This window comes from Neolamprologus multifasciatus, chromosome 18, assembly GCF_963576455.1.
Source record: "Neolamprologus multifasciatus chromosome 18, fNeoMul1.2, whole genome shotgun sequence".
Taxonomy (NCBI): Eukaryota; Metazoa; Chordata; class Actinopteri; order Cichliformes; family Cichlidae; genus Neolamprologus; species Neolamprologus multifasciatus.
The window spans coordinates 33549484-33837841 of NC_140456.1; the positions used below are offsets into that span (position 1 = coordinate 33549484).

General features: G+C 40.9%; 3 protein-coding genes across 12 annotated transcripts in view; 2 read left to right on the top strand and 1 right to left on the bottom strand.

Annotated features, from left to right (window-relative positions):
• Positions 1 to 4065, bottom strand: part of cahz (carbonic anhydrase) — a 6929-nt gene extending 2864 nt beyond the window's left edge. Inside the window, exons 1-6 of the mRNA XM_085141130.1 lie at positions 3798 to 4065; positions 2568 to 2765; positions 907 to 1025; positions 664 to 756; positions 508 to 570; positions 184 to 339 (exon numbers count right to left, since the gene is read on the bottom strand). Of these exons, the coding sequence (XP_084997256.1) occupies positions 184 to 339; positions 508 to 570; positions 664 to 756; positions 907 to 1025; positions 2568 to 2765; positions 3798 to 3831 (663 nt within the window). The 5' untranslated portion in view covers positions 3832 to 4065. The remainder of the gene's footprint in view (positions 1 to 183; positions 340 to 507; positions 571 to 663; positions 757 to 906; positions 1026 to 2567; positions 2766 to 3797) is intronic.
• Positions 4066 to 12473: 8408 nt separating this feature from the next.
• Positions 12474 to 208621, top strand: dlgap1a (discs, large (Drosophila) homolog-associated protein 1a). 10 transcript variants are annotated; one of them, XM_085141096.1, is made up of 16 exons: positions 12474 to 13516; positions 61947 to 62021; positions 105285 to 106823; positions 119267 to 119481; positions 122281 to 122476; positions 124924 to 125203; positions 176885 to 177009; positions 179634 to 179759; positions 179905 to 180063; positions 180392 to 180474; positions 182392 to 182437; positions 183742 to 184023; positions 190870 to 191002; positions 193249 to 193340; positions 194036 to 194188; positions 200175 to 208621. In XM_085141096.1, the coding sequence occupies exons 3-16, from the start codon at positions 105399 to 105401 to the stop codon at positions 200397 to 200399; spliced, it is 3540 nt and encodes a 1179-aa protein (XP_084997222.1). In that variant the 5' UTR covers positions 12474 to 13516; positions 61947 to 62021; positions 105285 to 105398; the 3' UTR covers positions 200400 to 208621. The 10 variants fall into 10 exon arrangements, 9 of the variants coding, with proteins under 9 accessions (XP_084997222.1, XP_084997221.1, XP_084997223.1 ...); XM_085141095.1 differs by having other exon boundaries at positions 12474 to 12738; XM_085141097.1 differs by lacking the exon at positions 61947 to 62021.
• Positions 208622 to 221880: 13259 nt separating this feature from the next.
• ptf1a (pancreas associated transcription factor 1a) lies at positions 221881 to 223744 on the top strand. The gene is made up of 2 exons (XM_085141848.1): positions 221881 to 223027; positions 223240 to 223744. The coding sequence occupies exons 1-2, from the start codon at positions 222415 to 222417 to the stop codon at positions 223440 to 223442; spliced, it is 816 nt and encodes a 271-aa protein (XP_084997974.1). The 5' UTR covers positions 221881 to 222414; the 3' UTR covers positions 223443 to 223744.
• The last annotated feature ends 64614 nt before the right edge of the window (positions 223745 to 288358 follow it).

The window sequence follows — 288358 nt, forward strand, 5'->3', positions numbered from 1 at the left end:
TTATTGTTGGGATTTTCTTGGTATTATTGTAGGGTTATTGTAGGGTCTTACAATATAAAGAACCTTGGGTGACTGTTGTTGTGATATAGTGCTATATAAATAAAATTGAATTGAATCAAATAGTTATAACTAAACATTGCCTATGTGTGTGAAAGGGATGAGGTTGGGGGCCAAGATAAGTACTTGTGCAGGGTTGACGCTGATTGGCTCCTTAAGTACAATCCAGGTGACACTCTCGAGGAGGGGAGGAGTCGTCAAAGAGCCCTCATAGGTCCAATAATCCAGGGAACCAGGAAGAAGAGTCCTTGGGTCAAAGTTAGCAAAGGTTGTCTGCTTTCCCTGTAGGCATGAGGGAAGAGAAAATGGAAGAAAGGAAATACCAAAAGCGAAACCATGATAGTGGCATCATTCATTTCCAACGCCTTCAAACTGCTCTGCACAAACAGTACGAGCACGTTTGTTTTCAGCAAACCTGTATTTTACCAATTCTGAGACAGTTGATTTTACCTTGTTCTTGATGGCATCCAAAGCATCCAGAACTTTCTGAAGGCGGGGGTTGGCAGCACCAATCTGGAACACAATGTGAAGACAACAACATTTGATATTTAACATTTTTTGTTTTTAATTTATTCATTTTGAACTTTTCCCCCTCGGACGGTTCACCTTTAGAAATACCCCCACTACAGCAAGTCCATCAGGCTTGTCAGCTGCCTCTCCAAAACTGGGGTACTTAGTGTTCCAGTGCACCAAGTGAAGCTAACAAGAAAGTCAAGCAAAGTTGAAACATTAAAGCAGAAATCTGAAGAAAGTAAAGTGACAACGAAATAGTTGTTTACACAACAGACCCACAAGTTGCACATTGTGTGCAACCGTTTTTAATCCTAAGCAGTGTCAAGATCTTTTTACCTCACAGGGGAACTTGATGCCATTGAGAGTGTGCTCAGAGCCTCTGCTGTCACTTCCTCCCCAGTGGAAATGAAACTGCCTCAGACGGTAGACTCCAGAAATAGGACCCCCAGTCAAGGCTAGTAATGACAGAACATCATAATCATTGGGCCACAGTCAGGAAAGGACAGATTTTGTTGATCTTTGCTATTCAGCATTGAAAAAGCAAAAGACCCAGGATTTTCAGTCTGACCTGTACGAGGTTAACACAGGATTTTAAGTCTTTTCTGGTTCTCAATTTTTTGAACTTTTTGAAGTAAAATGACTTAATTCTGTGTTTACTTTTACTTTTGATTGATTGAATCTTTATTTTGAACATGTTGAAAAAGTACAACAACATAGAATTAAAAGAGACAAATGAACAAAGCAAAACAAAAAGAAAACGAGCAAAAACAACTACAAATAACTTTCATGTTCAAAAAGGAGCAGGAAGAAGCATAAGCTTATTTAATCCCACCCCTTTCCCACTATCTAGTAATCAATAGACTACAGAAATACCTCCTTGCAAATACATTATATGTCATGTGTATTTTTTTTTTTATTATTCATTTTTTTTACATATATGTTTCTATCTATCCATACATACGTATACACACATACACACATATACACATTTTCAATAACCCCATTAACACCTCAAAGGATACACGACCTACAAATATATATATACCCACACCAACATACCCGTGCACCCGCACACACATGAAAATATTGGACAAGAACACCCTATCAAATCTCTACCTCCTCCCTGTACCCTGTAAAAACCATCTCCTTAAACCACTTTTTAAACTGCGCCATGCTCGGCTTCATATCTTTACTTAGTCTGTTCCACAGCTTCACTCCACACACAGAGATGCAAAAACGTTTTAATGTTGTACGGATACGAGGATGTTTTAAATTTAATTCCCCCCTCAAATTGTATCCCCGTTCCCTTTTAGAAAACATTTTTAGAATATTGTCAGGAAGCAGGTTATTTATTGCTTTATAAATAATGTGTGCAGTGAGAAAATGAACCAGATCTGTGAATTTTAGTATTTTTGATTTTAAGAATAGTGGATTTGTGTGATCTCTGTAACCGGTTTTATGGATTATCCTTATGGCCCTTTTTTGTAATATAAAGATTGATGATAGCGAACATTTGTAAGTATTGCCCCACACCTCTGCACAGTAATTCAAATACATGTAATGACATGCAGTACACTGGATAAAAGGTGAACAGTAAAAGTACTAGTATAGTATAACAGGGTGGGGTGCTGTAGATGTCTGTTGACCTGCAGATAATGAAATAGAGCTGATTATGATTAACTGCATGCTGGCATCATCACTCTTATCTACTACAGTACATACAGCAGGGGTGGATGCATAAACAAGACAGATAGAGCTAGCTAATGCTAGGATCAACTGTAAATGTACACAATGACAAACACTTAAGAATTTTTTAATCAACTGCAATATAATGAATATTATATACTCATTATACTTTTGTCCATAAGGCTTTATAACTGTACAAAACATTAAGAAGATTGTATTGGACATCTAGACATTTATTTGATGATTTAGCCACATCTTACAAGACATGTCTATTAACTCGATGAATATTGTTTTTGTGTCTCTGTACTTACTGGAGCTGTCTGTGTCATCCACAAAGTCCACCTGGAAGGAGTGCCCATTGTTCAGAATGCCCTTGGTGTTTGAGGGGTCGTAGCTGATTTTCAGAGCCTTCAGAGATGGGTCATAATGAGCTTCTTTAGGGATTATGTTAATGGGAGACTGCCTGGTCCCATTAGCCACGGGGAAATCTGCAGCCCATGTGTCAGGTCCTGCAAATACATGCATGCGTTAACACATATGACTCTCCATGCTACACATAAGTATACTGAGAATTTTAAAATGCATTTCTATTGTTTCTTCAAACTGAAGTTAAATGTAAATATACCATGTTTATGACTAAGAAAACAAGTACAAGGTCTCAAGGTTAAGGTGCTCACATCCTTTATGAGAGAGTTGAAAAATGAACACGTTTAAACGATCATACTGCTACTTGATGTTGAAGTTGTTTAGTTAATAAAAGCAGCAGTACCACAATACATAAGATACAAATGACTTTCAAAGTATCTGAGTTCTTTCCAAGGTAAATGCTAACAGTTTGAAAACAGTGAGTATTGGAAATCTATTACACTTGGCACATAAATTGCTAGATAATACCTCACATGTAGGTTAGATACAGAAACTTTCATACAATTACAAAGTCTATTTATAATCCATAAATTGTAGTTTTAAAAGCCATTTTATCAAGATAAGTTTCCTCCAAAATGTCCTCAGCTCTAAATCTCCACTTCACTTACACACATATACATTTTCCCATTTTATTCCTGTCTATAACATCAAGGTTATAGACAGTGAGAAAATATTCTATAAATATATAATTAAATAAAACATAACAGCCCGTTTTTATTTGAACATAAACTTACAGAAAATGTGTCCCAGAGAAACAGTTATCTTAACTAATAAAACTAACAGCTAACTTATCAAAACAAACCAAATTACATATTTATTTTTATTTAAAAAACTGTAATAAAATCCATTCATTAAAATACAATGATGGTTTTAATGTTTAATCATAAAGGAATAAAGAAGAACGCGTAGCTTCTGTAAACGAGCAGGGTCTCTCTGCTCCGACCCCAGGCTGAGCCGCAGCGGCATATTGTTTAAGCAATGAAATTATTATAGAAAATGGACAAATTGTTGTTTGTAATATCTGCCACTGTCTACACAACTATATAGAAAACGGAGTTGAGTGTGGCAGCATCTTCTCCTGCAGCAAACCCGGTAGGATGCTCTAAGATCCTCACCGTTGGTCGGTGCGTATCCCCATCCATGAGACATGGCTGCTCCAGCTGTAGCGACCCCGGTACTGATTAATCCACGTCAGTCTGCTAGACGACAAAAAGGCGAAGGGTGATCTGGTAATTACCGCTCGCTGCGCAGCTTTATATACGCGGTGTCAGTCCTCACCCCGGTGGGTTTGGCTTGCCGCTTCTTAAGAGAGAACAGCGCAGCCATTCAGAGATGTGATGGTGGATCCTTCGCTAGCCCGGTCCTCCTGCTCGCCTCTCCTCCCCCCTGCTTTCCTCACGATATGCGGGGTCTCACTTTTGAAACGACGTGACGACGCTCTCTCTTCCTCTGGCAGAGAAGGATCAGTACCTGATGCGCGCACATCCTGCACACATGCACCCGGCAGCGTGCCGATGCTGTCTTTCGGTGCTTCCAGCGGATCTGATATTGTGAAGCCTCCTGCCAGCTCTTGTAGGTGTAGCTTTGTGCACATGATGTTCATGCCTTTGCACGCTCAGAGGAGCTTATTTGTGGACTGGAGGCTTCAGCCCCGCAGTTAAACCGTTAAACACAAGCACGCTTTCCCACCAAAATAGCCCTAGTTGTCAATATCCTAAGCGAAACACGTCAAACCGCAAAGAAATAATATAATACACTTTAAACCCTAATATTTAAAGTAGTTAAATACATTGTGTAAACGTAATTTCCCCCAAAAATATATTAACTTCAATATTTTGAGTTTCTCTTTTTTCAGTTTGAGTTAATTGAAGTAATTGAAGTTATTTTGCTGAATAAGTAGCAGTTAAAATATTTTTGGTTTAGATATCTGACAGCAAACGTAAAATATTTTTTAATTTTTAACATAAAGATCGGGTTAATTTTGATTTTGGCATTGGACAAAACAACAGAACTGCTTTGATTGGTAACTTGAAGATTTTGATTATTCTTTATATATTATAAATAGTGCTTTCCTTGCTTTCTTGTTGCCTGTATGGTGGGTGGAACTGACCCAATTTCAAATGGCAGCACACCTGAGCAGGCAGGGCTCTGGTGTATAAAAAGCCCATAAACTAGCCCTGCCAGAACCTCTTGGGTTTCTTCTCTGCTTATTTTTCATGGACGCTGCTTAGCTGATAAAGTATTTCAGTTTTGTTTTTAGCACATGCTCTCTCAAATACCCTCTGTGAATTCAGACATCATGTGTTGATATGCTGACAGTCGTTCAAGCTATTTTTAGGTGTCTTTATTTTATTTAACTGAAATATTGTGGAATACCAGGGGTGGCTGGAGCTCAGGTGATAGAGCAGCTCACCTACTAACCAGAAGGTTGGTGGTTCGATTCTAGTCTGCTCCAGTCTGCATGCCAAATATCCTTGGACAGGATGCTAACCCCAGGTTGCCCCTTGATGCCTCCATCGGAGTGTGAAAGAATGTATGAATGTTAGTTAGCACTAAATGGGTGTGATTGGGTGAATGAACAAATTGTGCTCAGATAGAGTAGAAAAGTGCTATAAGAACCAGTCCAACGGCCTCTATATGTGTTCTTCTTCTTTTTTTATCACATACTTTGAGCCTGGTTGTGACAAATGGAGACTCGTCTGCACAATTATCTTGTTCTCAAGTTTTTTTATGCTTAATTAAAAGCTTGGTGTGCTATTTTGTAAGACTTCAGTGTTACATTTGGGCTCAAGAGTTGGGAGTTCGCCTTGTAATTGGAAGGTTGCCGGTTCGAGCCCCGGCTTGGACAGTCTCCGTCATTGTGGCCTTGGGCAAGACACTTCACCTGTTGCCTACTGGTGGTGGTCAGAGGGCCTGGTGGTGCCAGTGTCCGGCAGCCTCGCCTCTGTCAGTGCGCCCCAGGGTGGCTGCAGCTACAATGTAGCTGCCATCACCAGTGTGTGAATGTGTGGATGACTGGATGTGTAAAGTGCTTTGGGGTCCTTAGGGACTAGAAAAGCGCTATATAAATACAGACCTTTTACATTTGTGTACACTAAATTGGCTAGTCGTATCTTTGGGTTTGCCTTTAGAGAAAGTCCGAGTTATTAGTCACAGTTTGGTCATTTGTCGTTGACTGATATTCTGGGGACTATATCTGCTGAGTATTAGCTTTGGGAGGCCTTTGGAGAAAAGCAAACCAAATCAATGAACTTCAGAATTTTGAGTTGTTTTTTGGGTTATTTGCCTATTGACAAACATATTGAGCTGATCTATACTAGAAGTTATCCATCTTGCTTTGGGGACACATCTTCTAAAATGACTTGGATTGAACATATTTTGATGGGAGTAATGCAAAACTGATCCGGCAAAGATTTTAGTCTCTGAGGAAAATAAAAAATTAATCTTAAAGTTCAGTATATGGTAGTAAAATAACATTGCAGTGATGTCTTCATCAAGCTGGGCTTCCCTTTGTCTATTGATCAAAAAATCAAAGTTGCCACAGTGTTTTACAGATTGGAGAAAGCACAGTAACTATATGGAGCTAACTACATTGGAGACTGTATTGACCAAGCTGGTGCAGCGTGAGCAAGTTTAAATGAATCTCTCACCTCAAAATATTACACACAATAGCCTACCCTATAGTAACAACAGTTTAAAATGAATTCAATTGGATTAAAAATGAAAAACAAAAGTATAACATGTATATAAATATTCACAGTTTTTGTTTAATACTTTGTTGAAGCACCTTTGACACTAATTACAGCCTTAAGTCTTTAAGTATAATGCACTCCTATTTTTGCACAGTTTCTCACATTGATGATCTTAGCTGTAGCCTCTGACTTTATATCTATTACACGCTCTTTTAATTTTTTGAGGTTTTTTGATTTGCTCGAGCCAAATTTGACGAGGGGTTACAATGATGCTGATGTTGCTACACAGTGTTTTAACAATCACTGTTTGGAGATAATAAAAAAAAAAAGAGCTCATCCATGGATAAATGATGCCATACGGAAAGTTCAGTAGGAAAGTAGAACACCTTTGGTAATTCAATTCAATTGAGTTTTATTTGTACCAAATAAATAGTCGCCAAATCACAACAACAGTCACCTCAATTTAGTTTATATTTTCTCCATTTTGGCAATAAAGCTGAGTTTGAGGGTTTTTTTGCCTCCATGAGTCTGCGTTTGGGTCCTATCTGCCTGCTTCACACAGCCATCCTCGACAGAAGATCACAAACATGATGGACCCAGCAGACATCCCAGAGGAGTTAAGTGAGGAGCTTGAGAGGCTCCCGAGAGTCGCCTCTTCGCATCAGTGGGTCTATAGACTCAAAGACTGTGTCCATTGGCTTGGCGGCTATGGACGCCCTGGTTCCCCTGAAACAGGGGCTCCATGCCCAGGGATTCGCTCAGGCCATAAGGACCTCCTGAGCCACGCAGTCTCCGATGCAGCAGCCACGTCAGCAGCAACCCGGCAAGCCAGCATCACATCCTCAGTGTTGGGGTCCAGAGCAGATTAAGATCGGCACCCTGAGGCTCCTCCCAGTGCGAGATTCACCAGCCTCACTTTTGCCTTCCAGCTCTCCAGTCATCATTGTGCCACAGCAGCGGGCCTGCTCTTCCTCGCCGTGTTCAGATTATTATTCCCCATTGGGGAACGAACTATAGCTATGTCCACAGGTGGTTAACAATGGGAACGGGACTCCATGTAGTATGGCCAAATCTGCCATATTTAAAGATTCTCTGGGGTCTGAGACAATTAAAAATAACATATTCATTTCTGTTAATGGGAGTAATAAGAAAATGTTAAATGTTTCTGAGCCAGTCACCGTTTCCTGTACCCCAAGATCAGCCATTTATAACACAGGGCTACAGTTGGCAGCAATAAGCAGTATTTAGTTTCTGACCAGTTATTGGAAAGATTCATGTACCTTGTTCATGAGCCAGCTTTTGAACCAACCGTCCTTTGTTTATTCTAGCTTCCCCAGTTTAGTGTTCCACAGTCTGTTTTTCATTATTTTGGATTAGGTGTTTCAGTTCATGTTCCTGTTATCTGCCTTAATAATCAACATGCCCTCAGTTAAAGTGCAGTTTTGTCTCCTGTGGTCTGTGTTTGGGTCGTCTTAAAAGTGGCAGCCAATTCGCAGCAATAGTGCCTCAAGGAGCAAATTGTTCTGTGCATATCACTCTGCAACACTGGGTAATGTTTGGATGCATAAACAAAGTATTCAGAACAGTTTGCAAGCAACAGGTTTCTAAATGACAATAAACCTAAAATAAATGTGTGGTGTTATGTATGGGCAGAACTTTGTGCCATCGGAAACTGAATTTGAATGAGTTAAATTCAAATCTGAATTGCTCAGATTGAATCAAAGCTTCTAAAGCTGAATTTGAATTGGCCTAATTTGAAATCCAATGTATTGGTTTGAAAATGGGAACTGATAAAAAACCGGATCCAGATGACCTGAGGGATCTGGAAGGTTCATACTGGGTCAGGAGGTACATTTAGTATCATTATTACATCCATACAATATTGATTGTAAATAAGGTTAGCACGTTGTTAAAGCAGGCCATACAAAAGGCGTCATACGTTTTGGCTCGATGGCGAACCTTTGGCTGCTCTGGTGGGGGGTTTATGGGGGACAAAAAGGGATTGGGCCGGGGGGTAGATCTGAGCCCAGCATTGACCCGCTCCATCATCTCCTCGGTGAATTTCAGGTGTGGGGAGGAGGGAGAAAGGGAGGGGGAGGAGGGTGATGGCCTGTCAGGGGTTTGGGGGACTGGGGAAGGTCGTGGTCCCTGGTCCTCGTCGTTGGTGTTGTTGAGAGAGTTGGAGGCAAATAGGGACCCCTCTTCTTGCCTCTGATGTCTCTCCTTTCTGAAGCTTATCCCAGGTGGGGCAGATGAGGCTCCTCCTCAAAGTTTCAGCTGGGCTTTGTCTGTTCTTGGAGTACTGTTTGTTCCTCTTTATGAGATAACTCGTTTATCTCAGCCTTGGCACCAAGCACAGATGGATGACGTATGGAACCTGCTGAATCTCTCGTCTCCTCCTCTGACGGGCGGTACAGGTCCACTGATGAGCTGCATTCAGAGAGTTTACAGTATTTAATAATCCAGTAAAGTCCCGTTTCAGAACCTCCGTCTAATAAATGTATTACCTGTGTAAGAAAAAGCATCATGTAAACAAATAATAGCCTAACAGTAACTGTTATGCTGATTGTAGCTGTTAGCTAAAAATATGATCGATTGTTTCCAGTAGAATTGTCATCCTGTACCCTCTCAGAGCCCCGTATGCTTGCAGAGCCCCCTACAGTAGGGAAATATGCAAAAGAATGTCCAAACCTTTGTGTTTTAGCTTTATTTATGTCTTACGCAGCATCCCAACTCCTTAGCTAACTTAATGACTTTAGCTAGCTAAGTGAATAGTTGGTGAATAGTTAGTCTTATTCATTAGTGTAGCATTACTGGCCAAATCCTGGCCCAGATGCTGGAGGAGATGGCGACCACACAGCAGTTGCAGGACCAGGCAGTTCTCGGGGCTGGTGGAGTACTTCCGCCTGTTGGTGCCTGGGTTTGCGGACCTGACCAACCCCAAGGGCCGTCTCACTTCCTTTTTGGTCTTGGGGCAGGCAGGATGCGATCGCTGCTGTTTTCTCTGCCCACCCCACAAGTGGTACTCCAGATACTGTACCTCCCTCCATCCAACTGCACACTCACTGCGCATCATTGCTAACAAGCTAGCAACAAGCCTCTAATACAGTATAGTAACGACTAATCTAGCAAACAAGTTAACAACAGAGTGATGTTAGATGTTGTAGAACTATAAGATAATAAGCAGTGTTTCTTCTTCATAATTTTTTGTACAATAGGAGCCAGGTGCAGCCAGGTCGTCCGTCTTTCCTACAGTCATTGGTCCTTGCTAAGAGCGAAAATTATGCTAGCATAATGCAGCTGTTTTCATCCAGGATGTAGTTTCCACTACACCACTGTGGTTTTGTCCTTTTGTGCAAAAAAGGAAAAATAAAGCTATATTCATATCCATGCTGTAGACTGTGCCACTATTATCCACACAAACTGAATTCAGCTAACTGTAGAGCAAATGCGACGGGAAGTGATAAGCAGGTTCCAGACAAGCAGAGTAACAATTCCAAGGAATTTGATTATTGGGAACTGGTTCTCTACAAGAACGATTCCCATCCCTAACGATGTTAGAATTAACACGTTTTAGGAGAACCTGCCCTATTTAGCTTACCTCTTTCAGGTATATTTATGAATTGTTTTTTATTTTGGTTTGTTTTAGAAAAATAATTATGTTTTGTAAAATTCTCTTGTGATTTTTGTTCTATCCTTTATATGATGCAGGAAAGACACACAGATACTTTTCTGAGACAAGGCTTATGGAGCAAACACTGCAAATACCTCAGAAAGCCCCATCTGATTCTGCATAAGGACAGCAGACTCCAGAGCATGAAGTATAATTCCTTCACAAACATTAAACATCTCGAACAAATGAGTATCTGCATAGAAACCATTTACAAATCATAATCAAACATTCAAATGTACACTGTTGTACACAAGCAGATGGAACAATTGAATTTAAGATGAGTTAGGAAATATAATATTGGACATTTTTATCCCATCTTGCATATATAACATGACTGAACACAGACAACAGTGCTGCTGTTCTATTGCATGCCTTAACATGTGATAAACTTGGTTAATAGTAAAAATTAATTAGATGTTGCTTATGCAGTTACGCAATATTTCTTTAAAGTTTATTGACTATGAGTTTAATTCAAAACGCTTAAGGTTACTTGGCAAAGGTGTCTTTGTGTCATTAGCATTCATCACATAAGTTAGCACCGGTGGTATTGATTTAAATGTTATTATGTGTTTACTGTGCTAGTGTTACTTTTTTCCCCGTGTTTTTCCATTGCCAGTATAACCTGATGTTTTATATGGAAATGATGAAATAATTTGTGCCCACATCCATTTAAGGGCTAAAAATGAAGCCAAAGCCAAGCTTGTCTGCGTTTAAGATTTCACCAACATGTGAATATCGCCAGCAGACTATAAACAATTATAGCTCACCATTAGCGTTTTTGGCAAAGAAAGGCAAACAGATAGATAACCATTTAGTTTGTCACTTAAAAGAGCAGGTGAACAACTTCATTTAAATTGGTTATATGTCTGTGTGTTTACAGTAATGAACAAGAGCTCCATTGCATTATACTTAATACATGAAAATGATATACCTCACACACAGTGTTGGGAAGGTTACTTTTAAAATGTATTCCATTACAGAATACAGAATACATGCCCCAAAATGTATTCTGTAACGTATTCCGTTACGTTACTCAATGAGAGTAACGTATTCTGAATACTTTGGATTACTTAATATATTATCATGCTGTTTACAACTACATGAATGTACTATTGCTGTGATTTATTACTGTTACTGAAGGTCCGCGGCTCCGAACCGTAGTAAAGGGACCTCTGGCTAATACGGTGGGTTCTGTGTCGGCTCGTAGCTGAAAACTAGCTTTACTTTGTTGTCTGGGTCAACTTTGCTAGCAGAGACAGAGAGAGGCGTTGAAAGGCTGCTCCAACGGAACTTATTGTTTTTGGAGGAAAACACGAACACGGTGTACAGTCGAGTCTTAATAGCTTACTTACAACTGGGCTCGTCAGGCTCTCTTCTTGGCTGCAGTGGTTATTATTATATTTACATGCTTCCAGCTCCCGTTTTTGCTCGATGACAGCTCGTACTTTTCCTTTTTCTCCCTCCCTCGCTCACAGACACATAACGTGTATGGCAGTCCATTCTCCCTGCAGCACGGACTACACTGCCCATGATGCTACATTCTTTAGAGCTATACCTGTAGCATTCTGCCTGTTAGCTTAGCACAACAACAACAAAAAGGCGCCCTGTAACCATGGCAACCGTAACGCTGCCGCCTGGAACAACAGAACTTAGCTGTCAAACAAAACCCAACCAGTCCTGACCCGCCACAATATGAAACAGGGAAGTACCGCCGTGTAATCCATTTATTTCAACAAAGTAACTGTATTCTAAATACCACCTTTTTAAACGGTAACTGTAACGGAATACAGTTACTCATATTTTGTATTTTAAATACGTAACGGCGGTACATGTATTCCGTTACTCCCCAACACTGATCACACATATTTTTTGTGTACCTCCAAATTTATACATAAAGACATTTCTATGATAAACTGATACAGCAAAATGAGAAATTGCTGCATATAGTTTACTAGAAGGCTGGAAATGGAGTCTCTGCTCAAAATTACATTGAATAAAAACCTTATCAACACACTAAGATTCCTGTTTTCCTTTATCTTAACCCTCAACTCTCCAAGTCCCTTTTCCCCCGGAGTTAAGTTTGTTGCAGTAACAAAACTGCACTTCCTTTCTGTTTCAAAATAAAATACACATGATTGTATTTACATAAATGTATGCTGTATCAGTATCAGAAAAAGACTCAAATATTTTGGAGTGATTTTGAATTATTGATTGCAGTAGTCACTGTTGGTGTCACATGGTTGCCACAGGCAATTTAGGGCATTTACACGTTAAAAAAAGCAGATGTGCATTAGGTGTATATGAAACAGTTCGAACGCGTCTGCCTGGAGGCTCGTATATAACGACACCTCTGTCAAAGGATGACCTGAGGATAGTACAAATCCCAGAAAGATCCCAGTCTAATTTTGGTAGGTAAGCCATATTAATTCATTAAAACTTGCTGTAACCCGCCGCTCTTCCGGTGTCATTCTGGCTGCCTGTTGGTAATTTATCGTTTGCGGACGGCTGTCTTGCGCCACCCGTGCCCCCACATCCACGCTCACGCAAAAACGCACATCCAAGCGAGTCACACACATACACACACATTCCACCGGTGACTCTGTAGTCATCGCTTTGCTTCCAGATACCGACGTGCTTTTGGATTTAGCAGCCGGTGCGTCCTTTCAGCGATGGTGTAAGGAGCTGCCAGAGGTAAGATGTGCTTTAATTGATAGATTCAGGTTGGAGCGCGTGACAGGATACAACAGTTTATCAATACATCCGCTACCTGTTTTGGAATGAGTCACACCGGTAACAGAATGATGATACCTTTAGACGCGCTTCGTAATGTGACAGCTGTCATTAACAGCCGTATGCTTCACATTTATTTCGCCCTGAGCTGCAGCGGCGTTAATGGAAGATCCAGCGGCAGCCCTGAGAACGTGCCAGGCTCGCGCGTGGGAATGTACGCTGCTGTCGCCTTTCAAATTGTCGGCTGATTTGAGGTGGTATTGCTCTGTTGTCTTAAGCTGTCAAATCCTTCACATATTTTGACGAAAATCTTCGACGTGTTCAGCAGAAATCGCTTAAATGTCTCCACGCAACGCGTCATCGATATCAGTGCAAGTCAAAGTTTGTGGATGTGATCCGGAGCCGCTAGCAAAGAAAATAGTGCTGACAAGAAGCCAGTGAAGCTAAAGAGAAGGTGTGTCGAAATTTGAAGGATTTCCCCAAAGAGATTGTGAATAATAAGCTAGGGTATTGCAGGGGGGCTGTGGGCTTCAAAAGACACATAACGAATGACTGGACATGTAATGTGGCTTTCGCTGCGTGCCAGTCAGACACAACTGATGAAGGAATACCTCGATGCTGTTGGGCTGGATGTGCCTGTGCAGACCGCACTGGCACAGCTGGATGGAGGTTTTTGTGGAGAAAAGCAGTCAAGGTTACGTCGGCCGAAAATGAGCTTATCTCGACATTAAATGCAAAGGTTGGTGAGATGTCAGACGTGCTGTATGTTGCAGTCTCATGCGGGGATGTACGCACTGTATCTTCCGCTCCAGTGAGGAGTTGTGAGCTCAGAGGAGCTATGTCAGTTGTCGCCTGTGGCTGAGGATGAGAGGACATGCAGATCCAGCATGTTTCTAATTCAAGAAGACCAACTGGTAGGCTAATGATAACAGTGTGGGCAGTGTGAGTGTCAGCTCTGAAAGGATTATTTTATCGTGATTATTCTCCCACACAATGTGGAAATCTCAGTCATGCAGTACAGTCATTTCTTACAGAAGTGACTTAGACAAAACAGCAGACACAAAATTTAGTTTACCCTCTCTCTATTTATACATTCAGCATGAGGAGAAAGCGTTGATATTCCACACAGTAACACATTGTAAATGCATAATTACCTGATAGGGAGGGTGGAAGCAGCATTTGCTATTCATTGGCATTATGTACAAGAATCCTGTGACAGTGTTTGTAATTGTGTAATGGTTTCAGTTCAAGGCGTTTTTGCAAAACTCAGCACAGTATGAGGATGTGCTCCAGCTTTATGCCATTGTACATTAAACTTTAGGGTTTTATAGCGTCCAAGTCCATTAAAAAGGTTGATTTTGCACCAGAATAAAAGGCATTTCTTTTAAACACGGAGTAGCTGCAGTGGTTAGCGGTGTTGCCTCACAGGAAGATGGTTCCTGGTTCAAATCTCCTGGGGGGGGGGGGGGGGGGGGGGGTTGCTTTTCAGGTATTCCAGCTTCCTCCCACAGTTAAAAGATGTGTGTGCTTGGACAATATTTTCTTTATCAACTTCATTAGTTTAATCACATCTCGAGCCTTTAAAAATAATAATATACAAAGTAAAGACTGCTCTTTTTTAAGTTAAAACACATGTAAATGCATATTTATTGGCTGTCCCCGATCTTGTTCTCTTGACCGGTTGTCAACATATTGAAGCTAAAGAAACTGAACTTTAACACTAAAAGATGCCTTCTGTTACCCTTCGTGATTAACTATTACTCTGAGAGCCAGATGTCACCAGCACCAAGACAAATACAAGCAAGTCTTGTTACTAAGCAGCCATGTTGAAATACATCTTTGCTCATATTTGGAAGCGACATCTGAATTAACTTTTATTTCAGTGGTCAAGGAGACATAAAAACTACATATACAGAACAATCTCAATTCAGATTTCTTTGAGTGACATGCCACTCTGATAATGTCTCTGCTGCTACCCAGGACCTGCTCCTCTAGCAGTGGCCATGGATACACTTGGCCCTGTACTAGTCACTGTAAACTGCCAAACTGCAAAACCTGTAACAGACATAACGGTCCACAGCATACAATGGACACACATGCAGAAGTTGCAGTAAGCTGCAGGACCTGCAGAGAGATATTTTATTTCAAGTAAACATGAAAATAATCAGGCAGACATTACAAACACATTTACATATAAATACATATTAGCCACCTAGCTTAATCATTTCTGGCATAGAAGGACCCTGAAATGTACGACATACCTTCCTTGCACAATAGCAACTTCTTAGCTTTAAATAAATGGTCTCACTCTGTTGGTACTGCAACTTCTGTGTGTGAGTACATTTCACGCTTTGGAGAGGCAAGGTGTGAAATGGACACAGTGGACTGGCGCGTCTGACATGACATGCTGTGATATTGTGTTGAAACTGTACCAATGTTGAATAACGTGGAATGTCATGCAGGCCATCTACTAATCAGAAGTTTAGTGTTTGGATCCCAGTCTGCATGCCGACATGCAAACCCCCCCACATAGTAAGGAGGTCTGGCCCGGATGTGATATCAAGCCGGCACTGCTGGCTGACTTCTGGCATGATAAGACGTATGTCATCCAGATGTGGGCCTGGCATAGATGGCACTGTCTATGTGATGCCATGCCACATCTGGCTCGATTGTGCTTTGGTTTATGTGGCCCAGGCTCATAGAAAACAGGTCTTCCCCTGATCCAGCATCAAGCTGGCACTTCTGACTGACTGGTGTCATGGCAGGGTGTATGTCAGCCTGATGTTGGCCAGGTCTGGCAATGATGGTTAGATGATAGAAGACCCAAATGCCATGTTGCAATACTATACTGCTATGGTAGCCAACGTTTCAAATGCAGGTTTGACAGGTTTGTGAGTGTAAACTTTATCCAAAACCTAGTGAGGATTTACTCATGTTTCCCACTGGTTGGCTGTAGCTCAGGAGGTAGAGCAGTTACCCACCGATCAGAAGGTTAGTGGTTTGATCCCTGGGTCTTCTAGTCTGCATGAATGTGTGTGAATGTAGTTAGGAAGCACTCAGTTTAGAGAAAGTGTGTGAATGTGGCATGTTGTATAGAGCACTTGGAGTAATCTGGGAGACTAGAAAAGCGCTATATAAGAGTCAGTCAATTCACTGTCTGAACAGAGTTTTTTCACGTTACTTTTGCACTGTTTTGCATGTTCTGGCACATGTTGTTATTACATGGCTTGATTAAAGTACACATTAGACTGACATCTGATGCCAGAGCTGAAACTGTTCTGGGCCAGCACAGGGCCAGCAGTGTGCCTGCAACTAGCCTTGTGCTGACCCATGTGTGGGCCACATCTGGCAAACCAGATCTGGGCCACCACAGGGCCAGCAGTGTGTCTACAACTGGCCCGTGGGTGCACAAAACTTACATAGGCCCACATACCGCAAAGAATGACGGCCCTTTGGTGGCCCAGATCTGGTTTGCCAGTTGTGGCCCACACATGGGCCAGCACAGGACCACCAGTGTGCCTGCAACTGGCCTTGTGCTGACCCATGTGTGGGCCACATCTGGCAAACCAGATCTGGGCCACCAAAGGGCCATCATTCTTTGCGATATGTGAGCCATGTGTAAGCACATTGTGTGGGCCAGATCCGGGCCATACCAATTTTGCTATGTGGGCCAGGTTTATCTCTGACGTGTCTGCTAGAGTAGGAATTTGTATGAATGTGTTTAAATTGGTGAATGAGGCATACGAAGCATGTGTGCTCAGGTAGAGTAGAAACGTGCTTTACAAGAACCAGTCCATTTACCATTTAATTTGATATTAAAGATATTTCTCTATATAAAATGGCAAGATAACTTGAGCAACCTATCATGTAGATTTACTGTCAAAATCTAACATACTTCACACAAATTCACATTTAAGCTTTACATTTCCAGTTTATCGGCAGGGCTTGCTTTAAAAATAACCTCTCATCTTCCTCACCTGTCCTCTCTTACTCATTTTTTTCTCCATCTCTAAGAGTGAAGTTATCACACATGGTAAACCCCCCCCAAAAAACAGAAAACCAAAAAACAAATGACTCCATATTCTTTTAAGTGCCATGATCACAGTTGAAATCTGCATGCATGAGTGCATGACATAGAAAAAAAAGCCAATGGGGCCTTGAGCTGACTTAAGTGCCTCCATGATCTAAACTCAGGCTACATCTATGGGGTGGCTGTAACTCAGGAGGTAGAGCAGGTCATCTACTGATTGGAAGGTTGGGTGGTTCCCAGTATTCAAGTAGCCAAGTGTCCTTGGGCAAGATACTAACTCCATCGGAGTATGAATGTGTGTGAATATTAGCTTAAGAGAACAAAGTGCTTGGATGAATGCAGCATGTATAGAGCGAGTGCTCCAGGAGAGTAGAAAAGCGCTATAAGAATCAGTCCATTGGCAGCTGGAGCTCGAACAATAAAGGAATTCTAAGACTGTTATCTATGCACAATATTTTGTGATTAAAAAATTATATAAATTGGTCTAAATCTTTTCAGACGAATGGAAAACAAGCAAAGTGTGTTTTAAGGTAGTATGATTTAAACATTGTTTACTGTTAAAGGTCAAGGAATACCTGTTTATGCTGTTGTTGCCAACAGGGCTGTTGAATCATGCCTTCTGGTGCACATCCTTAATCTCAAAACATCACACAGAAACAAAATTGTGTGATGAGTAGTTTGAAAGAAAAAACCCATATTCATTTGTGTTTTGGAGATGAACTAAAACTTTTGTTTTTGGACAGGGATGGTGACGGAAAATCTTTTTCCAGTTCCCGCTAACCTAACTCCCTCAGCTGTGTTTGTGGATGCAGTCAACAAATCACAGTGACACATTACATTGCAGTGTCCTTAAGCTCTTACTGCTGCGTATTAAGAGCTTAAAAATAGCTCAAATTAACAGTCTTTCTTGTGTTGATCACCTGCGTTTATACAAGCATCGTGCATTGACCAGTCACACAAATGCAAGACAAGTGGATTAGATGTAATGTGAACTTACTGTACAGTTTATTGTGTTGCTGTGGGGAGAAATCAAATACATACTGCTGTCATAAACTATAATATGCTAGCTGAGATTGACGCTGTATTCTGTTAATCTATCCTTGCTCTGGACACATGATCTGTTTTGCAAAGAATGATTTACAGTGTGGATTCTTACTAATGCAGGTTTGATTTGGGTCTGGTGAACTCAAAGCTCACAGTCAGAATCTGTCACACAGGGTAAAGTGGAAGAAGCACAGCCTTGATCATCATCCTTTTTTCCCCTCTTGCACTCTCAGCGCCTCTCTCTTTCCCACTAATGCACAAATGGACGTAAATGTCAGAATCATTTGGTCTAACCATGTTTTTGGTCATCATTTCAAAGTCCTAGCCTGTTCCCATGTTATTTGGTATGTCTCTCATATTTATCCTTGCAGTCAATGCAGCACTCATTCGACACAATGTGTTAGAGGCAGTAAAGTGTGTAGTAATGCAGAACTTTTTCTGAGCATTATCAAGCTTCTCTGTTTTTTCCAAGTACTTCCTGTGACTCGTGTTCAGATTCATTTCTCTTTTCTGTGACTGTTAAAGAAACTTCAGATGAAGTTTGGATGTCTGTGAAGGTTCTCACTCATCCAGGTCATCGTAGTCAAAGGAGCTTGCAAAGAAAAGCGTCTGGACTTCTTTAAGTTACTTGAAGACGTTTCACCTCTCATCCGAGAAGCTTCTTCAGTTCTAAGGTCAAATGGTGGAGAGTCCCAGATTTAAACCTAGTGGGAGTTTCCCCCCACAGAGGGACAAAAGGACCCCCTGATGATCCTCTAATCACATGAGCCAAGGTGTGAAACTGGGTGTGGGTCCCAATCAGCCAGAGTTTCGGGTGAGCTCTTTGTGAAACCTGGCCCCACCTTATCATGCGAATTCCTGAGGTCAGATGGCCCAGGATGTGAGTGGGTGTTAAGGCATCTGGGGAGGGAACTCAAAACTGGATTATAGATGGCAGACTAAATCTGGGACTCTCCACCATTTGACCTTAGAACTGAAGAAGCTTCTCGGATGAGAGGTGAAACGTCTTCAAGCAACTTAAAGAAGTCCAGACGCTTTTCTTTGCAAGCTCCTTTGACTATGAAGTTTGGATGTTCAGTGGCCAGTTCAATAAGTACATCCAGGTAAAAGCAATGAAATGTGATACAACACTGTAGCAAAGCTGACAAAGAGTTAGAGGTCTGTTGAGACTGCTCAAAGAAGTTTCACACTCAAAAATGACCCCATGTTATTTGACTGTTATTTAAAGCCTATAGTGTATATAGTTCTGTGTTACATCTTTAGTCTTAGTTCAGTTCATTACTACAAAATCTTCTCTTCATTTTGGAATTTAGGGCCAATAGAACTCGTTTCCATTAAAGTATATCCTGTATTTGAGTGAAAATAAAATGGAACATTAAATTATTTTGACTTAGCATCCTCACCCACATTGAAAAAGACGTCAACGCGAACTATCGCATGTCCGTCATTTCCTGTCCAAAACCGGAAGTGACGTCATTTTCGCGGAAAATTTAGTTTTTTACTTGTAGGCCTTAAAAGCCTATATTGGTGTTTTTATAAGTCATGTTTGACTCTATACTTTTCTGAATAGTTTCTGGGATGCTTAGAACTCAAATTGCACTGCTGGAAATAGTTTATTTTGATGCACATGCTGTTTTCTTTGCAAATTTGCATTATAGGATTGTTTTTTGTTTTTCCTGCAGTATATAAAAATTGCTGTATCTCCAAATTAAACTATGAAGACACTCAAAATAAATTTTCTGTTGTTGTAAACTATTTTTTGCAACTTTTTTGTATTTAAAGTTTTGAGGGATAAACCTCTTAAATTTCTCCAAGTAGAAATATATGTAAAAAAACAAAACAAAAACGATTTAAATTTTTTTTTGTAGTTTATTGCACTTTTTTGCAGTTAATGTAGTTACTATGGACTTAATGCAGACATATTATTAAAATATGGGCTATAACAGTTGTATTGATGTATAGCAACTTGAAATGCTCCCAAAAATGGCTCCACAACATGTAAAAAAAATAATATAAGCTCTGGCGGACTTGGTTCCATGGTAGGTCTTAAAGGGTTAAATAAATATCGTCAAATAATCGAGATCTCAATTGCAGTGAAAATAATCGTGATTATCATTTTTGCCATAATTGAGCAGAAAATAAAATGGAACATTAAATTATTTTGACTTAGCATCCTCACTAAATTTGGATATACACTACTCAGTGATGTTTTTGAAGCATCACACAATCACACCTCGTCCTCTAGGGTCAAAATTGACCTCATGTGATTTAATTGTTATTTAGAGAACAGAAAGTTGATACTTCACCCAATTCTGTTACACTTCCAATTACAGCTTGTTCAGACACATTAACATAATTTCTTTATGCCATCTGAAATTTGCCAATAAGACCTCATTCAAATGACCTTTTTTTGAGTAAAAATAAATAAAATAATCAAGTATTCTTATTATAGTTAACAATCAGAGTGACTTGTTTTGATAGATCATCACAGACTGATATAAGTAGATGTTGAGATAGGATGCTGGTTTTAAACCACTTCAATTATTTTTAATGGCTGCACATTATCACACCTGTTGTCCTCCTGGGTTAAATGACCCCGTCTGGTTTCGCTTTGTATAAGGCATAAAGTATTATCACCCACCTCTGTGTTTCAATTTTTTGTTCAACTTTATTCCAGCTTGTTACCTGACTTATGAGATGTATGTATTGCATTTTTGGCACATTTTTGATGTTTTGAGGGCAGAATTTGCACCCTCTGCTTTTGGGTGATGAGCCAGGAGGGGCAGCTAGGCAAGGAAGGACTGGTTCTCCATAACCAGTCTGGCTGCTGCTGGTGTGCGGGGAATAGCCTGTCAAGTCAAACTTTATTATAACAAATCACAGTGCAAATACAGTAGTTCAAATTCTGAGATCACTATAGAAGGAAGAGCAAAAGAAATGTAGCTTAATTGCTCCAAATCACCAGTTGTTGCCCAAGCTCCTCCATGAACAGTCTCCTTTGTATACCTGAATGTTATACAGAGGATTGTTGCAAATTATGCAACAATCCTCAAAACGGTGAAGAGCCAGTCCGTTGTTCTGCGACCGGGACAAAAAACCTTTTTTTCTCCTGTACATCCCAAAAGGTTGATTCTGTTCATCTGGACAAAGCGTTTTCAGTGGGAAAAACCTTTTGTAACTCATCCAGGTGACTTCTTCAGTCTCAGCTGACTGCAGGTTTCCCCAATCTTATAAACAGAGCATTTGTATAATGACTGAAAACAGCACCACTGAAGGAACAATGGGCTGGGAGGTCAGTTCCTGGATCATTAATATGCAAACTGTCATGGTGGTGGTGACAGATGTACCCTTAGGCCCCCTCCTCGATTCAGAGATGGTCTTTCCCTTTTCACATAAATGTCCTCCTTGACTCCGCCCTCAAACCAGCGTTCCTTCCTGTCCAGGATGTTACATCCTCATCCTTGAAAGAGTGTCCACTGGCCTGTAGGTGTAAACAGACTGCAGAGTCCTGGCCTGACGAGGTAGCTCTTCTGTGTTGTGCCATCCTCTTCGCCAGAGGTTGTTTGGTTTCCCCGATGTATAAATCCTGGCAATCCTCCTGGCACTTAACAACGTACACTATGTTACTCTGTTTGTGCCGGGGGACCCGATCCTTGGGGTGGACCAATTTTTGGCGCAGTGTGTTTTGGGGTTTAAAAGCCACAGAGACGCTGTGTTTAGAAAAAATGTGTCTCAACTGTTCCGATACTCCTGACATATACGGGATCACTACAGGTTTTCGCTTATGCGGCGGTTGTCCTTCTCTCCTGGATCGGCTGGAGCTTTCTTTTGGCGCCTTCCCAGCTTTCACAAATGTCCAGCTGGGATAACCACATTTACTCAGGGCCTTCTTGATGTTCTTCTGCCTCCCTGGCCGCTGTGTCAGTGGGGATGGTGTTCGCTCTGTGTTGTAGCGTCCTGATGACGCCCAGTTTGTGCTCCAGTGGATGATGAGAGTCAAACCTTAGATACTGATCCGTATGCGTAGGTTTATGGTAAACATCAGCTTTTTGCATATTTGCATATTAATGATCAAGGAACTGACCTCCCAGCCCATTGTTCATTCAGTGGTGCTGGTTTCAGTCATTATGCAAATGTTCTGTTTATAAGGTTGCAAACCTGCAGTCAGCTGAGACTGAAGAAGTCACCTGGATGAGTGACGAAAGGTTTCTCCCAGTGATGAACAGAATCAACCTGGGTTTTACTCACCTGGATGATCAAACATGCACCAAGACTTCCTGCTTTACAGTTTTTCACGTACAATGGTTAAAATGGCTTTATTGTAACCATCGAGTATAGGTTGCCATGGAAATGTTAAGCTATCTGCATGTAATTCACTGTGAGTTTTTTTCTTCTCACACGGTGCGAATTCATAATAAATCCTCCCTCCTCCCGCGCACCCGGAAAACTTTCTACCCGGCACACTGCGGCGAGCATGCTTGTTTAAATGCGACCAAATATGGCAACAGCCTGAAATTCCTGCTGTGAAATTATTCCACCAGATGAAAAGTCATCCATTGCAAAATGAAGAATGTTTTAAACTCTGCATGTCGGTGTCTCCCCACACACTAAAGAACACGTTAAATAAACCAGCTGTGATACCTGTGACCGTTCTCGGTCAGTCGTATTTTTTGTCACTGTCGAGGCTTTTGTTTCTGCAATTTGAGTTCATCACATTTTTTATTTTATAATTTTATAAACAAGAAAATGTTGAATAGTTGATTTGAATGAGTATACCAGCGCTATTTTAGCCAGTATATGGTTGAAAATAACATTTGTTTTTGGACATGATTTAACATCTTAGGCACCACTCGGCTTTCTGAGCTTCCTGCTCCAAAATAAATGAAGTATTTCTCTGCAATTATCAAAACAATCTTGGTATCAAAATAAAGCTAACACTTTCATCAGAGTGTAAATATTACAGCAGATGTTAAGTGACTGAGGCTGGAACATAGAAAAGCTTTAACATTTTTTTTCTTTGCCTAATTTAATTTTGGATTTTATTGCATATACCCACTAGGGCTGCTCGATTATGGCAAAAATGATAATCACGATTATTTTCACTGAAACTGAGATCTCGATTATTTGACGATATTTATTTAACAATAACAATGTATTGAATAATGAATTTAAAGATTGTCAAAAAATCATATAAAATAGTGCAAATACTGATAACAGTGCAAATGTTTGCAATATAAATAAATGAAAAATGTAAACATCTATGCTTAGTGAGCTTTGCAGTGTTGCTCTGTGGTGCAGCTACGACACTGTAGCAAAGTTTACACACTGTGTCTACTTGATCCACGTCTGACTGAACCCATAATGTTTCCACACCACTGAAGTTTTTTTACCTCTTTTCAACCAACAGCAGTCACTCTCCTCTCCAAATAACTTCTGCTGAGCTTTCCGAGCTTCCCTCGGGTCCTCTTAATAAGCGGTCCCCAACCCCTGGGCCTCGGACCGGGACCGGTCCGTGAGTCGTTTGGTACCGGGCCGCGAGAGTTGAGGCTCAGGTGTGAAATGTATCGTTTTCAGGGTTTTTATCGGTTTTCAGCGTTATTTTGTTATCGTTTTTATCGTTAACTCGGTTTTCCTGGGTCTTTTCACGTGTGTTATGAATAAATCTTCTTTTTTTCGGTACCGGTACTAGTTTTATTTTGTTGTATTTATCCGCGACACCTTAAAGGCCGGTCCATGAAAATATTGTCGGGCATAAACCGGTCCGTGGCGCAAAAAAGGTTGGAGACCGCTGCTCTTAATTGTTGTGACACGTGTTCGAAATGCAGAGAGGTGCGCTCGATTTGCCACACGGAGCAGCGCGAGAGTAAAGCACGAGGGAGGGGCTAATAATCGGCTCAGTCATTTTTAATGATCGTTGAAAGCCCAGATCGTAATCGAGATTAAAATTCGATTAATTGAGCAGCCCTACTACCCACTTTGAAAATATGCATCAGAAGACAATAAACTCCAGAAAACCAGGAATCAACATATGGATATTATCTGTGCAAAGACTGATGCTGCTGAAATGAAACAGTGAAATGAGGATTAAAAACAGAGCTTTAAAATGTTCTGCCAATGAATAGTGATAATAAAAACCGAGAGGGGCTGACAGTAATCACTGACTTTTCTTTTTAGGGGCTTATTCAGATTAAGTAGAACAAGATACAAAGCATTAAAACATGTTAAAAACACAACAGCATTAATAAACGCAGAGTAGTTTGGACCCGGAAGCAGGGTTCATATGTCATCACTTAACAACCAGATTGTGTCCAGTAAAGGAGCTACAGCAGCTATTGGCGAGAGAACAGAGAAAAATAGCACGTGCAAGTTTCCATGTTATTGTTTTTTCGAATTTGAAATTAGGGGTGGGCGATATAAACGATATACGATAGAAACGATATAAATTTGGCCAACAATAGAGATTTTGACTATACCGCTCTATTGCGATAGCGCATGTTAATGATGTCATCAAGCTGCGCCTGTTTTGGTTGAAAGCATCGCAGCGGCTAAAACCATTAGCATCTGCAAATTATGGCAGGCGACAGTTACAGCAAAGAGATGAAGCACTTTTGAAATATGGGGAAAGCCAAAAACTGCGCTTCCTCCACTTCCCTACCATTGATTCATTAATGTTGAATTCTCTCACAGCTGCTCTGTTCCCATGTTGTTGCAGTATATTAATAACTAAACTCGTATTGTGGATGAATGATCTCAGTTGTTCTCCTGACTGAAGTTTGGCCCGTGTATAGCATCCTGCTATGCAATTGCATTTGTCCCTGACCACCAGAATCCCTCACGTTAACTTTTATCGAGTGGAAAAAAGTTAGCGTTCATCCTCCAGCTTCACTGTGCTAATGTTATGCTAACATAGCTGTGTCGCTAGCAATCACGTAGAACAACATTATATACCAGCTAGTCCAACTTCAGTAACCCTGCAGACGCCACTGCTGTTTAGTTTTCTGTCTTCATTTATGTTGAAGTGGTAGCAGAGCTGTACGTTTTAATTAGTTTCAAAAATCTCAGTCAGAACATGGTATGAAATGTTTAGGTGGAAGCTAGCGAGCTAACTTCCTGCTAACTTGTAACTCTGTTAAATTAAATAAATTCTGTTTTCATGGATGCCTGGATGTTAAACTTAGTTGTTACGCCCGATAAAGCAGCAACGCTGATGATTTTATTAAAGATGAAAGAATTTAGACAGTTTCTAACTTAGTGTTTGGTTGACTTTGGGACCTGAAGGAGACGGAGTTTTGGACCCAGATTCCTCCGCGAAGCTCCTCACTACGGCAGCCGTAATGCTCTGACAATCCATCAAGCAGTGCGGCTTACCAAAGTTGTACTAAAACATTTTTTCTGCACGCAGAAATCGGTTCAAGGTCAGTAAGCACAACCAGAATTCATACATAAGGCACACTTGATTTTTGAGAAAATTAAAGGATTTTAAGTGTGGAAAATACGTTATACAGAAGAAAAGAATATATCGTGATATATATCGTTACCGCACATGCTTCAAATTATATTGCGATATGGATTTTAGGCCATATCGCCCAGCCCTATTTGAAATATATTTGTAGTCTTTTGTGGCTGGAATTTTGGTCGGGTATGACGAGACTTGCAGTCTTGTAATCTGTGCGATCTCTGCTTTTAGACAATGTGGCGTTTGCTTGGTTTAATGAAGTTGAGTGAGTTCATGGCTTGGTTGTTTGTGTTTAGGCATATTTGGTGAAATTGTGAAACTGCTCTTTTAATTGTTTGTTGTTTTCGCTGTGTTTGGTTGGCTGTTTTGTAGAAAAGGTTTATACGAGCTTTTAGTGGAGATTCAGAGGTTTCTGTGGATAGTCAATCCGTGAAGTCAAGCTCAATCAAAAGTTCAATCTAAACTACAGCTCACCCCCTGATATGTCAGGGAATACATACATTACCAGTCAAAAGTTTTATAACACCTTCATTTTTCCAATTATTTATTGCAGTTCAAGTCGTTCAAGTCCAATGAATAGCTTCAAATGGTACAAAGGTAAGGTGTGAACTGCCAGAGGTTAAAAAAGAAAGGTAAGGTTACCCAAAACTGAAAGATGATGTAGATTTCACAATACCTATACCAGAAAGCCTTTGGTCACAAAAAGGAAGGAAAGGCAAACACAAGGTGTAAAAGTTTCTGATCCGGGAACCTGTGCAAAGATCGTTAACGGTCAGCTGATAGTTGCTGACAGCAAGTCAACACACGGGTAGCGAGAGCTGCCGGCCTCACATCGCCGTGGCTGCTGTAGAGGTCTCCTGAGTCACGTGACTACAGCCTGAGCTTCTCATTGTGCCTTTCTGCCATCACAGACATCCTATGATGGAGACTGCAGGCTGATAGAGACCAATTTCTGCCATGTGACATGGGCTTTACTTTCAAAAACATCTGTCAGTCTGGGCTTAACTCCACAACTCCACAGGGCCCTGGGTCTCCTAACGTGCCCCCCTGACAAATAGTTTTTTTATTGGGCTATTTAAAATTCATGAAAATACTTGTGAAATATGACGTCGATAAGTTAATTTTACAATATTTCCCCAAAGGAGTTCATTTAAGTACTTGTCATATAGACTATAATTTAAGCCAGTTCAGTGAAAAAAGGGCCTCACACTACAGCAGCGTTCTCAAATAGTGGGGCGGTGCGATGTCAGGCGGGGTGCACGTGCTTTTTTGCCATACTAGAATAAAGTGTAATTGCACATCCACCACAGTAGGTGGCAGTGTTTTTTGCACCAAGAATAGAAGAATAGTAAACAAACCATCAAGCAAAAAGGAAAGATATTTAACAGTGAAGAAAAGAAAGGCAGAGATAATGAGACAAATGAGAAAAGGAACTATAAGATAAGATAAGATAAGATAACTCTTTATTGTCATTGCACAGTCATACATAGTACAATAGTACAATGAAATTGGAAAACTGTCCTACGTCGGCACTACATATAACACAACACGACACGATATGACACATCACAACGCAACACAAACAACACAACACAGTATAATAACTTAGTAATAAAAAAAGAAGAATAAGTGTATTTGTATTGCACACTGTTATTATTGCACATTAATTATTATTGCACCTTGTTATAAATATAAATATTATTATTATTATTATTGTTTTAAACATTGTTACCTCCCCCCTAAAAAAGTCCAGGGAGGTAGCCAATCAGGTCAGCTGTTTGCATTGATCAGGGCTATTGCCCTGTTGTAAAAGCTGTCCTTGAGTCTATTTGTTCGGGACCTCAGCAGCCTGAACCTCCTGCCGGACGGCAGCAGCTTAAACACCCGGTGTCCTGGGTGTGTGCAGTCCCGTAGGATGCTGCGGGCCCTCTTGAGACAGCGAGTGCTGTACAGGTCCTTCAGGGAGGGAAGAGGATGTCCAATGATTTTTTGGGCCATATTGATGACCCTCTGGAGTGCCTTTCTGTGTGCTGTGGTGCAGCTGGAGAACCACACACCGATGCAATACGTCAGCACACTTTCAATGGAGCAGCGGTAGAAGACGGTCAGCAGCTCCTTCTTCAGGTCCATTTTTCTGAGGATTCTCAGAAAGTGGAGACGCTGTTGGGCCTTTTTTAAGACCGCAGAGGTGTTAGAGCTCCATTGGAGGTCTGTGTCTATGTGCACTCCCAGAAACTTGAAACTGGAGACCCTTTCCACGCACTCCCCGTTGATGCTGACAGGCTGCAGCTCGGACTTCCTCCTTCTAAAGTCAACTACCAGTTCTTTTGTCTTGGTGGTATTGAGGTCCAGGTTGTTATCTACACACCAATCTGACAGCCTCTGAACTTCAGCTCTGTACGCCGTCTCATCTCCCCCAGAGATGAGCCCCACCACGGTGGTATCATCTGCAAACTTGATGACTGTGTTGTCTGGGTGGGAACTAACACAGTCATGTGTGTACAGAGTGTACAGTAGGGGACTCAGTACACAGCCTTGTGGAGAGCCGGTGTTGAGGCTGAGGGCTGAGGAAAGATGAGGCCCCACTCTATCTCTCTGTACACGGTCTGAGAGGAAGTCTCTGATCCAGCGGCAGGTGGTAGAAGGAAGTCCGATGACGAAGCATATGTAGAGCTTGGCTTCACTGTGACTACGGTGCGAGACGAGGAAAGACCGCGGTGTCAAAAAATGTTTATAGTTTGAATAAGGTTTAGTTTTTTCTTTTTTATTTCAGGCAAATTGATGCAAATTGGAGCATATCTCAGTTGGGGCAGGGATAGCTCAGTAGTTAAAGTTGTTGCCCCATGATCACAAAGTCAGGGGTTCGAATCCACTGAACGGCTACCCTTAAGTACCCCTGAGCAAGGTACCATCCCCACATACTGCTGCACTGGTGGCTGCCCACTGGGTGAATGGGTTAAATGCAAAGGAATACCCATATGGAAAAGAAATAGTAAAGACTTGCATCAGCTTTAGCTTGCTTCATATAGTGAATCATATCAGGCTTATATGATTTACTCATGAAAGTGGCCACTTTTATATATCGTTTTAGTAAGTATCCAAAACATACAAGTTTCATTTATATAATTTTTCAAGGGATCTTATATCTGTTTTCACTCTTATATGCTTTTCATACAAGTTTCACACAAGACAAATACAAACTTTATAAGATATATATGTATCTTTTCCATATGAGTAATTTCCCTACGGGGACTAACACATATACATTATTAAAGTAGTAGTAGTTTATAGAGTTGCAGTACTACATGCACTTCAAATCTTTACTGTTACAGACTAAAAAACAATGTTAATAAAGTTATTGATGAGAATTTTAAAAAGATGATTTTCGAAAACTCTGTTTTTGTGTTTACGTGTGGACAAGGAAAACCGAGATTTCAAAGCCTTTTTTGACATCGTGCTGTGCTGTTTCACGTTGTGTTTTATATTCCAGTGTGATATTGAGGAATAATTCCACTGTCTGTCCATACTTAGTGCATGGAAGCAGAAATGAGTCCCATCTTTGTTTACCTTTTCCCTCCCAGGCTTCTAGATTTCTCATTGGTCAACATTCCTACACAGTTAGGATTATATCGCCACCTGTTGCTTTGGCATGTTCTTAATAGCGTTTCACTTTGTTTTTTGCGTTTACATGTGAATGAGTTTTTTTTAAAAACGAAAACGGAACATTTCAGTTTACAAAAAAACCCGTGTACATGTGGACGTAGTCTAAGACACACCGAGGGCGAGGCAGTGATATGCACAGAAACGTAAACACGGACCAGACATGGAGACAAAGACACAAAAGGGACCTAATAGACAAGAGAACATGAACCAGAATTTACCAATAAAATCAGTTACAGTAAAAGGGCTAAATTCAATAATGAATTACAGAAACTAAATCATTACTGCTCAAGGAAGCACAAAAACACAGTTAACTCAAGGAGCCCGGTCCAATGACAAGTTCTATTTAAGAAACCGAACCACTGAATTTTGTTTCAGGTTTCCTTGTTTAAAAGTGTTTGTTTGCAGGTTTCTCCTTTTCTTGTAAAACTGAAAAATAACAAACATATTTGGGCAAAAGTGATTCATGGTGTCAGAGAGAATTCCTGTGGGTAGTTCAGAGCTCTTGGTTTTGGTGTGCTGCCTAGACGACACATGTCATGTGAACACAATGAGTGGCTTGACACTTAAAATGTGATGCGACATGTTCTATCTGAACGGCTTGTTACTCATCCTCTGTTATTTCTACTCAATGTGCAATGTTCATTGTCCTCAGTAGATTTAATAATAATGTTTCTCTTTGTTCTTCTAATGTGTCACGTTTGGCTGATTTTATGCATGGTTGCCATCTATTGTGGAAATTTGGAAAACTGAAAATGCATTTTCAAAGTTTAACAGTTAATGAGCCACAGACCTAAATTCACTTTCAGTGAGTTATTCACTGGGATTTTATTTAAAATAAATTCCTGTTGTTGCTGGCTTCTGCTTCCACATTCAGCAAAAACCAAAACCATTTTGTTCTGCTGTTTAAGAAATAATAAAGGTTCACCTATACCAGCGGCATCCAACTCCAGGCCTCAAGGGCCGGTGTCCTGCAGGTTTAACCACTTAAGCCCCACGCCCCCGGTACTAGAGGTGGGAATCACCATACATCCCTCGATACGATATTATCACAATACTTAACGCACGATAAGATATAATTGCAATTTTTAAAAATATTTTGCGATATTCAGATTCTGTACATAAAGGTAAACTTTATCAATATTCATTTTATCTAATATCAAAGTCTCACACTCAGTCTTTCTCTCATTTCAGTTTGATTGTTGACAAACTGAACGGTTTGTATTACAGTCTAGTCCAACTTAACTGAATCAACCATCTGGTACAATTATAGCTATTCTGAACTATGCAGTTTATGAAAACTATGCAGCCCCTTCAGCAACTGAAGAATTTGAAAGTCAATTAAAACAAAATATAACTTTTCATTAAATAAAAAAGTTTTAAACTTAATTAAAAGAAAACATGTCTTAAATTAAAATAAGTAAACTGTCATGTTTATTGCTGCCAAAAACAAGTTAAACACATTTGGACAGTGAAGGAATGTCAGGATTCTTGCTCAGAAAAAGGATCAACATGCTCTGAAGTCAGAGCACAAAAACCTTTTTGTAACAAAGTATCGATTTCTGCTGTCCCTGTATCCATACATTATTAGCAAACAAAATATCACCATACTACACAGTATTGATTTTTCCCTCACCCCTACCCGGTACCGGGGCAAAAAGACGTAGCATGGTTACTGTGATACTATTGGCTCAAACGATTAAAAAGAGGTGTCAATCATGCAAATTGAGCAAAAGAAACCAAAGTTACAGCCTAGGGGTGGGTTTTTATAATCGATTTATCGATTAAAATCGATTCTGGCTTGGATAACGTAAAATCGATTCATTAATATCCTGAATCGATTTTTTAATATAAATTTATTTTGCCCGAAATGCTAGAATCTCTGGTGAAATCTCACAAAATTTCAACAACCACCAAACAGCTAAGACAGTAAATGAGAGCAGGAACATGGATTCTGCACAAAGACTTAAACACACAGCCCAACCGTGGATCAGAATCAGTGAGATGTTGCCTTTCTCACAGTCGGGGCTGAAAGCCGACAGCCCGCTGATTCTGTCGGCGGGTCCGCGCTTTGTGTTCACGCCCTTTATGCGCTGATTCTAAAGCTGTTAGTTTGATGTCTCTCCAAACAATATTGACCGAACCAGCAGCAAAAGAAGATCCAAACTAGGCTTCACATAAACAACGTCATGAATTCACTCTGACTTTTATTGTTTTGCTTCGACCACGATGCACAGCACTCTCTCGCATGCTTGCTCTCTTGCGCGCTCTCTCTCCCTCTCTCCCTCTCTCTCTCTGTACTGTTTTCTGCATTATTCGCTTGCTTGTTACGCACAAGTCTACCGTTGTTTACAGCGCTCGTTTTATATACTTCCGAAAATAAAACCTAATTTCTGCCGTTCAATACCGAACAAATTTAAACTTTTTAAAATTATGCAAAATGCAAAATGCTCAGTCTTGTCTCTAATAAAACCGCTGTAACTTCAGAGGTAATGTTCATATGTTGATTAATGGTTTTCTTTCGTTTTTGATCTACTGCAGAAAATTTTTATAAAATCCCAGAACAGGAAAATCACCTTCATGTTTTTCTGTGTTTTATCCTCAGCTACTTTGACACAAAGGCCTCTGCTGTGATGCTCACACCTTTGATAAAGTCTTGGTGTGTCAGCTTCCTTTTTATAGATACAAAAATATGTAAATGTACTGATCTGAATTATAATATTTCTGACTGTCAAAATTTCCCAGATTCAAATCAAAGTGAATCGAATCGAATTAAATCGAATCGAATCGAATTAAATCGAATCGTGGATCGAATCGATTCGGGACCCTGTGAATCGGAATTGAATCGATTCTAGAAATCAGTGACGATACCCAGCCCTATTACAGCCCCTCAGAGTTTAAAGGGCCATTGCCATGTAAATATGTGGTTAATTCTTCAATTCTCCTTGAAGCCTAGAATTGGACACTCCGACCTATACAGCTGCTTATTCTTGAGCACTCTGACTAATATGTTGGGTAATGTTCTTTAGTGTTTCCAATCTGTACATCGGTCATTTGTTGACTTTATGCACCTTTAAGGAGGAAAAAATTGACATGCATTGACACTATGGGGAAAAGGATCACCAAAGTGGATCATCTTCCATCTTCCTCCATATCACCTTATCTCTAGCATCCTTTGACTACATACATTCCTCAGAGGAAGCTGCCTGCTTAAGCATAAACATATATCTTCTTTTGTTTTTTTGTTTCTACATCAGTACATCAAATCTGCTTGTTTACTGACCAACTCGAACTACACGATCAGGAGATGACCAACCAAAATTGGCACGCAGGTACATTTTGTGGTTTCTTATCTGCATTGGATATTATAACATTCAAAAAGAAACCATTTGTAGTGTGTGACAAAGTGGGTGAGAAGACCATTTGTCCATATTCTTAGTTAACATTCTTGTTTTGATTTAACCATATTTCACATGTAGTCTGCAATAGGCAAACACCTACTATCCCGGGTTTGTTTATGTTTTGCACTTTTACAGATGATATAATATAACATCTTGGTTTAAATCAATCCCTACAAGTTTGTTAAGTTAACATGTTCTTTATTTCAACTGTTAATTTGTATTGTTTCGAACATACCTTACTTACCTGTCTTCCAGAAACAAAAGGAGGAAATGTAGTTTTACTTCCTGCTTTATAGCTTCTGGGTTCATCTGAGGTCACAGGAAGAGACCAAGTGCAGAAGGGGAAGAACTCTTATAATTTAACCCTTTAAAGCCGGTCGGAGCGGACACGCTCCATTTTGCGTAACTATTTTTAAATCCCGGTAGCTCTGCAACCACGTAAGCTAGCGCAATAATTTTTTTTGCATATGAAACCGGAGGAGTTGTACTTACATCTTATGCCATCAGCTTGTCCTCGGTCACAGTTTCCTTCCACATATAGCTTTGCAAAAACTGCATAAAAAGCACTTGCAGCAACAAAAACATAATATTCCAGAAACACGCTTTGCCGATCCGATCAGCTGTTCGTAACACTTCCTAGTCCATCAGCGTGAACTATCGCATGTCTGCCATGACCTGCCTGAAACCGGAAGTGACGTCATTCTGCGGAAATGTAGTTTTTTACCATCAGGGCCTCATGAGCCTATACTGGTGTTTTTAAAAGTTATGTTTGACTTTATGACTTTCTGTGTCGTTTCTGGGATGCTTAGGACTCATATTGCACTGCTGGAAATAGTTTAATTTGATGCATATGCTGCTTTTTTGCAAATTTGCATTATAATATTTATTTTCGTTTTTCCTGCAGTGTATAAAAATTGGTGTATTTCAAAAATAAAACTATGAAGACACTCAAAATAAATTTCCTGTGGTGGGAAACTATTTTGTGCAACTTTTTTGTATTTACAGTTTTGAGGGATAAGCCTCTTAAATTTCTCTAACTAGAAATATATGTTAAAAAACAAAAACGATTTTCAATTTTTTTGTAGTTTCTTGCACTTTTTTGCAATTTATGTAATTACTATGCACTTAATGCAGACATATTATTAAAATCTAGGCTGTAATGGTTGTATTGATGTATATCAACTTGAAATGCTCCCAAAAATGGCTCCACAGCATGTAAACATATAATATAAGCTCTGGTGGAATTGGTTCTATGGTAGGTCTTAAAGGGTTAATAAAGTTTATTTTAGAGGGTTTATGAAGAAATCGATTTATTGTTGTAATATGTATTGATTACACCACAGAGTTTATGTTGCCAGTAAAGAGGAGGAGTAGAGGTTTGAATATAATCATGTTCATCTTACCTACTGAATGGAATAGTCCAGAGGAGAAATTGTTTGGTTAAGTGGACGATTTAAGCAGAAGAACTCAGGTGTTTCAGGGAAAAGGTTCAGGTCAGTGTAGCTGTGTGCAGTTTGACCTTAATGTCCATTGATTTGAGTTCAGTTATGTTTATTTGAACTGAGTTAATTATAGAGTTGAGTTTCTTATTTGTTTCTTTGTAAATATTGTTTGGGTCACAAAATGGTGAATAAATCACTTGCTACACTGGACAGCATCAGTCTCCTGCACTTCTTTGACCGCTGAAGTCAAGTCCTACCACATAGTGTCTTATAAAAGGAAGACTTCATTTTAATTTTGGTGCAGGACATGTATGAGGACAGAGACAGTGGTGAGATGTGTGGTAGGAGTGGGGGTGGATTTTCCCTGCTCTGAGCCCCTTGTTGTTTGCAGTGCTGATGGACGGGCTGACAGGTGATGTCAGGCAGGAGTCTCTGTAGACTACGATGTTCGCATATGACACTGTGATCTATTGTGAGAGTAGGGAGCAGGTGAGGGAGCAGGTGAGGGAGAGTCTGGAGAGGCGGAAGCATGCTCTGGAGGGAACAGGAATGTAAGAAGCAAGTGTATGACAGGTGTGACAGTGGAGATGCTGGGAATGAGGGTGGACGAGTTTAAACACCTCAGGTCAGCCACCCAAAACAACAAACAGTGGACAAGCAAGGTGAAGAAGAGAGTGCATGGAAGGGTGGAGGTGTTGAAGATGAGTTTCAGGGGTTATTTGTGACAGAAGGACAGCAGCAAAAGTGAAAGGGGGGACTTATAAGATTATAGTGAGACCATCTATAATGTATGGTTTGAAGATGGTGGCACTGACAAAAAAGACAGGAGGCAGCTGAAGCTGTTGATTGGGAGGGAGCTGAATAAACAGGATTAGAGTACATCAGAGGGACAGCTTAGGTTTGACAAAATGTTAGAGAGGCACGGCTGAGATGGTTTGAACATGTGCAGGGAGGGAGAGTGGAGGATGAAGCTCGAGCTGCCAGGGAGGAGGGTAGGAGGAAGACCTCAGATGGATGAAGAGAAGGAGGACACATGCCGAGGGTTGGTGTGACAGAAGAGGGTGCTAGGGTTAGGGTGAGATGGAGACAGATGATGTAGTTTAACTACAATGACTGCTTGGCCATCGATTTTCCAGCTGTCTGTGCCTATGTCTGCAACGGAGTATAATCCAGGCTTAACAATAGGATTTGTAGAGCTTAACGTTTTGCTCTAGTTTCAGCTGAATGAGTGCGTACAGCTTTTTAAATAAAGCCGAGTTGAGTTAAAAGTAGTAAAAAGTTGCAACAGCGATAGTAATGGTCACAATAATATTCATAAAAATTACAGAAGAATAGTTTCCAGCGTTGTTCTTTGTAGGTTTTTCTCATTTTTCAAGCCATTCTCCTACTATCCTATTTCATCTTTCTTTGCCCTTAGACAACAATTCTGATGGCTAAAGATCCAAACGGGACAGGCAAAAAAAAAAAAAAAGTTGTGGAGTTGTATTTTTTCTTGCATTTTTTGTCAGTTATATCGTTATCACAAATTTTCAAATATATATTGTGATAAATATTTTTGGCCATGCTCTATTGTGGATGGATTATCTCAGTTGATCTCCTGACTGAAGTTTGGTCTGTTTACAGCATCCTGCCATGCGATTGTATTTGTCCCTGACCATCAGGAACCCTCACGTTAACTTCTATCAAGTGGAAAAGTGCTAGCGTTCATCCTGCAGCTTCACTGTGTTTATGTTATGCTAAAAAAGTCACTACTGTTTAGTTTTCTGTCTTCATTTATGTTGGAAGTGGTAGCAGAGCTGTACGTTTTAATTTGTTTCAGAAATCTCTCTGTCAGAACATGGTATGCCATGTTTAGGTGGAAACTAGCGAGCTAACTCCCTGCTAACTTCTAACTCCGTTAAATTGAATAAATTCTGTTTTCATGGATGTCTGGACGCTGATCATTTTATTAAAGATGAAAGAATTTAGACAGTTTTTAACTCTCAGTGATGCCACAGTGTTCGTGTTCGTGTTTATCCCAGTCTGTGTTTGTTCATCTCCCGTGTCTCCCCAGTCAGCCTCCTTTTCAAGTCCACGCCTGTCTCCTGTTTTATTTTGATAGTCCCTGCCTGGCTGTGTCCAAATTCCAGGGCAGCATGTTTATACCCCCATTATAAACAGTGTGTCTCATCCACAGTTACCTGAGAATTTAGCAGAATCTCACTGAGGTAAACTTTTCCATGGCCTCACATAAATCATCCCATGAGGTTTTGCTAGAGCTTCTGCCTGGGCAACTTTCCACTCATCAGCTGCTTCTGAAGATCCACAGGCTAACCATCTCTCATAGGACTCCTTCTTCAGCTTGATGGCTCGTTTTTCCTCCAGTGTCCACTCTCTAGTATTTGGATTCCCACCAAACAGGCACCAACCACCCTGTAGCAATTGAGATGCAGAACATCGTCCATTTGGACTCACTGTACCCAGCCTACTTTGGAATGTCGTTGAAGTTTTGCCAGTGATGGGAGTTGAAAATCTCATGGACTTCTCTACAGCATTCCCAACACACCCTCACAATAGATTTAGGTGTGCCAGGTCTGTCTGGCATCCTCCCCTATCATCTGATACATCTCACCACTATGTGGTGATCAGTTGACAGCTTAGTTCCTGTCTTCACCTGATTGTTCAGAAGATACATCCAGAACTCACCATATATCCGATGATACGGTTACAAAATCAATCATCAACCTGCAACCGAAGTTGTCCTTGTGCCACATGCACTTTTGGACATCCTTATGTTCGAGTCTGTCGCTCGTTGTGGGAAAACTGCTATTTGCCCAGAAGTCCAATAACAGAACACCAGATAAGGCAGGACGTTCCTCCCAAGTATGCCCCCTTCACAAAAAACAATAAGGACCCCAACCCCAAGGCGCATGGAAACAACCCTCTCGTCCACTGGCCTAAACCTCAAAACACAGCCATGTGCAGCCTGAAACTGAGGAGATATAAAAATACCCAACACGGCCCGCAATCTCTCACCAAGGACAACTCCAAACTGAAACAGTAAGTAGTAGGAGTAAGTAGAGCCCCTCTCCAAGACACTGGTTCAAGAACCCAAGCTGTGCATTAAGGTGAGCCCGGCTATCTCTAGCTGGTATTTCTCAACCTCACAAATTAGTTCAGACTCCTTTCCCACCAGAGAGGTGACGTTCCACGTCCCAACAGCCAGCCTTGATAACTGGGAGTCTGCCAGGGCCTCCACACTGGACTGCTACCTGACACACAATGGACCCGACCCCTTTAGTGCCTCCTGCGGGTTGTGGGCCTGCAGGAGGGATAAATCAACACAGGGAACATTTTTTCCCTAAAAGTAGTGGCTTTGGGATGTCTGTGAGAGTAGTTTGCACAGGGTGGCAAACTGGTAGTGTTGGTAGTGTTCTGTAAACTCTTAGTCGAATGCAATTACTTAATTAACTAATGTGTGTGTGTGTTGTATGTGTAGTGTAAACAATGAGCTAATCCTACTTCAAATCCTATAATGGGAAGGTGAATGCTAGAGCAATTCAATTCAATTCAATCCAATTTTATTTATATAGCGCCAAATCACAACAAATGTCGCCTCAAGGCGCTTCATAGATACAGGGAAAAACCCAACAATCATATGACCCCCTATGAGCAGCACTTTGGCGACAAGTGGGAAGGAAAAACTCCCTTTTAACAGGAAGAAACCTCCGGCAGAACCAGGCTCAGGTAGGGGTGGGGCCATCTGCTGTGATTGGTTGGGGTGAGAGAAGGAAGACAGGATAAAGACATGCTGTGGAAGAGAGACAGAGATTAATAACAGATATGATTCAATGCAGAGAGGTCTGTTAACACATAGTGAGCGAGAAAGGTGACTGGAAAGGAAAAACTCAATGCATCATGGGAATCCCCCGGCAGCCTACGTCTATTGCAGCATAACTAAGGGAGGATTCAGGGTCACCTGGTCCAGCCCTAACTATATGCTTTAGCAAAAAGGAAAGTTTGAAGCCTAATCTTGAAAGTAGAGATAGTGTCTGTCTCCTGAATCCAAACTGGAAGCTGGTTCCACAGAAGAGGGGCCTGAAAACTGAAGGCTCTCCCTCCCATTCTACTTTTAAATACTCTAGGAACAACAAGTAGGCCTGCAGAGCGGGAGCGAAGTGCTCTAATAGGGTGATATCGTACTACAAGGTCATTAAGATAAGATGGGGCCTGATTATTTAAGACCTTGTATGTGAGGGGCAGGATTTTGAATTCAATTCTGGATTTAACAGGAAGCCAATGAAGGGAAGCCAAAACAGGAGAAATATGCTCTCTCCTTCTAGTCCCTGTCAGGACTCTTGCTGCAGCATTTTGGATTAGCTGAAGGCTTTTCAGTGAGTTTTTTGGACATCCTGATAATAATGAATTGCAGTAGTCCAGCCTGGAAGTAATAAATGCATGAACTAGCTTTTCAGCGTCACTCTGAGACAGGATATTTCTAATTTTAGAGATGTTGCGCAAATGGAAGAACGCAGTCTTACATATTTGTTTAATATGTGCATTGAAGGACATGTCCTGGTCAAAAATGACTCCAAGGTTCCTCACAGTGTTACTGGAGGCCAAGGTAATGCCATCCAGAGTAAGAATCTGGTTAGATACCATATTTCTAAGCTTTTCAGCGCCGAGTACAATAACCTCAGTTTTATCTGAATTAAGAAGCAGAAAGTTAGTGGCCATCCAAGTCTTTATGTCTTTAAGACATTCCTGCAGTTTAACTAATTGGTGTGTGTTATCTGGCTTCATGGACAGATAGAGCTGGGTGTCATCTGCATAGCAGTGAAAATGTATGCTATGTCTTCTAATGATGCTGCCTAGGGGAAGCATGTATAATGTAAACAGAATTGGTCCTAGCACTGAACCCTGTGGAACTCCATAATTAACCTCAGTGTGTGAAGAGGACTCTCCATTTACATGTACAAATTGGAGTCTATTAGATAGATATGATACAAACCACTGCAGTGCAATACCTGTAATACCTACAGCATGTTCTAATCGCTCTAATAGGATATTATGGTCGACAGTATCGAACGCTGCACTGAAGTCTAGCAGGACAAGCACAGAGATGAGTCCACTGTCAGAGGCCATAAGAAGATCATTTGTAACCTTCACTAAAGCTGTTTCTGTGCTGTGATGAACTCTGAAACCTGACTGAAACAAGTGGGGCAACGTAAAATGTGGGGATAACCCTACAAGATGGAATCTCTCTGAATGGTAATATTGTTTGTTCATGTGTGTGTGTGTGTGTGTGTGCGTGTGTGTGTGTGTGTGTGTGAGTGAGAAAGAGAGAGGAGGAAATTTTTTACTCATGTTGTGTCCTTTTTATTTTTACCTGGTTACTTATTGGAACAACTCTTACTTGTACCATATCTAAGTCAATAAACGTTTGAGATGAAAGTTTGCGTAAGGGTTAGCGCTAGGCAAGTAGAGTTACTGTGTAGAAAATGAATGCAATTCATTGTTATGTTCTTTGAAATCATAGATACGCTCACGTTGTGAGAGACAGAGGATTCCCTACTAGTCAGATAATGTCTGTGCTGCACAAAGACCATGTAGTAGAGAGGAATATTCCATCTGAAGAGCAGTCTATAACAGCTGCTCCCATTATGTGTGCACAGTAATCTCATTGAATATTTACAGACACTTCCACCACCTGCATGAACTAATGGAAATAGCATACATGTTCCTCTAACCGATATACATGTATGTGAATAAACAAGAAAATTATTTTTACGAAAGTGAAGCATCACACTATTTGTGTGGAAATGAGCTCCACTGTACCAGAGAGAAGTGACTGAGCCACAGGGAGGGCTGAGCCAGCAGGAGACAGAAGATGGAGTGAGGTTCAAGGTTTTCCTCAGGGATACATTCGGAGGGCTTTGTGTGTGGGTATGTGTGTGCGCAGCATTCAGGTAAAACAGCTTTAGTAGTTCCTGATTATTTTGAAGTGCAGTAGCTCACTTCTCTAAAACAATGAATCCCATACTGGGTGGGATGATTAGTGACCAAAATGATCAGGGTTCTCTCTGAAAATGTCAAGTGTTCATGCACCAATTCAAAAAAATTTTATTGAATGAAAGAAAATTGACATCTAAATTGTACTCACACAGATATGTATGATAGGGTTTTGTACGTTAAACAACACACACGTTTATCAGTGTCGCAGTAACTTACAGTATATTCAATGGCATCATGCACAATTTCATAAATAAGTCTTTAGAATACATAAAAAGGAGTCTTCCATGTAGTCTACGGTTTTTCTCTGCCTGAACACTTAAAACCAAATCAACAACAGCTATTTCTTTTAAAGACTCACGTATTTTGATTGGGTGGCAAGCAGTATTTACAATACATTGACACCATGAGATCCCTACATGATGTACTGAGGAAGAAATAAATAAAGTAGTGGGTGATGGTTGGAAAGTGATGTTCTTTCTTTATATTCTGCAGACAGGGTGACCATGTTTGATCAAGACTCCCTCAGTACTCTTATATAATCCACACTTCAGACTTTGTCCTCTGACAGGGAGGCTGAAAATAAAACTCCAGTGAGCAACAGTAATGGAGTAAACTAACAGAACTAAAATGGCCAAAGAAAACCAGGAAAATGTTATGCTAATTTTTTCCCATAATTCTTTGTGGATAGGACTAAAGTAGTGTTGCGATATATAAAAATATAAAATATCAACAATTGTATATATATATATATATATATATATATATATATATATATATATATATATATATATATATTAGGGGTGCAACAATACTCGTATTGATATTGAACCGTTCATACAGTGCTTTCGGTTCGGTACGCATATGTATCGAACAATACAAATTTATTATTATTATTTAAATTTATTTGATCAACTTTTCTTCTGACGATGCTGTCTGTGTTGAGTGCTCAGTGGATCTGCGCTCGACAGTGCAGCCTAGGCGGAGTAGTCGAACGCAGATTCACTGAGCGCAGGGCAAGCTAGCAAGACAGAAGCTAAGCTCGTTGCAACATGGCAAATTGAACCTCCCCCACCCTCATTCAGATCTGCCGTTTGGAACTATTTTGGTCTTCATGTGAAGTATGACCCTGAAGGTAAGCGCGTCATGGACTACAGTAAAACAGTATGTCGGATGTGCCAGCAATGCTCAATTACATTGGTGGGAACTAGTGCGTTAGCGCAGTTAGCTCCTTAACGCGTTGGCCGTCCAGCCCCACGCACGGGGCTCGTTAACGGAGATTTGCCGTGTTGTGGTGTTAACGTCATTTCAGATTAACGCTGACAGCACTAGTGGGAACACAACGAATATGACTGCACATTTACTCCGACATCATCCTAGTGCAAAGACAAGTGGAAGCAGACAAAAACAACAAGCACGCATGCTACAAACTTTACCCGAGTCATTTAGACAGCCGTTAGCACATGATTCTCCTTATGGGGACCTGATATGTTTAATATGCTGCTGAGAATATAGCCCAGAAGAAGCGTATAGTAGAGCTTTTATTTTGGAAAGAGACATTTCTCTGTAATAAACTCTCTTTTCCAAAGATGAGTGATTTCTCCATCAGATAGATTTATTTTTTATTACTTTGTTGTTTCAGCAACATTAAATTTAAAAACTGTACTTTTGAGTTAAAATATATATTTATAATTTTAATAAATGACAAATTAAAAAGGCATGAACATTTTTTTTGTATCAAAAAAATATCGAACCGTGACACCAAAGTATCGAACCGAACCGGGAATTTTGTGTATCGTTGCACCCCATGATATATATATATATATATGGATAGATAGATAGATAGATATGTGCAGTTTTGCACGTATCCTTTTCTTAGTTGATGAGAAGTTGTTGGGAACATTTATTGGGCCTCCTTTCCAAGTGCTGCATTAAAAAAAAACAATCTGTGCATAAATTATGCATACAAACAATCTGGGATTTATCAATATTTGCTTACTCAAACCTAATGATGAAGGCCTGGCTTTTTTAGAACATTTACTCAGTGCTCCTACCTCTACTAATGTTGTTGATGTTATTATTAGTTTTTATTTCTTTTTGGTCACTATTTAGTTTTCCAAAAGCCTGAAAGTCAAATATACACAGAATTGCAGTTAAATACATGACAATAATATTTCATTACCTGACATCACTTACAGTCTAATTTCTTGGCACTATCCCACAGATAATGGAAAAGCTGGATGCTTTTAATAACTGCTGTGAGATTTGTGAGATCATGTGCTCCCTGTGTACCTGTGTTGTTCTTATGACCCTATGGGTTTCCCTCTTCCAGTGTCATTAGCACTTTCTCCATGTATGTAGGTACTTATAGAAATGAGGGCATAACTGTATGCAGATTGCAGATAGGAATCTGAGATGGTGCACGGCTTTGCTAAACTAGAAAGACCATCATGAGAAAATTCTGTCACTGCTCAGTGACAAAAATACTTATGAGCCCCTGAAAAGAGACCCAGGAAGTTTCTGTGTGTTATTTTAGGTTCTTTACCTTACAGTATAGTGTTTTGAGGCAGCTTTTGTTGTGATTTGGTGCTATAGAAAGAAAATTAAATTGAGTTGGGCTCTGCCTCTTAGTTCCAGTGAAAGGAATTCTCAATGCTTCAGCATACCAACATATTTTGGACAATTACATGCTCCCAACTTTGTGGGAACAGTGTGGGGATGCCCCCTTCCTGTTTCAACAAGACTGACCCATGCACAAAACAAGGTCCATGGAGTGAACAACTTGACTGGCCTGCACAGAATCATGACCTCAACATGATAGGACACTTTTGGGGTCAATTAGAGCCAGGTCTCCTTGTCCAACACAAGTACATTTCTGGAAGAATGTTTAAAGATTTTCGTAAACACCAGTGTTTGGCAAGTTACTTTGAAAAATTAATTAATTATAGTTACTAGTTACTTCTTCAAAAAAGTAACGGAGTTAGTAACTGAGTTACAAGATTCTAAAAGTAATTAATTACTTTAAAAATAACTATTGCGTTACTTTTAAAAAATGTTTAACCATGTGGTCCAGGGTATAAATGCCCATTTTTAACTACTTTTGATGTTTCCTCTACATTTCACCTTTAAAAACGATTTACTTTGCCTTGTTTGGTATCATCCTTTTCAGCACAACCTCACGTGTCTGAATTTACAGTCATGTTTTCCTTTTGACATACTGTATTAACACAATTGATTTAAAATCAGACAAAAATCATACAATCCGAGTAGATAAAGTTACATTTTTTACTGTAACAACCACAAACATGTTTATTGAATCATATTTCATAACTTTAAATGCAAATATAAATTGTCAATTTTAAAATCATATGCACAAGTTTTGCAAACAACAAAGTAGAGCAGGGCGATATGTCCAAAAATATTTATCATGATATATATTTGAAAATTTGCAACATTAAACTGCAGTGTGCCAAATAAAAAAGCCAAATACGTATTTTTCGGTCCATAAGGTGCTCGGGATTATAAGGCACATTAAACAAAACAAAGCAGTCAGATAAATCAAACTTTATTCAACTCATACTTCTTGCTTCCTCCATTTCTGTATCATTGATTCATTAATGCTGTATTCTATTACAGCTGCTCTATTCCCATGTTGTTGCAGTATATTAATGACTAACCTCCTATTGTGGATGGATTATCTCAGATTCTCCAGACTGAAGTTTGGCCTGTTTACAGCATCCTGCTATGCTATTGTATTTGTCGCTAACCATCAGGAATCCTCACGTTAACTTTTATCGAGTGGAAAAGTGTTAGAGTTCATCCTGCAGCTTCACTGTTTATGTTATGCTAACATAGCTGTGTCGCTAGCGATCACATAGCACATCATTATATACCAGCTAGCCCAACTTCAGTAACCCTACAAATGTCACTGCTGTTTAGTTTTCTGTCTTCATTTATCTTGGAAGTGCTAGCGGAGCTGTACGTTTTAATTTTTTCAGAAATTTCTCAGTCAGAACATGCTATGTCATGCTTAGGTAGCTAGCAAAACTAGCGAGCTAACTTCTGCTAACTTCCTGCTAACTTCTAACTCCGTTAAATGCAACAAATTCTGTTTTCATGGATGCTTGGATGTTAAACTTAATTGTTACACCTGGTAAAGCAGCAATGCTGATCATTTTATTAAAGGTGAAAGAATTGAGACAGTTTTTAACTCTCAATGTGCCGCAGTGTTCGTTTGACTTTGGGACCTGAAACGGACGGAGTTTTGGACCCAGATTACTCCCAGATTTACGAGCACCTTAGTCCGACAAATATGGTAATAACGACGGCCGGCTTGCATGTTCTACAAAAAAAATGTCCTTTGGTGGGTATCTGACGGACAAACACCAAACCAGTTCCACATCACTGAAGTTGCACCATTTTTACAAACCAATTCTGGTTCATCCGTTTCACTCATCGATGGGCTTTCCCCCTTCTCATTCTTCGTTGCCGCCATACTTTTTCGGCCATGTGCGTATGAAAACAAAGGCACTGCGCGTGTGTTTTACCCATATTCTATCGCGATATATAATTTTCTTATTGTTGCCTAACATTATACCAGTATTACCGTGAACGGTATAATATGGCCCAGCCCTACAACAAAGTTATTTGCAGCCATTTACCTTTTACTCTGTTTTATAACCATTTCAAACTGTTTACATAACATTCAGGTGTTTTGTTCTGCGTTCAATAAGATGTCACACAAATTATTTGTCCGACTCCAAAAAAACATTTTCTGTCCACTATAAAGGAGAACATCACAGCCTGATACCTGCAGGTCTGACAGCAGGTGTATCACTGCTCCTGTTTTCATTCAGCATTTTTTTGACACACAACACAAAACTATCCACAACACTACACACTAACTACACAAGACACCACATTAACTACACACTCCAAACATGCTAAACATCTTAAAACTCGATGTCGCTGTCTTTTTCTGCAGTCTTTCTTTCTCTCTCTCTCGCCGTCATTCCTAAAACTTCCCCCTCTTCCTAAACAACCAAATGTCATGTTGCCATATAATTTTTTCATTGGTTGACATGGTACATTTTTCCACCAACACGAAAGGCCTGTTTTTTGTTTTGTTTTTTGGTCATAAGCAGAAAGTGCTTGCTAGCGCTGTACTTAGACGGTAAATGTGTATATATTGTTTATCATGACTCTGGTTTTACGTCAGCACAATTTAAAAACTGGTATATCTCACCAGTTGCTTTGTTTTTTTGTTGCTTTGTCATCTTGAAGTGGTCATGTGATTGGCTTACCACGACTACTTTAGTGTTCCTCAGTCAAACAGCAGCACTCATGCAATGTTTTGCCCCCGAGCTCCAGGTGTTGTGCCAAAAACAGTGTTGCCAACTCCTCAGTAAGGAAAATCGCTATTGGATGTCCTAAAAGTCGCTAGAAGTCGCTAAATGAAGTCATCACCTAATTTTCATAATTGGTAATGCTTATGTAATTGTAACCGACGCTGTAGGAGAGAGAAATAACATTGTGGAAGAGACACAAAGTGAGTAAAAAACACCCTAAATGCATTTAGAATATATGTATAACTACAAATTAAATTTCAATTATGTTTTTTTAATGTCACAATTCCAACCCCTCGCCTTTATTCGGGCTTGGGATCAACAAAATTGACCCAAAATAGGCACTCTGACATAGTGGCATAGCATGTGTGTGCGTGCTTTTAAGTCGTTTTAAGCCTTGTCATCCACAAAAAGTAACAGTAAAAGAAAAACTGACTGCATTACAGTCAGTGCAGGAACAGCGGCTTCGCTCATGCGTGATTTATTTGCAATTTGGATGCAAAGGTGTAAACATCTTCTGTTCTGACAGCAGCTGGAGGCGACTGCTGCGTGAGGACTATCCGCCGCCTGTGAGCGCTTTGGCACGGGTAAGGTGCCCACGGCAGAACCCGCTGCTTGTTGAAAGTGAAAGCAATACATGCTTTCACGTCAAAAAGTCGTCATAAGTCTTCAATAAATGGTAAATAGCCTGCATTTGTATAACGCTTTTACTTAGTCCCTAAGGACCCCAAAGCGCTTTACACTACATTCAGTCATTCACCCATTCACACACAATAACACCAACAAAAGTCACCAGATTTGTCGCTAGTCACTTTTTTAGAAAAAAAAGTCACTTTTTAGAAAAAAAGTCGCTAAGGGGATCTGAAAACTCACTAAATATAGTGACTTTGTCGCTAAGTTGGCAACACTGGCCAAAAAGTGATCGTCTGCCAGAACCTGATGTAAGATGCGGTAAGCTGAACACAGCTTCAGTCGTCTGTTTGTTGAAAAGTAGTAACGCGACCGCATTTTCTTGTCAGTAACGGTAACGACGTTGTAACGATAGAAATAGTAATTAGTTAGATTACTCGTAACTGAAAAAAGTAACACCGTTACTTGTAACGCTGTCATTCCCATCACTGGTAAACACACACCTCAACCTTCACAGAAGCGTTAAAGCTGTCAGAGCACCAAACAGTGGTTGACATCATATTAAACCCTGTGGACTAAGAATGGGATGTCACTCAAGTTTACATGCCTGTGATGGCAGATATTGAACACTGTTGAAAATATAGAGTACATTATGACTGTGATATAGCAACTGCAAAAAGAAATCCACACTCAAAATTTCCCTGGGATTCAAGAAATGTGCACACAGGAATATTTTGTTAACAAAGCTTGCATATGTTACTACATCAGGCTCTCAGGCCCCTATTTGCAACATACATACAGTTATGCCCCAATTTTTCTATATAAGTAACTACATACATACAAACAGAGAAAATGCTGATGATTGTTGGAACGTGTTGGAGGGAAGCCCATAGGGCTATAAGAATAACACTGGTAGACAAGGAGCATATGGTCTCACTAATCTCACAGCAGTTTGGGATTGGAAATGTAGATCCCGATCACTTTCACTTTGTTATAATACCACCAACAGCTGATATGTAATAATTTAACGACTGGACTGGACAGGATCTATCACTGGTAACATAGGAAGACAGACTCCTGCTTGGTCTTTGTCAGGATGCTGAAGAAATGTTAATTTGTTGAGCAGGAGTCAGAACGCTGACAGCATGGGAAGATTTTGCCTTCTCAGCACACAGCATACAAACACCTCTCAGAGGACATGTTGGATTGACGGTAAACTCTCCGGAACACTGAGAAACACATCGGAATGTCACAGTTTCTTACAGTAAGTAGCGATACAAAATCTGTTGCATTCAGAAACCTTCTAGCATTTTTTGTGATAGGAAATTGAAGAAGACTTGAACATTTATCCCTGGAAAGAATAGTTTTCACAGTTTACCACGTGTAAGTCCTGAAGATTGTCTGTCTGCTTGCATTGTAACACATTTGGCTCTGCATGACTGCTGTGTGGTCAAATAATGAGAGCAAGGAGTTTCAAAAGGAATGGCTACAACACAGACTGTTAGCCTTTGTTCCCTCTAATTTTTTATGTCTGAACAAACACACAAACTCCCCGAGCGGTCCCTCGGTGACCGCTGTGAGCACCATGGTCACGCCAGCATCGCATCCATCCAAGTTACACGGTTAATTAACAGAATCACATTACAGCATTTACATTACTGTTAGAATACTTTTAATTAAGTGCTTTGTCCCACTAACACTACACTAACACTATTGGAAGTATAAATATTTAATTTTAACTATGGCAAAACAGGAACTGCCAACCAAACAAAGCCAACTATAAACTCCAATTTTGAAAACACACTTGACATTTTTATTATAAAGCTCTGACTTGTATTATGAGTATTAGCCAGTGTGCGAAGCTCCTGGTACTGGGTGAGACTGTCATACTGTGGTCTGGGAAAGAGTCTTGTAACTCTTTGTCTGCAATATACAGTAGTAGAAATGTATTTAACGATCAATATCCATGAAAATTATAAATACGCTAGATGAGCACAGATCTGGGGCGACCGTGGCTCAGGGGGTTGGGAAGCGTATCTGTAACCCGAAGGTCGCCGGTTCGATCCCCGGGCTCTCTGTCCTGGTCGTTGTGTCCTTGGGCAAGACACTTTACCCTACCGCCTACTGGTGTTGGCCAGAGGGGCCGATGGCGCGATATGGCAGCCTCGCTTCTGTCAGTCTGCCCCAGGACAGCTGTGGCTACAACTGTAGCTGCCTCCACCAGTGTGTGAATGTGAATGAATAGTGGAATTGTAAAGCGCTTTGGGTGCCTCGAAAAGCGCTATATAAATCCACTCCATTATTATTAAATCTGATTGAGAACTTATATTTCAACTTATTTTTCCTGTGTGTCCTTTTCCCATCTCTAATGCTTGTACACGTTGGCATTAGCGTGTCTTCACTCCTCATCTGCCACACCGTTTTGCTAGCTAAAACACGGATGGCGGCGAATAAGGACGATGACTAGCATAAGGACGTTGATTAGCTGCATAAAGGAGCAGCCAGTCACCGGTCACTCACTGACTCACATTGCAAAATAGCACAGAATGTGTTTATTTTATTTTCAATTCATGTTGGATTTTTTTTTGTGTGCGCAGCGCAGATTGTCTGTGTGCGGCGACCCCGTCAGCAGTCCACACACGTGCAGCTTAGAGGGAACAGTGCTGTTAGCTGCATGAGCGCAGGTTGGATAATTTGAGCTTTTGATCCTATTTAAAACATATGTCTGCAAATAAAGATGTGAAACTCAGACAAAACTACATAAGTCACTACCTCATTTTTAAACAAGAATATAATCTGATATGAAATTCTTTTGTTAAAAAAGCAAACCTTTGTTTCATGAACTCCCACTTTTAGATTAGTCTTGTTTTTGTTTTTTTGTTTTTGTTTTTTTGCCTGTCCTGTCTGACACTGTAACAATCTGAACTATTGTCTGCAATCAAAACGCACAGGACGGGAAAGAGAAGGATGAAGTAAAGAGAAGTTGGGAAGAGACTCAAAAGAAGGAAAGGGAAGGAAAAACAGAGGAGAAGAGAGACAGAGAAAAATCTGTTTGGTCACCTGCTGAAAAACAAACAAGCAAAAAGAGAAGAACACAGTAGGGAAACCACAGCAACAACCAGCATAAGCATTAGTAAAAGTAATATAATAAATATTGAATTTTACTAAGCAACTAAGTCTGACAATGCACAATATGTTGAGAGGCAGCAGCCAACCAGGATAGTGTGTGTCTGTGAGTACCTGTTTGCACACAGAGCTTGAGGAGGACCACCAGAGGGGCAGTGGTGCCACCAACATAGAAAAGAGCTGAGGAGAGCCCCGGACGGGGGGGTGTAGAAGCCACAGGGGGCCGCAGCAATGAGTCTGCAGGCTCCGCGAGCAGCCGACTACACCAGAGCAGACGGACCACCGGGCCCAGAGACCCATGATCTGAGGGCCCTACACATCCCAGAAGGGGCTTGAACTGCCAGCCACTGGCAGGGAGTGTGGTGGGGGGCAGATAGGCCCCACACCTGGGGGGGGCCTGGGATGTTCTGAGAGAGGTGGAGTCTAAGACCCAACCTGACACATAAACATAGACAAACAGGCACACAGACACAAACATTACTTCCCAACCTCATGCACACATATACAAGTAATGAAATGACGCATTACACATCCCCGTGCATGCACCCACCCACAACCACAGGGACACACCAGCCTGAACCCCAAGCCCACCCAATAGCCGTGCAGCTACCTAGGGATGGGTACCGGTATCCAGTGTCATGATGGCACCGGTTCTGACATAAACGGTAGTAACCAGACCGAAAAGCAGCGCACATTTCGGTGCTTTTTTTTCCTGAGATGTCATACACTTTGAATTCTAGCCAATCATTTTACGTTTCCGAGGATAGTAGGCGGGCCCAGGTACGTACGTACTTTTAGAGCAGAGCTACAGATTAAAAATGCCCAAGGCAAAGCGGTCAAAAGTCTGGCTGTACTTCACAGCAAAAGATGCAAACTCAGCAGCTGCAACAAGTGCTTTAAGCTGATACTGTGATACTGTCAAAGGAGGTAACACCTCAAATCTGATGAAACACCTGGCGACGCATAGCGTTTTTTTTAAAAGCCGAGAAATGCGCCGTATTTGATAGCTTGCTGCGAGACCTCACACCGAGCACATCTACTGCGGGTGTGGTGGTGACGGATGATGATGGCAGCAGCAGCCGTTCTTCTCTGCGTGAGTAGCTTCATGTTGTTCGTGTGCAATTTACGTTGAGTAGGCTAACCACGTTATTACATTAATGCATGTAAGGTGAACTAGCAAACACTGTCGTAGTTACATGCAGCTGTCTTCTTGTTTGATGGCAGATACTCCCTTCACCCTGGCCAAAAAGGCTAAAATGACCAAAGAAAAAGTGGAAAACAGTTAAACATGAGAGGTTTTTGGACAAAGTTTGTTTTTTCCATTGTTTAAGCTGCTTCCAGCCCAGAGTGATACCATATATGCCCCATAGCTGCAGAAAAGGCTAACATTGTTATCTTTTTACAAAAAAACAGCTGAACATGAGAGGTTTTTGGACCAATTTTGTGTTCTTCATTCTTTAAGCACCGGTTTGAGCACCGTTTAAGCACCGGCACCGTTTCAAAAGTACCAGTTTGGCACCGGTATCGGATAAAACCTAAACGATACCCATCCCTACAGCTACCAAGGTAATGTATGTCAACCGGCACATACCCTCCCCCACCCCTGCTCTATGCAGCCACCAAAAAAACACCACCCAAGTGCCACCAGAGTCCCGTCCAGGTCATGACCACAGCCCCCAGATTGAGACCCCCAAGAAACCCGTCCCTAGGGAATCCCCAATACCCCGAGCCTGTACCCACCCCCACATCAACTACAATAACAAAGGCGAGACAAAACCATGACCACCAAGCCCCCACTAGGTGATGGAGCCGATCAATGACAGTGTGAGCAGTTGTTAGAAGATGTAAAACCCATCCTGACATCTGTTGACCTGTTTAGTGCACTCTGTGTAGTATTTTATGTTGTGTTAACACACACCCATATTTTGCTCCATTGCGGTTTATTTCACACCTCAAACATTTAGTAAACAATTAAGCAAATACAAGTAATCTGCAATAAATTACAGGTAGTAAGAAAATAAACTACTAACTCTTTTACGCTGCGTCCGCACCTACACGGGTATTTTTGAAAACGCAGCTGTTTCGTCCACACGTAAACGGCGTTTGGAATCACTGAAAACTGAGACTATTTTTAAAACTCCTTTTTTGCGTTTACGTGTGGACGAGGAATACAGAGTTCCTCACGCAACGTCAAAGGTATGTGCCTTTTTCACGTCATGCTGTGCGCCACGTTATTGTTTACATGAGATGAATTGCAGAACAGCAGATAGAGACAAAATACTGTTAATCTGACTGTCTGCAGGTTTTACACGCAGTTACTGTCCCTCCATTTACAAAGGCAGAGGCATCACGGTGTGATTATTTTACGTGTAGTTGTTTTTTTTTTCCTGTGTAATAATATTCAACATTGCTGTCAATACATTTTTCAAAAAATGCCTCTCTGTGCAAAATAGGTTTAAAAACATAAACAGCTGTGGGATCCTGTTTGTCCGTGATTTGAACCGGGGAACAAATCGTGGCAGGATCAGCCTGATGTTATTTGTATCCCGCTGTAACTTTACTGTATAAAGAGTTAACATCTCCAAAATGTCAGGAGTAGTTAGTCATTACAAGAAGTGTTTGTGAACTAAAAATCAAGAATGTGGGATCCTGTTTGTCCGTGATTTAAACAGCCCAGCGCTGCTCCCAACGAAGGGAAAACCAATCCTGCAGGGAGACCTACCTCGGCACTTGTGCAGGTGAAACCAAAGGACAGATTTGCTTCACCATATTTTCTAGTCTTGGGCTTAGAATGAAGTTGGTTTGGAAACATATTCAGCGATGCTTCATCTCCTGCTTTGCGTTTCTGTGGGCGCCTGTGCAAGCAGTGTCCAAGCGTTTTGTTTTTTCCCCCCCTTTTCATCCCGCGCCCCCCCTGCCATGGCTCTGCGTCCTCCCTAGGGGGTGGGCCCCACACTTTGGGAAGGTCTGGTCTAAGCTGACTGATAGAGCCGCCTCCTGTTTTGCAGTAAGAAGAGACATTGATTCATCTATTTTGTCCTGTATATTTTAGACAGTAATTTGGGGTTTTGAGATTAAGGAATTGCACCACACTCAATGGAGTTTGTAATTCTACTTGATTAGGTTTAAATTTCTTTTTAATTATAGATTTAATTTGTTGATACTCTAAAAATCGATTCTTGTTAATACCATACTGTACAGCTAGTCTGTTAAACGTAATAAAGTCTGTTCCTTTGAATACATGTTCCAAGTATTTAATTCCTCTACAACTCCAATCTGGGAAGTTAATCATATTATTATTCTGTAGTATGTCAGGGTTGTTCCAATTGGGTGTGAAAATCCCAACATGCTGTCAGAGCGTAGCTGATGTTGATGCTTTTGAAGCATACATGTCATTTAATGTTGGAGCTAATGAATGGTAAGTCTGAAATCTCAATCCGGTCGTTAAGTGATGACATGACGAATCCTACTTCCGGGCCTAAAGTAGTCTGCGTTTAATATGGCTTTTGTGTTGTTAACATGTTTAATGTTTTGTATTTTCTTCTATTTAATCTCAAAAAGCTCCTAAAACAGTCAGTGATCACTGTTGACCTCCCTCGGCTTTTATTACCGCTAATCATTTATTTAAGCTCAGTTTTAAAACCTTAGGATGTAGCTACAGCCCAGCCCATGCAGCAGTATATGAATGACTAACCTCGTATTGTGGATGGATTATCTCAGTTGTTCTCCTGGCTGAAGTTTGGTCCTTTTACAGCATCCTGCCATGCGATTACATTTGTTCCTGACCACCGAGAACACTCACGTTAACTTTTATCGAGTGGAAAAAAAGTTAGCTTGTTTATGTTATGCTAACATAGCTGTGTTGCTAGCGGTCACGTAGGACATCATTATATACCAGCTAGCCAAACTTCAGTAACCCTACAAACGTCACTGCTGTTTAGCTTTCTGTCTTCATTTATGTTGGAAGTGATAACAGAGCTGTACGTTTGAATTTGTTTCCAAAGCCCCGCAGTCAGGACATGCTATATTGTATTTAGCTAGAAGCTAGCAAGCTAACTTCCTGCTAACTTCTCTGTTAAATGTCATAAATTCCGTTTTCATGGATGCCTGGATGTTAAACTCAATTGTTACACCTGGTAGAGCAGAACGCTGATCATTTTATTAAAGATGAAAGACTTTAGACAGTTTTCTACTCTCAGTAATGCCATAGTGATCGTTTGATATATGGACCTGCAGCGGAGTTTAGGCCCAGACACGGCTAGTGACGTCAGACTTAACGACCGGATATTACTGCATAGTGCCTGATCGCTGTCTATCCAGGGCTCATCTAAGAGGGTGTTTTAACCACCCTGAAATGAATTGTAGCCTGTTGGCTAAGAAGTTGAAAGTTATGCAGATCTAGTCATCCTTTATCCTTAGTCCTTTGTAGCATTTCAAAGCTAATACATGGGGGTTTATCTTTCCAAAGGAATAAAGAAATAGACAATTCCAGAAATCTAAACCAGCCTGGTGATGGTTAACTCGGGATCATTGAAAATAAATAACTGATTCTTGGCAAGAAGCTAGGGCTGAGTATCGAATTTGATTTCTATAATCGATTCAATTCTGGTTCAGTTTTAACTCAGACAGTCAGAAATATTATAATTCTGATCATTTATCAGTACTTATCCATATCTATGTATAAAAACAAAGCTGTCACTTGTGAGACTTCGTCAGAGGTGTGAGCATCACAGCAGCTGCCTTTGTGTCAAAGTAATTGAGGATAAAACATAAAAAACATGGAGTAATGAAACCTGCAGCTTCAGAATCTGTGAGACGTCTGCTTTCAGCACCCGACGGCATGTCTGCATACGTGCTGTCAGGTGAACACACGCGCTCGGTGTTTTCATGTTTTTTGTGGAATTCGTTACCTGCTCTTTAATCATTTACTGTTTTAGCTGTTTGGTGGTTGTTGAAATAGTTTTGTGTTGCAAAGTCCAAAATCACTCATGCACTGTTTAAGTATATTTGTGGACTGCTGAGTTCCTGCTGTGTTGAGCCTATCCATTTCTTTATTTAGTCCAAAGTTGAGGCCCCCCCGAAGAACAAGTGAGCAAACTAGGTGTTCAGAGGTGCACCAAAAAAACATGGAAGAATGAGGGGTCATCAACATTTGGGCCATATATACTTTAAATACATAACTTTTTGTTAAGTATTAACAATTTAATAATTACAAATCTAACCTCTGGATCTATAAGTGTGTTGAATACTGTGAAATTAATGTATTCATTAATGTAATGTATTAAAATTGCTACTCCCCTTTGCCTAGTTTTAGAAGACTGAGAACACATTAGGAAACTCAGGTGTTTTACGTTCATCTGTAGCTGCGACAGGTCTGTGAGTCTACTGTAATAAAACAAACATCTGCGTGTAGTTTTTTAAACTGGTGGAATACATTTAACCTCTTCTCTCATATTCCATGTGGCAAACCTTAGCATGCCCATAGCTGTGTGTGTATAGCTAATGTTGCACGATGCGTGTGATGCACAAACGAGTGAGGAAAAAGGAAATACATCACTCATTTTTAAGTCTGATTAAGTGTGTGTATATTAATTTATACAAGCGAGTGTACACACTTCTGTGTGTGTGTGTGCACACTGGGAGGCTGCAATAGATGCGCTAAAGCTGAGCGTGTGTGTCTGATTGTGCCGTGCAGATGTGTAAAAATAGTTTGTTGTTCATGACTGCGTCGGGAAACAGGTGATCGATGCAGTGGAAGGAAGGGGAAGGAAGAAAAGCAAGGGCTTGCAGCACACCTACAGCATTCTCTGTCTCTTACCTTCTCGTCTTGTTTAGTGTTGGTACTAGAGAGTTTTTTTTAGCTAATATGCATAACTGTGAAATCTCCCTGGAAACAGACTTTGATTATTTCATGTGAACTGGTGCTTCAGACACAGTGTTTCCTAGGAAGGAGTCTTTCCTTTCATCCCACCATGTAGCTGCAGTCTCAATACCATTAATACACATTTGATAGTCCACGTGCTTCGTGTGTTTCCCAGTTTTCACGTTGCTCCAGTTGCCCGTGAGTTTAATCTACAAATAGTGTGTGAAAGTCAGTGTTCAGAATCACCTGACACACTCCAGAGGCACTATCAGACTACAGAGCTCTACACAATAGTGTTCCTTTGAAAACCCCAGACCTTACAGGGCCTTTCAAGTAATAACTAGCAGCCAGGAGGCATGGCAACAACTACACCCATAAAAACAAGAGGGTGGCTGTCATCACTAGAGCTGTGGTTTTGTTGTGTGTGGTATTGTTAAAGAAGTATAGATGTAAGAGTTTGTTCTGGTTGGCTGTAGCTCAGGAGGTGGAGCTGGTCATCTACTAATTGGAAGGTTTGTGGTTTGATTCCTGGTTGCTCTGGTCTTTATGCAGAACTGGTTCTTATATAATGCTTTTCTACTCTAACTGAGCACTCAAAGCGCTTTACACAACTTCACACGGGTACTTTTTAAAAGCTCTTTCTATGTAAGTGCTTCACACACAAATGTTTAGTAGATGCACCTATGGTATGAATATTAAAATTTTCGTTTGTGTTATCCCATTTTCTGTAGAAGAAAAGAAAATCAGGCTCAATCTGAGAGAAAGAGTGTATTTATTTATTTTATTTAACCTTTATTTATACACATAGTCCCATTGAGACCCAATATCTCATTTACAAGACAGACCTGTTCCAGACAAACATGTTAAACTTACAACCAGTGTTGGTCAAGTTACTTGAAAAAAGTAATCAGTAACTAATTACTGATTACTTCCCCCCAAAAGTAATCCAGTTACTTTGCTGATTACTTATTTTCAAAAGTAATTAATTACTTAGTTACTTTTTAAAAACACGATTTACAACCTGAATAGGTGATAAAGTGATAGATCTTTCAGCCCAATTCTACTTTTTCTACATAATCATCATACAAAATGTAATCAAATGGAAAAGTCTCTTTTTAAAACTTGTTTTATTAGTTTTAATCTTTTAACTTTATGCATCAAGCAAACATTAAATTATCTGCAACATTCTCTGACTGGAAGAAATTAGTTTAACATTTAAACCTATTTTCTGCACATTCCAGCACATAAAATAAAATATTTTTTGTGTGTTTACACTCAGTCTTTCAAATAGATGCAAGTAAAACACAGCAGAAAATAAATAAAGTCAAAGACTAGCGGTCCTGTTGCTCTATTTTCACCTGTAAAGCAGGAGTGGGGTAGGCGGAGGTTTATCCTGGTGCAGGTGTGCAGCGGTCAGTGGAAGAATCCGCGAGTTTCTCTGTGAGTTTCCCATTATGTCGTAGCTACTCGCTGCTTGCTCGGAAGTTTAGGGTTTTTTCGCTGTAAAAAGAAGTTTTCTTCCCACGCACAACGGACACTAATGTTTTTGTCACTTTTTATGGAATCAAACTCAAAGTAAGGTCAGTACTTCCACGCTTTAAACGCTGCACGCTCATACTCTCTCTGCACTCGATATATGATCCATTGTTGATCTGCACACAGCTGTTGTCACGAACGTCGCACTCGCTTACGTCACTGTCATGAGACATTCTCGCAAAAAAATCACGGTTTTAGTAACGCAGTAACGCAGCGTTCCTACGGGAAAGTAACGGTAATCTAATTACCGTTTTTGCAATAGTAATCCCTTACTTTACTCGTTACTTGAAAAAAGTAATCAGATTACAGTAACACAAGTAACGCGTTACTGCCCATCTCTGCTTACAACATTAAAAACCTGGTAAAACTGCTAAATATGTCTATTGTACACAGTCATACTACACATAGGCTAAACACAGCTCTGACTCTTTGTCAGGCTACAGTGCTGAGGAGAAAACCGGAGTTTCTTGTTCCTGATCACTGATGTGTAGTAAGAAGGCCCTGCTCTATGCAGGGATTTTTTTTAAACTAGGTTTTTCTAGAGTTGTCAGAGCTCTCATTCCAATTGGACTTTTGATTTTTTAAAAGGATTGCATCATCATTTAGACTTGTGAGTTATTTTCAGTGTGTTTTTGCTGAACAGGTGCTCTATATGAAGTATGCAATCAATTTTTTTATGATAATGTGCAGCTATGTGCTATACAAATACCTACGGATAAATTAAACTGCTTTGAAATTAATTAGTGTGTGCAGAAAAAACACACACACACAAAAAACTGTTACATATATCTCTATATTTCCAGAAATCTCACACTGATACTCATCGGGGAATGCCAAACAATCATGCAGGCAATAAAAAACACAGGAAGTGTGATGATGATCGCCAGCAGGCGTTTGCTGGTTTATTATATGGTGGTCATTTATGTTCATCATAACTTGCACTGTAGGTTGTATTTGTACATACAATACAACCAGGCAGGTTTTATATATAAATAAGTTGTGCATGATGTATCTTTTTTGCAGTTAGCTGAGTGAAGAGTAGCACTTTGATATTTCCGTCTCACAACATGTAGCATTTAGCACATACAGGCTAAACAGGACTTCCATTCAAACTCTTGGTTCAGCAAGCGCTGTTTTTTGAGGAGCCTGTTTCTAGGCAACATCTTAATCAAGTTTCCACCCGAGGGGGTAAAAAAAAGCTTAATAGGCCCTCAGGGTGCGATTTTCTATCATCAGCTGTGAGACAAATCTGAGCTGTTAACAAATTAATCAGTCAAACAGGGAAAAAGACGTTTCTTATTTGTAGACAATTAGGCAACTGCTGCTCATTTGTGTTATAAGCACACAAGCAGCTACGTTTAAGGTTGATGTCTAATGGAGAAAAACCCAAAGACAAAATGCCCTGTGAAAAATTGTGATTAAAGAATTTATGCTTTCAAACGTCTTTACTGCCTCAGTGTCATGGAGCTGATCACTCAGACACACACGAATCACAGTGAAAAAGTTTATTGTCACACATCTATTTACACAAATCCAACCAAGGGAGCAAGCAGACAGAGATTCTTGGGCAATAGGGAGACGAGGGTCAGTGAACGGCTGATGCGTAAACACAGTAAGTGAAACGAAAAGGGAGGATTAGTGAAACTAAGAGCTTACTTGTTACATGGGTGGGAGTTTGGGTACAGGTGATGAGGCCAGGCGAAGGAGAGAAGAGAATGGATAGATGGACTGTATACTTGTAACTTCAGTGCTCTGAATTATAGAGAATAAAGTTTTACTACGTAACATTTACACAAAATTCTCGGTTCGGTTCGATACTTTGGTGTCACGGTTCAATATTTTTTCGATACAAAAAAAATGTTCATGCCTTTTTAATTTGTCATTTATTAAAATTATAAATATATATTTTAACTCAAAGGTACAGTTTTTAAATTTAATGTTGCTGAAACAACAAAGTAATAAAAAAATAAATCTATCTGATGGAGAAATCCCTCATCTTTGGAAAAGAGAGTTTATTACAGAGAAATGTCTCTTTCCAAAATAAAAGCTATACTGTACGCTTCTTCTGGGCTATATTCTCAGCAGCATATTAAACATATCAGGTCCCCATAAGGAGAATCATGTGCTAACGGCTGTCTAAATGACTCGGGTAAAGTTTGTAGCATGCTGCTTGTTGTTTTTGTCTGCTTCCACTTGTCTTTGCACGAGGATGATGTCGGAGTAAATGTGCAGTCATATTCGTTGTGTTCCCACTAGTGCTGTCAGCGTTAATCTGAAATGACGTTAACGCCACAACACGGCAAATCTCCGTTAACGAGCTACCGCGGATCGCCCCGTGTGTGGGGCTGGACGGCGTCAACATGTTAACGAGCTAACTGCGCTAACACACTAGTTCCCACCAATGTAATTGAGCATTGCTGGCACATCCGACATACTGTTTTACTTTAGTCCATGACGCGCTTACCTTCAGGGTCATACGTCACATGAAGACCAAAATAGTTCCAAACGCCAGATCTGAATGGGGGTGGGGGAGGTTCAATTTGCCATGTTGCAACGAGCTTAGCTTCTGTCTTGCTAGCTTGCGCTGCGCTCAGTGGATCTGCGCTCGACAGTGCAGCCTAGGCGGAGTAGTCGAGCGCAGATCCACTGAGCGCTCAACACAGACAGCACCGTCAGAAGAAAAGTTGATAAAATTAAAAATTTTGTATTGTTTGATACATATGCGTACCGAACCGAAAGCACTGTATCGAACGGTTCAATATCGATACGAGTATCGTTGCACCCCTACTTATTTGTTATTACAGCCTCAGAATGAAAATATAAACACACATGCAAATATTAATTCAGCCATCATTCTGTTTTAGAACGGAGTCTTGTTCATGAGTGAGGGGCAATGGGAGCCGGGGCTGGAGCTTCAGTCGTGCACATGCTGTGGTCGTTGTGGACTTCCTTTCAACATCCAGCTTAGACTCATTTTATACATCATTTTTATACTGCTGAGGTCTCATGTTTTCAAAGGGAGACATGGGAAACAGTTATGTGTGAAAGGATGCAGAGTGATCAGTGGACATCTCCAAGATGGCGTGGGGGGTCTTGACGCTAAAACAAAAGTAAGCAGCTACACAGTGATTTTCAAGTAGGAATGTCCCCAGCTTGTCACAGGCAGTTTGCAGCAGATAGTCAGTTCATACAAGCACATTTGCACAAACTTCTTGTAATTTCAACAACGTCTCTTCTCAGATCAGTAAAAAACAAGATTACCCAGTCTAAAGGTCAAATGTTGAACAACATATTGATCCAATCCAAGCTGGGTCATGGCTGGACGTCCAATCTGCATCTGCAGGCCTAGTTTGGTCACCAACAACCAAACATAGACATGATGTGCATATCTATCCGACACCCAGTGTTTAGTGGGAATATCTTCAATATCTAATAACTTGGTCTAACAATAACTGTTTATTCCAGAAGTAGTAACAAAATGTGCTGCTGACCTGTTCCACTTCACTGTCCATTCCCTGTTGTAAAGCTTGTCTTTATTAAGACCTGAACTCATCTATTTTATACATATAATGCACACTTGTGCTTTCATTTATAACTAATTCTCAAACTGTTATGAGAACAAGTTAATAAAGTTTAAAACTTGATTTAAAATTGGCTGATAATTAATTGTTATGCACCTCTAGAACATTTCCAGCTGCTATTTCTGATCTCTTACTAGAAGTCCTGCCATGTCCTCTTGTATTTGGGCCTCTACAATGGGAGGTGAACTAAGCTGAATGGAGGTGAATCTAACTTTAAATTATGTGGAAGATAGTACATTGATGAAGAGCACCGGTTGTTTCTATATTTGTTCCTCTTAATGTTCCCACTCAGACCCCTGAGGCTATCACAGCACAACTCCACTTTAATAGTCTGGCCCTTGGAAATGAATTTTCTGAGCAGAATCCAATGAATGTTGGGAGAGTCAGACTGCTCACCTCACACTGCTCTAAACACAACCTCTGAAAACTGACTAATCACATGGAAGATCATGGTCACACAGAGAATATAGAGACATTAAAATTCAATGATGATTCCCAACAGTTCTTAGACGTTTTCTGTTGCCTAATAATTCCTATATTCCTGAAATGTTGAAATGAATACTACTGTAAACTGCTCATATTTTCGACAGAAATGTTTGGTCAGCAAATAACATTCCAGTTGTGCTGGAGTTCTGAAGCACTTTACACTGATGTCAGTGTCAGAAGTGTTGTCACCACTGCTGCAGATGGTGTTGAAGTCAAAGCCTTGAAGGCCTAGAGGAAATGTTGTGACTTGTGCTTCGGCTGTGTTGAGAGCACTTACATACACAATGATGATATGAGAATGTTACATCATGTAAAAACATATACCATTATTATTGTGAACAATGTTTCAACTATCAACTGAAATATTTGAAAATGCACTTTTGTAGCTCCTTGTAAAATACATTGTAACAGTTTTCTCAGTATTCAGGCGTGAAGATTTAGCCCAATTCAAAGCGTTGTTCATGATGGTCCATGCAAGGCATAAACTCTAGTCAAATTGTATTAATTATTAAATTTTTAAAGAAGACTTATGTGAATACTGCTAAATACTTGTAAAAATGAGCAGTTTGTTAATGTTTGTGAAACATCCACAGCACTCAAGCACCTTATCATTTTGCGCATGTGTACACTTGACAGTCACTTAAACATGTTAGAAAATATTGGGTTGTCTCAGAATCTCATCTCTGCTTTGGGTCTGATGGGTTTCTGTTGGCTTCATCGGGTGATGGCGGTTAGAAGCTGAGTGTGAAGCGATGGGAACAAGAATCATCACCTCCAAATCTGAGGCCATGGTCCTCAACCTGAAAAGGGTGGAGTGCCCACTCCGGGTCAGGGACGACTTCCTGCCCCAAGTGGAGGACTTTAATTACCTCTGGGTCTTCAGACAGGCTGGTGCTGCGGCTGCAGTGATGCGGATGCTGTACCTGTCCGTCGTGGTGAAGGGAGAGCTGAGTGTAAAAGGGAAGCTTTCAATTTACTGGTCAATCTACGTCCCTACCCTCACCTATGGTCACGAGCTGTGGGTAGTGACCGAAAGGACGAGATTCCGGATACAAGCAGCAGAAATGAGCTTCCTTCGAAGGGTGGCTGGCCTCTCCCTTACAGATAGGGTGAGAAGTTCAGCCATCTGGGAGATAGTTGGAAGGAGATAGTTGAGGTGGTTCAGGCATCTGACAAGGATGCCTCCTGGGTGAAGTGTTCCGGCATTTCCCACCGGGAGGAGGCCCCAGGCTAGACCCAGGACACACTGGAGAGATTATATCTCTCGGCCTTGGTGTTCCCCCAGACAAGCTGGAGGACGTGGCTGGGGAGGGGGAGGCCGGGGATCTTCTGGTTAGACTGCTGCCCCCAGATAAGCGGAATAAGATGAATGGATGGAAAATACTGAATATTGAATAAACAATTTTGTTGTTTCAAAGAGGGCACATACAGGTACATACAAAGCTGAAAATGACTCGTATATTTATGTATTATATGTCTCTTAGGTATTTTTGCACACATGTAACATGTAAGTATAGTGATGGTGTGTTTATGTTGGTGTGTTTTTGTGGTATTTGTCTGTTGTTTCCGTCGTCCTAGGCAACTGGAGTTAATGTGAGACCACTTATACAGAGATGTTAGCATCAACTCTACAATGATGGGGATTTAAAGGAGGTGAGTAGGCATGAACCAAAACTCAATGTCTAATACTAACAATTAATAACATTTAATTATACACAACGACAGTATATGGAAGATCAAACAGTGAAGCTTTGGAAAGGACAGTCTTCATTACAAAGCTTTCTTCGTTATGAATTAGCATACATGTTTTTATTGAACATTTGAAGAACTAGCAAAAAAACCAGAAACTCTTGTAGAGGACATAAAGTCAGAGATAGAAAAGACAAGGAGCAGGTGCATCTAGTACAGGTAGAGCTGCTGCAAAAACCCACAGAGCTCAGCAGCCAGCAACAAATTCTGGATCCTCAGCTTTTAGTTAGCATTAGCAGCACATGCTGCGTCCGATGTGAAAGGCCCTTTATGCTGCGCACTGTGACTCACAGCAATGGTCCCGAGTCAGCCCTGACTTTGTGTTAAACTAATCCTAAAGTAATAAGGGTATTTCTAACCACTGATATACCACAACTTTATCCTTTCAACAGCTGCTGAAAGTTAGGGGACCTAGCTGCTATCGGATATTTATATAGAGATCCTCCAGCTTCAAACTGTATTACCCTTCAAGGACCTGCAGTTCAAAAAAAAGCGCCCCTCCGACAGCCAAACCCATCTGTTCTCTGATTGGATTGTTACATTTGTGATTGACATGACATTGACCAATCAGATGAAAGGAAGAAAAATAGGGTCAAAATTCGTACTTGTAACTTGCAGGGGTTTTTTTTTTGGCTAAGTCCACACACAAATTCTTTTTACACATACAAAACTGATTTACAAGTACAAAATATTTATGACCACATTTTGAGCCCATACAAGGGGTCTAAGTTCTCATCAGTTAAATTTTAATTATCAACTGTAAAATTGGGATGCAACGTCATCATGACGGCTTTGATTGTCAGCTGCAGTCATGACAAACTTCCGCGTCTCTGCTCCGGGACTGCAGCTAGAACCATATCCACGGCTATCTGTTTCAAACTGACAGTGTTAGGTGTTCTACAATAAACGGGACTAACTGACGGAAGAACCTAAGGCGTCCTGACTTTACTTTGGTAAGTTAAATTTGTGTTTTGAGCTAATCAATAAATTCATGCCTTTAGCAGTCAGCAAGGGAAAACAACAGTGTTTGGTAGCTTTGTACATGAATAAATTTACACTGAGTAGAGAAATCACTTTGTTGAGCTGATTTAATGCTAATTAAAAGTCAGTGCTCTAGTTCAGACATGAGCTCTGCCGCTCTGACTGCAACAGGCAGCTGCTCAGTCACTACCTATTGTTATTGTACTTTTATTATGAATAGTATACTGTAAGAGCAGTAGGCTGGACTCCTATGCAGAGTCAAGAGTAATAAGTGACGAGTAACACTATTCTTTTTGAAAGGACATAAAAAATACCTAATAGAACATAATATTTATATTCTGAGACCAAATCATGATATTTGATGTGTCGGGTTAAAATTGTTTAATGTTTTAAGAACAGGATGTTTTTCTGTTTTTTCCTGCAGGTGACCATAATTCAGAATCAGGACAAGAAACCTGTTCCTGGTTTACGTCATCTTTGCAACTTTCCTTTTAAAAAGCACCAACAGCACCAATGTAAAACATTATACTGTTGGTTAGGGCTGCCACAAACGATTATTTTGATAGTCGACTAATCAGATCATCATCCAGTGGACGTGAAACGTACAGCTTAGACAGACAGAGACAAAGAAAACAAAAACCAACAACAACAACAAAACCTGTAGCCAGCGTGAGCCAACCAGAGAGACACCGGGATCGTGACAATTTCCTTAGGGATTAATAAAGTATTCTGACTCTGATTGGTTCAGGATGACCTGCCATTATCCAATCACACATCTGCTTACCTGTATCTTTTGCTCGTTTCTCCTCCTCTTCTTTTCTCTTTTTTCTAAACTGAGCACCTGATAGCTTTCAACCTTTCTTGTCCATCTTCCATTGGTTTTAATTTTGCACTCCAGTATGAACACAAATCCCCCAACTCGAGGATCACCACAACATAACAGACCTAACAAACCACCTTAGTTCACAGATTCACTTTGTCTAAGGTTTATTTCTGGGATTTCACACAACCCATACTTCAAATCATGAATACATAATGGACTTGGATTTACATCATTATGAATGAAATGTGCTCTATTTGGAAGCAGCCGTCCTCCTCCCCTTTCGACGGGTTGTGTGTGAGACTTTAAATCATCAAACTGTAAATTATACATTTTAAATTGTTATTGATCCCTTTACCCCGAGTCCTAAAGTGTGTATTTATTTTCTTACTCTTCTTATATTTATTGTTTGTTTACTTGCACTGCTGTAACTGGAGCCTCGTCGTCTCGTCTCTCTATATACTGGACTGTATGTAGCGGAGATGACAATAAAGTTTACTTTGACTTCAGCAGCGAGCAGGCACACTGAGGGCTCTCGCGCTCACTTTTTGCGCACAGAATTTCAAAAAAACATCGGTGCGAATTATAAGTCTGTATCATGATGTCTGGTGTTTTTGTGTTTGTTGTTTTTGTTTTATTTTGCGAGTTGGTTATTAGATGCTGCTCCAGCCAGCCAGAGAATCCCCCGCCGCCCCGCCCTCTCCTCCCTGTGCCGCAAGCAGCAGGCGCACCTCGCAAACGGAGGGCGCCCTTACTCCCAGCAAATGGGCGATAGAAAACCGATTGGTGCCTGTACCATTCCCAGTATGCGCTGGCATGACGTCGGGGCAGCATGAATACGAGCAATTTTTATTAATTTATTAATAAATTATTATATATATAATATTATAATAATTATTAATATATAATAATAATTATTATATTAATTAATTTTTTAATTAATTTTTTTGCCGATGCCCATGATGCCGCCCCCCACCACGATGCCGCCCCCGGCAACCGCCCGTGTCCCCCGTATCAAAAACCGCTACTGCCCGCCATTGTTGGAAACAGAGGATGGCCGCGCTATGAATTCTGGGATAGGTTGGGCCACGAAGTACACACCCAACCCATCCTTCAAATCTGGAGAAGTGAAGGACGCATTTGTCGGAGTCTTTTCTAATTTGGACAGCACAGAAGGATGCGGTTCCTGAATTTGGACACAGTTATAATACGGGACACAGCTTATTCTTCTTCGAGATTTGATGGCAGCTGGCATCCTTGTACATGCAGTGCTGCCATCTTCTGTTTCAGTCCGTTATTACACTCTTAAATCCTACTACTTATTCCTGCATCTTTTGGGATCTTATAAAGCTTTAAACGACGCATCGACTATTAAAATCGTCGACGTAATCATGACTAGTCGACTAATCGTGGCAGCCCTACTGTTGGTATACAAAGTTTTTTCTTCACTTAACAAACCTGAATTCTGTCAGCTTTGAGGAGTACACATTTGACAGTTTGTAATGATTCTTTTCTCTTTGTGATCACAGGAGCTGATTCAAATTCAGACTTCAGCATGAGCTGGTGACAGCATCATCTTATATGTCCACACTTTATGCTGAATACACTTATTTGTTTTAATACTGGAGTAAATAAAGTACACAGGCTAAACTACCATATGACGTACTGTCAGCAAAACCTGCAGCTGTTCTGTTGAGAAAGACAAATTATGGGTTTAGGTCAAATTGTTATTACATTATAATTATGTAATTGGTTTCATTATACATATATATATATATATATATATATATATATATATATATATATATATATATATATATATATATATATATATATCATTATTATTATTATTATTATTCCCTGCTCGCCCCTGCGGGCGTTCTATTCTCCAAGCTTGGGTCTTCTACCAGAGGAGCTTGAGGGTCCTGTGTAACCAGTATGTAACAAAATATATAAACAACGGGCAAATCAGAAGACTTCAGGAACGACAGGAGCCCAGAGGATGGGTAACCACAATGAAAACACAACTGCAAATGATGAAGCAATGTTTCAACTGTATTTGAAATTTGTGCACTGTATTGCATTTACAATAATAACCAAAATTGTGTGTGCGTGCACAGATACCCAAAATAAAAAAGAAACGAATGTTAGACCCGGGTCTTTTAAAGTGTCAATAGGATCCAGATCAGGCCTGTTTGGTGATCTGGTGAGTTATTGGTGTGAGTTCAGTCCACGATCGATGTATGGTTTGCACAGTTTTGTCCTACCACAGTTCAGGCAACCAGACTTCAAGATTCAATTCCAAATGGGCTGTGGCTCGCCATCCATGCAATGGAAAATTATTCCTCTTCTGCGGATTTCCACGTCCAAGTCTGTAATCCAAAGTTCTCCGGGGAGTCTCGGCTCCTTTCTCCAACTCAAAAAACCTGACCTAAGAGTGAGGTCAGAATTACTTCAAATTAACATTGTTCACACTTAACTAACAACACTTCTGTTTGAAGTATAAAGCATGAACAAAATGTGTTTCAATTTCTAATGTTGTACAACTAATCAAATTCTAAACGTTTTCATTACATGGCAATGTAGCCATCACCAATCATTAAAGCAATTCACACTGCTCATTAAAAGCAGCAAACTCAATATACTCTGCTCACTGTCAAGTAACAACAGTGATGAATAAAAGTAACACAATAAAACATTTCAATACAACAGATAGACATACTGTTTTTTCCTAACAACAGCTAATAAGTTCTCAACTAACACTTAACAACGGGAGTGTACGTTTAGCTAGTACCCGCTACCTACTTGCATAGTACCGTCACCATTAGCGTTTGTTTTTGAAGCGAACCAAGTTAACATTTCAGGATGCCGATCAGCGGCTATAACAGTTTGGTTACTCACCAGTGCAAAGCACTTCGTACTCATAAAACTAGCTTCGGCTATCCAAATCTGGCGGCTAATCAAGCAGACACCAACAGCTTCGCTGTTTCAACAGCTACCACGTTTTCCCCACAGGTACAGCTATGGCACGTGTGGTCCAGGCAGCCTTAGCAGCGCAACCAAACATGAAAGCACAAGACGGGAAAAACAATCTCATTGGTTGGACCGCATTTGTATCCAGGTCAAAAAATAACCTTTGAGAAACAAAAATAAATAAATAACACAAATAATGCAATTCCATACAAAATAATTTGGATTTTTTGTGTTTTTAACTGAACAGAATAAAACACCTTTAATAATAATTACAATAAACAGTCTCTAATTGCATCTGTTTGCCACTGGGCTACACCTGCGCAGTATCTTAGCTGTTCCTAGGATTGCGCTCTTCTATTCAATTCAATTCAGTTCAATTTTATTTATATAGCGCCAAATCACAACAAAAGTCGCCTCAAGGTGCTTCATAGATACAGAGAAAAACCCAACAATCATATGACCCCCTATGAGCAAGCACTTTGGCAACAGTGGGAAGGAAAAACTCCCTCTGGACAGAGATCTCCGATGTTGTTCCTGGAATTTGCCGGAGCCACTCGCCTAGTTTGGGAGTCACCACACCTAGTGCTCAGATTACCACTGGGACCACCGTCCCCTTCACCCTCCACATTTTCTCGAGCTCTTCTCTGAGCCCTTGGTATTTCTCGAGCTTCTCATGTTCCTACTTCCGGATGTTGCTGTCATTCGGAGCCGCTTCATCGATCACTACGGCCGTTTTCCTTTGTTTGTCTACCACCACTATGTCCGGTTGGTTAGCCATCAGCATTTTATCCGTCTGTATCTGGAAGTCCCACAGGATCTTAGCTCGGTCATTCTCCACCACCCTTGGGGGCATCTCCAGTTTTGACCTCAGGACTTCCAGGCTGTATTCGGCACAGATGTTTCGGCCACTTGGTTATGATGTTTCATGTATGCCCTGCCTGCTAGCATCTTGCACCCTGCTGTTATGTGCTGGATTGTCTCAGGGGCATCTTTACACAGCCTGCACCTGGGGTCTTGCCTGGTGAGATAGACCCAGGCCTCTATGGATCTTGTGCTCAGAGTTTGTTGTTGGGTCTGGATTCTTCGGTATAGTGATTTTTAGAAACTTCTCCCTTTCTTACATCAAAGCTGTCCTGTGTTAGATGTTTTGTTGCAAACGCTGTCAAACCTAAAATGAGGATGTGGGCCCAGCTAGTGAATATGCCAATTGTCATGACCATTGATCAACAACCACTGATCACAGACTATTGATCATTGGCCATGAGTACCATTCACAGCGAGAGAGAGAATGGCTGCAATCACAGTAAGATGGTGACAAATGTATCCTTTGGCCCCCTCCTTGATTCAGAGATGGTTTTTCCCTTTTCATGTAAATGGCCTCCTTGCCTCCCCGCTCAAACCAGCATTCCTCCCTGTCAGGATGTGAACATCCTCATCATTGAAAGAGTGTCCAATGTGAAGAGTCCTGGCCTAATGAGTTAGCTCTTCTGTGTTGTGCCATCCGCTTTGCCAGAGGTTGTTTGGTTTCCCCGATGTATAAATTATGGCAGTCCTCCTGCACTTAACAGTGTACACTATGTTACTCTGTTTGTGCCGGGGGACCCGATCCTTGGGGTGGACCAATTTTTGGTGTTTTGGGTTTTAAAAGCCACAGAGACGTGGTGTTTAGAAAAAAATGTGTCTCAACTGTTCCGATACTCCTGACACATACGGAATCACTACAGGTTTTCACTTAGACAGCGGTTGTCCTTCTCTTCTGGATCAGCTGAAGCTTTCTTTAGGTGGCTTTGCAGCTTTGACAAATGTCCAGCTGGGATAAACACATTTACTCAGGGCCTTCTTGGTGTGATGTTCATCTGCTTCTCTGGCCGCTGTGTCTGTGGGGATGGTGTTCACCCTATGTTGTAATGTCCTGATGACACCCAGTTTATGCTTCAGTGGATTATGAGAGTCAAACCTTAAATACTGATCTGTATGTGTAGGTTTACGGTACACGTCAGCTTTTAGATGTCCCCCATTACTGATGGAAATCTCACAGTCTAGGAAGGCTAACCTGCCACTTTTCATATCCTCCCTGGTGAATTTGATGTGTTGGTCCACCGAGTTAATGTGATCCGTGAAATGTGGAACGTCCTGAGATTTGATTTTCACCCAGGTGTCATCCACATATCTGAACCAATGACTTGGTGGTGTTCCAGGGTAGGATAGTAAAGCCCTCTTTTCCACTTCTTCCATGTACAAATTGGCCACGATGGGTGAAACTGGGGAGCCCATGGCACACCCATGTTTCTGCCTGTAGTACTGACCCTTGTATGTGAAATAGGTGGAAATAAGACACAGCTCCAAAAGCACACACTTGGTCGATGCTGAGAGTGGTCCTGTTGCTGAGTTTGGTGTCATCCTGTAATCTCTTACGGACTACCTCCAACGCTTCAGTGACTGGAATACAAGCGAAGAACAAACCGTGCACCTACCCTTGTGTGCCGGAAGGATGATAATGTAGTTGTCATTACTTAGTGATGTCAGTGAAATTACTAAGTGTGAAATTGAACAATGACCCTGAAAAAATTCAAAGAGTAATTCTTACAGTATAAAACAACAGAAACTGTATAGATGATGCTATATGCACACTTAATAGCATCTTCCACATTATCAGTGAAGCTTTTCAATGTATGTACATTACATGTACATTCCTTTAGGGTGTGAATAAAATGCAATCCTTGATAAACCCTTTGCACAATTAATACTTGCTCTAGTGTGAAGTGACCTTGTTAAGTGCATCTATTTAACTTTCTCTATCTAATCACTCAATCACACGGTAACAACTCCATGTATGTAGACGTGTTCAGGAAAACCTGCAGAAGTTCAAAGCTACATCAAAATTGAAAGTTTATGAGGAAAATGACAGAAGATAGGTGTTGAAGATATGATTCATGCTTCTTTTACAGTCAGCTGGTTGTTTCCGTCCCCACCTCTTTCACACATCCCACTGCTGAGCTGTTCCTTTCTGTCTGTCTATTGTAGGTTTCATAGGCAGGCACTAACCCAGGATTTAATTTCAGAGGGTAGCTTTACAGCTCTGTGCAGAAGGAAAGCAGGTAGTGAGATAAAGAGAGAAATTCAGGGAGAAACAGGGTAGGCCCACGCTCTTCTCTTCTCAACCTTGCTCTAAAGGGTGAATTGAATCATAACAGTAAGTGGGCGAAAAGAAAGAGAAAAAAAATCCTTTCCACGCAGATTCTGACGTACATCTCTAGCTGACTGGGGGTCATCTGATGATGTGATGAAGTAGGATAATGGGAGTATAGGGAAGAGAGAAAGTGATGGAGAGGGAGTTGTTGATAGCTTCCAACAGTTCTCTTTCTCTCTATTGGATTTTAATGGCTGTCTCTTTGTAAAATCTGGGGGAAATTGTTGTGCCTTTCTTCCAGAAGCTGACTTAGACATACATCATATGTCTAAGACATACGTATGGCTTAGGAATTAACTGTTTAAAGCAAATGTCTACACTGAGTGTTGGCAATAAAGACTCTACTCTGGTAAAGAACTGTGGAACATATTCAGGGCAATAACAGCAGTTCTTATAGATTAAAACCCCCCAAAACAAAAACAGAGAGTAAATGAACACTGATGTGTTAGCTGACATTTTATTTTAGCTGTGCAAAGCAGCAACTGCATTTTCATAGTAAACCAACAGAATGTTTTTTTTTATTAATAATGCTGTTATTGCGACGTGAAGACTTTGTGTTATGTGTTTTTGCCTTTTGTACCACTTAGCTACCACAATTAGTCAGCTACAACTATTGTGACCAATTATTTTTAAATAAAGATTGTAAAGTGTTTCATTTGGACTTTAATAACACAATAATCAGCACATTATGTCAAACAAAGATGCACAGATGGATTAACCCTTTAAAGCCGGTCAGAGCAGCACGCTCTGTTTTGCGCAACTACTTTTAAATCCTGGTAGCTCTGCAACCACGTGAGCTAGCACAATAATGTTTTTTGCATATGAAACCAGAGGAGTTGTACTTACATCTTATGCCATCAGCTTGTCCTCGGTCACAGTTTCCTTCCACATACAGCTTTGCAAAAACTGCATAAAAGCACTTGCAGCAACAAAAACATAATATTCCAGAAACATGCTTTGCCGATCCGATCAGCTGTTCATAACACTTCCTACTTTGGAATAGACGTCAGCACGAACTATCGCATGTCCGCCATGACCTGCCCGAAACTGGAAGTGACGTCATTTTTGCGGAAATGTCATTTTTTAGCATCAGGGCCTCATGAGCCTATACTGGTGTTTTTAAAAGTTATGTTTGACTTTATGACTTTCTGTGTGGTTTCTGGGATGCTTAGGACTCATATTGCACTGCTGGAAATAGTTTATTTTGATGCATATGCTGCTTTTTTGCAAATTTGCACCATAATATTTATTTTCGTTTTTCCTGCAGTGTATAAAAATTGGTGTATTTCAAAAATAAAACTATGAAGACACTCAAAATAAATTTCCTGTGGTGGGAAACTATTTTGTGCAACTATTGTATTTACAGTTTTGAGGGATAAGCCTCTTAAATTTCTCTAACTAGAAATATATGTTAAAAAACAAAAATGATTTTCAATTTTTTTGTAGTTTATTGCACTTTTTTGCAATTTATGTAATTACTATGCACTTAATGCAGACATATCATTAAAATTTAGGCTGCAATGGTTGTATTGATGTATATCAACTTGAAATGCTCCCAAAAATGGCTCCACAGCATGTAAAAATATAATATAAGCTCTGGCAGACTTGGTTCTATGATAGGTCTTAAAGGGTTAAACAGTGTAATATACATGGTGTTGCATTGACAATGCACAATGATTTGGTCCTCAGAACATCAACTTGGGGCAACCGGGCATACTGTTGTGATTCTGTGTTCATTATTAGAGGAGGAGGAAGGCTATAGAGTGAGCATGTGTGTGAGCTCCTCACATTTCTTCTGAATACAGCAACAGCAGAAATAAACAAGAATAACAAGAGAAAACTGGTTATTTAGATCCCCACACTCAAAAAAACAACAACAATTTGAATGATATAAACAAAAATCATGGAAAGGATTTCCACGTGATTAAATTGCATTTCTGAATTTCATGCAGCTAGAAACAAGAAATTTTTCTGTTCCAATTACAAGTTAGACTCTAGTAAATGTAACAACCACCCAATTTACTTATTTTTTAATGCATAAGCTGTACTGTGACAGTACGGTTACTTCTTTGGTGGTTTCATATATAGCCAGGGGTTTCAGACTTTGGATGAATTGGCATGAAATCTTCGTCCACTTCAGTACTTCAGAAGCAACAGCATTTCTTTTACTTATCTTGGCTTGTGCAGGGAAAAGTAACCAAACAGTGAATAACTAGAGGTGGGACAGCAAACCTTACTGGCCTTAAAAGGCCTGGCGCTGATTTGAGGTGTGGTGCTTCCATTTAGATGGTTTTTGCTGTGAACAGACATCATGCAGTCAAAGAAGCTCTCCATGTAGGTGAAACAAGCCGTCCTTAAGCCATCTGAGAAACTGCAATACTGCTCCAATATTAGGAGTGACAAAATCTATAGTTTGGTACATCCTGAGAAAGAAAGCAAGCAATGTTAAACTCAGCATGTCCACGGAAGATAACAGTGGTGGATGATCAAAACAGAATAGAAGAATAAAATAGAATAGCCCTTTATTTTTATTTTTTAGCCAGAATTCAGTTACACTCCTAGACAAAGAGGTTGTTGTGGCGAATCCACTTAGCCAAAAAAATGGATCGGACATCAGTTGTAGAAACGATAGTCTTTATATAAGGCTTCAAAAAGGGGAACGTACAACAAATAAACTTCTCGACATCAGAGCAACATAATGGCTTCCCGAAACTTTCTTTACTAGCTAAAAACCCAGAGTAACTTTCGTCTACCACAAAGGATTCTGGGAAACACAGTTTTTTCTAATGAAAATACCTGTTAAATGCTCCCCTTTAGCAGAAAATTTAATCTATAATTAGCAGCTCTCACTAAACATGTGACTAACACTTAAATCACTTACAAAATAACCAAAATGCTGTTATCAAACAATAAACTGCAATAAAGTTACAACAGAGGTTGTAGTAAAGCTCTGATTGTAGCTCCTTTCTTTTGTTTGCAAGGGATATGGTGTTGATGATAGATGGAAGCGGGTTCTTGTTTTCGCAGCTGGAAGCGATAGTCAGTTCTGCATTTTATTTTCTCTCCCTGCACCGTCTGCGTCACTTGCTGTTCCCGACAATTACCCATGGTGCACCCAGTGGTCTCGCAATCTTGGGTTGGATACTGTTGATCCAACTTGAAGTAAAGTCCGGGTTCAGGCTGAGGCTGATGTTTATCAGTTTCTGATGATCAGTAATGATGCACAGTAATTAGGAGCGCTGTGGTACATCCGTATGCAGCGTCATCTCATCTTCATATCCATTGTGATTAGAGCAGAGCGATATGACCAAAAATATTTATCACGATATACATTTGACACTAGACAAAATACTTTACAACTCCACAACTTTATTAGTGCAAAAAAAACCCAAAACATGAATGTATTTTCACTTAAACAAGCAGCTGTTTATTATGTGCATGAAAGTTATATAAAAGTTTAACAGTGCAAATGCAAATTCCTCGCTGACAGTTTAACCAAAAGGCATTTCCAGTGGAAACTGGCCGACATATCCTCAGCATAACCATGTATAATATCCACAAAACTTAATATTATGTTGAAGCACAGCACGTATCACTCCGCGAGGCTCCGCCTACGATAGCCGTAATGCTCCGACAATCCATCAAGCGGTGCGGCTTCGTTGCTTAGCAAAGTCGTACTGAAACATTTGACAGATTTTCGAGCGCCGTGCACATAAAATCGTTTCGAGGTCAGTAAACACAACCAGAGTTCATACATAAGGCACACGGGATTATAAGGGGCTCTGTCGATTTTCAGAAAAATCAAAGGATTGATTTTAAGTGTGCCGTATTTTCCAAAAAACACGGTAATAACAACGGCTCCCTAGCAAAAATAGTGCTTTGTTGTGTATCTGACGGTCGAAAGCTAAACCAGTTCCACACCACTGAAGTTGCAGCATTTTTACAAACCAATTCTGGTTCATCTGTTTCATTCAACGATCCACTTTCGCTCTTCTCATTCTCCGTCGCCGCCATGCTTTTTCTGCCATGCGCGTATGCAAACAAAGGCACTGCGCATGCGCATTTTACCCATATTCTATCACAATCATTTTCTTATCATTGCCCAACATTATACCAGTATTACCATGAACGGTATGATATGGCCCAGCCCTAATGGTGATGAGAAACTGCTTCACAACATCCAACATAGTGAACAACACTCTCCAGGAGGTAGGCATATTGATATCCAAGTCTACCATAAAAAGAAAACTGCAGGAAAGGAAATACAAAAGGTTCACTGAAAGTTGCAAGCCACTCATTAGCCTAAAACATAGATATAATAGACTGCACTTCCAAAAAAAAGAATCTTAAAAAAACCCAGAACAGTCTGGAAAAAGAAAAAAGTGGAATATTCTTGAATTGCAGTTGAAGTCAGTCACCTAATCTTAAGCCAATTGAGCATGGATTTCACTGGTTGACAGAAAGGCTCACTGCATCTGGGGATCTCCAAGACTTCAGGCTGTCATTGCCAGGTTTTCAACCAAGTATTAGAAATGAATATTTTATTTTCAGATATTTAATTTATCCAGTTTCTTTTGAGCCTCTGAAATGAAGGAATTGTGTTAAAAAATAAAAATTCCTCACATTTTTATGCAATCTTTTTGTTCAACCCACTGAATTAAAGCTGAAAGTTGAAACAATGAAACAGCTCTTCAGTTTCATTTTTATTCATTGTGGTAATGTACAGAACTAAATTCCTACTAAATGCCCATGGAAGAATACATTAGCTACATATTAAATGGTAAATGGCCTGTATTTGTATAGTGCTTTTCTAGTCCCTAAGGACCCCAAAGCGCTTTACATATCCAGTCATCCACCCATCCACACACTGGTGATGGCAGCTACATTGTAGCCACAGCCACCCTGGGGCGCACTGACAGAGGCGAGGCTGCCGGACACTGGCACCACGAGGCCCTCTGACCACCACCAGTAGGCAACATGTGAAGTGTCTTGCCCAAGGACACAACAACCGAGACTGTCCAAGCCGGGGCTCGAACCGGCAACCTCCCGATTACAAGGCGAACTCCCAACTCTTGAGCCACGATCGCCCCAAGACTTTATTAAGACTTTGTCAGATATTTTCACTGCTGGTCACATATTGCATACCTCAGCCCTGACGTGGGTCATGAAGAGTTAGAAGTCCCTGGGCTTTTTGCGTGAGAACCTGTATTCAGGGACAAATACTAAGGTCAGAGAGCCATCGGATCTCATTTTAGGGTGAGTATAGGGTCATTTGATCCTTACAACCATTGCAAGAGCTTGGTCCATGGCAATAAGTTGGACTTATTCCCAGTGGGTGTTGGACTCCATCAGGGATGGACTTTGTCACCGATTGTGTTCATGATTTTTATGGACAAAATTTCTAGGCATAGCCAAGCGGCAGAAAGTGTCTATTTGATCTCAGAAACTTGTCACAACTCCAAGCACGTCCAAGTTCAAGGCCATGGTCCTCAGCTGGAAAAGGGTGGAGTGCTTGCTCCTGGGAGAGGTGTTCCTGGCAGGTCCCATGAGGAGGAGACCCCTGGGGCAGACTCAGGACACACTGAAAGGTTATATTTCTTGACTTGCCTGGGAACACCTTGGTGTTCCCCTGGAAAAGCCGGAGGAGGTAGCTGGGGAGAGGGAGGCCTGGGTGTCCTTGTTTCTCTATCTATTGAACTTCCTACAATTATTCAGCTATCTTCCATAATTACTAAGTTAAAGTCATCATTGTGTCTTTTGGATGAATGAACAAGCTGATGCTATGGTGCTCTGAAATTTATTCCACTGCTTCATCCAAAGCAACAAGACAGACAAAGTTTTTATATGATTTAGCATTATAGAAATGAATTCTAAAATGCTAAATGCCTATATACATTTGAATTATTATTGCAAAGTTTGCATTGCTTGAAGTGTAATTGATTCATACTTTATGCATATTGTGGTCCCTGTATATTGCGTCTTGTATAAGGATTGTACACCAGCCCATTGTCAAAGGGCTATATCTACCAGTGAAAGCACCAAGCAACCATGGGTTCTCCCTGGAAATGCCTCATATTAGACGGCATTTCTTATGTGAAGCATTTGTAATGCAGTCATAAAGTTATGCACAGATCATGGTCAGAGATGGAGTCATATAAATATCTGAGATCAGCTGAAGTGGACTCACTACTCTACATCTAGTTACAGCTTCCACTTCCACTGGAGAGTAGTCATGGAGGCAGGTTAAATGGATAAAGGCAAACCTGTAATCACTGATAAAAAATAAAGATAAAAAAGAGTAGAAGAAACACACAATCTCCTAAGTAAAACAAAACAGGAAGACAGACCAGAAGTAGAAAGACCAATAGAAGAACAATACGGCCAAATTTACTAACAACATCAAACCCTATTTTGGTGTTTAAAAGGCCAATTTTGCCCACAGTAAACAATGTCTGAAATGAATGGACAATGGAGTTGCGGTGGAGGTGTGTTCTGAGGGGAGGTGCAGCGGGCTCGAGGGACCAGCTGTTAGGGCAGCAGACAGCACTTAAGTAATTGCACTCATGCTACTTCAGTGACGCCGAAGAGGAGAGGGAAGTGTAGGTTGTGACAGCTCGAAAGCTGCGGCAAAGCTCAACACACAATAAAAGAGTTCTCACAGCTGCTGTGTGTGTTCTGGGTCCTAACTGTTCACAGTGGTGCCGATACCCAGGGCCGCAAGATGTCTGATCCACAGACTGTGCAGCCAGTGCATGCCCTGGCTCAGTTGTTGGCAGAGCTGGGGGCTATGCACCGGGAGCAGGGAGCGTCCCAGTGCAAGCAGCTAGAGGGGCTGCAAGACGAAATGAGCGGCAGACACAAATGTTCGAAAACCTGGTCGCTCTGGTGCCTCTTCTCCGCTGGTCTCGCACAGGATGACCAAAGGGGGGTGATCCACAATCCTTTCTGGAGGTTCTCAAGGCCACAACTGTAATCACCCTGTCGTCGATGTTGAGGTGTGACTTAAATGGTGTTTGCAAGGCTATCCCGGACCAGGCGGGTCTGTTCCTGGAGGTCCAGCAGCGCCGGGGGGGTTATATGGAGGTGCAGAACCGACCCTTTGCTTATCCCCAATTGCTGTGGGATGGAGTGATTGCAGCCTGGCCTTTCACCGGGAGAAGCACAGCTGCTCGACCTGATCATGCTGGAGCACTTTATAGATGGGGGTGGGAGGCAATGCCAAATTCTGGCCCAGAGGAAAAGGCTTCCCAGCAGTCTCCCAACACCTCCGGCCACTGAGGAGAGCCTGCGATGTAATACTAATTCCTCTCTGCTGTCTCTGCCCACCTGACTCACTGATGGTTGTACAGTGTTGATGGTACGGGACACCTCCTCCACGAGTGTCTGTTACTGGAGGTGGGTCAGGTGTTCTGCGTCGCCGGGCCCCCAATACCTTCCCTCAATCCAAAAGGGATGGCAGTGTTCTGTTCAGGTGCCTGGGGGGTACACGTCAGGCTATGGTGGACTTGGGCTGTATGCAGACCCTGGTCCACCAAACTAGTGCAGAGTTACTCACCAACTGACAAGGACTCTTTGTGGTCACACGGCGAGTGGGTAATGTTGAGTGTGAAGTGGCGCAGTCGGACAGGGGAGGAGCCACACAGGGGTATCAGCTTAACCTCCTAAAAGCGTGGAGAGATGGTGAAACTACTTCTCTGGTGAGCCGGGAGAGAGATAATTTGGGATGCCAAATTCCACCATTCCCACCTCTACCACCATCTTACTTAGGCCCATAGAGCAGGTTTGGTTTATGACTTGCCATTATTTCTTGTAGTTTCTGTCAGGATTTTTAATATATTTGGGCGCACAGTGTTAGGCTCACTCCTGTAATACTACACTGAGTCTTCAATCTGCAGAACTGAACTGAACCTGGAGTGTCAGAGTGAGGGAGGAAAATCCAGACACAAGTATGTGTCTTGCTTTAGAAGCAGCCACATTACTTTTTACAATGCGCGATGGGTTTGCAGTGTCACACAACTACTAATGGGAGTGTTAGAGTAATGTCTAAATTACACAATTTGTATTACTGATATTAACTAGTACCTATAGGCTCTCATATGCACCTGTACTGTGAGATCCTCAGGTAGAGGTTTTTTGTCTGTTCCAGGGGTCCACCTGAAAACTAAAAGGGACAGAGCCCCGAGGCTCTGGAACGACCTGCCCAAGGACATCAGGTCGGTGGAGTCAGTGACTTTCTCCAAGTCATATCTTAAAGCACACTTTTATGATAACAAAGATTTTGATTTGCTTTGAATTGTCTTTTTTATTTCCTGTATTTGATACTTTTGCTTTATTCTTTTGCTCTTTTAAAGCAGTTTGTACTGTGCTTTCTATATAGAAAGAAACACGTAAACATACAGAAAAGAAAAAACTGATTTGGTGACTTGGTAGGCAGAGATTATGATCTCTATTCAGTTCAGTTCAATTGATTTTTATTTATATATATTACCAAATACCTTGAGACACTTTACATTGTGAGGTAAAGAGCTTACAATAATAATAATAATAATGGATTGGATTTATATAGCGCTTTACAATGCCACTATTCATTCACTCTCGCATTCACACACTGGTGGAGGCAGCTACAGTTGTAGCCACAGCTGCCCTGGGGCAGACTGACAGAAGCGAGGCTGCCATATCGCACCATCGGCCCCTCTGGCCAACACCAGTAGGTGGTAGGTGAAGTGTCTTGCCCAAAGACACAACGACCAGGACAGAGAGCCCGGGGATCGAACTGGCGACCTTCTGGTTACAGATACGCTTCCCAACCCCCTGAGCCACGGTCACCCAAGTCACACAAAAAGAATAAGTGTACATAGTGTGCATAATTTGTTTGTCATGATCAAGTTACACTGATCAAGTTACTTTGGTACAAACACCTTTGAATGGAATTTAAAGTAAACATTATTAGCACATACGATTACTTAGATGCATGGATAAACTATTAATCAACTTAAGTTTATCTCAACCAAAAGTTATGCTGGTTTGGTTTGATGCAAGTATATAACAGAAATATTTCAGTAAAACATTTCAATCCTGCAGCAGCTGGATGAGTGGGTCACACAGGGGTCCAACATTTCTCTTCATTTATCCAGATAACCTGAACACAACACTGACAATCAGGGATGTTGTCAATCTTGCAAATATGGCTGTGGTTACCATGGTGACACAGCTTTTCTATTTTTTTTAAAAAAAAATTTGGGAAGCATTATGCAAAGATGGAAAGAGAAAGTAAAGGGGATTCGCTCTCTTGGCACCAAGAACTAGTGCTGTGTCATAAAAACTTTGACTTGGATAGTTAGCTGTAGAAGATTTTATGAGTGTTATTGTAGGGTCTTTACCTTATAATATAAAGCGCATTGAGGGCACTTTTGTCGTGATTAATAAATATTAATATAGATAAAATGAAATGCCTTGAATATCCCATTCTTTTGAAAGCTCTCACTCATAAACCTCTTCACCCATTAAAATATAACCTTAAAGTGAAAAATAGATGGATACATTTTATACTGTAATCACCATGAATGAAGAACATTGAACAGTTCTTCATTCATCCATTTCAATCTAATCTAATAAATAGATACAATATAGAGAAAAATATATTCTTGTGTATTAATTTCCACATGTGGATGTTATTTCTGAGACTGGTGGAAAATGTTCAGACTTCTATTTGAATTGTGAGAATGACTTACAGTTTTCGAGTACTTACACCAAGTGGAGGAGTTCAAGTATCTCGGGGTCTTGTTCACGAGTGACGTGAGAAGGAAGCCGGAGATCTACAGACAGATTGGTGCTGTGGCTGCAGTGATGTAGACACTGCACCGGCCTGTTGTAAAAGCAAAAGATCTCAACTTACCGGTCGAGCTACGTCCCTACCCTCACCTATGGTCACGAGCTGTGGGTAGTGACCGAAAAAACTATGAACTATTATATAATTGTAACCAACATAATAGCAACTATAATCCACATAATTCCCTTAGGGATTAATAAAGTATGATGATTCTGATTCTGAAGAACGAGATTGCGGATACAAGCGGCATTTTTAAGTTACTCTTTGTTATAAATTCAACATGACCTCACAAAGTTGACAGATGCCTTAACACCAATTTTAATAACATACTCTGAAATGCATACTTTAAAAAACTGGATTGTAACAGTAATTTAAGAATCAGACAAATCTTTTGTGGCATTCAATAAGAACGTTTTAGAAACAGGTAGAGATGAGGGGGGCAGCTTGTCAACAGATTTGTAAAAATCACAGGAATATTGAGGATATTTGGGCAAGGATTTGGAAGTCACTGCCCTTTTGTGGGGATCGGAGAGCTGTTTGAATGGTCACCTAATGTGTGACAAAAGAATCTCCTGTGATGCTAACAACAGTCTGTGCACTCTTACCTTTGGTCTTAAAATTACTGCAGCGATTTACCAGAGATGTCCAGAGGGCAGGTGATTCACAGCAGGCAATTTACTGCATTTTAAAATTATGCAATATATAAATTACTGGTAAAACTACTGTTAAGACATTTACTTTTAAGACAGCTACATAATATATTTAATAAATTGTGTTATTAAAGAGTTTACTGTTTGCAGAGTCATTTATTAATAACTATTAAACAAATATATATGATATATGATGTTCTAAGATTAGCAGCAGACAACCTAAATAAGCAGACATAACTGTGATGTTGCCAATAATGGTGAGGGTTACCAATAGTTTTAAGCACAGTGGCACAACGTCATGCTTTTCTCTTACAGCAGCATGTCACTGACCTTGTTAATCACCTGAAATGTTTAAAATAAAGTTTCACATATTTCTGTAAAAAATACACACATTGTTGCACAATTGGAGAGCATTTCAATTTAATTTTTTGCATTTTGCATAAGAATACTGGCAGTGCAGTTATAATAACCATATTCTTTAGGTGAGAGTAACTTCCAGTGTTTTTGCTTTCTTTTCTGTTTGTCCATTTGTACACCGTAGACAAGTTTTATTAAGCAGTGAAATTGATGCTACAAAATGAGTGTAAAGTTGATCTACTAATAATAATGTTTTTATGCTTTCATGTTCTGGAACACAAGTCAACAATAACCACAGTGTGCAAGCATCACTTTCTGTCTTCTGTCTTGCTTATTAAATGTGCACAACATCCAGTTTATTTGCTGCAAGCAAATATCTAAATCACTATTATATAGAAAGGCACAACACTATGATTCTGTTATAATTATAGAATCCCTGAACAAAGGTCTGCCTGTAAATGAATGCGCATTCACACTGTTCCCAATGGTGAATACACAAGACATCCATCCATCCATCCATCCATCTTAATCCGCTTATCCAGGGCAGGGTCGCGGGGGCAGCAGCCTAAACAGAGAATCCCAGACCTCCCTCTCCCCAGCCACCTCCTCCAGCTTGTCTGGGGGAACACCAAGGTGTTCCCAGGCCAGAGAGATATAATCTCTCCAGTATGTCCTGGTTCTGCCCCGGGGCCTCAGAACACCTCACCCAGGAGGCGCCCAGGAGGCATCCTTGTCAGATGCCCAAACCACCTCAACTAGCTCCTTTTGATATGAAGGAGCAGCGACTCTACTCTGAGCCCCTCCTGGATGGCTAAACTTCACACCCTATCTCTAAAGGAAAGGCCAGCCACCCTTTGGAGGAAGCTCATTTCCGCCACTTGTATCCGAGATCTCGTTCTTTCAGTCATTACCCACAACTCGTGACCATAGGCGAGGGTAGGGAATAGAGATCTTTCTCTTTAACACTCAGCTCTTTCTTTACCACAACAGACCGGTGCAGCATCCACATCACTGCAGCCGCAGTACCAATCTGTCTGTCGATCTCCCTCTCCCTTCTCCCGTCACTCGTGAACAAGACCCCGAGATACTTAAACTCCCCTACTTGGAGCAGGAACTCGCCCAAAAACCAGAGTGGGCACTCCACCCTTTTCTGGCTGAGAACCATGGCCTCAGATTTGGAGGTGCTGATTCTCATCCCCTCTGCTTCACACTCGGTTGCAAAACTGTTCCAGTGCGAGCTGGAGGCCATCACCCGATGAAGCCAACAGAACCACATCATCTGTGAAAAGCAGAGATGAGATTCTAAGACCACCCAAGGGAAAGCCTTCCGCCACTTGGCTACGCCTAGAAATTGTGTCCATAAAAATTATGAACAGAATTGGTGACAATGGGCCTCCCTGGCGGAGCCCATCACCCACCAGGAACAAGTCCGACTTATTGCCGGTTCTGCGGACCAAGTTTTTGCGATGGTTGTATAGGGATTGAATGGCCCGTAGCATTGGGCCAAACACCCCATACTCCCGGAGCACCCCCCACAGGACACTCCGAGGGACATGGTCGAATGCCAAGTCCACAAACTCATGTAGACTGGCTGGGCAAACTCCCATGCACCCTCACGTATCCTTGAGATAATAAGAGGCTGGTCCAGTGTTCCATGACCAGGACGAACACCGCATTGTTCCTCCTGTATCTGAGGCTAACGGACGGACTCTCCTTTCCAGCATCCTGACATAGACTTCCCCAGGGAGGCTGAGGAGTGTGACCCCCCTATAGTGGGAACACACCCTTTGTTCCCCTTTCTTAAAGCTGGGAACCACCACCCGGGTTTACCAATCCAGAGGTACCTCCTGTGATCTCCACGCAACATTGTAGAGGCGTGTCAACCAGCCCTACAACATCCAGAGCCTTCAGGAACTCAGGGCGGACCTCATCCACCCCAGGGGCTCTGCCACCAAGGAGTTGTTAAACTGCCTCAGTGACGTCATCCCCGGAGATTCATCTCCTTCATCCCCAGACTCTGCTTCCACCATGGAAGATGTGACAGTGGGATTAAGGACGTCCTTGAAGTATTCCTTCCACTGTATGACAATTTTCTCAGTCGAAGTCAGCAGCACTCCACCTGCACCCACTTTCCCCCTCCTGAGTCACCTGATGGTTTGGCAGGATCTCTTCGAGGCGGTCCGAAAGTCTTTTTCCATGGCCTCTACAAACTCCTCCCACAACGAGTTTTTGCTTCAGCCACTGCCCGTGCCATGTTCCGCTTGGCCTGTCAGTACCTAACAGCTGCCTCCAAAGTCCCACAGGCTAACCAAGCCCAATAGGACTCCTTTATCAGCTTAGTGCCTCCCTTGACCTCTGGTGTTCACCGTTTGGTTCATGGGTTACGACCACGACAGGCACCAACCACCTTGCGGCCACAGCTCAGTGCAGCGGCTTCGGCAATCGAGGTGCTGAGCTTGGTCCATTCGAACTCAATGCCCCCATCTCCCTCCGAATGATGCTGAAGCTCTACTGGAGGTGTGTGTTGAAGATCTTGCGTTGAAGATTTTCACAAACTCTGTCTAAGCAGCTTTCCAGCTGCCACACACCGCCCTTCTCTGATGTCAGCAACATCTTTTAACTTGATGACACTAACGCAAGTCAAACCAACGATCCAGCGAAGAACAGCAGTCACCTCCTTGCTTAAATGCCGGTCATATTAATGAGCCTCAGGTGCTTCCTGAGGGGCGTAGGCTGAGGACGTTGAACCCGCAATGATTCCTCCCCGGCGAGAGAGAGAGAGAGAAACAGCTGATCAGTTACCTGCTGATCCCCCCTGACATGTTCTTTATTAACAAGAAGTCTGAAGTTACATACCCACTGGCCACTCCATTACGTAGACCTTAGTTCTTAATTCTTCAGAGATTCCGGTTCATAGTGACATGATACAGTGGCTTGCAAAAGTATTCGGCCCCCTTGAACTTTTCCACATTTTGTCACATTACAGCCACAAACATGAATCAATGTTATTGGAATTCCATGTGAAAGACCAACACAAAGTGGTGCACACGTGAGAAGTGGAACGAAAATCATACATGATTCCAAACATTTTTTACAAATCAATAACTGAAAAGTGGGGTGTGCGTAATTATTCAGCCCCCTGAGTCAATACTTTGTAGAACCACCTTTTGCTGCAATTCCAGCTGCCAGTCTTTTAGGGTCTGTCTCTACCAGCTTTGCACATCTACAGACTGAAATCCTTGTTCATTCTTCTTTGCAAAACAGCTCCAGCTCAGTCAGATTAGATGGACAGCGTTTGTGAACAGCAGTTTTCAGATCTTGCCACAGATTCTGGATTGGATTCAGATCTGGACTTTGACTGGGCCGTTCTAACACATGGATATGTTTTGTTTTAAACCATCCCATTGTTGCCCTGGCTTTATGTTTAATTTGGTACATTACACAACTTCATGTGTCTCATATCTATGACAAAATATCTGTGCCCGGGTATCGACTAGAAATGGACCAATCCGATATTAGGTATCGGTATGGGTCCGATACTGACCTAAATTACTGGATCAGATATCGGAGAGAAATAAAAAATGTAATCTGATCCATTAAATATCACGAAAGCACCTCACAAAACTTGCGACACGCTGTAACTTGCCTCATAACCTTAGCACGTCGAAGCAGTATGCATCACGTGATAGAGCGGCTGTGGCGTGAGAGACCTGTCGGTGGTCCGGTTGAGTATTTGGAGCCTCGCTAACAACCCGGCATTACATCTCTGAGAAAGTGATCCCAGAGAGAAGTAAAGCAAGTGTGTAAGTTCATCTCTGAATGTTTGTAAAGCATTCCCACGTTAAGCTTAACAACCGATATATGGAGCGACTGCCTCTCTCTCTCTCTCCTGCTGCTGCTTCAATCATGAAACTGCTTAATGATCAGCTGATCGTCTTTTCTGTCACGAGTCCATCTCTCTACTTTGTTTATTGCTCACTTCGCGCCAGAAACAGGAAACCAGCGGCTGAACAACAGCAGCACGTATAAGCTTGATAAGCTGTTGTTAGAATTTATTTAATATTATTTCTACACCAGGATCTTTTTCTACAGCTGACGGCTGGTAACTGTGCAGGGGCGGATCTAGCAAAGTTTAGCCAGGGGGGCCGATAGGGCATGAACAGGGAAAAGGGGGCACAAAGACATACTTTTCTTTCTTATTCTCATTTAAAATGTCGAGCTTTTAATACATAATTATCTGAATCTTACACCCAACGTTTTAATCTGATGTAAAATAAAAAGTCTATTACTGTATATAGTAACTGTTAAGTCTAATATACCCTAGTAAGCTAGACTACTTTTTCCTTTGGGAAGATACCATCTGTGCAGTTATGTTGAAGAAAGATGTTGAATCTATTTAATTATTCTTGAAAAATAATTTATTTCTGTGCATTTTTTTTTAACTGCATCAAATTAAGGTTGATTACGTCGATTAAGCATCATGAGGTGGAGCGTGAGGGGTGGTTCCCTATTTCTTTTGTTGTTGTTGTTGTTGTTGCTGTTACCAACCTAACCCTATTAGTTAGGTTGCTTAATATTTACACTAAGTACTCTTTAAAATACCAGAATAGGGAGGATGGAGCAGGTTTAAGTTTATTAGATTGATCAGTGGTGCTGAACTATGAATTTTTTATATAAAAAAATATATAAAAAATTATATATTTATATATTATAACAGAATAGCTTTAGTGTTGTTGTTTTTTTAAACTTGATTATGAACTTAGGCAAAAAGCAGCAAGATATTTAAAAAACAGTTTTATTGATTAAAACACACTATATCGGATTCATATCGGTATCAGCAGATATCCAAATTTATGACATCGGTATCGGACATAAAAAGTGGTATTGTGCCATCTCTAGTATCGACATATATACCCATCAGACTACATTACATCCTGTCATCCTCCACTTCTGGTATCCACCCTCAGAGGGTGACTCAAAGGCTTTTTATTTGCCAGCTTCCATTTAGCCTAAAATAACTTGATCTCAGCCCTATTTTCATTTCTCCTTCTGCCTACACACACAGCAAGAACCCAGCCTGGCTGGCACATATGGCTCTTTGAAAAATGCAGCAGGAGGTGACTGCTGGTGGGGGGATTCAACTGTCAGTCTATCATATTTTATATCTAAATATGATAGATTGATGGCTGAATCCACAGTTACCAGTTTTAATCTATCTATCTATCTATCTATCTATCTATCTATCTATCTATCTATCTATCTATCTATCTATCTATCTATCTATCTATCTATCTATCTATCTATCTATCTATCTATTATATTTAGAGCTCTTTGTGGAACTGACCAGTTAATGTTAATCTGCATTCATTCAGGACCAGTCTTGACACTAGGCATCAGATTTTGATGACAGGCTAGATGACAGATTAGAGCGTCGATCATCTTTCTGTGGTTCTTTATGTTGCATTTTTCCTCAAGACACGATCCCTTGCTAGCTTCTCACCAACTAATTTTCCCACTAACATGTTTTTTTTTTTCAGAAAACACTAAACTCAGTGTCTTCGATTTATGTCTATATTTATTTCATTTTTTAAATTATTCCTAATTATTAATTAAACAATACTTAAGAGTAACTATAATAGTTCTAATTATCTCTCAGGGTGCATAAACACGTGATGATTTTGGCTTTTAGTTATTGGATAGCTTCACTGCTTTTTAACAAAACTTCTTTTTACTTTTTTCAGTTTCATTTATCAGTAATGAATAGGGATGGGTATCGTTTAGGTTTTATCCGATACCGGTGCCAAACCGGTACTTTTGAAACGGTGCCGGTGCTTAAACGGTGCTCAAACCGGTGCTTGAAGAATGGAGAACACAAAATTGGTCCAAAAACCTCTCATGTTTAGCTGTTTTTTTTGTAAAAAGATAACAATGTTAGCCTTTTCTGCAGCTATAGGGCATATATGGTATCACTCTTGGCTGGAAGCAGCTTAAACAATGGAAAAAACACAAACTTTGTCCAAAAACCTCTCATGTTTAGCTGTTTTCCACTTTTTCTTTGGTCATTTTAGCCTTTTTGGCCAGGGTGAAGGGAGTATCTGCCATCAAACAAGAAGACAGCCGCATGTAGCTATGATGATGTTTGCTAGTTCACCTTACATACATTAATGTAATACCGTGGTTAGCCTACTCAACGTAAATTACACACGAACAACATTAAGCTACTCACGCAGAGAAGAACGGCTGCTGCTGCATCATCATCCTCATCATTTCTGCTACACTGGCAGGGCTAGGGGCCAGGACTCTCCTCTTCGGGTTTTTGGGGGATGTTGCAAACTCCGGGTCCGATAACAGGAACCACACCGCAGTAGATGCGCTCGGTGTGAGGTCTTGCAGCAAGCTATCAAATACGGCGCATTTTTCGGCTTTTAAAAAAAACGCTATGCGTCGCCAGGTGTTTCATCAGATTTGAGGTGTTACCTCCTTTGACAGTATCACAGTATCACCTTAAAGCACTTGTTGCAGCTGCTGAGTTTGCATCTTTTGCTGTGAAGTACAGCCAGACTTTGACCGCTTCGCCTTGGGCATTTTAATCTGTAGCTCTGCTCTAAAAGAACGTACGTACCTGGACCCGCCTACTATCCTCGGAAACGTAAAATGATTGGCTAGAATTCAAAGTGTGTCACATCTCAGGAAAAAAAAAGCACCGAAATAAAGCACCGAAATGTGCGCTGCTTTTCGGTCTGGTTACTACCGTTTATGTCAGAACCGGTGCCATCGTGGCACCGGATACCGGTACCCATCCCTAGTAATGAAGCTTATGCACAGGTTCAGTAAGGAAGAGCTGTAATCACTCATCTTCCTGCTTTCCTGGGTGTTTGCTATCTGTTGGTTTTGACTATCGCCTTCCCACACTGGCAGTCTCAATATTAACATCATTACTCTATTCCAACTATCTTCTTGCCCTCCTTCTTTGGTCATTGGTCAAATTTTTGCTCTCCGTTACTGTCCTTTCTTTGTGCTATCGTGCTCCAGTCAGTTGTCATTTTGTGTGCTAGCAGATGCAATGGTTAGTCACTATTTTAGCCAATTTAATTAAATAGTGCAGATCAACTTAAATATGGCTGGTATATTGTTATGTCAAACTCTCTTCACTAAACCTGGGCTCTACATAAGCTCAATACTTGCATCAACGGGCCCATCCACTAGGCTTGAGCAGACGACAGCAACCCAACCGAAAACAAGAGCCAGTCAACGTCACAACCAACAATGAGTCTCCAGAATAAAGAACTGAACAGCAACAGGATCTGATACTATCCACACCTACTGGTTGAAGAACTTAACGGCACTCGATGACAGGCTGGCAGCATAAATAAGGGGGCTCCTAACAGTAGGTACCCATCTATAATAAAACAATAAATTGTGATCATGACAGATTCCCACGAAGTTATGACACCATGGATTAGTTACACAACATGGAAAGTCCTCTTAAGCATCATAGCAACCAAGTAGAGCAGATATACGAGTCAATAGGTGAATGCAGCTCAGAAGGGCATTGGAAATAACACCAGAGGGCCAAAGAAGCTGCTACTGGTTGATAGAGCAGTACACCAGGATTCTAAAACCAGACAGATCAACCACTGAGTGACCACAAGAAAGCCTATGACTCGATGTCCCACACATGGATGACTTGCTTGACACATTACAAGGCTAATAGTGCCCTAATAAACTATCAAGAACTCAATGAGACTGTGGCGGACAGCACAGAAAAAGCTTTAGTAAAGATTACAAATGATTTTCTTGTGGCCTCTGACAGTGGACTCATCTCTGTGCTTGTCCTGCTAGACCTCAGTGCAGCGTTCGATACTGTCGACCATAATATTCGATTAGAGCCATTAGAGCATGCTGTAGGTATTAGAGGTACTGCACTGTATCTATCTAATAGGCTCTAATAGATTCCAATTTATTCATTCACCAATTACTTAAACTGCAGGAATGTCTTAAAGATATAAAGACCTGGATGACCTCTAATTTTCTGCTTCTAAATTCAGATCAAACTGAGGTTATTGCACTCGGCCCTAAAAAGCATAGAATTATGGTATCTAACCAGATTCTTACTCTGGATGGCATTACCTTGGTCTCCAGTAACACTGTGAGGAACTGTGAGGAGTCATTTTTGACCAGGACATGGTCGAATTATCTCAGAGGGCATTTCACTTCATGCTGAATAGCTGGTTCATGCATTTAATACTTCTAGGCTTCACTATTGTAATTCATTATTATCAGGATGTCCTAAAAAGTCCCTGTAAAGCCTTCAGTTGATCCGACAGGGCCGAGAAAGAAAGAGCATATTTCTCTGATATTTCATTGGCTCACTTCTCTTCATTGGCTAATGGTTAAATCCAGAATCAAATGTAAAATCCTTTTCCTCACCTACAAGATCTTGAATAATCAGGTCCCATCTTATCCTAAAGACCTCATGCTGCTCTACTCATATCACCCCAATAGAGCACTTAACTCTCAGACTGCAGGTTTACTTGTGGTCCCAAGGATATTTAAAAATAGAATGGGTGGGCAGATCCTTCAGCTTCTAGGCCCCTCTTCTGTGATACCAGCTTTCAGTTTGGATTTGGGAGACAGACACCCTCTCTCGTATTAAGGTTTGGCTTAAAACTTTCCTTTTTGCATAGCATATACTTACTAAGCATATAGTTATAGGGTTGAACTGTCATTTGGTTGTCATTGTGCAATATGTCAAAGTTGCTGAGAGTTTCTCACAAGTTTCTTCATCACTCACCTTTTTCACCGATTACTTACCACTTTTTATTTAATCATTAACTATTATTAATGTCTGGCTCTCTTCCACAATGTGACTTTGTCCCGTCTTCCTCCCCTCACCCCCAATCAGTTCCAGAGCCTGGTTTCTTTCTGTTAAAAGGGAGTTTTTCATTCCCACTGTCTCCAAAGCCCATAGGGTGTCATCTGATTCTTGCTCTGTATTATTGCAGGGTCTTTTTACAATATAAAACACCTTGAAGCAACTGTTATTTTGATTTGGTGCTATATAAATAAAACGCAGTTGATTTGAACTTATTTTATCCACATAGTGCTTTATCTGTCATACACTCACACATCAATGCATGCGTCCAATTGACAGTTAACCTCTGACCTTCCTAATAGTTGATGTTCGACCTTGTGAGTTACAGATGTTCTGTGATGGGTTTAAAGTTTGTTTTGAATCCAAAACGCTGCTGAAAAAGTCTCACAGAGGCAGTGGAGATGCTTGACTGTCTAGCCCAACTCCACTACAAAAAGGGTAATAACCATGTTGCATTGTGTTGTTTATATGTTTATATGTGAACATACAGAGTCCTACAACGTGGGCGATCGTGGCTCAAGAGTTCGTCTTGTAATTGGAAGGTTGCCGGTTCGAGCCCCGGCGTGGACAGTCTCGGTCGTTGTGTCCTTGGGCAAGACACTTCACCCGTTGCCTACTGGTGGTGGTCAGAGGGCCCGGTGGCGCCAGTGTCCGGCAGCCTCGCCTCTGTCAGTTTGCCCCAGGGTGGCTGTGGCTACAATGTAGCTGCCATCACCAGTGTGTGAATGTGTGGATGACTGGTTGTGTAAAGTGCTTTGGGGTCCTTAGGGACTAGAAAAGCGCTATACAAATACAGGCCATTTACAACGTGTGGATCTGGTGGCTCTGTTGTGAAGTGGGGCATGGTTTGGATCTTTTTGCTCCTTTAAAGGAAAAGGTCACAGCAAATCGGTGATGTTCTGATGGGAGTGGTCGCTTTCAGGATTAATCTCCTCCATCCATACTTGCTGAATAGTTTGGTGAATATGAAAAATGTTATTAATATGCTATAAACAATCAACACACAAATTAAGGGATTATCTTTTTGGCAAATGGCATTCATCACTCCATTTAAGCTCCGGAGAATCTATTCAAAGAAACATTTTCAGCTGGTGCATTACACAGACCAACTCAGTTTTATTGAACATAATTACTAAGACCATTATTTGGTTTGGAAAACCAAGATTTATTTTCATTGAACTGCAGATTTAGAGCAGGGGCTTCTACTTGAGTAGTCAGTGTGACAAGTCACAGGTCAGTGGGAGTTGTGGGAGCTTGTTAGCAGTCATTCCACCAGTGGAGCTGTCAAATTGTGTTAAGCAGTGATGTCACTGGCCAAGTAGGAGAGAGCAAACACACGCATAAACACACATTAATGCACCTCAACAACTCCACTACAAGTACAAATACACCCAGCTATGCATGCTGCCACCACTGTGTCTCTCTATTGTTCTGTATTAGCACTGCTTGGTGCTATACTGTTATATAAGATCATAGTGGGGACATTTTAATTACTGTTATCTGAAGTGATAAATGAGGGATGTGTTAGTGTAGTACTAATATAGTGTAGCAATAAATAGAAATGCAAACTATGCTTCCTTTGGGTTCACTTATTTGTTATTCACTTTTGACATTTGTGTGGCTGATATTACCCCAGATAACTGCTTCTTCTTAATTACCCGCTGAGCCTTACAGAGTGTTTATGTGATGAGCTAAAGTTTATACTATATGTATGGTAACTTTATACATTTGATCTATGATTTATGCTCCATTTGACTCAAACAACAAAAAAACTAAGCTATGCATTTTCTAATTAATTCTGCAAGAAATCGCTTTAGTTAGTTTAAATTATTTAGCTTTGGTTGCAGCATGTGTACAGTTTATTACTTTTCTGTAACCAGTCACCTTTTAATCCAGTGTAAGTGACTGAATCAGCAACATTGTCACAAATAGAAAATATTTTTTCACTATTGGTCTGTCAGTTAAACAATTTAGATATGTTACTGTTAAGATCAGAGAACAACTACAAATGTTATGAGTGAAGAAATAAATTTAATTTTGAGAATTAATTTACTAATATGTTGTCAACTTCAATTGTGACAGACTGTGGTTTGCAAAAACAAATATCTGTAATATAAGCTGACTTTCATATACAGTTGCTACATTGTGTGCCTGCCCAAAAAAATAAAACCCAATTAGCCTGGTAGCATTTTCCTTTGAATAACATGTCACACTACAAATACAGCACCATGCAAAAGTATCAAACCACCTCTTATTTCTTTATATTTTATTTTCAATGAGCCGGACTTTCTTGCATATCTTTAATGGTTTTGAGCCGTAGTTCTCCAGTTTTCTGAAAGTCTCTCAAAATTCTTCTTTGGACATTGGCTGCTTTTTCTCTTATTCGTAGTCCAGTCCTTGTGTCACATTGTTTTCAGAGTCATGTTTTTTTGCTTGTTGACAAGATGCCAAAATTACGGTGGCCCCTAGAGACAAAGCACGTACAAACTCCAAAACACTTGCAAACTCCAAAACACATGCAAACTCCAAAACACTTGCAAACGCCAAAACACTTGCAAACTCCAAAACACATGCAAACTCCAAAACACATGCAAACTCCAAAACACATGCAAACTCCAAAACACTTGCAAACTCCAAAACACATGCAAACCCCAAAGCACATGCAAATTCCAAAACACAACGGAAGTGCTCCAGGACGCTAGGGGCAGTGTTGAGCTCGATTTGCAAAATAAACGGCAAGTTTGTCTGTATGGGACGGTCTAGTCTCTGTCGCGCTTCCCAGGTTGCCTAGCAACCATGATACTAACCGCTGGAAACGTGTCATACAACTTTGTTTGACAGAAATGAAGGAAAACATATTTTGTTCATTTGTTTGTTTGTTTCTACAAGAGCTTTGTGTGATTTGATAAGTATCTGAGGTTGAGACCACAGGACAGTAAAACATGATTTTTGGGCTTCATTTCTGTACTGAACAGTCATTTAAGATTAGTTAGTAAATAACAATTAGCTAATGTTGTTCATGAGACTAAAGTCATATCACTTTGGTAATGTAAATATAATATGGCCAATATTATAGTTATTATATTAATCATTATTAGCTATTACAGCAGTGAACATGAACTCTGTGTCAAATACTGAGCCTCAGAACAGATTCAAGTTGCAGTTATTTATAGGTCTTATCACCTTAAATCTTCACTCAAAGACAAGTATCTTTGACAGTGCATATATAGGTGTATCATATATAAGAGAGAAATGTTGTTCCTTCAGTATGTTGGCATTACTAAATTTGGCTCATTGCTTACATACGTGTGTAAAAAGAAATTATATGAGCTGTGATAACTGTTTCTGATAAAATGAAGAGTAGACTGATATATTGAATATTCCTTTATTGGGTGAGAAAATCAGACCATGTCATAACTGCTTTAAGTCATACAGAATAGATATCAGAGCCTTAAACAGGCTGACTTCTGCTAAATGGGTCAAACTGGGCAGAAAGTATACAAACACATAGCATCATTATAGAATATGATGTAACACTATAGATCAACTTACCTCAGAATATATAAAGCATATAAACAATTACAGCAATATGATGCAACAAACACAGCACTGCTACTAATCCAAAATACTCAAAGCTTCATAGAACTGAAACAAACATTTATTTTTAGGTCCATTCAGCTGCTGATACATACTTTAGGTTTCTGAATATTAAACTTGTTTCTTCCTTTCATAGTGTGTAACTTGAAGGCCCTGAGTACTTTCTCCCACACTGCAAACACTGGAATGATAAAATTATTTGAACATTACCTAATAAGACTGATTCAGGACAGACAATTAGTTATGTTAAACTTTCCTAGCAGTCCTTCACAAACAGGGAACAGTCTGTCTATTCTCTCCATCTGTCAGCTGCTGCTGGCTCTTCCTCCTCCTCTTCCTCACACACTGCTGAGTCCTGGTGGATCATCAGGGGTGCAAAGCCTCACAGATGATGTGCAGCAGTGAGTCCCTCAGTCTGTCCTCACTCTGGACACTTGCAGTTGTCACACATGGAAATCAAATGCGTGATAAGCTGCAGGATTCAAACACAAATGTAACTTATAAATACATGTTCATACTTTTATTACACAATCAGAGAGAAAGAAAAAGAGAGAGAGTGCAGGACAGACAGACAGGTGACAGCCTCAGGTGTATACACTGCTACAAAACAGCACAAAAGAAGGAGGACTGTGTTATTACGAAACAAGAAGAGTTCCCAGATGGTACAGTGGACACGTGTGTGACTCCTGTGATTAAAGCACCTTTCTTTCAGCTTAACGAGTGAACCGTCAGCTCGTTCAAACACACGTTAAAGTCCGTTTGGCTCTACACCACCGAACAGTGGCAGCAATATAACATAGCTAACATTAACAGTGCAGTGAATCCTGCTTGTGCCGTGATATTCAGGACTGCAAACCGAGCAGCATCACTGACTTTCAGCCTGTTGTGTTTGTGGATATATGACTGACTTTAATTATCCATAAAATCATCACATTCTCTGTAAGATTAAAGTCAACTATTGAACGGCGTATATTTTGGAGTAAAGGCTTTAAAACCAAGTTAGTACAAACATCGCTAATGTCACATAACTTTCCCGACATGTGGCCAACAGCAATGTTTTAATGTTCTTCATTATAAAAAACATTTGCGCATAAATAAGTGACATAATATTCAGTACTTACTTCTGAAAGTTTACTCTTGGCGGCTCCGCTTCAGCCGTTTTTTTCGGCAAAATTATCCACACCACAGGCGAGCTATGAAATCTGGGATATGTTGGGCCATGAAGGCTACAGCGACCCATTCTTAAAATTCAGGGAAATTAAGGACGCATTTGAGGGCCGCATTTCGAGCAGCCTTTGAATTGGGACAGCCTTCGTCGTGTCGCTGTGACGTAATCGGCCTTAAAATGCGGACTTTAAGGCTGCAGACCCCAAATCCGGTCATTGGTACATCCTGGCTTGTGTAGTTACTAGGTAACAAAAGCTCAACACTGCCCCTAGCGTCCTGGAGCACTTCCGTTGTGTTTTGGAATTTGCATGTGCTTTGGGGTTTACAAGTGTTTTGGAGTTTGCATGTGTTTTGGAGTTTGCAAGTGTTTTGGGGTTTACAAGTGTTTTGGAGTTTGCATGTGTTTTGGAGTTTGCAAGTGTTTTGGAGTTTGCATGTGTTTTGGAGTTTGCAAGTGTTTTGGAGTTTGCATGTGTTTTGGAGTTTGCAAGTGTTTTGGAGTTTGCATGTGTTTTGGAGTTTGCAAGTGTTTTGGAGTTTGCATGTGTTTTGGAGTTTGCAAGTGTTTTGGAGTTTGTACGTGCTTTGTCTCTAGGGGCCACCGTACAAAATGCCTGGAAACAGGAAGAAAAGCCTGTGCATTTTATATTACACAAGAACTGGACTGGAGTGGTAAATGGACTGATTCTTATACAGCACTTTTCTACTTCTCCAGACTACTTGAAGCACACACTATACACTATACAACGTGCCACATTCAAACATTCACACAAGCACTGTTTCTATGCTGTAAAGCGCTTTCTAACTACCATTCAGACACATTCATACTCTGATGGATACATCAGAGAGCAACTTGGTTAATATCTTGCCCAAGGATATTTGGCACGCAGACTAGGGGAACCCAGGGATCGAACCACCAACCTTCCAATCAGTAGATAACCTGCTCTACCTCCTGAGCTACAGCAGAGAGCGAATATTAAGCTATGCATCAGGCTCTGTCATCCTCTGGGCTGCATATTAGTCAACTTTGTTGGGGATCTTAGCAAAATCGATGGAATTAGGAAAGCAAAAAACTTCCAGCAGATTTTGATCCACCATACAATACTATCTGCTTCCAAGCAAAAACTGAAATTTTTTAAGCCCATCCAAAGAACCGTCCAAAGAACCAATGAGCATATGCTGTGGTATCCATCTCTAATTTCATTTACCGTTTTTTTTTTTTCGGATCACAAGGCACACTGGATTATAAGGAGCATTAAGCAAAACAAAACAGTCAGATGAGTCAAACTTTACTCAACTCATTCTTCTTGCTTCCTCCACTTCCCTACCATTGATTCATTAATGTTGAATTCTCTCGCAGCTGCTCTATTCCCATGTTGTTCCACTATATTAATGACTAACCTCATATTGTGGATGGATTATCTCAGTTGTTCTCCTGACTGAAGTTTGGTCCGTTTACAGCATCCTGCCACGCGATTGCATTTGTCCCTGATCATCAGGAACCCTCACGTTAACTTTTATCGAGTGAAAAAAAGTTCATCCTCCAGCTTCACTGTGTTCATGTTATGCTAACATAGCTAACATAGCTATGTTAGCATAGTTATGCTAACATAGTGTTTATCTTATGCTAACATAGCTAACATAGCTATGTTAGCATAGTTATGCTAACATAGTGTTTATCTTATGCTAACATAGTCGCTAGCGATCATGTAGCACATCATTATATACCAGCTAGTCCACTTCAGTAACCCTACAAACGTCACTACTGTTTAGTTTTGTGTCTTCATTCATGTTGGAAGTGATAGCAGAGCTGTACGTTTGAATTTGTTTCAGAAATCTCTCAGTCAGAGCATGCTATATCAGGTTCAGGTGGAAACTAGCGAGCTAACTTCCTGCTAACTTCTAACTCCTTTAAACTTAATAAATTCTGTTTTCATGGATGCCTGGATGTTAAACTTAATTGTTACACCTGGTAAAGCAGCAACACTGACCATTTTATTAAAGATGAAAGAATTTAGACAGTTTTTAACTCTCAGTGATGCTGAAGTGTTTGTTAGACTTTGGGACCTGAAGCGGAGTTTGGACCCAGATTACTCCGCGAGGCTCCTGACTACGGTAGCCACAAGGCTCCGATAATCCATCAAGCAGTGCAGTGCGGCGTCATAGCTTATCAAAGTTGTACTAAAACATTTTTTGACTGATTTTTGAGCCCTCTGACCACCACCAGTAGGCTGGGATGTTATTGAAACAAGGCAGAACTGAACTTAACATAGTTCGTCAGCACTAGGGAGGAGGAGAATCCCAACGTAAGATGCACAAAAAGATACATCTCGATTTCCTTTTTCCAGTGAACAGAACAGGTTCCAGTATGTCACGCTTTTAGTCACATTTCTACACAGAGGTTAGTAAACAATAAACACATCTCTGCATGCATCGCTCAGTAGTGCACAAATAGAGAAACATTCACGTTTGTTTCTTTGACTTATCTCCGTATGTACTTAGCAAATGTCTGTCAAAACGCAGCTATTAATGCATGCGTGACTTTAATAAGTATATGCAGTTTCACACAGAAAACCCCAGACTGATGTGCATATTTGTGCACCTGGCACAATAACAGTATCTTCATTAACACATGCACTGCTTGGGATATGATGGCAAATAATATTTTTTGTTCTTCTACGTATTGCACAGGTCAGCTGTTACACACATATCATTTTTATATGGAGGAATCGTTTTTAAACAATGCATTTCTCCTCTAATAAGAAGAGAGGCTCACTTCTCAGAACCACACACAGTTCTAGCAGTTTCTGTCTAACCCTTACATCATAAACAGCTTCTTCAGCCTCCTCTCGTGTATACAGTATGAACAAGCACTCGGCTTTCAGAGAGAAATACTAGTGTAAGTGCAGGTTTTACACACACATTACTCATTCCCCTTTTCAGCTGCAAATTTTGCGACGCTCTTGGTAGAATGCTGGTCATTACTGAAATGGATGAACTGCATCTTTGTTTGGTTATGAATTATAAATTTGCCCTGTTTGATGTGGGCATTCGGTGTCGGTCATAAACTGTTTCCTAATCAAGTTGACTGTTCACGGAAAGCAAGTTACCCTCAGGTCATTGGGAAATATTCAACTTATCTCAAGTGGCCAGTCTGCCCCCAGCTCTGGCACTACTCCTCTAATTTATAAGGCAAAGGATGTTCAAAAGACCCAATCAATTTGCTGTATTATTACAAACATTTTAGATGTAATTTTTACCAGACGGACTTATCGTGTTTTATCTTAGTCTTATCGTGTTTATTAATCCCTGTTGTAGAGCCATGTTCATGCTCTACGTACAGGTGCGCTCAAAGTTAGAGAACAGTGCATGTATTTACAGTGAATAAACAATAATTTCCAAATGACCAAACAGCTGAGACAGTTGACACTGCTTTTTGTTTATTTATTTATTTAGGACAGTGCATGTTAATGAACATAAATGTAAAAAAATTACATGAATGTAAACATACCAGATTATAGCCAAGGGCTAATTTCCATATGTTGTCCTTAAACATAAAAAATAGACATAATAATTCATAAAAATTCATCATTCATTCATAATAAAAACTCCATCACCAAACTTACACCTACACACCATTCTGTTCCCAAATAAAACATTAAAACTATACAACTCATACATGATCACACACTTGATTTGTTTTTAACCTTTGCCTTAAACAAATTGAGTGTAGAGCATTCTCTAATGGAGGAAGACTGTTCCACAGATGGCCACCCTGGACAGAGAGGACGTTCTGCCCAAATGCTGTCCATCTGTGGGGTATAAACAAGTCTCCTTGGATTGTAGCTCGAGTGGTCCTGTCTGAGCTTTCTTTATGCCTAATGAACTGCTTTAGTGGTGGTGGAGCAAGGGAGTGTAAGACTTTATATATTAAACACACTCTTTTAAGTTTCACTAAGTTATTGAAGTTCAGTAATTTATGTTTTTTTAACACGTGACAGTGGTGGTGGGAAGTCGGTTTTTTGTCAAGTAGTTTTAAACTTCTTTTATAAATGTTTTCAATAGTTTTAAGTGTTGTTGGACAAGCAAGTGACCAGGACGTCAAACAATAGTCCATATGAGAGATGATCATTGAGTAAAAATACGTTTTTGCTACATTCATATTTAAATTATTACGTATATGATTAAAATTTCGATTGTTAAATTTAAGTACCTGGGACACTTTATTTATGTGACTCATGAAGGATAATGTTGGGTCTAGAATGACCCCAAGATATTTAAATTCTGGAGCTAATTCAAGCTCTACTCCATCCAGGAATATGTTTGACTGTGTCAAGTTTAAGGGGAGTTTTGAAAAATACATGCAGACAGTTTTTGAGGTGTTCAACATTAGGCATGAGTCCTCCAGCCAGCTATGCATTAAAAGGGAGTTTTTCCTTCCCACTATTGCCAAAGCGCTTGCTCATAGGGGTTTTCTACTGTAATAGAAATAATAATAATAATATAAAGCAGCTCGAGGCAACTGTTGTTGTGATTTGGTGCTATATAAATACAACTGAAGCGAATTGAAAGCGATATACTGTAGCTGTAGCAGACCACTGTGTGAAAGGCAATGAATGCATATGAATATTTGGTCCATAACTAAAAATGTGCTAAGAAATTAACCAAGTCTGGTTTATTTGAAGCTAAGAAGAAAAGTTTAATATCTCCAGTCAGGCTCTTCAGTGGTTTGCCTCATATCTCTCACACAGGAAACAGTGTGTGGTGTTGGACGGGGTCAAATCTCCATATTTAGACTGTGATACAGGGGTTCCTCAAGGATCTGTTCTTGGGCCCTTATTGTTCTCTCTTTTTATCAATAACTTACCTGAAGTCTGTCCAAATATATTTGCTCAAATGTATGCGGATGATGCATTTATATATACGCAAGCAAATAGTGTCCAGCAGGGGGCAAAAGATCTTACAGCTGCTTTAGCATTAAATGGAAGAAACCTCTGGCAGAACTGGGCTCAGGGAGGAGCAACAATTAGCCTCGACCAGCCTGGTGTGAGGGAAAGAAGCCAGGACCAAAGATACACTGTGAAAGAGAGCCAGATAATAATGATAATAACTAATGTTTACATGCAGAGTGGTGTATAAACGCAAAATAAGTGAAAGACGGTGAGTAAAGAAGAAACGCTTAGAAGCCTAGACTTAATGCAACATACACAAGGGAGGATTTAGGGTCACCTGATCCAGCCATAACTAATGCTGTGTCAGAAAAGAAAGTTTTAAGACTTAAAAGAACAGAGGGGTTTGTCTAAAAGACACATTGATGATTCAGTGCGTCTTGGCTTGTATTATGTGTGCATGTCTTAGTATTATTGTAGGATCTTTACCTTATAACATAAAGGAGCTTAAGGTAACTGTTGTTGTAATTTGGTGCTATATAAATAAAATAAAATTGAATCGAATTCATATGACAGTTTGACAGTCAGAAATCATGCTCCTCTTCTACTAGAGCTGTGCATGTTTTTAATTGGTCGTACACTGTCAATGACACCCTTATCATGAGAACATACTTGTAGCTCAGTTTGGAAATCCTCGGTTGACTTATCACGGGGATAGCTATGTTTATGTGACTGCTTAGTAGGATTACTGATGCTAAGGTAAGAGAAGTTAGATAAGGAAAGGCCTGATCTGAATTTACTTGGGACTACAGTGCCCAGGGCTAAATAAAACAAATAAACAAACAAATTCAAAAACCCTATGAAGTGCAGCTACTCCAGCAAAACAAAGTGAAATACTGAAAAAATACTGAAAAAAACAGAAAAACAAATTAAGATTCCAACAGAGAAAGCTGATAATGCAGGAGATGAGTAAATCTCTGATCTCAGATGAAATAAAGTAAACAGAAAGCTATGAAGCATGAGCCTATGCAGGAAATTAAACAGCTAAAGAACCCTTTAAAAAAGATTATTCTGCTAGAGTGAAGAAATGATAACCTTATGTGATATGATGCTTAACACCAAACTTATGCAACTGCTAAAGCTAGAGACTGAGAGGACCTGTGACCTAGAAGCTACGAATACTAGAATAATAATAATAATAATACATTTTATTTGAGGGCACCTTTCAAAAACCCAAGGTCACCTTACAAAAAACACAATTAATAAAACGAACAGTAGTCATAAAATACATAAAATAAGTTAAAATTACAAAACAGAGCGTGACAACAGATAAAATCAGCATTAAAGCGAATAAGCCAGTTTAAACAGATGTGTTTTGAGCTGTGACTTAAATACAGAGAGGGAGTCAATATTTCTTAGTGCAGGAGGAAGAGACTTCCAGAGCCGAGGAGCAGAGTGACTGAAAGCTCTGTTCCCCATAGTGACGAGGTGTGAGGACGGAACGGTAATGCCGGGCTCACGCTGTGCGATTTTTTCAGTCGTGCAATTCAGCTTCTGCTCAAACTGTAAGATTGACTCACAGGAGTTAGAAGTTCATAGGTCATGATGCAGGTCTCACACTATACGACCCGATGCTCTGATGCGACCCGAGTACTCACACTGTGCGTCCATAAAATGAAGGCTATAACAGAAGCTCTCCCTCTCTGTCTTTCACTCACACAGACACACCACCGCCATCAACTTTGTTAAATTGCTAATGAAAAACATGATCAGGCAGCTGTGATTGAGCAGGAATGTAAATCCAACTATTTTCACGGTTGTTGTGGTCGTGATAATTTTGTGATGCCACATCGAAAAGGCTTGGATGAGCTTTCCAAAGTTCTACAAGTGCCTCCATCGCTTGTGTCCAGATCACACGCTGCACTGCTTCAATTCAATTCAATTCAATTTTATTTATATAGCGCCAAATCACAACAAATGTCGCCTCAAGGCGCGACTGCTGCGCCGTCTTTTTCGCTGACATTTGTGTTTGCGCGTGCGCAGTGTGAGAAACTGCGGTGACACCCTCACGACGGTCGCGAGGATTTCAAATCCTCACGACCAAGAGATTGATGATCGGGAGCTGGTCGTGAGGTGTTAATCGCTTCTTGTTACCCCACGTATACTACACGACGCACGACGCACGATGAAGGCCAAAATCGGGCCGATCGCCAAAACGGTCGCACGACTCAAAAATCGGCTCAAAATGGGCCAAAAATCGCACAGTGTGAGCCCGGCATAAGATGAATAGCAGATGATGATCTGAGAGGGCGGGAAACAGTGGTGATATGGAGCAGGTCACACAAATATTAAGGAGCACATTTATGGATACGTAAGAAGTAAGATTTTAAAGTTTATCCTGGTTTCTACGGGCAACCAGTGAAGCTGCTGAAGAACTGGGGTAATATGAGCTCGCGACGGAAGTTATGACCCGAGCTGCAGAGTTTTGAAGAAGTTGGAGTTTATGAAGGGACCTTTTAGGGAGACCAAATAGGAGGGAAATACAGCAATCAATACGGGATGTATTAAGACTATGGACAAGGATGGCAGCAGCATGGGGGGTAAGGAAGGGACGGAGTCGGTTAATATTATGTAAATGGAAGTAAGCAGACAAAAACAGAATAGCAAATGGTAAATGGTAAAAGGATTGGTTCCTATATAGTGCTTTTCTCTGACCACTTAAAACACTTTACACAACTTGCCTCATTCACCCATTCAAACCAGCACTTTTTTCTATGCTCTTTCTATGTAAGTGCTTTCTATCTAAGATTCACACACATTTATACTCCAATGGATGCATCGGAGAGCAACTTAGGCTTAGTGTCTTGCCCTGTTTGGCATGCAGACTGGATCAGACGGGGACAGAACCACCAAACCTCCAATTAATAGATGACTTGGCTGTTTGTCTTAACATCTTGGAATGCTTTCGTCAAAAAAGGAATACTTTCATCTGAAAATGTGGATCTATGTGGATTGTATAGACAGGAAAAAAACAAAAAAACAAACAAATCTTGTCTGGTCTGGTGTCTATTGATTTCTGCAACATTTGGATCATGCAGTGAGAATCTAGTGTAAACAACTTGGAAACATGGATGTACCTTGCTTTGCATCAGTGGTTTGAGATGCTGGTGGTATAATTCCGATTATTCAGAAACGGAAGAAATATAAAATGACATCAATCACCCTCATTTTGAAGCTCCAGGGAGATTTTGCCTCATGGGGTGAGGATGAAGGCGGCACATCAACCCAAAACTACACAGGAGGTTGGCAGTTGGGATCACAGTCACCAAGAACACCATTGGTAACATCTCTGAACATCAAAATGATTCAAAGAAGGCTTGGGAGAAACTCAACCTGTTGTGTTTGGAGGAAGAGACCCAAGGACCACCATCCTCACAGTCAAGATTAACATAAATCAGTTTACAGCTTTTATGTAATGTGGTGTTTTTGTGTTGTTGATATTTTGTCTCTGTCCATAAAAAATATAATTCCTTTGAAAGTGAGCAACCTTACAAATTCAGCAGATGATCAAATAATTATTACCCCAGTGTATCTGTAAAGTCATATGACACAGAACACCAGAAACCATCATAAGACAGATCTAATGAAATAAACCTGTAACCTGTTTATATTAATGATGATCCTGAAAAAGTCTATGGGGCTTTGTTGTCCTCATTAACAATGTCTCAAGATGAAAAAAAAAAAAGAGGAAAAAATCTGTCCAGTAAGAAAACTCAGAAGGAAACAGTCATGTGTGGATAAGTCATGGATCACAATTGAAAAGAGGACATATGTAAAAAGAAAAATGTACTTTATAACAGCGGTCCCCAACCCCCGGGCCTCGGACCGGTACCGGTCCGTGAGTCGTTTGGTACCGGGCCGCGAGAGTTGAGGCTCAGGTGTGAAATGTATAGTTTTCAGGGGTTTTATCGGTTTTCAGCGTTATTTTGTTATCGTTTTAACGTTAACTCGGTTTTCCTGGGTCTTTTCACGTGTGTTATGAATAAATCTTCTTTTTTTCGGTACCGGTACTAGTTTTATTTTGTTGTATTTATCCGCGACACCTTAAATATTCTCGGGCATAAACCGGTCCGTGGCGCAAAAAAGGTTGGAGACCGCTGACTTATAAGGTTCTAAAACAGAAAAGTAACAGTGGCAGGATCAGGTAACCCTGCATTCTCCTTTATTTGCGCTGCAATAGGCACAGGCTGCTGGGGATTTCCCATGATGCACGTAGTGTTTCTTCTTCCAAACACCAAGGATTTTGGACCCTAAACTGTATATTGCTCTGGAAAAAGTTCAAATGGTTTCTAAATGCAGTGGATCGGGAATTGAATGGTTTGATGTAAATCAAATATCACTACATTACAGCAAAATAAAGTAACAGGGAAATAAAAAAAATGAAGTCAAAATTATGATGAATGATATTCAGTGTATGAAACCAAATTTCTGTGTGGTAATTGAATATATATTATGTTGGAAGGCTCAATGTAAACAGGTGTAAAAGCAAAAATGTCCAGAACCAAAGAGATGTTTAATCTAAATAGTTATTTATATATACAATGTTGGTCCCTGGTCCCATATATAACCTACTCTGTGGCATTATAGAGAAACAGAATTACAAAATTAACAAGAAACTAACAAACATAAAACCCCCACAGATACAGCTTATATGGTACAGAGGAAATTTACAACAATTATAAATGGACTGGATTATTATGAGCCCACCGTCTCGCTACAAAACTTAAACTTACTTGACTTCAACAAAAACAGTCTTCTTCCAAACATAAAGTATAATTATCATTGTTCATGAAAAATTAGTTTTGTCTTTTTTTTCTTATTTTTGGTCTGTCTGCTGGTAAAGTTTAGAACTGTCTGAAACTGTTGACATTTACAATATGTTGTACATAAAAAGGGTAGGTTTAATAAGCTATAGTAAGGTGTATTAAGGTGAACTCAGCCCTCACCTTTTCTATCAGTAATTTTATATATGCAAACTCTGTACATATAAAGCTTTGAGAGTTTGCTATAAAAATTAGACGCACTTTAAACGTGATTAATTTTAGCTCAAAGTATCTTTTTGAAAACCCTTAAAATGTGTACGTCCAACAGGGACTTATGAGTTCTGGTGGCTTAAACAGCAATAATTTATGTTGGATTTCTTGTTGAGCCCCAAGGCCATCGGGGAGCAAAGGGGATGAACTGCAGTTTAACCCTCCGTCGGGTCTTTTATGCAAATATCGACCTGTGTGGTATCCACAGAAACCTCAGAATCTCAGCTAAAAGCTCATATAAACCATTTCTACAATGACCAAACGCTAAAGAGCAGTTACACAATTTCGCAAAAGTTCACTAAACACAAGCAATGGAGGTAAGAACTCACTCGACTTCGTGTAACCGGATAAACGTTGCCTAGTTAGCAACCAGAGATCTCACGGATTCGAAATCTGCAAGTTTCACCACGCTCCGACCAAAGTTCATTGAACCAGTGGCAAAGAAGACCACAAATATGCATAACTTTCCATATGTGCTAAAGCAGAAAGCCGCTTAGCTGAGCGTTTTCCTCCGCTGTTCACTGTTGACACAGTAACATCTGTTGTAGTATTTACACCTCTGATGAAATCTCACAAATGTTAACTTTGTTTTGATACCAAGATTGTTTACATAGAGTTTGTAATTGCAGAGAAAGACTCCACTCATTTTGGGCATGTCTTTTTTGAGCAGGAAGCTCAGAAAGCCCCTGGTGGCTTAACTGGTTATTAACTGATCTTTTGTTGCTTCTTCTCTCCCTTTCTTCCAGAGTCTGTAGCTCTCTGCTCAGGGACAGTCTTCTGCAGCCCTTCTGTGATCACAGGCCTACCTGGCATTTCTCATCCATATCCTTCTTCTTTCCATTCACCCATCTTTCCCCGTTATGAAAGGCCTGTCCAGTAGCCGGGGTCACCATCATGTGGTCTCCTATGAACCATCATATGATCCACTGGGTCACCATGTTGACCGCAAGCCATATTTGATCAGTCAGATGGACATGCCTGTGCCCATTCCCATGCCACATCCAGCTGAGCTGCCCTACTACAATGCTCAGCGTACCTCATACCCCTCTGACAGCAACAGCATCGTCCCATATGGAACCTTCCCCAGGAGGTGCCACTCTACCTCCTCATCTCACCATCCTGAGGTAAAGGATGAGTGTATGGCCATGGTACCATATGTAGGAGGAGGAGGAGGAGGAGGTGGTGGAGGAGGAGGAGGTGGAGGAGGCTATGGGGGTAAAACACCCACTCGGGTACCAGCAAACTTTGTGGACCCGTTTGAACGTCAGCCATCATTTTCCAGAGATGGCTACCATACATTGCAATACAAACGAGGGGTGCAGGCCCACAGTGGGGGGATGGGGGCCAACAACAACAATGACAGTCCAGGGAGAATTCGCCATCTTGTCCACTCAGTCCAGAAACTCTTCACCAAGTCACATTCATTGGAAGGGCCACACCACACACAGTCCTCCAAGGGGGCCAATAATGGGAGTGTTAATGGTGGTGGTGGTGGCGGTGGAGGAGGTGGTGGTGGTGGCTCCAGGGCCAGCCCAGAAGGTGAAGCTCCACCAGTGGGAGTGCGCCACCGGAAACGCAGTAAGAGCCGTGAGCGCTGTAGATCAGCAGAGCCCAAGCATCGAAGCCACCACCACCACCACCACCAGCTCCACGGCTCAGCATCTGCTCCAGGCTCTGGATACTGGAGCTCAGATGACAACCTGGAACGGGAGCTGTGTCTCTACCACCCTCACCACCACCAACCTCCACCCTCACCCTCCCCCTCCATTTCCCCCTCGCCTATTGCCATGACAATAAGCCGGTATCCCGGCAACAACCCAGACAAGTTCCCCCAGACTCCCCTCCCCAGTCTCTCCTCCTCGCAGTCCCAGCAGTACTTCATGATGGACCCTTACGGCACACTAAACGAGCACACACACACCCACGCACACCATGGCCACACACACCACCATTCTGCACTCAAAGCCTCCCGGAGCAACAACGATGTGAAGTATGCAGCGTCGACAGCATGTGTGCCGATTAGTGGTAGCAGCAATAACAGCGGTGGCGGTATCGGTGGAGGAAGTGGCTCCTTGCTTCCAGTGGGTCTTGTGGACGGGCCCCTTGTGAAGAAAGGGCCATGGTCATCAAGCCTAACGGTGAGCAGGGCCCGAGAGGTCTACACCAACAACAGCAGCCACAACCAGCCACGAGCCAGCGCAGGATCCGGTAACCTAAACCTAGATAGAGCTCTAGTCAAATCTAAGGGCAGTCAGCAGCAGGAGCGCGCTTGCCATTTCTTACAGGTAAATAATTCCTCCCCAACCCCCATCCAAATCCAGTCAATTCACCTTCTCCCCCCTCTGTTGATTCCCTTTTCTCCACAACTTACTTTTTTCCATCAATGCTTCCTCTAAGTCAGTGGTGTCCAGTCCTACAGTTCCAGGTAGACAAGGGCAAACCAAGTGGAGTCCTTAAGTTTGTTTTGAGTTTAGCAGATATGTGACGGGTTTTTGCTCTATCAATGCCAAAACAACTGGGCACTCGGCAGCCCTTTTGAGAAAAATCACTACAAAGACTTGAAAGAAAGATTAACACACAAGTCATAAAGACTTCTCTTAGATATCTAACTTAATAATAAATAATGTAATTAATTATCATAATATGTGTCTGTCAATCAGGCGCTGTATGACTGATTATTTCAAAAGTGGGAGAGCAGTAGAGTGATCAAAGACTGAAACTAACTTAAATAAACTGGGAAATAGATTTAATGACAGATATTTCTGGACAGTTTAAGAATGCTCCTACCATGGGAAACCCAGTCATCACGAAATGATGAATAGACGGCAGTGATGGAGGACTTCAGCAAGGGCCTTTCATGCAGGTTAGCAAGAAACATGACCCAGGATGAAATATGTTTCAATTTAGGAGACAGGGTTTAGTAAGTGATTGCCTAGGTGCTTTAAGAGTTTGTATGTTCCTATGTTGTTTGGTGTTTGGTTGGAGTGAAAACTGCAAATTTACATGACTGGAAAGTACTACTGAATATCACTGACTATAACTGATGGCACACTAGAATAATGAAGGCTTCGCCACATTCATCAGTTTACAACTCTGAGAACCTTTTGACAATATAAAACAATATTATATTTATACCACTTATACTATTATATTTAGATAACCCTGGTATTTTCTTCTTTTAACTCAATGACTTAAATACAAATAATTAAATCATTTTATTGAATTAAAACTGATTTCTTACAAATACGATTAGGTGTTTTAGAACATATTATTTGTAAATTGAGAACTCTGACTTCATGAGTGTTTGCACAGAAATGCAAGTAGTGGTAAGTAGTAGTAACTGCATACTGATAAGTTCAGGACACATAAGAGCTATAGTTACTTGCTTCTTTCACATTGAAAGCAATAACAAGTGGAAGCTAGAAACCCCCCCCTAAAAGCTACAACCAACACCACCCATTTACATGCTGGGCTTTAAAAGTAAATAAACAAGCAAACCAATGAAGAAGCAACAAGGATTTCAAAATCAGGCTGAAAGCTGTAAAGATCTACTGGTAAAAAGACAAAAAGTACTCTGGCATTAATGTTTATTTTTTGTCCCAACCATTATTCTATCAAACATGGGTTGTAGACCGGGACAGCAACATACAACATAACACGATTCTTTAGAAAGTTTACTTCAGGAAAATGTTCATTAAAAGAAAATCAAGAGCACACATGTGTATGTGAAGATAGGGAACACCACCAAAGACAAACCAACCGCAGGTTACTGCTTTAGTACTTCATTAGCAGTCTTAATTTGGGTTTGGGCCTGGTTATCTTTGCACATGATAGGAGCACTTAAAACAATCTGTTAAACAACATTAAGAAAAATCCCACACTCACTGGTAACAGATGTACTCAGAGTCAGGTGATATGGATTTGTTCTAGTGTGTCCAGAGCCTTAGAGGGAACATTACTCCCTACCACCAGTCTACTACTCTTGTCTCCCAAGAACCCCACTGCCACCTACTCCTCTTCTCTACCACTTCCCTCTCTGCCTTTCCTCCACTCACCCAACCCACTCCCACGCTTCCACCTACCTTCTTGCCACCCACCAACCCACCTCTACTTCCTTTACTTCCTCTTGGTTTGGAGAGCCTCCCTCTTCCTTCTCCTCTTCCTCCTCTATCCTCCTTTTGCGTTGAAGAGAGAAGTAAGTGCAGAGCCAATAGCAGCCTTACTCTCTGAATGCTAGGTAATGACATGAACTCATGAAGAACAACATCCTTTCCTGTTTGTAGAGTTTTTAATTTAGTAGTGTTTCCCTTCCTGCCTCGCTACCAGTTACCCTGACTTTCTCAATATTTTTTTGTTGGATGAATAAATTAATTTTGCTGTTATTTGAAGTGTCGTGTTAAACTAAGTATTGGGGAGGTATTTAACGCCACACAGGGAGTAGAAGTGTCTGGCAGTTGCCTAATGGTGCTGCAAGAAAATGTTTTAATGTAATTACTTGATATATACAGTAAATTCTAAAAAAACATGTAGCAGGATTTATGCTGCTGGAAAATCTGACACCATCCAAGAGGCACTTGGTTTGGTGCAATTGTCACTTTTTATTATTTGCATCGAATATACGATCATATTTCAGATAATTTTTACTATACTGGTTGTGTACTCATATTTCTTGGTGGCAGTCATTCTCCAAAGTGTATGAACTGGGATATTCAAGTGATAACCAAACATAGCATTCAGTGTACCTGTCTACAGACACGTCTACATCAAAGACCCACAATGGCCAGAAAACAATGTTGCAGATGACTTTTCTATATGCTGTTCAGCGTTAAGTTGGATATCATTAGCTATTTGCGCCTTCATTTCATTTCATGTTGACGAGCAGAACAAATGACATCTTATGGCAGGATGAAGACATCAGAAACAGACAAAAGATGATCTAACCACAACACGAGCCTAGTCATTAATTAATCCTGTTGCTGCATGATTGGGACCTCCAAAGTTGTGATCGTAAGCATAACGTGCATATCAAAATGTTAGTTAGCCAGACAGCAATCTTTTTTTGAAGCATTCAAATACTCACAGCCCACAGCTTATAGTGTAAAAATTTGGCTTAAGGGCATGTTATTGTAAATGGCCTGCATTTGTAAAGCGCTTTTCTAGTCCTTAAGGACCCCAAAGCGCTTTACACTACATTCAGTCATTCACCCATTCACACTCACATTCACACACTGGTGATGGCAGCTACATTGTAGCCACCTGGGGCGCACTGACAGAGGCGAGGCTGCCGGACACTGGCGCCACCGGGCCCTCTGACCACCACCAGTAGGCAAACATGGGGTTAGTATCTGGCATGCAGCTAGGAGGCAGCCTGGGATCGAACCACTGACCTTCTGATTAGTGGCTGACCTGCTCTGCCACCTGAGCTACAGCCACCCCAATTACATATGAATATTGCTAACAAAAAGCTCGAGAGGCAAACTATGATAACTGAATAGTCTTGATGCATGCTCAATCATCCAGGTAAGTAAATCTCCAAAAGTTGATTCTGTTCATCTGGACGTAGCGTTTTTGAGACGTACAAGCTTTAGGCAGTCCTTGCCAAAGTGGGTTGGCCAAAGACGTTTTAGACATTTTAACCCACTTTGGCAAGGACTGCCTAAAGCTTGTACGTCTCAAAAACGCTACGTCCAGATGAACAGAATCAACCTTAGGAGATTTACTTACCTGGATGATTGAGCATGCATCAAGACGTTTCATTCAGTGGTGCTAGTTTTAGTCATTGTGCAAATGTACAGTTTATAAGGTTGGAAACCTGCAGTCAGCTGAGACTGAAGAAGTCACCTGGCTGAGTGACGAAACGTTTCTCCCACAAAACGCTACGTCCAGATGAACAGAATCAACTTTTTGGGATTTCCTTACTTGGATGGTTGAGCATGCAAGGCATTTCATACCTGGCATTAAAACACTGGACACAGTGCCCACCAGTGTTAACAGAAATATGCCTATTACAATTTCCATCTGCACAGACTAAATGTCAGAGTGCAACATGAGTTGAATTTAGCTACCCGGCATATGGCTAAGTAAATGTAGGGTTAGGCTAACCCTAACCATATACATTGTTTGACAACGAAAAATCTAAAATGTTGATGTGATTGGCACTGGGCTGCTTTTTGTAATTCAAAGGGACAGCGATGAGTGACCTGTAAAACCTCAGGTGACTGTGTTATGCCTGTCTCAGTAATTCCATCTCAACATCAGTAAAAGGTCTGACTGCCACTGCTTAATATGACAAATAAGGTATGCAGAAGTAGACCCACTTCAACGTTCCACTGTGTAACTGATAGTTAAATAACCTCCCCAGTACCTGCTTGTGTTTATGTGTTATTCTGTTTTTGCAATGTGGTGTAATCTGCAAGTGTGTTTGTGTTTGTGTGTGTGTCGATGCAAGCTCTTTGCAGCTGCATTATACAGTCTGACAGAATTACCAACCAAGTTGTGAGCATTCACACTGCTAAATACGATACTAAACCCCACAATCACAAACTTTATCTTTAGAGCTTTCTAGATTTGTAATCATTTGTGAGGTTTTCAGAAATTGCCCATTACCTTTTCAAGAAACCAGTGAATAATTCCTGGCAACACAATGTATCTTAGTTCTCTAGAGGAACAATCATGACCCAAGCTGAGGAGACAAATGTGGAGACAAATCACCGTTTTAAAACCATTATGCAAAGATAGAGGTCAGCTCATAGCCAAACCCACTGTGGACACATGCCATTCATTTCTGATTAATCAACTCGAAGATTAGTAGGAAAGAAAATAGTGAAACATCAGCAGGCTAAACAGAGGTGCATTTTGAAGTATTGCAGCATTATTACATTAGATGCAATTGTCTAGGTGTAGATATTCCACATAGCTTTGTGTGCTGGCTCACTTTTATCAACAGGAACAGACCTTGAATAAGGACTGGCCAATCAGCTCCGTAGTCAGGATGGTCCTATCATCCCCCGGTAGGACTATAGATAACCAGTATTGTTGGGTGGCAGAGGAGGCTGTAGCAAGAAGGACCTGATGCTTAGCAGTTTGATGACATTCATTTCTATTTGCAATGCTTTCTGGTCTTTAATCTACATGCACCACACAGCTCTCTCCTCCAGGCCCGGCAGCTACTGAAATAGGTAAGGTGTAGTTAGTGTGATGAATAACAGGTGAACCCACTGCTCAAAGGGCAGACCAGGAGGTAATAACGAACGGAGTCAGCCACCCACTGGATTTTCTCCAACTGGTACCCCAGATGCTGTACCTCCCTCCATCCAACTGCACTTGTCTTCAGGTTGACTGTAAGCCCCATCTGCCTGAGGGACTCCAGGACCACAGCCACCCACTGCATATGCTCCACTCAGGTGTCACAGTGGATGAATAGAATAGAATAGAATAGAATAGCTTTATTGTCATTATATGACATAATGAAATCACAATTGCATGTCCCTTTAAAAATCCATATGAAATAAATCATTTAGAGACAGTACATGAGCAAAAAAAAACAACCCAAAAATGTAAAAGTAAGATGGCTGATGATGATCAAATCACCCAGATAGGCACCAGCATATGCACTGTGTGGATGCTGCACCCAGTCCATGAAGTGCTGGAAAGTGGCTGGGGCTCCAAACAAGCCGAACAAGTGTGATGAATTGATACAAATCATACAGAGTAGAGAAGGTCATCTTTTCCTTGGACTGTGGAGACAAGGGAATCTGTCATTATCCCACAGTTGAATCTAGTGTTGTGTAAAGGCGAGCAGTGCTAACTGGTCCAGGAGCTCATCGACCTGGGGCATTGGGTAGGCGTCAAACTTTAATAGGGTGCTCTACGAGACTTGTAGGGGCTAGAACACATCTGCAAAATGCTGTTGCAATGCAGCAACATCTGCTTTCTAGGCCTGTTTGAGATGGTCATCGCAATAGCGTCACAAGACCGCTCCATTGGGAAATCCTCCAGGGAATTATCAGAACTGGTGGGGTCTCCCATGAGGCCCCGCTGTTTCCTCCTCCCCAGAGTCAGCGATGACCTCACATCACTGCTGAGCACAGCAACAGACCCTGCATGTCCCTACTGGCCACATTCGCACTGCCCCATTAACCTACTGAACTCGATCCCATCTGTTCCAAAATTCAAAGGGTGCATCAGGCTTGAGCTAACTACAGCCTTCAGTCTATGTGTTGTGCCTGACATAATTTCAACCGGTCCCATGGGATATTTATGAATGTCCACATGCACACACCTAACCACCACCCACTCTGCCTCCAGTAATGCCCCTGGACTAACTAGGGTTTGGTGGACCACAAGGCCACCAAGGCCTGGCATATACTCCCTTGGCACCTTACCAGTACGCAGTCTGTCTCTTGGGACCGGAGGACGGTGTCAGAAGGAACATCTGTCCCACCTCCATTACTGGGCAATCCTGGCAAATGTGTCCTGTCATGAAATCTTTTCCTCGGGGGTGGGACTGGTCGACTTCCACTGGCCACAGCTACTCTCGGGACTGCCCCAGCTGCACCACCAGGTGATCTTCAGCTAGGGTCACAGCAGTTTCAAGGCTCACTGGCCAGTGATAGCCGACCCACTCCGCTCTGCTGAGAGCCCCTTCACGAACTGTTCATGCACTACCACATCCAGCAGTCACACCTCTCTCAGCATGGGGCTAGGCTGCAGCCTGCAGTCTGTGGCATCGTGCAGCCGCCCGGCGTAGGTGAGGGGCCTGTCTCCCAACCCCGGATGTTCCCAAAAGAGGCCCTTGCCTGGGTGGAGAGGCTGAGGGTGGCCACCTGGGCCTCGCCTGACAGCAGCTGCATCTAATGTCTGTCACTGGTCCCGCAGTTTATTCAGCACAACCTCCGGCTCCTGGTGCATCACTGCCAACTCTCCCACCATCTGTGCCAATGCCTCCACTGCCCGGACTGGCTGCTGATCCATCATACTGAGCTGGGTTTCGGCACAACTGTAGCAAGAAGGACCCAATGCTTTGGAGTTTGATGTCAGTGATTTTTATTTACAATGAAGCACACGCAGCTTTGCAGCTGCCCTCTCCAGCTTATACACACCATACAGCTCCCTTCTCTGAGCCCTGGCAACTACCGAAATAGAGAAGGCATAGATAGTGTGATGGATAACAGCTGTGCCAGCCAGCCTTCCCTGGCACTGTCCCCAGAACCCACTGTTCCACCCCTCCCCTGCAGCTGAACCACAAACCACACCCTGCTGTGGAGGGTCACGTCTAGCCATTAGTGTAGCACTATCCACACTCCATAAAGCCACATTGTGCTTTATGGAGTGTGGAGAAAAGAAATAAATAAAATACGAGCACATGTATGTGAGGAACACAAACAGTGGGAGTTTATTTCTCATTTCCAGCTTAGTTTACTCATCGACATGCAACAATGAAAGACTTAGCTGACCATAATTAGGTAGCATACCTGGATGAATAACAGCTAAAACTGTACTCAATTATAAGATGTTTATGGCGCTTTATTTTTTTTTATGTTCCCAGCATGATCACATTATGGTCTAATAAAAAAACAACAAAAAAACCCCAATACAACAATTAGAAATATTCTCCTATTTTCCAAATTGATAATGACGATGGATGCCCACAAATGGATCCAACACAAAATTGCAAGCTTGTACACGGCTAGACACGTGTTTGTTGCAAGTGTCAATATTTGTGGAAATACAACATGAAATTCTAGAGAGGCAGATTTAATTCATTATGAATCCGAATGAAATGATGCTACTAATTTAACCTGTGGAAATGGGCTAAAAATCACCTTCATTGTTGAGCTACTGCTGATTCAATTTCAATTCAATTCAATTTTATTTATATAGCGCCAAATCACAACAAAAGTTGCCTCAAGGCGCTTCATAGATACAGAGAAAAACCCAACAATCATATGACCTCCTATGAGCAGCATTTTGGCGACAGTGGGAAGGAAAAACTCCCTTTTAACAGGAAGAAACCTCCGACAGAACCAGGCTCAGGGAGGGGCGGGGCCATCTGCTGTGATTGGTTGGGGTGAGAGAAGGAAGACAGGATAAAGACATGCTGTGGAAGAGAGACAGAGGTTAATAACAGATATGATTCAATACAGAGAGGTCTGTTAATACATAGTGAGCGAGAAAGGTGACTGGAAAGGAAAAACTCAATGCATCATGGGAATCCCCTGGCAGCCTACGTCTATTGCAGCATAACTAAGGGAGGATTCAGGGTCACCTGGTCCAGCCCTAACTATATGCTTTAGCAATGATCACTTGGCTATTGTCAGCCTCCCTGAGCTCATTGTTCATCTCTTCTATTCATAATAAGGGCCGCTCTCCAGTGCTGTGGGCGATGCACTTTAAACAGTACATGACCTCAGTGCACCATCTTCCTATAGGTTTGTTAGAAAGGGGAGCAGTTTTCATGAAAGTTCTGCTTGTGTCTTTTAAAAAATATAATTTTGTGTAGTGCAATACCCAGACCTAGTCCACACGTGTGACCTTTCCCGCTGAGCTAGATTTCACAGATAATGAGTGGGATTCAGGAACTCCTGTTTGAACTTTAGACTAAGTCAGCTTGAATTTAATATTCGTGCACAGCTACAATACTTTCACATAAGGAAGATTACAAATGTGCTTCATGAGCGTAGACAAGCCGAATCAAGTCAAAACCAAACTAGATACAAAGACAAAAGATTAGCATGACTGGGAAACTGAGGAAAAGCTACGTTTGTCTTACATGCAACGTCTTGCTGTTAAGTATCAGCTACAAACAGCTTATCAGAGCTGCTCAGTTAGCTGTGTCAAAGAGCACATTAAAGCTGTCTCCATTCCTCTTGGCTGTATGTTCTGTTCAGCTTGGGTGCTGCTTGCACTGTTACAGTACCTGTTATTTCTAATACTGCTGTCTTAATCTATCAAAACAGTGTTGCCAAGGAAACAGTCTACATTTCGCAGTAAAAAAAACCCCACAGTCGATGCTTAGGACACGCAGTACATATTGAGTCATGGAATCACATGAACAGGGACTTCTTTATTCATTATTATGTTAGTGATTTCATTGCAAATGCTTAGAGACGCATCGCATTTCTGACAAGCAGCATCTGCATTAAGCGCAGTCTAAACTATAAACTGCAGCAATTCACCATTCCTCAGCCATTACAGCAGAATGAGTGTTGAGCTGCACTGGAAGTGAAGTCTGTGCGTGGGTGAGAAGCACTGCTGCTGCTGACTGCAGCTGGTTCTTTCCTCGCATTCTCTTTTTTTAGCCAAACTGCTCATTTGTGTGTCTTTGACGTCACGCACATACAGAGAGAGAGAGAGATTTAGCTCAGCAGATCTGTTCAGCCTCTTTCCCTGTGTGATTCATATATAATTAGTCAGAGTAGCACTACATTTCTCCTGCTGTCTGTCTCTGTTATTGTCTTTCAAATTCTCACACTCTGGTCTTAAATGTGAAGGTGGTAAACACAAGTTTCATGCAGCGCCATACTACATCTACACTGGCCAGCCATAATATTAACACCACCTACCTAATATTGTGTAGCTCCCGCTTGCGCCACCAAAAGATTTGTTGACCACATTTGGGGCACACATTCTGGATGTCCTCTGACCTCTGGCACAGGGACGTTGGTGGGTGTCACCAGGTCAGTGCTTTGAACTCTAAGTCATGTGCACATTTCCTTGATACAGCAGGCGCTTGTGCAATGTAGAGGTATGCTGGGTCTGCTCTAGAGATGGCACAATACCACTTTTTTATGTCCGATACCGATAACGATATCATAAATTTGGATATCTGCCGATACCGATATGAATCCGATATAGTGTGCTTTTTAATCAAAGTAATATTAAATAAATTCTAACAACAGATTATCAAGCTTAAACGTGCTGCTGTTGTTCAGTTGCTGGTTTCCTCTTTCTGGTGCGAAGTGAGCAATAAACAAAGAAGAGAGACGGACTCACAACAGAAAAGCCGATCAGCTGATCATTGATCAGTTTCATGATTGAAGCAGCAGCAGGAGAGAGAGAGAGAGAGAGGCAGTCGCTCCATATATCGGTTGTTAAGCTTTACAAACATTCAGAGATGAACTTACACACTTGCTTTACTTCTCTCTGGGAAAACTTCCTCGGAGATGAAATGCCGATTTGGTAGTGACGCTACAAATACACACAGCAGCTCTATCACGTGACCACACTGCTCCCACGTGCTACGGTTATGAGCCGAGTTACGCCGTGTCGCAAGTTTTGTGAGGTGCTTTTTTGATATTTAATGGATCGGATTACATTTTTTATTTCTCTCCGATATCCGATCCAGTAATTTACGTCAGTATCGGACCGATACCGATACTTAATATTGGATCGGTCCATCTCTAGTCTGCACACCCCTACTTCAGATGTCATCGCATTTTAATGCAACAATCGATGTTATTCACTTTGCCTGTGACATTTTGGAGCGATATCTTTCCTTAACATAGTGTTATTATCAGTTCAGGCCCAGGTTAATAATGACCACCTCCGGTGTTGTTGGCCAACAATGTGCTGGTGGAAACTGTCCTACTGTTGACTAAAGACTAAGGTTGAATGAATGAAGTGGTAGAGAGTAGTCGAGAGAGTCCCAAGGGCAGAGAGAGTGGTAATTGGAGCAGATTCCAATAAACTTGTTAAAATGAAGTAGTTACAATGTAACCCAGTTAATGTAGTTAAATGAATAGAGGTCTGAGGTGTTTGGAAGGTATAGTGTTAATAAGAGAGATGCTAGGGACAGATGGATTTTGCAAATATTGTGGAGATGACTGTGGTGAACACTTACAGAAGAGGGATGAACAGAGGGTGGTGCACGAAGGTAAATTACAGCTGCAAGAGTTAGGAGACTGCAAGGTGGTGTCAGGGGAGAATGCAGGTATGCAACATCAGATGGTAGACTTTAGGATGACTTTAGGATGACTTTGGACATCACGAAGAGGAAGAAAGTAGAATCAAGGATGAAATGGTGGAAGTCAAAGAAAGAAGAATGTTTCACAGAGTTCAGGGAGGAGTTGAGACAGACTCTGGGTGGTAGGGAAGAGTTATCAGAAACTAAACAGGTCGGGGAAGTCTGTTTCGTACATCCTCTGGACAGAAGAATGAGGACAAGGAGATTTAGTGGAGGAATGAGGAAGTGCAAGAAAGTATTCAAAGGAAGAGGTTAGCAAAGAAAACGTGGGATATTAAGGAAGCTGAAGAAAGTACAAAGGAGTACTGAAAGTCTAGGAAAGAGGTAACAAAGGCAAAGAAAATAGTTTATGTTGAGTTGTATGTGAGACTGAGTATTAGGCTACGTCCACACGTACACGGGTATTTTTGAAAACGGAGATTTTCCGTTTTCGTTTTAAAAAATAATCCCGTCCACACGTAAAGGCAGAAATGAAGGAAAACGCTGCTAGGAACATGCCAAAGCAGCAGGTGGCGCTATATTCCTAACCATGCAGAAATGTTGGCCAATCAGAAGTCTAGAAGCCTCGGTGGGAAAAAGTAAACAAAGCTGGGGCATAGAAGCAGAACCGAGTCGTATGTGTGGAGGGACAGTAACTGTGTGTGTATATGTAAGCATTTAAACACTGCAGAGACAATTAACAGTAACAGTATTGTAGAAATTCATTTCACCGAAACAATAACGTGGCGCACAGTGTGACGTCAAAAAAGGCGCACATCTTTGACGCTGCGTTTTCTCCGTTTTCTCCGTTTTTCTCGTCCACACGTAAACGGAGTTTTCAAAAATATCCACCCTGGCCGGAGTTTTTAAAAATCTCCGTTTTCAGTGACCAAAAACGCCGTTTACGTGTGGATGAAAGGTGCAAACGCATAGAAAAATCTGCGTTTTCAAAAATACCCGGGTACGTGTGGACGTAGCCTTAAATAAGGACAAAAGGACTTGTATCGACAGGCTAGGCCAGGAGTGTCAAACTCCAGTCCCCGAGGGCCGGTGTCCTGAAACTTTTACGCGTGTCCCAGCTGAATAAAATGAGTAGGTCATTAGCAAGACCGACTCATGTTACAGCAGCTCATGAGTGATGAACATTTCTCCAAACACTTACATTTATTTAAATTTACTTGAACAGGGTTAGGGGTTGCCACCTCAGCATGCAGTCAGGTTCTACTGCACCCTCAGCACTTTTAAAACAATATTACAAACCATTGTTAATATTTTAACTTCAGAAAGATTCTTTATTTTTTGTAAATTTGCATATTTTGCCCAGTTATTTTTTTGTGTTACAGTTCCTTCTCAGTGAGCAAGCAGGCCCTCAGGTCAGGCACATACTAACACACATGCACTTAAAGGCACATATGCACTCTGTGCATTATGCATTAGCACACGTCTGTGTTGACAGATGCGTGGTTTGGCCAAATGTCAGACCAGTCTCTACACATATTGTCCCATGTTGACTATCCAACAGACTGTACTACTGCAGCGAGAGAAATCTGGATGGATGATGTGTGTTAGAGAGAGATGCTAGCCATCAGTGTAGTACAACTGTGTTTTTGGTCAATATGTTTTGGTCTTTGTTGTATTAAATGTTGTTCTGCATGCTAGCTTATTTCTAATTGGTTTCATGTACCATCAGGGCAGTTTAGTTAGTCAGTGTAGTGGCTGGGACCTGAACAGCAGCAGAGCAGATCCTCCTAACACTGTTCTTTGTCCTCGTGGTGTGGTCATCAGGTACCTCAGGATGAATGGAGCGGCTTCTCTCCTCTAGGGAAGGAAGATGACATCCCCTGTCGGAGGATGAGAAGCGGCAGCTATGTGAAAGCCATGGCTGAGGATGACAGCGGAGATTCTGATGGGAGTCCCAAGCCCTCTCCCAAGATCCAAGCTCGGCGGGCCAGCTACCTGAAAGCCACACAGCCATCACTGACTGAGATGACCACTCTACAGTAAGCCCCTCCGTTCCTCATTGGTTTATGGCATCCATTAGTAAGAGTTGCACTTAGTGAGAACAAGAAATCTTCTAATTTCACCTGAAAATTAAGAACAAATTGTGGTAATGATAAAGCATCTTGCTTCGAAAGCACAGGTGTCAAACTAAAGCTGCTAAAACTTTTAAGTGTGTCCCGGCTGCGACACACCTGAATAAAAATAGTAGGTCATTAGCAAAACTCTACAGGACTTGACTGCATGCTGAGGTGGCAATTCAGCCATTCACTTACAAGTACTTAAATTCTCTTGAGTAGAGTTAGGGGTTGCCCTCGAGGACTGGAGTTTGACACCCCTGGCATAAGGTAAAACAAACAAAGAGACAAAAAATGTTAGGAGTGGGGAGGAGTATTTTTAAGCAGCTTAGGAGTTTCTTAAGTAGAGTTCAGGTTGCACCCCTCAAGGACAGCAGCTTATACCCCAGATGTGTCTATAGTTTGTGATGGTGATTTCCTAGACAATTGTTTCTCTACAAGGGCACACCTGTTCCCATCATTTAATCCAATAAAATACTTACAAAACTCAAAATACGAAGCGTCTTGATGCATGCTCAACCATCCAAGTAAGGAAATCCACAAAAGTTGGTTCTGTTTATCTGGACGTAGCGTTTTCAGTGGGAGAAACATCTTGTCACTCATCCACGTGACTTCTTCTGTCTCAGCTGACTGCAGGTTTCACCAACCTTTTAAACAACATATTTGCATAATGACTGAAACTCGCACCACTGGCAAACAGCTGTGAAGTGAACGTGGCATGTCTGTTATTGCCAGATGGGCTGGCCTGAGTATTTCAGAAACTACTGGGATAGGGTTTACAAAGAATGATCCAACATTGAAACTATCCAGTGAGCACCATGGTTTGCTCATGGCTTGTTCTCCCTCCTGCCATCTGGCCAGAGGTACAGGAGCAACAGCTGCAGAACCACCAGGATGCTGGAAGGGTTCTTTGCACAAGCCATGAGATTGATAAATGGACTGTACCCCTCCCCACCCACTCAGCTATTCACACAGCTATACTGTAAGATCCACAAGTGGACTGTGATGCCCTTGTGTACACACACACAACATACATACACGTATACAGTATACTTCTTCTACTTCTAGTGTTGGGAGTATACAAAAAAGTATACAAAAAACTACAACTACATGAATGTACTATTGCTGTGTGATTATTAATATTACTGAAGGCTACTCCCCAAATCAACACCAACTAGATTTTTAAATCTTAATATAAAATAAGTAACAGTAGGGTGGACATTTGCATCACTGCACTTTTTGCAGTGATCTCGTATAGAAAGCTGTTTCTGCATCAGTAATATGTTTTCTTTGTTAATAATCATGTGAAACTGCACATGATTATTTGCAGCCAGCGGCTCGTTAATGCTCTCCATCAAATCCAAAAACAGCATGTTCATATATGAAGATCATAAAGGCTCCAAAAGTGATCAGATTATATTTTAAATATTAGTTCAATGCTCTTCCAAACCCCAGCTGTCGATTGTAAGTTTAGAGTGTTTATTAAAATAAAAATAAAAGCGTTCTAACATCTCACCTGTTTGCTTTTATTCAGGCATACATGTAAACTATTTTTATTAAGAGAGAGATGAAGCTTGTGTTTCTGTCATGTAGTGATTATGCTCAACTGTGTCAAGCTTATTAGACATTATGAAACAGGTGATGACAGTGCTTAAGATACTTTTTGAATATTTTTTCTTAAAGAAATCTACTACATCATCATTTTGTATTGCAAATAAATTGCATAATATTAGCTTAGGGTGACTGGCTTCGAGGAAAAGTTAGGCTGTGATGGTTTGAAAGTATGCTGAGGAGGGATAGTTGATAAAAATGCTGAAAATGGAGCTGCTAGGCAGGAGTCAAAGACAGAGACTACACAGATTCACGGATGCAGTGAAGGAGGACATGCAGAGGGTTGGTTTGACAGAAGAGGATGTTAGGGATGGGTGAGATGGAGGCAGATCATCTGCCAAAGCCACGACTAAAGGGAGTGGCATGATGGTGGTTTAGAGCAGCGGTCTCCAACCTTTTTTGCGCCACGGACCGGTTTATGCCCAACAATATTTTCATGGACCGGCCTTTAAGGTGTCGCGGATAAATACAACAAAATAAAACTAGTACCGGTACCGAAAAAAGAAGATTTATTCATAACACACGTGAAAAGACCCAGGAAAACCGAGTTAACGATCAAAACGATAACAAAATAACGCTGAAAACCAATAAAAACCCTGAAAACTGTACATTTCACACCTGAGCCTCAACTCTCGCGGCCCGGTACCAAACGACTCATGGACCGGTCCGAGGCCCGGGGGTTGGGGACCGCTGGTTTAGACAATGAAGATTATTCCAAGGTGGTTTGAGATATTTATTCACGCATACGTCTTATCTTTCCCATGCTACAGAGTCAGACAAAGACACAGCTTCTCTACCTTTACATTTATACCTGTTGGTTCTCCGCATCTGATGCCACATATGGTTATGTCTAAGAGAGCCTCCTCTTGCTGGGGGTCTCCTGACCTCGACTCCCCTCAGACCTGCTGTCTCCATTCCAGTCGCAGGGTCCACATATGTCTCACATGCTCCCCTATCCTAACCTTGACATGTGTACCTTAGGCTCAGTTCTATTTGCAGAAAACAGAAAGATTTGTTAAGCCTCCAAACGTGTCCAAAGACAGAAGTTTGTTATGTGTCCATTGGTATGTGCTTGTCAGACATTGTATATAACACCTGTGTTTCCTCTGGCAGGATTTCAGCTGAGCACTCCCCCAAACTGCAGATCAGGAGCCACAGTTACCTGCGTGCGGTGAGTGAGGTTTCAATCAATAGAAGCCTGGACACCCTGGACCCCAAAACCCTCCTCGACCCCAAATCACTGCTGTCCTCACCCCAATACCGCTCACGCAATGAAAGCTACATGAGAGCCATGAGCACCATCAGTCAGGTTGGTTGGCATCACTGCTGTCTTTATATGTACTGTATACCCTATTCAGTCATTTCACATCAAACAGCTTTGATGTCAAACCATCAAAGACGCATCTTTGAAGGTTGACAAATCCTAATTCCATTACTGTATACCATTGCGGTTTCCTAGAATCTCACTGTTGCTGTTACAGAAACATTATGGACACGTGGACATATTTTTCCACTGGCTGACTTTTCATAGTTCAAAAGTTGTCTTGAGCAATAGTTCTTCAGGATTTCTGGAGATCTTTTAATTAGGGGTGCAACGATACACAAAATTCACGGTTTGGTTCGATACTTTGGTGTCACGGTTCGATATTTTTTTGATACAAAAAAAATGTTCATGCCTTTTTAATTTGTCATTTATTAAAATTATAAATATATATTTTAACTCAAAAGTACAGTTTTTAAATTTAATGTTGGTGAAACAACAAAGTAATAATAAATAAATCTATCTGATCGAGAAATCACTCATCTTTGGAAAAGAGAGTTTATTACAGAGAAATGTCTCTTTCCAAAATAAAAGCTATACTATACGCTTCTTCTGGGCTATATTCTCAGCAGCATATTAAACATATCAGGTCCCCATAAGGAGAATCATGTGCTAACGGCTGTCTAAATGACTCGGGTAAAGTTTGTAGCATGCGTGCTTGTTGTTTTTGTCTGCTTCCACTTGTCTTTGCACTAGGATGATGTCGGAGTAAATGTGCAGTCATATTCGTTGTGTTCCCACTAGTGCTGTCAGCGTTAATCTGAAATGACGTTAACGCCACAACACGGCAAATCTCCGTTAACGAGCTACCGCGGATCGCCCCGTGCGTGGGGCTGGACGGCCAACACGTTAACGAGCTAACTGCGCTAACGCACTAGTTCCCACCAATGTAATTGAGCATTGCTGGCACATCCGACATACTGTTTTACTTTAGTCCATGACGCGCTTACCTTCAGGGTCATACGTCACATGAAGACCAAAATAGTTCCAAACGCCAGATCTGAATGAGGGTGGGGAGGTTCAATTTGTCATGTTGCAACGAGCTTAGCTTCTGTCTTGCTAGCTTGCGCTGCGCTCAGTGAATCTGCGTTCGACTACTCCGCCTAGGCTGCACTGTCGAGCGCAGATCCACTGAGCGCTCAACACAGACAGCATCGTCAGAAGAAAAGTTGATAAAATGAATTAAAAATGTTGTATTGTTCGATACATATGCGTACCGAACCGAAAGCACTGTATCGAACGGTTCAATATCGATACGAGTATCGTTGCACCCCTACTTTTAATGTTTATCATTGGACATTGTCTGCTTTTTCGCTCATTTATAGTCAAATAGTTCAAACAAAACAAGGCACCTAACCCAAGAGATGAACTGATGTTTTGTCTAAACACAACAGAAAACTTAGCAAAGAATCTGTGTTTTTGTATCATTAGGCACTTGGTGTCAAGACTGGCTATATGGCCGACAGGAGTAGGACCCAAATGCAGTACTCGAAATGAGAGTGTGAAAAAGTACCCGACAGCTCTAGGGGTTCTGCAGATGATCCATGTTTTATTTCCCCTTGCAGTTGATGCACACATGCTTGCACACACACGTGCGCACACACACATGTCTTTCATGTTGCTTCCATTGTTTCCTTTTCAGCATACTTCAGCCTGCTGTTTCTGTTCTGCAACTCTCCTCTGCTTCTGGTTCACATCTTCACGAAAGTTAGCAAACTTTCCCACCAAGAGTCATGCTCATAGTTCACAAACTGTATATCACGTTAAGCATCTAATACCCTAAATTTTCTTTAGAGCCCCATCGTTAAACCTTGAAGGAGTATTGTTTGCCATGGATGTCAAGTGCACCATATGGTGGGAAGATTCCCTACCCAGTGGTAGCATGTGGTAAAAGACCCATTGCTCCACAAGCAATGGTGATCACCGTCATCATTAGGTCCTAAAGCCACACCTAACCTCCCAGAGGTTAGATGTTTCCTTTAGAGGAAAGGAAACACCTAACCTCTGGGAGGTTAGGTGTTTCTTTTAGAGGAAAGGAAACACCTAACCTCCCAGAGGTTAGATGTTTCCTTTAGAGGAAAGGAAAACAGATTTTTTTTTTATTGCTATAGTTTTGATGTAAATCGGTTAACATGGTTATTTTGGTTTTTGTGATTAACTAGTTTAAGACTTTACACTAGGTTATGGTTGGGTTCATCACAAGTGATGACTTAGATCTCACATGGTTAAACAGTAATGGTGTTAAACATCCAATCAATCACTGCACCCATGGCAACTGCTCTACTGATTGCCTTTTAAAAATGGCAGCAAATAAACTTTGTTCAGCAGTTTCAGTGATTTGAAATTGATTTGTATGAGGTTTCCTCATTGTCCTCTAAATCTAAAATCTAAATGATTCCCTCTGTTTGTCCTTTTCTCCATTTGATTTCCATCAGCTGAGTGAGGTGGAAGTAAATGGGCAGATTGAGCAGGTGTGTGAGCAGGTGTACAGTGAGATGCAGGCTCAGGCCATGGAGGCTGCCATGGACAGCATGGACACCATGGACACGCTGCCTATGCCGGGATGCTTCCGGATGCGGAGCCACAGCTATGTAAGAGCGATCGACCAGGGCTGTGGGGAGGAGGAAGGAGAAGGAGGGAGACCACTGCTTCTGTTACCGTCCTCCCCACCACGTACATCTGCAACCACCGTCAGGACCATCCAGAGCAGCACAGGTAGGGAATGGATGTTTCTGTGAATGTGTTTTTTGTTTCATACAAGGGACCACTGGGAGAAAAACCTATAGTTCTTGGCTTTGAGCCTTTATGTTAATGAAAAAGTGTGAATCTGTTTGTACTGTTGGTTGAAATCTGTTGTGATATAATTTAATCACTTCAGTCGCCGCTGAAGACTAAATATCACTCATAAAGGGAAAATGGATGCTGAAGAATTGCTTTAAGGTCAGTGGTGTCTTGTGGTGAAGCTTTGTGCATCACTGAAGTGACCTTTGTTTGACCAAGATAATATATTTTCCCATTTTCACAAAAATCTTGGCTTGGAGGAAACTAGAGGGAATTTTGTGCAGTGTTGAAAATTGTTCTGCATTGCTGTGGAAGTGTCACACAATTTACTTATTGGTTTTTTTTGGGTTTCAAAAATCACAAAAATATAAAAGATTTTGATTTCAAGACTGGTAGAAAAACATAGCTAATAGGATTTATTTTGTAATCAGTCTTTAACCCTTTAAAACCGGTCAGAGCAGCACGCTCTGTTTTGCGTAACTATTTTTAAATCCCGGTAGCTCTGCAACCATGTGAGCTAGTGCAATAATTTTTTTTGCATATGAAACCAGAGGAGTTGTACTTACATCTTATGCCATCAGCTTGTCCTCGGTCACAGTTTCCTTCCACATATAGCTTTGCAAAAACTGCATAAAAAGCACTTGCAGCAACAAAAACATAATATTCCAGAAACACGCTTTGCCGATCCGATCAGCTGTTTGTAACACTTCCTACGTTGGAATAGACGTCAGCACGAACTATCGCATGTCCGCCATTACCTGCCCGAAACCGGAAGTGACGTCATTTTACGGAAATGTAGTTTTTTTTACCGTCAGGGCCTCATGAGCCTATACTGGTGTTTTTAAAAGTTATCTTTGACTTTATGACTTTCTGTGTGGTTTCTGGGATGCTTAGGACTCATATTGCACTGCTGGAAATAGTTTATTTTGATGCATATGCTGCTTTTTTGCAAATTTGCATTATAATATTTATTTTCGTTTTTCCTGCAGTGTATAAAAATTGGTGTATTTCAAAAATAAAACTATGAAGACACTCAAAATAAATTTCCTGTGGTGGGAAACTATTTTGTGCAACTTTTTTGTATTTATAGTTTTGAGGGATAAGCCTCTTAAATTTCTCTAACTAGAAAAATATGTTAAAAAACTTTTTGTAGTTTATTGCACTTTTCTGCAATTTATGTAATTATTATGCACTTAATGCAGACATATTATTAAAATTTGGGATATAATGGTTGTATTGATGTATATCAACTTGAAATGCTCCCAAAAATGGCTCCACAGCATGTAAAAATATAATATAAGCTCTGGCGGACTTGGTTCTATGGTCGGTCTTAAAGGGTTAAAGTTGTTGTGGTTAGTTATGTGGGGTGACATGCTGGCAAAGCAGACAACTTAGTAGCTTTATTGTGGTCTTTTATTTGTCAACCTCACTGTAGCTTCTAGTAGAAGGGTGTGTTGGGTTAGTTACTTTAAAAAAGTAATTAATTACTATTTTCTTAATCAATATTGTATTTAAAATACTTATCTAATTACTGTGTCTGAAAAGTAACTTAATTACTCAAAAGGTAATTTAACTAAATATAGGGGGTCATATGGTTGTTGGGTTTATTGTACAATATGAAGCGCCTTGAGGCGACTTTTGTTGTGATTTAGTGCTATATAAATAAAAATGATAAAATAAGTTCTTTAAAAAGCAAAACATGATTTAATATGAAGGTAACATGAGCAGAGAGTACAAACATGCTGAGGGATTGTCTGTGTTAGTTGAGTGAGACGTACACTTTTGTGTACAAAGTACACTTTTGTGTACTTTGTTAAATACGAACAAAATGATAGCAGAAGTGCTGCCACGTGTGTGGGTAGAAAGAGAGGACCGATGTGTTTTCAGTTTGGTAGTTCAATGAAAGACTTCGGTTAGTTAAGAGTAAGGCAAAAACAATGTTTGCGGTTTTGTCTTGTTATACAATATTTGAAATAAAAACAAACAAACAAACAAAATACTACATTTTTGGAAATGTTTGTGATTGTTTTCTTGTTTGTTTGGGTTTTTTGTACTACTACACTGAAGTGGCCCAGAGTTGAGATCCCTGGTCTAGTAGGTCCTAACAGTTTACACACTGTGTGTTTGTTGTGTTTTTTTTGGAAATGAAAAAGTCCAAAAAAGACAGCGATCGGAGAGTTTAGTTTCACTTCCAGCATTAGCGCCCTTCCCCCTACTGTCACTAAATTTCATTAAATAATTATTCGGCATTGTTCCATGTAATTCTTAAGTGTTTTGCAAAAACACAAATAAACAAACAAATTAATAGTCCTCTGATTTCAAAGAGGGGATGTTCATAACATTGATCAATGACAAAGCATTTACGTGGGGCTGCTGCTGATCAATATTAAAAAGCTGGTGGGGGCGATGATACTCCCTTGTAACAAGAGCCTGATTTTCAGCATACAGGGTTCATGGAGGCATCTTTGGGCCTGAAACACGGCTTCAGTTGGGGAAAATGTGGGCATCTGAAAACCCCACGTATAGACCGCTGAACCCACAGAAGCAACTGCAGACTTCTGGGAATGTTAATGCTTGAGAAGAGGCAGGTAGTCTACTCCCAACCGAGCTTATCGAACTGACAGATAGATATATTATTAATGCAATAATTCAAAAAATTTAATTAAATAATTCAAAATCTGCAACAAAAATGCCATTCTTATTTTTTTTCTTTGGAAAAATAATGTTTTTGTCCACTATTATGGTCATTTATGTAAAAGATTCTGGTAAGTACATTTTATAACAGCTTTCCTAGAAATTCTGGGATTGGAGGGATTTTTCCCAGATCCATGTCAACTGAGACGAGCAGCCAAAGTTCATATATTTAGGTTGAGAGAGGCCAAAGACATAGTACACGCCCTTTTTGATTTCGAGCCTAACATTATAGAAGTGAACAAATGTGGTTAATTTTTTGGAGAAGTACAACAATTTTTACACAAACCTTTACTAGAAGTTTGTTTTAGTTTAGGTTAATAAACATTTAAAAAGTTTTTTTAATAAAAACCTTCTTACTATGCTGAGGTTTTCATTGTTTTCTCATTGTTTTTTTTTTTACTTTTTTTTTTTTATAAACAAGTGTTTTTAAATTAGGTTTTTCTACCGGTGTGCTGTTCAGTAAAATTAAAGTAAAATTTTAACAAGCATTTATTTTCTTGAATAAACTGATGGTTTGATAATGATTTGTTTACATAGCTAGAGCAACTTTTCTTGAAAAAGCTTATTATGATCATCTTGGTAGTTGTGAAGGGGTACAGAAGCTTCTTAGGGGTGTAAAGAATGATACATGTAATAAGTTAAAAGTGGAAATGGTCTTTGAATCAATTTCAAGTAAACCTTTGTGATTTGCAACCCTTAGTAGAAGATAAGTAAGTAACTGTTTTAACGTGTTTGAGTCCAGTTTAAAAGCCAGATTCCTGCAAAGTTACAGATTCTCATCAAGAACTCTTTAATTCAAATTTATAAGCCGGTTGTATAAATGTGTTGCAGCTGCTAAAAACGGTTCTTTTGGATTCTTTAGGGCCAAGAAAGACATGGCTCAAAAGTGGTCTTTTTACTTTAAAAAATGATCCTTATTTCACATATCCGGGATATGGAGACCTGAACACAAAACACACAGCCCCAGGTCTGAAGCACAAACGGAAGCCTCGGTATTTATATACTTGCTCTCTACGTCACACTTTAAGTTTCGATCAAACAGCCGAGTTGGTTTCACTTTCTAGCTGCAAAAGCACGCTCTGCAAAAGCATGTAATTTCCTGTCAGCCTGCAACCTAGTTTTACACTGAAGTCTGGGCCTCTCTTATATAAACCAATATAATCAGCATATAAGCATTAAGATCATATATTTATTACCTAACAGACCCCCTCTTTAACTAATTCTATTAGTTAAACTAATGAACTGACTCCCTCAATAACTACTGTTTACTAACAACAGATATAATCAGCTTTTAAGGACCTACTTACATTTATCACTCTTTGGAAACAGCCTCTATAGAGTTAACTTTTCCCACCCCCTCTACGGGTAACATAAATCCGGTCTTAACACTATTTCTTGGGCAATTTACATAAAATAGAAATCCTTCAAACTATTCCTAGAGTCCCTATCATTACTCTTTATTACTTTTATGGCCACATTTAACCTTAACACGCCTTTAATCTCCTAAACAACACATTTTCTTGAACTGTGGTGCTCTGTGCTTCTTCTGGGTGCCCCTCTCTGGTGGTTCCGTTCAGTCCGGTGCTCCCTGGAGTCTCGCCACCCCCGTGGTCGCTGCGGTCCCAAAATCTCCTGCAAAGGAAACAAAACACCTCCCTAACTTATTTTGTTCATCAATCGTTCTCTTGAGTATTCAAACTTGGTTCAACCTATCATGTTTGGGACTCTCTAATCAAAATGATTAACCTTATTATGTGTATAAGCGTGTTAGCATCTATCCATCGGCACTCAAGGTCATCCCCGACGTTTTTGACCTTCAGTTGACCGAGTGACAACTCCTATCAGCACAATTGCAATGTGTGTATAAAAAAAATCATTTATCTGTACTATTCAATGTTACTCATTTCAGTAAACAACATTTTGACACCTTTAACACACTTAAAGCGCCGCTTTCACGTCCCTCCAGGTGCTTCCTGTTGCTCGCTCTCCTCTCTCTTCTCTGATCATCAACATCCTGTACACAAAACTGTTGCTTCTGCAAGTGCGAAAGTTTCCAAGCAGAATGTCAAGCATCTTTTACCTTTTACACCCTGACACCTTTCACAATAGATTAAAAGAAAATCATTATTATTCTACTAAAAGATCAAAGAGAAAACAAACATTTTAATCAATTAAGTTTAAGCATAAAAGCATTACTTATGCGTAAGTTTTATCATAGCTAAATCAAACTCCCACCAGGTCCTACCATGATCACAAAGCCCCTTATTTCAAATTAAACCCCCTTCTTGACACATCTCATGTGTCAAATACGCTAAAGCCAGCTACTAAAACGTTATAACCTGTTCTTGATTCAGCATATTTTGATTTCATTTTGCTCCTCTTAATGTAACGGTACATTCTAATTATACTTTATCAGACTTAACCAAAATATATGTGCTTTCCTTACTCTGCTCCTGCTTTAAAGGAAAAACCCTTGGTCACTTCGACAAGTGTTTGTTATTCTATAACTGCATTTTATATGAAAAGTCTAGCACTCTCCTCTGTGACTCATAAATATTACTTTTGTGTTAGTTATTTTCCTCTATAAACTTTAATTGACTTCTACAGTGGCCTATTTTGTTAATGGCATGAGTTCTATCAAAAAGTTTCTCCTCTTTAGCATTTGGCATTTTCCCAACAATACAGGGAGTGCAGAATTATTAGGCAAGTTGTATTTTTGAGGAATAATTTTATTATTGAACAACAACCATGTTCTCAATGAACCCAAAAAACTCATTAATATCAAAGCTGAATGTTTTTGGAAGTAGTTTTTAGTTTGTTTTTAGTTTTAGCTATTTTAGGGGGATATCTGTGTGTGCAGGTGACTATTACTGTGCATAAATATTAGGCAACTTAACAAAAAACAAATATATACCCATTTCAATTATTTATTTTTACCAGTGAAACCAATATAACATCTCCACATTCACAAATATACATTTCTGACATTCAAAAACAAAACAAAAACAAATCAGCGACCAATATAGCCACCTTTCTTTGCAAGGACCCTCAAAAGCCTGCCATCCATGGATTCTGTCAGTGTTGTGATCTGTTCACCATCAACATTGCGTGCAGCAGCAACCACAGCCTCCCAGACACTGTTCAGAGAGGTGTACTGTTTTCCCGCCTTGTAAATCTCACATTTGATGATGGACCACAGGTTCTCAATGGGGTTCAGATCAGGTGAACAAGGAGGCCATGTCATTGGTTTTTCTTCTTTTATACCCTTTCTTGCCAGCCACGCTGTGGAGTACTTGGACGTGTGTGATGGAGCATTGTCCTGCATGAAAATCATGTTTTTCTTGAAGGATGCAGACTTCTTCCTGTACCACTGCTTGAAGAAGGTGTCTTCCAGAAACTGGCAGTAGGACTGGGAGTTGAGCTTGACTCCATCCTCAACCCGAAAAGGCCCCGCAAGCTCATCTTTGATGATACCAGCCCAAACCAGTACTCCACCTCCACCTTGCTGGCGTCTGAGTCGGACTGGAGCTCTCTGCCCTTTACCAATCCAGCCACGGGCCCATCCATCTGGCCCATCAAGACTCACTCTCATTTCATCAGTCCATAAAACCTTAGAAAAATCAGTCTTGAGATATTTCTTGGCCCAGTCTTGACGTTTCAGCTTGTGTGTCTTGTTCAGTGGTGGTCGTCTTTCAGCCTTTCTTACCTTGGCCATGTCTCTGAGTATTGCACACCTTGTGCTTTTGGGCACTCCAGTGATGTTGCAGCTCTGAAATATGGCCAAACTAGTGGCAAGTGGCATCTTGGCAGCTGCACGCTTGACTTTTCTCAGTTCATGGGCAGTTATTTTGCGCCTTGGTTTTTCCACACGCTTCTTGCGACCCTGTTGACTATTTTGAATGAAACGCTTGATTGTTCGATGATCACGCTTCAGAAGCTTTGCAATTTTGAGACTGCTGCATCCCTCTGCAAGATATCTCACTATTTTTGACTTTTCTGAACCTGTCAAGTCCTTGTTTTGACCCATTTTGCCAAAGGAAAGGAAGTTGCCTAATAATTATGCACACCTGATATAGGGTGTTAATGTCATTAGACCACACCCCTTCTCATTACAGAGATGCACATCACCTAATATGCTTAATTGGTAGTAGGCTTTCGAGCCTATACAGCTTGGAGTAAGACAACATGCATGAAAAGGATGATGTGGACAAAATGCTCATTTGCCTAATAATTCTGCACTCCCTGTATAATGTACTGCCATAATCTAAACCCAGTCAATAAAACAGAATTTTCTTAAAGCAAACATCAGCGACCCAAAATCAGCAGCCAAAACATTAAGTCTGCAAAGCATCCCCCTTTCTCTCCCCAACAGAGTCAATTGTTTGTCCGCCTTTATTCATGCTAACCCTCATTCACTCATTCACACCCATTCACTCAAAATAAAAACAACTGTCTATCATTTTTGGTCTGGATTGACACGCGGCAATCCTTTTAGACAGGAACTCCAGGTTCCCACAGGTGGCTTGTCCTCAGCTGATTGTAATCTGGAAAAGTTAATGTTAATTAAATGTTAAATGTTAAATAATTAAATCTTGCAAGCCTGCTTACAAAAAATGAGAAAAAAGAGAGCTGATTATTAGCTCATCAAAACACGACACATAATCACCTGACAGGTTTGCTCTAAGTGCACTGTTACAAAAATAATGGGCCCCTCTTAGACATGTCCATGTTTACTAAAACTCCCTCTGTTAAAATAAGAAAACAACCCAAACCTAACTCAATCACTCAAACAACAACCCCAAAGATCTTAAACACAAACATTTTGCTTATTAATCTATCGATATGTTGTGGGGATTACAACTTCAGGCCCACAAAGGTTTTGCCCTACTCTTGGTTTAACTAATACTTACATAGTCTGAGATCAGACTTAAAATCACTCGCTCTGTTCATTTTTCTCCCCATCATATCTCAGTGGCCTCAGATTCCACAGCGTCCTGAGAGTCCGAGGTCAACTGACATAATTTCACCTGCTAAATACACACAAAATCTTGTTAAAAGCCACAGTTTGCACACAGTAATGTTCCCCTTTAAGCACTTTAACATACTTAGATTTAGCATAAGACATAAACCCGTTATAACAAAGTGTCGTCACTAAATTTTAAATTTCTTGTCCAACTCTGCCCTTCTAAACAGACCTGACCACCTTAATTAATTATCCTGTATTTTACCATTATATATTTCACCAAGTAATCCTCCTCAGTCACTGCTCTGTTTCCTCCATTCAAAGCCTCAGTCACACAGTCACACCGGAAGCTTCTTTCTCATTACTCATTTCAGCTAATTTGCATACTGAGTCATATCTCAAGAAGTTACCATGACAAGAGAAAGACAGATTTAAATTTTACCACATTATTAAATGATTTTATTTCCTTCCTAGAGTAATCACATGTTTTGCTCAATCGACACAAGAGCACTTCCAATTCACTATTTTAAAACTATTTTAAGCTTTTAATCACTTTTCATTTTCACCAACTTGTCTCTTGTCATGAAACTTCCCTGAGTTATTCCTCAACCACAGGGTTTAAGTGCTTTCACACTATTTTAACACTGATAAACAGACTCACACGTCAACATGCTGTCTAATCTTCATGAGCTCTCTCGTATTTGTAAGGTTAAGGCATTTTCTGTTTGTGTGTGATTTTGAAAATGTTTCTTTTTCCGGTGTTTCAGACTCCTTCAAAATTTTCCCACTTAAGCAGTCAGTTTTCTCTTCCCCAAGTTTGCTAACCCAAATTTTGATTTCCCACCTTAAATAACAGCATTCCTTGTCTTCAGCCAATTCAACCAGAAACTTGGCCTGAACGTTTCCGGTGATGTTAACCTATAACTTTCTTCCGACCGCCGCATGTGGAAAATTGATCCAGGTCTGCTTTGGACCTGAAAATAACAAAACTGAGACATTTTCATTATTATCATGAGTGCTTAAACAACCCACTTCTCTCTCTCCGGCCAGAAATACCAAGTTATTTCATGTATTCACCTTGATAAATGTAAGCGTGTCTTCCTTGCGTTCATGTTATGTGGTCATGTTAATGGAGTGTAAGCTGCTTCTTCATTGCATATGTATTTTATCATCAGGTTTAACTCTGCCTCTTTGCACTGAGCTGTGGATTCAAACTATCTCAATCCTGCTTCTCCCCAAAAATAATTTCACATGTAACCATTTGCATATGTGTGTTTCTCATTGTTGTGATATGGTGAACATTTCTTAAACCCTCATAAGTCCAATTTCTCCATATGCATTCACTATATAATGTCCAGGTTCACCTCTCACTGTTCTCACAGTTTCCTGTTGGGGCCTCGCAGATCAACACAGGCCCAAATCAGCTGTTTCTTCTCTCCATTGCTTCTCTCTTGATCTTTTCAGTCTTTTCTTTGAGGATTACTCCCAGCATGGCAAATATGAAACTCAGTGTCCAGTGCTTCCACACAGTTGTTTATCCCACTGTTCAACTTCCCAGCTTAGAGTTCAGAGTGCATGCTCCATCAAGTGTTTTCTTACATGCTGCTGCTGGAGTCGTCAGTGTTATAAGTCAGTTGCACTTTCTTTTTGCCTGCTATAAATTTTTCAAGTACACGGTGTTCTGTCTGTCTTCTGTCTTTATCAGGAGACTGACTGTCCTTTGAGCTTCTTCTCAGGATAACGAGACAACGAGAGGTGAAGCTGTCAAATGTTAAGCCAAAGTCTGGCCTGTTTTCATCCCAATTCTGTTAATCTGTCATTTTGCTGCTGTACTCATATTTTCAGGTTGAGAAGAGTCCACCAGTATTGACACACTAAAACCTTCAATTAATATCCTTTTCATTTCTTTTCTTAAGACATCCATTAGCTTCCTCTGCCTAGATTTTAACTCGTCTCTCTCTCTCTGGGTGCACACTTCACACACCAGCCAGTTTCCTTTTATGGGCATGCAAAGTTCCTGTCACACACACACAGCCACACAGACTCATATTTTTCTGTTTCTCTCTTTCCTGTTTCTACAGACTAATCAAGCTCTTTTTTTGTATTTACAGTCTATAAACCCTCTGTAATTCTGCTAAGTCTTAATCTAAAAACAATGCACCCTTATTTCACGCACACACACTTAAATATACTAAACTCTTTTGGTTTTGCAAGCATTCACATCACGTCTTCAACGTGCTCAGCAAAGCTCTTTCAGACATCAGGACAATTAACATTTTTCCACACATATCACCACTCTTTCAGCTCAGTTTTGTAGCATCATCCACGCAATACTTTCATCAGCATGTTACACTCCTCCCTGAACTTTCTTAAAAAATAAAATAAAATAAAATAAATCGTCTCACACACACACACCATGCCCTTTTTCTCTCAACATAATGTGCACCTTTAATCTTTCATCCAAATAACAATTTTACACTTCACTTATACATTCACACATTTATATATAACAAAAACTGCCACTGCCTGCCAAGATAAATTATTTCCATTACCATATCACAACTTCACTTCATCTTCCTCTAGTACTAGTCATCCTACCATTTCGACCAATTTAAAAGCATCTAAGCCAAGGTTTGCCCACCTTGCCGGGACAACGACCCGATTACTAAGTCCTATCTTAATCTATAAGCGCTTCCCGCAGCTCGACAAGAAGCTCCACCTCATGAACGCCCAGCGTCCTACTGGCGCCTGAAGCTTTACGTAAAGCTTACATGTGAGCCTTTAAAATGGTCACGCCCGGGGGCCCCGCCCCTGTCGGTCAAACGGTGCAAGAAAAGTGGTGCTTGACCACTGATTATTAACGACTGCCCCTACCTGTCGCGGGTATCACCCGAATTAAAGCTGTCACCTGCAGGAAATTGCAGCGCGTCCGCCGCAAGATGGAGTCATCACACTCAGAACATTTTGCACCCTTAGGAAGTCCAACTTCCCGTCCTAAGTACTTTAAATAATTCTGGAAGCATCACTGTGGACTCTAAACGACAGTTTATTATCTGATGCCCGGGTCCCACCCTATAATGAATGTGGGAATAAAATTCCCTGACCAAATGTCCTAATCGAATCTCTTTTCTTGGCTGACGTAACGCACACATAACACACCAACTTCAAACATACATCACAACAATTAAAAAGCCACCCCAGTATTAACAACAACGAGCTTTCATCAAATATCCCCAAACTTTACCGTTATTTATTTCTAATTACCCAAAATTATCATGGACATGTCACCTGAAATCTACTTAACAGATTTTATAATTTAGTTTAATTTCCACTACTGAGCCAATTTAATGGTGACAATCATCAGTTCGGTGGACAACTAATTTAGAATTCATCCAATGTGCACAATTTTCAACAGGCTTGCGCTTACCTATGCTCTTTTAGACCGGTCTGTTGTCCACCTCATATCAGATCGTACCTAAGGTCCAAATTAGTCCCTTCCGCCGCACAAGAATCCGGGTCACTGGCACCAAGTATTAAATTCGTTTCTTGTGGATTCTTTAGGGCCAAGAAAGACACGGCTCGAAAGTGGTCTTTTGACTTTATTTTACATATCCGGGATATGGAGACCTGAACACAAAACACACAACCCCAGGTCTGAAGCACAAACGGAGGTATTTATATACTTGCTCTCTACGTCACACTTTAAGTTTCGCTCAAACAGCCTAGTTGGTTTCACTTTCTAGCTGCAAAAGCACGCTCTGCAAAAGCATGTAGTTTCCTGTCAGCCTGCAGCCTTGTTTTACACTGAAGTCTGGGCCTCTCTTATATAAACCAATATAATCAACATATAAGCATTTAAGATCATATATTTATTACCTAACAAGCCCCTTGGCCTGCGCACTCACAACAATGACTGATCGTAAACAGAGTCATGTGTGGACGTATTTTACCTCCACAAACAGCAAAGACGTGGTTTGCAATACATGTGGCAAGACAGTGAGGTGTTGTGGCAACATCACTAACCTCATCAAATACAGTGGGGCAAAAAAGTATTTAGTCAGCCACCGATTGTGCAAGTTCCCCCACTTAAAATGATGACAGAGGTCAGTAATTTGCACCAGAGGTACACTTCAACTGTGAGAGACAGAATGTGAAAAAAAAATCCATGAATTCACATGGTAGGATTTGTAAAGAATTTATTCGTAAATCAGGGTGGAAAATAAGTATTTGGTCACCTCAAACAAGGAAAATCCCTGGCTCTCACAGACCTGTAACGTCTTCTGTAAGAAGCTTTTCTGTCCCCCACTCGTTACCTGTATGAATGGCACCTGTTTGACCTCATCATCTGTATAAAAGACACCTGTCCACAGCCTCAACCAGTCAGACTCCAAACTCCGCCATGGCCAAGACCAAAGAGCTTTCGAAGGACACCAGGAAAAGAATTGTAGACCTGCACCAGACTGGGAAGAGTGAATCTACAATAGGCAAGCAGCTTGGTGTGAAAAAATCAACTGTGGGAGCAATCATCAGAAAATGGAAGACATACAAGACCACTGATAATCTCCCTCGATCTGGGGCTCCACGCAAGATCTCATCCCGTGGGGTCAAAATGATCATGAGAACGGTGAGCAAAGATCCCAGAACCACACGGGGGGACCTGGTGAATGACCTGCAGAGAGCTGGGACCAAAGTAACAAAGGTCACCATCAGTAACACACTACAACGGCAGGGAATCAAATCCCGCAGTGCCAGACGTGTTCCGCTGCTGAAGCCAGTGCATGTCCAGGCCCGTCTGAAGTTTGCCAGAGAGCACATGGATGATACAGCAGAGGATTGGGAGAATGTCATGTGGTCAGATGAAACCAAAGTAGAACTTTTTGGTATAAACTCAACTCGTCGTGTTTGGAGGAAGAAGAATACTGAGTTGCATCCCAAGAACACCATACCTACTGTGAAGCATGGGGGTGGAAACATCATGCTATGGGGCTGTTTTTCTGCCAAGGGGACAGGACGACTGATCCGTGTTAAGGACAGAATGAATGGGGCCAAGTATCGTGAGATTTTGAGCCAAAACCTCCTTCCATCAGTGAGAACTTTGAAGATGAAACGAGGCTGGGTCTTCCAACATGACAATGATCCAGAACACACCGCCCGGGCAACAAAGGAGTGGCTCCGTAAGAAGCATTTGAAAGTCCTGGAGTGGCCTAGCCAGTCTCCAGACCTCAACCCCATAGAAAATCTGTGGCGGGAGTTGAAAGTCCGTGTTGCTCGGCGACAGCCCCAAAACATCACTGCTCTTGAGAAGATCTGCATGGAGGAATGGGCCAAAATACCAGCTACTGTGTGTGCAAACCTGGTAAAGACCTATAGTAAGCGTTTGACCTCTGTTATTGCCAACAAAGGTTATGTTACAAAGTATTGAGTTGTATTTTTGTTATTGACCAAATACTTATTTTCCACCCTGATTTACGAATAAATTCTTTACAAATCCTACCATGTGAATTCATGGATTTTTTTTTCACATTCTGTCTCTCACAGTTGAAGTGTACCTCTGGTGCAAATTACTGACCTCTGTCATCATTTTAAGTGGGGGAACTTGCACAATCGGTGGCTGACTAAATACTTTTTTGCCCCACTGTACCTCAGAGTAAATCATATCACAGAATATGACGAGCGTATGTTGAGGTGAACTGAAGAGGAGGACAGGGACAGATGCTGCTAGGTCTCTCACGGAGTCCTTAAGTGCTGCAGGCAACGTGTTCAAATAGCGCACAACTTCAGTTTTTTATTTCTATATGATAATTCTGCATTGTCAAGCGATAGAAACAAGTAGTCTAATGTCCTGTAATCGTTATGAAGCTATAATTTGAGATAAAAGAAACGATATAATAAATAAAATACGTTTTGTATAAAGTATCGTATCGGATCAGTATCGGTGGGTTTTAATAATCGATTCATCGATTAAAATCGATTCTGGCTTGGATAACGTGATATCGATTCATTAAAATCCTGAATCAATTTTTTTATATAAATGTATTTTGCCCAAAATTCCAGAATCTCAGGTGAAACGTCACAAAATTTTGACAACCACCAAACATTTAAAACAGTAAATGAGAGCAGGAACACGGATTCTGCAAAAAGGGCGTAAACACAAAGCGCGGAGCCACCAAAACATCAGAATCAGTGAGATGTCACCTTTCTCACCTGACGGCACGGACATGGTCGGGGCTGAAAGCTGACAGAATAGAATAGAATAATAGAATAATCCTTTAATTGTCCCACAAGGGGAAATTTGGTTGTAACAGCAGCCAAAAAGACAAATATACAAACACACAGTACACAGTACACGGAACAGAAACATACACAATTTTTCTTACATATTTACATTAAGGACAATGGTTACTATAAACAGAGAGTACTGTACAGTTATTAAATTAAATAAAAATAATTACAGGTAAGAGGCAAACCAGGTTGTAGTGCGAATTGGTTAATTAACTAACTTATTGCAGTTACAGCATTGATGTAAACATCTATGTTTGTTGGGAGCAGTTCAGATTGTACAGTCTGACAGCTGCAGGGAGGAAGGACCTGCAGAAACGCTCCTTCATGCATCGAGGATGCAGCAGTCTGTCACTGAAGGAGCTCTGCAGCAACATTTACATGCATGGGGTCTCCCACCCCATGCATGTAGACAGATCGCTGATTCTGATGTTTCGGCGGCTCCGCGCTTTGTGTTCACGCCCTTTTTGCGCTGATTCTAAAGCTGTTAGTTTGATCTCTCTCCAAACAATACTGACCGAACCAGCAGCAAAAGAAGATCCAAACTAAGCTTCACATAAACATCATCATGAATTCCCTCTGACTTTTGCTGTTTTGCTTCCAGCACGATAAAATCACACTTCATGCACAGCTCTCTCTCTCTCTCTCGCTTTCTCAGTGTACTTCAAGAACAGTTTCCCGTCTATCCCCGAAATCTGTTTTCTGTATTATTCGCTTGCTTGTTACGCACAAGTCTACCGTTATTTACAGCGTTGTCGGCCGATTTTTTTTTTTTTTCCTTTTACTTACTTCTGAAAAGAAAACCTAATTTCTGCCGTTCAACAGGCTTCTGAACAAATTTAAACTTTTTAAAATTATACAAAATGCAAAATGCTGTGTCTGTAATAAAACCGCTGTAACTTCAGAGGTGATGTTCATATGTTGATTAATGGTTTTCTTTCGTTTTTGATCTACTGCAGAATATTTGTATAAAATCCAGGCCAGGAAAATCACCTTCATGTTTTTCTGTGTTTTATCTTCAGTTACTTTGACACAAAGGCCTCTGCTGTGATGCTCACACCTTTGATAAAGTCTTGAGAGTGTCAGCTTCCTTTTTATAGATACAAAAATATGTAAATGTGCTGATCTGAATTATAATATTTCTGACTGTCTGAGGCAAAATTTCCCAGATTCAAATCGAATCGAATCGATTCGGGACCTTGTGAATCGGAATCGAATCGATTCTAGAAATCAGTGACGATACCCAGCCCTAGTTGATACCACCCTGAATTTTACTTGGTATCGGATCGGAAAGGAAATCAGTGGTATCGCACATCACTAGTGATCTTGCCTTCCAGTCCAGTCTAGAACCATGGGAGGTGGCTTTAACTGTCTCAGCTGGTAGGTGACCCTTGTGCCCCTCTCCCACATACAGTTAAATCTGAAGGAACTTACGGTGAAATATCACACAAAGCTTTAAGAAGCCCAATTATGATATCTATAAAATATTCATATTAAAGTCAAAATGGATTAGAACAAGAGCAAATTTTGCCTACAATAAAGCTACAGTGAAGCTACATTTGTTACCACTAAAGGCTCTGTCATAAAACTATAAAGATGTTAGACAATGCTACATCTTTCATGTTATCATAACCAAACAGGGATTTTCAGGATCACTTGAAATCTTTGGTCATGGGTTAGCATCTGTTTTCTCACTTTTCAGATTTGTCACACCTTTTGTAAAAAGAGGCATATTATTGCAAAACCACACCTGAAGAGTGCTGTGATGAACATAGCCTTTCAATATTCTGACCAAAGTTGTCAGTAAGTTTAGCCAACCTGACACTGAGGGACAGAAAGGGTCCACGAGAACCATAATTTCTCGTTGACATTTAAAAGGTCCCCCTGGACAAAGACTGCCACAGCATAAAATCCCCAGAAACAGAAAGACATCACTATTCATCGACAGAGATGATTTCATGAAGGATTTATAATGTTTCTTTTTAATCTCCCCCCCAGAAGTTATTCACGCTCACAAGTCACAAATGAGAATTTTAGGAAGATTAGAAATACAGTGGAACCCCAATTTACAAAATAAATTCGTTCCAGAGGGTCTTTCGTAAGTCAAAATGTTCATAAGTCGAGGCACCTTTTTCCATCGCCCTTTGAGTGAGGCGATGCTGGCTGAAGACGAAGTTCTTGGTGGAGGAGGACCTCGCTCATATTTATCAATAATTTCTCTCTTTGTTTCCATCGAGAGCACTTTACGCTTTTTCTTTTCACTCGAATCACTTGCATGAAGTTTTTTTGGCCCCATTATGAATGAACGACAGGCTAATTGCAAACGAAAAGCACACAAAATAGCACTGCAACAACAATACGTCTTTCACGTGGCACAGCGAAACGCAAGTACGAAAGCCAAGGAGTTATCACGTGATTCGGAAGGCATCGTGGGCATTGTGGGCTCAGCCAGCGGATTTCGTTACACGGACATTTGGTCGCACCACGGGCAGAAATATTGCCGTTAAGTGGGGTCTTCATAAGCCGGGGTTCCACTGTACATTTCTACAGATGCAGTGCACCTAACAATCATTGTCTACACTTGTTATGACGATCCTGGAAATAAACTCCAAGCGTCAACTGTTGGTTGATTACTTAGGTTTTTGTTTCATTTTGTGTTTGGTTCCATAAAATAAACACTCATCGGTTGAAAAGCCTTATGAAGGGGAGATACATTTTGTGGAGTATGGGCTTTAGATGAGCTACCTCTACTGGGCCGATCATGTTTTTCTTTTGTGTAAACCTGTCCTGCCTGGCAGTTTTATCAAGCAGAATCATGATCTGAATGCTCTGTTGTGCACATTCACTTTGTCAAGAGGAGCATCTGTAGGTTCCTCTTGTTAATCTTTGTTTTGTTTATTTATTTTATTTTATTATAATCAGAGTGGGTATTATGCTGGAGCAGACAGGGTGAAGGCCAGGTTGGTTCCCCAGGTGTATGAGCATTTGTCATAAAACATGGTTCAAAATGAGGGTGAGAGACTGCAACAACAACAATTGCCAGGGATGAGTTGTTCAGTTGTTCAGAGTGCACTAAATACCACAAATGTGCATCTGGTTGGGCACACATGAATATGTTAGGATATATGAAAGTAAAATAACATTTCATGGACTTACACCCTGTTGTTTTAGACCTTCTCACTTTTCTTTTTTCTCCATCCTTTAATCATCGCGTGTTTCTTTTTGCTTACGTGCTAATTGCTTGGCTGGTACATTATGAGAAATAGCCACACTGCTTTCATATGGGAATACTGTTCAGATGTATGATAAAAGTTTGAGCAAAATGAATCAGCTCCTCTGTCTTCTCTGCAGACATGACAGTTATCTGACCTCCATTTTCACATAACTTTCTGTGGAGTTGTAGGACGAACTTTCACCACAACCGTGTTATTCTGAACATGACAATTCCAGCTAAATTAGGTTTCAGAGGCACTTCCACATTAATCAGTCCAAGAGCTGGTGTAGATAATGCTTGTGTAGAGGGGGTATAGTTAATAAACTAAGACACACACACACACACACACACAAAAACACACAAACACACAAAAACACACACACACACACACAAACAAACACACAAAAACACACAAACACAAACACACAAAAACACACACACACAGACAAACACACAAAAACACACACACACAAGCACAAACAAACACACACACACACAAACACACAAACACAAACACACACTCAAATACAAACACACACACACACACACACACAAACACACACACACACACAAACACACACACACACAAACACACACACACACAAGCACACACAAACACACACACACAAAAACACAAACACGCACACACACACACAAACACGCACACACACACACAAACACACACACACACACACACATACACACACACACAAAAACACAAACACACACACACACACACACAAACGCACACACACACACACACACACAAACACGCACACACACACACACACACTTCCTCTAGAAACAATGTAGGCTATTGGTTTAACAGGGATCAGTCAGGGAAAAGAACTTTTTATTACCACTGTTATTAAACAACGTTGTGTATAATTTAACAAATAAAAAGATAAAACTCCATTAAAAATGAAAATTAAAAACTCCAAATTGTTAAAATTGCTCAGTTAAGGAGCTGTTTCCATCATGTGCTCTGGTTTAGTCACTGTCCTGGTCTGTTTTCAGAGGCAGTCCACTGAAAACAAGAACCCACAGTCCAATAAGCCATAGTGCAGTCTAACACACACACACACACACACACACACACACACACACACACACACGCAAATGCTTTGAGATATAGTTATGTGCACAACTGCAGTTTTTTATGAACTGCAGCAATGAAACAATGAACCAGAAATCCCATAAGGATGACACTGTAAAAGTGTTCATGTGTGTTTCATTTTTATGTTTAACTGGAGTTAACCTACATTTGAATCTGCTCTGGGATTTCCCATAGTTACCAGAGAGGATGCATGGACACAAACACAGACATGCAAAAGTGTGTAAGTACATTTGAATGCATTTCTCTAAATTCTGTACAGTGGATGATCAGCATCACTTCCACATGGCTGGGGCGGTTACGATAAAAGTTACTCTAGCCTTTGAACTCATATACTCTAGGGGCTTTTTTGTTGTAATATTGAATTCTCACGCATGCGTTCTTACTGTCATGATTAGGCTGTGTGGCAGGCAGGAGAGGACCCAAACGCAAACTCACGGGGACACGGGGAATAAACTCAGAATGCACACACAATGCACAGATCACGAGTAAAACAAAACTAAACTGGGAAAAACTAAATATAAAGCTCACCAGGAAACACAAGGAGAATCACACACAGCATGAGGGAGAACGCGACACTGAACTGAGGGAGACGTGGACATAAATGCACAAACGAGGGAAGTGGGAGCACACGGGGAACACAGCTGACACAGATAATCGTAACAAGACAGGGCAGGAGTGAACACAACATGACGCATACTGACGAGAGACTGTCAAAGTAAAACAGGAAGTACACAGAAGTTCAGACAGGAGGAGAGAGAGCACGGACATAACCGGCTGGGGAAAACATGGAATAAAACACAAGGAGGGAAAACGAGGGCTCAAGGATACACAGAGGGGCACACAGGGGGTAACCAAATAAGGAACATCTTAACTAAACAACCTAGGAACCAAGGCATAAATAAAGAACAAAATACAAAACACAGGAAAACTAAGAATACTGGGCCAACATGGCCCAGAACCATGACACTTACATGGGCTCTTTTCCATTCAATTTTATTTATACACCGCCAGATCACAACAACAGTCACCTCAAGGCATTTTATATTGTAAGGTAGTGTCATGATATGCAATGGCAGATCGTGTGGAAAAAAGAGGAGGACCCAAAAGTCGTAGGTTGTATCCCAATTCAGGGTCTGCAGCCTTAAAGGCTGCATTTTAAGGCCGATTACATCACAGCGACGCGACGAAGGCTGTCCCAATCAAATGCGTCCTTCATTTCCCTGAATTTTAAGGACGTGGCGGTGTAGACTTCGTGGCCCAACATATCCCAGAATGCATAGCGCGGCGGTGGGTGTGGATAATTTTGCCGAAAAAAAACGGCAGATGAGGGGCGCCCGAAGAGTAAACTTTAAGTAAGTACTGAATATTATGTCACTTATTTATGTGCAAATGTTTAATAACGAAGAACATTAAAACATTCCTGTTGGCCACATGTCGGCAAAGTCATGTGACATTAGTGACGTTTGTACTAACTTGGTTTTAAAGCCTTTACTTTAAAATATACGCCGTTCAATAGCTGAGCTTAATCAGAGAATGATCAAAGCTCATGTAGAAACAAACAAATGAACAAAAGATTTTCTCCTTCATTTCTGTCAAACAAAGCTGTATGAAACGTTTCCAGCTGTTAGTATCATGGTTGCTAGGCAACCTGGGCAGCGCGACGGAGGCTAGACCGTCCCATTTCACAAGCCTCGCACTTCCGGCCTTAGCGGTCTTTGAGTACGCGGCCCTTGAGGATCGTTGAGGCTGCGTACTTTAAGGCTGCAGAGCCTGAATTGGGATACAGCCATAGTCTCTCTGTTTGTCTCCCTTGGGAGAAGTTTGCTTTGGAGAGAGGGGTTTAGACCACACAGACCCATTGCACTCTTCCACACCACCACAAAATGATAAATACATACATGGATTAATAAAAACATTATTTAGAATGAGTAAAAAACAAAAAACAATAGAACCTAACACATACATCTGTAACCACAAAATAAAAAAACACCAAGATAACTAATTAGACAGTTTAGTTCCTTAATGATTTTATTTTTCTGGACCTGTTCATCTCGTGCTCTGTGTTCATTGATAATCTTAACCGGGAGTATACTTGACTTAGAAGGAAAAACTACGACTAACTAAACTACATAATAAAAAACTAACATTACAACACAAAGGAGAAGAACACCATATACTCGAAATGCTGGGTCAAATGAACCATGACCTTACAGTAATACACACCGAGAAAGACCGAACAATCATATGACCCCCTATGAACAAGCACTTTGGCAACAGTGGGAAGGAAAAACTCCCTTTTAACAGGAAGAAATCTCCAACAGAACCAGGCTCAGGGAGGGGCGGGGCCATCTGCTGTGATTGGTTGGGGTGAGAGAAGGAAGACAGGATAAAGACATGCTGTGGAAGAGAGACAGAGGTTAATAACAGATATGATTCAATGCAGAGAGGTCTGTTAACACATAGTGAGTGAGAAAGGTGACTGGAAAGGAAAAACTCAATGCATCATGGGAATCCCAGACAGCCTACGTCTATTGCAGCATAACTAAGGGAGGATTCAGGGTCACCTGGTCCAGCCCTAACTATATGCTTTAGCAAAAAGGAAAGTTTTAAGCCTAATCTTAAAAGTAGAGATAGTGTCTGTCTCCTGAATCCAAACTGGAAGCTGGTTCCACAGACGAGGGGCCTGAAAACTGAAGGCTCTGCCTCCCATTCTACTTTTAAATACTCTAGGAACAACAAGTAGGCCTGCAGAGCGAGAGCGAAGTGCTCTAATAGGGTGATATGGTACTACAAGGTCATTAAGATAAGATGGGGCCTGATTATTTAAGACCTTGTATGTGAGGAGCAGGATTTTGAATTCTGTATTTAACAGGAAGCCAAAACAGGAGAAATCTGCTCTCTCTTTCTAGTCCCTGTCAGGACTCTTGCTGCAGCATTTTGGATTAACTGAAGGCTTTTCAGGGAGTTTTTAGGACTTCCTGATAATAATGAATTACAGTAGTCCAGCCTAGAAGTAATAAATGCATGAACTAGTGTTTTAGCATCACTGGGACATTTCAAATTTTAGAGACTGCTTAAATGGAAGAGCCTCTACCGAATAATGTCTAGACAAGTTTAGGACTGCAGCACATGTATGACGTGTTATATCACTAATATATTACTAGTCAGCATGGCTTAGAGAATTAGGCAGAAAGCTCAAACAAAGCGAAAATGTCGGGATACAATGACCAGGACAGGTGTTTTCTTTAAAAATTCCTGAAACCTAATGTTAAGCAAATAGCCTTTTAAAATCGGATGATATCACTTCAGTGCTGACAGTTCAGATGATTGGAGTTGTCACTAGTCTACATTTTAAAAGTTTTGTGCTGTAGTTTCCTGATGCTGTCCTTTAAGCAAGAGAACAATATGACAGCTGAAGCACGATAATGTTTGTAGTAAATAAGAGTGAAATAAGACAAAGAAGAAGTTGTAAGTATCATTGTGGTTGAATGAATGAGAACAGAAGACTGAGAGGCCTGATTGAAAAAAATTTAATGAGGTCAGTTTGAGTTAAGCAGAGGAGGCTGATATGCTGTGTAAGCCCAGCTAATCACCTCCTCTCTTTGTACTTCCTCCCATAACCAAACCTTCCCATTAGCTTTCTCTGTGTTGAGCTACTGAGGTTACACATGACATCAATGATATAATATTTTTTTCAGAAATAAAAACTGAGTGATTAGTGATTTTGGAGTGTCTTCTCTCAGTATGATATTTGAGCTTTATTGCATTTTTTTGCCTTTATTGCATATTGTCTTAGTCCTTCCAGTTTGTCATTGTTTATCCTGACGAACGGAAAAAATCCCAAGCCCTGTGTAGATTTAGTAGGTCGAGCGGTATGAAAAAGAGTTTGCCCCCTTGCTGATTGCCTATTTTTTGTATGTTTTGTATGTCACACTTAAATGTTTCAGATCAAGCAAATTTAAATATTAGACAAAGATAACACAAGTAAACATAAAATGCAGTTTCTCAATAAAGATGTTTATTATTAAAATCCAAACCTACATGGTCTCATGTGAAAAAAGTGACAAAAGCCTTTAGTTGATCTAAAATGGTGGAGCAAGAGTACAGCCAGGGACTAGAGAGAGAGCATATTTCTTCTATACTGGGTTCATCATCATCATCATCATAGGCTTCCTCTTAAATCCAGAATGGAATTACACATTTCTCATTACATACCAAGTCTTGAAGAATCCCTTGCACAGTTGGCATCTGTAACAGCTACAGTAGCTGGTCTCTCTGATGCTCACATTTCTCTTCAACTTGTCCCAATACTATTAGCTCAAATGGCCAGTGTGACTGCCATCATTAAATGGTAAATGGCCTGTATTTATATAGCGCTTTTCTAGTCCCTAAGGACCCCAAAGCGCTTTACATATCTTTACATATCCAGTCATCCACCCATTCACACACACATTCACACACTGGTGATGGCAGCTACATTGTAGCCACAGCCACCCACGCACTGACAGAGGCGAGGCTGCCGGACACTGGCGCCACCGGGTCCTCTAACCACCACCAGTAGGTAATGGGTGAAGTGTCTTGCCCAAGGACACAACGACCGAGACTGTCCAAGCCGGGGCTCGAACTGGCAACCTTCCGATTACAAGGTGAACGATCACGATCATCATTAATGCCTCTTTCATCTGGAAAAAGGACCCACTGATACCATAAAGGATATGGGACAGACTGTAAAATGATTGTTTGAAATTAATGCAGCTATGCTGGTCTGCAGTCTGCAGTGTGTTATAACAAAACTAAACAGTCAAATTTGTACTAACCAGTTTTAAAAGCCCAAAGACAGTATTCGCAGTAATTATGACATGTGTCATTAATATCAGCTCAAAGGGGTGTACGAATTATATGTGAAATGAACTGTCCCGCCATATTTTAACTAGCAAACAATCTGAGAATATTTTTCTGGTAGTAATGGGTCTTTTTATAGACCATGACTGACAGACCAGAAAACAATGTACACGGATGTCTTGATGCATGCTCAATCATCCAGGTAAGTAAATCTCCAAATTAGGCTCGTCTAGCACAGCACAAGAAGTCTGACTTACTTTTTTTTACGTCGGAAACCACAGCAAAAATACGGAGACTGTCCTCAGCGGCCAGAAGAGAGAAGGATGCGACTCCGAGGATGTGGACAAGTGGGTGAAGAATTTGTCTGGCAGACAGCTCACCCAAACAGAGAAAAACATCCTTGCTAAAGGGTTGAATTATGCTGTCACGCCGAGACAAATCCCCCTAGTGGCACTGATCACAGCCACAGAAACAGCAATTCGAAACAACAATATTGCAGAAGTCGAAGCCGAGCAACTACGGACGAAAGTTTCGGCCTGTCTCAGCAATGCAAAGCCCGCAGCATCCAAAATCACCATGGGGGAGAGGAAGGCACTCACATCACTTAGTAATGACAACAACACTATCATCCTTCCGGCAGACAAGGGTAGGTGCACAGTTTTGCTAAACCAGAAAGACTATCATGAGGAAATTTTGTCACTACTCAGTGATGAAAATACTTATGAGCCCTGAAACGAGACCCAGGAAGTGGCTACAGGAAGAGGGTGATGGACTGTCTGAAGCAGTTAGAACAAGACAATGTGTGGCGGAAGTGTGGTCCCTGGGTCAGCTGCAGGGGAGGAATGGTGCAGTGAGCTCAACGAGGTGGTGCTGGGGAGGCAGGTGAGAACACAGATGGTGGCGTTTGGTCTGACGACAGTCTTTCCCCCTTTTTTAGTGAGACGGGAGACGAGAGGAGGGAAGCTTGGAACAGCCAAGACCGGAGCTGACCAGACTGTGAACTATCACAAAAAGCAAAGTCAGAAATATACGTGACATCTCCCTATATCAAACTGTGTGTGAAGTGCATTTTACACAATGCTATTGACCGGACCTCATACCACAGGCTATAACCAGGTGAATCTACACCAAGTATGTGTGGTTTACCAAAGATCAACTCGGTCACCTATAACATCTCTATGTTTCTGGCTTCGATCCTCAATCCGCTGGTAGGCAGCTCTGAACATCACATCCAGAACACTTTGGACTTTGTGGAGAAGGTGAGAGATGTCATTATGGAGGCAAATGAAACCATGGTCTCAGACGATGTTACATCTCTCTTCACTTGCATCCCAGTCACAGAAGCGTTTGAGGTAGTTCGTAAGAGATTACAGGATGATCCCAGCCTCAGCAACAGGACCATGCTCAGCATCGACCAAGCATGTTTGCTTTTGGAGCTGTGTCTTCATTCCACCTATTTCACATACAAGGGTCAGTTCTACAGGCAGAAACATGGGTGTGCCATGGGCTCCCCAGTTTCACCCATCGTGGCCAATTTGTACATGGAAGAAGTGGAAAAGAGGGCTTTGCTATCCTACCCTCAAACACCACCAAGTCATTGGTTCAGATATGTGGATGACACCTGGGTGAAAATCAAATCTCAGGACGTACCACATTTCACGGATCACATTAACTCGGTGGACCAACACATCAAATTCACCAGGGAGGATATAAAAAGTGGCAGGTTAGCCTTCTTAGACTGTGAGATTTCCATCAGTAATGGGGGACATCTAAAAGCTGACGTGTACCGTAAACCTACGCATACAGATCAGTATTTAAGGTTTGACTCTCATAATCCACTGAAGCATAAACTGGGTGTCATCAGGACACTACAACACAGAGTAAACACCATCCCCACAGACACAGCGGCCAGGGAAGCAGAAGAACTACTGCTTTGACTTTTGTCAAAGCTGCGAAGGCACCAAAAGAAAGCTCCAGCCGATCCAGGAGAGAAGGACAACCGCTGCCTAAGTGAAAACCTGTAGTGATCCCGTACATGTCAGGAGTATCGGAACAGTGAGACGCATTTTTTCTAAACACCGTGTCTCTGTGGTTTTAAAACCCAAAACGCGCTGCGCCAAAAAATTGGTCCACCCCAAGGATCTGGTCCTCCGGTACAAACAGAGTAACATAGTGTACGCTGTTACGTGCCAGGAGGATTGCCAGGATTTATACATCGGGGAAACCAAACAACCTCTGGCGAAGCGGATAGCACAAAACAGAAGAGCTACCTCGTCAGGCCAGGACTCCGCAGTCTCTTTACACCTACAGGCCAGTGGACACTCTTTCAAGGATGAGGATGTACACATCCTGGACAGGAAGGAACGCTGGTTTGAGCGTGGAGTCAAGGAGGCCATTTATGTGAAAAGGGAAAGACCATCTCTGAATCGAGGAGGGGGCCTAAGGGTCCATCTTCCACCATATTACAATGCTGTGACAGACCTCCCAGCCCATTGTTCCTTCAGTGGGCTGGTTTCAGTCATTATAAGAGTGGGGAAACCTGCAGTCAGTTGAGACTGAAGAAGTCACTTGGATGAGTGACGAAACGTTTCTCCCACTGGAAACGCTACGTCCAGATGAACAGAATCAACTTTTGGAAATGAACATGGATGTCCATGAACTAACTATGGAGCTGACTGCTTTTGCTCTTCAATACATTTATAGCTGACAAAGTAATTCATAGACAACAATGTGCAAAGATTAGGAACTTCAGGCATTTGCATTCTTAACATCAAACTGTTCACTTCAAGGAAAAGTCCTAAAAAGTTAAAAAAGTGTGATAATTGGATGACAAGTTCTTTTAAAACAATGCAAACACCTTCATGAAGGATGGAAGGTTGAGTTTGTAAAGATACAGTGGTGTGAAAAAGTGTTTGCCCCCTTCCTTGTATGTTGTTACTGGCACAGGTGACGACTGGGTGCCCGTTGTCCCCACCTGAGGAACAGGTACAAGTGCGAGTCCCTGTTCCCAATCCCAGACCAGTTGAGTCCCAGCCACCCTCACTCGAGGCACTGGTACGGTTGCAGGGGTAGGCAGGAACCGAGCTGCACTGGGAGGAGCAGGAATAGCAGCCGGGACCGGCTGGGTCCTATCCACCCTCACCTGGGTAACTGGAATGGGTGCAGGGAAAGGCTGGATCACAGCCACCCTGGGAACAGGGCAACAGGAAGTAGCTACAGATTTGGTTAGACCAGCTGACGATATGCAAATGGACCTGGGCTGAGAAACAACAGTATCTACACAAGGAGCAAAATGCTTAGTCACTAGATGATGTTCCACAACAGAAGAGACGCTAATCTTAGAGAAAAGCTGGCTACACTCCAAAAAAACAGTCTCAGAAGTGTTCAGTTCAGCTGGACACTTTGTTTTTATAGACTTGTGACTCAGTCTCATGCTTCACAGGCTCATAACAATCACCTTGAACATTATCTAGTCCCGAGATGCAATAACCTCACTGGTTTCATTATCAGACTCAAAAATAAACTTAGACAGTTGCAAACACAAAAATTTCATCCATCCATCTTCTTCTACTTATCCAGGGCTGGGTCGCGGGGGCAGCAGCCCAAGCAGAGAAGCCCAAACCTGCCTCTCCCCAGCCACCTCCTCCAGCTTGTCCGGGGGAACACCAAGGCGTGTTGCGCTAAACGTCGCAAATCTCCCACATCTCAAAATACCGCCATCACTCCTAAAACTTCCCCCCTTCCTAAACAACTAAATGCCATGTTGCCATATCATTGGTCAACATTGTACATTTTTCGACCAATAGGAAAGGCTGGTTTTTTTTCAGTTTTGTTTTTGCTCACAAGCTTTCGAGCGTTTTCCTCATAAAACACCATTGTTACCGCTTCTTCCGGCAGTAAATATAAACAACAATAGTATTCAAGAAAAAAAAAACATTTTTATCACAACTCTGGTTTTACGTGGCCTATCAACACAATTTAAAAACTGGTATAAAGTCCACACTTTTTCCGTCAATTGTTCCGTCTGTCCTGCTCACATCTCCAATGGTTGTACATGTTGTCGTTAACGTGGCTTCACTCCACATCAGCCACGCCGCTTTGCTCGCTAAAACACTGGTGTCGGCACATAAGGACGCTGTCATAGCCAATCAACGACGTTGATTAGCTGCATTTATACGGGTGTGAATTGCATCATTGGCTGGACTATGGGATAAGGTGGCACCATTCTAATCCCATACAGGAGCAGCCAGTCAATTACTGACTAACACTGCAAAACAGAATTGTTAAAGTATTAATTTTAATTTCAATTCGGGTGAGATTCTTTTTTTGTGTGCAATGCAGATTTTCTGTGTGCAGAGACCGTGCCAGCAGTGTGCAATTGGTATCAGCTTAGAGGGAACATTGATACCAGGTTTAACAGACAAAGTGCAACACAGCGAACAGTTTTGGCAAACAAAGTTGAAATGCGAGGCAGACGAGGAGGACACTGCATGTTCACTTCTGAGCAGCAGTCCCCGTAGTTTGAAGGATCTTCAGCCTTTTATACCCACAGGTGCACACAAACAGCCATTTTCTCTTGGAGTGTCATGGGATCTCCAGCAATCGTCCGCGTGGTCTGGCACACTTCATTCTGCATAAAAGAGGGCTGACATGGGTCTCCCAGAAACCAATCACCCACGAGTCATAGCACACTTGGATTTGCATGAAAAAAAAGGCAGTCTCACTCCCTCCAAGGCCCAGGGCCATAACACTAGCCACAGCTTGTGACCATAGGTGAGGGTAGGGACGTAGATCAACCAAGATACTTAAACTCTTCCACTTGGAGCATGAACTCGTCCCTGACCCCAAGTGGGCAATCCCCCTTTTCCGAGAACCATGGCTTCATTCACAATCAGTTGCAAAACTGTTCCAGTGCGAGCTTGAGGCCATCGCCCGATGAAGCCAACAGAACCACATCATCTGTGAAAAGTAGAGAAAAGATTCTAAGGCCGCCCAAGTGAAAGCCTTTCGCCACTTGGCTATGCCTACAAATTCTGTCCATAAAAATTACGAACAGAATCGGGGACAAAGGGCAGCCCTGGCAGAGCCCATCACCCACCAGGAACAAGTCCGACTTATTGCCGGCTATGCGGATCAAGCTCTTGCAATGGTTGTATAACAAGTGAATGGCCCGTAGCAATAGGCCAAACACCCCATACTCCTGGAGCACCCCCTACAGGACACTCCAAGGGACACAGTCAAATGCCAAGTCCACAAACACATGTAGACTGGTTGGGCAAACTCCCATGCACCCTCAAGTATCCCTGAGATGATAAAGAGCTGGTCCAGTGTTCCATGGCCAGGACGAAAACCGCATTGTTCCTCCTGTACCTGAGGCCAACGGACGGACTATGCCAGGATCCTGGCATAGACTTTCCCAGGGAGGCTCAGGAGTGTGATTCCCTTATAGTTGAAACACACACTCTGGTCCCCTTTCTCCCCTTTCTTAAAGATGGGAATCACCAAGAGGTACCTCCCCTGATATCCACGCAACATTGTAGAGGCGTGTCAACCAGGACAGCCCTACAACATTAAGAGCCTTCAGGAACTCAGGGCGGACCTCATCCACCGTAGGGGTCTGCCATCAAGGAGTTGTTTAACTCCCTCAGTGACCTCGCCCCCAGTGGGTCATCTTCTTCGTTCCCAGACTCCGCTTCCTCCACGGATGACTTGCCAGTGGAATTAAGGAGGTCCTCAAAGTATTCCTTCCAATGCCCAACAATTTTCTCAGTCGAAGTCAACAGTGCACCACTTCCACTATACACTATGCAGGTAGCGCACTTTCCCCTCCTGAGTCGCCTGACGGTTTGCCAGAATCTCTCCAAGGCAATCCGAAATTCTTTTTCCATGGCCTCTCCAAACATCTCCACCACCCAAGTTTTTGCTTCAGCCACTGCCCGCACCTGTCGGTACCTAGCAGCTTCCTCCAAAGTCCCACAGGCTAACCAAGCCCGATAGGACTCCTTCTTCAGCTCACTTCTGGTGTTCACCATTTGGTTCAGGGGTTGCCACCATGCCAGGCGCCAACCATCTTGCAGCAATGGAGATGCTGCAAGGTGTGTCCAGCATCCTCCCCCGCCACCTGATCCAACTCACCACCAGGTCATGATCAATTGACAGCTCAGCCCCTCTCTTTACCCGAGTGTCCAAAACATATGGTCTCAGGTCTGGTGATACGATTACAAAATCAATCATTGGCCTGTGGCCTAGAGTGTCCTAGTGCCACATGCGCTTATATTCAAACATGGTGTTCGTTATGGTCAAACTGTGGTTTGCACAGAAGTCCAATAACAAAACACAGCTCAGGTTCAGATCCCGGATGCCGTTCCTCCCAATCACGTCCCTCCAGGTCTCACTGTTGTTGCCCACGTGAGCACTGAAGTCTCCCAGTAGGACAACAGAGTCCCCAGGCGGAGCACCCTCCAGTACCCCACCCACGGACTCGAAAAAGGCTGGGTACTCTGAATTTCGACTCGGCGCATAAGTGCAGACGACAGTCAGGATCCGTTCCCCAACCCGGAGGTGTGCTGCCTCAGGCTCCTTCCTCACCAGAGAGGTGACATTCCATGTCCCAGTTGCCAGTCTCTGTGGCTGGGGATCGGTCCGCCAGGACCACAATGCACCTGACCCCTACGTTGCCTCCTGTGGGCGGTGGGCCTGCAGAAAGATGGGCCCATGTCCCTTTTTCGGGCCCCATGGACTAAGGCTCCCCCACCAGACGCTCACCCTCGGGCACCCTCCCCGGGCTGGCTCCAGAGCGGGCTCTGGTAACCCTATCCCGGGCAGGGTAAACTTTTCCCTTGATGGTCTTCTCATAGGGGTCTTCTGAATCGCTCTTTGTCTGGTCCCTCACCTGGGATCAATTTGCCATGGGAGACCCTACCAGGGGGCAAAAAGGCCCAAGATAACATTACAATAAGAACCTGGGATCCTTGGGACGATCCTTGGGATGATAAGGTAGCGATTAGCTACCTCATCGTGGGGGATAAGGTCACCTTGTCTCTTGTCTCTAAGGGAACTAAGAACTCCGTCTCTGTTTTTATAGACTTGTTACTCAGTCTCATGCTTAACAAGCTCATAACAATCACCTTGAAAATTATCTAGTCCTGAGATGCAATAACCTCACTGGTTTCATTATCAGACTCAAAAATAAACTTAGAAAGTCGTAAAAACAAAAATTCATGGAATTATAATCACACTCAGAAACACAGTCACAATAAACATCCTGTTCAACAAAAAAACTGTCCAACACTGTCCAGCTCAGAAGTTAAACATTTCTGAGAAATTCTGTTTGACGTGAACATACAAGAGTCACACACTGTACAGGTTGAATAGCAGTGGCGTTCATCTTAGGGTGTCCGTCAGAACCACAGGAATCTCAAATAAGGTTATTCCTTCTTTACTGAAATTTTTTAACACAACAGCAAAGTAATGCAACCACAGGCTTACAGGTAGGGATGGGTATCGTTTAGGTTTTATCTGATACCGGTGCCAAACCGGTACTTTTGAAACGGTGCCGGTGCTTAAACGGTGCTCGAACCGGTGCTTAAAGAATGGAGAACACAAAATTGGTCCAAAAACCTCTCATGTTCAGCTGTTTTTTTTGTAAAAAGATAACAATGTTAGCCTTTTCTGCAGCTATAGGGCATATATGGTATCACTCTTGGCTGGAAGCAGTGCTTTAACAATGGAAAAAACAAAAACTTTATCCAAAAACCTCTCATGTTTAACTGTTTCCCACTTTTTATTTGGTCATTTTTGCCTTTTTGGCCAGGGTGAAGGGAGTATCTGCCATCAAACAAGAAGACAGCCGCATGTAGCTATGATGGTGTTTGCTAGTTCACCTTACATGCATTAATGTAATAACGTGGTTAGCCTACTCAACGTAAATTATACACGAACAACATTAAGCTACTCACGCAGAGAAGAACGGCTGCTGCTGCCATCATCATCCTCATCATTTCTGCTACACTGGCAGGGCTAGGGGCCAGGACTCTACTCTTCAGCTTTTTGGGGGATGTTGCTAACTCTTCGTCCGATAACAGGCACCACACCTGCAGTAGATGCGCTCGGTGTGAGGTCTCGCAGCAAGCTATCAAATACGGCGCATTTTTCGGCAATGCTATGCGTCGCCAGGTGTTTCATCGGATTTCAGGTGTTACCTCCTTTCCACAGTATCACCTTAAAGCACTTGTTGCAGGCTGCTGAGTTTGCATCTTTTGCTGTGAAGTACAGCAAGACTTTTGACCGCTTCGCCTTGGGCATTTTTAATCTGTAGCTCTGCTCTAAAAGAACGTACGTACCTGGACCCGCCTACTATCCCCGGAAACGTAAAATGATTGGCTAGAATTCAAAGTGTATCACATCTCAGGAAAAAAAAGCACCGAAATAAAGCACCGAAATGTGCGCTGCTTTTCGGTCTGATTACTACCGTTTATGTCAGAACCGGTGCCATCATGGCACCGGATACCGGTACCCATCCCTACTTACAGGTGTGTCATACAAGAACTTGTAGGTGTGGGAGTGGGTGTGTGTGTGGGCTGTAAACAAAACATATACAGAGTGCTGATTATAATAAACATTCAAGTCATGAATTATGCTTCATTAACTCTCTTCCAGTATAACCAGAAATATACATGAAAATTCCTGTACAGTGGAGCTCCAAGTTACGAAATTAATTTGTTCCAAAGGGTCTTTTGTAAGTCAAAATTTTCGTAAGTCGACTGAGGCGATGCTGGCTGAAGACGAAGTTCTTGGAGGAGGAGGAGGTGGCGGAGGTGGTGGGGGCTGAAGAAAGCATACATACGTATGTGTACATGTACATATTATTAAGGAATTTAATTCTAAACATTAAAACTAAAACTTACATTTACGTTAATTAATGTATGGGCATCGTTACGCGGGCATTTTGCAGGGCAGAAATATTGCCGTTAAGTGCCTTCGTAACTTGAATTTTTCGTTAAATGGGGTCTTCGTATCATTTTTTAATTATTTTATTTTATCATTTTTGTGCACAACTTTCCTAGACTACTCACCAAACCAAACAGTGCCTTATAGAATTTGTAAATACACCCAATACATCGCAGAACACCAAACTCATTTTAGCTTACAGCTTAGGAGTGTGTAACATAACAGCTAGCCTTAGCAGCATGAACTAGCCACATAGTGAACAGATTAATAAACACTCCACTTCTACACAAGCTGATTCCCTAAATGACAAAAGGTTCAAGACTGTCCTTTCCAGGCAGGAATTAATGTGTACTCACAGTAAGTGACGCATACAACTTAAACCATGCCTAGACGTCCACTGTCGAGTCAGTTTGCAAGGTGCCTCTTGCTACGTGTTAGCTTACCCTCCATGCTCTGGATCATGTGCCCAATAGCTAGCGATGGCCCATTTGAAGCTGATGTTCCAGGCACATGTGTAAAAAAACACAACGCACTGCTTCCGAAACACTGTGTCGAGGCTTGGTTTGTCTGAACAGAGTCACGTGACCAGTGACGTCTGAATTTTCATTCGGCACGTCACTGTACCTGATTTAATGGTTTATAAGGAAGTGAATCATTGGCAGGATTTGTGTAACACGCACACACATAATACATGTTAAAAGCACCATATCAGCCTGATATCACACAGAACTGTGACATGTCTGATATACAGTGGGGCAAAAAAGTATTTTTTTGCCCCCCCCCCCCCCCCCCCCACACACACACACACAGAAAAAGCATATTAAGGATTGTACATTAACATAAAGCTGTTGTACACACACACATATGAAGGGAGAGAGAGTATGCATAGTATGCACATGGTCACCAAACAGCCATCATAATTCCTCATACAATGAGAACAGGACAAATCAACAACTGACAATGACTAATTAATATTAAAATCTGTAACATAATGTATTGTTTGGAGTTTAGTCTGTTACTGTTGCTATTTTTACCATTTCTTCTTGGAGCAACTGTAACGCACATAATTTCCTTAGAGATTAATAAAGTATTCTGACTCTGATTGGTTCAGGATGACCTGCCATTATCCAATCACACATCTGCTTACCTGGATCTGTTGCTCGTTTCTCCTCCTCTTCTTTTCTCTTTTTTTCTAAACTGAGCATCTGATGGCTTTGAACTTTTCTTGTCCATCTTCCATTGGTTTTAATTTTGCACTCCAGTATGAACACAAATCCCCCAACTCGAGGATCACCACAACATGATCTAACAGACCTACACCTTAGTTCACAGATTCACTTTGTCTAGGGTTTATTTCTGGGATTTCACACAACCCCATCATGTATTCAAATCATCAATACATGATGGGCTTGGATTTACAACATTATAAATGAAATGTGCTCTATTTGGAAGCAGCAGGCCCCACTCCCCTTTCGACGGCTTGTGTGTGAGATTTTAAATCATCAAACTGTAAATTATAAATTGTTATTTATCCCTTTAAACCGAGTCCTAAAGTGTATATTTATTTTCTTACTCTTCTTATATATATTGTTTGTTTACTTCCACTGCTGTAACTGAAGCTTCGTCGTCTCGTCTCTCTATATACTGGACTGTATGTAGCGGAGATGACAATAAAGTCAAAGTTTACTTTGACTTCATCAGCGAGCATGCGCACTGAGGGCTCTCGCGCTCACTTTTCGTGTATAGAATTTCGAAAAAACATCGGTGCAAATTATAAGTCTGTATCATGATGTCTGGTGTTTTCGTGTGTGTTGTTTTATTTTTATTTTGTTTCATTTTGTGAGTTGGTTATTAGACGCTGCTCCAGCCAGCCAGAGAATCCCCCGCCGCCCCGCCCTCTCCTCCCTGCGCCGCAAGCAGCAGGCGCACCTCGCAAACGGAGGGCGCCCTTACTCCCAGCAAATGGGCGATAGAAAACCGATTGGTGCCTCTGCCATTCCCAATATGCGCTGGCTGACGTTGGGGCAGCATGAATACGAGCATTTTTTTTCTTTCTTTTTTTTCTGCCCGTGATGCCGCCCCCCACCACGATGCCGCCCGGGGCAACCGCCCGTGTCGCCCGTATCTAAAACCGCTACTGTTTGTAACATAACCTTTGTTGGCAATAACAGAGGTCAAACGTTTACTATAGGTCTTTACCAGGTTTGCACACACAGTAGCTGGTATTTTGGCCCATTCCTCCATGCAGATCTTCTCAAGAGCAGTGATGTTTTGGGGCTGTCGCCGAGCAACACGGACTTTCAACTCCCGCCACAGATTTTCTATGGGGTTGAGGTCTGGAGACTGGCTAGGCCACTCCAGGACTTTCAAATGCTTCTTACGGAGCCACTCCTTTGTTGCCCGGGCGGTGTGTTTTGGATCATTGTCATGTTGGAAGACCCAGCCTCGTTTCATCTTCAAAGTTCTCACTGATGGAAGGAGGTTTTGGCTCAAAATCTCACGATACTTGGCCCCATTCATTCTGTCCTTAACACGGATCAGTCGTCCTGTCCCCTTGGCAGAAAAACAGCCCCATAGCATGATGTTTCCACCCCCATGCTTCACAGTAGGTATGGTGTTCTTGGGATGCAACTCAGTATTCTTCTTCCTCCAAACACGACGAGTTGAGTTTATACCAAAAAGTTCTACTTTGGTTTCATCTGACCACATGACATTCTCCCAATCCTCTGCTGTATCATCCATGTGCTCTCTGGCAAACTTCAGACGGGCCTGGACATGCACTGGCTTCAGCAGCGGAACACGTCTGGCACTGCGGGATTTGATTCCCTGCCGTTGTAGTGTGTTACTGATGGTGACCTTTGTTACTTTGGTCCCAGCTCTCTGCAGGTCATTCACCAGGTCCCCCCGTGTGGTTCTGGGATCTTTGCTCGCCGTTCTCATGATCATTTTGACCCCACGGGATGAGATCTTGCGTGGAGCCCCAGATCGAGGGAGATTATCAGTGGTCTTGTATGTCTTCCATTTTCTGATGATTGCTCCCACAGTTGATTTTTTCACACCAAGCTGCTTGCCTATTGTAGATTCACTCTTCCCAGTCTGGTGCAGGTCTACAATTCTTTTCCTGGTGTCCTTCGAAAGCTCTTTGGTCTTGGCCATGGCGGAGTTTGGAGTCTGACTGGTTGAGGCTGTGGACAGGTGTCTTTTATACAGATGATGAGGTCAAACAGGTGCCATTCATACAGGTAACGAGTGGGGGACAGAAAAGCTTCTTACAGAAGACGTTACAGGTCTGTGAGAGCCAGGGATTTTCCTTGTTTGAGGTGACCAAATACTTATTTTCCACCCTGATTTACGAATAAATTCTTTACAAATCCTACCATGTGAATTCATGGATTTTTTTTTCACATTCTGTCTCTCACAGTTGAAGTGTACCTCTGGTGCAAATTACTGACCTCTGTCATCATTTTAAGTGGGGGAACTTGCACAATCGGTGGCTGACTAAATACTTTTTTGCCCCACTGTACATGAGTTGTAAATTCAGCTCTATAAAGTGGGCAATTATAATGAAGCAGTTTATTGTAAGTTGTAGATTTAAGCTGCTCTTCATATTTTTGGCCATCAGATGTCCCCAAAAAGTAATGTGTTGAAAGCTTTATGTAATGAACCGTTTTTCAATACAAGCTTCAATGGTTCAGAAAGCTTCATTTGGCCATCACTACCAATACTGCAACTGCGCTCTCTTGAAAAACCTGAAGTGGGAAAACTAAACGTATAACAACTGAAATGTGGAATATGAATATGAGAAGAACCATGGAAACAGAGCTACGTTAACAGATGTTAACAGACAAGCTGACGAAGAACAAATGACAGCTCACACCATAAATACACACAAGGGTGACAAGGAAAGAGGGAACACATGGAGAACAGAGCTGGGGTGAATAAACATAATGAAGTTTTTCAGCGTCACTGAGACAGGATGTTTCATATTTTAGGGATATTGTGCAAATGGAAGAAAGCGATCCTACAGATTTGTTTAATATGCACATTGAAGGACATATGTAACTCCGAAATGACAACACAGGCACGGCTTCTTCAAGACAGGCGCTTCGCTGCATTTATTGAACGCCGTGAAAACGACAAACATAAAACACAAAGGCTTTAAGCGCTTCAGTCTATCAAAAGTAACACTTGTGTTTTAACAACAAAAAAAAATTACCTCGTGGCCGCCTGCCACTTCAGAGGTCCTGGAACAATAACTTTACAGTCCTGTGCATTCTAATTGAAAACATTTTTATGTTTTCAATTAGAATGCACAGGATAATTAGAACACCATACATTACAAATTTTCACAATATTACAATACAATTATATCAACTACCTTGAACAGCTGGTAGACTAACCAGGCTTTTGCAGATAGCTCGCTGAACTCCTTAGCATGATTATTAAACGTGGGCTCACAGCCTATATTATTATGCCCAAAACCTCGCGATAATAGCGGTGTAACAAAAACTTGTTCTTTGTGACAAGATAAACATGTCTCTTGTACAAGAAGACGCACCTTTAAAATATTGTCCACAGAAATGTACAAGCAAGAACATTTTAACTGCTGGAACAATATATTAAACTTCTTTAAACATAAGCCATCTCTGTGACACTTACAACATATCCTGGTCAAAAATTAAGATTCCTCATAGTGTTACTGGAGGGCAAAGTAACACTATCCAAAGTAAACATCTGGTTAAATAACATATTTCTAAGATTATATTAGAAGTGGTTAATGAAAAGGATGGCTAAATTGATGTTTTGTACTAGTAAAAGAACATTTTGTTACAAATGTTTTTGCTTTGTTTTGCTCTTAGCTATAAAATGGTAAATGGCCTGCATTTGTATAGCGCTTTTCTAGTCCTTAAGGACCCCAAAGCGCTTTACACTACATTCAGTCATTCACCCATTCACACACTGGGGAGGGCAAGCTACATTGTAGCCACAGCTGCCCTGGGGCGCACTGACAGAGGCGAGGCTGCCGGACACAGGCGCCACCGGGCCCTCTGACCACCACCAGTACCAAACATGGGGTTAGTATCTTGCCCAAGGATATTTGGCATGCAGCCAGGAGGCAGCCTGGGATCGAACCACCGACCTTCTGATTAGTGGCTGACCTGCTCTGCCATCTGAGCTACAGCCACCCAAAGAGCTTTTATAACCCATTTCCAGTACCAGAGATATGATTTTGTTTGGGGTATCCTTTAATTTGATTGCATTGCATTGTATTGATCGCATTGTATACTAAAGTAGATTTTAATACCTTGCAAAACACCAGATCTGTCAATACAACATTCACTATGTATATTTTGAAGTGCAGAGGAGAAATAAATATCCACGTATTTTATCCCCTACTAGCCCCAATCTCTCTTTTTTATATGCAACATTGTTTGTTGTATTCCTAAACATGTAGAAGAAAAAAATCCAGATTATCCAAAGTCATGGATCAACCAAAAGAACTGGATTCTAACAGCAAGAGGCTAAAGATAAGAAATAAGAGAGATAACTCTTTATTGTCATTGCACAGTCACACCTAGTACAATAGTGCAACGAAATTGGAAAATTGTCCTACGTTGGCACTACGTACAACACAACACAGTAACTTAATAAATAAAAAAATAAATAAAATGAATGAGTGTATGAATAGAAAGAATGAGAGTATGCTTCTAAAAACAAACATCAGTGAATGTTTAGCATTCTGCTGATACATTGAAAACCATCTGATGAAGTGCCCTGACCCCATCTAAAAGCAACCCAAAAACTGTGCTGAAACACGCTATATCCAAACACAAGTGGAAGAGCGGAGACAGGCTCACTGCTGTGAAAAGCTGACCCAACAAAGTCAGGGAAGAGGAGGGAGGCTTTTCTTTCTGTAAATTTACATCTTCCATGTTTGTTGTGATCAAAAGAATAAGACTACACATACAAGTAGCAGAAACTAATTTCTTCTGCTTCTTGTATCTGGATTCAACCTTAGAAAGAGAATCAGGAGCTTGGTCATTTGGGAGGGGCTCAATCTTCAATGAAACATGCAGCTTCAGAATCTGTGAGGTGTTGGCTTTCAGCACCCAATGGTGTGTCCATGTACATGCCGTCAGGTAAATGGGGGGATCCGTGCTTTGTGTGTGGAATCCGTTTATCTGCCCTCATTTACTGTTTTAGCTGTTTGGCGACTAAAATCTATGTTTTCAAGCTTACCATCTTGTTCTTTTTTCCTGAGGTTGTTCTGGCATAGCTTGGACTTATGTTTTGGGTCATTATCTTGGTGTTATATGAACAGTGTTGGGAAGGTTACTTTTAAAATGTATTCCATTACAGATTACAGATTACATGCCCCAAAATGTATTCTGTAACGTATTCCGTTACGTTACTCAATGAGAGTAACGTAACGGAATACTTTGGATTACTTAATATATTATCATGCTGTTTACAACTACATGAATGTCCTATTGCTGTGATTTATTACTGTTACTGACGGTCCGCGGCTCCGAACCGTAGTAAAGTACCGAACCAGTTACGTAGTAGGACCCCTGGCTAATACCCCTGGTGGGTTCTGTGTCGGCTCGTAGCCAAAAACTAGCTTTACTTTGTTGTCTGGGTCAACTTTGCTAGCAGAGACAGAGAGAGGCGTTGAAAGGCTGCTCCAACAGAACTTATTGTTTCAGAGGAAAACACGAACACGGTGTACAGTCGAGTCTTAATAGCTTACTTACAACTGGGCTCGTCAGGCTCTCTTCTTGGCTGCAGTGGTTATTATTATATTTACATGCTTCCAGCTCCCGTTTTTGCTCTGCCTATGATGCTACATTCTTTAGAGCTATACCTGTAGCATTCTGCCTATTAGCTTAGCACAACAACAACAAAAAGGCCTCTCTCACCCAGGAAACACGCAGAGATAGAGCGTCACCCTGTAACCATGGCAACCGTAACGCTGCCGCCTGGAACAACAGAACGTAGCTGTCAAACAAAACCCAAACAGGCCTGACCCGCCACAATATGAAACAGGGAAGTACCGCCGTGTAATCCATTTATTTCAACAAAGTAACTGTATTCTAAATACCACCTTTTTAAACGGTAACTGTAACGGAATACAGTTACTCATATTTTGTATTTTAAATACGTAACGGCGGTACATGTATTCCGTTACTCCCCAACACTGAATATGAACCCCTGACCAACTAGGTGCACACCAGAGGACACTGTATGGTGCTGCAGAATGCTGTGGTAGCTGTTTTGGTTCAGGGTGCCTCTCACTCTGTACAAGCCACCAACCCTGGATCCAATAAAACATCCCCACACCATAACACTTCTTTCTCCATGTTTGACAATTGATGCCATACAGTGTGAAACCTTCCTTTCGCCTACTCGACGGTGTACAAAGATCCTGCATGATGAACCGAAGATTTTAAACTTTGATTCATCAGTCCATAATACCTTCTTCCAGTCTTCAGTAGTCCAGTAGCAGTGTTTCATGGCCCAGCAAAGCCTCTTTGTCTTATTCTGACATCTTACCAATGGCTTTCTTGCTGGAACTTGTCTTTTCAAACCTGCAGCTCGAAGTTCCAAGTCAAGCTTCAACATGCAACAAAAAGAAATAGGAGTGAGACAAAACATTTTGTCAAAACAGCCTGTTTCAGTTTAAGCGTTGTTTTCAATAAATTGCATGCTCAAAAAATGTTTTGTCTCACTCCAATTTCTTCTTGTTGCATGTTGAAGCTCGACGTGGAACCTTTTTAAGATCCAACCATGCAAAATATGATTTTTTGCCATTTTTCTAGTGGTCTTAAACTTTTGATCGGGATTGTATGATGGTCTGTCTTTCTTCCATTGTTAATTACCTTTTTTATGGCATTTTGCATCAACACAATACTTTCTGCAGTGTAATACTGCTTAACTGATGGTTATGAGGGTATGGTACCTATGCTTTTACATAACACTGTTTTTATGCAGACAGTGGGGGTTGTAAGTAATCTGGAAAAGTCGCTTTGTCTATCACTGCGGCCGTCTTCCTCTTTGGCCGTTACAAGCTTTGCCATTATCCTATCTTTAAGGGCAGTTCCTCTCACACTCAACAATCATTCTTGGGGCTTGAGACGATGGTGACGACTCCCCCCTGACCTGTAGTCCTGGCTCACCATAGCATATGTGCTGTACCTCGTCAATCTCTAGTGAGAGCAGTTCTTTTTTCTGAATGTTGGAACACTGAGCTACTACTTCAATCTGGATGCTGGGTATCGAAGATTCCATTGGTCCCTTATCCTAGTCATGTAACCCCTTCCACTGGGGTTACTTGCGTAGTAGCATTCCAGCAGCACCCTATATTCATCTCTTGCCCATGTATGCCTTCTTGTTCTAGTAGCCCACTTCTCAGCCCGTTTTGAGGTTAGCCAGGTGGATAATTCTAATGACTGCCTGACAACTGAGGTCGGTGACATCATCAGAGAGGGACCGGTGATCAGCATTGCAGAGCACGTTCGAGCAGCGCTCAGGAGAGTGAGCACAAGGAAGGCGGCTGGGCCAGACGGCATCACCGGTCGTCTGCTGCTAACCAGCTAGCAGGTGTGTTCACTTCGATTTTCAACGAGTCCCTGGCTAAGTCTGTGATCCCCACATGCTTCAAGAGATCTACCATCATCCCTGTCCCCAAGAACAACAAGCCCTTATGCCTGAATGACTACCGGCCAGTTGCACTGACCTCGGTGGTTATGAAGGTGTTCGAGAGGCTGTTGAAGAAAACCACCTCCTCTTCCATCCCAGACACTGCTTATCCCTTCCAGTTCGCCTACTGACCCAACAGATCCACGGAGGATGCCATCGCCCACGTCCTGCACACCACCCTCAGCCACGTGGACAAGAAACAGGGTAACTATGTGAGAATGCTGTTTGTTGATTACAGCTCAGCATTCAACACAATAGTGCCCGGTAGACTGTTCACAAAGCTGAGGGATCTAGGACTCAACAGCCGTCTGTGTGCATGGGTGTTGGACTTTCTCACTGGCAGAACTCAGGTCGTGAGGGTGGGTAGGTGCATCTGCAACAGCATCACCATTGGCACGGGAGCGCCACAGGGGTGTGTCCTCTCGCCACTGCTCTACTCCCTCTACACTTCAGGCTGTGTGGCCACCCACGGCTCCAACACCATTGTGAAGTTTGCTGATGACACAGTGGTGTTGGGCGCCATCTCCAACAACGATGAGGTGGCCTACATAGATGAAGTGAAGAATCTGGCATCGTGGTGCCGGGACAACCACTTCCAGCTGAACGTTGGCAAGACCAAGGAGCTGGTGGTGGACTTCAGAAGTAGTCAGCACAGAGACTACAAGCCCATTATCATTAATGGAGCTCAAGTGGAGAGTGTGCAGTCCTTCAAGTATCTCAGTGTCCACATCTCCTCAGACCTGACATGGTCTGCCCACATTCAGGTCCAGACAAAAAAGGCTAGGCAGCGCCTGTACCACCCACGACAACTGAGGAAGTTCAGAGTCTCTCCAGTGATCCTCAGGAGTTTCTATACAGGCACTGTGGAGAGCATCCTCACACAGAACATCTCATCCTGGTATGGAAACAGCTGTGTCAAGGATGCAAATTTTGAAGGACCCGTCCCATCCAAGCAACGAACTGTTCCAGCTTCTGAAATCAGGCAGAAGGTTCTGCACCATCCGAACAAGAACAGAGAGGCTCAAGAGGAGTTTTTATCCTCAGGCCATTCGTGTGTTCAATCAGCCCCCCCCCCCCCCCCCCCCCCCCCCCCACCCCCCCCCCCCCCCCCCCCCCCCCCCCATCATCCTTAAGTGACTGAGACAGGACTCATTACCACATTCTCATATCATCCTGAATCCTTCTGGCCTCACTATAGCACAAGACACTTTAACACCCTCCTCACGCAATGTACACAAGCTGTAAATTTCCAGATTGTTTTATTTTGTTTTATTTCTATTTATATAATGTACATAACTTACCCACTTGCAGCACATAATGTCTTCCTTATATATACTCATTCACTGTATATAAAGTTCTGTCTGTCTCTCTCTTTTTTCTTTACACAGTCAAGGAGCGTATCAGGTCACATTTCACTGCGTGTTATACCTGCATAACCATGCATGTGACAAATAAAGAATCTTGAATCTTGAATCAGTATGTCCTGGTTCCTCAACACGTGACGTGGACCTTGTTAATCTGGGCAACGTCCACGCGAGTATGGTTTCATTTTTCTGTCTCTCACTCATGTCCAAGGTAGGCTTGGTGAGCATGGAGGATCTGGCCTAGGGACCCTTACTGGATACAGACGCTAGCTGGGAGTTGAACCCACGACCCACCCAAAAGACTTGTAGTCTTACCACTGCGCTATCTATTAGTATTTTGTTTGTTTTTTGTTCTTTTTTGTTTTTACACCTAAGTAACATGGATAAAAGGATGATAGGTATGAATTATACTGGACCAAACAGCTGTGGACCATTGCTCCAAGAGGCTTTTTTTATGCAGCTAGTTAGGCGTTGTAACTGCTGATAATCATGTGGCTACCGGCTACCGGCGAAAATAACGCAGGAAATCGGTACGGTAATCCAATTTCTGTCTTAGCGCATTTGCGCAGCTATGTTTTTGTGGTCTTCTTTTGCGGCTCATTCACTGAACTTTGGTCAGAGCATGGTGAAACTTGGTGTTTGGAGTCAGTAATAGCTCTGGAGGATAGCCTTTCTTTAGCTGGTTACATGAAGTTTGAAGAATTTCTTGTTTGGTTTTGTTTGTTTAGTGGACTTGTGCGCATTTACGTAACTGCTCGTTTAATCATGGCTTGTTTTCGTTGTGTTTGGTGGTTGTAGAAATGGTTTATATGAGATTTTGGCTGAGATTCAGAGGTCTCTGTGGATACCACACGTGGGACTTAAATTTCTCACCCCACGTTATAACCGATTAAACGTGATCTCCTCCTTTTTGCCCCTGGTACCGGGGCGTGGGGCTTAAGTGGCTAACAGAGCCAACTGGATCCCCTAAAATGAGGTCAAAAGTTCAAATTTTCTCATTTTTTTTCCTGAATGCTTGCAGCAAAGTTGTAAGTCTTAAGGCAGAGAATTAAGTACACGAATAGTAGGCTAGTGTTGTTTTCTTAGCCCAAGACCAATATATCCAGACCCAGAGGTCATCATCTATGTGTATTATGTCCTTCATTGGTCAGTTCTTTGACTTAGTGTTGCAGAATCCCCTCCTTTTGATCCAAGGATCAAATATTATTGTTAAATATTATTTTTGCACAATTTCTATGTGCATTATTTATCCAGGTTAAATTCTTACTGAGATAAAAGATGTATTTTTCAAGCTCGACCACAGATTTCTAAGAGCAGTTATTGTCGACTGTAGTGAAGTGCAGAAGATAGTGATAAGGGTTTCATTTCAATTCAGTGACCATGAGAACTTTTACCATGTGAACATGTAGTTGAAGATTTGACATTTTGGAGGATTAATTATAAATAAAATGTCTTCACATTTAAACTTGTTCCTTTAAATTGGTTGCATTTTCCATCCAATCTACCAGTCTCCAACGGGAAATGTTAAGGTTTTTTTGTTAATAACATACAAGGATGTATAAAAGGACTACATTCCTTATACTACCTATAAACTACAAGGCATAATCTCAAGATTTTGCCTTCAGTTAATGACTAATCCACATGAAAAACTAACCAGAGAAAGGCAACAACTTAACTTGGTCATACTTTAAGCTTTTCCAATAATTTCAAAGAGAACACAGACTGAGGACAGTCGTATTGCTATAATCCTGACCACTGTTATTAAAGTTGCTATTTTAAGGTTGTTGCTCATGCTCACAGCACTCCAGCTGAGACCAGTATATTGGTGCTGTTAAAATTTATTCTGACATAAACCTGATTAGCATACTAACAGTATGAAGCATCTGAGACTATCTGAAAAAAATATGTCAATAGAGTTGCCAATTTAACCAAGGCAAATTTCTGACATTTTGAAACAATTCCAAATTAAATTAAATCAAAAATAGATTAAATCAATGAAGGAACCACACAAAATGAAATGAAGGCGTTTTTAACTCTATTCTTGGCAGTGATTGTTTCCATGCTTGACACTATTGCAACGCAACAAAACAGCTGTTACAAATAGTTGAAATGACAAAAGGTTTTGATGAGTGACAGGGTGGGAGTCATAGAAAATTTCAAGGTTTTACGAGGCTTCATCTGGTCATCAAAAAACCCAAAGGGCACACAGCAAGATGGAGAACACAACAAAAAGCAATAGAAAACGAAGAAAATTTATACACACACAGGATAATCGGGGAATAGGCAACAGGCGGAAACACAGCTGAAGCTAACACAGATCAGGGCTCTAGAGTGCGACCAACTTGGTCGCAAATGCGTGTTTGTGTTTACGTCTTTTTTGCGCTGATTCTGAGCTGCAGGTTTTGTTGCTCTCCAACCAAAATTTGCCGAGTCAGCAGCAAAAGAAGCAACAAACTACGCTTCACATTTGATCAATGTCGTCATGAATTCCCTCTGACTTTTGCTGTTTTGCTTCCACCACGATAAAAATCACACTTCCTGCACAGCTCTCTCTCTCTCTCTCTTTGTGTACTTCAGTTTCCCGTCTCAAATCTGTTTTCTGCATTATTCATTTGCTTATTACCCACCAGTCTACCGTTGTTTACAGCGCTATCTTTTTCTTTTTTCACTTAAATGACCTCGGACAAGAAAGCCTAATTTTTGCTGTTCAATACTGAAGAAATGTAAACTTCTTAAAATTATGCAAAATTGCAGAATATTTTTAAGGTTATCTGCTATAAAAAGCCAGACCAGGAAAATCTCCTTCATGTTTTTCTGTGTTTTATTCTCAGTTACTTTCACACAAAGGCCTCTGCTGTGATGTTCACAATTCTGATGAAGTCTCACATGTATCAGTACTGATAAATTATCAGAATTATAATATTTCTGACTGTCTGAGGCTAAATTGAATCAAATCAGGACTTTGAGAACCAGAATTGAATGGCTAATAGAAATCAGTGATGATACCCAGCCCTGGTGAGCAGCCTAGGCCTGAGAGAAGTGGATGTAGCTGTGGGTAATAAGAAAAGATGAAAAGAACTATTGATAACTTTTTTGTTAAGTTAAGGCCTGATGTGTCTGAAATTCATAGCCAGCTCTGACACGGTGCCATCAATCTCTGAATACTGAAAAAGCACAGTGTATCCAGGAAACACATTATATGCTGCAATAAATGTAATGCCCAAGTGACCCCTCTCCCCACTGCCTTTCAGCAACAGACAGCAGCAAACAGGTTGTCAGAGGAGGCCAAGATGATGATGAAGTTTAACATTTTCTACAATATTGACAAAGCACTTTAAGCACAAGTTTGTTAGTTAATAATTTAGAAATGAATATTATCTGGACTTCACCCCCAAAGAAAGTGCACATGTAAAACTGCAGTGATAAGCAATGCGGTTGAAAAGTGTGCGCCTAACTTTTGTGCCGGTACGCCTAAATTTTTAAAGTTAGGCGTACCGGTGCGCCCATGTCAAAAAGTTAGTCTAGAGCCCTGCAGATAATGTAACTGGGGAAAATGGAACTAAACCCAAAGCACACAGGACAAGAGATATAAGACAGGAAATAACTAACATTGAAATCGAGATTAAGACACACATGCTTGACATGAACAGACGTCAAGACACAGTGAGGAGACAAATTAGAAGGAACCGAATGGAAATACAAAAGAAATAATCAAACCTATCAACTAAACCAAGAACAGAACAAACGGCACAGAACACATGGATCACAAGTAGAACATAAACAGAAGCCTACGATCTGAGCAAGAGCAAATGCCAACAACTGAGCAACATGTTATTGTGTGTATATGGATAATAGCAAACACTGAAATACATTTCTTGCACACCTCAATGAATTTTTTTCACTCAAATTAAACTTTTTGCTCAAAATAATTCTCCAGTCCGAACGACATTCGGATGTCAGGAATGTGCTGGTGGTGTGGATCAATGAATCAATGTCTCAATCACTCTTGGCATACAGCTTGATGTCATCCATGTACAGAAGGTGGCTGAAAACTGCTCCATTAGTCAGTCTTATCAATGATGTCACTGAGAGGGTTCAGGCTTATGCAGAACAGCAGTGGAGACAGAGCATCTCCTTGGTCGATCCCACACTTAATGGTGACTTGTGCTATAGACTTGACGTTGGTTTCAAGTGTTGTCCGCCACATCCCCATTGTATTCCTGATGAAGGCTCTTAGGGTCCTGTTGATCTTGTACAGTTCTAGGCATTCCAGGATCCAGGTGTGGGGCATTGAGTCATAGGCCTTCCTGTAGTCAATCCAGGCAGTGGCAATGGTTGGTCAGTCTAGTCTTGCAGAGTTGGCTGACTGCTCGGCCTACCAGTAGCTGGTGTTTTGCACCTCTAGTATTCTTGCCAATTCCTTTCTGTGCCCCGCTCATGTATTGATCCATGTGTTTGTTCATCTTTGCCGCTATGATGCCTGACAGGAGCTTCCATGCAGTCCTGAGGCAGGTTATTGGGCAGTTGTTGGATTGGACCGGTCCCTTCTGGGGATCCTTGGGGAACAGGACTGTCTGGCCTTCAGTCAGCCATTCTGGGTGTCTCTCGTTGATTAAAAGCTGGTTCTTTTGTGCTGTCAGCTTCTTTTGCCAGCAGGCGTGAATCAGGGCCTGGTGCTGTCCAACTCTTCAAACTGGAGACCCTTTCTTGGATGTGTGCCACTATGATAATTTCTGTTTAGGGAAGTTGCTGTGGTGTACTCTTGGATCCACCAGCCTCTAAGCATTATGAGTAATGCTCAGTGGCTTCTCCCATATGCTGTTCCAGTATTGCTCCATCTCCAGCCTCGGTGGTGTTGTTGTCATATTGTTCCCCTGGCACTGAGAATACACCTTGGATGGTTCTGTGGAGAACAACTGGTTTATTCCATGCCTTCTAACTCTCTGGTATACCTCTTCAAGCAGCTGGCCAAGACTGTGACATTGCTTGGCACATTCCAAGGCCTCATGTTTGGGCAGCTTGCTGTACTTCTTCATCGCACCTTAGTGCATCTCTGATAGTTGGGTAACTTCCCCACAGGCTACCCTGATCTTAGTTAATCTTGGTCTCTAGTCTCCTTCTCCATGGAGGGTACTGCTCCCTGTGGCGGTTCATCTTGTAGCCAAGCATCTCACTGATCACTGCTGCCGTGGTATAGAGCAGCTGATTGGTTTTGGTGATGGTCACAGTAGGGATTGTCCATAGTGCTGCATTCACACGTTCTAGTAGACCTTCAGAGGGTACTTCACATAGTCTTGGTAACTTGCTCCATATTGCCATCTTTGCAATCATCCTCCCTTTCAGGTCAGTTTCTCTCACACTCAATTCTCCTTCTTCCATCGTACTTGTCGCTTTGGTACCCAACCCCAAACTCCACAACTTTATTAGTGCAAAAAAAAACAAAAACATCAATGTATTTTCACTTAAACAAGCAGCTGTTTTTTATGTGCATTAAAGTTAAAATTAAACTTAAAAATTTAACAGTGCAAATGCAAATTCCTCGCTGACAGTTTAACCAAAAGGCATTTCCAGTGGAAACTGGCCGACATATCCTCAGCATAACCATGTATAATATCCACAAAACTTAAAAAGAGGTTATACACACACAATACGGTAACATTATGTTGAAGCACAGTACGTATCACTCCGCGAGGCTCCGCCTACAATAGCCGTAATGCTCCGACAATCCATCAAGCGGTGCGGCTTCGTAGCTTAGCAAAGTCGTACTGAAACATTTGACAGATTTTCGAGCGCCGTGTACATAAAATCGTTTCGAGGTCAGTAAACACAACCAGAGTTCATACATAAGGCACACGGGATTATAAGGGGCACTGTCGACTTTCAGAAAAATCAAAGGATTGAGTTTAAGTGTGCCATATTTTCCAAACAACACGGTAATAACGACGGCCCGCTAGCATGCTCTACCAAAAATAGTGCTTTGTTGTGTATCTGACGGACGAAAGCTAAACCAGTTCCACACCAGTGAAGTTGCAGCATTTTTACAAACCAGTTCTGGTTCATCTGTTTCATTCAACGATCCGCTTTCGCCCTTCTCATTCTCCGCCATGCTTTTTCCGCCATGTGCGTATGAAAACAAAGGCACTGCACATGCACGTTTTACCCATATTGCGATATTTCATTTTCTTATCGTTGCCCAACATTATACCGGTATTACCGTGAATGGTATGATATGGCCCAGCACTAGTCCAGTGTGTCCTGGTTCCCCAACACCTGACGTCAACCTTGGTAATTTGGGTGACCTCTGAGCTTCAGTTATCTGTCTCTTGATATCCAAGGTAGGCTTGGTGAGCATGGACAGTCTAGCCTAGGGAGTGCTGAGTGGAAATCCAAATACTCTTGAATCTATAATCTAACATTGCAAAAATGAACTGAGAAAAAGTCAAAAAATAGAAAAACTATTTGCCAGTGTACAGTTTGGGTAGCGATTGATCCCTCTGGCGTGTCTGCTTGAATTTCCAATTATAAACTTCTTAGATTCAAATATGTGAACTGCTCATCTGACAGAAAACAGAGGGAAGAGCAGCTTATTTCTTCTGCACAACACTTTTGTACCAGGTCATCCTTTCTCCTCCCTCTCTGGACGTAACATCTTCTGAGATGACATCAGAAGATATCACAACTTATCATCCTCTCTCTTTCTGACTTTTCTACATACACAATTTAAAACAAACTTTAAAATGACTGTATAACATCTTCTTCTTTTCCATGTTATTCTTAGCATGACTTTTCAATAATTCCATCACATTTGAACTTTCAGTCACATGTGTATATCCTTCTTTTAATGTTTTATTCAGTTCATGCAATCTTACTTCAGTTGCATGTATCATTACGGTACCTTATTTTCACATGAACATGAGAAAACACTCAGGTAACGCACCAAAAGGTCTCTAAAGATGGGCACCGCCCTGAACTCTTATATACGACCTGACCAAACTCAGACAAAGGAAATTCCACAGCACATCACGTAGCTCTATACCTCCCAGTTCAGCTCATCCTCAAACCCTTCCTCCAAAAGGGAACTTTACGACCACCCGTCACCTCCCTTACATGTGGCACCTGGATGTCTCTAACCTACATACAGTGGCCCCACTGTGAAGGTGTAATCTACGGAGCCCCGCAGGGGACATGGGAGAAAAAAAAATTAAGATGGACTTTTGCGAGATCTCGCACAACTAACTCGGGATCTCGCAAAACAAACTCGGGATCTCGCAAAAGTTTTAGCCGCATTCTTCCCGTTAGCTCGAAGCTAGCGGGAGGTCGAGACCTACTACAGCCGGGAGGAACACCGCTTTCCCGGCACATCGTGCCTCAACCTTCCGGTCGGCTTCGAGCCAGCGTCCGAAGAATGCGGCTAAAACGTTTGCGAGATCTCGCAAACGTTTTGCGAGATCCCGAGTTTGTTTTGTGAGATCTCGCAAAACTTTTGCGAGATCTCGCAAAAGTCTGTCTTCATTTTTTCTTCTCCCATGTCCCCTGCGGGGCTCCGTAGTAATCAGCGTAAGGCCCACTTGTGATAACATCCTACATATCTATAACTTTGAGACAAAGTGATTTTACTATTACTAAAGTGATATTGTTCAAACATGTGATCAATACATAGAGTATGGAAATCTGCCACTACAACACCCACACACATACAGACACACATACCTAGCCTCCATGGTCAGACTATCAGTAAGAGTAAGAATCATTTTATACATGATATTTTCTTATTTGTTCTATTGGTTAAACTTACAGCTGATTGTATTTTATCATTATATTTTTATTTCCAAGACCTATTCCACCAACTTACAAGTGTGAGATCTTATTGGGGTGGCTGTAGCTCAGTTGGTAGAGCAAGTCACTACTAACCGGAGTTGGTTTGATCGTCTTCTACAGACAATCCAGTTTGCATGCCAAATAGCCTTGGGCACGATACTAACCCCAAGTTGCTCACTGATGCATCTATTGGAGTATGAATCCATGCAAATGTTAGATAGAAAGCACTTGCATAGAAAAAAGAGGCAAGTTGTGTAAAGCCCTTCTACTTCGCTTCGAGTAGAGAATTCCTATATAAGAACCAGTCCATTTACATCTACTGTGATGGAAGAGTCTGATAATTCTGGCTAAAATATACTAAGGCAATATTTTCTCAGTTATAACTAGAATAGGTATAACACAGTATGAAATGGTGTTCTATGTTCTAAAACCTAGTTTCAGTAGCTCCCCTAGTGTGTGTCAAGCATAAATATTTACCACTGCATGTTTTTAAGGAAACGTTGCTCTTACATAACCTGATTTAAGATGACTGGTCATTTAATTATCCCTTGTGATTATATAATTATTGGTCAGTTACATATTTTGGAGGCCTATTCACAATGCATATCTCCCTGCACACTATTTATATTTAATTAAAAACTAAACTGATAGCTCTAGATCAGTACCCTTGCGAAACTGTTACAAAAAGTTTTCATGAAAACTTTGTTGTGTTGTTTTGTCAGCCAGCATTGAACCTGTGACATTAAATCCATTGTGTGGAACGTGTAATAAAGCAGAGGTTTATTTATACATCACTTAAACAAATCTGTTTCACACAGTTATAAGGACACATGTTAAAAACAGTGCCTGTCCACAAGTCCGCAACATGTCCTTAGGTTTTATATTCATCTACCCCAGCCACTTTCAGTTGGCTACACATTAAATGGTACCCTTACTTTACACCGGCTTTGTTCTTTCATTTTTCTTTTAATTTTTACTCCCGAGTATATAGGATTATAGTTTTTCGTCGCATTATTGAACTTGCACCTTTCAACATCATAAAAAATAGCTTTCACTTTTGTGAAAATGTGGCTTAATATTGTGTCATAGTTTTGATATATCCACATCCATTTTTAGAATTAAATAAATAAAAGAAATTTAAAAAATTATGTCCTTAACCTCCTAAGACCCAAACTCTTAAACGGCATGCATATTTAATTTCTCTTTGATATTTGCCTGATTGGGACCTGATGAATGTAAAAACAAACAATTACCAGATTTTTTTTTTTACCTTATTTTTGTTTTTATGAAAAATCAGAGCCACATATGAGGATATTCGTTTAAAATTTTGATAGAACAGTAGCAGTATAATGTCCTCGTAAGTGGATATCAGGCCCTTGTAGAGCAAAATTGAGTATTTTGGTCTAAATAACCCAAAATGTGATGTCCACATATGTGGACGCAGGTCCTAGGAGGTTAAAGATTATGTAGGTTTTCTGGTATCGAAAATGTGATCAGTTATAGGTCTTCTGTGGGTATTGTATCTGGGTACAAATGTAAAATTACAACTTTTGGTTGTAGGCATAGTTACCTCAAATCTTGTCATTCTGGTGCAGTGTTTGTATATCAAACTAATTTATAACATATCCTGTCTCCTCATCTTCCCGTTTTCTCTTCTTCTTTCTTGTTCCTTTAGTTTCATCTTGCATCACCACTTACAAGAAAACTCCTCCTCCAGTGCCACCCAGAACTTCAACCTGCTCCACAGCCTCCAAGCCATACATCTCCATTACAGCCCAGAGCAGCACAGAGTCTGCACAGGTACTGCACGAAGAATTAGTCCATCATGTTAATCTGCTCTTTGTGTGGTTACATCCTTATGTGTCATTCATAGCAATATAAAGGAAGCATACGTACTTTCATTGTTTCCTAAGTAATAGTGCTTGCATTCACACTAGGTCTTGTGCAGTTTTGTCCATAATTTGGAATTTAGTAAAAAAAGAAAGAAAAAACCTGCATTAACTGTTTTTATACGCATATAGGAATTAATTTTAATATTTGAATGGTTCAGGTATTCAGGTCATTGACTCCCTGAAGTCTAGATCCCATGGATATCATCATATGCTGTATTTTTTTCCTTGAGATGCTCTGCCAGACCTTTCTGCAGCGACCTTCAGTTGTTGCTTGTTGTGGGTCTCGTCTGCCTTCAGTTTTGTCCTCTTTGGTTGAGATCAGATGACTGATTTGTCACTGAAGAATATTCTATTTCTTTGCTTTGAGGGTCATTATTAATTTCCACTGTGAAAAATCATCCGATCCGTTTTGTACCATTAGTCTAAATCTGACTATACCCCTGCTCAGCAGTCACATAATTCATCAATATAGACTATTTATCCAGTTCCACTGGCAGACATACATCTTCATGTCATAACATTGCCTGGTTGACAGATGATATCTTCTTTAGCTTATGACTTTCAATTCAATTCAATTCAATTTTATTTATATAGCGCCAAATCACAACAAAAGTTGCCTCAAGGTGCTTCATAGATACAGAGAAAACCCAACAATCATATGACCCCCTATGAGCAGCACTTTGGTGACAGTGGGAAGGAAAAACTCCCTTTTAACAGGAAGAAACCTCCAGCAGAACCAGGCTCAGGGAGGGGCGGGGCCATCTGCTGCGACCGGTTGGGGTGAGAGAAGGCGACTTGAGGCGACTGTTGCTGTGAATTGACCCAGTAGAAACAGAACTGAATCAATGAGTTGTTCACGAGTTTCATCTGTCTAAAGATTTTATTTTTTACAGACCTGCACTTTTAGATGTTTTCTGGTTAATCTGGTCATCCTGGTTACAGAGTTGGACACTTGTTCCAGCAGACCATCTGACACCCCTGATTTAGACATTCCTAAACTTTGTGGTATCTCTCTGGCCTCCTTTATGTGCATGAGCCTCATGTTGAGAGTCCCTGCACATAAATGATTGCTATTAAGTGCAATCATTTCCAGATCTCTTATCTTCTGAATTGGTTATAAACTAATGAGGGAGTAGGTCTCACTTGAACACGCTTGTCCAATTATTTTCGGGTATCTGAAAATAGGGGAATGTAGTTTCTAATCTGTTAATACAATACTTTTGGTAAATCCCTTGAGTTAAAGCTAAGGGTCTTGTTTAAAATTCACTGTGGTGATGCACAGAGGTAAAAATACTAAGAACCTGCCCCAATAACAGATAAACAATTTGATGGTCGATGAACTTCATGGAATGAAGGAGGCCCTGGCAGTCCAATCCCCAACAATCAAGGCTGGCTATTGGTACATCGAATGTCACCTCACTGCTGGGAAAGGAGCATGTGCTAGTGCATGAGGTTGAACGATACCAGCTAGATATAGTCAGGCTCAGCTCAACACATGGCTTGGGCTCTGAAACTAGTTTCCTGGACAGGGGCTGGACTCTGTTCCAGACTGGACTTGGCCTTTGTGGGTACATTGGGCTCTTGGGAGTATCCCCAAGAGTGACTCCCTTGTGCTACTGGGAGACTTCAACGCTCACATGGGCAACAACAGCGAGATGTGGAGTGGTGTGAGAGAACTAATCTGAACCTTGGTGGTGTTTTATTACTGGTCTTCTGTGCAGTTTGTCCATAACGAAGACCATGTTCGAACATAAGGATGTCCATAAGTGCATGTGGCACCAGGATTGGGGGTGGGTTTAAAAAATGGATTTTCTTGGTTCAAATTGATTTTAGTTTGAATAAAGCGATAGCAATTCATTAAATCCTGAATAATTTTTTAAATATAAATGTATTTTGCCAGAAACGCCAGAATCTCAGGCTAAAGCTTACAAAACTATTTCAACAACTGGCAAACAGCTAAAACAGCAAATGCGAGCAGGTAACGAATTCCACTAAAAAGATGTAAACACAGAGCACGGTCACCCCGTTCACTCAACGGCGTGTACACGGGCACGTCGGGTGCTAAAGGGCGACATCTCACAGATTTTGCAGGTTTTGTCACTCTCGGACCAAAATTCACTGGACCAGCACAAAAGAATATAAAAACTGCGCTTTTAAAAACTTTTGCCATTTCGCTTCCACCACGAGCTTCTTGTACTTCAAGAACAGTTGACCATCTCAAATCTCTATTTTCTGCATTATTCGCCTGCTTATTAAGCACCAGTCTACTGTTGTGTATGGAACTGTTTTCCCCAAAATGACCACCAACAAGAATGTCTAATTTCTGCTGTTCAATACCGAAGAAATTTAAACTTTTACAAATTCTACCAAATTGCAAAACGCTTGGCTGTGTCTCTATTAAGACCTCTGTAACTTTACTCTGCTTCACTTCAGCAGCATCAGGTAATGTTCATCAGCTGATTCATGGTTTTATTCATGGATGTGTGTGATATAACTTGTCTTAAAATGACTGTGTATTCTAAAACTAACCAGGATGCCTACATGGAAGAAGAGGGACCTAGAGGCGACATGACCATCCAATCAGGGCTCAGTAACTCCACAGAAAGCATCGACAGCATGAAGGCCTTGACAGCTGCCATAGAGGCTGCTAATGCTCAGGTCAGTGCTTTAGTGCTTTAGTTTTTACAGTAAGCATCGTTGTAATAAACACCCACAAATATTTTCCAATTTCAGCTAGAATACACCGTGTTTTTATTGTCTTACTGAATATTGTATTTACAGTGTTCTCAATATTCTTGCATAGGTCCACGGACCAGCCAGTCAGCATGTCAACAATAGCACCATGACAGTCAACACCACCATCCCCTCAATCCTGAGCAGGGGGCAAGTAGTTGAAGACCACCGGGATGATTATAGGAAAGATGCGTTCAGGAAGGGAAAATGTCTCTCCATAGGCATCCAGGTATACGTGAGATCACGGTCAACGAAATATTGAGCTTCAGTTACTTATAAATTATGTGGAGCTTGTTTATCTGTGTTTTTGTTTCTGCTAAGAACCACATGTTACCCTGCTGAATAGAGAATATTTAACAAGCTTCACACAAAGTAGGGGTCTGTTTCACCTCCTTTTTACGATGACTGTTACTATTTTTCTCAAAATTCTAGATCTGCTATTAATCTGTAATCTGTCTTGGGTCTCCTTTACATAAAGAAATGCATGTTCATTTTTATGAAGGGCCTTAGCTTATTGTTGTGATTATTTTTAGTTTTGCTCTTTTTGCGTCCTCTAGGTTGACGGACCAGAGGATATTCCGGATCCAGAGGACCCCTCCAAGTTCACCTCTGTAGGTGTGCAAGTGGAAGATGACAGAGGGTGAGACTTTTTTCCTTTTGTTGGATTTAGCCTAATGTATCTAAACACAATAACACAATAGCCGTCTTTTCTACTTCTTTTGTCATTTATACATTTCTTTGACGCTTTGGTAGCACATTTCAAACAGTTGACTGTTTTAAATGTTCTCTTTTGTTTTCTCCTGCATGTTTTTTTCTGTGTGCTTTTCCTCTGAGAGTGCAAGCAAGGGAAGCAGTACTTACACAAGTTATTTCATACATTCATCCTCTGTCTTTTGAGTCTGGAAGAATCCTTCATAACCCAGGTTTTCAGCATCCTAACATCCCATCTACTAGTGGACATGGGTTGTGTATTTGTAGCCATTTAATGTGCTTTACGAGGTAGCATGTGTTATCTGCTTCAGGGTCTCCCAGTTGGATGTGACCAAGATACAAACATGCAGCTGTATCTAAACAGTTTGGAAAAGCATAACTTTTTCTGTCACGATGGTGGAGAACTAACTGTTGATTTAGCAAAAACAGACAGTGTCTAACTATAAGCCAGCCCAGATTATGATGCATCTACCGTATTTCCCGGACTACAAAGCGCACCTGAATATTAGCCGCACAAGCTAAAATCAGGGGAAAATCCTGTTTTGTACATACATTAGCCGCACCTGACTAAAAGCCGCTGGTGTTTCAATGTTGACTTATCATATGTAAGAGAATATGCACAAAGGGAATTGTCAGGAAAGAGATGGCTGTTTGGAGACACACCCCTTTTATTAATATTTTGAAAAACAAGTTATGGGTACATATTTGCATAACTTTTTAGGTATATGTACAAGTAGCGGTAATTACAAGTACGAACATGTACTGTGCTTCATAAATGAGTAACAAATGTAGTACATAACAATAACCTACAGCACACCAGAAAAATAGATTCGGACTACCTTTTAGGCTCAGGTGCAGTGACACGGCTTTAACAAGAAGAAAAGTCAGTCATTCACCATCTTCCTGCGCACTAAATCCACCAAAGTCCTCTTCTCCAGTGTCGAAACGAACAGGCTCAGGATGGCTTCGTCCTCCACTCTCAGCTTCTCTCCTTCGTTGTCACTTTCAAAACCAAACAAATCCTTGTTGTCAGTGTCAGAGTCGAACACCCTCAGAAGGGCCGTGGCGCTGTCCTCCTCTCCATCATGCAGCAGTCCAGCCCTTCGAAATCCGTTGGTGATCGTGGATGTTTTCACACTTTTCCACGCTGTCAGATTCCACCAGTGGAGTTGAGCATAACTTGCTTTTAGCAAGTTTATCGCCGCTCATCATCCACGCCTCCCGCTGAACACGTAGCGCTACTTTGAAGTTTGTTTTTCGCGCTACTTGTACGGCACTACGTTGCCTGGCGGATGGACATGTGACCAACATACCACTCTTGAACCCCGACCCTTCCGCCAGGCAACGTAGTGCCGTACAACAGCGGAACAAACAAAACAAATCGTCTTACAATATCACAAAAATCATGGACAATCCATAGAAAAGCCACACCTGACTAAAAGGGTTCAAAGCTTGTGCAAAAAGTAGCGGCTTATAGCCCGACAATTACGGTAATTTACAAGCAGCTACTTCATCCTTATTTTGCGCTACTTGCAACTTTTTTTATTTCTTTTATTGGAGCACTGAACAGTTAAGCTCAGACGGCACTAATGCATTTAGAAAATCTTTTATAACCTCTGGTAGCGTTCATTTTACACCTCTTCTCAAAACTGGCATCCTAGAGTCACAGGGAACCTCAAATCTCCAAACGAAAAAGTAGCAATTGTTAGATGGAAAAAGAATAGACTAGTGCAAATGTAAACTTACAACATTTTAAAGATGTGTATGTGAAGACATGTGTTCTCTGAAAGCAGAGGGCAGAAATTTTATTCTAGTATTTATTCTTTTTTCCCCCTCTGATGCTCAGGTATCGTCGGTTCCAGCGCTCCAATAGTGTGACAGCAGCTGTGCAGGTAAGTTTTGGTACCGACTGCACCCATACAAAATAATGCTTGCAGCTTCCTCGAGACACACTGGTCGCTTTGAGAAACGAAAAACCTGCACCAGAGCTGCAAGGTAAAAGAAATGCACTGGCTATATTTTAACAAAACATCATAAAAACATGAGAAATACTATACTGAACCAGAACATGGGCCAAGAGTTGGCAGTTTGCTTGAGATCAATGATGCCTCTTAGCTTATGAGATATTTACATTTAAAAAAGGCACATATGTCTTTTGTTTGTCACTATTTCTGTTATAATCAGAAAATATATATATTTACAGTTTAATTCGCATAGTATTCACTTGCAGCCAATTATGGAGCTTTATGAATGCTACACTTTTTGTGCTGGATTACCCACTCTGAGAGCCTTTTTATATCTATTAGTATTCAAAGGATAACAGTCTGAAGTCCTTGTAGTCGAGGAACACCCAAGTAAAACCCTTTCTTTCGTTTCTTACTTTCTGGATACTTGCAGGATGGCGTCACCTTGCCCTCCAGAAACACTGTGAGGAATTTCAGAGTAATTTTTGACCAGTACATTTCCTTCAGTGCATATAATAAACACATATGTAGGACTGCTTTCTTGTATTTGTGCAATATTTGAAGGCGCTCAACCTTCAAACAATCAATCAATCACAGCTTGAAGATGAGCCTGGCAACAAAATCTAAAACAAGAATATAGGCACCGAACTCACATGGTGATATCGTTCTTTAAAAGTTTATCCAAAATGCAGTTTTGTTTTTTTTTAAGATGAAATGTCATAAAATAATTAATTATTGAGGGCACCAGTGCTTTTTTCTGTTAGTTGACATGACAGACATTCGGTTGGTGCAGTTTTGGTATTGAAACTATGACATAGCACATGATGCTACATTGATTATTGATGCTCAAAGCTACTTAAGAACAAATGTTGAGCTTTAAAAAGCTCAATTTTGGCTTGAGATTGCAGTGGGTTTAAAATGTATTTGGTTGCAGTTTTAATCGAGTATAAATCGTCTTTTCATTTGAATATTTCCTCAAAAGTAAAGTAAAAAAAGCCAAAAAACAAATAAAATAACCAAATTTGGGCCCAATCCGTTATACTCATTAAACATATTACACTAAAAAACATCATCTGTTTCTGAGGAAGTCAGGTTTGAACTATCAGTTGATATTTTTTTATTTTTTCATCTCTAAATGAAGGTGAACATCATTTAGCAACAAATGCAAACAGGTATAACAGACCTGCACTGCTCACAAATCCACTGATTTCTGTACTCGTTATTCCATCCAGGCAGATCTGGACATGCCAGACCTACTAGACACACCTATAAACTCCCCGGACACTGACATGGAAATACTGTCATCTCGTGCCATCTCTCGGCAATATTCCCGCGATGCCAACACTTCCACCGTCAGCATCCAGGGCTCAGGGAACCACTACCATGCCTGTGCCTCTGATGACTATGAGGATGTGGGCTTTGACCCATCCATCCTTCCCCCTCCAGACCCATGGATAGACAGTGTAACAGATGACCAACTTGATGTCAGTTTCAACAGTTCTGCTATACTGGAGGTATGTGGGAGAATATTCGGTGATACTATTTGGTTAACTTTAGTTTTACGTTACCTTTACAGTTGTGCTCATAAGTTTTGCCTGTTTTCTAGATCAGGGGTCGGCAACCTTTCTGATGATGAGTGCATCTAAAATTCCCTCAGAAGTCAGTGTGCCATATGATTGCATTAGAAATAGATGTAATAACACTCTATATCAGGGGTGTCCAAACTCCGGCCCGCGGGCCAACTGCGGCCCGCGATCCATTTTTAATTGGCCCGCAAGTAATTTTATAAATAGAATCGAATATGGCCCGCACTTCAACTTTTGCTTGAGTGTATTGCACTTCTTAGTTTTAACACCAGGGGGAGCTACTGTCGATCGAGGCAGTTGCTCCACCAAAAAGGACAATCACAGAAGAAATTTAGCCCAAGTTAGTTACTAAACATGGCAGAACCAAAGAAGCGAAAGGTAGAAAGTGAATGCAGAAAATTTCAGACATGGTGGGAGAGTGAATATTTCTTCAAAGAATTCAAGGGGAAGTGTGTCTGTTTGATCTGCACTGAAATTATGGCAGTTATGAAAGAGTATAATGTACGACGTCATTATGAAACCAAACATCAGGCCTATGCATCCTACACTGGTGCTGAGCGAGAGCAGAAATTAAAGCAAAGGGTAGCTCTCCTGCGGGGTCAGCAACAGTCATTTTTTCGTGCTCAAAAGGTCCAGGAAAAGGCTACAATAGCCAGCTATGAGGTCGCCCAACTCATCGCAAGACATGGCAAGCCTTTTTCAGATGGAGACCTCATAAAACACGGCCTCGTTAAAGTCACCGAAATAATGCGCCCGTCAACAACGTCAGCATGTCCAGAAATCCAGTTGCTGAAGACTTGTCAGCCAACATTAAACTGCAACTGTCTGATAAAGCTGTGCTTTTGATCTTTACTCCATCGCATGCGATGAGAGTGATGCCACAGACACCGCACAGCTGCTATTTTTTTGCGGGGAGTGGACGAGCACTTTAGGTGAGTAAAAAATATATTCCACAGTACCCGTGTGTTAATGTGCAGGTACACATGCTTCAAATATCAATAATGCGCATCAGTTCTGTCACTACCCTGCTTTTGCACACCACTTTCTTATATGCGCTTTTCTTGTTAACACACAGAGTACACACCGCTGTGCACTGCCCACGTACACGCAAAGTCAGCTGATCTCATCTGATGCAGATTTGCTCCTTGATCAAGTGACATTTGTCTGGATTTTTGGCACGAGTGGCGATCAGCACCGCGGCTGGATGTCCCGATTTACATACCCAGCGCAGCTGATACTCACCAGAATAATTTACTAAAATTATATGCACTCCTGTTATTAAGTCCAGTTCAGTCTGTTAATGTTGATAACGGTTTCAAACGAACGTTAATAGGTGTGTTGCTAAGCCCAATAACTTAAATAACAAACTTGAAATGTACCCGTCCCATTTTCCCCTTTATTGTTTTTTTTCTCTGTGCTGTAAATCTTCTGTCTAAGAAGAAATCTGAGGCTGTTCTGAGAATGAGCTACCAAAGCTTTTTCTGAATAAATCAATAAAGATCCATTTATGGAAAGCTGTGATGAAGGCAGTTTTGTCTTTAATTATATTCAACAATATAATATATTCGACCACTTGTAAGTGATTTTTCTAAGTTTAATACACTAAAGTTAAGGTTATATACCTAATTTCTAGTAAGTGGCCCAGCCCCTCCTATATTTTTATGTATGTGGCCCTCAGTGAAAAAAGTTTGGACACCCCTGCTCTATATGAACAGTTACAAACTATATAGAACAACTTTATAGAATTATATTTGTTCACAGATGTTGGCAGCTATCAGCGAATAGTTATCAGCTATTTTGAAACAAAAAAAGACTTTTTATCCATAACTGCAAATGAACTGAACAACAAAAACTGCAAATGCTGTTTATGGCCTCCTCACAACAATGATAAGAAAAATAAACTGGGCCAATATGGCATGTCTGTTAATACAGAGACACACATGTTAATGTGATCTCTGGTCTCCGAGTGTCCAGCATTCAGAGGCTACCTGAGGACTCATGTGAGAGAAAGTCTGCTCACACAGACATGTAGAGCCAAATACTGTCAATAAGGCCTCTGCAATGTTCTGAAGACAGTTAAACCTGTCAGGTAGTGACGTCCAGCAGGTGAACATGCAGCTCCATGAACACGCACAGCTGTGGATTCCAGCCACTTTTGTAGTTCTGCAAACTTCGACCCCACAGAGTCGAGCTTTTCAGTTCAATCAGCTGCATTTCGATGTCCTCTGTGTCCAGCCAGTTAATGCGAGACAAATCCAGCTGCTCATTAAAGATTTCTGGTTTGATCAGAAAAGAAAACATTGGTCCAAACACCTGAAAGCCCCGAAAACACTTTGTGAATTCTGTCTCGAGTCTACGGATGTATCCGTGTATCTCCGTGGTGCTGATGCTGCGCTGAGCAGACAGCTGCTGAAGCTTTTGAAGTGTTGGAATGAGGAAATTTCAGCACTGCTTGAAAAAACTACCAGCTAACAACGTCCCTCTCACTGGTAGGTGAAGTTATTTTTAGCCAATTACAAGTTGAATCTGGTTTTGCAGGATTTGCGTCAGAAATACCGATCAGCTGATCATTGCTCAGTTTCATGAATGAACTAGCAACAGGAGAGAGAGAGGGAGAGAATGAGAGAAGAAAAGGCAGCTGTGCAGCATAAAGACACAGAATAAATCCAGCGTTGTGTCTTTTTTCATTCTAGCTGAAGTCCGGGACAAACTGTTCCTTTTCAGCTCAACACGAAATGCGTAATGTTTTCTCTGAATACGAGACGATTCCATTTTTTACGGAACATTTGGCAACTCTACAAACTAACCTTATGAATAAAATAAAGTTCACTATCAGTAACATCATAGCACCCGCCCAGCTGTATAGAAACTCCGTCATGCTAGCTAGTAGCAGTACGAGTTATTGTAACTGACTGTAAAAAGCACAACGAAAATAAACTCCACCTAAACTTGGTTTATATCTGACCCAGATAGACTGCAGCTCATAACTTCGTACCTGAAGTTCAGTTCACCTGACACTCGGACCGGCGGCCGCCTCGGGTCTCTGCTCCTCCTGCCTCCCCTTTCTCTCATCCACCTGCTGGCCTCTGTGGAAGCTCTGCCATAGTCACCACCAAACAACTGAACAATGGCCACCGGTATGCCCGATGGCCAGTCCAGCTATCGTCGTGCCATCAGTTAACCCTTAGCTGGCACGCGTGCCCGGGGTTGCCGACCCCTGCTCTAGAGAATACGGATGTTAATACAAAAGCTTTTCTTTCACTAATGTTTAGTGGTTGGGTGACACCATTGTCAAAAACCTACCCAACTACCCCAATGACCCAGATCAAAAGTTTACATACCCTGTTTCTCAATAGTGTGTATTGCCTCCTTTAACGTCAATGACTGCTTGAAGTATTTTGTGGTCGTTGTGGATGATGCATTTTATTTTCACAGATGGTAAAGCTGTCTATTCTTCTTGGCAAATTGCCTCCAGGTCCTGTAAATCCTTGGGCTGTCAACATGACCTGCATGTTTGAGATATCCCAAAAGTGGCTCAATGACATTGTAATCAGGAGACTGGGATGGCGGCTCTAGAATATTTACTTTTTATCCTGTAAGAAATTAAAGGTGGATTTGGTCTTGTGTTTTGGATTATTGTCATGTTGGAATGTACATGTGCATCCCATTGACAGCTTGCGGGCTGAGGAGTGCAAATTTTCCTCCAGTATTTTCTGATATCATGCTGGATTAATCTTGAAATCAATTTTGGACAGGTTCCCTGTGCCTGTGTAGCTCATACATCCCCAAGTCCCCAATGTAAGTAATCCATCTCGGTAATGAGGCTTGCTTCCGAGTTATTTAGCATATTGTAAATAGGCTGCTTTGGGGCATTAGTGCAGTTGTGGTTTTCTTCTGGGGACCATTGTTCTTCAAGTTCAGCGAGTCCTGTATGTCCGCTGTGGTTATTTGTGGGTTTTTCTTGGCATCCTGAACAATTTTCTGGCAGTTTTGGCTGAAGCTTTTGTTGGTGTACCTGTCCGTGGCTTGGTTTCACCATAATTCTACTTCTTAATTAGAGTTTGAACACTACAATTGTCTGGATACCTTTTTAAGTCCTTTTCCTGTTTTATAAAGTTCAAGTTATCTTCTCCCACAGATCCTTTGATAAATCTTTTTCTTTCTCTATGGCATCAGGGGAGGAAGACAGGACAAAGACATGCTGTGGAAGAGAGCAAGAGATTAATAACTAATGATCAAACACAGAATTGTGTGCAAACACATAGTGAGTGAAAAAAGTTGAGCAAAGAAGAAATACTCAGTGCATCATGGGAAACCCTGAGCAGCCTACACCCATTGCACCGTAACTCTATGCTTTATCAAAAAGGGAAGTTTTAAGCCTAATTTGAGTCTTTTAGATTGAATAGAATGAATAATTTATTCATGTTTAATCTGTTGATTTAACACACAGATCGATAAAATTAATATTTTTATTAAACTTCAGTATTTTCTGGCTCAGACTGAGACTCAATTCAATTCAATTCAATTTTATTTATAAAGCGCCAAATCACAACAAAAGTCGCCTCAAGGCGCTTCATAGATACAGAGAAAAACCCAACAATCATATGACCCCCTATGAGCAGCACTTTGGCGACAGTGGGAAGGAAAAACTCCCTTTTAACAGGAAGAAACCTCCGGCAGAACCAGGCTCAGGGAGGGGCGGGGCCATCTGCTGAGACCGGTTGGGGTGAGAGAAGGAAGAACAGTGGTGCTGTTTCAATCTAAGGAGACTGCTGCAAATTCGAGTTTTGAAACTTTAAACTTGATTGGCAGATGGCCGCCCCTCCCTGTGCCGGGCTCTGCTGGATGCTTCTTGTTGTTAAAATAAAATGTTTCCTCCCCACTGTCGCCAAAATGCTTGATCATAGGGGGTCATATGATTGTTGGGTTTTTCTCTGTATGTATCATTGTAGGGTCTACCTTACAATATAAACTGCCTTGAGGCGACTGTTGTTGTGATTTGGCGCTATATAAATAAAATTGAATTGAATTAAGATAACCTTTATTAAGATAAGAATCCATCAATTGAATCCATTTAAACATTAAAGCTTACTGTCACTTGGCTATGTGACAGTCTGGCAAGCTATCCAGGGTGTACCCCACATCTCACCCTGCGCAGAAGACAATGGATGGATGGAGCTTACTTTCCCACAGCCTAATCAAGGAGGCACAGTAAAGTTAATTTGATTAAACAGGAATCTGTGGTCTTTGTTCTGTTTCCAGCAAGATTCAACAGCAGATTACAATCAAGTATTCAATTCAATTTTATTTATACCACACCAAATCACAACGCCTCAAGGCGACTGTTGTTGTGGCAAAGGTTACAGCTAAGAATCTAAATTTATTATTGATGTTTATCAATGTTTTTTACTTTTAAACTGTCCTACTCTCCCCACAGAAGAGCTTCCACAAATGGTGAATGTATTCTTTATTATGAAGTACTGATTGGTCAGTAGGCAGCTATTTCATACCTGTTGATCTCTAATCTCTAAACACAGCATAAGTTACCATGGCAATTTACCCCGAGTGAGAAGTGAACCACCTTCGCAGAAAACCCAGGGTTAAGTTTGAAGGTACTTTGATAAGCTAAAATCCTGCTTTCCAGCCTCTCTATTACAGGGCCATCAAGGCAACCGGAGCCTGGAATATCCACAAGCAACCAGCTGGCAAATCAAAACAACAGCAAATGACACACTGATTTACAGGTACACACCATTAGGATCAACAGAAACAACACTGGACATTCACACAATCATTCGGCTTGGAGAAGTAGAGTCGGGTGTAACAAAAAGAGGGAAAGTAGTCAGATTACACTACCAGAAGGCAACAGTGCAGTCATCGAGGACAGCTACAAGTACCCAGGAATCCCACAAGAGGCCACTAGGAAAGCTCAACGCAAGAAACATCATCATGGAAGGACTGGTCCCTGCATGGCATGTACCACCAGCAGGTAGAAGTGGTTGATATAAAATATCCTACTAATTCCTGGACAAAGACACCCTGGTAAAACAGCAACAACCTATAAGCATAGAGGCTGGGGTCTGCCACACCAGGCAAGACCCTAGGTGCTAGCTGTGCAAAGACCCTGACACAATCCAACACATAACGGCAAGATTCTAGCAGGCAAGGCATACATGTAACACCATAACCACGTGGCTTGGATATTATACAGAAACATCTGTGTCGAGTATGGCCTGGAAGTCCTGAGGCAAGAATGGGAGACGTCCCCCAGGGTGGCTGAGAATAACCGAGTCCTGTGGGACTTCTAGATACGGATGGACAAACTGGTGATGGGTTAGCCATCTGACATAGTGGTAGTGGACAAGTAGAGGAAGATGGCCATAGTGATAGTTGGCCATCAAGAATCCTGAGAAGCTCGCTACCAAATACCAAGGGCAGAGAGGAAAGCTAGAGAAGATGTGGCGGGTCAAGGCAACTGGAGTCCCCGTGGTAATCTTAGCACTTGGGGGAGTGACCCCCAAACTGGGCAAGTGGGAAATTATTATTGTGCAATGCACTTTCTCTGATTTTATATGTTATATATTTATTTAACATAACACATTAAAACAGCACTTCCTCTATCGTGCACATACAGATGGGGGCAGCTTGGGTCTCAGGAGTTTCCTCATGGCCAAGGCTAAATTATTGTAACGTGAATTACAACTAACTTATCAACCCTGTAGAAAGTACAGTGTACAGTTTTCTGTAGTGATAGTTTCATTATTTAAATGGCAGGTGGTGCAGAGATCAGTTTGCCAGAGAGATGGACGGTGGTTTCTGAAGCTGCTGCAGGCTGAAACCGACCGCATGGACGGCTGGTGTCGACAGATGGAACTCGACCAGCGGGAGAATGACCTGCCTGAAGACAGTACGTCTTTGTGTGCGTGTTGTTGTTGTTCTTCATGTCAAAAAACCTCTCTCAGACCCCATCCTTCGTGTGTGTGTGTTGTCCTAATGCTTGAATCCTCTTCCAGAGGTTTAGGAGGCAACATATAAATTTGATTGTTTCCTAGAATCTCATTCAATAAGTTGCGTTTGAGTAAACTGCTAATGAAATACTACAAATACAGTGTATTACCTCCATTGTGATGATATATCAGTTCAATTAAATCGTATTTATATAGCGCACAGAGTCTGCAACAGTTTGATAAAATTCGGCTTTCTGGAAAAGTACTTTTGCCCTCAGTGCTCGATAAATGGCAACATGACCAATGTGGCGAGTATATTGGGTCCTAAAGCTGCAGAAGGTCACTGCTGAAAAGATTGGCTGTTAACAAAGTGCTGTATGGAAGCATACTAATGGAAGGGAACAGTCTGCTAGCAAATGGTGCACAAGTAATAGAGACATCTGCAGCCTTGGGAAGATTGCCAAGAAAAGTGTCAATTACTTGAGAGAGCTTCACAAGAGGTGGACTGAGGTTGCTTAATAACAGCTTAATAGTGTTCGTAATAAACAAGTCTCAGTTTCAACTGTGAAGAGAAGGATCCGAGCTGCAGGTTTAACAGGACGAGTTGCAGCAAGAAAGCCATCGCTAAGACATCAGAATAAGACAAAGAGACGTGCCTGGGCCATGAAACACTGCCATTATGCCATGAAGCAAAATTTGAACTCTTCAGTTCACCACGCAGGATTTTTGTACGCCAACAAGGAGGTGAAAGGTTCCACGTAGAGCTTCAACATGCAACAAGAAGAAATGGGAGTGAGACAAAAAATTTTGAGCGTGCAATTTATTGAAAACAACGCTTAAACTGAAACAGGCTGTTTTGACAAAATGTTTTGTCTCACTCCTATTTCTTCTTGTTGCATGTTGAAGCTCGACTTGGAACTTCGAGCTGCAGGTTTGACAAGACAAGTTCCAGCAAGAAAGCCATTGGTAAGATGTCAGAATAAGACAAAGAGGCTTGGCTGGGCCATGAAACACTGCTATTGGACTACTGAAGACTGGAAGAAGGTATTATGGGCTGATGAATCGAAGTTTAAAATCTTCGGTTCATCATGCAGGATCTTTGTACACCGTCGAGTAGGCGAAAGGATGGTTCCACAGTGTGTGGCATCAACTGTCAAACATGGAGGGGGAAGTGTGATGGTCTGGGGCTGTTTGCTGGATCCAGGGTCAGCAGCTTGTACAGAGTGAGAGGCTCCCTGAACCAAAACTCTACCACAGCATTCTGCAGGCCCATGCAGGACCCTCTGGTATGCACCTAGTTGGTCAGGGGTTCATCCTACAACAAGTTAAGGACCAAAACATAGAGTTGCCTATGCCAGAGCTACCTCAGGAAAAAAGAACAAGATGGTAAGCTTGAAAACATGGAGTGTCCAGCACAGTCTCTGGACTTAAACCCCATTGAGCTGGTTTGGGATGAACAGAAGTGTGAAAGCAAAGCAACCTACAAGGTCCACATTTATAGGAACTTCTTCAGCAGATATGGGAAGAACTTTCTGAAGAATATTTGATTTCTGTTGTAGAAAGAATGCCACGGGTGTGTACAGCTGTTATATCTACTAAAGGTGGCTACTTTGATGAGTCAAAGGTTTAGAATACACTTTGATCTATAAATTGATTCCATTTGCTTATTTGTGACATGCTTTCATTTCAGAGTGCAATTAGATGTTAAACTGCATAATTTACAATAAAAACATTGGAAAAGTATTCTAAGACCTTTGAGCGGTAGTGTAAATATATTGTATATATATTATAATTATTACAGTTATTGTTAGCCATTGATGCAATGACTATATTGTACTTTGTGTGTAATGAATGTAGTTTATGTGACAGTTTACTTTTCTGCGTTAAAGTCAGAAAAATAAGAATGGTTCCAAGATATTCTAATTTTATACTACTGTAAATAATAATGAAGTCCTCAGGATTGTGTGTGACCAAATTCAAACAGTCATAAAAATGAGCATCAAGAGCATCAAGAGCAATGGCATTTAATGGGACAGGGTTACACCCACAATCAGAGTAGGTTCAAATGTTGCCAAGCTCTCAGAAAAGCTCCTGAGGCTTAAATAAGTTTGTTAGTTGCCAATCAGTGATGTTGTAGTATGTGCATGTTCAGAACAGATCGATATCTAGAAGAGTCTCTTTCTAAGCTCTGTGTCTGTGCTTATAGTCCTAGAGAAGATGAGAAGTGCTATGGGAAGTGCTCAGCTTCTGATGTCCCAGAAGTTTGAGCAGTTCAGGGAGCTGTGTGAGGAGAACCTGGTGAGTCTGAAGCAGTGGAGAGTTTTGTGTTTCTGTGTAGCAGACTTAAGCCTAACTAAATTTTTTTTTTTTTTAAAAATATAATTTCTTCCTTTTCCTTTTAATGAGCTTTTTAATTTCAATGTTTCCAATATTTTGCTTGTGTTTTCTAATGTTTAACCTTTTAAATTGTTTCATTTACTGAAGAAAAAACCTTTACTTTGATTATACAGTGAATATTTGATTGACTGATCAACTGAATGTAATAAAATATTAGTAATGGCAAATGGTGCTTATCATACAAAATGTCATCATATATTTCTATAACTGCATACCAGTATCTTTTACTATTTCAAGTCAAGTCAAGTAGTGTTTTATTGTCAGCCCAACAATATATACGCTCAAGGATGCGGTGGGACGAAATATTGTCCTCCTGGATTAAATGTGTGTAAAAATAATAAAATAAAAATGAAAAATTCAAATATACATACACCCATCCAGAAATAAGATAAACTAAGAATAAGTACGACAGTGTTGTACTTGAATAGAAATAGAGTAAGAATAGAAAAGAATCAGAATAAATACTCAGACAGAATTCACAGACAAGTTTTTTGAGATACTATACAAAGTTTAACATGAGAGTGTGTATAACAACTTTTAATTTTAAATTCTTGTTTTGTTTTTTTTCTATTCTTCCTGCGTATCTACTGTCATAGAACCCCAAAGCCCACCCTCGTCCAGTAGCCTCAGATCTGGCCGGTTTCTGGGATATGCTTCAGTTGTCGATCGAGAACATAAGCCTCAAATTTGATGAGCTTCACCAGCTCAGAGCCAACAACTGGCGGCCCTTGGATCCCCCAGACAGAAAGGTACACTCACAAACTTCCATCATCCACTGGCTACATGATTGCTGATCCAGCTCTTTCACTGCATTACTTGCCAAAAGATGGTCTCTGTCGGTTCCTTCAAACCTTTTTAAGCATTCACTGCTGACACATTAGAGGTCAAAGATCACTGCTCAAAACATTCCTAAAACTAATATGTGTGGCTACACATCATGATTTTGACCTTTTTGTAGAGGATAATTATCTTTAAAGAAATTCCAATAATAATAATAATAATAATAATAATAATAATAATAATAATAATAATAATGCATTTATTATATTTATTTATATATTTAAATACTATTTAAGTCAGTTATACACAAGTTCAGTTGATATATACTAGAGGTGGGAATCACCATACATCCCACGATACGATATTATCACAATACTTAACTCACGATACGATATTATTGCAACTTTTAAAAATATTTTGCGATATTCAGATTCTGTACATAAAGGTAAACTTTATCAATATTCATTTTCTCTAATATCAAAGTCTCACACTCAGTCTTTCTCTCATTTCAGTTTGATTGTTGACAAACTGAACGGTTTGTATTACAGTCTAGTCCAACTTAACTGAATCAACCATCTGGTACAATTATAGCTATTCTGAACTATGCAGTTTATGAAAACTATGCAGCCCCTTCAGCAACTGAAGAATTTGAAAGTCAATTAAAACAAAATATAATTTTACATTAAATAAAAAAGTTTTAAACTTAATTAAAATTAAACATGTCTTAAATTAAAATAAGTAAACTGTCATGTTTATTGCTGCCATAAAAACAAGTTAAACACATTTGGACAGTGAAGGAATGTCAGGATTCTTGCTCAGAAAAAGGATCAACATGCTCTGAAGTCAGAGCACAAAAACCTTTTTGTAACAAAATATCAATTTCTGCTGTCCCTGTGTTAGCAAACAAAATATCACGATGCTACACAGTATCGATTTTTTCCCCCACCCCTAATATATACACAATACACTAGACTTGACATGATACCTGCATTTAATTAAAATAATTAACCTTAAACTAAGTGTAAATATTGAAAATAAAGGTTTAAGTCATGACAGCACAGAATCTTAGAGCAAGCAGTTTTCCACAAATGACTGAAAGCTACAGATAACCTTCTAGTGACCTCTGTTATAGCCTAAATCAAACCTCATGTGACTCTGTCAAACTTCATGTCTGACTTAATGATTTAAAAATAATAATAATAATAATATAAAAACTTGGTTCACTGCTTTGACATCGGAGAAAAGTCAGCAACACTAAAACAACTGTCTCCCCCAGGACTGTAAATAAAAAACCATCTGGCTCTATGATAGTTCAGTCCTTGTTATTGTCATATTCTGTAAAAAAGTCATGATTATGTGATTGTTGAAGATCCAAAAAGTTAAATATTGCTGGATCTGTTTGTTTTAAGCATCTAACTGTTGAACTCACAGGAGTGTGATGGTTTAAATACTGAACATGAGCAAACACAGTCAGATAAAAATGAAAAAATATTCAGTGTGACAATCAGCATCTGTTTCTTAGACTTGATTTAATCTGTCCGGGGTTTACAAGATTGCAAACTGAAAGCACGTTGCCTTTTTTAACAGTTACTATTACACAAAGTGTTCATTTTATTCATGTGTGTTCTTAAGCCCCTCTCAGACGAGCATCCACAGATGTTAATTGTATGACACATTAACATGTTTGATCGTGAGTCAGAAAAGAAACCAGTTATTTCATATATGTTTACCAACCAATTTATTAGGTATACTTGTTCAACTCCTTGCAAATATCTAACCAGATAATCACATAGGAGCAACTCAGTTCATGTAGACATGGTCAAGATGTCCTGCTGAGCATCGGACGAAAGGTGATTTGAATGTACTCTCAGATCTCAAGCTAATAGAGCACATATAGGATGTGGTAGAGTGGGACCCACATATCGTGAGGAATGTTTCCGGCAACTTGTTGAATTTATGCCATGAAGAATTGAGGCAATTCTGAAGGCAACAGAGAGTCCATGTCACGGCGGGGTGCGCCGGAAAGGAAAGAGGTAGACCCAGATGCAGACACGGTGGAGACAAAATGTAGTTTCAAAAATAAAGCGAGCCTTTATTGGCTGATTGCAGAAGAAAAAACAAGGAACTTGGGAAACTAAGGAGGCTATGAACACTGTGTTAACAAAAAGGCTGCGACACTCAGTGAAAAACTATGACAAACTGTGAACACTGAGTCAACTAGAAAACACAGAGAAACAATGGAGTAAACCTATGAAAACTGTGGTGAGGTTAACAGACGATCTGACACTGACTGAGTGGAAACACACAGACTAAATACACATAAGGAATGAGCAAAGGAAGTACAATCACATGAAAACAGCTGACAACAATTAGAGCCCGTTCTCACTCCCGAGGCGTAACATGCCGACGTTTTGTCACGTCCCGCGGCGTTCCTGTGGAACGCGAAAGGAGACCTTCGGCGTTCTTATGGTACGTGGCGGGTTATGGCTGAAATCCAGTGCAATGACGCTCCCGCGGTAATCGACGTTCCAGCCCTGTATTCCAGCCCTAAACCTAACCTTATCCCTAGCCCTAACCATAACCTTTTTCCTGACCTTAACCAAGACTTTAATTATGTTAAGTAGCGTGTTTCTAAGCGATTTGAAGAAAAAGAGCGAACATGTGTAGATTGAGTCCATACGGTTCTCATATTTCCTCATTTTTTCCCAGGTCGTCATTTAGGAACGTGGTGGGTAGCCGAAAACGTAATATGTTGACGATTTGTCACCTAGCGTAAAATGTTACGCTTTGGGAGTGAGAACGTGTTGACAATTAACATAATGACAGGACACGTGAAACTAAACATAATAAACACAAAACTCTTTCAAAATAAAACAGGAAACATAAGGAGATTCAGACATGACTTGAACTTGACAAACAAAGAAAACTTGGACATGAAACATGGCAGAATGTAACTAGATAAACCGAAATGAAACTAGACTAAAAAGAATAAAACACCAAGAAACTCAGAATACTGGGTCACATGACCCAGGGCCATGACAGTCCAACCTGGGACCTACACATAAAACAGACAGTGTACAAATTGCAAATTGCATTCATACCAGTTATGAAGTTATAAGTTCTGCTGACAGTCTCACACCTTTAACTCAGATTTAAGGTGAGCCTACACTAATGTTTCACTGTTAGCAGAATAAAATGAAAACAGTCTTTGAGTGTCAGACTCAGTGAAGGCAGCAGGAGGGGAAATAGGACCGTCTACTCGTTACTTTGGATGGTGACCTACTTTGGAACATCCCTTAAGGTTCACAGGTTGTGTATGGGTTTTTCTGTGTAGAGATTATCTAAATAACAATAACAGCATAATTACTGTACTTTCACCAAAGAGTGTAGGTGTGGAATTATTTTTGCAATCACTCTGGTATCATTTTTTGATTTTCCTTGTTTACAAAAAGTGAGAAAATGTCAGGAAAAGATCATGTTTTGGTTTTAAATCTCTATCCATGTAAAGTTGTCAGGGTGATGAGTCATGTCCTAACAAAAGTCACAAAAAACAAAAGCATCTGACAATTTTACCGCCCTCCCGACTTGAAAAAAAAGAACAAGCATTAAACTTGTATCATTAATGTGAATGACAGCTGAGGTTTGTGTGGTTACACAGATACTGTACCTGTGCATACGTGTGTGTGGATCTGTAAATGTTGCAGATGTGCAGCAGTATCTACTGTGGCATCATTGTGAATATTAACTGGCTTTTTAATTTGCTCTCATTGTTGTCTTTTTCTTTCTTGTGTGTTTTTTTGTGTGTGTATTGACAGTGAAGGTGCTTGCAAACATCAGTCAACATAAGAGCAATGCCAACAGCACAAGGCCCTGACCCCTCTGGGCCTCCTAGGATTCATCATGTCTGTCTTTCCATCCATCTATCCATGCTGCTCTCTGCTCTTGCTTCCTTCTTTCAGCCACCTTCCTGTCTGTGGCTTTTTGCTTTGTTTGTTGTGTGGCTAAAACATCAAACTGCTACACACCAGTTCACAGTAGGTGCATTTATAAGGATTTGCAAAAGAAGTTACAAAATAGGGAAAATGAAGCTCAGGCGAACCCTTTATGATTGAAGTATAATTCAAATATTTTATTTCAAATGTACACAGCAAGTCTTCTCATTCTTCTGTTATTTTTATTTGCATATCTTTCCATTTAGTTAGTACAGTCCTCATCAAAAGTTTAAGACCACTTAAGAAATGGCCAAAAATCATATTTTGCATGGTTGGATCTCAACAAGGTTCCAAGTAGAGCTTCAACATGCAACAAGAAGAACTGGGAGTGAGCAAAACATTTTTTGAGCATGCAACAACACTAAAACTGGAACAGGCTGTTTTACAGGCCCACACCTCCAAAGAACCTGTAAGCCCCCCTAAAACAGAAATCAAAGTTCCAAACATGAGCTCTGTAATGAGTAGCTCCACCGTTATTGTTGAGCACTTGGAAATTTGTTGCGGCATGCTTGATGCAAGCTTTTGGGAACTTTTCTCCAAGTGGTGAAGACGGCCGCACGAAGGGCATCTACTGTTCATAATTGGATTTAGATCAGGGGAACGTGCAGGGTGATATTATTCTCCTGGAAGAAGTCCCTTGTCCGGCAGGGATTGTGCACTGGAGCACTGTCCTTTTGAAAAACCCAGATGTTACCACACAGACGAGGGCCCTCAGTCATGAGGGATGCTCTGCAACATCTGGACATAGCCAGTGGCCGTTTGACGCCCCTGCACCCCTGAACTCCATTGTTCCACTGAAGGAAAAGCACCCCAGACCATTATGGCACCCCCGTCCACTGTGGCGCCTAGAAAACATCTCAGGTGGGATCTGCTTGTCGTCCCAGTAACGTTGGAAACCATCAGGACCATCAAGGTTACGTTTACTTTCTTCCACCTTTCAATGACCCATGTTTGGTGCAAAGGGTCAGTTGTGCGGCGTTCAGGGAGACGAGGCCTTGTTTTGTTTTTGAAGCCCTTCAGTCTCAAATGCAGTCTGATGGTTATGGGGCTGCAGTAATGGTCTTAATTTGGGTCGAGGATCGTCCAATGCCTTGATGGACAGCCAATTATATCGTCTGGCTCAGTGCTGAGACATTTTTTGGGGTCTTCCACTTGACTTTTTTGTTCCATAGCCCTCAGGATCATTTAAGAAAGTCCAAATGACTGTCTTACTGCGTCCCACCTCAGCAGCGATGGCGCGCTGCGAGAGACCCTGCTTATGCAGTTCTACAACCCGACCACGTTCAAAAAGGGAACGTTTTTTCAATTATATGATTTTTGTAATTTAGCTAGCTTAGAGAGCAGCAATAATTTTAGCAAAATTGTCGAAAGTTTTGTTTTCAAGCCCGCCTTCAGTTCATATTTTTAGCAATTAAAACGAGACGGTTGCATGGTCGCATTTTAATAGCTGGGATCAGCAGGAAGTGTAGAAATGAAGAGAAAAGACTGAAGCACAGAGCTATAAAATAATTATTTCAGGACATTTATGGTGCCATAGAATGGAATCTAAATATTTAATAAATTGGAGCTATATCAGTCCTGCAAAGAAATAAAGAAATGTCCACATGATAGACAGGAAAGATGCATGCACACAGACAAAAGGACCCTTCCTCACTTGAACATATCTATCTTACAATCATGCCAAAGCCTTGTTTGTTCAGACAAATGCATCTGTCTCTGTCAGAGGTTTGACTTCAGCTGTCTTCAAGCGTATAGATTGTTACACAGCAACCAGAAAACCTTATTTGGAAGAGAAAATGGAAAGATGCTGATAATCAGTGGGTGACTCACTCCACAGAAACACAATGGAAGTCATCTTAACTCTCATTCCTAGGCATACATTAGCACACACACACACACACACCAATAAGTATGTCTTTTTCCTGAAATGTTCTGCCCTTCCCTCCTACCACCCCCCTCCCAGGAGAGGCGGCTCCCACCTCCAGTGCCAAAAAAGCCACCCAAGGGCCCCCACCATCACCCCCCTCTGGCCAGAGACCGCTCACTGGAAAGCTCAGAGAAACAGCGGCAGGAGGCCAGGAAGCGCCTGATGGCCGCCAAGAGAGCGGCATCTGTACGGCAAAACTCAGCGACAGAGAGCGCCGACAGCATCGAGATCTACATCCCCGAGGCTCAGACGAGGCTATGAGGACACTGCCAGAGCCACACGGGGTCGACACGCAGTACACACCATTCACACAGAACACCACAAATGTATGGTTGTCCACACAAAGGCAAAAGGGTTTAGACGCATCTGGATATATTATTTCGTTATGCACAATGCACTCTGAGGATAAATCGAGCTGGAACATTGATGGAACATGTGCCCTTTCCCAATGCTCACCTGTCTCCTGGCTGATTTAGTTACCTGTAAATGTAACCATGCTTCCTCTGGATCCAAACTCGTCATGTTTAAACACTCTTCACAGCAGCTACATGGCAGACACCCCAAAATTGGTTTTGAAATGTCAGTTTATATTCATCAGTTTTCACAGAGTGAGTGTATAGCAGGGAGCACTCTCCTGACTGGAGTTTCACAGGTGGGATTTATCTCGTAATCAGGTGTTGAACCATAACACGAGTTTGACTTAACAAGTTTACATATCTACAGAGGAAGCAGGTCTTCTTCCGCGGGGTAGAGCACGCTCATGGCTGTGGCTGAGCTTTCCAGGTCACACAAATGAAATCAGCCAACCTGATCTTTAGCTCCACTCGACTCGTGTTCAAAATGTGTCAACTCCTCTCATTTAATCCCTTAAATAAATTTCTCCAAAAGTTATCATGGTATATTAGCTAATTTGATCACTTTTGAAAGCACTTGCTGAATCAGGTAGTTCATATTCGGCCTCACACAGACACTCAAATACGATCACTCCTGACTCCAAAGGAACAAAGGTGGTGATTGGTTTCATAAGGGTAGCCCAAAATCCAGTGGGTGAAGTAGCTGTGGTTATGTCAGTTTGTTGCCATGTTGCATTGCAACAGTAACCAGGAACAGAAAAACTCATTCTAGCACCTTTTATGTTTTTTACTTGTGTTGTAGCCTCTATAGATCCCACACAGGAGACGGGAAGGCACGGGGTCAGATGCCTGAAATCTGCACCGCTAAATAGTGACGCTATGAAATCCAAACGCTCATTCTTTTCATTGTTTAGGGTTATCAGCTGAACAGATCATACAGGTGTCTTTTAAATGCCTTTTTAACTTGTACAAATGTGTACTGCACAGACGTGATGGACAATCTTACATAAACACACAGAAGTAATAATAATCTTGTGTGACATGAAAATACTTCACATGCCACTCATACATAATGAACACATGAGTGCTCGCAGGCAATTTCTGTGGTCTTGTGGCTGAATGAACACTGCAGACTGGTGTCGTATAAAACAGCGTATCACTCCCCCCTCTGGAGATGCCATGATCACGATTGTTCATCTTCCTCTCCATCTCCACGTAATTATCAGCTAGTATTTTCTTCCTCTAGATGAACCCTCTTAAAAATGACTGAAATGGTTTAAGAAGATCTGTTATTTTGCAAATTTCAATACAATTTTGTAGTTTGGACATCCTTCTGTGGACAAAGTAGCAGTTTAACAGCTCCAGTACTGGTCAGAGACACTGCTAACACGAGCCTTCAGACAACTTAACTGGAACTTTTCCATATTTGAGCTGTTTTAAGCCTGTCTGACATGGTTGCTCTGTCTCTGCAGTTCAATGCTGTGCTGACCAAAACGACAAAAAAAACGTATAAATAAACAGAATTTTATTTTAATGCTTCTTGTGTAAGCAGAAAGCCTTCACATGAATTGTTAAGTACGGAGCCCCGCAGGGGACATGGGAGAAAAAAAAATTAAGACGGACTTTTGCGAGATCTCGCAAAAACTTTTGCGAGATCTTGCAAAACAAACTCGGGATCTCGCAAAAGTTTTGCGACATCTCGCAAAAGTTTTAGCCGCATTCTTCGGAGGCCGCCAGCTCGAAGCCGACCGGGAGGGCGAAGCACGATGTGCCGGGAAAGCGGTGTTCCTCCCGGCTGTAGTAGGTCTCGACCTCCCGTTAGCTTCGAGCTAGTGGGTGTCAGATCTCCGAAAACGTCGGAGCACTTTTGCAAATATGTGATGTCTTGTAAACCGAGCAGGTGTCTGACGTTTACACAACTACATTCACGCCTCAAAATATCTTAAAAGTGTATTTTGTGACCCAGAAACAGTAATATTACAACTAAGTAGCTGCCGCCATTGTTGGAATTCAACTTTTGTGAGATCTCGAGTTTGTTTTTCGAGATCTCGCAAAAGTCCGTCTTAATTTTTTTTTCTCCCATGTCCCCTGCGGGGCTCCGTAATTAAGTGCTCATACTGTCAGAAAGGCAGCAGTGTGTCATAAAAGTGTTTGTATCATCACCTGTGCACAGGTTTGCAAATCCTCCCTTTCTTTGGTTTCACTTTAGTTTGTTTCTCCTTGTTGGCTTTCAAGGTGATTTGTCTTTTACCAGGTGCTGAAACAGTGTCGGGCAGAGTGCATTGATGGTGCTGAGAGAGATACAGTACATACAGTTGTGGTCCGATGTTTACTGACACCCATCATAGTCATGGATATCATAGTAATTTGGGGCTTTTACTCATTTCTTTTAACTGTTCTTTTTCCAGGGTGGCCCGTACCACACACATCTTTAATGGACTTAAAAAACAAGTTTGAGTTTATTTTGGATTTTCTTTCATCCACACAGGGTCAAAATTATACATGCAACCTCAAACTCACACTCCTATGTGTTATTTGGTTAAATGTCTCCTTAGCAAGCTGCACCTCGACCAGTTTTGGTACTCATAAACAAGCTTCTGACATAATTTTGGCTGGATGTTTGAGTACTGCTCTTGGCAGAATTGGAAAAGTTCATTTAAATGAGTTAGTCAGTTAGTCCACACATTTACAGTAGGGTCAGAGTCCAGGGATTTGGGATTTCTTTTTTTCACCCATCTAGCTGTTGGTTCGAGTTGAAGTCGAAGGGTTTGGAGGTTGTCCTCCATTATTCCATCCACTTTGTGCAAAGTACCACTGGCAGCAAAAAAGCCCCAGCGATGCTGCCACCACCATGCTTAACAGCTGGTAATAATAATAATGGATTGGATTTATACAGCACTTTTCAAGGCACCCAAAGCGCTTTACAATTCCACTATTCACTCACTCTCGCATTCACACACTGGTGGAGGCAGCTACAGTTGTAGCCACAGCTGGCCAGATTGCTCAGTTAATGTCTCCCTGGCCAGGTTCACCAGAACGTTTTCCATTTGGGCAACTGCAAATTTCAGTCAAGGTTGAAGGTTTCAATTTTGGAGCGTAGACTTTGTTCTTGGTCAGCAGCCTTTGATCCCCAGCTATTTAAAACTTTACCATGGACAGTGACGCTGGCTTGAGCCTGAGTGGTTCCTGGGTTGTTCCTGAACATCCTGAGTAATTTCCTCTCATTTGAGGGTGAAGGTGGTAACACATCTGAATAACTTGCACTCATGTACGGTTGTTTGAACTGATGATTTGGAAACTGTTGTGGTTTAGAAATGGCTTTAACAGATTTTCCAACTTGTATAAATTATAATTCTCCTGAGATCTTCACTGAGTTCCTTAGACTTTACCATTGCTCTAACTATTCATCAATCCAGTAGGTGCTGGAAAATCAAACAACTACCACTGTCAGACATGATCACTAATGAGAAGTTGATTTGTAAGTGGACGGGTTCTTATATAGCACTTTTCTACTCTACTTGAACACTTAAAGCACTTTATACGACTTGCCACATCATCTACGTCTACATACAAGTGATTTCTATGTTACATTCACACACATCAGACAGCATCAGACAGCATCCTGCACAAGGATACTTGACATGAGACTGGAGTAGCCAGGGATTGAACCACCAACCGTCCAATCAGTACCATGACCCTGTCTGGATTAGAGAAAACAAAAAAATCAAAATAAATTCAAACTTGTGCACTCGATTCTTTTTTTAGTTTTCTAAAATAATTCCGGAAAAGAAAGAAAGAAATGTGATCATGAAAAGCTCGAAATTTCCATGACATTTATGCCCATGATGAGTTTATGCAAACTTCTAACCTCAACTGTAACAGATGACCTTGCCATGATTTGAAGCTGAAGTTAAGTAGTTATGCACTAAAAGTGTTCAGCTGATCACCCTTTACATTTGTTTACATTCACTGGCTAAAAATTTATTTGAATTAAAACTAATAATGACATTGATATAAGCTTACTTGAGCTGTTTAAAAATGTATCATATGTTTTTGGACAGAAGAGGCTCAAAATTTAGTTTTCAGTAGTCATCCAGTGATATCCATGCATATTGTAATTTAACCACAACTATTATCTTTTCCTAAAATAGCCAAGTAGCTGAGTAGGTTAGTGCCTGGTCAAACAGCGAGTGAAAACAAAGTTCAAGTGTAAGGCTAATAGAAAAATGTGACAGCCAGTGATCTTGTGTGGGATGTTAACGCTCTAGCTTGTGTTACCAGGCCGTAAAGTAAACTTTATGTGTGATTCTGACTACAAAAGACAACAAATTCATGAGAGAAGCAGAAATTATGATTCGGTTGGTTAATAATCTACAATGTAAAATATTCTTGTTGGATTATAGTTGCAAAACTAAAATAGAAGTTTGTAATTTGAGGGTTGAAGAGGGATGGTAAGCCATTTGATTCTGCCATGAAACTCTCAGAAGCAGCTAGCAGCTACTTCATTCATGAAAAGCTGTTTGCTCACCTTTTGGTGTCCCAAGTTGAGCTCAATGGGGCGTTCGCACCATATGCAAAGTGAAAGTACTTGTGAATTCAGCCGCATTAGGAACTCAAATATTAGCCCTTGTTAGCCAACAGGATGAGGAAAAGTACAGACAACAGTTGGAATCAAGAGAAAGAAACATATTTTCACACCTTATCATGAAGCCCTTTTTTTTGAATTTGCTATCTTTACATCAGATATTTGAAACAGATGTTCCAGCTGCGCTCAATAAATTTGTCTTCTACGTCTGGAGGCTTCAGGAGAGAATTCACAGTCAGCGGTTGACTTCCATCTAATGGGTTTTTGGGCCAAATGCATTTCAGTTTGCCTGATTCCAGAGACTTTGTGTGTAATTGCACCTTATGAATACTTTTCTTAAAGTTTGGTGAAATGCATCATAACCCCGATGATGTCATCAGGTTTATCGTATCGTTAAAAACACATCGTTTGGTGGTGTTAACATAGAGACACCGTCTGATACTAATGTCAGTGTGCAGTGCCAAAGTCTTACCCAGAAAAAACAGATTGAAGCTTATTAAGTTCAGTATGTGTGGGCTGATCACATTTTTGCAGACTTCTCCTTCAACAGAAATAACTCTGATGTGACATTGCTGTTACTGCTTACACATAACGAGACATTTCGACCTGGGCACTAAAATGTGAAGACATTTCAAACTCATCTGGGTTTTAGATTTGACGTCTTGGCTAAGAAGCTGCTTCATCAGTGACAAAGGAAAATGTTTCGGGCCAAGCTGATTCTCTCTGAGCCACTTCATGTTGTTAAACTGTGATAATGACATTTATACTACTACAACTGCGATGTATACCAACATGTATCTATTAACAAACTGCCATTCATTTCTTCAACAATCTGGAAATCATCCGTAGGATTCAGAGAATTCTGCAGATGATTCTAAGATGATAATGACGAAGTGTTGTTAATGAAAGTATTCTGTATTATTTTCTTCTTTTGTAATGATGAGGTGTGTGTGTTAGCGTGTGTGGTGAAGGAACGTAATTTTGTACAGGATTTGATTACCTCTGTGTTTTAATGATAATGACAGTGAGCCATATTCAGCGTAAAACACCTTTCTTATCAAGAGGAAAGGGCCATACCACTGCAGATTGAATATGCTTTGGATTTTTGGTTTTTGCATTTACTGAATCATTTCTTTTGTATTCCAGTAGCAAGCTTACTGTCTGTGAGTTTGGGGAGACGTGTTGAGTGCGGACAACATGACACAAATGTGAGCAGGAAGCAGGGAGACATACATTTTTAATGTCCTGGATTAAAATTTGCACGTTTCTCAAATTAAAGTGTTGGTTGGACATGCAGAAATGACTGCGAAATAAAAGCTAAACTAAGATTATTAAAAGTGATGAAGCATAAACACAAAAATGTTAAAGAGCTGTGGGAGATCAGGGCTGCCAGAAAAAATGTAACAAAAATATGTCTGTTTTGTTGTATCTGTGACAAACAAGAGGAGAAAGTTCTGTGACTGTTTGCTAACATTGCACTAACTCACTGGCAGTACAAGTTAATTTCAATAATGACAACCACTCGAGAGCAAATTAGCAGGTCAACAATGAGAACCATATCAGATATGTTAAGCTATATATTAAAATTCACAAGAAGATCCAATGATTTTAATGATTCTCTAACAGGAAAGAAAACGTGCTGGAGTTGCTCAAGCAGGTCATCCTACAACCGAGGAGTGCTCGCTGCACTCTGGTTGGTATGAACAGCAGTCCCAAAATGTGGAGCCAGACAATCTGAACAGTTTAGAATCTATTTATTGATTTGTGGTTGATATCTGTTAAAGGGTTTTATATTTAACTACACTAAAAACTGAAAATAATAACTGAAAAATGAATGAACTAAAGTGGAATAAATAATACAGAAGAAGTATTAATATTTGTTAGTTTGGTCAAATGATATCACAGCTGGCCTGATGAGACTTTGATGGATGTGTTTGCTAAGACTCTATAAGAGTGAGTCACCACTTTTTTATTGTAATGCCTATTTTGATTTTCCAAAATCGTGTTTCTCCAACGTTCTCACTCCCAAAGCGTAACATTTTACGCTAGGTGACAAATCGTCAACATATTACGTTTTCGGCTACCCACCACGTTCCTAAATGACGACCTCGGAAAAATTAGGAAATATGAGAACCGTGTGGACTCAATCTACACATGTTCGCTCTTTTTCTTCAAATCGCTTAGAAACACGCTATTTAACATCATTAAAGTCATGGTTAAGGTCAGGAAAAAGGTTATGGTTAGGGCTAGGGATAAGGTTAGGTTTAGGGCTGGAACGTCTATTACCGCGGGAGCGTCATTGCACTGGATTTCGCCCATAACCCGCCGCGTACCATAAGAACGCCGAAGGTCTCCTTTCGCGTTCCTCAGGAACGCCGCGGGACGTGACAAAACGTCGGCATGTTACGCCTCGGGAGTGAGAACGGGCTCGTTTCTGATATGTGCCTGGCATACAATAATAATTAGGAAGACTAAAATTAAGACCCAGACATATTTTCAAGCAATTAGGACAAACTGGAAACTAAAGTGACTCAAGTTAGAATGAAATAAACGTTAATTAGAAAAAACCCTCAGATATAATAATTCTGGTTTGTTAAAAGAATGAAATAAACGCTTGAATCATAAAGGTAAAGAAAGTGATATTCCTCAGGTGGTCGGAGCAGGACTGAGTGACCTGAAAAGTCAGATTAGAATCATAGAGGACTGATGACTCTTATTTTGTAAATATTTGGTTGAATTTTACTAAAGAAATTGAAAATACCTTTATTTTTAAAAGAGTTTAAAGAGTTGATCGTCATTGATTTGTTTCTCTATACAGTGTGGCCAAGTAGCAGTATATACTATAGAATTATTATTATTATTATATAATTTCTGCTTTATGTATCTTTTTAGTTTTTTAATATTAGCAGTTCTGGACATTCATTCAACTTTCGATATACTGATGCTGAACATCTCTGCAACTCCAACCAGTGTTGGATTTGAGCTCCCTGATTCTCTGCGTTTTTCCTCAGGAAGGAACGGGAAAGAACAGGTCATCTTTAAAATCAGGGTCTCCCAGACATGTTGATCTGTTAATCACAGTCTGTGTGTGTGTGCGCACGCGTGTGTGTGTGTGTGTGTGGATGTGTATCATTTGTATATATAAAACCATGTCGAAGATACATTGGATGCAAGGTCTCTATAAAGTGCTTCCTGAGTCTCTTGTTTTCTATGTTGGGCCTTCCCTCTGTACGGTCTGGTAGCCTCATAGGGTCATTCTGTAAATTAACTCTCTACTTATCCCTGCAACCGATTTCTGGTGTTTGTACAGAAAATGATAAGGGTGTTTCATAACGCATGCAGACACAATATTAGTACTTACGAATCTATATCTAAGTTGAAAACATGTATTTGGTTTATTTATGATCTTATTTATTGATTTTCTAAAATATGAAATTCTGTTGAAGTGGTCTGTCATGCTCTTATGATCTTATGTTGTATTGTAGAGAGATGATTATATGTCCATAACTATTGATCAGCCCATAATAAAATAACTATTGACTCTTCCATGACTGATCTCTGTTTACAACAAATCATCATCAGATTGTTTGATTAATCCCCGTGGTTGTGTTGACATCAGAGGACTGGAAAATCAAGCCCGGTGAGCTTTGTTAGCGAAGACATACCACATAATTTACACACACAGTGAATACAGCTTAATTTTGTTCAATTCAATTGAATTTTATTCATACAGTTGCCTCAAGGCACTTTATATTCTAAGGAAAAGACCCTACACAATAGACAAAGCACCAACAGTCACATGACCCCTTTTGAGCAAGCACATTGGCAACAGTGGGAAGGAAAAACTTGCTCTTAACAGGAAGATGTCTCCGGCAGAACCAGGCTCAAGTAGGGGCGGGGCCATCTGCCATAACTGGATAAGGTGAAGGGAAGAAGACATTCTGTAGAAGAGATCCAGAGATTAATGATAAATAATGATTGTATGCAGTGTGGTATAGTGTCTTTTTCTTGTCAGTACTCCAGGAGGATTTTGCAGAGCTTTAGTGACAGCAGAGATACTCAGAGGCTGTGGCAAGGGATACAGACCATCACAGACTACAAGCCCACACTGCAGACCGCTGTCAGCTCCACCTCTTTACTGGATGAGCTAAACAAATTCCTCGCTTTGAAGACTCCCCATAATGACCGGGTGGTGACGCTATCCCCAGACGGTGTGTGGAGATCCCTACATACAAAGCCCCAGGTCCTGATGACATCCCTGGATGAGCACCGAGGGACTGTGCTGGGGAACTCACAGACGTCTTCACGGACATCACTGAGCCAGACTGTTGTCCCCACATGCCTCAAAGCCTCCACCATCATTCCTGTACCGAAGAAGTCATCTCCCCCCTGCTTTATTGCCTAACGTCCGGTCACACTCACCTCCATCATTATTCAGGGCTTTGAACGGTTAGCCATGCATCAAATCAAAACATCTCTTGCCCCCAACCTGGATCCATTTCAGTTTGCATGCCGGTCAAACCGCTCGACCAATGAATCAACTGCCCTTCACTCAGCCTCATCTGGACACTAGAGGCTCAGAATGCTGTTCATAGACTCAGCATTCAACATGATCATTCCCCAGCAACTCAGACATAAACTGGATCTGCTGGCGATCAGCACCTCGCTGGCTGCAGGATTTCCTGACAGGAAGACAGCAGGCAGTACGGGTCAGCAGCAACACCTCCAGCACAAGAACACTGAATACAGGGGCTCCCCAAGGATGTGTGTTGAGGTCACTTCTGTTCACCCTGCTAACCCACGACTGCACACCATCACACAGCTCCAGCCTCTTCATCAAATTTGCAGACAACACAACTGTGGTAGGTCACATCAGCAACAACGATAAGACCTACTACAGGAGCGAAGTCAGGCGGAGTGGTGCAGCAACAACAACCTGTATGTGGAGAAGATTAAGGAGATCATCGTAGACTTCAGGAGAGCTCACACCATGTACGCTTCATTAACCATCAATGGTGCTGCTGTGGAGATGGTAAGTTGCACCAACTTCCTGTGTGTGCACATCTCAGAAGATCTCTCCTGATCAAAGAAAGTGATCAGTAAAGCCCAACAATGACTCTACTTCCTCCACAAACTAAGGAGAGCAAGAGCACCTTCTACAGAGGCACCGTTGAGAGTGTCCTCACCAGCTGCATCGCTGTGTGGTATGGCTCCTGTTGTGTTGTGCATAAGACTTTTATTTGATTTTTATCTTTTTATCTTTATATTGTCTTAGTGTACACCGAGGGCCATGGGAGCATTGCAGTTTCCTGTGTACGACTGCACATCTTTGACAATAAAGCTGACTTTGACTTTGATAATGAATAAAAAGGGTGAGTGAAGAAGAGACACTGAATGCATCATCAGCAGTCTACACCTTTTGCAGCATAACTAAGGGACAATTCAAGGTCATCCAATCCAGCCCTAACTATACGCTCTGTCATAAAGGAACATTTTCAGCCTATAGGATGTCTGTCTCCTGAACTGAAACTGGGAGCTGAGTTTTCATCACCTCATCGACACTCTTTGTTATGATGGTTGAACTCTGCTGATGTAACCGCGGTGATTCTGCGTTGTGTCTGATAAAAAAGGTAAAAGAAAGAAAGACCTCCAAGTAAATAATTTGCCCACTCCAGCTCCTCTCCCACAGGGGAATTGTAGAAAAGGGCACATTTATTTTTACATTAAACATAAAGTATGCATTTACACGTAATATATTTGACATAAGATAAAACAAAAACAACAACATGAAATCCGACATACCTGATTAAAAAAAGGTAAAAGAAAGAAGGACCTCCAAGTAAATAATTTGCCCACTCCAGCTCCTACGACCAAATACAAACAGTGGGGAAGAGGGTTAGCTCAACCCACCACAACTTCCAAGCTAGCAAGAAGTATACATTCATGCTAGCATTTATGGCGCCTAAAACACATTTATGATACACACATACTACACACTTATAACATCGAACAAAAACAGGCTTAATAATGACAATAATTGAACTAAAATCGCAATCAGAAACATCCAGGTGGCTAAATATGAATTATATGTGTGTTTTAAAGTGTTGGAAAGAAATGACACCCACCTCTCCCACAGGGGAATTGTAGAAAAGGGGAGAGGCAAAGGGGGTACACTGTATTTATAGGGTTGCACCAAAGAAGAAGAAGAAAAGAATGAGGAGGGGCTCTAACTGATAATGAACATAACTACAGGCTTTATACCTGACTAAAGTCAGGTATAAAAGGAACAGTTTGGGGGTTTAGAACACATTTTGGGTAATTATACAATGTGATTTATGACCCTGTTACACTGATTCGAGTGATTTTGATGGTGGTGGAAAATAGGATTCTGGATTTAACAGGGAGCCAATGAAGAGAAGCCGCTAGGTTAGTCATTAATATGCTACTGCATGGCTTGTATGAAAAATTCCTGATCCTCAGCTTCATCTACCCACTGAAGTCGTTGCTAGCCCGATAGTGAATTTTTCCTGAACCATTCGTGCATTTGGTGTCTGGTAAACCATGAGCCAATGACCTGTAGTTATATTGTAAGGTTGGAAAAACTGAACTGCAGATGTGTCAATAAAAAGCCAGAGAGTCTGACAATGACCACTGTTTACTTTTAAGGCTTTGTTATAATAAATGAAACAAGATCCAAAGCATTTGCCAAGAGAAGTGGAAAGATAAGAAATGTATCACCAGCCCATCATTGTACATGATTGTGAAAGAGAGAAACTGTGTTGTTGTTAGACACAGAATTATAATTAACATGTGATTTTGCTGATAATTGGTCATGCTTAATTTCTTAAATATAATCAGGTGGAGTTTAATCAATATAAGGAAAATATATTAACGATTGTCTCACTGAGAGTCTGGACTTTGTTCATGTGACACTTGACCTACTGATAAATCTAAAGGTGACAATGCATAAACTGAATGATGCACAAAGTGAAGTACCTTCATAAGTGGTTGAATGATTAAGTCATAACAAAGTACGACATAAAAAACAAGAAAATGTAACGAAGTGAAGTAGTTAAGTTTAAACTTCATTTTAAATCATGTTTGTGGAAAAGTCGAGTACATAGAGAGAGGATGATAAGGTGTGGCTGGACATCAGGTGACTAAATGTAAACATTGATTTGATATCACAGGAGTTATGAGGCCAGATGTTATCTCGGAAGACAGAAAATAGGGGGGGGGGGGGGGGGGGTGTCTTCTGTGAGATGAGCAGTTCAGAAGATTAACCACTGCCAAACTGTGAATTTGCAAATATCTTCTTTGTAATTTTGTTGTTTTTTTCTCCTGGTTTTTGCCGTGTTACCTTATAGATTCAAGAGGATTTGGTTTTCCATTGTTTTCCTGGGGGACTGTATTTCCAAGGGATGCTGCTTTCCTGTTGGACTATTATTGTCAGCAAGGGACACAGGGATAAGTGCATCTTTAGCCATCTTCAGATTAGGTTGTGCTCAATCCTTTGCCTCACAAAGATCAGAACAAAGTCAACATTAGCTCAGAGTAGGTTCAATAGATTTTTTAAACGGGGAACCATTCATTCCCAATTTCCTGCACTAAAAAAACATGTTGGATTTAATTCAATAGTGGACATTAGTTGCACACAGATGTTTTGCTTTGGCAGCAACTTAAACTATTTAATAAACCTGTGCATTTTGTGTTGATAAAACATGACTAATGAAGTAATTTGAGCTCTTGGAATATTTTAGTCCTTCACAATTTCTCTTCATTTTATTCCAACACTATTCGGTAACTTTTACCCCACTTAAACATTACATGTTATCTTCATATTACATAACGTTCAACAAAGTCTAGAGTCTGGTCAGCATAAAAGGTTAATGGATTTACAGAAACTTCTGCTCCATCCATCCTCTTATCTTTATCGGGGGTCTATCACAAAGAGACAAACAACCATTTAACTTGCATTCACACAGTTTTGAATCACAGATTAACCTAACTCTAATAACTGTGGAAGGAAACCACAACACCCAGAGAGAACCTGTAAACTGGCTGCATTGTGGATTTGAACCCAGACTCCTCTGAGTGTGAGGTAACAGTGCAAACCACCAAGTTGTCGATCCAGCCTGAACAAAGCTATGATTTCAAGGCGTGATGCAGAATTTTCTTTACGTGTTGTCCTTGACATGTTAAACCACAATTAACAGCAGTAGCAGACACGCGGTGTGTGTGTGGTTGTCTGCCTCATAGAACTCCAGTGATTTTCCTGTGGTTTGAAATCTCATGTGATCTTGTCAGTTTTGTCCAGGCAACTAACCACCGCTACTAGATTGTATCCTGTCATCTTAACAAGAACAAATGAAGTTGTTGAATTTCATGCAGATCCTACATGAGTTCATTATGTTCACCAAAGAAACATGAAAGTGTTTTGTTCAAATAACAAGTTAGACTTTTGTAAATGTAACAACCTCCCAATTTGGTACCACAGATCACACATTACAACACATTAATGAGCTTGGACCTGGAAGCAGGGTTTGTGCACCATCAGTGAAAATGATAAAAACAAACTATAAGGTATTGTAAGTGCAAAGTACAAATAGCTCATTTTAGTTGTTAGTAGGACGTTGCTAGGCAACATGTCCTAATGCCTCATATATATAAGAACGTTAAGGATATACCTGTGAACCAGTTTTGGTTGTTCAACCCTTTATTGTTCAGGAGTTGGATTAATATTCATCTGTGATGCATATTCAGCTTCATCCGTCCATTTTCTCCTGGCATGCTCATTTTTGATTTACCTGTTCGTGTTTTGATATTAGAGTCTAAATTGAGAAAGTTCTTCTATGTTCCAAAAAATAATCTGACTCGACTTATTTCCTGTTGCTATGCGCCTCACTGTCACTGTCACAGTGCTGGTCAGTCCTCCATGTGGCATGCACACCCAGCTGCCCTGAGATTCTAAGCAGAGCCATATTTCTAACAAATGAACACTGGCTGCAGGTTTCAATTGGAAAAAAAACGTCATACCACACAATCCTGATCATTTTTTAATTTTAAACTACTTCCTGCATTTATGGATGTTTCAAAATAATCTGACTTTCTGGTTGCAGATTTACATGAACATAGGAGATGTTATTGCTACACACTGTCACACTGTTGGGCATCACTGCATATGATGCCCAACAGACATCAGCCTGCATACTGGAATTGCGTTTTCCCCAGTAACCACATGATGGCAGTAGTCCACTGAGTGTTAAATAACTCCGCCATGCTGCAGCTTTACCCTGACTGTCCTCCAGAGGGATTAGCACAACACAGCAAACACTACACCTTGTGTCCATTGGGAGTGCGTGGGTTACAGAAATGACAGAATACAAACGCATATGTTGAGCTCTGTATTTGTACGAAGTGCAGGCTGCACTAAATGTTGCAGATATCAAAATGTATCTATTTGTTTAGATATTAAAGAATATGACATCCATGTATTGTAACAGTTAGTTATATCAAGTTAATCAGATATGCATCGTTTGCATTTCTCTGCATTTAAAGCATTGATTTAAAGAAAAAGGATTAAGGTGTGCTGTTGCCTTCTGTGTGGTATTTACATTAAATGCAATGTGTGAATTTAATGGTACAGTTTTTAAACATGTGGTGTTTCTGGGAAATTACCCTGGAATCCTGCAATTTTCTCAATAAATAAATGAATAAAAAATGTCATTAATATCTTTAATGTCTTCACGTGTGCATTTAGAGGATGGGACTGAGACTGAGCCTGGGAGGCTGCTTTGACGGACAAACAGACAAACCATTCAGCCCAGTTGTTCCTGAATAAAGACGAAATCTTTATTAATCTTCTCCGATCCTTCTTGTCGTCATCAACAGCCTCCAGGCAGAGTTGTACTCTCTCTCCAGTCTCCTGACATATTAGTCTGCCTCTAACATCAGATTAATGCCCAAATCAATTAGAGCTACAGTAGATGAATACCCCACCCCACCCCCACCCCCTGCGACCCCACCCTGAAGGACTTTTTTTGCGCTTGATGTTGTCTGGAAGCGAGACAGTGTATACTTAAACATAGACTTGAACTTTCATTACAAAAGCAATGTCATGTTTAGTCATGTGGTCAAACAAAACAAACAGGGCCACCCCAGATTTGTATCATGACTCAATTAAGTTCCAAAATAAGTTTTACTTTGAATCATGATAAGTTGTTTAATCTAAGCAGGTATGTACTGTTCTAGGAAGGTATTTGCAGGAGTGGAGATGGCAACTTTAATCACAGTTAAAAAGCAACTTGATTAGGTTTAAGAAAAGAGATCTAATAATACTCACGTAATAATAATCACAATCATAATCACAATAACTTTTATTAGGTTTTACAAGCAAGACCATTAAAAGGAGAAAGTCAAACATTAAAGCCCAAACAATAAAGATACATTTGAGTCATGATTGAATCAAACAAAGCTGGAGATGTAATTCAAAGCACTGACTGCAAATATGGAGGTCACCTTTAGATTGGTGCCTTTGGTACAGCCAGTCCTACCTGAGCTTCAAACTGACTCTTATACTGTCACATTTCTCTGCAGAGCTCCACTTTTCAGCAACTAGCTGAAATAGAATTGATGTTAAAATCAGTCACATAAAGCAGCGGTCCCCAACCCCCGGGCCTCGGACCGGTACCGGTCTGTGAGTCATTTGGCGAGAGTTGAGGCTCAGGTGTGAAATGTATAGTTTTCAGGGTTTTTATTGGTTTTCAGCGTTATTTTGTTATCGTTTTTATCGTTTACTCGGTTTTCCTTGGTCTTTTCACGTGTGTTATGAATAAATTTTCTTTTTTATTTTGTTGTATTTATCCGCGACACCTTAAAGGCCGGTCCATGAAAATATTGTCGGGCATAAACCGGTCCGTGGCGCAAAAAAGGTTGGAGACCTCTGACATAAAGTATCATAATCTGCCTACTCTTCCTTCTTTAAGTGCTATCGCTGTCTGTCCACCTCTTCCAGTCCCAGAAGAAATGAGCTTTAGGATTGCGAAGAACAACCAATGCAGCTTGGTCGGGCTCACCGCTCACCTGCTGCGAGGAGGCGGAGGATGGTCTCTGGTGAGTGTCTATCCTGTGGTAAGGACACTTTGTTTACTCCTGTACCTGGCAGGCGTGATCTTTTGCCCGCCAGTAACTGGAGGAATATTGGTCGACAAGATAAGTAATATTAACTTATGTGTTCAGCTAAACTCATTGTAAGCGCTCACACTCACTCTTGTCAAGAACCTATTGACTCCGGAGCAGAACAAAACATGATCGATCATTGGTTAAAGAGCTCAGCATTTCTCTAATCCCTGCAAGTGTCCACCTTGAATGGCTCCCAGGAAAAAATAGTCTGTTTTTGTTCGATACACCCAACATCCCCCTGGTCCTTGGGTTCCTTTGGTTGAATACACACAATCCCAACATAGACTTGTTGAAGGGCAGGATATCTGGTTGGAGCTTAAAGCCAAAAGAATTGGCTATAACTCAGTCCTCCCCTGCTGAGCGGCCTAATCTAACCTCTGTCCCTGACCTTGCTGAAGTATTCAAGGATTTAGCCCTCTCTCTTCAGCCATACAGTTTTTATGACTGTGGCATTGACTTTCTGCCTGGGGCTCTGTTACCCACGAGCCATCTGTACAGCCTGTTGATGCCTTGATGGAGAAGTACTTTATGAATTCACTAGCAGCAGGGATAATCCACGTCCCCTTTGGTTGCAGGAATGTTTATCGTGCGTAATGTTTACCATTTGGTAGGTATATGGAAGGGGGCGAATGGAGGACTGCCTTCAGCACCTCGGTCATCTTGGTCATTTCGAGTATGTGGGCATGTCATTTGGTCTTTCTGATGCCCCTGCTGTGTTTCAGGCCCTTGTGTTCAACATTCTCAGGGATTTAATTAATCATTTTGTAGCTTGATGATATCCTCTTCTTTAAGTTTTAGAGCATGAGGTCCACTTCCCCCAAGTCTTGAATGTTCAGTCTATGTTCAGTCTCTTTCCTCTGATAGATCCTGGATAAAGGTCATTGTGAGCAGATAAAGGCAGTGGTGTAATAGCTGGAGCCATTGAATGGGAAAAATGACTTTAAAGATTTCTAGCGTTTGCAAACTTTTACTGGCACTTTATCCGTGACTTCAGACGCATTGAAGTCTTGTTAATACTGTGACATCCAAATAGAAAACATCAAACCAGAGATGCTTGACTTCCTGGTGTAACTCATATACATATGCCTTAAAGCTCATAAACTGGAGATGAAACGGCTCTGCATACCTCATCAGGTCCCCATTTAGCCTGGAAAATACTTCCCCATGTGTTTATACCCCACTAATGTCATTCAATTTCTCCCATCGTTTATGTTTTGTCCTTTGTCTCTTTGTCTGCTCATTCCCCTCACCCCCAACCAGTTGCAGCAGATGGCGGTCTCTCCCTGGGAATGCTTGTATTGGAGGTTTCTTCCTGTTAAAAAGGAGATTTTCCTTCCCACTCTTGCCAAGTGCTCACTGGCGATCATCTGATTGTTAGGTTATTATTATTTTAGAGTTGTCTGTCCATGCACTACTTCCATTCTGATTACATGTGGCGAGACTCTCAGGCCTGCTTGGTGCTTATGCAGCAGCTCACATGCTGATAGCCTGTGACCTGCTTTTATCACTGTGTACATATATGCATGCTTGAGCCTGTGGGGTGGAAGGAGAGACACAGGATGGCGGTGATAAGGATGCATCATAGACTGTAATGTGTTTGGTTTGCAGATGTGTAAGAATGGTGCTGCTTCACTTTTTCACTGTCCTCTCTGAAAGATGTTGTTCAGTTGAATGACTTAAAACTGATTTTGCCATAAATGCCAATTAATATCTGATTTTTCTATTCCAGCCATTCTCACTTCTTCTTGTCAGGGTTGGGGGGGGGGGGTGTATAGCCTATCCCACCTTTGACTGACTGTCCTATCATTTAAGTAAGTTACTCTCTGGATTCAATTACTTCTCATACTTTGTAATAGCTGCAGGTTTCTTGCAGAGAAGGACTGCATGAACAAATAAGTACATCTAAACTGAAATTTATTTTTCAAAGACGAATGAAGCAAAGGTTCTTCTAGATCCACGTCACTTACAGTGCTGAAAAAGTATTTGCCCTCTTCCTTACAATATTTTTTCTTTCTTTTCACATATTTGTCACAATTCAATTCAATTTTATTTATATAGCGCCAAATCACAACAAAAGTTGCCTCAAGGCGCTTCATAGATACAGAGAAAAACCCAACAATCATATGACCCCCTATGAGCAAGCACTTTGGCGACAGTGGGAAGGAAAAACTCCCTTTTAACAGGAAGAAACCTCCAGCAGAAACAGGCTCAGGGAGGGGCGGGGCCATCTGCTGTGATTGGTTGGGGTGAGAGAAGGAAGACAGGATAAAAGAACTTTTGTCTTTACGGCAGTGACTTTTCCACACACAATTAGATGTTTGGAAAACTATTTTTTACCTCTTAAAAAACAAAATCATTTATAAAGTGCATACTTGGCTTATCTTTGATGAATGCTAAAATGTGTTTGATGATCTCACATTCAGTAATAAATAAAAAAGCACTTAGATGTATATTACAGGTGCTTGTGTGGATGAGGTGTGTTTATACGAAGCAGTCCATTTCTTATTGCTTTAAAAGGTTATAAGTTCAAAAAACCTTCAATAATACAAAACAAATGTTATAAATTGGTGTATAGTTGTATTTGAAAAGTGGAGCACTGACAATGTTCACTTAAACTTTCTGTTTATTAGAACACACACTTTGTGGTCTCTGCATTTCTTGATCAAGTCATGGGTTATTATTTTACTCAAACTTTAATCTTCTGTTAAACAGATATTTAGCCAAACAATTGACTGTCAGATTCAGCTTGTATAAATGCTTAACCGCTTTAAAAATACTAAAATCCTCTAACATGTTGCAGAGGACATCGCCCATGTCCCATGAATGATTTTTCAAAAACATCTAAATGTTACATTGAGATTAATATACTCTGAAAGCTAATTGAGTTTTATATTTGCAACAAATGATTTTGATGAGGTAATAACTCAAGTTAAAATAGATTTCCACATCGACCAAGCCATGGAGAGATGAAAGTTGCCTTACCAAAGCAAAGGTCACTGATGGTTGGAGATACTGATCAAGTTGTTAAATTACTGCTCAGTAAATCCCATTAATTTGTTTTAGTCACCCAGCTGGATAATCCCCTGTAGGAAGAGATTACAAGGATTAAGCACTGAATCATTGTGCGGCAGGATTAGCTCCACACATTCATCTGCCACAGCTCACTTTCTGGATTTCTGTTTCACCGTCAGAACGCTGCTCATTGGCACTGCGGCACCGAGACTGCAACACATGTACCGTGTGACAAGAGACTCAGAGGATGAGTTTGATTGGGCCTGATATCATTTAACTTGAAAAATTATTAAAATTAGAATTAGAATTTTTTAAGTTATTACTTAAAACAAAATTATTTTAAAATTGTCATTTGTTTTTAATGTAACAATAATTGAAATGATTTCCTGGCAGCTCACAAACTCACACAATGGATGAAATCACGTGATGTATAAATGGAGCTGAAAGTGATTCTTCTTAATAAAGAAAGATTTCCTGTCATGTCCTAAATTGTATCTTTCTTGGAAACTTAAAAGTGTTAGAAAATAAAATTAGAAAACAACCCCCCCCCCCCCAAATATAACAATAATAATGATGAATAAATAGAAACTTAACCGTTTATTCATTTTTCATATTTCAATGCTAGAAATCTGTTTTTAATGCTTCTTTTTAATTTAAGCTGACTTAAAGGACGTTTAAATAATAATAAAGAAGTTTGACTCATGATAATCAGTTGTAAACGCTAGAAAAGCAGGCGAGTCATTTATTTAAGTTTCTATTTTAGATTCTGTTACGTTTACGTCACGAGCAGGTGCGCGGTTTTTTTTTTTTTTTGGGTTTTTTTTGTTTTGTTTTTTTTTGTACACCCACTACTCCTCGCGTGCACATCGTGGTCGGTGTGGCCGGTTGTTAATGCACCGTCCAGTCTGCTGCATGCTGCAGACCGAGGGACCGCATGGGAACTTGAACACTTGCTGCGCTCGCGCAGGTCGGCCCGTTCAGAGCCACTCTGCGTTTATCAATGACGTTGCGTGGAGCGCGCGGTCACGGCGCGTTAAAAACCTGCACGGTTCATCATTTGGTTTTTCAGCAATGGGAGGGGTGACACACACACAAACACACACACACGCACACACACGCTTTTGTAGTATGTCAGTGCAAACACACAGGCGCTGTTGTCTTACTGACAAAGTGGTAATCACGGGGTGTCCGAGACGGAGGACTGTTTTTTCTTTGCTAGCGAGACACAAGCAAATTCCAGAAGCCGAAACTCGCAAACGTCAACATCCTTAAAGCACAAAGTAGAAATTTCGTTTCGATTTCATATCTAACTGCAGTCAATCCACGCTCGTCACGTGGATTTCCAGACAGGATCCAGCTAAATGAAGAAAGATGAAAGTTGTGCTTCGAGAACAGGTTGCAGGTCTTCGTTTGTTCACACATTTTCACAAACAGACTTCGCGTAAAGGAGCTGTGCAGGCCCACGTTTAGTCCAGAAGCGTGCGTCCTGCAGACGACTTTAGAGGATGCGCGTGCGGAAGTGTCGGGCCCACAGCTTCATCACGCAGACAGCAACACAGTCTCATTTACATCGCGACGTGTTGCATTGAAGGCGATGAGGACGCAAGTGGCCTTCTTCCCACGGCCGCGGCTTTCCATCTCTCCGCCGATGTCCATACACGCAGTGCGCGCGCACGTAGCCTGCCTGCAGAAGGTCCCTTCTGTCCGCAGAACAAAGTGAGTGTTTGCAGTGAATGGCGTGAATAGACGCGCATTTACAGACCGGCGGGCAGTCTTCTTCGGTACACCGGGGTGCGCTCATTTGTCGCGTGTGTCAATGAGGCGCGCGCTCCGGGGCCCACCACTGTGCTTTTATTTGTCAACCAGTCCTCCCAGTCAAACCCGCACTGGCTGGCACAAGTGGCGCATCGACCGCTCTGCTGGTGCACTTATTTACTGCGGCAGCGCTGCCCACTTACTGTTGGATAAATGACACAGCCGCACTCGCGCGCGCACGGTTTCCCCTCATTGTTAGAGCGGGAATAGAAAAACGACTGAAACCTGCCATCTCTGAAAAAGCTCACCAAGTACAAGCCAAGCGCGTGTGACCGTCTCCCTGTAGCTCCGTCCAAAAAGGAAGACGAAAAGTGACTTTCAGCTGAGGCCATAAATGGAGTGTGACGGAAAAAGGATATTATTATGTTTATCATCGCTGTCGCGTGCTGCCTGTGACACACTGCCCGCCTGTTTTAATTGAAATTTAAGTGAAATCCATTCAATTGAAACTGACTGTTAAGAAAAAGAAATTGTGACTGTAACAACAACAACAACAATAGGTTGTTTGTTTCTCTGTGTTAGCCTTGCAATAGACTGGCCACCTGTAGGGTCGTGGGTGGGGGGTTACCCCGCCTTTCGCCCAGCGGGGTAACCCCCCACCCACGACCCTGATAAGGTTAGTGGAAAAAAACTGATGGATAATAATAATAATAATAATAATAATAATAATAATAATAATAATAATAATAATAATAATAATAATTTAGATATCTTTTTGAATACGTCATTCGCGGCGTTACCACAGCGCGCGCCTGTTGCACAGTAACGAGTCACGGAGTTGGATTGTTGCTCATCATCTTCTAATACTTGTTTTTATTTATTTTATTTTATTTTTTTGCTCATTGTGATTCTTTAATTAGACAACGAACAAACAAATGAAGAAACCTCTCTGTAACTGCTCAATTGTGACGGGTTTACGACGTCAGTTTGCGCATTTTATGAAACATGTTGTAGCAAATGGAGCGTTCATGGAACATGTGCCCAAAAAAAGATTTCATTAAACTGTATAAACGTTCTTTGTTGTGCACAGGTGACAGCGTGGGGCTGTTGAGCGCGGTCCAGCTGGTGGAGCTCAGTTAAGACGTCAGAGCGAGCTCGGACAGCGGGGACAAGGGGCGTGGTTTGGGGACTATCTCGAGGTGCGCCTCACGGACCGAGCTGTGATTGGTTGGCCCGCCTGGCAAACGGCACGCGACTATGGATGTCGCTATAAAGAACCCTCGCGTGCCTGTTCTTCAGCTAAAAGTTCAGCTAGTGCAGAGCGCGAGCACAGTGTCAAAGGAAAGACGGGTGTGATTGTTTCCACAGTAACAGCAGGAAGAAAACAAACATGGATGGGGTGCTGGACCCTTTCTCTGGACTCGACTCTTTCTCCTCCCCTCCTTATTTCGACGATGACGAGTTTTTCACCGACCAGTCCTCTCGAGATGGACACTTGGAGACGGATGACTTTCTGGATGACGAAGTGGACTTCCTCTCGGGTAATTTTCAAGACTATTACAGCAAAGACGGCAGAGCACCGCCTCACGATGGAGACTACGACATCGGCAACCTGTCCTTCTCCTCTTCGTCCTCCGTCTTCTCCTACGGCTGCGCAGACAGCACGCCGGAGCTGTCTCCTCGGATGGGCCATCACGGCGGGCCGTTGCTGAAGCGCAGGAGGCGGATGAGGTCTGAGATGGAGATGCAGCAGCTGAGGCAGGCGGCCAACGTCAGGGAGCGGCGGAGGATGCAGTCCATCAATGACGCGTTCGAGGGCCTGCGCTCCCACATCCCCACTCTGCCCTACGAGAAGAGACTCTCGAAAGTGGACACTCTGCGGCTGGCCATCGGCTACATCAACTTCCTGGCTGAGCTCGTGCAGTCTGACCTTCCTATTAGGAACTCCAGCAGCGACATGCACGCGCAGCCCAAGAAAGTAATCATCTGCCACAGAGGAACAAGTGAGTGTTTTTACCGTGGTCGTGATGGAACCAAGCCTGTCTTTATGCGTAATAAGAGACTCGTGGGCGCACCTAATTCTAATCAGACAATCGTCAGAGTCAGATTTATGGTGTCATGAAAAAAGCAAAATAAAACAAAGCCAAAAAAGTGGTGCGGAAATTAAAATAAGCAAGTATGAACATGTTATTAATTTTTGCTTTTCCCCCTCCAGGGTCCCCCTCGCCAAGCGACCCCGACTACGGCCTGCCTCCGCTGGCCGGTCACTCGCTGTCTTGGTCGGATGAAAAGCAGCTCCGGGAGCAGAACATCATCCGTACCGCAAAAGTCTGGACACCGGAGGACCCCCGAAAACTGCACAGTAAAACGGGCCTCACAGACATCGAAAACGAGCCTCCCTTCAACCTGGTGGCCTGAACAGCAGCACGAGCCTCGCGCCGTGGAAATGTGACGACTGTAAAGTGTATCACGCTATTGTCTGTTAATGTGAAAAGGAGCATGTGAGCTGATTTTACAGTTTTACATACGGGTCTCAGTGCTGTACATAGTTTTATCATGTTGATAATTTTATTTTTGTAATTCAAGCAGCTGGCAATCATGTATTTATTTTGTTTCACAGGTGATAATATATGTTTTAATTTAAATGTACTGTAAGACAAAATGTATTTTTATATCGGTCCACAATGATTTATATTTATACGCTCTCTTCAAATAAAAGAACCAACTGATAAGAAGACTATTGATGTTATTATTATTATTATTATTATTATTATTATTATTATTATTATTATTATTATTATTGCTGTGTAAACATTTCTGTGTTCACAGAAAATGAAACTACACACATGTTTAAATGTTTAGCGCCAGTCTTACTGAACACGTCTCAGGTTTGTGCGCATAAGTGTGAGCTCTGTGAGCTCTGTGAGCTCTGTGAGCTGTGCCTTTGGAGTATCACACTAACGATGTGTTTTGTAGAGAGCAGCACAAACGTGTCCGTTCTTGAACTAGTTAACAATCCAACCAGTCGCAGTTTTATTGCTTGCTTGTTTACTTTTTATCGTCAGATTTTAAAAATCACCGTGAATTCGGAACTCTCAGATCACAATAACACATCTGTAAAATACACACATGCGTGTTAGTAGATGAACGGGTGCGGGGAGCATCCCCCTCGCCGTGGAATTGCGCAGTGGCCGCTGGAAGCTGACGCACTTTGACCTGAAAGTGTGATTGAGTGAATGAAAGAAGAAAGCGCTCTAACGCTGTGACATAAATATGCAAATGAATGCTAATGAGGCGCACTGTACACCCACAGACAGCTGAAGGTGTTTAAAGCGCACGCGGGCGTGCAACAGTATGGTGGGAAAGCAGTGAATACTCTCTGTGCTGCCAGGTGCTGTCGGGACAGATTTTCCCGTGGTAGCGGCATCCCGGGAACATGTGTCCCCACGGCCTTCTCTGCGGCCGCCCCCTCTGCCGACACGCTGGCGTATATATGAAGCATGAGTGGCTAAAAGCTGCCGCACACAGGCTGAGGAGGACCCGCTGCACCTGCAGCAGAGCAGGTATGCTTGTTTCTTCTTCAGCTGCACAACTCGTCTTTCCTTCGTTTTTCCTCTTTTAATGACAGTTACGTTGTTTCTCTCAGCCTCCGTTTAGCCGATTTTCCACTTCCTCTGTGCCTCCGACAGCAGCCTGTAATCCTGCTGCAGCCATTAGAAAGTCAAATGTTAGAGAGTTAATGCAACTTCACCTCCTTGGCAAGAGCTGCAGGTCCGTTCAGACGTTGTAGCGTCGCACTCGCGCTTTTTAGTGTCGCAACGCAAAGCGCGTCTCTTGGTGCGGTCGCGGCCAGGCTTAAAGCCTCCCGGCTATCTTGTCATTCCGACTACAGGCTTGGCGCGGAAAGTTTGATTTCCTTTAGTTCTGCGCAGGCCTGAACTTTCTGAGCCACAGATAGAGATTTGGTTGAGAAAGGATCTGCAGACTGAGCGCAGGCACGCGGCGCGCTCTTGCATCCTGCTGCAGAACAAACGAGTCCGAGGAGCGAGCTGTCTGACAAACTGATTTCTAAGAATAGCAAAGAATTCAGAAAATAACCAGATGCTTTCCAGAGTTCCAACATTTAAATCAGTCACAAAAATCTGATTTTCTGAGACGAATAAAGCTGCAAAGACGGTTCAGTAAAACCTTTGAACGTGTGCATCACTGCTGTCGCCATAAACAACAGATCCATATTTCTATTGTACGCTAACTCATACTTTTAGTTATGATTTGATTGCTCGTTTTCTTTGCATCTGTCAGTGGATTGTGGAAGGTTTGCAGCGCTTCGGTGATTCTAATGAACTCAGTCTCTGCTGTAATAGATGGCACAATGCTACAGAGCACTGTTAGCAGTTTTCGCCCGGACATTTATGAGTGAGCCGTTATCCTCCTGTTATCCTCATGCATCGGACACTTGCACGGTTACGCACGGGTGGCTTTGAATATTTATTTCATGGCACCGAAGTTTGAAAGTGAATTAATAATAAATAAAGAAGTCTGCTGCCAGTTTATGGCGCCGTTTTAAAAAGACACCAGTGCGGAGCTTTAGTTTACCAGCACCGAGTACACAGAGTAATGGGTCCAATCGGTCCAATACGCTGTATTTTTTCACATCCGGTTTGAACCCGCATGTGAGCGCCAAAGAAGAACCACAGATCGGCTTGATCTGCAGATTATCTCGCCCCAGGACTCATTCTAATACACCGGATTATGAGCTTTTGCGCTTTCAGCATGGCATCAGAGTGCCGGCTGTGGAGCTTTTCCACTGGTATAGATTCGCCAAGGTGGCCGATCAGCGCGCAAGGTAAGTCAAAGGTGCTCAGTGGATGTGTGCTGGCTCGGCTCTGAATGCGGAGATGAGGGAAGGTAGCTGCGATCGTTCTCCGGTGCTTCTTCTTTTCAGACGTGACCTTTCGGTCTAAATGGCATCTTTTATGAGGCTTTCTTTGTCACGCTGGCAGAGACTTGTCTGCGCCGTTTTCCCCGAGGATGCACCTGGTAGCTGAAACTTTGTCTCTTTTGATTTCCTCCTTGCTAGTCCCTGAACAGCAGCTGCTTTAAAACAAGCAAAAAGAGAGGCCCTTGCACTGTTCGAGACGGCGTTGGCACCGTTTTCCACGTCTTTAATGTTCCATCGCCCTTTGTCCACGATACAATATGGCCACTGTAAAGCATGACGTTTTGCAATAATAAAGCACAAGTTCAATGACGTGACACTGGGCTAAAAGCGCAGCGCGGGCCCGACGAGCCAAACACATCCCTGCGTTTGTTTTGTGCACCCGCAGTCAATTAACAGCGAGGCCTGGTCGCCGCGCCTTGATAAGCCAATTAAATTTATGTCTTCTATTTTTTCTAGGGAGAGAAAAGAGCTGCGTTCTCTACTCGTCCGACGATTTTCTTACCATCACCTGGTGCTTTCCCCACAAGAGAGTAAACTGTCCCAAGTGGGCCTGAATCACGCGGCTGTCATAGTGCCGCACCATTGTTTCTCGCTTCGATCACTCATTACCGGGATGTAACAAATCCTCGATTAGCTACGTTTTGTGTCATATTTTCATCCCCCGAGATTAAGCAGATGCTGCGATTGTACAATCCAAACTGTAGGGCTACTCAAGACTGAAAGAGAGACGGACACTTGGTTGCAAGAGAGGGGAAGAAAAAAGCTTTGGGCACATCTTCAGAGGAATAAAACATCTAGGAGCCATAAACAGACTTCAACCTGCTCTATTTCAGCCTTTGTGTTGTTTGTGAATAATTAATGTTAATAGGGACAGGTTTGTATACTTTGAATGCAGGACCACAGGTGCGGAATGACAGGATGAATAACCGGCCCTGATTTTTGCCAGAGCTCGAGGGCTCTTGTCCAGGGTCTCCAAGCTGATGGAAAATATTGTCATGTCTTTGATTCGCAGCATTACTTTCACCGAGAACAAAGCCTGGTGATGAAAAGCTTATGTTGGAGTGAAACGGGCGATGACGGTGGCCGCTTCAGAGTCCTGAAAGAAAGAGAAAGGGGCCGAGTCAATGGCAATGCGCGCTTCTGGTTTTGTGCGCAAGTGCTCCATCTAACTCAAATAAAGGAGCCTTTCCAACTTTTAAAGGACCACTTTTTGCCTTTAATAAAGGCTAGACGGCTGTAGCCATTAAGCATATGGTGCTAAGGCGCTGGTCTTTTGTCCCCGTAAAGCCCTTGAGATACTAACTTGTGTTCCTTCCTGGATATTTAACTTCTCAAAAGCGCTAACTTTATGCGCTGGCAACAAGTGGCTCCGGGGCGCACGAACAGCTTTCCCCAATTGAGAAAGCAGGGTGGCAAATACAGAAGACCGAGTGGATAAATTATTACCTCTGGACTGTATTTCTTTGTGGCGGCGCCTGGTGTACATTTAAGGAAAATTATTTTCCATTTTTGAGCGCAGAGTGGAGAATTTAAAGGGGTCGAAGTGTTATTTTGGCGCATGAATATTACTAAGAATACACGCAGAGACTGGAGCTGAAACGAGTGGAGTAATTTGAACTGTCTTACAGCGCTACAGGCAAATAAGACGAGTCACACAGAAATGGCACTTTAGCAGCCGCCTGTGATAAACTGTATTTGTCAGAGTAGTGCATTAGATGGCGCTGTACAATGAGCCGCCGATTTGAGTTAGAAGCTGTAACTAAATAAACCCGAATCCAAAAACCTCCCTGCGAACTCCCCGTTTAACTCACACTTTAGGTTTTAACCCTGCAGTTGGTTTCGTCGGGTTCGTGCGTAAAAGGGTGCCTTTGCTGTTTGGTTTTACTGCGCAATGGTGCGTTTACTGCTCAGCTAAATCGAACAGCCGAAAGGACAGTGCTCATGTGAGTCCATGAAAATATTTACGAGAAGCATCTGAATAATAAACTGTAGCGATCCGCCGGGTGGAGGCAGCTGATATTTACCTCCATGTGATTTCAGGTGTCTTTCGTAAGACGATGCATCCACAACAGTCACCAACCGAAGAGACACAATGTACAAATTTTAGGAAAATAGTTTTTAAAGTGACCTTTTGCTTGAATTTTTATGTTCTACAAACTCACGTGTCTAATCTAAAGCACGTGTTAATGTTTTTTTTTTTTTCAAAACCAGCGTAAATGCGCATTTTGATGGGAGCTGTGGGTATCTCCATATGAAAACGAGGCATTTATTCATTAATTTACTTTTCACTATTTCACCTCCTGCTCGGGGGAAAATATCACTCAAAATGTCAGCTGTCACTAAAACTCGATCTTGTTTGGTTTTATGGGCATTTGTCGTCCAGTCAAAAAATAAATAAATAAATAAATATGTGTGTGTGTGTGCGCGCGCGCGTGATGGAGCCAGCTGGCCGTCTCTGGCCTCTGAAAACCCCCCTGGTGGACGGAACACGGCGGCCTGACCTCCGCGCCGGAGGACGGGAGATGCGCCTTTGACTGAATTAGCCATAAAGACGTCTTGCTATGATCTTTGTTGCTCCTGAAAGCAAAGTGGATATGAGCGGCATTGTGCACAGCTTTTGCGTGCCCCATCATGAAATATTACAGTCTATTCACAAGGAAGCTCCTTTGAAAAGATATGGAAATGAAGCAGACTGGACTGGAAGAAAATGTCATGGCGACAATGAATCGAAACTTATAAACGGCACCAACTTCTTGCATTTTCGGAGAAATCTAAAAGTCTTCCGAATTCATTTGGGATGCTGGAGGCTGTGATGTCCAGAGGAAAAGCTGTAATTGCTCAGCCTACATGAGCTGACAAATGATCGTAAATTATCTTTTTTTTTTCTTAAAAAAATCCCCGAATAACTCAACAAAAAGTGATAAATTACAAATATGCTAATTTCAGTCATGGCCGTTTATACGTGTGCGTCTCCATCCATCTCCTACATTCTGAGCTGCTGATCCCCGTCGCGCGCTAGAGGACACTCAGCCCGTTTAGTCCGAGATTCTTTGTTCGCTTCCAGCACTTTCAGCCTCCAGGGAAGGTTTTTTTTTCTTTTCGTTTTTATACCCCGGACCCTCCACCCCATCCCTTACTCTGTCAGTTGCCAGGATTCAGAGGTGCAAAAGCATGCATCATTTTTCACCAGCTCTCCGTTTTGATATCGACAAAAGCTGCTGCTATGGAACAGCCTCTCCGCTTGTTCGCTGGCTTGAACTTCACTGATGTCCGACTGCTCTCTTTTCCTCGCCTGAACGCGACGCAGCGGGGATGGATTTGCAAGACAAATGCAGCTGTGTGTGAGAGAGAAAGTCAAGTGGCACAAAAAGGCCGTTTCAGTCAGCCGATGGGATGGAGAAAGTCAGCATTATGCGAACGTCAAATCAATCAAAAACAAAAGCCTGCATGCAGAAAATAATGAGTTTATGGTGCTGAAATGGCAGCTTATTTTTGGTCGGATTGGAAAGACTGGAGGTAAAGTATTGGTAGTGGTGATAAAAAACAAAAAACAAAAATCAGTTTCATCCACAGCTTGTCAAGCATTGCTCTGGCGTCGACGGACACATTCAGATATTCTTTCCGCATTTCTTTCTGTATGAAAAGGGGAAGCGGTGGGGGTGAAAGTGTACCGGCGATGTTTGAATACTCGGATAAGCTGAAGAGGCGAAATAAAAGCACCGACACTGTAAATACCCATAACTGAGAGTGTGAGGCAACTAAGTCTTTTAGTCTCTAAATGATCTGCAGAGTTATCGGGGAAAAGAGAAAATTATATAAAAATTGCTAGGTTACAGTTTGTTTGTTTTTTGTAAAAAAACAACAACAACAAAACAACAACAACCCCAAAATCCCCCAGTGTTGTGCTGTGCTGCGCTGTGCCGTTCGCGGAGTTCAATCTCAAAGTGCACATTGATGTAATCAGAGGCTTCACAAAACCTATGGAAATATATATATATGTGTGTGTGTATTCACCGACTGTGTTTTATTGTCTCGTAATCAATTCCAAGAATCACTGAGTCAAACTGCAAACAGTAACGTTTCTCCAGTTATAAAGGAAAATGAACTTCTGTGCTGCGCAAGTTAAAAAGTAGAAATATTAAAGTAAAAGTGCACCAAGAATATATTTCAATACTTTGTCATCATCAATGGGTTTAAATAGTCATCAGACTTTTTCTCTTTCGTTTGCCTGCAGCTGAACCCAGCTATGATGTAAGTCAGATCTTCCGGTGGCTGGTGGCCAGTGCCGACTGGGACAGCTTCCAGCCTCAGAGGACTGCGATTAACCCAGGAGCGGTCAAACTCGGCAGGACGCCCTCCACAACCAGCCACAGCTATTTATCCACTTTCCAATGAAACCAATTACTTTTACAGAAAGCCCCAGCGCCAACATTATATGTGTTGTTCTTACAGACCAAAAGAGTATGGCTTTGAAAAGAGAGCCAGCCATGAAGTAGGAAACCCTCCTGAGCTGCTCCAGCAGGCTGTAAAATATACCTAAAGTCAGTAACCATGGAGACTATTGGTGTGTGAGAGCCGCCTGAACGGTACACGTGGATATTATTACTACTGCTGTTTACTGCTCTTTGTCTTCTACTTGTTATTGTTAACAGTGTTGTTCGTGGAGCGACCAGAAGAAATGTTTTTAATGTAAATCTGCTAACACCTTGTTTTTATTTATTTATTTATTTTATAATGTGCTTCTTGCAGGACATCACAGCTCTTAACAAACTCAGGCATTTTAGCTTCTTTTTAAAAAATTGAAGTATTTAAACAGTTGTAAAAGTCACAGCATGTTAACTTCACAGAACTTTCTCATTTTCATCTTATTTCACTGTGAAAATGATCTTGAAACAGGGAAATGCAGGCGCAAGGGCTTATTCACAAAAACTGTGTAAGAAAAATCTAGAAAACACATCCAGTTATTTGACACATTAAGGACGCATTACTTCTTCCATTAACACTGAGCTGTGTAAGTGTAAATGTTCTTTTTTTTACTGCTACTCGAGCAAGGTTCAGTCGGATTTTCACAGATGCAACACCTCGAGACAATTAACTTTAATTTATCATTATTATAATTTAATATTAATAAAAATATAATTTGGTTATTTGTTGTGTTAAAATTTCAAGTGACTATATGACTCATAAATGCACAGAAAACGCTGCAAAGTGCTGACAAACACACTAAACCGAATAGCTTAAATAACACAAACCAACCACAGTGGTTGCCCAGGGTAACATGCTCTGAAAAATACCCAAAGACGTTGAGTTCACTGAAGTCTTACAAATGTTAACTTCTGAGACTCTGTGACTAAAGATCATTTCTACTTTGTTTGGTGCTGATTAGCATTTTCCTTTAGCGCTGAACTAAACTCTACGACGCTCCACTTTTGGGGGCTTTTCTTGACATTAGAATCCACAGGTAGCAGTGAAACGAGGGGGCATATTTTTTAAATTATGTTGACAAGGTTGTTTTTCTCTGCATCTGTCCAATCAGTGTCATGTTAAAGTGCTGTTATTAGGTTACTAGTGGTAAGTAAGGAAAGGACGAGGACAGCAGACTTGGCTAATAAAGCAGTCATATCACTGATCTCTGGCCGGGCTAATTGACAGACACATGAAGAGAAAACTACTAATTGATTTTAGGCTTGTCCTATTCTAGCCAAGAGGTGACTGATGGAAAATGTGAACTGGCCTGAAAGACGTTTTGTGCCGAGGTCTAGGTTTGGATTTCTGATTTGATGAAACATTTTCTGCACAGTGAGTTCCTGCTTGAAATTTCTACGTACTTTAAGGCGCAAAAACAAAAGTGGTGGTTTTTGTAGTTATTTGTGTGTCTTGACAGTTGCGCTGTCACTTAGCAGAGAGTCCCATTGAGCTTATATCCAATTATAGAAGTATTTACTTTTAACCAAGTGAAGCCTGAACCATGAAATGTTTTTTTGAAACTGAGATGTTTACTGAACCTTCTGACTGATAAAAAATAAATAAATAAATGAAATATCAGTTTGCATATATGAGCATTGATTTGCATAAATTCTGACTGTATACGTCGGGCTTTTCAGGAAAAATTATACTAAGTTGGGGTCCCACAAACCCATGTATCAAACACATACTCTTGGCTTTACTGGATCAGCTTTTCTAATCTAATCTGAATGTAGAGAAGAGTGTAACTGCACAGCGTGCCCATCACTGCCTGTTGTTGTCGGCCTCTGAGCTGAACCGGTTTAGTTGCAACAATAAAGCTCAAGTACAGTGAGGACAGTCCCTGAGAAAATGTGAAGGATTGTGACATTAACTTGTCATTTTGTTTTCTTACAGCCTAAATTATTGTCAACAAGCTGATCTTTGCTAGATAGTTCAGGCAGCGTCACAGACATCAAACTGATGGCCAACAAACATTACACACATTAACACAATTTTCCCTTCAGCAATATTTTGCTCACTGTGACGCAATGTTTTGGAAGGATGTTCAAACAAAAGGTCATTCAATCACACAAATGACCATGATGTACATTTCAGGAACGTCTCGCACATTTAAAACACTTTTCCGTTATTATTAATTATTACAATTCATAAAGATTTCAGGTCCATATTTGCTTTGTTTACACTGGTTATCTCTCTTGAAGAATTTAGCATGCCGTGACCCACAGGGCACCACACCCGAGCATATATGCAATGGTCTTAGTTACCATGAAACAATGTAGCATGTAGAGTTGTATTTGCAGTTCTGGAACCTTCACTACGTATTTAGAAATGAGAAACATGTGTTTTACTCGGCTTGTTTCGTTCAGTCAGTCGGCGAGTGCAGGGCTGTGAGCGAACATGGAATTTTCTTATCTTAAACCTCATGCTGGAAACTTTTCAAACTGGGGAGAACTCTTTCTCATTATCCTCTCTGCACTTTGTTCATGATATTTGCAGAAAAAACAAATATTCACTTTAAGGGTTTCCAAAAATCAAAGTTCATCCTTTCCAAAATTCTTTGGTGCGCCAACAAAAACGATGGCCTGCTAATGGACAAGATTCTTAAGCAAAAGGCAACTCATCATCACCACATCACCATCATCTTCTGTCAGCTTTACCAAGCAAAGCAAAGCAAATCGATTTCACCATCATCTAGAGTAACAAGCACTGTGCTGTTCAGCAGTCCCGAGGCTCCCACTGTGTCCTTAAACTATTCATTGAGCTTTCATTGACTTCCGGGTTGATTAACATTGTTTTTCCACTCCAGTTGAGCTGAAAACATCTATTGCAATGAATGAGTGAAAGTGCCTTCTGCTGTACTCGTAGCAAACAGCAAACAGCCAGTTCTTTGATGTCTGACTGAAAGAACTGGTCTAACTTCCCAACTCTTCTTCAAATAATTTGCATTCTTGTGTTTCTCCGTTTTACTTCTTAAACGTCACATCATCTATTTTGCTGTTTGTATTGCAAAGTTAATCTCTATAGATCCACTTTTAACTCCACCACATTTGGGATTTTTGAAATGTAGGTCAAGTAGTTTTTTGCTGTTCTAAGAAAACAATGTTAATATATTATTTTTGCAGCACAGCTTCTAGTGAGTGCCCTGCAGATTTATTGTGCAGTGTTATTCTTAATACGAAACTTTTCAGTGAATGCCCCATCAGTGCTCATCTTACAACTCCAAGACCACGCTGTTCCACTTAACCACAATTCGTTTTACTTAAAAGAAAAAAAACCATTGGTTCAACCCCATCACAAGTGATTTTTTTGTTACCTATCAAAGCGAATGTTGGGTTCAACCCATGGGAGGGGCAACATGACATTTCCACGGAGGCGTCTAAACAGGTCAGCCTAGGAAACCATATAGTCCAAAGCAGTGGGAGGAGGACACTTTGAACCAACACCGTGTAACTGAATCTAAACCATTGGTTAAACCCTTTCAGCAGCGCAGGAACAGGGAGAGATTTAACAATGCAATACCATTCATGGGCTAACACAGCCCCAGCAGAATGACCAGGGAGGGGTTTTAATCAGGCAGAAAGGCTCTTAGTGAGCCGGCCAGTTCGTCAGTCAGTCAGTCAGCGAGTCAGACTACGCTGCTCCCAGATCTACACACCTACATCCATCCCTCTGTGTTTGTTTTGGATTGTGCGATGCTTGAATCTGTCATTCTTTCAGAGAGCTCGAAGAATAAAAAAAATGTATAGGCGCTTCAGAGATGTGATAAAGTGAAAGGAGATGGAGAAAGGGGAACTGAGAGCCAGTCTGCCCTCAGCTTGACCTGCAGCTTTCAGGGGGCTTGAACACATCAGAAATCCTATTGTGGGTGGTGATTAATTGAGAGTGATAACTTACCATGAACGGAGATTGTTATGGGCTTTAATGCGGTAGGCCTGGCTTTTTAAACGCTGCTTTCACATAGCTTTGTAGTCCAGCATATGGGCCCAGACGTATTCACTGACAAAAGACGAATGGAAATTTATCACGCTTGTATGTCCTGCTAACAACGTGTTCTCTCTTTTTATTTAAATCCTGATTCTCTTTACTTGCTTTTAAACTGAAACTCCCGATGGGAAAACACATTCATATGGCAGTGATAACATATTCTGGTTACAACTATGGTCAAATCTAGGATACTTTGTTCAAGATGTATTAATATGTTACAAAGTTTTCCTTTAATAAAACGTCATACATGAAAAACCATCTCAGGTTGGAACCTGCCTCTGTAGTCGAATCACTAGTCAAAGAAAGAAATTGCAGATTTTTGGTGTTTCCACTTTAGTTTGAGTTACTTGAGCTTGAACTAGACAAAAACATTTTTCAATTCAATTTCATTTATATAGCACCAAACCACAACAGCAGTCATCACAAGGTGCTTGATATTGTAAGGTGGAGAGAAACCCCTAACAATCAAATGAGCCCTTTTGAGCATTTGGCAACACCGGGAATGAAAAACTACTTTTTAACAGGAAGGAACTGCAGAACCAGGCTCAAAGAGATAAGCTGAAGGCTTTTCAGGGAGTTTTTGGGACAAGCTGATAGCAATGAATTGCAATAGTTCAGCCTAGTAACACATTTATTAGTAATAAATCCATGTTAGTTTTTCAGCACTACTCTGAGACGAGCCCGTTCTCACTCCCGAGGCGTAACATGCCGACGTTTTGTCACGTCCCGCGGCGTTCCTGAGGAACGCGAAAGGAGACCTTCAGCGTTCTTATGGTACGCGCCGGGTTATGGCTGAAATCCAGTGCAATGACGCTCCCGCGGTAATAGACGTTCCAGCCCTGTATTCCAGCCCTAAACCTAACCTTATCCCTAGCCCTAACCATAACCTTTTTCCTGACCTTAACCATGACTTTAATGATGTTAAATAGCGTGTTTCTAAGTGATTTGAAGAAAAAGAGCGAACATGTGTAGATTGAGTCCATACGGTTCTCATATTTCCTCATTTTTCTGAGGTCGTCATTTAGGAACGTGGTGGGTAGCCGAAAACGTAATATGTTGACGATTTGTCACCTAGCGTAAAATGTTACGCTTTGGGAGTGAGAACGTGTTGGAGCCACAGGATGTGTCTAATTTTTGAGAAAAAGCGCAAATGGAACATATGAGAACTTCTTATTATAATATATAAATATATATATTATATAAAAATGAATGACCTTTACCTCTTTTAAGTGTTACTGTGTTAACTTTACCATTTTCAGCACTTGGTCCCGTTTTTATTCATTTGACATCTTACTTGTTTGCCATATATAAATCAGAACGTTTAAACATAACTTAGTGAGTGGTTTGAACAACTTGTTCAAAGATGCAGTTCTTAAGCAGTCTTTCATTTAACAATTTGGCATAAAGGCACTTTTTCTGCTGTCTGTCCAAACTGATGACTACATGCAAAAATTGAAATCCATTTAGCCTTAAACAAGATTGTAATCATACAGCAGTGAAGTGCTGTGTCTTAGCTGTGTCACTGGAGTACCACCACTGTAGATATGATTACATTTAATTTCATTTGATTTTATTTATATAGCGCCTATTCAAAACACCTGTTGCCTCAAGGTGCTTTATTATTGTAAGTTAAAGACGTTACAATAATAGTAATAAAAAAAGCACCTATGGCGACAGTGGGAAGGAAAAACTCCCTTTTAACAGGAAGAAACCTCCTGCAGAACCAGGCTCAGGGAGGGGCGGGGCCATCTGCTGTGATTGGTTGGGAATGAGGGGGAAAGAAGAGAGAAGAGAGACAGGACGGAAAGTTTAATAACTGATTGACTGATTAATTAAATACAGTTTGCGGTGTATAAATGCTCTTGGAATGAAAAATGGAAGCCCCCCCGAGCAGTTTAGGCTCATTGCAGTGTAACTAAGGAATTGTCACTCATGCTCCTGGGTCAGCTGGTAGATTTTTAGGGAGTGTTTGGAGCAACCTGATAATAATGCAATAAATGTTTGAACTAGTTTGTGATCTCTTCTGTGGAACCAGCTTCCAGTTTGGATTCAGGAGACAGACACTATCTCTACTTTCAAGATTAGGCTTCAAACTTTCCTTTTTGCTAAAGCATATAGTTAGGGCTGGACCAGGTGACCCTGAATCCTCCCTTAGTTATGCTGCAATAGACGTAGGCTGCCGGGGGATTCCCATGATGCATTGAGTTTTTCCTTTCCAGTCACCTTTCTCACTCACTATGTGTTAACAGACCTCTCTGCATTGAATCATATCTGTTATTAACCTCTGTCTCTCTTCCACAGCATGTCTTTATCCTGTCTTCCTTCTCTCACCCCAACCAATCACAGCAGATGGCCCCGCCCCTCTCTGAGCCTGGTTCTGCCGGAGGTTTCTTCCTGTTAAAAGGGAGTTTTTCCTTCCCACTGTCGCCAAAGTGCTGCTCATACACAGCAAATCCAGCATGTCCAAATTAACACTGTCAGATTTGATTTCAACACTTTTAAAGTGTCTATATGGGTCCACACCAGAGAGTGTTAATTTAACTCTTTTTGGAGAGTTGGTATGTTAACTCTGATTTAGTGTTAAACACCAAATCTCTCTGGAGTTGATAATTTAACACTTGGTGTTAAGAGTTTATATATTAACTCTCAAAGAGTATTTTAGTTTAACTACGTAAGAGTTATCTTCTAATTAATTCTAAAAAGCGGGAATTTTACTGTTCTGAACTTCTAGAAATTTCTTTTGGAAATAAACATTTACTAAAAAGACGCAATGGTTTTTGAAAAACATTTATTCTGAACTGTGCACCACAATTTCAAAACATTTTCTGAAAGATGTAACAGTGTACATGTTCTCACTTTCATTAGAATTTTGTTTATCAAAAGGTCTGACATAGGTGAGCTGGTAAATGCAAATAACAGCATTCTCATCACTTATTTCAATAAATACAAAATACAATATGCATGTCCTTCATTCATCACTTTGTGGAACTTCAACGCACTTCTGCTCTCCCCCATATTCCATCTTCACAAGCATATCCTATGTGGAGATTGAATAAAAATTAGTTGACACTAATTAATGGCACAAATCAATTGCAGCACAGAAAAAAAAAGGAATCCTTTTTGAGCCATTACTTGTGTAAAGTATTTTCCCAAAAGACAAGGACACAGACAACAGGTAATACTGAACTAAATGTAAAACCTCAACCTTTTTCATTTTTACCTAAACCGTGTGCACAAAACTCTGGAGGAATCTAAGTGCTAACGTAGAACTCAGTCGGGACTCGGGACATCTGCTACTGCTGTTTGCTCGTTTTTTATGGGAGATCGTTTTCAGGCTTCAAGTAGCACCATTATATCAACATTTCACATTCTAGACATTGTTTTAAGTGTATTTGACCAAGAAATTTGACTGAAAATTCACATGCAAGCTTTTTTTCAAGGCTGTGGTATTTGCCCGCAAACAATACCTTTCAGCTAGCTAAAACAGAATATTATGCTATCAGCGAGCAACACGGCTAATGCCTTTCACACAGCTTTGTCTCAACTCCAAAGAGCCACAGAAGTAAAAGCTAATAACAATAATTGAAACAATCTTTGAAAACATGACTTACCAAGCATGGCAAACAACTCAAATATGTAGAGCAAAATGTTCTGAAACGGCTTCACTTCAGCTTCGATTGGAGCCGTGCTGGGGGCGGAGTCTGTGAATTTACTCTATTAGTGTCATAGCCCCTCTAGGAGTTCAGAGTTAAGAGGTCAAGAGTTAATGTTTCCATTGTAACACCTCCAGATTTGAAATAGAAACACTCATTTTTAACACTCGATTTTAACTACTATCATTTTACACCTCAGAGTTACATTAAAAGAATGTGACTCTACTTAGAGTAAAATTAACTCTAAGACTACTAACACCAAAACATTTAACACTTTTGAATTTGCTGTGTAGGGGGTCATATGATTGTTGGGTTTTTTTCTGTATCTATGAAGCACCTTGAGGCAACTTTTGTTGTGATTTGGCGCTATATAAATAAAATTGAATTGAATTGAATTGAATTGAATTGAATTGAATTGAATTGAATTGAATTGAATTGAATTGAATTGAATTGAATTGAATCATCACTCTGAGACAGCAACGGTGCTCAAAGTCTTGCTGGAGGCCAAGGTGATGCCAACTAAAGTAAACATGTTATTAGATACCAACATCAGCTTTACCTGAATTTAGAAGTAGGAAACATCCAGGCCTATATGTCTTTCACACATGCCTGTACTTGTACTACAGTGATATCAGCCGTGACCAAAGTCCTGTCAGGGATTAAACAGACTGAATGATAGAAGAACAGGAAGACAAGCAGCAGCAGAGTCAAGTGGACCTTTTTCTGGAAACATACATACAATGTTTGAATGTTTGTTCTTGGCTTTTCAGCAGTGTCAGGACCTCGGGGTCTTGTCTGCTGGCTCTTATCTATTCCAGCTCAATTACTGATGTGTCAGCAGTGATCTATGAGCTGAGAGGGGAGGGGGGAGGAAAGATTGAGACCTGGCTGGAGGTGGCCGAGGACCACATGGTTGGGTCATTGTGGGTGAGCGTGTGACTCCCTGCGTATATGGACTGGGGTAATGAGAAGTGACCTAAAACTGGTGGTGGAGGTGGTGTGTATGTGGAGGGGGTGGGTAAAGTTGTGGGCAGCAAGCCCAACGGGTCACATCTTTTAGGTCATTAAAAGCTGGAGGCCAGTTGCTTTCTCAATGGCGATTGCCCTCTAGCATGCTCCTCTTGACTTCGACTTGACTGCAGCCCTGGGTACAACGTAGAGCAAACATGCAGAGTCACACAGCTTTGTTCACAGGCAGAACAAATACAGGGATAGATGGCTCGCTATATGCTGAGCAGTTTGTTTTTTCAATGTCTGTGCTTGTGCCTCGAATCACGGCTTAGTGCAAAACATTTCATACTTACACTAAAAACACAGAAAGAGGTAGCAAGTGAAGGTAGAGGCAAGGATGGAAACTAAAGCAGGAAGATTGTTGCACAGAGTTCAGGGAGTCAAGTCATCTTCATTTATACAGCACATTTAAAAGACATCAAGTGTCAGTGCTGAACAGAGGGATGATATAATAAAAAGAATTAAAATAGATAAGATGAAAACATTGTAAGACATCCATACGTTTGTAAAAAAATATGTGTACATGCAAATATGCAGATACATATAAAAAAGTGTACACATTCACACACAAGCACACATACGTGAACAGAGATGGGCAGTAATGCGTTACTGTAATCCGATTACTTTTTTCAAGTAACGAGTAAAGTAAGGGATTACTATTGCAAAAACGGTAATTAGATTACCGTTACTTTCCCGTAGGAACGCTGCGTTACTGCGTTACTAAAACCGTGATTTTTTTGTGAGAGTGTCTCATGACAGTGACGTAAGCGAGTGCGACGTTCGTGACAACAGCTGTGTGCAGATCAACAATGGATCATATATCGAGTGCAGAGAGAGTATGAGCGTGCAGCGTTTAAAGCGTGGAAGTACTGACCTTACTTTGAGTTTGATTCCATAAAAAGTGACAAAAACATTAGTGTCCGTTGTGCGTGGGAAGAAAACTTCTTTTTACAGCGAAAAAACCCCTAAACTTCCGAGCAAGCACCGAGTAGCTACGACGTAATGGGAAACTCACAGAGAAACTCGCGGATTCTTCCACTGACCGCTGCACACCTGCACCAGGGTAACCCTCCGCCTACCCCACTCCTGCTTTACAGGTGAAAATAGAGCAACAGGACCGCTAGTCTTTGACTTTATTTATTTTCTGCTGTGTTTTACTTGCATCTATTTGAAAGACTGAGTGTAAACACACAAAATATTTTATTTTATGTGCTGGAATGTGCAGAAAATAGGTTTAAATGTTAAACTAATTTCTTCCAGTCAGAGAATGTTGCAGATAATTAAATTTTTACATGATGCATAAAGTTAAAAGATTAAAACTAATAAAACAAGTTTTAAAAAGAGACTTTTCCATTTGATTACATTTTGTATGATGATTATGTAGAAAAAGTAGAATTGGGCTGAAAGATCTATCACTTTATCACCTATTCAGGTTGTAAATCGTGTTTTTAAACAGTAACTAAGCAATTAATTACTTTTGAAAATAAGTAATCAGTAAGGTAACTGGATTACTTTTTTGGGGGAAGTAATCAGTAATTAGTTACTGATTACTTTTTTCAAGTAACTTGACCAACACTGTACGTGAAGATAAAATACGTGTATAAGTTTACACATGCAAACATCATCCAACGAGACCAGAATAGCTAAAACAGAATAAAAGAGGAGTCAGAGATCCGAAAGCCTTGGAAAATAGGAAGGTCTTCCAAGGATGAGGAGGATTTTCTAAAAAGGGGAAGACTGTTCCAGAGTCTCGGGGCGGCAATGGAGAAAGCCCTGTCACCTTTAGATTTGAACTGGGAACTAAAAGCATCTGACTGGAGGAGCGCAGAGATCGAGTGGGTAAGTGCAGGCTCAGGAGATCTGAAATGTAATCTAGAGCCAAACATGGAGAGCTTTAAAAACAAATAATAAAACCTCAAAATCAATTCTATATGTGTATCGGAGTAATACTCTCTCTCTCTTTCTAGTACCCGTCAAGAGTCTTGCAGCTGCATTTTGAACAAGTTGCAGGCGGGACAGGCTTGAGTGACAGACGCCTAAATAGAGAGAGTTACAGTAGTCAAGACGTGGTGATATGAAAGCATGGATAACAGTTTCCAGGTCTTTTTCCTGAGTTGGAAAAAACTGCCACGAACAGCAGAATTTATTTGCTTGTAGCAGCCTCTGTGCTCTGAAACCAGACTGATATTATGTGTGTCTAAGAATGAGGATGATTGGTGGAGGACAACTTTCTCCAGAACCTTGGACAAAAATGGCAGCTTAGAGATTGGTCTAAAATTGCCGAGAACTGACCGGTCCAAACCAGATTTCTGGACCCGTTGCTCATTCGTTTAAACAAATGAGCAACAGCTCCATTTGAGATACTGCCATTAAGAATAGCGAGGATGTTAGGGCCGACTGTCTTCAGCACATCTCTGAGAAATGGCGTAGGTAACACATCCAAGGGGCACGTAGTTGGTTTCATATCATATCAGTAAGATGGGACAATGAAACTGGTTTAAATTCATCAGCATCTGGCTTCATTTCAACGATATTAGAGACTGCAAAGCTGAGTGCAGAATTTATCAAATTAGGAGCTGGCTAAAGTGATACCCATTTTTATTTTCAGCCATTTTCCAACGTCAAGGACAAAAGGTTTCAAACGTGTTCAGGTTATAAACCTCGTGTTTATTCTCCCATCGGTAGTAAATGCTTAAAAAAAAACACTTTTATGAAAAAAATGAATAAAGAATTATTTTCTTGAAAAAGGCTAAATTGTACATCAGTATTGAATATTACATAAAATAAACATAATGACAGTGATGCAGAAATGTCTGCATGTGTCACAGAGCCACAGCTCACAGGCCTGAATGTGTGTTTGAAGCCATTTATAACTTGTTTGATCTGCTGCTCACCACAAATAAGCACCAACAGAAACTTTGGACTTTTAACTGTATTTTCACAAGTTTTACAGCTTTTCCTACTGATAAAAACTCCTTATGGCCGTTCATAAAACACTAAGTAACTAAGCCATAAATAATGAAATGGCAGAAAAGTTTCTGTTTTTCAGTTTTTCATGTATAAAACAGTTAAAATGTAACTTCTTCTTTACACTGACAGAAAGAGGAGTTTCAGTGGCCGGCCTACTTAAGATCACAGTGGGCTGTATGTGTCCCACAATGTAAAATAAGTTTGACACCCCTACTCTAGACAGAGGAAGGATGACAAGGGTGGTGGAACGAGGAAGTAGAGAATATTCCAGTGATGACAAGAAAAAGTGGGATCGCTGAATAAAGAAGACAGGAATACTGGTGTGGAAATGAGTGACCAAACAAAAAGGCTTATAGTGAGTTGTAGGTAAGGCTGGACACTAAGCAGGGAGAAACTGGTTTTTATTGACTTGTATATGAGTAGGCAGAGGAGATGAGCTGGAAAAGATGCACCGATCATCTGCTGAGAAGATGAAGGTGCACTTTGAGGACCGGATGAATGTAGGACATTAGAGTGCTGCCAGGCAGGAGGAGAAGAGGAAGAGCTTAGAGAAGATTAATGGATGAAGTGAAGGAGGACATGCTGAGGGTTGGTGTGAGGTGGAGGCACGAGATGTGCTGTTGACACATTGATATCTGAGAAATACTTCAACATGAACATCGCCAAAACAGTTCAATTTGATTCAGTTTTATTTAAATAGCACCAAATGACAACAACAGTTGCCTCAAGGTACTTTTTATTGTAAGTTAAGACCCTACAGTCACTGGATCAGGATCCGTAATGTGGGACAGATAAATCAAAAACCTTTTTCACAGATGAGTATTGCTTCAATAAATACATCTAAAAAATAAAGCTGAGTACACTTTTTGGGCTGGCGTTTTCTGACAGCTTCAATCAGAATTAGAAATGCTGCTCTGAGACTGAGAGAGCTGATAGTGCTGCCTGCTGTGCAGTTAGTTTCCCAAACACGTTATTCATGGTTACATACAGTTTTAGACTGATGTGGGCCAAAGCCGAGCATAGCCTGTAATGACGGACACATTATATGAGTGAGCTTGACTTTAAGTGACTTACAGGTTTCTTTGAAAAATACTTTCTTATATCCAGGTTCTTCCTTGTTGCTGCCGTCCTCCTCTCCTCCTCGCAGCGCAGGCTTGCTGCTGCTAAAACTAAACAGAGCTCCCTGAAAGGCTCAGCCAATCACATTGGCCATATTTGTCACATGAGGTAGGACTCCAGTAGAGAACGTAATTTAACTCAGGTTGGTTTTTCTTTACTCGAAGAGATCAAATTATTGGTGGGGACATGTCCCCTCCATCCACGCCAAATCTATGCCGTTGGGATAAACCTGTATATGTTATGTCGTAATGAATTGCTCCACAACACTGCACAGGAAAATGATCCCCAGGCTTCCTCTGGGGCTCTCTTCACACAGGATCCTCTTGTAGACATTTTTAAGAGTCTTGATAACAGATAATAATCGAAACTGCTCCAATTAATCAGCTGGCTTCTGTGCATCAGGTAGCTAGGTTTAAGGTGTTAACTTCCATATTGACCGGTGGGGGGTGGGCTTAAACATTTATCTGCCTGAGTCATGTAAGCTAACTCATTAAGCCCACAAACCAATTATCACTAAGTCAATATCAGCTGTGCAGATTATTGCAGTTAACTAAGTTAACAAGTCAGTGTGAGTATCAGGAGGATACAGTGATGAACTTTGCTTGTTTCTTAGTTCACAAGCCCAAGAAAAGCAGAAACAAACAGAAACAAACAGAAAATAAACAGAAAATAAACAGAAAATAAACAGAAAATAAACACTGCTCAAAAATTATAGCAAAATGTTTAAAATTCTGGGATAGTGATCTGGTCATGAGGACTGGAGGCTAGGGTCACTGTCACTAACTGTAACATAAGGTGATACTTGGACCATACAGAGGTTGCACAGGTAGGTCAACTCTAGAGGTGGGGGAAAATGGATACTGTGTAGCATGGTGATGTTTTGTTTGCTAATAATGTATGGATACAGGGACAGCAGAAATCGATACTTTGTTACAAAAAGGTTTTTGTGCTCTGACTTCAGAGCATGTTGATCCTTTTTCTGAGCAAGAATCCTGACATTCCTTCACTGTCCAAATGTGTTTAACTTGTTTATGGCAGCAATAAACATGACAGTTTACTTATTTTAATTTAAGACATGTTTTATTTTAATTAAGTTTAAAACTCTTTTATTTAATGTAAAATTATATTTTGTTTTAATTTACTTTCAAATTCTTCAGTTGCTGAAGGGGCTGCATAGTTTTCATAAACTGCATAGTTCAGAATAGCTATAATTGTACCAGATGGTTGATTCAGTTAAGTTGGACTAGACTGTAATACAAACCGTTCAGTTTGTCAACAATAAAACTGAAATGAGAGAAAGACTGAGTGTGAGACTTTGATATTAGAGAAGATGATGATTGATAAAGTTTACCTTTATGTACAGAATCTGAATATCGCAAAATATTTTATAAAAATCGCAATAATAAGTATTGTGATAATATCGTATCGTGGGATGTATGGTGATTCCCACCTCTAGTCAACTCCCCAGGGATGCCACAGCAATACCTGCCATTGCCACAAGGTTTGATGTGTCTCAAGATCATGGAAGAGATTCCAGGAGAAAACCAGTAATAGGAGAGCCGGACAAGGCCGCAGAAAGTCCTCATTTTGCAAAGGAGGAACAGGATCAGCACTGCCAGAGCAACAGAATGACCTCCAGGAGGCCTTTTTACAACAGTCTAATCAAACCTCCAACTCAGAAAATAACAGTAACTATGGCACAACAAACAGAGCAGCAATGACTCATCCAATGTGCTCTGCTTAGTGTTAAAAACTGTCTGTGGCCAGAGCCGTCTAAAGTCTGAGCTCATAGTAACTGTATGAACATTTCTACAGGAAATAAGGAACTGTTTAATGTTGTGGTTGGAGAACCTGACACTGGGACCAGAGTAGAAAGTGTCCACAAAAAGAGAACATGATCCCAGTGTTTCTCTTTCTGAATGACTGCAGAGAAATCCAGGCAGGAGAAATCATCTCAATGCACACATGTTTTGTGTGGCTGCATGCAGTCAGTGTGAATGCCTTTTTCTGTGTGGCCAAGAAGACAAATGAAAGCTTAAGTGAATCAGTGTGGTGCCGGTAGTATGAATATTCATTGGCTGAGTGAAAAGCTGGATGAGATGAGTAGGGCTTAATGGAACCTGCACCTGGCAAACCTTAATCTGTTTATATCAAAATGTCCTGCAGGGAAAAGAAAGTGGAAGAAACCTGTTTACATAGAAGTGTGGACATGCGTGTGGTCGGTACAGCCACTGCTGGAGAATTGAATGACTATCAGAATCAGAATCAGAATCAGAATCGCGTTTTGGTTTATACACAAAGGTGTATAAACCAACTGAAATAATCTAAATCTTATACACATAAAATACATGATGACATAAGTGAATAAATACTACAGAATGTACATAAGGTGCAGTTGCAGTCTAGCAGTGTGATAGTTCAACTGTTTAGGAGGGAGCTGGAGAGGGGAAAGAAACTGTTCCTGTGTCGGGTGGTCCTGGTCTGCAGGCTTCTGTACCGTCTGTCAGAGGGCAGCAGGTCAAAAAGTCTGTGTCCAGGGTGTGAGGGGTCTGTGATAGTTTTCCCTGCCCATTTCCTGGTTCTTGAGAGGTACAGGTCCTGGATGGAGGGCAGGGGAGCGCTGATGATCTTTTCTGCTGCCCGTACAGTCCGCTGCAGTCTGCTCCTGTCCTGTTTAGTGGCTGCACCATACCAGACTGTGATGGAGGAGCACAGGACAGACTCAATGACTGCAGAGTAGAACTGGATCAGCAGCTCCTGTGGAAGACTGTACTTCCACAGTTGTCTCAGGAAGTACATCCTCTGCTGGGTCTTTTTGAGGATGGAGGAGATGTTGGTCTCCCACTTCAGGTCCTGGGAGATGGTGGTACCCAGGAACTTGAAGATCTCCACAGTTAATACCAGGCTGCCTGATATGGTGAGGGGGGGCAGTGTTGAGGGATGTCTCCTGAAGTCCACTGTCATCTCTACAGTTTTAAGCGTGTTCAGCTCCAGATTGTGCTGACTGCACCAACTTCCTGCCGGTATGCAGACTCATCACCTTTCCAGTCACCGTTCTCACTCACTATGTATTAACAGACCTCTCTGCATTGAATCATATCTGTTATTAACCTCTGTCTCTCTTCCACAGCATGTCTTTATCCTGTCTTCCTTCTCTCACCCCAACCAATCACAGCAGATGGCCCCGCCCCTCCCTGAGCCTGGTTCTGCCGGAGGTTTCTTCCTGTTAAAAGGGAGTTTTTCCTTCCCACTGTCGCCAAAGTGCTGCTCATAGGGGGTCATATGATTGTTGGGTTTTTCTCTGTATCTATGAAGCGCCTTAAGGTGACTTTTGTTGTGATTTGGCGCTATATAAATAAAACTGAATTGAATTGAATTGAATTGAATCACCATCCTGAATGAGGCCAATGACAGTGGTGTCATCTGCAAACTTCAGGAGTTTAACAGGCGAGTTCTTGGAGGTGCAGTCGTTAGTGTAGAGGGAGAACAGTAGTGGTGAGGACACATCCTTGAGGGGCACCAATACTGAGGGACCGAGTTTCAGAGGTGATCTCCCCCAGCCTCACTTGCTGCTTCCTGTCTGTCAGGAAGCTGGTGATCCACTGACAGGAAGCTGGTGACACGCTGTTTTTTTTGTTTTTTCTTACAGGTGCAGCAACGCACGATCTGATATCCTCGTGTTGGTGTTGTTCCCAGATCATCATACTAAAGGTTGTTCCAGGATCAACATAGCAAGTGACCAATCAGAATGTTGTGATGTCATACTTTTGCGACTTCGGGAAAAACCGGCGTAAAACAAAAAACTGTACTTAAGCTGCGAGAAACCGCCTTTGTCCGCCGATCAACGGACCCTAACCCTAACCCTTTAATAAACGCTAAGCAGAATTGATATTGTCCTTGCAACATTGGAATTTCATAAATGCACGAATGGGTTGGTGCGCAAAAGAATAACGTCACAACAATGTGATTGGTCACTTGCAATGTTGAACCTGGAACAACATTTTCATGATGATCTGGGAACAACACCAACACGACGACATCAGATCATCCCGCTAAAAGCAGCCATAAGTGACTGAGACCAGGGGACTGCTTTGTATAAACAGCCTAAAAACAAAAGCTCCCGTTTACTTTTTAAGGCAATTACAAACTAAAGGAGATTTTTAATGAATTATTTATTTAGTGAATACCAACACTACTATTTTGGCTTACTTTGCTGCAGCTACTGCACCGATTATAATGACTGATTTGTTTGTTTGTTTGAAGAGAATCTGAAGCAACATGGAAATATACAGTGAGCCTCACTGTAGAGAATAAATGTGGTGATGTTGATCCTAATCCTGGCAACAGGAAGGTCCAATCCCGCGTCACTTTCAGCATGTATGTAGCTTGTAGCACACTGCAGAAATAAACTTTTTCAGACAACCCACTGGAGTGGAAACATCTAACAAGTCAATCTGTAGAAATGTGCAGCGGATTGACAAAAAGGCAGGACACAGCTTTGTCCGTGTCGGATTCTGTCTGATTGGCCTGCACCTCATAAGAGAATTTTGTGGGGAAAAACCCTCCAAACGGCCATTTTTAACATCCAATTTTCCATTGAAGTGTAAATTTATTTATCATAACCTTTAAGTATTGAGTCATTCAAAAGTCAAACAGTGCAAACATGATTTTGAATAAAGCCTAATGATCCCCGAGTATTTAACTTAAGTGAATACATCACATCTGACCATGTAAAGACGTCATTCACAACATGTTCAGTCTACTTCCTGATTAAGGAGGCGTTACCCTGTATGTTCTTTAAATCTATTGTGTTTTCTGCCTTTCTTAGCCTCCACCCATAGAATAGCAGCATTTGTGTTTTAATGCTTGCTGTGCTTTTAGCTACAGCCTCTACAAAGAGCCTAGGTTGACCTGGCTAGTGTTGTCCTTTCTGATGCCCCATGGGCCCGTATTACCAATGGGCTTGCTGCCTATTCTTTGAACCTTCAGCCAGTATTGTGAATGGGTTGTGGTGGCTGATTTAAAGCTTGTGGTCAGAAGAGCAGATGAAGGTCAGGGAGGCAGAGGTCAACCCCGGAACAGCCGATTTACTCAGCTTTCAATATGCCAGCAGTCACATCGATGGAGCTGTAATGACCATTAGGACTGAAGCTATCCACCAGCGTAGCTGGTGCACTGTCACACAGGCACAGAGGGTTATTATTATTATTTTGCATACTGAAGAGTGAAGGCACCCATTATATTACAGTTTGTATATAATGTTATTTCATTATTTCATTTACTGCACTTCACTTATCTGTGGAACTAAACTGTCACGTATGCAGGTAAAACAACTTTGCAGTTTCGAGCAAAACAAGTCTAGATACTGTGTATGTGTACAGGCAGCCTGTGTGTGTCTTGACCTCAGTGCATGACCTACTCTGAGTCATCTGTTACCAGGCAAACTCCAATGCAGCAGGCTGCTGAGTGCACACAGGCCTGTATTCTGTTTACAGGTTATATGTGGTGTATTGTGTTGTAAGCATGTATGCAATCCTCTCATAGCTCGATGAATTTCTCAATTGATCGGGCAGACGTCGCGCTCAGTGTTGCCAACTTAGCGACTTTGTCGCTATATTTAGCGAGTTTTCAGACCCCCTAGCGACTTTTTTTCTAAAAAAAGTCGCTAAAAAAAGACGTAAAAGCGCATATCGCTTTTACTCTCAACAAGCAGCGGGTGCTGTAACGCAGTCAGTTCTTCTTTTACTCTTATGCTGTTTTGTGGATCACTAGGTTTAAAACTACTTATAAACACACACACACACACAGTAACTCCACCAGAGTGCCTATTTCGGGTCACTTTTGCCGGTCCAAGCCCGGATAAAGGAGCAGGGTTGGAATTGTGACATTAAAAAAACAATAATTGCTAAAAGAAATTTAATTTGTAGTTCTAAATAAACTCTAAATGCATTTAGGACGTTTTTTGCTCACTTTATGTCTCTTCCACGATGTTATTTCTCTCTCCAACAACGTAGGTTAGATTTACATTAGCATGACCAATTATGCAAATTAGGTGATGACGTCATTTAGCGACTTCTAGCGACTTTTAGGACAGCCAATAGCAATTTTCCTTACTGAGGAGTTGGCAACACTGGTTTGACCTGGCTTCATGAAGTGACACCAATTCCTTAAACTTGTGTTCTTTTTTTTTTTAACCTTTATTTGACCAGACAATGCAACAGTAATGATAATGGTTATGAATAGTAACAGTAAAATAATATTCTCATCTCCACACTTGTGACTCATGAGTCTGGTATCGTGGAGAACGGCGTCTCTGAGAAACGTCTTGCAGCTGGATCCAGCAGATAGGCACCTTTGGTAATGGTTTATGTGTTTATATGTGCTTCACAGCTGTGTTCTGAGACACCGCTTGTGGTAGAGTGAATGTGATTGTATGACAAATCAATAGTTTTGATTTTGACTGTTAAAAGACAAATACTCAAGGACAAAGGTGGAGGATTCTATATAATCCAGTGATTTCACTGTGAAACAGATAAATACATACAACCTATTTCTTCCCCTACTTCAGGTCCGTATACGGACGTTAAGTAATGTGATGTAATTTTTTTAAACTTTCTTTTTATTGTTTTTCTTTAAACACTATACAACAAAACAAAACAACAACAACAACAACAAAAAGATAGATACAATAAGTAGGATAACAAAAAACAAACAAACAAACAAAACATGTTGGATCTTTTTGTTTCTACAGTTTGATCATTTCTCATTATCAATGTGTTGGTCTTTATCCTGTTGGGTTTATGTACTCAGTCCATTTCTCCCACTTTTTATGGTATTGATCTTCCTGAGTCCTTATTCTGTAGGTCAATTGTTCCATGGTTTGTATTAATGCATTAATGTGATGTAATTTGGCCCTTCAAGGTACTTTTTCTGTTAGGGAGGATTGTTTGTTGTTGAGTGCAATGTTAAAATAAGTTCTTTAAAAAGCCAAAAGTATTTAATATGAAGGCAACATGAGCAGAGAGCACAAACATGTCGAGGGATTGGCTGTGTTAGTTCAGTGAGAGAGTCAAAAACTAATGGCTACACTTATGTCTGCACTTTGATTCGGGTTTATTTGCATTATTAGATGGGGTAATGAATGCTGACTCAGGACCAGAGCTCCTCAGAGCTTGTTGTACTTTTATTTGCTTTATATACTAGAACATACTGCTTTTTTTGTCTGCTCTTAATTATCTTTCTATAATGCAGTGTTACTGATGGTTAAGTTGAGGGGACATAATCTTTGAATAACTATAGTTCTAGATTTGTTTTGATACCACCCTGAGGATGATCTCGTCTGCTCTCAGACACTAAGGCCTAGTTAATACTTGGATGACAGGCCCCCTAGGATTATAGTAGAAAAGAACCAGTCCATTTACCATTTATGAACTGTAGCACTGTTAGCAGAATGAGAATATTATGGATGGCCACTAGGGCTGCCACGATTAGTCGACTAGTCACGATTACGTCGACTATCAAAATCGTCGACGACTGATTTAATAGTCGACGTGTCGTTTGAAGCTTTGTAAGATCACAAAAGACGCAGGAATAAGTAGTAGGATTTAAGAGTGTAATAACGGACTGAAACAGAAGATGGCAGCACTGCATGTACAAGGATGCCAGCTGCTGTTAAACCCAGAAGAAGAAGAAGAAGCTGTGTCCCAGAATTCATAGCGCAGCCCAGCTCAGTTTCCAACAATGGCGGCAGCTAGTTAGTTTTAATATTACTCTTATTATTCTTTCTGGGTCACAAAATAAACGTTTAACATATTTTCAGGCGAGAATGTAGCTGTGTAAACCTCAAATATCTGCTCAGTTTATCAAGACACCACATATTTTCAAAAGCGCTCCGACGTTTTCGGAGACGTCTGTTAGCCACTAGCTCGATAGCTAGCCGGGGGCTAGGCTAACTAGAGCCGTGACAACACCGGACTCCCGGCTAATCGTTTTCAAACCCACCGCCGTCTTTCGCTACTCAGGTTAAACACGATATATAAGTCACTTAGATAACTTAAAAATGTTTTTTTTTTTTTTTTTTAGTGTTTTATTTGTTCCTGAGTAAATCGGTTTGGCTGAGATTAAAGTTATAGTTTTTACACAGCTGAATAAACGTCAAGCAGACAGCTGATTATCAGAAGTGTGAGATGCTCGAGAATTTACTCCGGTGTCCTGTTATATTTTAGATAGCAAGGAGTTTATTAAACTTCACCAAAACAATCTGCAAATTTCATTAAAATTCAATAAACTCTCATCTTGTCTTTATTTTTAGTTAGCACAGACCTTAAACACTTAAAGCTGTAAGCTAATGATAGTTATATAAGAGCAGATGCTGCTGGTGCAATAAGCTATATGTCCAATAGATGATGATCTGATTAGTCGACTAATCGCAAAAATAATCTGTGACTAGTCGACTATCAAAATAATCGTTTGTGGCAGCCCTAATGGCCACCCTACAAAGACTGTAACAAGATTTTTTTCCTGTGGTTTTTACACAGCAAAAATATGAAAAGAAAAAAAAGAGTTACTTCAAGAACAATGTTAAAAAACAACAACAAAATGATATAAAGGGAAGTTGTCAGTAATGACCCAATGAACATGACGTATCAATGCATACACAGTCACATCATGCTTTCGGGACTTGCATGAAAGCTTTATGTGAGAGTAAGGTTACTATTCATAGAATTGGAGTGAATACACAGAGCTACGAACTGTCTCAACATGCTATCGACTGATCAAACATCCACTCATCAACGAGTAATGTCCCAATAAAGAGTTCGGGTATGGGATGGATTCCCATAATCTTCCTCTTCCTTTTTCAATTATACTGAAAGCATGTGTTTAAAAGGCTTTGGCTGCCACTGGGGTCTTAACTGTGTGTGACTCCATTTGTATATACTCGTGCATCCACGGAAGTGTGATCGTGGGTGTGTGTATGTGTTTCTTAGTGAGTGGATGAATAGCAGCTTTGAGTGTCACATTAGCCACGGTCAGGAGTGTTAGTGGGCGTTTTTCTGTTGCTAAGTATTTGGTGTGGCTGAGAGAAGCTTATCAGAGTGAATGTCTCAGTTTGAGAGGCCAAGAAAGAGAAGTTGAAGTAAAGGAAAGATGAAGTGACAGACCTTAAAGAGGCAGTGCATGTGTAGGTGTTTGTCAGTGACAATAGAACAGTATCATCTGCCCATTCAGTTACAAACCCACTGCTTAGCCCGTGAAACACCATAAGGGGGCATTTCTGATCTTGTACAGGCAAGTTGTTTATTTTCTGTAATGAAGAAGTGTGCAGAGCACCAAACATAAGCAGAAAAACTGGACTGCCTGCCCTCCCTGTGGGGGGCAGGACGTTCAAGCATGAAACAAAAACGGAGAACACGCTGACATTCGCACTCATCTGAGCACTCACAGCATTTTTTTTACTAATCTTATTTACACAATCACTCACACATTCATACAAGTGTTCTTTTTTTCTTTACACTTCAACTGATGCGACGTAGGATTCAACAACCTTTCAATGGTAACTGACCAGTCTCCTACAATATCCTGGATGTCTTTGCCTACACAGCATCTGTGCTATGAATAGCTGTGGATTAGTCATGGAACTAGGACAAGATCTTCAAGTGGAGGCTGTTCATGGAGAGAAATGCTAATGGCACACCGACTGCTGCAGCGGCAGAGCCTCCGGTATACACTAGCTGCTGACTCTATAGTGAGGCGTCTACAGCACTGTAGTGAAATTCAAGTGGAAAGCAGTGACTCAGGCATCGCCATCAGTGTTGGGAAGGTTACTTTTAAAATGTATTCCATTACAGATTACAGATTACATGCCCCAAAATGTATTCTGTAACGTATTCTGTTACGTTACTCAATGAGAGTAACGTATTCTGAATACTTTGGATTACTTAATATATTATCATGCTGTTTACAACTACATGAATGTACTATTGCTGTGATTTATTACTGTTACTGAAGGTCCGCGGCTCCGAACCGTAGTAAAGGGACCTCTGGCTAATACGGTGGGTTCTGTGTCGGCTCGTAGCTGAAAACTAGCTTTACTTTGTTGTCTGGGTCAACTTTGCTAGCAGAGACAGAGAGAGGCGTTGAAAGGCTGCTCCAACAGAACTTATTGTTTCAGAGGAAAACACGAACACGGTGTACAGTCGAGTCTTAATAGCTTACTTACAACTGGGCTCGTCAGGCTCTCTTCTTGGCTGCAGTGGTTATTATTATATTTACATGCTTCCAGCTCCCGTTTCTGCTCGATGACAGCTCGTACTTTTCCTTTTTCTCCCTCCCTCGCTCACAGACACATAACGTGTATGGCAGTCCATTCTCCCTGCAGCACGGACTACACTGCCCATGATGCTACATTCTTTAGAGCTATACATGTAGCATTCTGCCTGTTAGCTTAGCACAACAACAACAAAAAGGCCTCTCTCACCCAGGAAATGCGCAGAGAGAGAGCGTCACCCTGTAACCATGGCAACTGTAACGCTGCCACCTGGAACAACAGAACGTAGCTGTCAAACAAAACCCAAACAGGCCTGACCCGCCACAATATGAAACAGGGAAGTACCGCCGTGTAATCCATTTATTTCAACAAAGTAACTGTATTCTAAATACCACCTTTTTAAACGGTAACTGTAACGGAATACAGTTACTCATATTTTGTATTTTAAATACGTAACGGCGGTACATGTATTCCGTTACTCCCCAACACTGATCGCCATTAATAAAAGAAAGAAAGAGAATTACTGTTGTATATCCATACTGATCCATGGACTGTTAAAATTCACGTAAGTAATAATTTAAAAGAACAGATCCTGATCTAGATGTTACACTTGTGTCAAACTGTTTTAAAGGCATTTCCCCTGACACAAACCAGATGTGCTCCAAAATCAGAGAAACTTGACTAATGAGAGTATGCAACAATACCATGAAGGTGTTTGTGTTCAACAACTTAAAATCCTTCTCCTTACACGCAAGGTCTTGAATATTCAGGCCCCATCTTGTCTTAAAGGTCTCATAATGTTACTCTAATGACGCCGCTCTCAGACTATGGGCTTACTTGTGCACTATAAAATATAACTTGTTGTTTCAACATAAATATTTAGTTAAATTATAAAGGTTACTGGTTACATTTAAATTTGTACATTCATTTCAATTGATTTTCAGTTATTCTTACTTCAGATTTTATTTAAAAAATAAATAAATGAATAAACAGATTCAATTATATCTGATTATTTCAAGCATAACGTTTGCTATAAGGAAGTGACAATTACCCATGGACCTCCAATATCAAAGATTTACTGCTCCATATTACTCTTGTGAGAATAATATTGATATTAATATTAATATTGATTGATCACCGGGCAAGAAGAAAGTCACCTAGGACTTTGAAATTGATACCATAAGTACATCTATTACAAGTCTCAGATTACTTCAAATCCTAGTGATCTTGACCAGTTGTTGTAGTCTCAAACTGCAACAATAGTCTGTGAGCAGAGACAATGAGCAGCAGTGTATTTTGTAAGAAGCTGGGATAAATAATATGGGGCCTGGGCATTTGTTAAAACAAGAATTTTTAAACATATTTTAAATTCTATTGGGAGCCAATGTAAAGAATATAAAACAGGAGTAACCGTGGCTCAGGGGGTTGGGAAGCGTATCTGTAACTGGAAGGTCGCCGGTTCGATCCCTGGGCTCTCTGTCCTGGTCGTTGTGTCCTTGGGCAAGACACTTCACCTACCACCTGCTGGTGTTGGCCAGAGGGGCCGATGGCGCAATGTGGCAGCCTCGCTTCTGTCAGTCTGCCCCAGGGCAGCTGTGGCTACAACCGTAGCTGCCTCCACCAGTGTGTGAATGTGAGAGTGAATGAATAGTGATATTGTAAAGTGCTTTGGGTGGCTTGAAAAGTGCTATATAAATCCAATCCATCATTATTATTAACGTGAGCTCGTTAGCTCGACCATGTTAGTAGTCTGGCTGCTGCATTTTGTATAGCTTGGAGGCAAGAAAGTGATGATTCGTCCAAGCTGGTTTACAGGGCATTGCAAATAAATGTGATGACACACATGCATAGGAAAGTTTTTCCAGTTCAGCTAAGTAGACCATATGTCAGTTTAGAAAAGTTCCTCAAATGAAAGAAACAGGAACGAGACAATGATTTTACATGATTCGTAAATTCAATAAAATCATAATTCACGTCGGCAGTAATGACACCCGGTTACGCCAATCGGAGGTCACTAAAATCAATATTGAATCGGTGTGTAACTTTGCCAAAACAATGTCGGACTCTGTAGTTTTCTCTGGTCCCCTCCCCAATCAGACCAGGAGTGACATGTTTAGCCGCATGTTCTCCTTAAATTGCTGGCTGTCTGAGTGGTGTCCCAGAAACGATGTGGGCTTCATAGATAATTGGCAAACCTTCTGGAGGAAACCTGGTCTTGTTAGGAGAGATGGCATCCATCCCACTTTGGATGGAGCAGCTCTCATTTCTAGAAATATCGACAAATTTATTAAACCCCTCAAAACATGACTATCCAGAGTTGGGACCAGGAAGCAGAGTTGCAGTCTTACACGCCTCTCTGCAGCTTCTCTCCTCCTGCTACCCCCCCAAAAACCCATCTCCATAGAGACTGTGTCTGCTTCCAAAAAGACAAAAAACAAACAACTTAAACAATCACAAAGAAAGAACAATACAGTATCCACATCTGAACCAAAGAGTAAAACAGTGAAATGTGGATTATTAAATATTAGGTCTCTCTCCTCCAAGTCTCTGTTAGTACATGACTTAATAATTGATCAACAAATTGATTTACTCTGCCTTACAGAAACCTGGTTGCAGCAGGATGATTATGTTAGTTTAAATGAATCAACACCCCCGAGTCATTCTAACTACCAGAAATCTCGAAGCACAGGTCGAGGGGGTGGTGTGGCAGCAATTTTTCACACCAGTCTATTAATTAATGAAAGACCAAGACAGACTTTTAATTCATTTGAAAGCCTGATGCTTAGCATTGTCCACCCCAGCTGTGAAACTCAGAAACCAGTCTTACTTGTTATCATCTATCGTCCACCTGGGCCTTACACAGAGTTTCTGTCTGATTTCTCAGACTTTATATCTAATTTAGTTCTGAGCTCAGATAAAATAATTATTGTGGGTGATTTTAACATCCATGTAGATGCTAAAAATGACAGCCTCAACATGGCATTTAATCTGTTGTTAGACTCAATTGGTTTCTCTCAAAATGTAAAAGAACCCACCCACCACTTTAATCACACTCTAGATCTTGTTTTAACATATGGCATAGAAACTGAACATTTAACAGTGTTTCCTGAAAACCCTCTCCTGTCTGATCATTTCTTGATAACATTTACATTTACAATAATTGATTACGCAGCAGTGGAGAGTGGACTTTATCAAAGTAGATGTCTTTCTGAAAGCGCTGTAACTAAGTTTAAGAATATAATCCAGCCACTGTTATCATCGTCAATGCCCTGTACCAACACAGAGCAGAGCAGCTATCTGAACGCTACCCCAACAGAGGTCGATTATCTTGTTAATAATTTCACCTCCTCACTACGTACGACTCTGGATACTGTAGCTCCAGTGAAAACTAAGGTCTCTAATCAGAAGTACCTGACCCCGTGGTATAATTCTCAAACACGTACCCTAAAGCAGATGACTCGTAATCTGGAGAGGAAATGGCGTGTCACAAATTTAGAGGATCATCATTTAGCCTGGAGAAATAGTTTGTTGCTTTATAAGAAAGCCCTCCGCGAAGCCAGAACAGCTTACTACTCATCACTGATTGAAGAAAATAAGAACAACCCCAGGTTTCTCTTCAGCTCTGTAGCCAGGCTGACAAAAAGTCAGAGCTCTGTTGAGCCAACCATCCCTTTAACGTTAACTAGTGATGACTTCATGAACTTCTTCACAAATAAAATTTTTATCATTAGAGAAAAAATTACCAATAATCATCCCACAGATGTAATATTATCTACAGCTACTCTTAGTTCCATTGATGTTAAGTTAGACTCTTTTTTTCCAATCGATCTTTCTGAGTTAACTTCAATAATTACTTCCTCCAAACCATCAACGTGTCTTTTAGACCCCATTCCTACAAAACTGCTCAAAGAAGTCCTGCCATTGATTAATTCTTCGATCTTATATATGATCAACCTATCTCTAATAATCGGCTATGTACCACAGGCCTTCAAGGTGGCTGCAGTTAAACCTTTACTCAAAAAGCCATCTCTAGACCCAGCAGTCTTAGCTAATTATAGGCCAATCTCCAACCTTCCTTTCATATCAAAAATCCTTGAAAGAGTAGTTGTCAAACAGCTAACAGATCATCTGCAGAGGAATGGTTTATTTGAAGAGTTTCAGTCAGGTTTCAGAGTTCATCACAGCACAGAAACAGCTTTATTGAAGGTTACAAATGATCTTCTTATGGCCTCTGACAGTGGACTCATCTCTGTGCTTGTCCTTCTTGACCTTAGTGCAGCATTCGATACTGTTGACCATAATATTCTATTAGAGCGATTAGAACATGCTGTAGGTATTACAGGTATTGCACTGCAGTGGTTTGTATCATATCTATCTAATAGACTCCAATTTGTGCATGTAAATGGAGAGTCCTCTTCACACACTGAGGTTAATTATGGAGTTCCACAGGGTTCGGTGCTAGGACCAATTCTGTTTACATTATACATGCTTCCCCTAGGCAGCATCATTAGAAGACATAGCATACATTTTCACTGCTATGCAGATGACACCCAGCTCTATCTGTCCATGAAGCCAGATAACACACACCAATTAGTTAAACTGCAGGAATGTCTTAAAGACATAAAGACTTGGATGGCCACTAACTTTCTGCTTCTTAACTCAGATAAAACTGAGGTCATTGTACTCGGCGCTGAAAAGCTTAGAAATATGGTATCTAACCAGATTCTTACTCTGGATGGCATTACCTTGGCCTCCAGTAACACTGTGAGGAACCTTGGAGTCATTTTTGACCAGGATATGTCCTTCAACGCACATATTAAACAAATATGTAAGACTGCGTTCTTCCATTTGCGCAACATCTCTAAAATTAGAAATATCCTGTCTCAGAGTGACGCTGAAAAACTAGTTCATGCATTTATTACTTCCAGGCTGGACTACTGCAATTCATTATTATCAGGATGTCCAAAAAACTCACTGAAAAGCCTTCAGTTAATCCAAAATGCTGCAGCAAGAGTACTGACAGGGACTAGAAGGAGAGAGCATATTTCTCCTGTTTTGGCTTCCCTTCATTGGCTTCCTGTTAAATCCAGAATTGAATTCAAAATCCTGCTCCTCACATACAAGGTCTTAAATAATCAGGCCCCATCTTATCTTAATGACCTTGTAGTACCATATCACCCTATTAGAGCACTTCGCTCCCGCTCTGCAGGCCTACTTGTTGTTCCTAGAGTATTTAAAAGTAGAATGGGAGGGAGAGCCTTCAGTTTTCAGGCCCCTCTTCTGTGGAACCAGCTTCCAGTTTGGATTCAGGAGACAGACACTATCTCTACTTTTAAGATTAGGCTTAAAACCTTCCTTTTTGCTAAAGCATATAGTTAGGGCTGGACCAGGTGACCCTGAATCCTCCCTTAGTTATGCTGCAATAGATGTAGGCTGCCGGGGGATTCCCATGATGCATTGAGTTTTTCCTTTCCAGTCACCTTTCTCACTCACTATGTATTAACAGACCTCTCTGTATTGAATCGTATCTGTTATTAATCTCTGTCTCTCTTCCACAGCATGTCTTTATCCTGTCTTCCTTCTCTCACCCCAACCGGTCGCAGCAGATGGCCGCCCCTCCCTGAGCCTGGTTCTGCCGGAGGTTTCTTCCTGTTAAAAGGGAGTTTTTCCTTCCCACTGTCGCCAAAGTGCTTGCTCATAGGGGGTCATATGATTGTTGGGCTTTTCTCTGTATCTATGAAGCGCCTTGAGGCGACATTTGTTGTGATTTGGCGCTATATAAATAAAATTGAATTGAAATTGAACATGTGAGTCAAGGCCTAGAGAAGAATCAGATATTGGGTCTAAACATTTTTGTTTCGGAGCCTGCCGTGGACACTTTAATTCATTCAGAGTGGGACTATAAAAACTCACAGTTTGATCATACTGTGTAAAAAATAAGTCAAAGTGGAGCTGTTATTCATCAACTATTTCAGGAAGACGTATAATCCCCAGTTTTATTATAGCATGAAATACACACTCTGGGGAATTTGCCTAAATGGCATGTGTGCATATTACTTGATGATTGCAACTTTGAAGAAAAAAGCCCAACCATGACTATTAAATGCTCACAAGTTACATCAACATAACCCAAAGGGAGAATATGCATCAGTTATTTGGGCAAAGATAAAGGGAGAAACACATTTATATTCATTAAAAGTTCTGAAACATAAGAGAACAAGACACGAGGGCAGAGGTGGGTCGAGTATCCAAAAATTGTACTCAAGTAAGAGTAGCATTACTTTAAAATATTATTACTCAAGTAAAAGTGAAAAGTAGTCGTCAAAAAAGTTACTCAAGTAAGAGTAAAAAAGTACTTGGCGAAAAGACTACTCAAGTAGCGAGTAACTGTTTGAAATGTCTGATTTATTTTTTAAATAAATGTTATCAGACAAACAAAAATAAATAAATATACAAATTTTACTATTTTCAAAAGGAATATATGTAAAAACATCAACAAAATAAGGCACAACAATCCTAATTTCCAGATTTCAGTTTTTCACAACATAAAGCTTTTTTCACCAAAACCTGCAGTAAATAATATAAATATATAAACAGTGCAAACAATTTCCAGTGCTGTAAACTTTATATTCATTTTTGCTCCAAATGGCACAGCAGCCTCAGAGAAAACATTAGAACGAGGCATCTTCAACATATGTTCATACACAGCTCAGTTTACCATGAGTTGTATGGGTGTGCATCTATTTCTGCATATTTAGCAAAAATGTGCCATTTCTTCACTCAGTGAGGTGATGGTTCAGCTTCAGCAGCAGTTTGCTCTCAAGGTTCTTTCTGTGAAGCTTTAACTGTTCAGCAGTGAACAGGAGTCCTGCATGACTGAGAAGTCCTTCACCAGCTCCAGATGCAGGAAGAGGAAAGCCATGCAATAGATCCACACCTCCAGTGAATGGACATGAAAGGTACCTCTCCAGCTCCCCTGCTTCTGGCTTTCCTGACCCCATGGATCCATCATGTTCGTCGAATAGGCTGCTGTTTGTGCTGGCTTCATCCAGCTCTGAGTCTAGGTGATGTCTGAAGTGGAGACCTGTGGAAAGATGTATGGTTTTCAAAGAATTATGTCTGGTCATTATAGTGCTGTATACACTGCCAAGCTGCAGATGTTTGTTTGGAGCTAGCCTCCAAAAGCTGCCCATACACTGTGCGATTTTGTGGGCAAACTCCTCAAGATGGGTGGTGACCATGGTGGCCATTTAGAAGTCGGCCATCTTGGATACAACTTTTGTTTTTTTCAATAGGAAGAGGGCCATGTGACAACTTATTGGTAATGTCACAAGAAAAACAATGGTGTGCTTGGTTTCAACGTAACTTTACTATTTCATGAGTTATTTACAAGTTTCTGACCACTTATAAAATGTGTTCAATGTGCTGCCCATTGTGTTGGATTGTCAATGCAACCCTCTTCTCCCACTCTTCACACACTGATAGCAACACCGCAGGAGAAATGCCAGCACAGGCATCCAGTATCCGTAGTTTCAGGTGCTGCACATCTCGTATCTTCACACCATAGACAATTGCCTTCAGATGACCCCAAAGATAAAAGTCTAAGGGGGTCAGATCCAGAGACCTTGGGGGCCATTCAACTGGCCCATGATGACCAATCCACTTTCCAGGAAACTGTTCATCTAGGAATGCTCGGACCTGGCACCCATAATGTGGTGGTGCACCATCTTGCTGGAAAAACTCAGGGAACGTGCCAGCTTCAGTGCATAAAGAGGGAAACACATCATCATGTAGCAATTTCAAATATCCAGTGGCCTTGAGGTTTCCACTGATGAAGAATGGACCCACTATTGTTGTACCCCATATACCACACCAAACCAGTGTCAGACCAATAGCGGTGGTTTTGTTTGTTAACTTCACCATTCACATAAAAGTTTGCCTCATCACTGAACAAAATCTTCTGCGTGAACTGAGGGTCCTGTTCCAGTTTTTGTTTTGCCCATTCTGCAAATTCTGTGCGCCGATCTGAGTCATCCTCGTTGAGATGCTGCAGTAGCTGGAGTTTGTAAGGGTGCCATTTGTGAGTAGCTAATATCCGCCGAAGGGATGTTCGACTAATGCCACTCTCCAGTGACATGCGGCGAGTGCTACGCTGTGGGCTCTTGCTGAATGAAGCTAGGACGGCCACTGATGTTTCTTCATTAGTGGGTGTAGCTCAGGTGGTAGAGCAGGTCATCTACTGATCGGAAGGTTGGTGGTTCGATTCCTGGCTTCCCCTAGTCTGCATGCCAAATATCCTTGGGCAAGATACTAACCCCAAATTGCTCTCCAATGCGTCCATCGGAGTGTGAATGTGTGTGAATGTCAGTTAGAAAGCACCTAGGAAAAATGTGCTTGTGTGAATGGGTGAATGCACAAGTTGTATAAAGCGCTTTGAGTGCTCAGAAGAGTAGAAAAGCGCTATATAAGAACCAGACCATTAGTGACAGTTTTCTTGTGTCCACATTTTGGCAAATCCAACACTGAACCACTTTCACAAAACTTTGCAAGCAGTTTGCTAACTGTAGCATGGGAGATGGGTGGTCTCGTAGGGTGTCTTGCATTGAAATCTGCTGCAATGACCCGGTTACTGCGTTCACCAGATATCAACACGATTTCGATCACGTGTTAACCTCTTCGACATGTCAATGGCTGTGAACAAAGAGAAACTTGTAAATAACTCATGAAAGAATAAAGTTACGTTGAAACCAAGCACACCATTGTTTTTCTTGTGACATTACCAATAGGTTTGATGTGTCACATGACCCTCTTCCTATTGAAAAAACAAAAGTTGTATCCAAGATGGCTGACTTCTAAATGGCCACCATGGTCACCACCCATCTTGAGGAGTTTGCCCCCTCACATATACTAATGTGCCACAAACAGGACTTTAATATCACCAACCATTCCCATGTTGTTACAGTGTATCCATATAAATGGCCCATCCTGTAGATCAGAGCAGCATGTTGACAGACTGCAGTAAACAAGAAACTGGTAATGCAAAGGGCATCTGGGGATATACATGGTCTCTAGGGTAGAGCAAAAAAACAAACATTTCATTCACAAGGTCAAGTTCACAGTTGGCTTCACATGTTTCCTCTTGAAAACACTACAAGTTTTTGCAGATATTACAAATGTCTATTATGATCAGAAATTATGTTTGCTGAAAGGTTTTGAAATGGAAGTTGAAGGTTCACCCAAAACATCTGCTGATAATAACTCACGACTTTTCTTTCTAAGCTCCTTAGACTAACATGACCCGGATGACTGAGGACCTACACAGACATGATTACACTATCATGCATTTAAGCATGTATGCGTTTGTACATCTGTAATTATACCTACCTAATGTCATAGACACTGAAAATGAGGATCCAACGGCAGGATACATGAAGAACAAAGTTAAATACTGGTAGTCGAAATCTGTTAAGGGTAGGAAAAAGGTAAAAACACACTACAAACTATCTCTTGTCTCATAAGAGACGAGCACTTCTGGACTGAGAGGACGCTGGTGTGAATGCTACTTTGCATTATTCTACTAATGCCGCTGCGGCTCATTGAACGGACAGCATGCTAATGCTAAGCTAGCCAAGAAGCCAGAGTGAAAGCTGAGTAATGCTGACCCCATGCCCAGCAGCCAGACCCCGAACTTCAACAGGTCACAAACTGACGAGCAATCAGGCTGCAGCCTCCGTCCCTGCCTGTTAATGTTTCTGTTAACGATCTCAACAAACAAAAGGTGAAATACCTTCTCGTGTCATGTACATTTCCTTATTTCTTCTTACATGGCAGCTTCTGTGTTGCTTCCTTTGAATTATAAAAACACTTTTTATGCATATCAGCACTACTGTAACAGTGAATAATGTGTGTATGCACCACCACAGGTGCTTAAACGTTGTGCTGAGGCTCTAAGATATTCAGGCATACATCTACATTTCTGATATTTTAAATGAATGTTACTTTGGAAACACTGATGAATGCACTTTATTGTTAACTCTGTGCTGAGCCTGCAGTTGCATATTAACTAAAATCAATCCTGGCAGGAGCTGCATGTGTGTAATCCCTGTCTGTTTCCTCTCCTTCTGATAGCAGTCATGCCGTGGTCAGAAGCTGCAAGGTGTTGTTGATCCAGCATTTAAGGACTGATAGACGTTCCTGTCATGGGCCCCAGTGGTAACACGATAATACTTGACTCAACATATTTCTCTGCTTTATCCTGAACTTGGCACCCTTTAGTGATAAAAGAAAGTCCAGGTGAAATACTCCTAATAGAAACTACATAAAATGGACATATTTCTGTCCCTGTTCATATCAAAATTACAAGGAGACAGCTGGTCTTTGCAGATGAAATAATGTAGGCAACATGCTTGTTTGCACACAGTGCAAACCGCCCACAAGCAGCACTTTGGCAACAGTGGGAAGGAAAAACTCCCTTTTAACAGGAAGAAACCTCCAGCAGAACCAGGCTCAGGGAGGGGCGGGGCCATCTGTTTTGACCCATTGGGGGTGAGGGGAGAACTTTAAGACTTGGCTAGGCTAAGCTGAATATATTCAGCATACTATTCTAACATAACTGCTAAATGTAATTCTTCTCAACATCCATATTATCATAAATGTCATACCATAAAAATAACTACACAGTGGGCATTATTTATGAATGCAGAATTTTTCCATTGTTAATATCACCAAAATGTGTTTAGGATAGGTTTACAAAGTGGGAAAAGAAAATAAGAGGGGTCTCATAACACTTGTGAGCCAAATTGTGTTTGTTTCTGAGTGAAGTATTTTAGGCCTTTTGTGTGGGACACAAAACTTCCCACACAAAATCATCCCAACCCATCATTTGTCTGTTGATCATTGTACCTAAATTATACACCAGGGGAAATATGCTTCCTCCACCATATCATCTTAGCATGTGCAAGTAGCAAAACATGAAGTGAGCACAGCTGATAACTGTCCAGAGACCAACAAGAGGTCCTAGTGTTTGGTTTTCAGTCATGCACCAAAGTAAGAGTAAAATTGTATCAGCTAACTGTGTGTTTTAACACGGCATATATTTCTAAAAGCGTCACTTTATTTGTTGTGACCACACTGACAGCCTATCCAGGGTCTTCCCCTACCTCTCACCCACTGACAGCAAGCAGTCCTGTGACAGGTCCACACCAGAAATGTTTGTCCTTTGAAGCCCACATGACAAGCAGTTACATTGTTAAAATGAACATTCTTAAAGATGCGTAAACTTTTAGTTGTTACTGTTTCTGTTTCTCATGGTCTCAGTATTGTACAATTAAAACAGTACATTTAAGCTCAGCTTATCATATTTTACTTCATTGTAGTCACTGTAATCTTGTATTTTATTTCTGAATTATTTTATTTTAACATCCACATTAAAATGATCTGCCTTTATCACCAGATGCAACACATAATGCCAATCTTGTTTTAGCATTAGCCATTGTATTTTTGCTCTGGTAGAAAACAGTATTCACATCCAGCTGTGTGCTGCAGTTCTCACAAAGCTGTGTTTTGAGGCTTGCACAGATTGACCACTTCTTAGCACCCGAGCCTGTATTGTTCTTCAGAAGGTCATTACAGAGATCTTTAGGAAAGAGCTACTTGAGATTCAAAAAGGAGGTTTCTATTTGAACTCAAGGAAAAGAAGGCAGGGCAGCAATTACTGAACAAGGTTAGGGTTCATTCTTGTAAAAAGTTTTAGTGGCTAGCCTGAAGATGTATCTGTTCATGCAAAGGGCCTGAGAGGCCCATCATTAAGAGTGGACACAAAGGTGTAACAGAATACTCTGTGTATTACAGACAGCTCGGAGATCAGACCAGAACTAACAGACTGCACCTGCTCAGGTTCCTGCACCAAGTGAAAGGTAGAACTCATTAATGTGTGATGTTTTCATTTTCATTAAAATAATTTTCATTAGGTCAAGGCTTTTATTTTGTAGCCTACGTGTTAAACACTACCCTCTTTTGTTCTGTGTAGCTAATATACGGGAGGGGGGGGGGGATCTTTTTTATGGTGGCAAACAAGTGACTTAAAATTATCTAGAAAAACAGGAAGTGGCTTTCTTTGATCATTTTATTTTACAAGCTACTCTATACCTGTTACATTTCTATAACCTTTCTTCCTGTTGTTGAATCGTTATCTCTGCAATGTATTTTTTTGTTGCTCTTCTTTATGATTATTAGTTTTAACAAATTGCATTTCATTCCTAATAAATGACCTAATACAGGTAACTCTAGCTCTCTGTGTACCTGCTATTGTCAGCTCTACTTTAACACCACATTAACACATTACATCTAACAAATGATCAGTAGCTATACCTATAGGCAGGTGCAGAGCGCATGTCATATTAGGCATGCTACAGTAATCCAGCTCATCTAAGAATTTGAATACATACACAGAAAGGTCATTGTGTTTTCATAATTCCATGTTGAGGAAAAATTCTAATTGTCCAAAAAAATAATGTGGAAATAACAGGATTCCTTTATAATCCTGAGTAACAATTTTTTCTTGCTTTAGATGGCAGCTGATCCTGCTAAGCAGGAACCTGCATGGTTGGTAAATTACCTGTTAACCCTTTAAGACCATAGAACCAAATCCGCCAGAGCTTATATTATATGTTTACATGCTGTGGAGCCATTTTTGGGAGCATTTCAAGTTGATATACATCAATACAACCATTACAGCCTAGATTTTAATAATATGTCTGCATTAAGTGCATAGTGATTACATAAATTGCAAAAAAGTGCGATAAACTACAAAAAAATGTAAAATTGTTTTTGTTTTTTAACATATATTTCTAGTTAGAGAAATTTAAGAGGCTTATCCCTCAAAACTGTAAATACAAAAAAGTTGCACAAACTAGTTTCCCACCACAGGAAATTTATTTTGAGTGTCTTCATAGTTTTATTTTTGAAATACACCAATTTTTATAAACTGCAGGAAAAACAAAAATAAATATTATAATGCAAATTTGCAAAAAAGCAGCATATGCATCAAAATAAACTATTTCCAGCAGTGCAATATGAGTCCTAAGCATCCCAGAAACCACACAGAAAGTCAGAAAGTCAAACATGACTTTTAAAAACACCAGTATAGGCTCATGAGGCGTTGATGGAAAAAAACTACATTTCTGCAAAATGACGTCACTTCCGGTTTCGGGCAGGACATGACGGACATGCGATAGTTCATGCTGATGGACGTAGGAAGTGTTATGAACAGCTGATCGGATCGGCAAAGCGTGTTTCTGGAATATTATGTTTTTGTTGCTGCAAGTGCTTTTTATGCAGTTTTTGCAAAGTTATATGTGGAAGGAAACTGTGACCGAGGACAAGCTGATGGCATAAGATGTAAGTACAACTCCTCCAGTTTCATATGCAAAAAACATTATTGCGCTAGCTCACGTGGTTGCAGAGCTACCGGGATTTAAAAATAGTTATGCAAAACGGAGTGTGCCGGTCCGACCGGCTTTAAAGGGTTAATGTGCATACACAGGGTGGCTGTAGCTCAGCTGGCAGAGCAGGTCAGCCACTAACCAGAAGGTTGGTGGTTAGATCCCAGGCTGCTCCAGTCTGCATGCCAAATACCCTTGGGCAAGATACTAACCCCATGTTGCTCTCCGATGCATCCATCAGAGTGTGGATGGATGCTTAGAAGAAGTGATAGGGTGAATGAATTAGTTGTATAAAGCGCTTTGAGTGCTCACACAGAGTTATATAAAAACCAGTCCATTTACCCACTGGAAGTGATTCATGGTGACTAGAGATCATATTTAGTGACTTCAAGAGAATACAAGTGACACATGAAGAGGGGAGGACCCAAGATAAGCTGTTATCAATTTCCAGGCCAGTGACTGAAGCGACTGACATATGACCCGTTAATACAGTTAGATCTATATATTAGGACACTGACACAAGTTTAGTTTCTTAACCTGTTTGCTGAAACATATTCCAATTATAGTTCTATAATGGACGTGGACATGATGTGTAGACTCTCAGCTTTTATTTGAGGGTATCCACATTTAAATTGGACGAAGAGTTTGGGAGTTTGAGCTCACCCTCTTTTTAAAGGGACCAAAAATAATTGGACAGTTGACTCAAAGGCTGTTTCATGGGCAGTTCCTCTGTTATCACATAAGAGATAAAGCAGATAAAAGGTCTGGAGTGGATTTGAAATGTGGTGCTTGCATTTGGAGGAGTTTGCTGTGACCAGACAACATGCAGTCAAAGGAGCTCTCTGTGCAGGTGAAACAAGCCATCCTGAAGCTGCAAAAACAGAAACAAACATCCGAGAAATTGTTAAGATATTAGCAAAATCTACAGCTTGTTTGAATGTTAGAACCAGTCCATTTACCATTTTACCGTAAAGAGAAGACTGCAAGAAAGAGTGTTAACTGCAACTTACGAGCCACTCATAAGGTTCAAGAATAGAAAAGCTAGATTAGACTTTGCTATAATAAAAAAACCCACACACACATCAATAAAAGCCAGCTCAGTTCTGGAAAAACATTCTTTGGACAGATGAAACCAAGATCAACCTCTACCAGAAGGGCAAGAAAAAAGTATGAGAAGGCGTGGAACAGCTCATGATCCAAAACAGACCACATCATCTGTAAAGTGAAGGCCATGTAATGGCTTGGATGTGCAGCCAGTGGCACTGAGACACTGTTTACTGATGATGTGACACAGGACAGAAGCAGCCCCGTGAATTCTGACGTGTTCAGAAACAAACTGTCTGCTCAAATCAAGCTACATGCAGTCAAACTGATCGGGCAAAGTTTCATAATACAGATGGACAATGACCCAAAACAGCCAAAGCAACCCAGGAGTTTATTAAAGCAAAGAAGTGGAATATTCTTGAATGACCAAGTCAGTCACCTGATCTTAACCCAGCTGAGCATTTCACGTGGTGAAGACGTTAAAAGGGTTTTCATCCCAGTATTAGAAATGAACATTTTATTTTTAGTTATTTAATTTGTCCAATTACTTTTGAGCCCCTGAAAAGAAGAGATAAATGTTTTAGTTCCTGACAATTGAATGCAAGCTTTGTGTTAAACCCACTGAATTAAAGCAGAAGTCTGCACTTATAAGCATGTGAGCTGTTTCATTTAAAATGATGTGCAGAACCAAAATGAGAAAAAAAGTTATCTCTGTTGAAATATTTATTGACCTAACTGTATGTTAGAAGGTCATCTCAGCAACCAAAGCCTGGCATGTCCACAAGCTACTCAGCATCAGGCCTCAAATCACGTGTGACTTCCAATGTATATCTGTTATTAATCTCTGTCTTTCTTCCACAGCATGTCTTTATCCTGTCTTCCTTCTCTCACCCCAACCAATCACAGCAGATGGCCCCGCCCCTCCCTGAGCCTGGTTCTGCTGGAGGTTTCTTCCTGTTAAAAGGGAGTTTTTCCTTCCCACTGTCGCCAAAGTGCTGCTCATAGGGGGTCATATGATTGTTGGGTTTTTCTCTGTATCTATAAAGCGCCTTGAGGCGACTTTTGTTGTGATTTGGCGCTATATAAATAAAATTGAATTGAATTGAATTCAATGTGGACCCAGCTTTAGTATTGGTTCAATACCAACTACCAAATTCAACTTAGATTAACTGAGGTTTAGATATAAAGTGTTCTCGCTCTTATATATTCACTTATGTTTCACAATCAAGCTACTTTATTCCTGAAAGATTCCTGAAATAGGTTGCTTTTGTTCAGGTTTTCTTAAAGGTGCCTCTGAGGAGGTGCTATAAACCAGCAGTTCAGCAAACACGGTCACTCATAGAATTAACAACAGTTAGATGAACACTTTGAAATTTCTCATAGGGAAAATCTCATAGGAACGAATTAATGCCTGTTTACACTTAACTTACTGCAGAAACCATGAAAAGTTTACAAAGTTTTGCTTTATTAAAGATTAAATCAGCACACTGGTACCAGATTATTTCACATCAGTCAAAATAGTAAATAGTAAATAAAGCTTACAGGTGTTAAGCTTTGGGAATATTTATATTTATCATATAAATAAATAATTATGCAAATTCTCATACTGGAGAAGTGATATTAGAAAATCCAAGGAAGAACCCAACACTCATATTATCCTCTATGAGGGCCTATTAGCAACATTGACTATAGGAAAACATGCCTTTGTCTTGTTTCTCTGCAGAAATTAAATAAATGTCCATGTGTCCTACAAGGTAAGTGATAAAAATGACCCCAAAGTTACTTGGAAGCCACAGCCTGTGGTAATGTTTTAAAATCAACCCCCCAAGTCACCTTACATGTACACATGGCCACTTTAGATGTTGCCTTACTCCTCATCTGTAAATCAGTCTATTTTAGACTTTTACAATTATTGGTTATCAGTAAACATCAATCAATAAGTTGTTTGGGGGTTTCTTTTATTCTTTTGTAGCGTTGCAATCGTGGGGTTTGAGTTTGGGTTGATGTTTCAGTTACCAAATGTCTATGACTAATGCCAACATAACAATTAACAACTTTTGCTCAACAGAAATGGGAAAAAAGTGAAGTGATTGATGCAACTGAATTATTTAAAAAAAACATTTTTTTGAATTGCGTTATCCATCCATCCTCTTCTGTTTATCCTCATGAGCTGTAATTACTGGGTTTTCTCAAGCCCAGTAATTACAGAACTTCACTGGACCCATTTTTAGCAGATAAAGGTGAATGGTAATGGCCTGTATTTGTATAGCGCTTTTCTAGTCCCTAAAGATCCCAAAGCGCTTTACACAACCAGTCATCCACACATTCACACACTGGTGATGGCAGCTACATTGTAGCCACAGCCACCCTGGGGCGCACTGACAGAGGCGAGGCTGCCGGACACTGGCGCCACCGGGCCCTCTGACCACCACCAGTAGGCAACGGGTGAAGTGTCTCGCCCAAGGACACAACGACTGAGACTGTCCAAGCCGGGGCTCGAACCGGCAACCTTCCGATTACAAGGCGAACTCCCAACTCTTGAGCCACGATCGCCCCAACTGGCTTAATGGCTTAAACGTGAATTGAGCTGCGGTTTGGGGAAGGCCTCGGAGGGGGCTGGTGGCGGCTCCTGGGCCTGGCAGATCCCCGTGTACTAATGAGAAGTGACGGAGTGAAAGAACTGAAAAAGGGCAGGGAGGGTGGAGCACAAAAACAAGAACGAACAGCTTGTAGAAATGGGAGGGTCATATATAGATGAGCACCGGAGGAGGCATGTTTGGAGGCGTGGCCCCGCTCCTGAAGTTCAGATAACACAGGTCTGCAGCCAAAAAACTGCATAGGTTCCTGGTATTCTAAACTTGAGTCAAAAAAACACATCCGATCATGATTTCTTAAATTAATTTAATATTTCTAAGAGTGAGGCCCAAGAGAAATACAAATAGAAAATGTGAGGAATTGAGGGGGGCCAGTAGTAGAGGGAGGGTAGGGTGGAGCTCAGATGATCGTGTCCCAGCAGGTTTATTTTGTTCACAGCAAAAGGTAAGGAATTTCAGAAAAATTTGCATAGTTGTAATAAAATAGTTTTTTTCATCACTGTTTTAATGCAAAACTCTTCATGTTTTGCAAAAAAAAAAACACTACACGTGATGGAGGGAAATGGAGATTATTTTTGGATTCAGCACACTAAAAACCATAACGTTTACCAAAAATATCCCACGCAGCTTTTTTACAGACTTGTGTTATTTATCTCCAGTTTTAAGTGGCAAATTGTGGTGCACAGGATGGGTAAACTTATACATGGATCAGGTTTATGTGAAACAATTTAAAACCTAATTACTAGTGTTCCTTAAATTAAGTTCATATTTAACACCTTAATACCTCAAAGAACACGATTTTCAAGTTGTAATTAATTAAACTTCGAACAATATTCTTCATGTAACAGAGTCAGAGGCCTTAGAAATCAGAATAAAATGTCCAGGATGAATTAACTGAGACACAGAAACACAACTTTACACAAACCAATAAAGATATTAATACTGTCAAAAACACAAACTTAAAAAATCTGCACTTACTATGAAGCCACAGTGTTTTTGCCAGAAACTCATTCCTGGGTTTAACCATACTCAACATGTCCCCAACAAGTCACTCTCTCATCTAACCTTTACCATTTAGTTGTCTAAACTTTAAACTCTTGCAGCAGATATTTAGTTATAAATATGCAAATACGGCAGTTGCAGAGAATTTAGTCAAAGCAACTGGCAATTGACTTGTTGCACGTCCTCAGAGTGGATCAGAACCACATACCAAAGAGAGCTCTATGAAGGACGCCACCTGGAAAACAAAACAAGGCAGACCTAACGCCTGGCATGCATCTGTGCAGACATACATACATAGTTGTAAATAAATAAATATACATGTACCTAATTTGTCATAATTCTTATAAATCTGCACGTCAGTTCTGGCAGAATGTCATCTTACTTTTAACTCATCATTATTTCATGTTGGCTTGCTCATAAAACTACCGCTCACCATGTGTTTCAACCATTCCTAGTTTGCAAGTGTGTTAATGATTCACTGGATTTGTATTGCCTTAGGAAAAGCTGATAACATCCAATAAAGCCATTTAGTATGTCTCCGTAACTCACCTGTTGGTTTACAGTAACACACCACCTCAGATCTATTGGCATCTATTGTCTTTGGTGAAAGGTTGTACAAATATAAGACATTGGTGAAAGTTTACCCAATCTGTAAAATGTTGCCATATGCTCTTGAAGTCTTTGTTTCCCATTATTTGTCAGCCAAGCAAAAACTGAGGACAACCTGCAATATCAATAAAATGTTAATGATTCAAAATTGTAACCTCTTAAAACTGCAGTAATTGCACACTGCTGCGACTGCAGTTTCCCATATGGAAAAGAAATAGAAAAAACTTGACTTGCATCAGATGTGGCCTACTTCATATAGTGAATCATATCAGGTTTATATGATTTACTCATGAAAGTGGCCACTTTCTCATTACTTTCATATATTGTTTTAGGAAGTATCCAAAACATACACGTTTCATTATATAATTTTTCACTCTTGTATGCTTTTCATACAAGTTTCAAGACAGAAAACACTGGACATTATATTCCTCATTTCCAGTTAATACTTGTACAGCTGCTGTTATTGTGTATATATATATTTATATTTCTTCATACATTCTTATATATTTCTATACTGTGTGTTGTGTATTTTGTTGTACAGTTATTTTATTTTCAACTTTAATTTATATATTTTATCTTATTCTTTCCCAGTTAAATTTACCCTTCATTCTAATTTGTGTTGTACAGTTATCTCATTCTTAACTTAATTTTTATATTTTATTTTATTTTATTCCTTCCGAGTTAAATTTACCCTTTTTAATTTTCATATTTATTTCCTATCTTATTCATAGCCTTTTCTTTTTTTCTTTAGGTCACGAGCAGTTGTCTAAGCATTTCACTGCATATCGTACTGTGTGTGACTGTGTATGTGACATGTCTGAGAGGGGGAGGGGGGGAGAAGGAGACCATTTTCTTGGCCACTTCGTTTTTTGATGTTCCACTTTCGAACTGTGAAGTCTGTTCATATTTCTGACGGCTCTTCGACAGGTTCTGACTTTTAGACCACTCAGTTCAAAGTTCAAATGTGTATTTGCATCCAGCACTTCTAAGTTAGGCGAACAGCGTCCGCACTGAAGCTGGGAATTGAATGCCTTTGATGACAACTATAATGAAATGCTAACAAAGTTTTGCCCAGTCAAATCTGCTAGCAAGCTTTACATGAAATTAACACACTGACCACAGCATTTCATTTCACAGTGAACCTGCTAACTTCCCAAATCACTGCTGCTAGTTGAGAGAGAACACCATCAGATCACTGGAAAATTTAATTTTGTGATTAAAGCACTACAGCCAAAATATCTTCAATGCATTTCAAGGTTGAATGACTGAAAAGCAATGTTGGCACATTCCACGTTTTTATTCTAGAAGGTAATTACACTGTAGCTGCATCACCCACAGCAACAATGAGCAATAAAAAAGAAGTGACTTTTTTTCAAAATTCACCCCCCCCCCCCAAAAAAAAATAAAATAAAATAAAATAAATAATAATAATAATAATAATCTTGCCTGTACATCCTTAGCGAGAGTGTCATGCACCAGAACTTACTGCTAAACTACAGATTTGGCTAGATCCCATGGGGAACGTGATGCTCCAAACTGTTTAAATTAGGCCAGAAGAAGCATATGTGTCATTGTCTTCTCTCTCTGTTACTTTTCTATAATTTCACGTTAGGTTTGGTTCCTTTTCCTGACCAGGCCAAACCTCCAGACCCCATGGTCCCTACAGCGTGTCTCTTTTTCTTGTTAAGTCATCTTATTGTGTTTTAACAACATGCAGCAGGGCTGTAATCCCTTCACTCTGAGAAATAATTCTACAAACGTGGAAACGTCAGTTTTAACTTGATCACACTTGCTAACAAATCCCCCAACATGTGGATGAATGAACACATGAATTCATACATGTCACACTGTCATCACAGTCTTATCCTTACACGTCCTTGGTCAGTCTGGGGAAAAAAACATTAAAGGGGATAAAGTATTATTGTATTGTTGTGCGGTCTTTATCTTACAATATAAAGCACACTGTTGCGGTGATAAGGCACTATATAAATACAATTTAATTGAACTGAAATTAAATGACTCCCTGTCGCTGAAGTGAACAACACATCAATCACTGACAGTGTATATTAGCATTTTGCCTGGAGCCCTTGAGGTGGCTATCCAAGTTACATAAGCATGGTGAATGGTAGCAAACATTTGTGCTAGATAAAGAAGCCCTTGAAAGCTGTGAATCCACCTGTATACTGTTTGTCTTCTCTCAGGGAGCTCCCACTCGCTGTCTGACAGTGTTCAAATATACAAGTGTTGCCAAATACTGCTGGGTGTTTGAAGTCTGCCCCAAGTGCTTTGCTTCCCTCAATATGTATTTGTACATGAACATACAAATACAAGCAGGCAGTCACTACATGGAGCTAGAGGAAAAACAGTTAAATAATTAAACAGCATTGGAATCCCTTGAAAAAACCAGCACTCTGACATTTGCACCCATTTCATGTTCTGATCTGTCGCTGTAGAAAGTTTTTAGACTTTTAACCTTTTTTTAATTGTGATTAATAAAGGTGTCGTCCTTCCTATAATCGTCTGCTCTCTGCACATAAGAGTTAATTTAACCCTTTAAGACCTACCATAGAACTAAGTCCGCCAGAGCTTATATTATATTTTTACATGCTGTGGAGCCATTTTTGGGAGCATTTCAAGTTGCTATACATCAATACAGCCGTTATAGCCCAAATTTTAATAATATGTCTGCATTAAGTGCATAGTAATTACATAAATTGCAAAAAAGTGCAATAAACTACAAAAAAATTGAAAATCATTTTGTTTTTTTAACATATATTTCTAGTTAGAGAAATTTAAGAGGTTTATCCCTCAAAACTGTAAATACAAAAAAGTTGCACAAAATAGTTTCCCACCACAGGAAATTTATTTTGAGTGCCTTCATAGTTTTATTTTTGAAATACACCAATTTTTATACACTGCAGGAAAAACAAAAATAAATATTATAATGCAAATTTGCAATAAAGCAGCATATGCATCAAAATAAACTATTTCCAGCAGTGCAATATGAGTCCTAAGCATCCCAGAAACGACACAGAAAGTCATAAAGTCAAACATAACTTTTAAAAACACCAGTATAGGCTCATGAGGCCCTGATGGTAAAAAAAAAACTACATTTCCGCGAAAATGACGTCACTTCTGGTTTCGGGCAGGTCATGGCGGACATGCGATAGTTCGCGCTGAAGGACGTAGGAAGTGTTATGAACAGCTGATCGGATCGGCAAAGCGTGTTTCTGGAATATTATGTTTTTGTTGCTGCAAGTGCTTTTTATGCAGTTTTTGCAAAGCTATATGTGGAAGGAAACCGTGACCGAGGACAAGCTGATGGCATAAGATGTAAGTACAACTCCTCCGGTTTCATATGCAAAAAAAATTATTGCGCTAGCTCACGTGGTTGCAGAGCTACCGCGATTTAAAAATAGTTACGCAAAACAGAGCGTGCTGCTCTGACCGGCTTTAAAGGGTTAATAAAAAAGTCAAGTTGTGACTGAAATAAGACTTTTAACTGCGACTGTTCAGAGTAACTCAAATTATACCATGACTGCATAATATAAGTAGTATACTATTTCCCTCCTATATCATCATTCATTTCTGATATTTAATAATGGAAAATGTAATACTTGAAGATTATAGGTGACGTGCACATATATTTATCCATATTGTCATTTTCTTGTAACTGCAACCGTTGGAAACGTTACTATGTTACTGTTTTTGAAACTTATTAGAAATCTTCCATTTGTCTCAGCAGTGACATTGCTGTCATTGTCCCCGATGGCCGTCCTTCCCTGAGCCTGGCTCTGCCTGCTGTTCAAAATGAATTTTGTCTTCCTGCTATCCTATCATGTCCTTGCTCATAGGTCACGTGATTGTAGGATCTTTACCTTGAGGTGACTGTTATTGTGATTTGGTATAGAAATGCAACTGAACTGTGTCCTGCATTTACAGGCAGCTGTATGCTATAGAGACAGTCTGGTTTGATCTGCTCTCTCAATTAGGATTTGACACGGCTCAGTGCTAGGACCAGTTCTGTTTACATTATGCATGTTTTTAGTTAAACTGCAGGAACGTCTTAAAGACATAAAGATCAAACAGAGGTCATTGTACTCGGCCCTGAAAATCTTAGAAATATGGTATCTAAGCAGATTCTTCCTCTGGATGGCATTACCTTGGCCTCCAGTAACACTGTGAGGAACCTTGGAGTCTTTTTTTTGTGCAACATCTCTAAAATTAGAAATATCCTGTCTCAGAGTGAAACTAGTTCATTGTTACTTCTTTCATTATTATCAGGATGTCCTAAAAACTTCCTGAAAAGCCTTCAGTTAATCCAGAATGCTACAGCAAGAGTCCTGACAGGGACTAGAAAGAGAGAGCAGATTTCTCCTGTTTTGGCTTCCTGTTAAATCCAGAATTGAAATCAAAATCCTGCTCCTCACATACAAGGTCTTAAATAATCAGGCCCCATCTTATCTTAATGACTTTATACTGTATGATCCCAATAGAGCACTTCGCTCTCGCTCTGCAGGCCTACTTGTTGTTCCTAGAGTATTTAAAAGTAGAATGGGAGGCAGAGCCTTCAGTTTTCAGGCCCCTCTTCTGTGGAACCAGCTTCCAGTTTGGATTCAGGAGACAGACACTATCTCTACTTTTAAAATTAGTGCTATCTAAGAAAAAGTCTATTTACTAGAAGCTTGTTGATGGCTTCCAAAAGCATCGGTTGCGGTGCAGCTTGCTAAAGGGGATTTTACCAAATATTAGTGGGTTTGTATGAATATATTTGAGCCGGTATTCAACATGAGTACAGCGACTCAAGTCCAGGCTTTACAGTGATTCTTATGTGGACTATTGTTATGAAGGTCTTAACACTCACACACATTCGTTTGGACCCCTGATGCCTTAATTCTTCATGAAACTTTCCTCAGAGACCTTGGTCCATATTGATGTGATAGCATCACACAGCCGCAGTAGAATATTTTTGGCTGCACATCCATGTGAATCTATTTCCTCTTTCTTAAAAACTCAGACCAGCCTGTCTGGCATCATTGACCGTGCGCTTTGAGAGTCACTTAAATGACCGGAACCATTACAATGCTTTGAATTTTAATTTAATGTTCTTGCTGTTGTTCACACGTACGGCCGGCAAAGTCTGTGTGGGCTGTTATTTACTTTTGTGTAAGTAGTCGTTTCAACTTACTCGTTCATCTCCTTCACTTTTGTTAAGCTCCAAGGGCATTTTGGAACTTCTGGTCCTTCCAAAAAGTTAAAAAGTTTACCGCTGATGCTGTAAGTGACACACTGGCATTTGCTTCAAGCACACACAAAGACCTATACACAAATGCACCCCATCTATTCTTTTAATATAGCCCACAAAAGGCATGACTCTCCAGCTGTGTAGCAAATATGAGCTCCATTGAGGGAGAAAGAAAAGAACAACTTTTTGCCTTCAGCTCCACCTAATATGAATAATAAAAAGCTCAGGGCAGTACATTAGAATGAGTATAATTCAGAGGGCCTGTTTGTTTGGTGCCTGCTGTCACTCAGGTCTGTGCTTAGTAGAAGGCCAGTGTTGGCAGCTGACACACACACACACACACACACACAGGGTTATGAATTTCTCTTTATCTCCACTTTAGACTCATGATCTAGAGGCCATTAACCTATTACACTCCTGTTGCTTGTTATTCTTTTGCTGTTCATATTTATATCCTTGTTTATGACCACTGGACTTTTATATGTGGCGCTGCTTTTGCTTGATCCTCATGTAGATCGTTTGCTACACTGTTTCATTTCCATGTATAATCTGCCTGTCGTTCCGATCAAAGATTTGGATTTTGGACTTTTATTCTTCCTGCTGCCCTGCATTTGGTTCCTCTTCCTATTAAATTTGTTACAGTCACATTTGTCCAATAATCTCTGGAGTGATGAAAACGTGCTTATGTTTGGCTTGCTTACATTCAATCTGAAAGACACTGTATTTGAGTAGAAGACGTTTCCACTTTTCTTGAAAACTGAAAAAGAGCTTTTCTTCCCCTACTGGAATGAGTCCAGGAGCTTTTCATTAAAGCAGACTCAACACAGGCCTTCATAACACTTTCTTTCATTCACAGTGAAACTCAAAGAAAAGGAAATACAGGCAGGGGAGCAAAATTCAGTTCAGCCGGCGTCAGAAGTCACACTTCACGAAGCTATGTGTGTAGATGGTAACTGCACACAGTCAGAGACAAGACAGGGCATCGTAAACAGCCTCAACAAAAGATATAAAACAATCACTCGGGAATTAGTGCTTAGCATCTGGACTTCGGTGCATATGGGTCTATGTGGTTGCGTTGTCCGCTATGCTTGGTTAGCCAGTTGTAGTAGTTGCCTTATGTACTAGCATCTTGCCGGCTCAGTGGCCCTGGCTAATTGCCAGCCTGCTTAATCCATGTGGGCACAGAGCCATTAACCTTGGTTTCAGCAGATAACAACTGGAGGATACTCCTCCCCCTTTTTGTGAGTGTGGACGCTTCATCTCTTTGCTCTTTAAATGCTTTGCTTCTTTTATTGATTTTTATGCTGATTTTTCCCTTTTTTCCGTATGAGCTTACCTGCGATAGCTTCTGGACACTTATAGATCATTAGGACTAAAGTGTTCTTAACAGAAACAGCAACATTTTTACAGTTACCTTATCCTCAGCGCTCCGTGTGTCTGTGGCCTAGACACAGCTGAAGCCTGATTACAGCATCTGGGCACCGAACAGCCTCAATAGTCTGGAAAGGGGCTAACCGCTAGGCTAACTAGCAACAAGATGCCTTCCCTCTCCACAGATGACTACCACAGCCTCGTGCAGAAGATTGCAGTACTGGAGACAAAAATTCATCGCTTAGAAGTAAACGTGGAGGTAAATGGACTGTGTGGAAATGAAACAACCTTGCCTTTGATTCAAAACAATGGCGATGAGCAAGCTAGTACACAGCTAAGGAGCACAGATAACATGACCAAGAAAGTAGACTTTGTACACTATTATAGTGTTTTAATCCATTTTAAATCCTGCTTTTTATTTGTTTTTGTTTCTAATGTCTCTGTAAAGCACTTTGAATCACCTTGTTGTTGAATTGTGCTATACAAATAAACTTGCTTAGCCTTGCCTTGCTGGATATACTAGGACCACTGATGTAGCTTGGGGGCCACTGCACCAAATGCTCCGAATAACACTGGGACCACTGTGGTAATCTGTGCGCATCTATATATATAGATCTATAGATATATATATATAAGCTTTTATCCTGGCAGCAGTGTAAGGGGAGGGATTCCCGACACGATACAGAGTGATGTAGATATCACTGAACCGGAGCTCTGGGATTGATGTCACCACTTTCAGTGAAGTTAAGTAGACTGGGAGACAGACACCATCTTTTAAGATTAGACTTCAAACTTTCCTATTTCAGTTCAATTCAGTTTTATTCATTTAGCGCCAAATCACAACAACTGTTGGCTTAATGTCTTTGACCGAGCATATAGTTAGAGACGCTTCATTTACTTATGGTGCAATAGGTCAAGGCTGCTGGGGGTTTCCCATGATGTCTTTTCTTCATGTGTTTATACACCACTGATTAGCAATAAGCATCAGTAAATGCCCCACAGTAATAAATGCAATTGATATTAAATGTAAAGGTTTTCATTTATGAGGAAGAATATGCCAGGTAAAGTAAACGGGACTCGGTGAATTCCTCTACTAAAGAATAGGAAAATACAAAACTATACTTCCAGAATATACTTCCAGGTTCCAGAAACCCAGCCGACTCCTACTTTCCAACATCCACCATAGACTGCAAATACGTTTGGAGATTTGAGGCTGTGCTGTGTTTTGTAACAACTATTGGTGTGTATGTTTGAAGACTAAACTAATGCCCCATTATGATTTCTCTGAGTCCGCCTCAAGCCTAGCCTTTCACCCTGTTCTCTGCAGCATTTTCTGAGCTCTGTGTTGAATGAATGAGGAATGAATGAGGACCACAGTGTCTGGAACTGGCTGCCATTAGCCTGCCAATCAATTTGTTTAACTCCCCAGGCGAGGGCAGTGATTGGTGGACCCTGCACACACACTCCCTTCCTGCCAACAAAGCAACCCATATGCCCTCCCAGCAGGGGCCAGCCCTGATATGGGGCCCATGCATTTACAGAGCCAGTTATTGGAAACTGAAGCTAACAGGATGAAAGGACAACCATCAGTGAATTGAATCTCTGAGCAAATCAAGTGGAATGCACATTCAGGGTGTCACTCATGCTCCAAGTCTGAACCTCTATTCCACAACTCACAGCCACACCAGTCTGCTGACAAGAAACACTCATAAACACTCTCAGCAGCATGGCGGGTCACATAATGACTCAAAACATATACACAACTGTCATCAAAAAACTAGGAAATGACAAAAGGAATGTATACTTTCAAATGAAAACTTAAACTGACCCCATGCATTTCTACAAGTTATTCCTTACATATTGTAATATTTGGCCTTTTGTTGTCTCAGATTTGGTAATCTTGAAAAGTCTGTATCTGAATCAGAGTAATCAAATCCAATGGACCTTTGGGAAAAAAGCATAAAAGTAAGATAGACTTACTTTTGCCAATTTTCCTGGACAGCAAAAAATCTATTATTATGATTATTACATTTTTTTTAAGCTGGGCCCAGACTAATCATTAAAATTTTTTCATGATTAAAGTTTTCCACATAGAAAAGGTGAAGGTAAGTACATTTTTATCAAACCTTGTTAACTACAAGTTCATATTACTTGTTTTCTGAATTTTCTCATTTGTCATATTATTCTGTCTGGTTTTTGAGTTCATTGAGAGCAACGCTATATGTAGATTTCTATCTTAGACGTGCTGTTGTTTCATTAAAATGGTGTTGCTTAAATCTGTGTAACCTCTTTCCATTTGTTTTAAATTCGAACCTCAATTTACTTTTATATAGTAGGAACATTGGGCTCTTGAGTTTCCGACTTTTTTCTAGAGTCCTGACTGAAACAAATATTAGTTCAAATCAGTATAGACTGGATAACAATTTACAATTTATACACGCCAAAAATACAAACTAAATATACACATATACATAAGGATGACAGACGATTAAAGAAATAGAGTAAGTAATTTCCACAGTGCCTTTAAAACAGACCATAATATTTCTGTAACCACACCAAAACATGAACATAAAAGTTACTACATGTCAGTATTTTGGCAGAAAACAAACAGTAAAGTGGGAAAAGTGTTGACTGGCATTTTCAACTAACACTTCAGTGGTGTATTCACCATTTTTGTGACTTTCGGTATAGAATGTCTTTCTTTTGTTGTATATAATTTTTTTAAATTTGAACAAATTTAGGTATACATATTAGGGCTGCCACGATTAGTCGACTAGTCACGATTAGTCGACTATCAAAATCGTCGACGACTAATTTAATAGTCGACGCGTCGTTTGAAGCTTTGTAAGATCCCAAAAGACGCAGGAATAAGTAGTAGGATTTAAGAGTGTAATAACGGACTGAAACAGAAGATGGCAGCACTGCATGTACAAGGATGCCAGCTGCCGTTAAACCCCGAAGAAGAAGAAGCTGTGTCCCAGAATTCATAGCGCAGCCCAGCTCAGTTTCCAACAATGGCGGCAGCTAGTTAGTTTAATATTACTCTTATTATTCTTTCTGGGTCACAAAATAAACTTTTAACATATTTTCAGGTGAGAATGTAGCTGTGTAAACCTCAAATATCTGCTCAGTTTATCAAGACACCACATATTTTCAAAAGCGCTCCGACGTTTTCGGAGACGTCTGTTACCCACTAGCTCGATAGCTAGCCGGGGGCTAGGCTCACTAGAGCCGTGAGAACACCGGACTCCCGCAAATCGTTTTCAAACCCACCGCCGTCTTTCGCTACTCAGGTTAAACATGATATATAAGTCACTTAGATAACTTAAAGATGTTATTGTTTGGCTTTTTTCAGTGTTTTATTTGTTCCTGAGTAAATCGGTTTGGCTGAGATTAAAGTTATAGTTTTTACACAGCTGAATAAATGTCAAGCAGACAGCTGATTATCAGAAGTGTGAGATGCTCCAGGACATAACAGGACATACTCCGGTGTCCTGTTATATTTTAGATAGAAAGGAGTTTATTAAACTTCACTGAAACAATCTGCAAATTTCATTAAAATGTAATAAACTATCATCTTGTCTTTATTTTTAGTTAGCACATACCTTAAACACTTAAAGCTGTAAGCTAATGATAGTTATATAAGAGCAGATGCTGCTGGTGCAATAAGCTGTATGTTTTACGTCCAATGGATGATGATCTGATTAGTCGACTAATAGCAAAAATAATCGGTGACTAGTCGACTATCAAAATAATCGTTTGTGGCAGCCCTAATACATATACAAAATGAAGATCTCAAATTGAAGATAAATGTACAAGCCTGAGATTAAGAGCTGCTGAAAAGCTTGTTCATTTACAGATTCAATACACCTTTGTAGGAGGCATGGGGGCCACCAGCTTGTGGCTCTACTTTCATTGAAGCCCAAGTTGTGTTGAAAGCATCCTTCACCTTGTCTGTATTTTTGGGTCACGCGTTTCTCATCTTCCAACTGACTAAAAGAAACTTAACTCTTAGTTGGGGCATGACACCACCTTATCTAAGCTCCTTTGGGGGACAATTCTACATAAGTTAACACTATAAAAGTCCTAGGTTGAACTTCCTTGTCATTTGGGACTTTTCTGTGTGTAGTCTGCATGTTCTCCCTATCTCTGTCTTGGCCACCACCCCAGTCTATGCTTTGGGAGAAGACATGCTTGTTAGCTTAATCGATAACGGATTAATCTAAACTTGAAGAGTGTGAATTTTAGCAGAAATGACTGTCTATAAATCTTTCTAGTGCACAACTAGAGGTTAACAAATGAGCTAAAAAAAGACAAGGAGAAATAGACATAACTGAGGAACAGAGACAGCTGAAACTATTCAAGACAATGAGACGACACAAGCAACACTAAATGCAATAAAACAAGAAACAAATGACTACCAAAATATAACAGTAAGTGAGAAACAATCATTTGCAACAGGCAAGAACTTTTCAACACTAAAGGGCCCCACAAGTGGAGCGCTGAGGGAATAACCTAAACTCTATAATTACAACTACATTAACTTTAACCAAATTTTCACGTGGATCCTTAAAGTACTGAATCAACTTTACTCAAGTAAAACGTAAAAAGTACCTGCTCTAAAATGTACTCAAAGTGAGAAAGTAAAATAAGTCCTTAAAGAATGTTTCTACCAGATAACAATAGATAATAATAACAAAATAATATTAGTAGATAGGAATACAAACTTTATTGTAGTCTAATATTTAATTCTAATTATGCTCAGCTTGAACCAGTTAACTAGAACATGACCGGAGAAAAAAGAAGGAAAAATTGCTCTATTTTCTGTTGCCTACATTTTAAACACAAAAATGAGTAAAGTGGGACTCAGCAGGTGGAGGAACCCTAAAATCAGGTGTAGTGGCTCAGCGAGGGAAAAAGAATCACAACTAAAGATAATCACTAGTAGAGTTCCTAAACAACTAAATGCCATGTTGCCATATCATTTTCTTATTGGTCAACATTGTACATTTTTCGACCAATAGGAAAGGCTGGGGTTTTTTTAGTTTTTGCTCACAGGCTTTCGAGCGTTGTCCTTATAAAACGCTGTTTTTACGTTTCTCCCTGCAGTAAATATAAACAACGATAGTATTCAGGAAGAAAACCAAACATTGCAGATATTTTTATCATAACTCTGGTTTTACATGGCCTATCAACACAATTTAAAAACTGGTATAAAGTCCACACTTTTTCCGTCAATTGTTCTGTTTTTTGTGCACAACGCAGATTTTCTGTGTGCAGAGACCGTGCCAGCAGTGCGCAATCGCGCACGCGTGCAGTTTAGAGGGAACACTGCTGATAAAAACACTGAATTTAAAATTACCTGCCACAAAATGTTACTCCCTTCATGTTCGCTCTTCTTCTATATCACTGGCTAGATGCCGAAGTATGAAGACCGCAACTTATCGACACCACATCTCTTATTGTGCGACATCACCTGGTGATTAATACAGCAAACAGGCCTGGCTGTCATGTGTTATTTGGTCATGTTATGTCTATGTGTTCTCTTTACCTGAGTCAAACTATTTCTCCCCACATTTTTAGCTTCTTGCTGACTTGTTGATAAGTCTTTTCCAAAAGATCTAAAACTCTAACCCCAACCCATGGAAGTGTCCCATAATCCGCAATGGCTTTTCTGTGTAAAGTCGGTTTCCTTTCCACATCTTTGTTGACTTCAGAGTTAAAATTTGTTTGTTTTTTAAAAAAGGAAACATGCAAAATTTTAGAGGTTGAAGAATGGTTCCTGATTTGACTCTTTCACTTCTTATTGATCTTTTCACATTATAAAACCTAATAAAATAATAAGGACTTTGATGTTTTTAGTGTTACAAGCTTCATTTACAAAGTATTCATATTTAAACGATTTTGAATGATAAGGATTGTATTTGATTGAAAATACAATAATTATAGAGATATTTAACATTTGTTTTTCAGACTTATTAAATAATTTGTGTGTATATAATGTGCATTTTTTTAAATTTATTTTTACATTTTTGTAATTTTACCAATTTTGGTCAATAATTTTAAAAGAAATGTAATAAACATATGAAACACCTTCTGTCATTATACCTTTTAACAGTTTACTAATACTTGTTATATAATAAGTATAATGTTATATACCTATACAAAAAATAATATTTATTTATTTATATATATATCATTTTTCACCATTTTAGTAGGGAACACTTTCATAACAAATCCACGTAAAATTACAGTCTATTTTTTTCCTGTCATTTTTGTGTCTTTTTTACTCAGTGCGTCAAGTTTTATCTTTTAAACAAACATTGTATTTTCTATGTTAATTTTTTACAAGCTTTTTAAATCAAAAAACATTTTCCTAATACAAAATTCATATTTTTCTCACAGTTACATGCTTTATTAGTCATTAATTAGTTAATGGTATTTTTGGATTCTTTTCTTGATAGCTCATTAATTTCAAAATTTAAAAAAAATCTGTTAAATCACTTTTCTTTTCTTCATATAATGAACTTCACAGCTGATCCTGTCAAAGTGGCAACAATACAGTATTGTTATTAATTCAGAAATTATTTTATTAATGCCATACAATGTTTTTTAATCTATGCATTAGGAATAATCTCATCATTTGGTCTGTTCAGCTTGGATTAGGGGTCATGATAGTGTTAGGACTTCTAATTATACCCCACAGACATATTTTCAGCCATTCTAATTGGGTGCTGAAAGCTTTCTGATAATATTTTTTGGATTAGTAAAGTCAAGCCAATTACAATCCTCCAAAACATATTGAAACCAATGGATCTGAGGGGATTTACAGGGCAGATTTATCTTCCAGTACCGTCGCTTTTACATCTGTGTGCCATTTAATGCCTGTACCTCATCACAAAGCTGATTGTTTTCACCCAACAAAACTATTTGGAAATAGTTATTAATCTCCCTGCACAGTGGAGTCTGTTTTGCTGAGACATAATCTGCCAGAGTCTGATTGAGCTACATAATCCCAGCCCCTCGAGTCTCTATTGGACGTCTCTGTTGGTGGCTGGAGATGTGACCCCACCCCCGCGTCCTCTGGCGTAGCTTCTCTACTGTATGAGTCTGCCCTGGGGGCTAAACAATATGCTCCTATTTTTTTTTTTTTTCATTTTTTAATTAATCAGAACCTAAATCTGTGTGTCTGAGAACAGAGCTGCACCGTCTGACTGATGATGATTCTCACACATTCTGTTAGCTTACATTGATTTCTTACCTTCTTCTTCCTCTCTTCTTCCTCTTCCTTCTTTATCATTAACCACCTCACCCCGTGTTTGTTTCTTTTTCTATCTCGCTTTTTAATCCTGCAAATCCACACTGCTATCTTTTCCCCCCTTTGGCCCCGACCCTCACCACCACCTCATTGCTCCTTCCTCAACTCACACCCGTACCTTCTTTCACCCTTGTTGTCCTGTCTGCCTCCTTTTCGGCAACCAAGTGTCCCAACAGGAGCAGATTCAGGGTCAGTAGTTTTTATCCTGGATCATTTGTATCAGTGAGTGTGCAAAGTGCATAACTGAGCTGAAATCATCACTTGCTGTGACACTGCGCAGCCGTTGGAGATGCACTGACGTGGAAGTGAGTGACAGCTGGGCTGGTCTAGGAATGAATGGAGGATCAATGACACATATCAACAGACAACTCTGAGCTGCGGGAGGGGAGGAGGTCTGTGTGTGTGTGTGTGTGTGTGTGTGTGTGTGTGTGTGTGTGTGTGTGTGTGTGTCTGGGAGGGGAGGAGGTGTCTGTGTGTGAGAGGGAGACAGAGAGAGAAACATTTGTGCACACTTCCATTACACAGTTAAAATGTTACTAACGACAAAACGTCCTAATACGACGTTTTTATGATCTAAGAAGTTAAAAGTTAGAGTGAACATATACTGCTATATGTAATAAACTATTAAATGCAAAGAAGATGTTAATTAATAAAGTATGTATTTGTGTTGTCTCAAATTTAAAATCAAAATTCAAATTTACCTTTAATGTGTTTCATAATGAGGATGTACATTATATATCGTTAATATTTATTCTCCAACCAGCGGTCAAAAACAAATACTGTTTAAAACGACCAAAAACTAAATATGTAATGAAAATAAAGCTAACAACTTTCTTTGTTTTGTTTTTGATGGAGGTTTCTGTTTACTGATTACTGTACAGCTTCTATGTTTAAAGAGTTCGTTTTTTCATTAAAAAAAAAAAACACCTGCATACTGCACAGTAGTATATTGAAAAAGCTCACTCTAGCATGAACTTTGTATCCTTTTACAAATGTTTACTTAGTAACAGCAGTTCTTCATTCTGTGAGTCTATTATAGCCAATCGATGAGCTCCCTCTGCTGGTTAGAGTGGAGCAGCACTCCTTGGTCATATGGAGCCTACAAAAAGTGAGTGGTATGTATGTATATTTATCTTTTGGTTTATATTTTTGATCCAGTGGTGACGTATCGTTTGAAGATCAACTGGTTTTTGAGAAGTTTATGTTGACATTATAATTAGAAAGCAAACACAATTGTTTGATAATAATTCTGAACCTCGTCAACCGAAAACTCAAACAGTTTGTTTGTTCTTATCATCCATCTGGGTTTTACTCTTTCTGTCTAAATTTCTCAGACTTTTTATCTGATTTAATGCCCACCTCAGATAAAACAATTATTCTGGATAATTGTGACATCCATGTAGATGATGAAAATGGCAGCTTCAATGTTAATCTATTATCAGACTCAACTGGCTTCTATCAAAGTGTGAAAAACCCACCCACCACTTAAATTTTATCTGTTTTGATTTTTGATTTTATATACTGTTTTGTTTGTTTGTTTGTTTGTTTGCTTGTTTTAATCAATTTTAAATCATTGTTTTTGTTTCTAATGTATCTGTAAAGCACTTTGAATCACCTTGTTGTTGAATTGTGCTATACAAATAAACTTGCCTTGCCTTAATATCTCTGGAGATCTCGTTTTGACACATAGCATAGAAACTGAATGTTTGACAATATTCCCTGAAATCCCCTCTCATTTCCTAACAACATTTAAAATCACAATAATAATACACAACAGCGGGGAATAATTCATTACAGTACGTGTCTTTCTGAAAGTGCTGTAACTAAATTTAAGAATATAGTTCATCCACTGTTGTCTTTTTCAATGCCATACGCCATCATAGTGCAGAGCAGCTACCTGAACGCAACTCGATTATCTTGTTAATAATCTTCACTGTGTATGACTCTGGAGACTGCAGCGCCCCTAAAGAAATTCTGTGTGATCCTCAAATGCAGACTTAAAGCAGACGATGCATAAGCTGGAGAGGAAATGGCATCTTGCTAATTTCGAAGCACTGTAGCCAGACTTACAACAGCTCACAGCTCATGTTGAGTGAAGCATTACTTTAAATATAACTAGTAAAGACTTCCTGAATTTCTTCACAAATAAAATTTTAACCATTACAGAAAAAAATTGCTTATATCCATCTCACAGACATAACATTATGTACAACTACTTTCAATACCATTTATTATTCTACAGAGTCCTTCTTCGATTGATTTTTCCAAATGTTTTCCCATAGTTCAGTTTGTTTTC

Excerpts from the sequence above, each read along its gene's own strand:
- dlgap1a (XM_085141096.1), top strand. The coding sequence starts at position 105,399 with ATGAAAGGCCTGTCCAGTAGCCGGGGTCACCATCATGTGGTCTCCTAT. Across the intron at positions 106,824-119,266 it reads GCGCTTGCCATTTCTTACAG|GTACCTCAGGATGAATGGAG; the intron begins GTAAATAATTCC and ends TGTGGTCATCAG. Across the intron at positions 125,204-176,884 it reads GACCATCCAGAGCAGCACAG|TTTCATCTTGCATCACCACT; the intron begins GTAGGGAATGGA and ends TTGTTCCTTTAG.
- ptf1a (XM_085141848.1), top strand. The coding sequence starts at position 222,415 with ATGGATGGGGTGCTGGACCCTTTCTCTGGACTCGACTCTTTCTCCTCC. Across the intron at positions 223,028-223,239 it reads CATCTGCCACAGAGGAACAA|GGTCCCCCTCGCCAAGCGAC; the intron begins GTGAGTGTTTTT and ends TTCCCCCTCCAG.